General features: G+C 45.6%; 1 protein-coding gene across 2 annotated transcripts; it reads right to left on the bottom strand.

Annotated features, from left to right (window-relative positions):
• Nucleotides 1-101,877: 101,877 nt before the first annotated feature.
• adgrl4 (adhesion G protein-coupled receptor L4) lies at nucleotides 101,878-266,858 on the bottom strand. Of its 2 annotated transcripts, XM_043698670.2 has the most exons (15): nucleotides 266,739-266,858; nucleotides 241,069-241,245; nucleotides 199,662-199,814; nucleotides 191,176-191,246; nucleotides 180,384-180,563; nucleotides 179,837-180,020; nucleotides 173,350-173,466; nucleotides 172,718-172,923; nucleotides 170,669-170,842; nucleotides 162,457-162,660; nucleotides 156,117-156,337; nucleotides 150,905-150,971; nucleotides 119,662-119,753; nucleotides 113,731-113,899; nucleotides 101,878-104,714 (listed from the first exon to the last, which is right to left on the bottom strand). In XM_043698670.2, exons 1-15 carry the CDS (start codon nucleotides 266,758-266,760, stop codon nucleotides 104,652-104,654), a joined length of 2,100 nt encoding a protein of 699 aa, XP_043554605.1. In that variant the 5' UTR covers nucleotides 266,761-266,858; the 3' UTR covers nucleotides 101,878-104,651. The 2 variants fall into 2 exon arrangements, with proteins under 2 accessions (XP_043554605.1, XP_087846528.1); XM_087990402.1 differs by lacking the exon at nucleotides 170,669-170,842.
• Nucleotides 266,859-288,358: the final 21,500 nt, after the last annotated feature.

Genomic DNA, 288,358 nt, shown 5'->3' with positions numbered 1-288,358 from the left:
GTGCAGGTTCATAGTTCCTTGAAAGTGGAGTCTCACATAGATAGGATAGTGAAGAAGGCATTTGGTATGCTTTTCTTTATTGGAAAGAGCATTGAGTATAGGAGTTGAACTTGGGAGGACATTGGTTAGGCCACTTTTGGAATATTACATGCAATTCTGGACTCCCTTCTATCGGAAAGATGTTGTGAAACTTGAAAGGGTTCAGAAAAGATTTACAAGGATGTTGCCGGAGTTAGAGGGTTTGAGCTATAGGGAGAGGCGGAATAGGCTGGGGCTGTTTTCCCTGGAGTATCGGAGGCTGAGGGGTGACCTTATAAAATCATGAGGGGCATGGATAGGGTAAATAGCCATGGTCTTTTTCCTGGGGTAGGGGTGTCCAGAACTAGAGAGCATAGGTTTAGGGTGAGAGGGGAAAGATATAAAAGAGACCTAAGGGGCAACATTTTCAAGCAAAGGGTGGTGTGGGTAAGGAACAAGCTGCCAGAGGAAGTGGTGGAGGCTGGTACAATTACAACGTTTAAAAGGCATCTGGGTGGGTGTATGAGTAAGAAGGGTGTAGAGAGGTATGGGCTAAGTGGGACTAGATTAGGTTGGGATATCTGGTCGGCATGGACGGGTTGGATTGAAAGGGCTGTTTCTGTGTTGTACATCTCTATGACTGTATGATCAGAGGGCACTCAGACTGTAGTGCAAAATGAGTGAGCATTCATAACCATGGAGATCAATGGCAGGAGTCTGCTGCTGAGTATTTGAATACAGAAGCAGAAAAAGTTTCAAAGAGGTCAAGGTCAGTGAATGATGTTCAAATGCATCTCAATATCAACCTCCTATGCTGCTTCCTGCACCAGATCTCTTTCAGCCATCCAAGATTAATCTTTGACAATTAGGACTTGTGCCAAAAATTCTTCTGATACACCTCCTCCTGTTACCATACCATTGCATATCACACCCATACCTCATTGTTTCCGTAAAAGTTACGATCCAGCTGTCAACAGGCTTTTTTACAGTTTTAAAAATAGAATCAACCATTATTTTTTTCCTTCCAGCCCTCAAACTGACCAACAGTCTAAGTTTAACTATATGGCCTCCTGTTTGAAAAGGAAAATGGTGTTTTAAGCACTAAATAGTGCCGAAAACCAGGAGCAGCTTACCTGTGTGCAGTGGCAGGTTGGTTCCATCACCTTGTTTCCATCAATTTTGCACCTGTGACACCATCACTCCTTATGTTATATGAATTCCCTCCAGTGGCTGAAACCTGCAAATTCAGGCTTGAACTTCTTAAGACACAAGCCCAGACTCAGCAAAATGTCTTTAAAAACCACAATCATGAAACGTAAACCCATCAAAGGAAACTGGAAGGACAGAACAGCAAAGCAAGTAAAAGAAGCAAGCCTTGCAGTACACTTCAATAAAAGCAACATCCACTGACCTTCAGCAAGAAATGGAAGATGAACATTTGATTATGAACTGGACAGCAAGCGGCATCTTCTCTGAACTATAGTTATTTACGTAACATACACAGATTTACCTCCCAGATCAAACCATAGATGGTCCAGACAGAGCATGCCTTGAAATAATGCCCATTGGCAAGGAGAGATTTCATTGAATAAACACACCCAGTCAGCTTGAGGATCATAAAAAGGAAGCAGTGGTGACCTGGAGCATACTGGAATCACCTTTTGGGTTCACTGGCTCCAACTCATGTCACGTAGACCAAGACCACAAGAACCCACAGCAAAGGGCATGAGTGTGACTTCTCCGAAGATGACCCCCTAGAGAGGCTAATCGAGTTCTTGTTCACCTCTATGCTGATGAAAGTTTTCTAGAAAGATCTACAGGGCAAGAAAAAGAGTCATGTCAGTGATAAAGTTGTCATAGTCCCAGAGGACTATAGGGCTGCTCTCCCATTAGAGAGAGAGAGAGAGAGAAAGAGACAGACAGACAGAGACAGAGAGAGTGTGTGTGTGTGAGATAGAGATAGAGAGAAAAAGAGAGACAGAGACAGAGAGGGAGAGAGAGAAAAAAAAAAGAGAGGGAGTGAATGGACTGAAGATAGTTTAATCTGAGGTCATGTACCTCAGGTGAGGGGACAAGTTGAGGAGGAGAAGCCTTCATTGTAACTTCAGGTAGTGTGGAAACTGAACTCAAGCCATTGGCATTTTTCCACATACCATTGACACCGTGGTGAATGATGCACATCAGTTTGAAGCTACAGTGATAAGCCAATATCCAGTCCGTGCTTTAAGTGCAGGCAACACTATGGTCAGCAAAGTACATCAAACATAGATGTGGCTTGTTACAAAAGTTGACCAGCATTTTCTCACATCTGGAAAACATGTGGTACCAAAGGGTATTGGTTTGTGGAGAGATTCTGTTGTAACAGCCAAACTGGATGTCACAACAAAACCCAGATGACCAACAAGATGGTCCAACACTACAATACAGGCAGACTGGAAAGTTTTCCAAACATTCATAAATGTATCAACATTGTTAAAAGACAATAAAATGAAGAACAACTCTTGGAAGATGGCGAAGCCTTTTACCTTGTCAACCAGACATACCACATTGGCAGTAAAAGGTGAGCAGAAGATTTTGCCACCATCAACCGCATATCTCTACAAAAAGGCAGATGAACTCACCGTGAAAGCCAAGAATGTTACAGGAGCCAGTGTCATCATGTTTACCACAACACGTCCTCAAAAAAACATACACTCTGACAAACGGCACTCCGTGATACAGTCTTCAAAAAATAGTCTCATTCCATAGAACAGATCATCAATTCCATGCAGCAGTTTGGTCACACTGAATTACCAAGATTCATGTTTATCTTAGGCTCCTGAAATCTTTTACAAATAGCCCAGAAGAGGTAGGACTATCAAAGTTCTTGGCATCACAACTATTCAAACCACAGCCAACATGTTGAGTGTGAAAGAGCTATAGGAAATTTCTCTTCAAAAACAGAGGAGAATGTAACTACCAGTGACCACAACTATATATCAGACTGAGTGTGAATCAGAAATCTAGTATCAAATACCCAGATGCCAGCAAAGATCGCATTGACATACAATCAGCTCAGAAGGTCAGAAGGTATTACCAATCATGGTGCTGTATTACAAAGGACCAGAAACCAGCTCAGACTAATATACAATTTGCTGATCATGCACATTGAGAGTGAGGAAGAAAACTTTTGGCAGTGACTATTCTGCAATGGTGCCGAGTGACAGCAACCAGCAGCAAGGTGCCAAGTTATTGGTGAGGAGCAACAGAAAGCAACACATACTCCTGCAGGTGGGTATTTGACCACCAGATCAGGACAAGTTATCAAACCTCCAAAGTACTATATTAAAATCTGAATTATTAATCTTGTTTACTCTGATTGTCTGTACAAGTGTTGAATTGACAGCATGTGCCTCAGTACATTGATGCATATATTTTAAGCATTGCTTGGATAAATTATACACCTTTAAAAGACATGTTCATCATGTTCCATTGTATCAAAGCATGTAAAACTCTCAATCTCCATCTTTCTGAGCTCTGTCCTCTTGCAGCATGACATGCTGAGGGATGCGTGCCTGAATTGTGATGGTACACCTTGAATTTTGCCTAGACTGAGCCCAGCACACAGTGTCTGTGACTGTAATATACTTACACAGACACCACATGCTGCAATAAAAGTTGGTTGTATTATTCAGTAATCCGTAACCCATGTTTTGTCATTATCTTCTGGGAGCTAACATATGTATCATATTATGATAATGGCAGATCATCGATATGTGCCACCACATTACCTCATGTTATCATATCAAGTCAACCTTAAGTCACTTCGATGAAATAAACATTGTGTTTCTTCCATAGGTGCAGTGTTCTGTTCTATATCCAACAGAGGGTACAAGAGGCTGTGGTTCAGCATCTCACCTGCATGACAGTACATCCAACAGTGTAGCACACCCTCAACTTCATATACTTGTACCAGTTTTGGTTATACTCTCAATGCATTGGAGGAATGCCACTTGACAGCTTAATCTTCTGACTCAGAGGCAAGAGAGACACCAATTAATTTGACAGAAAGTGGGAGAAGAGTTATTGCAGTGTTGGTTACGTCCATCTGAACTGTAACTGTGTTTGTTTAATGTCAGAGAGATGGCTATGTTGGCTGTTTGACGAAGGGGTCCCTTAATGGTAATCGATGTTAGAAAATTCACAAAGTTGACAGATAGGAGAGAACTGCAAACTTCTGCTCACCTTCTCCAACTTGGCCAGTTGGTTATTAATACCAATACAGAGGCCAGAATTGTGTCCGTGCTTGTTTGGGATGTCTGCAGTTACATGCATTTATTGGGGATTCTTTGGTCTTGTTGACCTTCATGAGTTTTTGGTCTTCACAAAATCTTTATGCATTTATTATGGCTAGGAGCCTTGTAGCTGGGGATTATAGAAAGTCATTAACTGGATAAAGCTGCATTAAAATCAGATCATATGATGGAAGAAGGGTAGCATGGTAGCTCAGTGGTTAGCACTGCTGCCTCACAGGGACCTGGTTCAATTCAAACCTCAGGCGACTGTCTATGTGGACTTTGTACATTCTCCCCATATCTGCGTGGGTTTCCCCCAGGTGCTCCAATTTCCTCCTACAGTCCAAAGATATGCAGGTCAGGTGCATCGGCCATGCTAAATTGCCTGTATTGTTAGGAGCATTAGTCAGGGGTAAATATAGGGTGGGGAATGGGTTTGGGTGAATTACTCTTTGGAAGGTTGGCGTGGACTTGTTGGGCTGAAGGGCCTGTTTCCATCCTGTAGGGATTCCCATCTAATCATAAGAAAAATGTGCTAATGCACTGGACTATCCTACTTCAGGTTGAGTAGGAGAGGATGAACATACATTGTTCCACCATGCTGTAGTAGGGCCTGCTATTTCCAGAGTCATCACAAAATTTAATGTTTGTTTTTAAAACATATGTAGAATTCCCACTTTATGTGCCCTTCAGACCCTGGATAACTGAACACGTGGATCAAGTTTCTGTAACGAACAAGAATGACTATTTATTAAGAGTAGATGGACTCTAGCTACGGGTAAATAATTATAAACTGATGGCATATAACTTCTTTTATTCACTTATAGGGTGTGGGCGTCACTGCCCTAACCAGTATTTATTGCCGTCCGAGGTGCCCTTGAGAAGGTGGTGGTGAGCTGCCTTCTTGAACTGCTGCAGTCCATCTGCTGTGGGTTTACCCACAATGCCCTTGGGAAGGGAATTCCAGGATTTTGACACAAATATTTCCAAGTCAGATGGGGAATGGCATTCCCATGTATCTGCTGCTGTTGTCCTTCTAGATGGAAGTGGTCATGGGTTTGGAAGATGCTGTCGGAGGAGGTTTGGTGAATTTCTGTAGTGCATTTGTAGATGGTACACACAGCTACTACTGAGTGTTGGTGATAGAGTGGTGATGGTGGATACTTGTGGATGTGGTGCCAAATGAATGGGCTGCTTTGTCCTGGATGGTGTCAAGCTCCTTGAGTATTGTTGGAGCTACACTCATCCAGGAAAATGGGGAGTATTCCATCTCATTCCTGACTTGTGCCTTGTAGATAGTGGATAGGCTCTGGGAAGTCAGGAGATGAGTTACTCACTGCAGCTAACCTGCTCTTGTAGCCACAGTGTTAATGTTTCGAGTCCAGTTGAGCTTCTAGTCAATGGTAACAACCAAGATATTGATAGTAGGGGATTCAGTGATGGTAACATCATTAATTGTCAAGGGGTGATGGTTAGATTGACCAAAACCACAGTCCAGGGCTAGGCCCAGGGAGATAAACTTTAAGATCTGGAGTTTTCCTTTTGTTTGGGATAAGGACTTTAAGATGTGGAGTTTTTTCTCTTTTTCTTTTGGCTCTGTTTCTTTTATTTGTTTTCCTTTCTGTAAACTCTAGTTTTGCATTTTGTCTTTTAAGGTGGCGCCTTCGACTAGTGACATTATGCACTTTTCACTGTATCCCTGTACTTCAGTACACGTGACAATAAAATCTAATTCTAATTCCAATTCCATATTGTCTCTTATTGGAGATGGTCATAGCCTGGTATTTGTATGGCATGAATATTACATACCACTTGTCAGCCCAAGCCTAGATATTGTCCAGATCTTGTTGCATTTGGACATGGACTACTTCAGTACCCGATGAGTCGCGAATGGTGCTGAACATTGTGTAATCATCAGGAAACATCCCCATTTCCGTCCTTGTGTTGGAAGGAAGATCATTGATGAAGTAGCTGAAGATGTTTGAGCCGAGGACTCTAACCTGAGGAACCCTGCAGCGATGTCCAGGAGCTGAGATGACCGACCTCCAACAACCACGACCATCTTCCTCTATGCCAGGTATACTCTACGAATTAAAATCGACTCCTCTTATAAACTTGCCCTTGCACACAGAGAGGCAGGAAGGAAGACATGGATGGAGGGAAAAGCTGGGAGAGCAATTCGGTGTTTTTGTTCACAGGGTCTGTTATGCTGGTTCTTGTGTGGATCAGAGTGCTGGTACTCGGTCTTCCTTTCACCAGATCCTTCCACTGGTTTTCAACAGGCACACCAGGGTTGGTTCACTCTTCAAAGCTATCTGATTGCCCATTAAAGCTCACAGCTTCCAGCAACAGCTGTAGGAAAGCTAATTTTGTTTAACAGGCATAAAGTGGTTTACTGCAGAGAACAGCAAGAGAGCCCCTAAGCTGGTGCTGGTCTGAAGGGCTTCTTTCTATCTTGTTCACAGCCATAAGCTGTTCAGCTATCTCAGAACCAATCACATAATTGTTGGCAGCAATTCGTAAGTGGTCTCTAGTCCATAAACCATTCTGCGTGTTGTTGCCACCAGAGCTCCATTTGTACACAACCGTTTGTTTCCAGTTTGTCTGCAAACACGCTGTAACCAGCAGCTGTGTAAATAGTGTTCACAATGAGTATCACATTACTTGCTTTCAGATCATGCAACAATCCTTGCCCTCCCTGGTTTTAAAACAGTTATTTTTTTCATTTTGATCCACAATTAAAAAGTATGAAAACAAAAAGACATGATATTTACAATATTTACAATACACTATGATGACATCTCCTCAAGTCCTGAAATTAGAATTATAGAATTTCACAGAACAGAAGGAGGCTATTCGACCCATCATGTCTGTACCGACTCCTGCAACAGCTACCTAGCTAGTGCCAATGGATTCTGCTTCTACCCCTCTCCCACCCAGCATATTCCAAATCCTAACAACTCTCTGGGAAAAGGAAGTTTCTCCTCATCTCATTCCCAGCCCTCTTGTTGACAATGTTGAAATTGTGATCCCTAGTTACTGACGTACGGTCAGTTCTTCACAATCAATAGATTATTGTTTTCAAGTTTGGTCACTGTTGCTAGGGGCATCATATCTGAATGCTGAGCAACTGTAAAAGATGCAAACCTGCTGGCACACCATCCCCCTCACCTCCATCCAGGCCCCAAATATTTCTTCCAGGTGAGACAGAGATTCACCTACCTCTCCTCCAACCAAGCTTACTGTATCTGGTGCTGCTGATGTGGTCTTCTCTACATCGGGGAGACCAAATGTAAACTAAGGGAACATTTCACCAAGCAGCTGTGCTGGGCCCACAGGGGCCAACCTGACCTCCCAGTCAACACCCCCTCCCACTCCCTTTCGGACATGACCCTCCTTGGCCTCCTCCATTGCCATAGCGAATCAGACCACAACTTGGAGGAACAACACCTCACCTTCCTCCTGGGCAGCCTACAGCCCGGAGGACTTAACATTGAGTTCTCCAATTTCAAATAGCCTCCCTTTCCCATCCCCCGACTCCTTTCCCAGCCCCTCCTCATCCTTCCATTCCTCTCATCGACCCTTCCTTCCAGCCACCAAAGGATTCATTCCTCCCATTGACCAACCAGAGTGTACCCACGACCCGTGTTCACCTATCCCTACCTCACCATCCTGCCCCCGCCACCCACTTTACCTACAGCTCCCCCCACTCCCAGCCTTCCGCTTGTCTACTGAACAATCCTAGATGTCAGAAAACATAAAGGCCATTTTAGCTTTTGATAAAAACAATAAACAGAAATTGCATGTTTAAAAAAATTCATTCCAGGGTGATTGGTCAGCACTCAGTTCCCATCCAGTAAAAACAAGAAGAAAGGAAAGATGTGCAAGCTGTTACGTAGAACCTTGAACGTTCACTGGGTTTTTGTAAATAAAAGGCTTTTTGAAACAATATCTTTCCTGAAATCAGGAGACCAAATCTGCTCACAGGACTCTGGAAGCGGTCTCACCTAGCACTTTGCACATTTGCTAAGACTTCCCAACTCTTGTACTCCAATCCCCTTGGAAAAGGCCACCATTCCATGGGGAAGGTGAATGGATCTCCTTGCCACAGAGATCTGTGGGGGCAGAATCATCATGTGCAAATTTCACTATATTTTATATTGACTACTCGTGACAATAAACTATTCAATTCAATTCAATTCAATTCTTCATCTGTAGGGGAATCAAAGGTTATGGGTGAAAGGCAGGGAGGAGGACGTGAGGAATGTTGGATCAATCGTGAGCAGGCTCAAGGGGCTGAATGGCTTTCTCCAGTTCCTGTTTCTTATGGTCTTTTGGCACTGAAGGTATTTTTGATGTCAGTTATGCAAAGTAAGATCCCACGAACAACATGAGAGAAATAACCAGATAGTCTGTTTTGGTGATAGAATCACAAATGTTATAGAATAAGCCAGACCCCCTCAAAATATTTCAGGAAGGTAGCCCAGACCCTAACTTTTTCTTATTTTACAGACAGGTGGGAAGTGGATATCCCAGGAGAGATGTAGCTGGTCAAACCACCACTCGGCTTTAAGCAAAACAGAATTGATTGAAACGCTGCAGTTGAAACATGAACAAAAGAAAATGGAATTTACAAAATCTTAACTATTGGAAAACGTAACCAAACCAATGCAGCATCATAACTAGTTAACTGTCCCCATCCAGTAATATCCCATAAATACACCCCTTTGGCAAAAAGGTATATTCACACACAGATTCTTACAGGCAGGAAGGAGCAACATCTAGAGAGATTTCAGTGAGAAAAGTCAGTCAGGAATCATTCACTGAAGCTTGCAATCTTTCTTGGACTCCAGCATCTTGTGACTGCTACAGTTAAATCCAAATTAATAAGAACTAGGGGAACTGGCCGCTCCCCTGCCTTTATTAAATTAGGCTGTCTCCAGACCCCTCAGCACCTCTGCCTTCAGAACATCTCTTAAAGAAAGCCTAAAGACAAAATAACCTTGTTAAAGTGACAGCATCGTCACATATAGTCATAGACATTTACAGCATAGAAGGAGGGCATTTCACCCTTTATGTTCACACCACGAACAAGTAGCCATTCAGTCTAATCCCACTCCTTGACCCATATCCTGCAGGTTACAGCACTTTGGTTTTATATTCAATTACTTTGTAAATGTGATGAGGGTTTCTGCACTTGCTGTCATTTCAGGCAGTGAGTTTCAGATCACCAACACACTCTGGGCGAAGGAAAGACACTACAGGGATACTGAGAGGCAAGTGCCCCACTCTTCTTTAGTACAATATTAATAACAACACCCAAAAATGGAGTTGACTAGCCCACTAGGAGAAGGAACGACTCTCCATAAGGAGGAGAGGTTTAACTGAAAACACGAATGACTGGGTTATTCCAGCGTGACGTCCACTCAGAGAGAGACAGGCATCAGGCAGTTCAGACATTGACATTTTGCGCTTTTCTCGCTAATAGACTGTGGCCTGAATTTTTCAATCTGTCGTTGATAACTCTTGATGAAATGTGTTTCAAAACAGAATCACAAAGTGATATACACTTGGCTGCTTCTTCGGAGGCTTAGCTTCGAGTGTTCACCCTCGGTTTGGCCACTAGATGGTGGCAATGTAATTGGTATTACTGAGAAAATGTTCCTCAGTGCTGGGAACAGGTACTGAAACGTTTCATAATCCAAACTCTTGTATGTGAACAGGTGACAAGGACATTAACAATGAAAGCAACTAGGTGAAATATTTCACAAGTGGAAGGAATATCTCAATGCATAATTTCCCTGTGCAAACTTTGGCAAGCTTGGACCATTTTTAATGTCAACTGATGAGAAAGTCCAATTCACCTTTTGCATTATGAAGTCGTCAGCACTGGTTCCTCCTTGGAGTTTAAATGCATGCAATTAATATTTAGTTATTCAGGAATAAAACCAAAGTGTAATTCTTTGCTCAAGGAGTTAAGAGAGTCTTAACCTTTCCTCTGCTAAAGATTGTGGATACCACAGGTTAATTGAAACTTTAATATTGAGACCCTGGGTTGATGTTTGGGAGGTGAATCAAGGTGTAGAGGGTAAAGTTGGTAAATAGGATTGAGGTATAGATCAGCCATCTTCTAATTTAATGGCATTAGTCTTTCGGTGTATAGGACCAGTAGATTGAACCAATATTCTTTGGAGTGCAGGAGGATGGGATGTGATCTTATTGAAATATATAAAATTCTTAGATGCTTTTCAGGGTTGGTACAGAGAGACATTTTCCCGTCATTGGAGAGTCTAGAATACAGGGGTCCTAGTCTAATAGAAAGCGCCAAAGAAACGCAGCAGGTTGGTAGTGCGAGAAACAAAGTTAATGTTTCGGGTCCAACATAATTGGATGGAGTGGCTCAGTGGTTAGCACTGTTGCCTCATAGCACCAGACACCTCGGGCGTCTGTCTGTGTGGAATTTGCACATTCTCCCTGAGTCTGCGTGGGTTTCCTCCGGGTGCTCTGGTTTCCTCCCACAGTCCGGAGATGTGCAGGTTAGGTACGTTGGCTACGGGAAATGCAGGGTTACAGGAACAGGGTACATGGTTGGATCTGGGTGGGATGCTGTTTGGAAGGTCAGCATGGATTTGATGGGTTGAATGGCCTACTTTCACACTGTCGGGATTCTATGATCACTCACTTTCAGAACTGAAGTGGTGAGGAAAAGTGATAGATTGTAGACATTTTTAATCAACCGGCTCAGAGATATTATTTCACAATTTTGGAGTATGCGGGGACTTCATCCCGGGTTGTCTGTCTAAGGGATAGGGGCACTACCACTGTGCCACAATTGCCTTTGGACTACAGAAAAGGTGATGAGCCAGTGGGGGGATGGGGATGGTTAGATTGTGAGTGGGATGAGAGGATCACAGGTGTCACTTGGCAAAAGGGAAAGAGAATAGCAACAGTTGCAAAGAAGTGAATTAAATCCAGCATAGATGTTAATGGGAGATTGCAGGTCAGAGCTACATTGGAAACAAGGCATGGGTGGGGGCAGGGGGTGGTGGGGTTGATGGTGGAATCAAAATGGAAGAAGTTTGTTGAACTCAATATTGAGCCCTGAAGATGAAAAACAGCCTGAGCAGAATCTGAAATGCTTCATAAACACTGGCAGTGGCCCTGTCTCAGGACATAGGTTGGTATTTTAGCACTGACATGAGGAAACATTTCTGCACAGAGACGTTTGTCAGCCATAGAGTCGTAAAGTCATACACCTTGGAAACAGAACCTTCGGTCCATGCGGACATGATCCCAAACTAAACTAGTCCCACCTACCTGCTCCTGGCCCATATCCCTCCAAACCTTTCCTCTTCATGGGTTTATCCAAATGCCTTTTAAACATTGTTATTGTGCCCACATCCACCACTTCCTCAGGAAGTTCATTCCACATGTAAATCACCCTCTGTGTAAAAAACTTTGCCCCTGGTGTCTTTTTTTAAAAGGCTGTCAATGCTCAGTTGTTGAACACATTCAAGGCTGAGATCGGTTGATAGATTTTCAGAAACTCGATGAATTAAGGGATAAGGGGAGGCCATGGGAAAATGGCGTTAAGTTCGATGATCAGGCATGAGATCTTACTAAATGGCATGAGGTGGCCAAGGCTTCTCTTGTTCCTGTTCCTGATGCTCTTATGGAGACATTGCTATGGCCAGTCTCCATTACAACACAAACCACAAGGGCTACCAGGAACAAGGCAGATGTCCAGAACAACCAACTAAGGTTGTACGCCCTTTCACGAGTGCAGCATTTGGTTAAATGAGTAGGGTCTTTGCATGTCAGAACCAAACCCTGAGCACAATGGGGAAGGTCTGCAGTACATTGCATCATTCACACGCCTTACGTGAAATGCTGCAACTGATTTGAGCTCTGTGCAGTAATTGTTTTAGTGATACCAGATGCTAGAAAGTGTGGGAAGAGATGTATTTTGGGCAGTTAATTATCTAAAAGTCCCAAAAGCTTTGATAAATAAGAATATAATTTATCTAAGACAATATAGAAATAACAGTAAAGTTCAGGCATGTTCACTTTTGGTGGTTTGCACGTTAACTCCATTTGCCCAACCTGATTTTTTTTTTCAGATTCTCTGACTCTCCTGTTTCTTTTTTTTTCTATTTTTGCTCCCACACTCCCGCCTAACTGCGGTAGTGCTTATTTTTTCCCCAGCACCCATGTTGTGTGTGTGCAGGTGATTGCCCAACCTGATTCTCTTATTCCTGAGATCTTTTCCCATCAAAAATCTATCAAATTTCCAATTGTCCAGCCAGGTAAAACAGTTTTCTTTAGGGGAGACTGATTCAGATTCACACTCCCCGATAAAGCTCCATCTGACATCATCCTTGAACTTTGGAGGTCTGATTTTAAGATTCTGCATTGCTGTTACCGAATTCTCCCACTACAGGGAATTGTTTCTCCATCATAGGAACACCTCCGTTCAATCATCCATTAATGTTTGATGCTCAAGGTATGACAAACCTACCCGTGACTGGCTGACTCTATGCTTCTGGGCCACAGTGGAGGATCAAAGCCTTCTTGCTGTCTTTGCTTCTTCCCTTTGGCATGACTTCAGAACGGTTGATCCTACAGAATAATACAATAATAATTAGAGTCATAGAATCATAGAAATATACAAGCACAGAAACAGACCCTTCGATACAATTCATCCATGCCAACCAGAAAAACCTAAATTAATCTAGTCCCATTTGCCAGCACTTGGCCCATACCCTTCCTATTCATGCACCCATCCTTTTAAATGCTATAATTTAACCAGCCTCCATCACTTCCTCTGGCAGCTCATTCCATACACACACCACCCCTCTGCATGAAAAAGTTGCCCCTTAAGTCCCTTTTAAATGTTTCCTTTCTCACCTTAAACCTACGCCCTCTAGTTCTGGACTCCCCCACCCCAGGGAAAAGACATTGACCTATACATGTCCCTCATGATTGTATAAACCTCTATAAAGTCATCCCTCAGCCTCCAACACTCCAGGAAAAATATCTCCGGCCTATTCAGCCTCTCCCTGTAGCTCACATCCTCCAACCCTGGCAACATCCTTGTAAATCTTTTCTGAACCCTTTCAAGTTTCAAACATCCTTCCTATAGCAGGGAGACCAGAATTGCATGCAGTAATCCAATAGTGGCCTAGCCAATGTCCTGTACAGGCACAACATGATCTTTCAACTCCTATACTTATATGCTGTACCTACATACAGTTCATGCACAAAGACACTCAGATTATTTTGCATCTCTGAGCTGTGTAACCTCTCATTATTTAGATATTGCATTGCATCCAGCATCCAGTGCAACTCTTCAGAACATGGGGGGTATTTGTATTACAATCCAGCCCATTACCAAAGATAATCAAAGTACTGTTCTTTGATCTGTATGGTGTATCATTGTGCTGGTCTCAGCCTGAACTTATTATTAGCTTTTAGTCTTATTCAACTTTCAGAATACCATAGGTGAGGGACTTCAGTCTGCGGAGAGATGAGAGAAGCTGGGTTATAGCAGAGAAGGATAAGGGAGGATTTATTTGAGACTTTCAAAATTATTATTAAAGGCTTTGAGAGCAAATAAGAAGAAGTTTTATCACAGGCAGAAATGTCAATAAACTGAGGACGCAGTTTTATGCAATTAGTAAAAGACCCAGGAGTGAGATGTGGAGAATATTTTTATGCAGTGAGTTATTTTGATCGGGAATATGGCACTTAAAGGATAGTGGAGGAAAATCCTACAGTAAATTGCAGAAGGGAATTGATTGCAAACTTAATAAAGAAAATAAAATGCAGGTGTAGAAGCAAGGAGCGAAGAATTAATTGAAAAGCCGACACTGACAAGATGGACTGAGTGGACTCTTTCAGCACAGTGTAATTCTGTGACTTCATGCTATCATTAGCCAGGGTGAAACAGGTAGCCTTAGTCCCTGACCTCTCCAGTAGTGATAGGGCACATAGAATACATTTGCAGGTAAGCCTCTGAGTCAAAAGGTGTGGTGCTGGAAAAGCACAGTAGGTCAGGCAGCATCCGAGGAGCAGGAGAATCAATGTTTTTAGGCATAAGGCCTTCATCGGAACATGATGTAGAGCTTATGCACAAAACATTGATTCTCCTGCTCCTCGGATGCTGCCTGACCTGCTGTGCTTTTCCAGTACCACACTTTTTGACTCTGATCTCCAGCATCTGCACTCCTCACTTTCTCCTAGATCTGCTTCTGAAGGAAACTATGGTGTAACCAGTCGTCATGTGGTTGAGACTTTGATAGAATGTTGGAGCTTGTGCAGCTCAGGACAGGGAAGTCTGCGACCTCATTGTCTTTTGTTTCAAAGCAACCTGGAAGACGGCAGTGCAGTAGCAAAGCTGAGCCCAGGACTAGTCCACTCCCACCTGCTTTATTTCTCCTTGTCTTCTTTCCTTCCTTTCGCATTTGCTCTTTTCCTTTTTTACTTCATTTCCTTTTCTTTAAAGCCTGGCGTGCGGTGGCTGAAGGAGGCGACCTCCTGGAGCAGCAGCAGCAACAATACCAGAAGGAGCTGGGGCATGGCTCCATCCCCCTGCCTGGGATCTCCCAGCCAGTCAGGAGCAGACCCCCCTCGGGCACGGAGGCTGAGCCCAGGTTTCCACTCAACATGGGGGCCTGAAGGAGTGGAAACGTGGGTGAAAGGGACATGGAGGTTGCTCAACCACAGATTATCAACAACAGGGACCAAAGGTGCATCGGATGGAAAACAGGAGGGATGGAACCTGCCCATCATCACGCCCCTAGCTACAGGTCAGATGCAGCAACTCAAGCAGCGGAGGAGACCCTTAACCGAGACTCAGAGTCGGTTACTGAGACCCAGAGCCCATTACAGAGACCCAGAGACTGTAACCAAGACCCAGAGCCTGTATCCGAGACCCAGAGCCTGTAACCAAGACCCAGAGCCCGTAACAGAGAGCCAGAGCCCATTACAGACACCCAGAGCTTGTAGCCGAGACCCAGAGCCTGAAACCGAGACCCAGAGACCGTTACAGATACCCAGGCCCATTACAGAAACCCAGAGACAGTTACAGAGACCCAGTGTCTGTAACCGTGATCCATAGCCCATTACAGAGACCCAGAGCCTTCTACAGAGACCCAGATCACACTACAGAGACCCAGAGCCTGTAACCAAGACCCAGAACCTGTAACCAAGACCCAGTGCCTGTAACCAAGACCCAGAGCCCATTACAGAGACCCAGGGTCCAAATACAGAGACCCAGAACACATTACAGAGACCCAGTGCCCATTAGACAGACCCCGAACCAGTTACAGAGACCCAGAGCCTGTTACAGAGACCCAGAGCCCATTACAGAGACCCAGAGCCCATTTCAGAGACCCAAGGCCAGTTACAGAGACCCAGAGCCCAATAAAGAGACCCAGAGCCCATTACAGGGACTCAGCGCCCATTACAGAGACACAGAGCGAGTTACAGAGACCCAGGGCCCATTACAGAGACCCAGAGCCCATTAGGCAACCCAAAGCCCGTAACAGAGACCCAGGGACAGGTACAGAGACCCAGAGCCGGTTTCAGAAACCCAGGGCCCATTATAGAGACCCAGGGACCATTACAGAGACCCAGAGCTAGTTACAGAGACCCAGAGTCTGTAACCGAGACCCAGAGTCTGTACTGAGACCTAGAGCCTGTTACAGAGACCCAGAGCCAGTTTCAGAGATCCAGGGCCCATTACAGAGACCCAGGGACCATTACAGAGACCCAGAGCTAGTTACAGAGACCCAGAGTCTGTAACCGAGACCCAGAGTCTGTACTGAGACGTAGAGCCTGTTACAGAGACCCAGAGCCAGTTTCAGAGACCCAGGGCCCATTACAAAGACCCAGGGACCATTACAGAGACCCAGAGCCAATTACAGAGACCCAGAGTCTGTAACCAAGACGCAGAGCCTGCAACTGAGACTTAGAGCCAGTACAGAGACCCAGAGATCGTAACCAAGACCCAGAGTCTGCAACTGAGACCTAGAGCCCATTACAGAGACCCAGAGGCCATTACAGAGCCACAGGGCCTGTAACTGAGACCCAGAGCCTGTAACCAAGACCCAGAGCTTGTTACAGAGACCCAGAGCCTGTTACAGAGACCCAGAGCCTGTAATCAAGACTACAGAAACCCAGAGACCGTTACAGAGACCCAGAGCCTGTAACCAAGACCAAGAGCCTGTAGCCATGACCCAGAGAGTGTTATAGAGACCCAGAGCCTGTAAATGAGACCCAGAGCCTATTACAGAGACCCAGAGTGCCTTACAGAGACCCAGGAACCTGCTACAGCAACCCAGAGCCTGTAATCAAGACCCAGAGACCGTTACAGAGATCCAGAGCCTGTAACCAAGACCAAGAGCCTGTAGCCAAGACCCAGAGAGCGTTACAGAGACCCAGAGCCTGTAAATGAGACCTAGAGCCCAATACAGAGACCCAGAGCCCGTTACAGAGAACCAGGGCCAGTTACAGAGAACTGGAGCTCATTACAGAGATCCAGTGCCCGTTACAGAGACGCAGAGCCCATTACAGAGACCCAGGGCCGGTTACAGAGACCCAGAGCCAGTTACACACATCCAGAGCCCATTACATTGACCCAGAGTCTGTAACTGAGACCCAGAGCTCATTACAGATATCCAGAGCTCATTACAGAGACCCAGAGCCTGTAACCAAGATCCAGAACCAGTTACAGGGACCCAGAGCCCATTACAGAGACCCAGAGCCTGTTACAGAGACCAAGAGCCCCTTACAGAGACCCACAGCCAGTCACAGAGACTCAGAGCCCATTACAGAGACCCAGAGTCCGTTACAGAGACCCACAGACTGTTACAGAGACCTAGAGCCTGTAACCAAGACCCAGAGACTGTAATCAAGACCCAGAGACCGTTACAGAGATCCAGAGCTGTAACCTGTACCCAGAGCCAGTTTCAGAGACCCAGAGCCCATTACAGAGACCCAGAGCCCATTACAGAGACCCAGAGCCAGTTTCAGAGACCCAGAGCCCATTACAGAGACCCAGAGCCCATTACAGAGACCCAGAGCCCGCTACAGAGACCCAGAGCCCATTACAGAGACCCAGAGCCCGCTATAGAGACCCAGAGCCAGTTACAGAGATACAGAACCTGTAACCAAGACCCAGAGCCAATTACAGAGACCCAGATCCTGCAACCGAGACCCAGAGCCTGTTACAGAGGCCAAGAGCCTGTAACCAAGACCCAGAGCCTGTAATCAAGACCCAGAGCCCGTAATCAAGACCCAGAGACCATTACAGAGACCCTGAGCCTGTAACCAGGACCCAGAGCCTGTAGCCAAAACCCAGAGCCCACTACAGAGACCAAGAGCCCATGACAGACACCCAGAGCTCATTACAGAGGCCGAAGCCCATTACAGAGACCCAGAGCCTGTAACCAAGACCCAGAGCCAGATACAAAGACCCAGAGCCCATTACAGAGACCCAGAGCCAGTTACAGAGACCCAGAGCCAGTTTCCGAGACCCAGGGCCCATTGCAGAGACCCAGGGCCCATTATAAAGACCCAGAGCCAGTTTCCGAGACCCAGAGCCCGTTACAGAGACTCAGAGCCAATTACAGAGACACAGAGCCTGTAACCGAGACCCAGAGCCTGTACCCAAGACCCAGAGCCTGTTACAGAGACCCAGAGTCTGTTACAGAGACCAAGAGCCTGTAATCATGACCCAGAGCCCATTACAGAGACCCAGAGCCTTTTACAGAGACCCAGAGCTGGTAACCAAGACCCAGAGCCTGTAATCAAGACACAGAGACCGTTACAGAGACCCAGTGCCTGTAACTAGGACACAGACCCTGTAGCCAAGATCAGAGCTCATTACAGAGACCCAGAGCCTGTAAACAAGACCCAGAGCCTATTACAGAGACCCAAAGTGCCTTACAGAGACCCAGGAACCTGTTACAGCGTCCCAGATCCTGTAATCAAGACCCAGAGCCTGTAGTCAAGTCCCAGAGAGCGTTACAGAGACCCAGAGCCTGTAAATTAGACGCAGAGCCCATTACAGAGACCCAGGACACAATACAGAGACCCAAAGCCAGTTACAGAGACCCAAACCCCATTACAGAGACCCAGAGCCCATTACAGAGACCCAGAGCCTGTAACCAAGACCCAGAGCCTGTAGGAGAAAGTGAGGAATGCAGATGCTGGAGATCAGAGCTGAAAAATGTGTTGCTGGAAATGTGCAGCAGGTCAGGCAACATCCAAGGAGCATGAGAATAGACGTTTTGGGCATAAGCCCTTCATTCCAGAGTCAGTAATCAAGACCCAGAGCCAGTTACAGAGACCCAGGGCCCATTACAGAGACCCAGAGCCCATTACAGAGACTGATAGCTTTTTACAGACACCCAGGGCCCATTACAGAGACCCAGGGCCCATTACAGAAACACAGAGCCTATTGCAGAGACCCAGGGACAGTTACAGAGACCCAAAGCCCATTACAGAGACCCAGGGCCTGGACGTGAGACCCAGAACCCATTACAGTGTCCCAGAGCCCATTACAGAGTGCCCGGAGCCTGTTACAGAGACCCAGAGTCCATTACAGAGACCCAGGATCCATTACAGAGACCCTGGAGTCTGTTACTGAGACCGAACCTGTAACCAAGACCCAGAGCCCGTTACAGAGACCCACAGCCTGTAACCAAGAACCAGAGCCCATTACAGAGACCCAGAGCCCGTTATAGAGACCCAGAGCCTGTTACAGAGACCCAGAGCCCGTTACAGAGACAAATAGCTTGTTACAGACATCCAGGGCCCATTACAGAGATCCAGGGCCCATTACAGAGATCCAGAGCCCATTACAGAGACCGATAGCTTGTTACAGGTACCCAGGGCCCATTACAGAGACCCAGGGCCCATTACAGAAATACAGAGCCCATTGCAGAGACCCAGGGCCAGTTACAGAGACCCCAAGCCAGTTACAGAGACCCAAAGCCCATTACAGAGACCCAGGGCCTGGAAGCGAGACCCAGAGTCCATTACAGAGACCCAGGGCCCATTACAGAGTCCCCGGAGCCTGTTACAGAGACCCAGAGTCTATTACAGAGACCCAGGGCCCATTACAGAGACCCTGGAGCCTGTTACCGAGACCGAGCCTGTAACCAAGACCCAGGGCTCGTTACAGAGACCCAGAGCCTGTAAACAAGACCCAGAGCCTGTTACAGAGACCTAGAGCCCATTACAGAGACCCAGGGCTGTCACAGCGACCCAGAGCTGGTAACCAAGACCCAGAGCCCATTACAGAGATCCAGAGCCTGTTAGAGACCCAGGGCCCATTACAGAGACACAGGGCCCATTACAGAGACCCCAGAACCTGTTACAGAGACCCAGAGCCCATTACAGAGACCCAGGGCCCATTACAGAGACCCAGAGCCTGTAACCAAGAACCAGAGCCCATTACAGAGACCCAGAGCCTGTAACCAAGACCCAGAGCCCGTTACAGAGACCCAGAGCCATTTTCAGAAACTGAGGGCCCATTACAGAGACCTGGGGCCCATTACAGAGACCCAGAGCCAGTTACAGAGACCCAGAGCCAGTTACAGAGATCCAGGGCCCATTACAGAGACCCAGAGCCAGTTACGGAGACCCAGAGCCTGTAACCAAGATCCAGGGCCCATTACAGAGACCCAGAGCCCATTGCAGAGACACAGAGCCCGTTACAGAGATCCGAAGCCTGTAACCAAGACCCAGAGCCCATCACAGAGACCCAGAGCCCATTACAGAGACCCAGGACACAATACAGAGACCCAAAGACAGTCACAGGGACCCAGAGCCAGTTAAACAGACCCGGAGCTCATTACAGAGACCCAGAGCCCATTACAGAGACCCAGAGCCTGTTACAGAGACCGATAGCTTGTTACAGAGACCGATAGCTTGTTACAGACATCCAGGGCCCATTACAGAGACCCAAAGCCCATTACAGAGATCCAGAGCCCATTACAGAGACCGACAGCTTGTTACAGAGACCCAGAGTCCATTACAGAGACCCAGGGCCCATTACAGAAACACAGAGCCCATTGCAGAGACCCACGGACAGTTACAGAGACCCAGGGCCAGTTACAGAGACCCAAAGCCCATTACAGAGACCCAGGGCCTGGAAGCGAGACCCAGAACCCATTACAGTGTCCCAGAGCCCATTACAGAGTCTCCGGAGCCTGTTACAGAGACCCAGAGTCCATTACAGAGACCCAGGGCCCATTACAGAGACCCTGGAGCCTGTTACTGAGACCGAACCTGTAACCAAGACCCAGAGCCCGTTACAGAGACCCAGAGCCTGTAACCAAGACCCAGAGCCCGTTACAGAGACCCAGAGCCTATTACAGAGACTCAGAGCCAGTTTCAGAGACCAGGGGCCCATTACAGAAACACAGAGCCCATTGCAGAGACCCACGGACAGTTACAGAGACCCAGGGCCAGTTACAGAGACCCAAAGCCCATTACAGAGACCCAGGGCCTGGAAGCGAGACCCAGAACCCATTACAGTGTCCCAGAGCCCATTACAGAGTCTCCGGAGCCTGTTACAGAGACCCAGAGTCCATTACAGAGACCCAGGGCCCATTACAGAGACCCTGGAGCCTGTTACTGAGACCGAACCTGTAACCAAGACCCAGAGCCCGTTACAGAGAACCAGAGCCTGTAACCAAGACCCAGAGCCCGTTACAGAGACCCAGAGCCTGTTACAGAGACTCAGAGCCAGTTTCAGAGACCAGGGGCCCATTACAGAGACCTGGGGCCCATTACAGAGACCCAGAGCCAGTTACAGAGACCCAGAGACAGTTACAGAGACCCAGGGCCCATTACAGAGACCCAGAGCCAGTTATGGAGACCCAGAGCCTGTAACCAAGATCCAGAGCCCATTACAGAGATACAGAGCCTGCTACAGAGATCTGAAGCCTGTAACCAAGATCCAGAGCCTGCTACAGAGACAAAGAGCCTGTAACTAAGACCCAGAGCCCATCACAGAGACCCAGAGCCCATTACAGAGACCCAGAGCCGGTAACCAAGATCCAGGGCCCATTACAGAGACACAGAGCCCGTTACACAGACCCAGAACCTGTTACAGCGACCCAGGGCCCATTACAGAGACCTAGAGCCCATCCCAGAGATCCAGAGCCCAGTACAGAGACCCTGAGCCCATTACAGAGACCCAGGACACAATACAGAGACCCTGGGGCCCATTACAGAGACCCAGGGCCAGTTACAGAGACCCAGAGACAGTTACAGAGACCCAAAGCCCATTACAGAGACCCAGGGCCTGGAAGCGAGACCCAGAACCCATTACAGTGTCCCAGAGCCCATTACAGAGACCCAGAGCCCGTTACAGAGACCCAGAGCCTGTTACAGAGACCCAGAGCCCGTTACAGAGACCAATAGCTTGTTACAGACATCCAGGGCCCATTACAGAGACCCAAAGCCCATTACAGAGATCCAGAGCCCATTACAGAGACTGATAGCTTGTTACAGAGACCCAGAGCCTGTTACAGAGACCCAGAGCCCGTTACAGAGACCAATAGCTTTTACAGATACCCAGGGCCCATTACAGAGACCCAGGGCCCATTACAGAAACACAGAGCCCATTGCAGAGACCCAGGGCCAGTTACAGAGACCCCAAGCCAGTTACAGAGACCCAAAGCCCATTACAGAGACCCAGGGCCTGGAAGCGAGACCCAGAGTCCATTACAGAGACCCAGGGCCCATTACAGAGACCCTGGAGCCTGTTACTGAGACCGAACCTGTAACCAAGACCCAGACCCCGTTACAGAGACCCATAGCCTGTAACCAAGACCCAGAGCCCGTTACAGAGACCCAGAGCCTGTTACAGAGACTCAGAGCCAGTTTCAGAGACCAAGGGCCCATTACAGAGACCTGGGGCCCATTATAGAGACCCAGAGCCAGTTACAGAGACCCAGAGCCAGTTACAGAGACCCAGGGCCCATTACAGAGACCCAGAGCCTGTAACCAAGATCCAGGGCCCATTACAGAGACCCAGAGCCCATTACAGAGACACAGAGCCCGTTAGAGAGACCCAGAACCTGTTACAGCGACCCAGGGCCCATTACAGAGACACAGAGCCCATCCCAGAGACCCAGAGCCAGTCACAGAGACACAGAGCAAGTTACAGAGACCCAGGGCCAGTTACAGAGACCCCAAGCCAGTTACAGAGACCCAAGGCCCATTACAGAGTTCCAGAGCCCATTACAGATTTCCAGAGCCCATTACAGAGACCCAGAGCCCATTACAGAGTCCCCGGTGCCTGTTACAGAGACCCAGAGTCTATTACAGAGACCCAGGGCCCATTACAGAGACCCTGGAGCCTGTTACCGAGACCGAGCCTGTAACCAAAACCCAGGGCCCGTTACAGAGACCCAGAGCCTGTAAACAAGACCCAGAGCCTGTTACAGAGATCTAGAGCCCATTACAGAGACCCAGGGCTGTTACAGTGACCCAGAGCTGATAACCAAGACCCAGAGCCCATTACAGAGACCCAGAGCCTGTTACAGGAATCCATGGCCCATTACGGAGACCCACAACCCATTACAGAGACTCAGAGCCCGTTTCAGAGACCCAGAGCCCATTACAAAGACCCAGAGCCCATTACGGAGACACAGAGCCCATTACAGAGACCCGGAGCCTCTAACCAAGACCCAGAGCCCATTACAGAGACCCAGAGCCCATTACAGAGATCCAGAGCCTGTTAGAGACCCAGGGCCCATTACAGAGACACAGGGCCCATTACAGAGACCCCAGAACCTGTTACAGAGACCCAGAGCCCATTACAGAGACCCAGAGCCTGTAACCAAGAACCAGAGCCCATTACAGAGACCCAGGGCCCATTACAGAGACCCAGAGCCTGTAACCAAGAACCAGAGCCCATTACAGAGACCCAGGGCCCATTACAGAGACCCAGAGCCTGTAACCAAGAACCAGAACCCATTACAGAGACCCAGAGCCTGTAACCAAGAACCAGAGCCCATTACAGAGACCCAGAGCCTGTAACCAAGACCCAGAGCCCGTTACAGAGACCCAGAGCCATTTTGAGAGACCAAGGGCCCATTACAGAGACCCAGGGCCCATTACAGAGACCCAGAGCCAGTTACGGAGACCCAGAGCCTGTAACCAAGATCCAGGGCCCATTACAGAGACCCAGAGCCCATTGCAGAGACACAGAGCCCGTTACAGAGATCCGAAGCCTGTAACCAAGATCCAGAGCCCATCACAGAGACCCAGAGCCCATTACAGAGACCCAGGACACAATACAGAGACCCAAAGACAGTCACAGGGACCCAGAGCCAGTTAAACAGACCCGGAGCTCATTACAGAGACCCAGAGCCCATTACAGAGACCCAGAGCCCATTACAGAGACCGATAGCTTGTTACAGAGACCCAGAGTCCATTACAGAGACCCAGGGCCCATTACAGAAACACAGAGCCCATTGCAGAGACCCACGGACAGTTACAGAGACCCAGGGCCAGTTACAGAGACCCAAAGCCCATTACAGAGACCCAGGGCCTGGAAGCGAGACCCAGAACCCATTACAGTGTCCCAGAGCCCATTACAGAGTCTCCGGAGCCTGTTACAGAGACCCAGAGTCCATTACAGAGACCCAGGGCCCATTACAGAGACCCTGGAGCCTGTTACTGAGACCGAACCTGTAACCAAGACCCAGAGCCCGTTACAGAGACCCAGAGCCTGTTAGAGACCCAGGGCCCATTACAGAGACACAGGGCCCATTACAGAGACCCCAGAACCTGTTACAGAGACCCAGAGCCCATTACAGAGACCCAGAGCCTGTAACCAAGAACCAGAGCCCATTACAGAGACCCAGGGCCCATTACAGAGACCCAGAGCCTGTAACCAAGAACCAGAGCCCATTACAGAGACCCAGGGCCCATTACAGAGACCCAGAGCCTGTAACCAAGAACCAGAACCCATTACAGAGACCCAGAGCCTGTAACCAAGAACCAGAGCCCATTACAGAGACCCAGAGCCTGTAACCAAGACCCAGAGCCCGTTACAGAGACCCAGAGCCATTTTGAGAGACCAAGGGCCCATTACAGAGACCCAGGGCCCATTACAGAGACCCAGAGCCAGTTACGGAGACCCAGAGCCTGTAACCAAGATCCAGGGCCCATTACAGAGACCCAGAGCCCATTGCAGAGACACAGAGCCCGTTACAGAGATCCGAAGCCTGTAACCAAGATCCAGAGCCCATCACAGAGACCCAGAGCCCATTACAGAGACCCAGGACACAATACAGAGACCCAAAGACAGTCACAGGGACCCAGAGCCAGTTAAACAGACCCGGAGCTCATTACAGAGACCCAGAGCCCATTACAGAGACCCAGAGCCCATTACAGAGACCGATAGCTTGTTACAGAGACCCAGAGTCCATTACAGAGACCCAGGGCCCATTACAGAAACACAGAGCCCATTGCAGAGACCCACGGACAGTTACAGAGACCCAGGGCCAGTTACAGAGACCCAAAGCCCATTACAGAGACCCAGGGCCTGGAAGCGAGACCCAGAACCCATTACAGTGTCCCAGAGCCCATTACAGAGTCTCCGGAGCCTGTTACAGAGACCCAGAGTCCATTACAGAGACCCAGGGCCCATTACAGAGACCCTGGAGCCTGTTACTGAGACCGAACCTGTAACCAAGACCCAGAGCCCGTTACAGAGACCCAGAGCCTGTAACCAAGACCCAGAGCCCGTTACAGAGACCCAGAGCCTGTTACAGAGACTCAGAGCCAGTTTCAGAGACCAAGGGCCCATTACAGAGACCTGGGGCCCATTACAGAGACCCAGAGCCAGTTACAGAGACCCAGAGCCAGTTACAGAGACCCAGGGCCCATTACAGAGACCCAGAGCCAGTTATGGAGACCCAGAGCCTGTAACCAAGATCCAGAGCCCATTACAGAGATACAGAGCCTGCTACAGAGATCTGAAGCCTGTAACCAAGATCCAGAGCCTGCTACAGAGACAAAGAGCCTGTAACTAAGACCCAGAGCCCATCACAGAGACCCAGAGCCCATTACAGAGACCCAGAGCCTGTAACCAAGATCCAGGGCCCATTACAGAGACCCAGAGCCCATTACAGAGACACAGAGCCCGTTACAGAGACCCAGAGCCTGTAAATTAGATGCAGAGCCCATTACAGAGACCCAGGACACAATACAGAGACCCAAAGCCAGTTACAGAGACCCAAACCCCATTACAGAGACCCAGAGCCCATTACAGAGACCCAGAGCCTGTAACCAAGACCCAGAGCCTGTAGGAGAAAGTGAGGAATGCAGATGCTGGAGATCAGAGCTGAAAAATGTGTTGCTGGAAATGTGCAGCAGGTCAGGCAACATCCAAGGAGCATGAGAATAGACGTTTTGGGCATAAGCCCTTCATTCCAGAGTCAGGAATCAAGACCCAGAGCCAGTTACAGAGACCCAGGGCCCATTACAGAGACCCAGAGCCCATTACAGAGACTGATAGCTTTTTACAGACACCCAGGGCCCATTACAGAGACCCAGGGCCCATTACAGAAACACAGAGCCTATTGCAGAGACCCAGGGACAGTTACAGAGACCCAAAGCCCATTACAGAGACCCAGGGCCTGGACGTGAGACCCAGAACCCATTACAGTGTCCCAGAGCCCATTACAGAGTGCCCGGAGCCTGTTACAGAGACCCAGAGTCCATTACAGAGACCCAGGATCCATTACAGAGACCCTGGAGTCTGTTACTGAGACCGAACCTGTAACCAAGACCCAGAGCCCGTTACAGAGACCCACAGCCTGTAACCAAGAACCAGAGCCCATTACAGAGACCCAGAGCCCGTTATAGAGACCCAGAGCCTGTTACAGAGACCCAGAGCCCGTTACAGAGACAAATAGCTTGTTACAGACATCCAGGGCCCATTACAGAGATCCAGGGCCCATTACAGAGATCCAGAGCCCATTACAGAGACCGATAGCTTGTTACAGGTACCCAGGGCCCATTACAGAGACCCAGGGCCCATTACAGAAATACAGAGCCCATTGCAGAGACCCAGGGCCAGTTACAGAGACCCCAAGCCAGTTACAGAGACCCAAAGCCCATTACAGAGACCCAGGGCCTGGAAGCGAGACCCAGAGTCCATTACAGAGACCCAGGGCCCATTACAGAGACCCTGGAGCCTGTTACTGAGACTGAACCTGTAAACAAGACCCAGAGTCCGTTACAGAGACCCAGAGCCTGTAACCAAGACCCAGAGCCCGTTACAGAGACCCAGAGCCTGTTACAGAGACACAGAGCCAGTTTCAGAGACCAAGGGCCCATTACAGAGACCTGGGGCCCATTACAGAGACCCAGAGCCAGTTACAGAGACCCAGAGCCTGTAACCAAGACCCAGAGCCCGTTACAGAGACCCAGAGCCTGTTACAGAGACACAGAGCCAGTTTCAGAGACCAAGGGCCCATTACAGAGACCTGGGGCCCATTACAGAGACACAGAGCCCGTTAGAGAGACCCAGAACCTGTTACAGCGACCCAGGGCCCATTACAGAGACACAGAGCCCATCCCAGAGACCCAGAGCCAGTCACAGAGACACAGAGCAAGTTACAGAGACCCAGGGCCAGTTACAGAGACCCCAAGCCAGTTACAGAGACCCAAGGCCCATTACAGAGTTCCAGAGCCCATTACAGAGTTCCAGAGCCCATTACAGAGACCCAGAGCCCATTACAGAGTCCCCGGTGCCTGTTACAGAGACCCAGAGTCTATTACAGAGACCCAGGGCCCATTACAGAGACCCTGGAGCCTGTTACCGAGACCGAGCCTGTAACCAAGACCCAGGGCTCGTTACAGAGACCCAGAGCCTGCAAACAAGACCCAGAGCCTGTTACAGAGACCTAGAGCCCATTACAGAGACCCAGGGCTGTCACAGCGACCCAGAGCTGGTAACCAAGACCCAGAGCCCATTACAGAGATCCAGAGCCTGTTAGAGACCCAGGGCCCATTACAGAGACACAGGGCCCATTACAGAGACCCCAGAACCTGTTACAGAGACCCAGAGCCCATTACAGAGACCCAGGGCCCATTACAGAGACCCAGAGCCTGTAACCAAGAACCAGAGCCCATTACAGAGACCCAGAGCCTGTAACCAAGACCCAGAGCCCGTTACAGAGACCCAGAGCCATTTTCAGAAACTGAGGGCCCATTACAGAGACCTGGGGCCCATTACAGAGACCCAGAGCCAGTTACAGAGACCCAGAGCCAGTTACAGAGATCCAGGGCCCATTACAGAGACCCAGAGCCAGTTACGGAGACCCAGAGCCTGTAACCAAGATCCAGGGCCCATTACAGAGACCCAGAGCCCATTGCAGAGACACAGAGCCCGTTACAGAGATCCGAAGCCTGTAACCAAGACCCAGAGCCCATCACAGAGACCCAGAGCCCATTACAGAGACCCAGGACACAATACAGAGACCCAAAGACAGTCACAGGGACCCAGAGCCAGTTAAACAGACCCGGAGCTCATTACAGAGACCCAGAGCCCATTACAGAGACCCAGAGCCTGTTACAGAGACCGATAGCTTGTTACAGAGACCGATAGCTTGTTACAGACATCCAGGGCCCATTACAGAGACCCAAAGCCCATTACAGAGATCCAGAGCCCATTACAGAGACCGACAGCTTGTTACAGAGACCCAGAGTCCATTACAGAGACCCAGGGCCCATTACAGAAACACAGAGCCCATTGCAGAGACCCACGGACAGTTACAGAGACCCAGGGCCAGTTACAGAGACCCAAAGCCCATTACAGAGACCCAGGGCCTGGAAGCGAGACCCAGAACCCATTACAGTGTCCCAGAGCCCATTACAGAGTCTCCGGAGCCTGTTACAGAGACCCAGAGTCCATTACAGAGACCCAGGGCCCATTACAGAGACCCTGGAGCCTGTTACTGAGACCGAACCTGTAACCAAGACCCAGAGCCCGTTACAGAGACCCAGAGCCTGTAACCAAGACCCAGAGCCCGTTACAGAGACCCAGAGCCTGTTACAGAGACTCAGAGCCAGTTTCAGAGACCAGGGGCCCATTACAGAGACCTGGGGCCCATTACAGAGACCCAGAGCCAGTTACAGAGACCCAGAGACAGTTACAGAGACCCAGGGCCCATTACAGAGACCCAGAGCCAGTTATGGAGACCCAGAGCCTGTAACCAAGATCCAGAGCCCATTACAGAGATACAGAGCCTGCTACAGAGATCTGAAGCCTGTAACCAAGATCCAGAGCCTGCTACAGAGACAAAGAGCCTGTAACTAAGACCCAGAGCCCATCACAGAGACCCAGAGCCTGTTACAGAGACTCAGAGCCAGTTACAGAGACCCAGAGACAGTTACAGAGACCTGGGGCCCATTACAGAGACCCAGAGCCAGTTACAGAGACCCAGAGACAGTTACAGAGACCCAGGGCCCATTACAGAGACCCAGAGCCAGTTATGGAGACCCAGAGCCTGTAACCAAGATCCAGAGCCCATTACAGAGATACAGAGCCTGCTACAGAGATCTGAAGCCTGTAACCAAGATCCAGAGCCTGCTACAGAGACAAAGAGCCTGTAACTAAGACCCAGAGCCCATCACAGAGACCCAGAGCCCATTACAGAGACCCAGAGCCGGTAACCAAGATCCAGGGCCCATTACAGAGACACAGAGCCCGTTACAGAGACCCAGAACCTGTTACAGCGACCCAGGGCCCATTACAGAGACCTAGAGCCCATCCCAGAGATCCAGAGCCCAGTACAGAGACCCTGAGCCCATTACAGAGACCCAGGACACAATACAGAGACCCTGGGGCCCATTACAGAGACCCAGAGCCCGTTACAGAGACCCAGAGCCTGTAACCAAGACCCAGAGCCCGTTACAGAGACCCAGAGCCTGTTACAGAGACTCAGAGCCAGTTTCAGAGACCAGGGGCCCATTACAGAGACCTGGGGCCCATTACAGAGACCCAGAGCCAGTTACAGAGACCCAGAGACAGTTACAGAGACCCAAAGCCCATTACAGAGACCCAGGGCCTGGAAGCGAGACCCAGAACCCATTACAGTGTCCCAGAGCCCATTACAGAGACCCAGAGCCCGTTACAGAGACCCAGAGCCTGTTACAGAGACCCAGAGCCCGTTACAGAGACCAATAGCTTGTTACAGACATCCAGGGCCCATTACAGAGACCCAAAGCCCATTACAGAGATCCAGAGCCCATTACAGAGACCGATAGCTTGTTACAGAGACCCAGAGCCTGTTACAGAGACCCAGAGCCCGTTACAGAGACCAATAGCTTTTACAGATACCCAGGGCCCATTACAGAGACCCAGGGCCCATTACAGAAACACAGAGCCCATTGCAGAGACCCAGGGCCAGTTACAGAGACCCCAAGCCAGTTACAGAGACCCAAAGCCCATTACAGAGACCCAGGGCCTGGAAGCGAGACCCAGAGTCCATTACAGAGACCCAGGGCCCATTACAGAGACCCTGGAGCCTGTTACTGAGACCGAACCTGTAACCAAGACCCAGACCCCGTTACAGAGACCCATAGCCTGTAACCAAGACCCAGAGCCCGTTACAGAGACCCAGAGCCTGTTACAGAGACTCAGAGCCAGTTTCAGAGACCAAGGGCCCATTACAGAGACCTGGGGCCCATTATAGAGACCCAGAGCCAGTTACAGAGACCCAGAGCCAGTTACAGAGACCCAGGGCCCATTACAGAGACCCAGAGCCTGTAACCAAGATCCAGGGCCCATTACAGAGACCCAGAGCCCATTACAGAGACACAGAGCCCGTTAGAGAGACCCAGAACCTGTTACAGCGACCCAGGGCCCATTACAGAGACACAGAGCCCATCCCAGAGACCCAGAGCCAGTCACAGAGACACAGAGCAAGTTACAGAGACCCAGGGCCAGTTACAGAGACCCCAAGCCAGTTACAGAGACCCAAGGCCCATTACAGAGTTCCAGAGCCCATTACAGATTTCCAGAGCCCATTACAGAGACCCAGAGCCCATTACAGAGTCCCCGGTGCCTGTTACAGAGACCCAGAGTCTATTACAGAGACCCAGGGCCCATTACAGAGACCCTGGAGCCTGTTACCGAGACCGAGCCTGTAACCAAAACCCAGGGCCCGTTACAGAGACCCAGAGCCTGTAAACAAGACCCAGAGCCTGTTACAGAGATCTAGAGCCCATTACAGAGACCCAGGGCTGTTACAGTGACCCAGAGCTGATAACCAAGACCCAGAGCCCATTACAGAGACCCAGAGCCTGTTACAGGAATCCATGGCCCATTACGGAGACCCACAACCCATTACAGAGACTCAGAGCCCGTTTCAGAGACCCAGAGCCCATTACAAAGACCCAGAGCCCATTACGGAGACACAGAGCCCATTACAGAGACCCGGAGCCTCTAACCAAGACCCAGAGCCCATTACAGAGACCCAGAGCCCATTACAGAGATCCAGAGCCTGTTAGAGACCCAGGGCCCATTACAGAGACACAGGGCCCATTACAGAGACCCCAGAACCTGTTACAGAGACCCAGAGCCCATTACAGAGACCCAGAGCCTGTAACCAAGAACCAGAGCCCATTACAGAGACCCAGGGCCCATTACAGAGACCCAGAGCCTGTAACCAAGAACCAGAGCCCATTACAGAGACCCAGGGCCCATTACAGAGACCCAGAGCCTGTAACCAAGAACCAGAACCCATTACAGAGACCCAGAGCCTGTAACCAAGAACCAGAGCCCATTACAGAGACCCAGAGCCTGTAACCAAGACCCAGAGCCCGTTACAGAGACCCAGAGCCATTTTGAGAGACCAAGGGCCCATTACAGAGACCCAGGGCCCATTACAGAGACCCAGAGCCAGTTACGGAGACCCAGAGCCTGTAACCAAGATCCAGGGCCCATTACAGAGACCCAGAGCCCATTGCAGAGACACAGAGCCCGTTACAGAGATCCGAAGCCTGTAACCAAGATCCAGAGCCCATCACAGAGACCCAGAGCCCATTACAGAGACCCAGGACACAATACAGAGACCCAAAGACAGTCACAGGGACCCAGAGCCAGTTAAACAGACCCGGAGCTCATTACAGAGACCCAGAGCCCATTACAGAGACCCAGAGCCCATTACAGAGACCGATAGCTTGTTACAGAGACCCAGAGTCCATTACAGAGACCCAGGGCCCATTACAGAAACACAGAGCCCATTGCAGAGACCCACGGACAGTTACAGAGACCCAGGGCCAGTTACAGAGACCCAAAGCCCATTACAGAGACCCAGGGCCTGGAAGCGAGACCCAGAACCCATTACAGTGTCCCAGAGCCCATTACAGAGTCTCCGGAGCCTGTTACAGAGACCCAGAGTCCATTACAGAGACCCAGGGCCCATTACAGAGACCCTGGAGCCTGTTACTGAGACCGAACCTGTAACCAAGACCCAGAGCCCGTTACAGAGACCCAGAGCCTGTAACCAAGACCCAGAGCCCGTTACAGAGACCCAGAGCCTGTTACAGAGACTCAGAGCCAGTTTCAGAGACCAAGGGCCCATTACAGAGACCTGGGGCCCATTACAGAGACCCAGAGCCAGTTACAGAGACCCAGAGCCAGTTACAGAGACCCAGGGCCCATTACAGAGACCCAGAGCCAGTTATGGAGACCCAGAGCCTGTAACCAAGATCCAGAGCCCATTACAGAGATACAGAGCCTGCTACAGAGATCTGAAGCCTGTAACCAAGATCCAGAGCCTGCTACAGAGACAAAGAGCCTGTAACTAAGACCCAGAGCCCATCACAGAGACCCAGAGCCCATTACAGAGACCCAGAGCCTGTAACCAAGATCCAGGGCCCATTACAGAGACCCAGAGCCCATTACAGAGACACAGAGCCCGTTACAGAGACCCAGAGCCTGTAAATTAGACGCAGAGCCCATTACAGAGACCCAGGACACAATACAGAGACCCAAAGCCAGTTACAGAGACCCAAACCCCATTACAGAGACCCAGAGCCCATTACAGAGACCCAGAGCCTGTAACCAAGACCCAGAGCCTGTAGGAGAAAGTGAGGAATGCAGATGCTGGAGATCAGAGCTGAAAAATGTGTTGCTGGAAATGTGCAGCAGGTCAGGCAACATCCAAGGAGCATGAGAATAGACGTTTTGGGCATAAGCCCTTCATTCCAGAGTCAGTAATCAAGACCCAGAGCCAGTTACAGAGACCCAGGGCCCATTACAGAGACCCAGAGCCCATTACAGAGACTGATAGCTTTTTACAGACACCCAGGGCCCATTACAGAGACCCAGGGCCCATTACAGAAACACAGAGCCTATTGCAGAGACCCAGGGACAGTTACAGAGACCCAAAGCCCATTACAGAGACCCAGGGCCTGGACGTGAGACCCAGAACCCATTACAGTGTCCCAGAGCCCATTACAGAGTGCCCGGAGCCTGTTACAGAGACCCAGAGTCCATTACAGAGACCCAGGATCCATTACAGAGACCCTGGAGTCTGTTACTGAGACCGAACCTGTAACCAAGACCCAGAGCCCGTTACAGAGACCCACAGCCTGTAACCAAGAACCAGAGCCCATTACAGAGACCCAGAGCCCGTTATAGAGACCCAGAGCCTGTTACAGAGACCCAGAGCCCGTTACAGAGACAAATAGCTTGTTACAGACATCCAGGGCCCATTACAGAGATCCAGGGCCCATTACAGAGATCCAGAGCCCATTACAGAGACCGATAGCTTGTTACAGGTACCCAGGGCCCATTACAGAGACCCAGGGCCCATTACAGAAATACAGAGCCCATTGCAGAGACCCAGGGCCAGTTACAGAGACCCCAAGCCAGTTACAGAGACCCAAAGCCCATTACAGAGACCCAGGGCCTGGAAGCGAGACCCAGAGTCCATTACAGAGACCCAGGGCCCATTACAGAGACCCTGGAGCCTGTTACTGAGACTGAACCTGTAAACAAGACCCAGAGTCCGTTACAGAGACCCAGAGCCTGTAACCAAGACCCAGAGCCCGTTACAGAGACCCAGAGCCTGTTACAGAGACACAGAGCCAGTTTCAGAGACCAAGGGCCCATTACAGAGACCTGGGGCCCATTACAGAGACCCAGAGCCAGTTACAGAGACCCAGAGCCTGTAACCAAGACCCAGAGCCCGTTACAGAGACCCAGAGCCTGTTACAGAGACACAGAGCCAGTTTCAGAGACCAAGGGCCCATTACAGAGACCTGGGGCCCATTACAGAGACACAGAGCCCGTTAGAGAGACCCAGAACCTGTTACAGCGACCCAGGGCCCATTACAGAGACACAGAGCCCATCCCAGAGACCCAGAGCCAGTCACAGAGACACAGAGCAAGTTACAGAGACCCAGGGCCAGTTACAGAGACCCCAAGCCAGTTACAGAGACCCAAGGCCCATTACAGAGTTCCAGAGCCCATTACAGAGTTCCAGAGCCCATTACAGAGACCCAGAGCCCATTACAGAGTCCCCGGTGCCTGTTACAGAGACCCAGAGTCTATTACAGAGACCCAGGGCCCATTACAGAGACCCTGGAGCCTGTTACCGAGACCGAGCCTGTAACCAAGACCCAGGGCTCGTTACAGAGACCCAGAGCCTGTAAACAAGACCCAGAGCCTGTTACAGAGACCTAGAGCCCATTACAGAGACCCAGGGCTGTCACAGCGACCCAGAGCTGGTAACCAAGACCCAGAGCCCATTACAGAGATCCAGAGCCTGTTAGAGACCCAGGGCCCATTACAGAGACACAGGGCCCATTACAGAGACCCCAGAACCTGTTACAGAGACCCAGAGCCCATTACAGAGACCCAGGGCCCATTACAGAGACCCAGAGCCTGTAACCAAGAACCAGAGCCCATTACAGAGACCCAGAGCCTGTAACCAAGACCCAGAGCCCGTTACAGAGACCCAGAGCCATTTTCAGAAACTGAGGGCCCATTACAGAGACCTGGGGCCCATTACAGAGACCCAGAGCCAGTTACAGAGACCCAGAGCCAGTTACAGAGATCCAGGGCCCATTACAGAGACCCAGAGCCAGTTACGGAGACCCAGAGCCTGTAACCAAGATCCAGGGCCCATTACAGAGACCCAGAGCCCATTGCAGAGACACAGAGCCCGTTACAGAGATCCGAAGCCTGTAACCAAGACCCAGAGCCCATCACAGAGACCCAGAGCCCATTACAGAGACCCAGGACACAATACAGAGACCCAAAGACAGTCACAGGGACCCAGAGCCAGTTAAACAGACCCGGAGCTCATTACAGAGACCCAGAGCCCATTACAGAGACCCAGAGCCTGTTACAGAGACCGATAGCTTGTTACAGAGACCGATAGCTTGTTACAGACATCCAGGGCCCATTACAGAGACCCAAAGCCCATTACAGAGATCCAGAGCCCATTACAGAGACCGACAGCTTGTTACAGAGACCCAGAGTCCATTACAGAGACCCAGGGCCCATTACAGAAACACAGAGCCCATTGCAGAGACCCACGGACAGTTACAGAGACCCAGGGCCAGTTACAGAGACCCAAAGCCCATTACAGAGACCCAGGGCCTGGAAGCGAGACCCAGAACCCATTACAGTGTCCCAGAGCCCATTACAGAGTCTCCGGAGCCTGTTACAGAGACCCAGAGTCCATTACAGAGACCCAGGGCCCATTACAGAGACCCTGGAGCCTGTTACTGAGACCGAACCTGTAACCAAGACCCAGAGCCCGTTACAGAGACCCAGAGCCTGTAACCAAGACCCAGAGCCCGTTACAGAGACCCAGAGCCTGTTACAGAGACTCAGAGCCAGTTTCAGAGACCAGGGGCCCATTACAGAGACCTGGGGCCCATTACAGAGACCCAGAGCCAGTTACAGAGACCCAGAGACAGTTACAGAGACCCAGGGCCCATTACAGAGACCCAGAGCCAGTTATGGAGACCCAGAGCCTGTAACCAAGATCCAGAGCCCATTACAGAGATACAGAGCCTGCTACAGAGATCTGAAGCCTGTAACCAAGATCCAGAGCCTGCTACAGAGACAAAGAGCCTGTAACTAAGACCCAGAGCCCATCACAGAGACCCAGAGCCCATTACAGAGACCCAGAGCCGGTAACCAAGATCCAGGGCCCATTACAGAGACACAGAGCCCGTTACAGAGACCCAGAACCTGTTACAGCGACCCAGGGCCCATTACAGAGACCTAGAGCCCATCCCAGAGATCCAGAGCCCAGTACAGAGACCCTGAGCCCATTACAGAGACCCAGGACACAATACAGAGACCCTGGGGCCCATTACAGAGACCCAGGGCCAGTTACAGAGACCCAGAGACAGTTACAGAGACCCAAAGCCCATTACAGAGACCCAGGGCCTGGAAGCGAGACCCAGAACCCATTACAGTGTCCCAGAGCCCATTACAGAGACCCAGAGCCCGTTACAGAGACCCAGAGCCTGTTACAGAGACCCAGAGCCCGTTACAGAGACCAATAGCTTGTTACAGACATCCAGGGCCCATTACAGAGACCCAAAGCCCATTACAGAGATCCAGAGCCCATTACAGAGACCGATAGCTTGTTACAGAGACCCAGAGCCTGTTACAGAGACCCAGAGCCCGTTACAGAGACCAATAGCTTTTACAGATACCCAGGGCCCATTACAGAGACCCAGGGCCCATTACAGAAACACAGAGCCCATTGCAGAGACCCAGGGCCAGTTACAGAGACCCCAAGCCAGTTACAGAGACCCAAAGCCCATTACAGAGACCCAGGGCCTGGAAGCGAGACCCAGAGTCCATTACAGAGACCCAGGGCCCATTACAGAGACCCTGGAGCCTGTTACTGAGACCGAACCTGTAACCAAGACCCAGACCCCGTTACAGAGACCCATAGCCTGTAACCAAGACCCAGAGCCCGTTACAGAGACCCAGAGCCTGTTACAGAGACTCAGAGCCAGTTTCAGAGACCAAGGGCCCATTACAGAGACCTGGGGCCCATTATAGAGACCCAGAGCCAGTTACAGAGACCCAGAGCCAGTTACAGAGACCCAGGGCCCATTACAGAGACCCAGAGCCTGTAACCAAGATCCAGGGCCCATTACAGAGACCCAGAGCCCATTACAGAGACACAGAGCCCGTTAGAGAGACCCAGAACCTGTTACAGCGACCCAGGGCCCATTACAGAGACACAGAGCCCATCCCAGAGACCCAGAGCCAGTCACAGAGACACAGAGCAAGTTACAGAGACCCAGGGCCAGTTACAGAGACCCCAAGCCAGTTACAGAGACCCAAGGCCCATTACAGAGTTCCAGAGCCCATTACAGATTTCCAGAGCCCATTACAGAGACCCAGAGCCCATTACAGAGTCCCCGGTGCCTGTTACAGAGACCCAGAGTCTATTACAGAGACCCAGGGCCCATTACAGAGACCCTGGAGCCTGTTACCGAGACCGAGCCTGTAACCAAAACCCAGGGCCCGTTACAGAGACCCAGAGCCTGTAAACAAGACCCAGAGCCTGTTACAGAGATCTAGAGCCCATTACAGAGACCCAGGGCTGTTACAGTGACCCAGAGCTGATAACCAAGACCCAGAGCCCATTACAGAGACCCAGAGCCTGTTACAGGAATCCATGGCCCATTACGGAGACCCACAACCCATTACAGAGACTCAGAGCCCGTTTCAGAGACCCAGAGCCCATTACAAAGACCCAGAGCCCATTACGGAGACACAGAGCCCATTACAGAGACCCGGAGCCTCTAACCAAGACCCAGAGCCCATTACAGAGACCCAGAGCCCATTACAGAGATCCAGAGCCTGTTAGAGACCCAGGGCCCATTACAGAGACACAGGGCCCATTACAGAGACCCCAGAACCTGTTACAGAGACCCAGAGCCCATTACAGAGACCCAGAGCCTGTAACCAAGAACCAGAGCCCATTACAGAGACCCAGGGCCCATTACAGAGACCCAGAGCCTGTAACCAAGAACCAGAGCCCATTACAGAGACCCAGGGCCCATTACAGAGACCCAGAGCCTGTAACCAAGAACCAGAACCCATTACAGAGACCCAGAGCCTGTAACCAAGAACCAGAGCCCATTACAGAGACCCAGAGCCTGTAACCAAGACCCAGAGCCCGTTACAGAGACCCAGAGCCATTTTGAGAGACCAAGGGCCCATTACAGAGACCCAGGGCCCATTACAGAGACCCAGAGCCAGTTACGGAGACCCAGAGCCTGTAACCAAGATCCAGGGCCCATTACAGAGACCCAGAGCCCATTGCAGAGACACAGAGCCCGTTACAGAGATCCGAAGCCTGTAACCAAGATCCAGAGCCCATCACAGAGACCCAGAGCCCATTACAGAGACCCAGGACACAATACAGAGACCCAAAGACAGTCACAGGGACCCAGAGCCAGTTAAACAGACCCGGAGCTCATTACAGAGACCCAGAGCCCATTACAGAGACCCAGAGCCCATTACAGAGACCGATAGCTTGTTACAGAGACCCAGAGTCCATTACAGAGACCCAGGGCCCATTACAGAAACACAGAGCCCATTGCAGAGACCCACGGACAGTTACAGAGACCCAGGGCCAGTTACAGAGACCCAAAGCCCATTACAGAGACCCAGGGCCTGGAAGCGAGACCCAGAACCCATTACAGTGTCCCAGAGCCCATTACAGAGTCTCTGGAGCCTGTTACAGAGACCCAGAGTCCATTACAGAGACCCAGGGCCCATTACAGAGACCCTGGAGCCTGTTACTGAGACCGAACCTGTAACCAAGACCCAGAGCCCGTTACAGAGACCCAGAGCCTGTAACCAAGACCCAGAGCCCGTTACAGAGACCCAGAGCCTGTTACAGAGACTCAGAGCCAGTTTCAGAGACCAAGGGCCCATTACAGAGACCTGGGGCCCATTACAGAGACCCAGAGCCAGTTACAGAGACCCAGAGCCAGTTACAGAGACCCAGGGCCCATTACAGAGACCCAGAGCCAGTTATGGAGACCCAGAGCCTGTAACCAAGATCCAGAGCCCATTACAGAGATACAGAGCCTGCTACAGAGATCTGAAGCCTGTAACCAAGATCCAGAGCCTGCTACAGAGACAAAGAGCCTGTAACTAAGACCCAGAGCCCATCACAGAGACCCAGAGCCCATTACAGAGACCCAGAGCCTGTAACCAAGATCCAGGGCCCATTACAGAGACCCAGAGCCCATTACAGAGACACAGAGCCCGTTACAGAGACCCAGAACCTGTTACAGCGACCCAGGGCCCATTACAGAGATCTAGAGCCCATCCCAGAGATCCAGAGTCCAGTACAGAGACCCTGAGCCCATTACAGAGACCCAGGACACAATACAGAGACTCTGGGGCCCATTACAGAGACCCAGGGCCAGTTACAGAGACCCCAAGCCAGTTACAGAGACCCAGGGCCTGGAAGCGAGACCCAGAACCCATTACAGTGTCCCAGAGCCCATTACAGAGTCCGCGGAGCCTGTTACAGAGACCCAGAACCTGTTACAGTGACCCAGGGCCCATTACAGAGACCTAGAGCCCATTACAGAGACCCAGAGCCCAGTACAGAGACCCTGAGCCCATTACAGAGATCCAGGACACAATACAGAGACCCTGGGGCCCATTACAGAGACCCAGAGCCAGTTACAGAGACCCAGAGCCAGTTACAGAGACCCAGGGCCCATTACAGAGACCCAGAGCCAGTTATGGAGACGCAGAGCCTGTAACCAAGATCCAGGGCCCATTACAGAGACACAGAGCCTGTTACAGAGATCTGAAGCCTGTAACCAAGATCCAGAGCCTGCTACAGAGACACAGAGCCTGTAACTCTGGGTCTTGGTTACAGGCTCTGTGTCTCTGTAGCAGGCTCTGGATCTTGGATACAGGGGCTTCGGATCTCTGTAACGGGCTCTGGGTCTCTGTAACGGGCTCTGTGTCTCTGTAATGGCCTCTGGGTCTCTGTAATGGGCCCTGGATCTTGGTTACAGGCTCTGGGTCTCCATAACTGGCTCTGGGTCTCTGTAATGGGCCCTGGGTCTCTGTAACTGGCTCTGTATTACAGAGACCCAGGGCCCATTACAGAGACTCTGGAGCCTGTTACTGAGACCGAGCCTGTAACCAAGACTCAGGGCCCGTTACAGAGACCCAGAGCCTGTAAACAAGACCCAGAGCCTTTTGCAGAGACCTAGAGCCCATTACAGAGACCCAGAGCCCATTACAGAGACCAGAGCCTGTTACAGCGACCCAAAGCTGGTAACCAAGACCCAGAGCCCATTCAGAGACCCAGAGCCTGTTACAGGGATCCAGGGCCCATTACGGAGACCCAGAACCCATTACAGAGACTCAGAGCCCATTACGGAGACACAGAGCCCATTACAGAGACCCGGAGCCTCTAACCAAGACCCAGAGCCCATTACAGAGACCCAGAATCCGTTTTTGAGAACCAGAGCCCATTGCAGAGAACCAGAGCCCATTACAGAGACACAGAGCCCATTACAGAGACCCGGAGCCTGTAACCAAGACCCAGAGCCCATTACAGAGATCGAGAGCCTGTTACAGAGACCCAGGGCCCATTACTGAGACACAGAGCCCATTACAGAGATCCAGGGCCCATTACAGAGACACGGAGCCCATTACAGAGATCCAGGGCCCATTACAGAGAACCAGAGCCCATTACAGAGACACAGAGCCCATTACAGAGACCCGGAGCCTCTAATCAAGACCCAGAGCCCATTACAGAGATCCAGAGCCTGTTACAGAGACCCAGGGCCTATTACAGAGACACAGATCCCATTACAGAGATCCAGAGCCTGTTACAGAGACCCAGGGCCCATTACAGAGACACAGGGCCCATTACAGAGACACAGAGCCCATTACAGAAACCTAGAAGCTGTTACAGAGACCCAGTGCCCATTACAGAGACCCCAGAGCACATTACAGAGACCCAGGGTCCATTACAGAGACACAGAGCCCATTACAGTGACCCAGAACATGTTACAGTGACCCAGAGCCCAGTACAGAGACCCTGAGCCAGTTACAGAGACCCAGAGTCCGTTACAGAGACCCTGGGCCCTTTACAGAGACCCAGGGCCTTTTACAGAGACCCAAAGCCAATTACAGAGACCCAGAGCCAGTGTCAGAGACCCAAGGCCCATTACAGAGACCCAGGGCCTGTAACCGAGACCCAGAACCATTATAGAGACACAGTGCCCATTACAGAGACCCAGAATCCGTTTTTGAGAACCAGAGCCCGTTGCAGAGTTCCAGAGCCCATTACAGAGTCCCTGGAGCCTGTTACAGAGACCCAGAACCCATTAGAGAGACCCAGAGCAAGTTACAGGGACCCAGAACCCATTACAGAGACACAGAGCCTGTAACCGAGACCCAGAGCCTATAACCGAGACCCAGAGCCTGTTACAGAGACCCAGAGCCTGTTATAGAGACCCAGAGCCTGTAATCAAGACCCAGAGCCCAATACAGAGACCCAGAGCCTGTAGCCAAGACCCAGAGCCAATTACAAAGACCCAGAACCAGTAAAGGAGACCCAGAGCCCATTACACAGACCCAGAGCATGTTACAGAGACCCAGAACCCATGACAGAGTCCCAGGGCCCATTACTGAGACCTTGGAGCATGTTACAGAGACCTGGAGCTTGTTACAGAAAACCAGGGCCCATTACAGAGACCCAGAGCCCGTTTCAGGGACCCAGAGCCCATTACAGAGTCCCAGGGCCCATTATAGAGACCCAGAGCCTGTCACAGAGACCCAGGGCCCATTACAGAGACCCAGAGTCCATTACAGAGACCCCAGAGCCTGTCACAGAGACACAGGGCCCATTACAGAGACCCAGAGCCCATAACAGAGACCCAGAGCTCATTAGAGTGACCCAGAGGTCATTACAGAGACTCAGAGCCAGTTACAGTGACCCTGGGTTGTTACAGAGTCCCAGAGCCTGTTACAGATTCCCAGAGCCACTTACAGAGACCCAGGGCCCATTACAGAGAGTCAGTGCCCATTACAGAGACCCAGAGCTCATTACAGAGATCCAGAGCCTGTTACAGAGACCCAGGGCCTGTTACAGAGACCCAGAACCCATTGCAGAGTCCCAGGGCCCATTACTGAGACCCCGGAGCATGTTACAGAGACCCAGAGCTCATTAGAGTGACCCAGAGCTCATTAGAGTGACCCAGAGGTCATTACAGAGACTCGGAGCCAGGTACAGTGACCCTGGCCCTGTTACAGAGTCCCAGAGCCACCTACAGAGACCCAGGGCCCATTACAGAGACCCAGAGGTCATTACAGAGACCCAAGGCCCATTACAGAGAGTCAGTGCCCATTACAGAGACCCATAGCCCATTACAGAGACCCCAGAGCACATTTGAGAGACCAGGGTCCATTACAGAGACACAGAGCCCATTACAGAGACCCAAGGCCCATTACAGAGACTCAGAGCCAGTTACAGTGACCCTGGGCCTCTTACAGAGTCCCAGAGCCACTTACAGAGACCCAGGGCCCATTACAGAGACCCAGAGGTCATTACAGAGACCCAAGGCCCATTACAGAGAGTCGGTGCCCATCACAGAGACCCAGGGTCCATTACAGAGACTCAGAGCCAGTTACTGTGACCCGGTGCCAGCTACAGAGACCCTGAGCCCATTATCGAGACCTCGGAGCGTGTTACAAAGACTCAGGGCCCATTACAGAGGCCCAGAGCCATTTACAGAGACCCTGAGCCCATTATAGGGACCCCAGAGTCTGTTACAGAGAGCCAGGCCCCATTACAGTGACCCAGAGCCCACTATAGAGACCCCAGAGCCTGTTACAGAGACCCAGAGCCCAGAAGAACGCAATCTAACATATAATCCTTGCCCTTCACCTGTCGTTCGGATATTTGGTGGAAACGAAATAGACCACAGAGTTCCCAGGGAACGTATTCCTCATATTCATATTGTAAACATTTTCTGAACTGATTGCAATACAGAAGAACCTCCTTTATCCAAATATCAATTTTCCGAATTTCGGATTATCCGTAGGAGATCTCGAGGTCCCGATAGAAACATTCCATCAAAGGCATGTTTCCCACACTGGTTGCGTCTTTTGCTTACAGAGATTAAAAGTGAACGTGGCTTACTGAAATGCTGCTGAGAACAGTCCAGGACATCAATGGGAGCCCAGGCACCGTCTCCAAATGACTGACCTCCCGCCCTCTCTCTCTCCCTCTCCCCACACTTTCCCTGGTTTTCTACACAGGCGTGTACCGTAAATCACACCCCCTTCCCCAGAGAATCTCTCCAACATTGTCGCGTGTGTGTGTGTGTGTGTGTGTGTGTATGTGTGTGCGCGCACATGTGTGTGTGTATATGTCCGTCTGTGTGTGTGTATGTGTGTCTGTGTCTTTGTGTGGTCTGTGTGTGTGCGTGTGTGTCTGTGTGTGTCTGTGTGTGTGTCGGTGTGTGTGCGTGTGTGTGTGTGCATGTGTGTATGTGAGTATATCTGTGTGTGTGTGTCTGAGTGCATGTGTGTGTGACTGTGTCTGTGCGTGTGTCTGTATGTGTGTGCATGTGTCTGTGTGTGTGACTATGTGTAGTGTCTGTGTGTGTGTCTGTGTGTGTGCGTTTGTGTGTCTGTGTGTGAGTGTGTCTGTGTTTGTGTGCGTGTTTGTGTCTGTGTGTGCATGTGTGGATGTGTGTGTGTATCTGTGTGTGTGTCTGCGTGCGTGTGTGTGTCTGTGTGTGCTTACTGTGTGTGTGCATGTGTCTGTGTGTGTGTCTGTGTGTGGCGTGCATGTGTGCGTGCGTATGTGTGTGTGTCTGTGTGTGCGTGTGTGTGCATGTGTCTGTGTGTGTGTCTGTGTCTGTGTGTGGTGTGTGCGTGTGTATCTGTGTGTGCATGTGTGCGTGTGTGTTTGCATGTGTCTGTGTGTGCATATGTCTGTGTGTGTGTGCGTGTGTCTGTGTGTGTCTGTGTCTGTGTGTGGTCTGTGTGTGTGTATCTGTGTGTGCATGTGTGCGTGTGTGTTTGCGTGTGTCTGTGTGTGCATATGTCTGTGTGTGTGTGCGTGTGTCTGTGTGTGTCTGTGTCTGTGTGTGGTCTGTGTGTGTGCGTGTGTGTCTGTATGTGCATGTGTGCGTGCGCGTGTGTGTGTGTCTGTGTCTGCGTGTGTGTGTCTCTCTGTGCGTGTGCGTGTGTGTCTGTGAGTGCATGTGTCTGTGTCTCTGTGTGTGCGTGTGTGTGTCTGTGTATGTCTGTGTGCTTGTGTGTGTGTCTGTTTGTGTGCATTTGTGTGTCTGTGTGTGTGTCAGTGTGTTTGTGCGTGTCTGTGTGTGTCTGTGTGTGTGTATGTCTGTGTGTCTGTGTGTGTCTGCGTGTGTATGCGTGCGTGTGACTGTGTGTGCATGTTTGTGTCTGTGTGTGCCTGTGTGAGTGTGTCTGTTTGCGTGTGTGTGTCTGTGTGTGTGCGTATTTGTGTCTGTGTGTGTGTGCGTGTGTATGTGTCTGTGTGTATGTCTGTGTGTGTGCGTGTCTGTGTGTGACTGTGTGCATGTCTCTGTGCCTGTGTGCTGTGTGTGAGTGTGTCTGTGTCTGTGTGTGTGCATGTGTGTGTATCTCTGTGTGTGTGTCTGTGTGCGTGTGTGTGTCTGTGTGTGTGTGCATGTGTGTGTGTCTGTGTGTATGTCTGTGTGTGTGCGTGTCTGTGTGTGACTGTGTGTATGTCTCTGTGCCTGTGTGCTGTGTGTGTGTGTGTCTGTGTCTGTGTGTGTGCATGTGTGTGTATCTCTGTGTGTGTGTCTGTGTGCGTGTGTGTGTGTCTGTGCGTGTGTGTGTCTGTGTGTGCTTACTGACTGTGTGCGTGTGTCTTTGTGTGTCTGTGTGTGGTGTGCATGTCTGTGCGTGTGTGTTTGTGTCTGTGTGTGTATCTGTGTGTGGTCTGTGTGTGCGTGTTTGTGTCTGTGTGTGTGCATGTGTGTGTGCATGTGTGTTTGTGTGTGCATCTGTGTATCTGTCTGTGTGCGTGTGTGTGTCTGTGTGTGTATGTATGTGTGCGTGTTTGTGCCTGTGTGTGTGTGCGTGTGTGTCTGTGTGTGTGACTGTGTGTGTGTGTCTGTGTGTATGCGTGTGCGTGTGTGACTGTGTGCAGTGTCTGTGTGTGTGTGTCTGTGTCTGTATGTGATGTGTGTGTGTGGGGTCTGTGTGTGCATGTGTGCGTGGGTGTGTCCGTGTCTGTGTGTCTGTGTGTGTGCGTGTGTGTCTGTGTGTGTGTGTCTGTGTGTGTGTGCGTGTGCGCGTGTGTGTATGTGTGTGTATCTGTGTGTGTGTGTCTGTGTGCATGTGTGTGTCTGTGTGTGCTTACTGTGTGTGCGTGTGCGTGTGTGCCTGTGTCTGTGTCTGTGTGTGGTATGTGTGTGTGCGTGTGTGTCTGTGTGTGTGCATGTGTGCATGCGTGTGTGTGTGCGTGTGTGTCTGTGAGTGCGTGTGTCTGTATCTCTGAGTGTGCGTGTGTGTCTGTGTATGTCTGTGTGCGTGTGTGTGTCTGTTTGTGTGCGTGTGTGTGTCAATGTGTTTGTGCTAGTCTGTGTGTGTCTGCGTGTGCGTGTGTGTGTGGATGTCTGTGTGTCTGTGTGTGTGCACGTGTGTGTCTCTGTGTGTGCTTGTTTGTGTCTGTGCGTGGGTGTCTGTATGTCTGTGTGAGTGCGTGTGTGTGTCTGTGTGTGTGTGTCTGTGTGTGCGTGTCTGTGTGTGACTGTGTGTATATGTCTGTGTCTGTGTGTCTGTGTGGTGTGTGTGTGTCTGCGTGTGCGTGCGTGTGTGTGTGTCTGTGTGCATGTGCGTGTGTCTGTGTGTGTGCCTATGTGTATGTTTGTGTGTGCGTGTCTGTGTGTGACTGTGTGTATGTGTGTGTGTGTGCCTGTGTCTGTGTGTGTGTCTGTGTGCGTGTGTGTCTGTGTGTGCACGTGTGTGTCTGTGTGTGTTTGAATGAGTGTGTCTGTGTGTGTCTGTGTATGGTGTGTGTGTGCGCGCGTGTGTGCAAGTGTGTGCGTGTGTGTGCATCTCTGTGTGTGCGTCTGTGTGCGTGTGTCTGTGTGTGCGCATATGTGTCTGTGTGTGTGTGCGTGTGTGTCTGTGTGTGTGCGTGTGTGTGTGTGTATGTGTGTATGTGTGCATATCTGTGTGTGTGTGTGCATGTGTCTGTGTGTGTGACTGTGTGTAGTGTCTGTGTGTGTGTCTGTGTGTGTGTGCCTGTGTCTGTATGTGGTGTGTGTGCGTGTGTGTGTGCATGCATGTGTGTGTGTGTCTGTTTGTGTGCGTTTGTGTGTCTGTGTGTGTGTGTCTGTGTTTGTGTGCGTGTTTGTGTCTGTGTGTGCGTGTGTGTCTGCGTGTGTGCGTGTGCATGTGTGTGTCTGTGTGTGTGACTGTGTGTGCGTGTTTGTGTCTGTGTGTGCGCCTATGTGTGTGTGTGTGTGCGTGCATGTGTATGCCTATGTGTGTGTGTGTGTATGTGTGTCTGTGTGTGACTGTGTGTATGTCTCTGTGTCTGTGTGGTGTGTGTGTGTGCCTGTGTCCGTGTGTGCGCATGTGTTTGTGTGTGCATGTGTGTGTGTATCTCGGTGTGGTGTGTGTGTGTGTGCGTGTGTGTGTCTGTGTGTGCGCATATGTGTCTGTGTGTGTGCGTGTGTGTCTGTGTGTGTGCGTGTGTGTGTGCATGTGTGTATGTGTGCGTATCTGTGTGTGTGTCTGTGTGCGTGTGTGTGTCTGTGTGTGCTTTACTGTGTGTGTGCGTGTGTGTGTGTGCCAGTGTCTGTGTGTATGTGTCTATGACTGTGTGTGGTGTGTGTGTGCGTGTGTGTCTGTGTGTGTGCATGTGTGTGTGCATGTGTGTATTTCTGTGTGTGCTTGTGTGTGTCTCTGTGTGTGTGTGCGTGTGTGTCTGTGAGTGCGTGTGTCTGTGTCTCTGTGTATGCGTGTGTGTCTGTGTATGTCTGTGTGCATGTGTGTCCATTTGTGTGCGTTTGTGTGTCTGTGTGTGTGTCAATGTGTGTCTGTGTGTGCCTGCGTGCGTGTGGATGTCTGTGTGCACGTGTGTCTCTGTGTGTGCGTGTGCCTGTGTGTGCTTGTTTGTGTCTGTGTGTGCATGTGTGTGTCTGTGTGCATTGTGTGTGTGTCTGTGTGTGGGTGTCTGTATGTCTGTGTGAGTGCGTGTGTGTGTCTGTGTGTGTGCGTGTCTGTGTATCTGTGTGTCTGTGTGGTGTGTGTGTCTGTGTGTGCATGCGTGTGTGTGCGTGTGTGTGTCTGTGTGTGTGCGTGTGTGTGTCTATGTGTATGTTTGTGTGTGCGTGCCTGTGTGTGACTGTGTGGATGTGTCTGTGTCTGTGTGTGTGTCTGTGTCTGTGTGTGTGTCTGTGTGCATGTGTGTGTCTGTGTGTGCGCGTGTGTGTCTGTGTGTGTTTGCATGAGTGTGTCTGTGTATGGTGTGTGTGTGCGTGTGTGTGTGCATGTGTGTGTATCTCTGTGTTTGCGTCTGTGTGCGGGTGTGTGTGTGTGTGCATGTGTGAGTATCTGTGTGTGTCTGTGTGCATGTATGTGTCTGTGTGTGTGTCCGTGTGTGTGTGCGTGTGTGTGTGCGCATGTGTGGATGTGTGTGTATCTGTGTGTGTGTGTCTGAGTGCGTGTGTGTGTCTGTGTGTGTGACTGTGTCTGTGCATGTGTCTGTGTGTGTGTGCATGTGTCTGTGTGTGTGACTGTGTATAGTGTCTGTGTGTGTGTCTGTGTGTGTGTGCCTGTGTCTGTATGTGGTGTGTGTGTGCGTGCATGTGTGTGTGTATCTGTTTGTGTGTGTTTATGTTTGTTTGTGTGTGCGTGTGTGTCTGCGTTTGTGTGCGTGTTTGTGTCTGTGTGTGCTTACTGTGTGTGTGCATGTGCCTGTGTGTGTGCGTGTGTCTTTGTGTGTGTCTGTGTCTGTGTGTGGCGTGCATGTGTGCGTGTGTGTGTGTGTCTGTGTGTGTGTCTGTGTCTGTGTGTGGCGTGCATGTGTGCGTGTGTGTGTGTGTCTGTGTGTGCGTGTGGGTGCATGTGTCTGTGTGTGTGTCTGTGTCTGTGTGTGGTGTGTGTCTGTGCGTGCATGTGTGCATGCGTGTGTGTGTGTGTCTATGTGTGCGTGTGTGTGTCTGTGTGTGCTTACTGTGTGTGTGCATGTGCCTGTGTGTGTGCGTGTGTCTTTGTGTGTGTCTGTGTCTGTGTGTGGCGTGCATGTGTGCGTGTGTGTGTGTATCTGTGTGTGCGTGTGGGTGCATGTGTCTGTGTGTGTGTCTGTGTCTGTGTGTGGTGTGTGTCTGTGCGTGCATGTGTGCATGCGTGTGTGTGTGTGTCTATGTGTGCGTGTGTGTGCGAGTGTCTGTGTGTGTGCGTGTGTCTGTGTGTGTGTGTCTGTGTCTTTGTGTGGTCTGTGTGTGTGTGTCTGTGTGAGTGTCTGTGTGTGCATGTGTGTGTATCTGCGTGTGTGACTGTGTCTGTGCGTGTGTCGGTGTGTGTGTGCATGTGTCTGTGTGTGTGACTCTGTGTAGTGTGTGTCGGTGTGTGTGCGTGTGTGTGTGTGCATGTGTGCATGTGTGTGTATCTGTGTTAGTGTGCCTGTGTGTGTGACTGTGTTTGTGTGTGTGCATGCGTCTGTGTGTGTGACTGTGTGTAGTGCCTGTGTGTGTGTGCCTGTGTCTGTATGTGGTGTGTGTGCGTGTGTGTGCGTTCATGTGTGTGTGTGTCTGTCTGTGTGCATTTGTGTGTCTGTGTGTGTGCGTGTGTGTCTGAGTTTGTGTGCGTGTTTGTGTCTGTGTGTGTGCGAGTGTGTATGTGTGTGTGTATGTCTGTGTGTGTGTCTGTGTGCGTGTGTGTGTCTGTGTGTGCTTACTGAGTGTGTGCCTGTGTCAGTGTGTGTGTCTGTGTGTCTGTGTGTGCGTGTCTGTGTCTGTGTGTGGCGTGCATGTATGCGTGTGTTTGTGTCTGTGTCTGTGTGTGGTCTGTGTGTGTGCGTGTTTGCCTGTGTGTGCATGTGTGCGTGTGTGTGTGTGTGTCTGTGTGTGCGTGTGTCTATGTGTGTGCATGTGTGTCTGTGAGTGCGTGTGTCTGTGTCTCTATGTGTGCGTGTGTGTCTGTGTATGTCTGTGTGCGTGTGTGTGTGTCTGTTTGTGTGCGTTTGTGTGTGTGTGTGTGCCAGTGTGTTTGTGCGTGTCTGTGTGTGTCTGTGTGTCTGTGTGTGCGTGTGAGTGTCTGTGTGTGTGCGTGTGCATGTGTGTGTCTGTGTGTGTGCGTGTGTGTATGTGTGTGTGTATCTCTGTGTATGTATCTGTATGCATGTGTGTGTGTCTGTGTGTGCTTACTGTGTGTGTGCATGTGTCTGTGTGTGTGCGTGTGTCTGTGTGTGTGTCTGTGTGTGGTGTGCATGTGTGCGTGCGTGTGTGTGTGTATCTGTGTGTGCGTGTGTGTGCATGTGTCTGTGTGAGTGTGTCTGTGTGTGGTGTGTGTGCGTGTGTGACTGTGTGTGCATGTGTGCGCATGTGTGCGTGTGTGCATGTGTGTGTGCGTGTGTGTGTCTGTGTGTGTCTGTGAGTGCGTGTGTCTGTCTCTGTGTGTGCGTGTGTGTGTCTGTGTATGTCTGTGTGCGTGTGTATGTGTCTGTTTGTGTGCGTTTGTGTGTATGTGAGTGTGTCAGTGTGTTTGTGTGTGTCTGTGTGTGGTCTGTGTGTGCGTGTGTGTCTGAGTGTGCATGTGTGCGTGCGTGTGTGTCTGTGAGTGCATGTGTCTGTGTCTGTGTCTGTGTGTCCGTCTATGTCTGTGTGCGTGCGTGTGTGTCTGTTTGTGTGCGTTTGCGTGTCTGTGCATGTGTCAGTGTGTTTGTGCGTGTCTGCGTGTGTGTGTGTGTGTATGTCTGTGTGTATGTGTGTGCGCGTGTGTGTGCGTGTGCATGTGTGTGTCTGTGTGTGTGTGCGTGTGTGTGCATCTGTGTGTATGCCTGTGTGTGTGCGTGTTTGTGTGTGACTGTGTGTATGTCTCTGTGTCTGTGTGGTGTGTGTGTGTCTGTGTCTGTGTGTGTGCGCGTGTGTCTATGTGTGTGTGCATGAGTGTGTCTGTGTCTGTGTATGGTGTGTGTGTGTGTGCACGTGTGTGTATCTCTGTGTGTGCGTCTGCGTGTGGGTGTGTGTATCTGTGTGTGTGTCTGTGTGCGTGTATGTGTCTGTGTGTGTGCGTGTGTGTCTGTGTGTGTCTGTGTGTGTGTGTCTCTCTCTCTCTGCGTGTGTGTCTGTGAGTACATGAGTCTGTGTCTCTGTGTGTGTGTGTGTGTCTGTCTGTGTGTGTGTCTGTGTGTATGCGTGTGTGTGTCTGTGTGTATGTCTGTGTGTGTGTGTGTCTGTGTGTGACTGTGTGTATATGTCTGTGTCTGTGTGTCTGTGTGGTGAGTTTGTCTGTGTGTGCGTGTGTGTCTGTGTGTGCATGCGTGTGTGTGCGCGTGTGTGTCTGTGTGTGCACGCGTGTATGTGCCTGTGTGCGTGTGTGTCTGTGTGTGTGCATGGGTGTGTCTGTGTGTTTGTGTCTGTGTGTGTCTGTGTGTGGTGTGTGTGTGTGTGCTTGTGTCTGTGTGTGTGCATGTGTGTGTCTGTGTGTGGTGTGTGTGTGCGTGCGTGTGCTTGTGTCTGTGTGTGTGCATGTGTGTGTCTGTGTGTGGTGTGTGTGTGCGTGCGTGTGCTTGTGTCTGTGTGTGTGCATGTGTGCGTACTCTGTGTGTGCCTGTGTGCGGGTATGTGTGTGTGCATGTGTGTATCTGTGTGTCTGTGTGCGTGTGTGTGTCCGTGTGTGTGTCTGTGTGTCCGTGTTTGTGTCTGTGTGTGCATGTGTGTGTGCATGTGTGTCTGTGTGCGCATGTGTGCATGCGTGTGTGTGCATGTGTCTGTGTGTGTGTGCGTTTGTCTGTGTGTGTTTGTGTCTGTGTGTGGTGTGTGTGTGCGTGTGTGTCTGTGTGTGCATGTGTGCGTGCGTGCGTGTGTGTGCATGTGTGTGTGCGTGTGTGTGTCTGTGTGTGTCTGTGAGTGCGTGTGTCTGTCTCTGTGTGTGTGTGTGTGTGTCTGTGTATGTCTGTGTGCGTGTGTATGTGTCTGTTTGTGTGCGTTTGTGTGTATGTGAGTGTGTCAGTGTGTTTGTGTGTGTCTGTGTGTGTCTGCGTGTCTGTGTGTGTGCGCGTGTGTGTCTGTGTGTGCATGTGCGTGGGCGTGTGTGTGTCTGTGTCTGTGTGTGTGCATGTTTGTGTCTGTGTGTGCGTGCATGTGTGTGTCTGTGTGCGTGTGTCTGTGTGTCTGTGTGTGGGTGTCTGTGTGCGTGTGTGTGTGTCTGTGTGTATGTCTGTGTGTGTGCGTGTCTGTGTGTATATTTCTGTGTCTGTGTGTCTGTGTGGTGTGTGTGTGTCGGTGTGTGCATGTGTGTCTGTGTGTGTGCGCCTGTGTGTGTGCGTGTGTGTGTCTGTGTGCGTGTGTGTGTATCTCTGTGTGTGTGTCTGTGTGTGCGTGGGTGTGTCTGTGTGTGCGTGTGTGTCTGTGTGTGTGCATGAGTGTGCCTGTGTGTTTGTGTCTGTGTGTGTCTGTGTGTGCGTGTGTGTGCTTGCGTCTGTGTGTGTGCCTGTGTGTGTTCATGTGTGTGTACACTGTGTGCGTGCCTGTGTGCGTGTGTGTGTGTGTGCGTGTATCTGTGTGCGTGTCTGTGTCTGTGTGTGTGCGTGTGTGTCTGTGTGTGCATGTTTGTGTCTGTGTGTGCGTGTGTGCGAGTGTGTATGTGTGTGTATCTGTGTGTGTGTCTGTGTGTGTGTGCGAGTGTGTATGTGTTTGTATCTGTGTGTGTTTCTGTGTGCGTGTGTGTGTCTGTGTGTGTGACTGGGTGTGTGCGTGTGTCTGTGTGTGTGACTGTGTATAGTGTCTGTGTGTGTGTGTGTCTGTGTGTGTATGTGGTGTGTGTGTGCGCTTGTGTGACTGTGTGTGTGAATGTGTGCGTACATGTGTCCAGGTGCATGTGTCTGTGTGTGTTTGTGTGTGAGTGCGTGCATGTGTGTGTGTCTGTTTGTGTGAATTTGTGTGTCTGTGTGTGTCAGTGTGTTTGTGCGTGTGTCTGTGTGTGTGCCTGCGTGTGTATGTCTGTGTGTGTGTGTGTCTGTGTGTGTATGTGTCTGTGTGTGTGCGTGCGTGTGTGTGCGCGTTTGTGTCTGTGTGTGTGTGTCTGTGTGTGGGTGTCTGTGTGCGTGTGTGTGTCTGTGTGTGCGTATGTGTGTCTGTGTGAGTGTGCGTGTGTGTGCCTGTGTGTATGTCTGTGTGTGTGTGAGTGTCTGTGTGTGACTGTGTGTATGTCTCTGTGTCTGTGCGGTGTGTGTGTGTGTGTCTGTCTGTGTTTCTGTGCATGTCTGTGTGTGTGTCTGTGTCTGTGTGTGTATGTGTCTGAGTTTGTCTGTGTGTGTATCTGTGTGTCTGTGTGTGCGTCTGTGTGCGTCTTTGTGTCTGTGTGTCTGTGTGTGTGTGTCTGTGGTGTGTGTGTATGTGTCTGTTTGTGTGCGTTTGTGTGTATGTGAGTGTGTCAGTGTGTTTGTGTGTGTCTGTGTGTGCGCGCGTGTGTGTCTGTGTGTGCAAGTGCATGTGCGTGTATGTGTCTGTGTCTGTGTGCGTGTTTGTGTCTGTGTGTGCGTGCATGTGTGTGTCTGTGTGCGTGTGTGTGTGTGTCTGTGTGTGGTTGTCTGTGTGCGTGTGTGTGTCTGTGTGTGTGTGTCTGTGTGTATGTCTGTGTGTGTGCGTGTCTGTGTGTGACTGTGTGTATATTTCTGTGTCTGTGTGTCTGTGTGGTGTGTTTGTCGGTGTGTGCGTGTGTGTCTGTGTGTGTGCATGCGTGTGTGTGTGCATGTGTGTGTCTGTGTGCGTGTGTGTATGTGTGTGTATCTCTGTGTGTGTGCGTGTGTGTGCTTGCATCTGTGTGTGTGCGTGTGTGTGCATGTGTGTGTTTATGTGTGTGTACATTGTGTGTGTGCCTGTGTGCGTGTGTGTCTGTGTGTATCTGTGTGTCTGTGTGCGTATGTGTGTCTGTGTGTGTGTGCGTGTGTGTGCCTGTGTGTATGTCTGTGTGTATGTGAGTGTCTGTGTGTGACTGTGTGTATGTCTCTGTGTCTGTGTGGTGTGTGTGTCTGTCTGTGTTTCTGTGCATGTCTGTGTGTGTGTCTGTGTCTGTGTGTGTATGTGTCTGTGTTTGTCTGTGTGTGTATCTGTGTGTCTGTGTGTGCGTCTGTGTGCGTCTTTGTGTCTGTGTGTCTGTGTGTGTGTGTCTGTGGTGTGTGTGTATGTGTCTGTTTGTGTGTATGTGAGTGTGTCAGTGTGTTTGTGTGTGTCTGTGTGTGCGCGCGTGTGTGTCTGTGTGTGCAAGTGCATGTGCGTGTATGTGTCTGTGTGTGCGTACGTTTGTGTCTGTGTGTGCGTGCATGTGTGTGTCTGTGTGCGTGTGTGTGTGTGTCTGTGTGTGGTTGTCTGTGTGCGTGTGTGTGTCTGTGTGTATGTCTGTGTGTGTGCGTGTCTGTGTGCGTCTGTGTGCGTCTTTGTGTCTGTGTGTCTGTGTGTGTGTGTCTGTGGTGTGTGTGTATGTGTCTGTTTGTGTGCGTTTGTGTGTATGTGAGTGTGTCAGTGTGTTTGTGTGTGTCTGTGTGTGCGCGCGTGTGTGTCTATGTGTGCAAGTGCATGTGCGTGTATGTGTCTGTGTGTGTGCGTGTTTGTGTCTGTGTGTGCGTGCATGTGTGTGTCTGTGTGCGTGTGTGTGTGTGTCTGTGTGTGGTTGTCTGTGTGCGTGTGTGTGTCTGTGTGTGTGTGTCTGTGTGTATGTCTGTGTGTGTGCGTGTCTGTGTGTGACTGTGTGTATATTTCTGTGTCTGTGTGTCTGTGTGGTGTGTTTGTCGGTGTGTGCGTGTGTGTCTGTGTGTGCATGCGTGTGTGTGTGCATGTGTGTGTCTGTGTGCGTGTGTGTATGTGTGTGTATCTCTGTGTGTGTGGTGTGTGTGCGTGTGTGTGCTTGCATCTGTATGTGTGCGTGTGTGTGCATGTGTGTGTTTGTGTCTGTGTGTGTCTGTGTGTGGTGTGTGTGCGTGTGTGTGCTTGCATCTGTGTGTGCGTGTGTGTGCATGTGTGTGTTTATGTGTGTGTACATTGTGTGTGTGCCTGTGTGTGTGTGTGTCTGTGTGTATCTGTGTGTCTGTGTGCGTATGTGTGTCTGTGTGTGTGTGTCTGTGTGTGCCTGTGTGTATGTCTGTGTGTGTGTGAGTGTCTGTGTGTGACTGTGTGTATGTCTCTGTGTCTGTGTGGTGTGTGTGTCTGTCTGTGTTTCTGTGCATGTCTGTGTGTGTGTCTGTGTCTGTGTGTGTATGTGTCTGTGTTTGTCTGTGTGTGTATCTGTGTGTCTGTGTGTGCGTCTGTGTGCGTCTTTGTGTCTGTGTGTCTGTGTGTGTGTGTCTGTGGTGTGTGTGTATGTGTCTGTTTGTGTGCGTTTGTGTGTATGTGAGTGTGTCAGTGTGTTTGTGTGTGTCTGTGTGTGCGCGCGTGTGTGTCTGTGTGTGCAAGTGCATGTGCGTGTATGTGTCTGTGTGTGTGCGTGTTTGTGTCTGTGTGTGCGTGCATGTGTGTGTCTGTGTGCGTGTGTGTGTGTGTCTGTGTGTGGTTGTCTGTGTGCGTGTGTGTGTCTGTGTGTGTGTGTCTGTGTGTATGTCTGTGTGTGTGCGTGTCTGTGCGCGTCTGTGTGCGTCTTTGTGTCTGTGTGTCTGTGTGTGTGTGTCTGTGGTGTGTGTGTATGTGTCTGTTTGTGTGCATTTGTGTGTATGTGAGTGTGTCAGTGTGTTTGTGTGTGTCTGTGTGTGCGCGCGTGTGTGTCTGTGTGTGCAAGTGCATGTGCGTGTATGTGTCTGTGTGTGTGCGTGTTTGTGTCTGTGTGTGTGTGCATGTGTGTGTCTGTGTGCGTGTGTATGTGTGTCTGTGTGTGGTTGTCTGTGTGCGTGTGTGTGTCTGTGTGTGTGTGTCTGTGTGTGACTGTGTGTATATTTCTGTGTCTGTGTGTCTGTGTGGTGTGTTTGTCGGTGTGTGCGTGTGTGTCTGTGTGTGCATGCGTGTGTGTGTGCATGTGTGTGTCTGTGTGCGTGTGTGTATGTGTGTGTATCTCTGTGTGTGTGGTGTGTGTGCGTGTGTGTGCTTGCATCTGTGTGTGTGCGTGTGTGTGCATGTGTGTGTTTGTGTCTGTGTGTGTCTGTGTGTGGTGTGTGTGCGTGTGTGTGCTTGCATCTGTGTGTGTGCGTGTGTGTGCATGTGTGTGTTTATGTGTGTGTACATTGTGTGTGTGCCTGTGTGCGTGTGTGTCTGTGTGTATCTGTGTGTCTGTGTGCGTGTCTGTGTCTGTGTGTGTGAGTGTGTGTCTGTGTGTGCATGTTTGTGTCTGTGTGTGCGTGCGTGTGTGCGAGTGTGTACGTGTGTGTATCTGTGTGTGTGTCTGTGTGCGTGTGTGTGTCTGTGTGTGCGTATGTGTGACTGTGTGTGTGCGTGTGTGTGTCTGTGTGTGTGACTGTGTGTGTCTGTGTGTGTGACTGTGTGTAGTGTCTGTGTGTGTGTGTGTCTGTGTGTGTATGTGGTGTGTGCGTGCGCGTGTGTGACTGTGTGTGTACGTGTGTCCATGTGTGTGTGTCTGTGTGTGCGTGTGTGTCTGTTTGTGTGCATTTGTGTGTCTGTGTGTGTCAGTGTGTTTGTGCGTGTGTCTGTGTGTGCGCCTGCGTGTGTATGTCTTTGTGTGTGTGTGTGTGTGTGTGTGTATGCGCGTGTGTCTGTGTGTGTATGTGTCTGTGTGCGTGCGTGTGTGCGCGCGTTTGTGTCTGTGTGTGCGTGTGTGTGTGTGTCTGTGTGTGGGTGTCTGTGTGCGTGTGTGTGTGTCTGTGTGTACGTCTGTGTGCGTGTCTGTGTGTGACTGTGTGTATGTCTCTGTGTCTGTGTGGTGTGTGTCTGTGTCTGTGTGTGTGTGTCTGTGTTTCTGTGCATGTCTGTGTGTGTGTCTGTGTCTGTGTGCGTATGTGTCTGTGTTTGTCTGTGTGTGAATCTGTGTATCTGTGTGTGTCTGTGTGTGTGTGTGTCTGTGTGCGTCTTTGTGTCTGTGTGTGTGTCTGTGTGTGCCTGTGTGTGTGTATCTGTGTGCGTGTCTGTGGTGTGTGTGTCTGTAGTGCATGTGTCTGTGGTGTGTGTGTCTGTGTGTATCTGTGTGTGTGTCTGTGTGAGTGTGTGTTTGTGTCAGTGTGTCTGTGTGTCTGTGTGTGTGCGTGTGTGTGTCTGTGTGTGTCGGTGTGTGTGTGTCGGTGTGTGTGTGTCTGTGTGTGTGCATGTGTGTGTCTCTGTGTGTGTCTGTGTGTGTGTCTGTGTGTGTATGTGTGTGTCTGTGTGTATATGTCTGTGTATCTGTGTGTGCATCTGTGGGTGTGTCTGTGTATCTGTGTGTGCGTGTCTGTGTATATACCTGTGTGTCTGTGTGTGTGTGTGTGCGTGTGTGTGTGTTTGTGCGTGCGTGTGTGTCTTTGTGTCTGTGTGTGTGCCTGTGTGTCCGTGTGTCTGTCTGTGCGTCTATGTGTGTGTGTCTGTGTGTGTGTGCGTGTGTGTGCGTGCGTGCGTGTGTCTCTGGGTGTATGTTTCTGTGTGTGTCTCTGTGTCTGTGTGTGCGTGTGTCTCTGTGTCTGTGTGTATGTGCGTGTGTGTCTGTGTGTGTGCGTGTGTGTGTGTTTGTGTGTGTGTTTCTGTGTGTGTGTCTGTGTGTATGTCTGTTGTGTGTGTGTCTGTGTATGTGTCTGTGTGAGTGTCTGTGTGCGTGTGTCTGTGTGCCTGTCTGTGTGCGGGTGTGTTTGTGTGTGTGCGTATGTGTGCCTATGTGTGTCTATGGGTGTGTGTGTATCTGTCTGTGTCTGTGTGTGGGTTTGTGTGAGTGTGTCTGTGTGTGCGTCTGTGTGTGTCTGTGTGTGTGTGTTTGTGTGTCTGTATGTGTGTGTCTGTGTGACTGTGTGTGTCTGTGTGAGTGTCTGTGTGTATGTCTGTGTGTGTGTGTCTGTGCGTGTGTGTGTGTGTCTGTGTGTCGGTGTGCTTGTGTGTTTGTTGTGTGTCTGTGTGTGTGTCTGTGTGTGTCTGTGTGTATGTCTGTGTGCATGTGTGCGTGCGTGTGTGTCTGTGTGTGTGTATGTCTGTGTGCATGTGTGTCTGTGTGTTGTGTCTGTGTGTGACTGTGTGTCTGTGTGTGTTGTGGGCGTGCGTATGTCAGCGTGTCTGTGTGTGTGTGCCTGTGTGCCTGTGTGCGTGTGTGTGTCTGTGTTTGTGTCTTTGTTTCTGTGCATGTCTGTGTGTATGTCTGTGTATGTGTGCCTGTGTTTGTGTCTGTGTGTGTGTATACGTCTATGTGTGTGTCTGTGTGTGCATGTCTGTGTGTGTATCTGTGTGCCTGTGTGTGTGTCTGTGTGTGCGCGTGTGTGTCTGTGTGTGTCTATGCATCTGTGTGTGCATGTCTGTGTGTGTGTGCGTGTGTGCCTGTGTGTGTGTCTGTGTGTGCGCGTATGTGTCTGTGTGTCCGTGTGTGTCTGTGTGTGTGTGCGTGTCTGTGTCTGTGCATGTCTGTGTGTGTGCGTGTGTGTGTCTGTGTGTATCTGTGGTGTGTGTGTCTGTTTGTGTGTCTGTGTGTGTCTGTGTGCGTGAGTGTTTGTGTCTCTGTGTCTGTGTGTGTGTGTGTGTCTGTGTGTGTGCGTGTGTGTGTCTGTGTGTGTGCCTGTGTGTGTCTCTGTATGTCTGTGTGTTTGTGTGTGTGTCTGCATTTGCGTGTCTGTGTGACTGTGTGTCTGTGTGTGTCTGTGTATGTGCGTGTGTGTGTATCTGTGTGTCTGTGTGTGTGTATCTGTGTGTCTGTGTATGTGTGTGTGTCTGTGTGTGTCTGTGTGCGTGTGTGTATCTGTGTGTGTGCTTGTGTGTCTGTGTGCATGTGTGTGTCTGTGTGTGTGTCTGTGTGTGTTGTGTCTGTGTGTCTGTGTGTGTGTCTGTGTGTGTGCCAGTATGCGTGTGTGTGTGTGTCTGTGTGTATGTGTTTATGTATCTGTGTGTGTGCCTGTGTATCTGTGTGTGCGTGTCTGTGTGTATATCTGTGTGTCTGTGTGTGTGTGTGTGTGTGTCTGTGTGAGTTTATGTCTTTGTGCCTGTGTGTATGCCTGTGTGTCCGTGTGTCTGTCTGTGCGTCTGTGTGTGTGTGTGTGCCTGTGTGTGTCTCTGGGTGTGTGTTTCTGTGTGTTTCTGTGTGTCGGTGTGTGCCTGCGTCTCTGTGGGAGTGGTGTTGGACGGAGTTGGGGGATGAGCGGGGGAGGGAAGTGGTGTTGGACGGAGTTGGGGGATGAGCGGGGGAGGGGTGTGGTGTTGGACGGAGTTGGGGGATGAGCGGGGAGGGGGACGTTTTGGACGGAGTTGGGGGATGAGCGGGGAGGGGTGTGGTGTTGGACGGAGTTGGGGGATGAGCGGGGAGGGGTGTGGTGTTGGACGGAGTTGGGGGATGAGCGGGGAGGGGGATGGTGTTGGACGGAGTTGGGGGATGAGCAGGGAGGGGGATGGTGTTGGACGGAGTTGGGGGATGAGCGGGGAGGGGGATGTTTTGGACGGAGTTGGGGGATGAGCGGGGAGGGGTGTGGTGTTGGACGGAGTTGGGGGATGAGCGGGGAGGGGTGTGGTGTTGGACGGAGTTGGGGGATGAGCGGGGAGGGGGGTGGTGTTGGACGGAGTTGGGGGATGAGCGGGGAGGGGTGTGGTGTTGGACGGAGTTGGGGGATGAGCGGGGAGGGGTGTGGTGTTGGACGGAGTTGGGGGATGAGCGGGGAGGGGGATGTTTTGGACGGAGTTGGGGGATGAGCGGGGAGGGGGGTGGTGTTGGACGGAGTTGGGGGATGAGCGGGGAGGGGGGTGGTGTTGGACGGAGTTGGGGAATGAGCGGGGAGGGGTGTGGTGTTGGACGGAGTTGGGGGATGAGCGGGGAGGGGGGTGGTGTTGGACGGAGTTGGGGGATGAGCGGGGAGGGGGGTGGTGTTGGACGGAGTTGGGGAATGAGCGGGGAGGGGTGTGGTGTTGGACGGAGTTGGGGACAGGAGGGGGAGGGGGGTGGTGTTGGACGGAGTTGGGGGATGAGCGGGGAGGGGGGTGGTGTTGGACGGAGTTGGGGACAGGAGGGGGAGGGGTGTGGTGTTGGACGGAGTTGGGGACAGGAGGGGGAGGGGTGTGGTGTTGGACGGAGTTGGGGACAGGAGGGGGAGGGGTGTGGTGTTGGACGGAGTTGGGGACAGGAGGGGGAGGGGGGTGGTGTTGGACGGAGTTGGGGACAGGAGGGGGAGGGGTGTGGTGTTGGACGGAGTTGGGGACAGGAGGGGGAGGGGTGTGGTGTTGGACGGAGTTGGGGACAGGAGGGGGAGGGGTGTGGTGTTGGACGGAGTTGGGGACAGGAGGGGGAGGGGTGTGGTGTTGGACGGAGTTGGGGACAGGAGGGGGAGGGGTGTGGTGTTGGACGGAGTTGGGGACAGGAGGGGGAGGGGTGTGGTGTTGGACGGAGTTGGGGACAGGAGGGGGAGGGGTGTGGTGTTGGACGGAGTTGGGGACAGGAGGGGGAGGGGTGTGGTGTTGGACGGAGTTGGGGACAGGAGGGGGAGGGGGGTGGTGTTGGACGGAGTTGGGGACAGGAGGGGGAGGGGGGTGGTGTTGGACGGAGTTGGGGACAGGAGGGGGAGGGGGGTGGTGTTGGACGGAGTTGGGGACAGGAGGGGGAGGGGGGTGGTGTTGGACGGAGTTGGGGACAGGAGGGGGAGGGGGGTGGTGTTGGACGGAGTTGGGGACAGGAGGGGGAGGGGGGTGGTGTTGGACGGAGTTGGGGACAGGAGGGGGAGGGGGGTGGTGTTGGACGGAGTTGGGGACAGGAGGGGGAGGGGTGTGGGTGTTGGATGGAGTTGGGGACAGGAGGGGGAGGGGGGTGGTGTTGGACGGAGTTGGGGGATGAGCAGGGAGGGGGGTGGTGTTGGACGGAGTTGGGGGATGAGCAGGGAGGGGGGTGGTGTTGGACGGAGTTGGGGACAGGAGGGGGAGGGGTGTGGGTGTTGGATGGAGTTGGGGACAGGAGGGGGAGGGGTGTGGTGTTGGACGGAGTTGGGGGATGAGCAGGGAGGGGGGTGGTGTTGGACGGAGTTGGGGGATGAGCAGGGAGGGGGGTGGTGTTGGACGGAGTTGGGGACAGGAGGGGGAGGGGGGTGGTGTTGGATGGGTTTGGTCAGGGGTGTCAGGGCTTGTGCGCGGTGTGCTGCTGCCTCGTCTCCTGAACGGGGAGCAGACTTAACAGAAAACTCCGAGTCCCAGAGGAGAGGCATTGAATCAACTAACCAAATAATCAATTATCCGAATGAAATAGTGTCCCCCTGCAATCTCGTTCTGATAATTGAGGTTCCTCAGTGCTTTGAATTTCATCTTGAAACAGGGAGACCAATACTGTAATTGGTTCTCCAGATGGGCTCTCACCAATGCCCCGTACAGCTGCAGCACAACCTTATGTTTGATTCACTCTAAGCCAATCAATGGTTGACCAGCTTTAATTACCCATTCCAAGTTGCCCTTGAGAAGGTCCTGATGAAGGGCTTATGCCCAAAACATCGACTCTCCTACCCCTCGGATGCTGCCTGACAGCCTGTGCTTTTCCCGTGCTGCACTTTTTCACTTGAGAAAGTGGTGGTGAGCTGTCCTCCAGAACCACTGCAGTCCATGTGCTGTAGGCTGAATGGCCTGAAGTTTGTGCTCAAGTCCCCTCACAATAAACAAAATCACTCTGTTAGCTTTTCTAGATATGACCTGTCCCTGCATACTAACCTTTTGTGATTCATGCACAAGGATACTCAGATCACTCTGAATCTCTCACAATTTAAATTCTATGGTTTTTTCTAAATTTTCCTGAAGAAAGGGACAATATCATATGTTCCCACATTTTACTTCAGTTGACAGATCTCGCTGAAAATGTCTATGTTTTTTTGTAGCCTCATTATGTCCTCTACAACTCACTTTTTAAAATATATCTTTATGCTGTGAGCATTTTGGCAATCATACCGTTCTTTCCTTCATCCATGTCTTTTTTTGTGAATTTTAAGCAGTCAAAACTCTAGCATTGAACCCAGCGACAAACCACTCATTACCTCCTGCCAACCAGAAAATGGCCATTTTGCTTATTCTCTGCTTCCTCCTGTCAGCCTCCTGTAACCCTCTGCTACTCCCTACATCTTGAACTGTAATTTTCTGCAAAAACCTTTGCTATAACATCTTATCAAATGCTTTCTGGAAATCTGAATACAGGACTTCCACCTTTTACCCACAGTGCATCACTTCCTCAAAGAAATCGAATAGATTGACTAAACATGATTTCCCATGTTGAATTCTACAACTCTATTTTGAACAAAGACGTGGGTTGTAAAGGTTTAGAAGGATTTGGGCCAAATGCAGGGAAATGGGGTGAGCTTGGATGGACAGTTTTGTTGGCATGGACTGGTTTGGGCCAATGGGCCTGTCTCCATGTTGTAGGATTCTATCACTCTAGGTGACTCTGCACAATAACCTTGCAGTAATCTAGATTCGGAGATGCCGGTGTTGGACTGGGGTGGACAAAGTTAAAAATCACACAACACCAGGTTATAGTCCAACAGGTTTAATTGGAAGCACACTAGCTTTCAGAGCGACGCTCTCCTACACTCACCTGTTGAAGTGAAGGAGCGTCGCTCCGAAAGCTAATGTGCTTCCAATTAAACCTGTTGGACTATAACCTGGTGTTGTGTGATTTTTAACTCTGCAGTCATCTAAGTTTTCATATTCATTCAAGATGAGCTTGTTTCTGACTAAGCCAGCATTTATTGCCCATCCCTAATTGCCCAGAGGGCAGTTAAGAGCCAACCACATTGCTGTGGGTCTGGAGTCACATGTAGGCCAGACCAGGTAAGGATGGCAGTCTCCTTCCCTAAAGGACATTAGTGAACCCGATGGGTTTTTCCTGACAATCAACAAGGATATCATAGTCTTCACTGAACTCTTAATTCCTGACTTTTTGAAATTAAATCCTATCATTAGCCATGGCAGGATTTGAACCCAGGTCCCCACAATATTACCTGTAATTCGGGATCAACAAGCTAACGGTAATATCACTAAACATTTTCCCCTGAGCTCTGCGCTTTAAAAAAAAGTTCTAAGTGTCCAGTTATAGCTTCTTTAATGATAACCTCTGACATTTTAAGATATCTGACCTATTGTTTTCTGCTTTCCTCATTTTTTGAGTAAAGAAATTATATTTACTATTTTACAAGGTAATGGGATTGTTCTAAAATCAAGGTACCTTGGAAAATTCAATCCAATTAGCGAGTTTCAAGAGGATTTGTAGCTTGGGTGGAGGTTGTGAATGTAGGTTTGCTCGCTGATGTTTCATCACCATATTAGTTAATGTATCAGTGAGCCTCCGGATGAAGCACTGGTGTTATGGCCACTTTCTATTTATGTGTTTAGGTTTCCTTGGGTTGGTGATGGCATTTACTGTGGTGATGTCATTTCCTGTTCTTTTTCTCAGGGTGTGATAAATGGGATCCAAATCAATGTGTTTGCAGATAGAATTCCGGTTGGAATGTCATGCCACTAGGAATTCTTGTGCATGTCTCTGTTTGGCTTGTCCTAGGATGGATGCGTTGTCCCAGCTGAAGCAATGTCTTTCCTCATCCGTATGTAAGGATACTAGTGAGAGTGGGTCATGTCGTTTTGTGGCCAGTTGATGTTCATGTATCCTGGTGGCTAGTTTGCTGCCTATTTGTCCAATGTAGTGTTTTTTCCAGTTCTTGCAAGGTATTTTGTAGAAGACATTAGTTTTGCTTGTCATCTGTATAGGGTCTTTCAAGTTCATTAGCTGCTGTTTTTGTGTATTGGTCGGTTTGTGGGCTACCATGATGCTAAGGGGTCTGAGTAGTCTGGCGGTCATTTCTGAGATAGCTTTGATGTAGGGATGAGTGGCTAGTGTTTCTGGGCATGTTTTGTCTGCTTGATGGGTTTGTTGCTGAGAAATTGGTGGACTGTGTTCTTTGGATCAAAACCCAATGTTTCAAAAATCTCACTAACATTTTTAAAACCCAGGATAAATTCCATCAGGTCTGTTGCTCAATTCATCTGTTGTCTCTTTTTTTTCTCTCTTATTATTTCTTCAGATTCATTTGGGACAAACTAGGACAAATTAGGATTGTTTTCTCTGGAGCTACGGAGGCTGAGGGGGCACCTAATAGAAATCTATAAAGTTATGCAATGCACAGATAGGGTTGGTGGTCAGAATCATTTTCCCAGAGTTAAAATGTCTAATACTAGGGGGCATGCATTTAAGGTGAGAGGGGGAAAGTTCAAAGGAGATGTGAAGGGCAAGTATTTTACTCAGAGAGTAGTAGGAGTCTGGATTACACGACTGGGATGGTGGTGAAGGTAGATACCATAGGGGCATTTAAAGGGCTTTTAGATAAGCACATGAATAAGCAAGGAATGGAGGGATATGGACAAAGGGAAGGCAGAAGGGATTAGTTTAATTTGACGTCATGTTTGGCACAGCATTTTGGGCTGAAGGGCCTGTTCCTGTGCTATACTGTTAAGATGTAAAAATAAAACAAAACTGCAGATGCTGTGAATCAGAAACAAAAAACAGAAATTGCTGGAAAAGCTCAGCAGGTCTGGCAGCAGCTGTGCAGAGAAATCAGAGTTAACGTTTCGGGTCGAGACCCCTTTCCTCAGATCTGTTCTGAGGAAATGTAACTTGACCCGAGATGTTAACTCTGGTTTCTCTTCACAGCTGTTGCCAGACCTGCTGAGTTTTTCCAGCAATTTCTGTTTTCATTTCTGTACTGTTCTATGTTGCATTTTCTGTAGGACCAACATTTAGTGGGCGGCACGGTGGCACAGTGGTTAGCACTGCTGCCTCACAGCGCCAGAGACCCGGGTTCAATTCCCGCCTCAGGCGACTGACTGTGTGGAGTTTGCACGTTCTCCCCGTGTCTGCGTGGGTTTCCTCCGGGTGCTCCGGTTTCCTCCCACAGTCCAAAGATGTGCCGGGCCAGGTGAATTGGCCATACTAAATTGCCCGTAGTGTTAGATAAGGGGTAAATGTAGGGGTATGGGTGGGTTTCGCTTCGGCGGGTCAGTGTGGACTTGTTGGGCCGAAGGGCCTGTTTCCACACTGTAATGTAATCTAATCTAATCTAAAACACTAAGATTCTTACTTTTTAATAATTTCTAGAAAACTATCTGTTTTGCTATTTCTGAAGAGATTATTTTTCTTGCATTCGGTTTTTCTCTCCTTATTAATTATTTAGTCATTCCTTGTTTTTCTTTATACTCTATCTAATTTTTTGGTGGACCAGCTGCCTCTACAATGATATGAATTTTCTTGTAGTTTGATTTTTCTTCAACTTCTCTAGTTAGCCACCAGGTGTGATTGCCTCCCTGGCAATTTTCCTTTCAGATTGGAATGTATCTGTGCATTCTAAATTATCCCCTTAAATATCTGCCACTGCACCTCCACTTCTAATTTGTCAATTCTCATGAATCATTGACGCTCTCAGCCCTTATCATTTCCTTTATTTATGTTTGCAAAATAGTATCGAACTCATACCTCTATCTCACAAACTGAATTTAAAATATAATTATTTTATGACCACTGTTGCTCTGAGATCATTAATCAATCTTATCTCATTGCTTGTATAGTTAGCTCCCCAGTTGGCTCCTGACTGATGTTCTAAGGAACTCTGCTGGTATCCAGGAGTTCCCACCTGTTATAGTTGCGACACATCACCCACCCTTCATGCGTTTTACATAACTATGTAACTATTTTATTCAATTAAATATTTACTCATGTTTTTGCATGTTATATACTTTACCACCAGTTGCTATATCATTTTCAACCTTAAAAGTGGAATAAACCCTAACCATTCATCAGTTACTCGCCAAATGAGCAGCTACCTCCAATTCCTGGAGGTTGAAAACTTTAGAAAAGAGACACAAAAAACAGAATCTGTTTCTCTTTACCACCCACCTCGTTAATCTCGGATGCCTATTGTAAATTGTACTCATGTTCAAAGTCACACCATGTTGGCTAGTTTTACACATTCCTAAGACCAAGCTGATCCAGTTACAGAGGAAACAGCTTCAGCTGGTGTTCTCAATACTGATCCCAATTACTCTTACACTGCAGAACTCTAATGAAACTTTGGTTCAGACTGGCAACTATAAAATTTAAACTGTAAAGTTCATCCTAATGTTAGCTAGAATAAACAAGTTAGATTTGCACAAAAAGATCTGGATCTCTTCCTCTCCAACTGCTTTCACTTGTTCTTAGGTCATCCATTTAATTGATGCACATTCCCACCACAAATGGTGATGGAAAATCAACAATTCCCTGAATGAGGGAATTCCATAATTATCCCAAATTTGAAATAACAAGATTTCAGGGTGTTGCCTCTTTGTCAGGTGAAATTGGACAAGATGACTAAAGAGGGCAGAGAAGGTGTTGGGAGTCTGGGAGTGAGTTAGAATGGAAGAACTTACTGCGGATGCTGGAATCTGAAACCAAAAGAGAAAATGCTGGAAAATCTCAGCAGGTCTGGCAGCATCTGTAGGGAGAGAAAAGAGCTGGCGTTTCGAATCTAACTGACCCTTCGTCAAAGCTCTTTCCTCTCCTTACAGATGCTGCCAGACCTGCTGAGATTTTCCAGCATTTTCTCTTTTGGTTTCTGAAGACTTTTCCCTTGGCAAGAGTTGGTATTTCACCATGTAAATATCTGATAATCGAATTGATTAAAAAGTATTCTTCATCATTGTTGGGTTAAGGTCCTGAAATTCCTTTGGTGACAACATTTTGGTGGAATCTTCACCACATGGACAATATAGTTTCAAGAAGGAGGCTCTATACAGAAGGAAACCTGCTTTCCTTACCTGGTCTGCTCTACACATGACTCATAGAGCTATACAACATGTAAGCAGCCCCTTTGGTCCAACATGTCCATACTGAACAGATAATCTAAATTAATTTAGTCCCATTTGCTAGTATATTGTCCCATATATTTCCCAATGCCTCCTATTCATTTAGCCATCCAGATGCCTTTTAAATATTGTAATTGTACCAGCCTCCACCACTTTCTCTGGCAGCTCATTCCACACACACACCACCTTCGGTGTGAAAACGTTGTCCCTTAGGTCTCTTTTATATCTGTCCTTTCTCACCCGTAGCCTCTGGGTTTGGACCCCTTTTTCCTGGGATAAAAGACCTGGGCTATTGCCCTTATCCATGCCACTCATGATTTTATAACAGGTCGCCTCTCAGTCTATTCAGCCTCTCCCTATGGCTCAAACCCTCCAACCCTGGCAACATACTTATAATTCTTTTCTGCACCCTTTCAAGTTTAACAACATCCTTCCTATAGCAGAGAGGCCAGAATTGCATACAATATTCCAAAAGCGGTCTAACTAACGTCTTGTACAGTCACAATATGACATCCCAACTCCTGTACTCAATCCATTGATCACGAAATGAAAGCATACCAAATGCCTTCTTCACTATCCTGCCTACCTGCGACTCCACTTTCAATGAAATATGAACCTGCACTCCAAGGTCTCTTTGTTCAACAACACTCCCCAGGACCTTACCATTGTGTGTAAAAGTCTTTCCTCATAGAGTCATGGAGAATCATTCCTCATTCGCCTTACCAAAGTACAGCACCTCGCATTTATCTAAATTAAAACTCCATCTGCCACACCTCGGCCCATCTGATCGGACTTGATCAGATTCCAAACTGGCACAATGTGATTGACTGTTAAGTGCCCTCTGAAATTTGTGAGTTGGTTTGGGGGCAATTAGGGATGGGCAATAAATGTTGTTCTTGTCATGAAAAAATGAGTGAGAAAAAGAAACTGGAATGGACAAAAGTTGCTGCTTGTCAATGATACCCATTTCCCGAGATTGGAAATTTATAAGTATGCAAGCTTGTCACTGTCTGGAAGTTTGCTCTGCGTTTTAAGTAGATCTCTTTTGAATAGCTTGTGCTGAATCGAGGGTTGAACATTTGTAAGCTGCATTGCTCCCTGTCACAAAATGATTAGAATTTGTCAGTTTGGTTTCATAGAATGTTGTATCTCATGCTTTAGCGAAATAGCATACCCGCAGGTAAAAACTCCCATGCTGAGCAATGTACAGTAAAAATTTCAGTACTTGCTGCTAATTTATAAAAGCAATGATGTTTGAAGATATGTACGGTTTAAAAGCCAATTTTTTGGCACAGCAGGACAAATAGCGACACAAGGTGAAAGAGATTGCAAAAATAAGATGGAAGAGCAAACATTTGAAGGAATAATAAACGAGTTGTTTTTAAGAAATTAACCGTTATTTTATCTCAGATAGCAATGGTATAGCAGAACTACTGTAAGTGGAGGGGTGCAGACTGGTTCCTTTTCTGATCACACAGTCAATGGATTGCTTTCCATATCTGAGAGCTTTCATCAGTCACATTCCCAACGCTTCTTCTTTGCTGCATTTCCAATTTTCACCCTTCCCCATCCTCTGCACTTATATTGCCTCCCGATCTTCATTTGAGGAGAACAGGTTTGAGGGGCTGAATGGCCTGTTTCTGTTCCTTAGTGCTTGTGTTCTTTACTTGACCCATTACTATTCCCAATTGCTTTGCAGCATCTTCTCTTTAGTTGCTTCGCAGCCTGATCAGCCCTTTGTCCTTGCTCTGTGCTCTGTGTCAATTTTTTCATAAGTTTCTAACTTCTTCCAGTGCAATGAAAGGTCGTTGCTAGACATGCAATTTCCAGCATCCACAGAATTATGCTTTTTTTCTCTTCTTTCATCTTCTTGACTGATCAACCTGCCCATCACTGCTGCAGACCTGCAAGCCAGACAGAGTTATTGGCTCTCCCCCTCTGCCAAAGACAATAACTCCATTTAGTGATGACTTGACTCGATTATCTTTGAGCACTCAGGAGAGGTACAGTACTTCCTGTGAAGGCAGATGCTGCAACTCCAAGGCACTAAGTGCTTTTTGATTGTTCCAGTGTCCTGCTTCACATTATAAGTGTGTGCTTAACTTGGATACCCTGAAAGAACTTCTGTAGTACCGTCCGCTTCTCAGAGCCCTTTGCACCGAATGAAGCACTTTAGAGATGTAGCTGCTGTCATAAAGTGATGATCCATTTAAATTGTGTACAGCAAGGCATTACAATGAACAACATGATAATGGTCAAATAATCTGTTTTTCACCTGTAATCCGGCTAATCTGTGGTGGTTACTCTTGCTGCCTCACAAGGGATCCAGGTTCGATTCTAGCCTCGGGCGACTGTCTATGTGGAGTTTGCACATTCTCCCCGTGTCTGCGTGGGTTTCCCCCGGGTGCTCCAGTTTCCTCCCACAGTCCAAAGATGTGCAGGTCAGGTGGAATGGCCTTGCTAAATTGCCCGTAGTGTTCAGGGATGAGCAGATGAAGTGGGTTAGCCACGGGAAATGCAGGGTTATGAGGATAGGGTAGCGGGGGTGGGTCTGGGTAGGATGCTCTTCTGAGGGTCAGTGTGGGCTCGATGGGTGGAATGGCCTGCTTCCACACTGTAGGGGTTGTATGCTGCAACGAGGGATGAACTATAAGGTGAATAAGATCTATTGTAGAGACCTTGCGAAGAGTTTCCATGCTTCAGCATCATCTTGAAACTATTATATTCCAAATTATTATTTGACTTCTGAATAGACCTCTCAAATTTTAAATTTAATGTTGATCTTGTTGTTTGTGCACCTTCTCCGCAGCCGTAGCGTTGTATTCTTCACTCTGTTGTATTACCTTAATGCACTTTGTATGATTTGATCAGCCTGTACTGCACACAAAACAAAACTTGTCACTGTGCCTGGGTACATGCGACAAGAATATATCAAATAATAAAAAAACATAATGTTCAGAACTCTAGGGGGTGATCAGTAGCTTCACTGCTAAGTGCTATAGCACAGTGAAATCTTGTATGTCCATCCGAGAAGCTCTAACCTAATATCTTGTCCAAAATGACACTTCCAATTGTGCAATTCACTGCCTCACTATAATATCAGCCGAGATATTTGCTGCTTGGGTCTCTGACTGGATCGTGAGCAATCAGATTCCTCTAGTTCAAAGGCGAGACTTTGTGACAGCTCAGAATTACAGAGTTACATAATGGTCTGACATTTTCGCTGATAATTGCTGGAGAAACAGCCAGCGTTCATCACCAATACTCGTCTGAAACAGTCAACAACTTGAGAAGCCTGCACGTGTGTGGCACTGAGGTAAGAAATCCAGAAGTTCCACCCTCTTCAAATTAGGGCATGCTGGTCAAGTCCCCACAAATTATAATCAAGGAAATAACACTCAACTGATTACACTTTGCCTCTCACGCTGTAGCTATTTCAAAGCCATCCACGAATGTCATGTCTTGTTAGTGAGATGTGACTGACTTTTTAACAGTGTATTTAAGAGTGAGATGTCACTGAAGCTTTCCCCCTTGCATTCAGAAGGACACATGCTGGAATACCAAACTTTGCACAAGCACAGCACTTCAGAGTCAGAGATTCATACAGTACAGAAGTGTCCCTTCAACCCATCAAGTCTGTGCCAACCCATTGACATAAGACTTCCAATCCAGCAGTTGGCCGATTGCCTTGAATGTTATAACACTTCAGGAGCTCATCTGGGTACTTATTAAAGGTTGTGAAGTTTCCCACATCAACTACCCACCCAGGCTGTACACTGCAGATTCCTAGCACCCTTTGAGAAACATTGTCTTTCAAAACCTTATGACCTTCACCTTAAGTTTGTACCCCTTTTGTTATTGACCCTTGAACTAAGGGGAACCGCTAATGGAGCAAGTAGAGAAAGAAAGAACTGTAACGCATTGGCCAAGAATCGAATCCAAGCTTTTCACATGGCGGGTGAGAATTCTACCACTGAACCACTGACGCGACTCTGGCATGACAAGATCACTTCAACTCTCCCTCCCACTCTGCCAAAGATATTCAAGTCCTGGGCTTCCTCCATTGCCAAATCCAAACCACTCAATACCTGGAAGAAGAACACCTCATCTTCTGCCTTGAGACCCTCCGACCATACGGCATCAATGTCGATTTCACCAGTTTCCTTATCTCCCCCCCTCCACCTCATCCCAGATCCAAGCTTCCAACTAGGCTCCGCCCTGTTGACCTGTACCCCCTGTCCATCCTCTTTCCCACCACCCGCTGGCACCTTCTGCTCCGACCTATCACCTTAACCACCCACCATCACCCCCCTACCTGCATCTACCTATCGCCTTCCCAGCTAGTTGCCACCCAGCCCCACCCCCATCCTCCTATTTATCTCTCAGCCCCCTTTCCCCACACAGTCCTGATGAAGGACTTATGCCCAATATGTTGACTCTCCTGCTCCTCGGCTGCTGCCTGATCTGCTGTGCTTTTCCAGCGCGCGCTTTACGACTCTAAGCTGCTTTCTATCCACCTTAATCCAAGTCATCTCAATCAGGTCCCCTCCCAGCCTTCTCTGCTCCAAAGAAAGCAACCCAAATATCTCCCACCTCTTCCCATAGCTAAAATACTTCATCCTCAGGCAACGTCTGGGTGAATTTCCTCTGCACTCCCTCCAATGCAATCACATCATTCCTATAGCGCAGTGACCAGAACTGCACGCAGAACACCAGCTGTGGCCTAACCAAAGGCCTATACCGCACCAACATAACCTTCCTCATCTTAGAAACCAAGCCTCGATTGATAAAAGATCCTTTTTGCCTTATTAACCTATTCTGCCACCTTCAAGGTTATGTGGACAAGCAACATCCCTCTGTTCTTCTGAGTTTTCTGGTGTCCTCCCATTCACTGAGCACTTGCTTGTCTTGTTACTTCTTCCAAAGTACATCATCTCACAGTTTTCAGGGTTAAGTTTGATCTGCCACTGATCTGCCCATCTGACCAATCAATTATATTTTCTACTTAACTTATACCATGGGGAGAAGGACATTGGTTAGTTGGTAAGTCAACTCTGATTCATCAAGGCATTGCCACGGAGAAAGGGAAAGTCGACAATAGTCACAGAAGAGCTTAAAAATGCGTTGCTGGAAAAGCGCAGCAGGTCAGGCAGCATCAAAGGAACAGGAGAATCGACGTTTCGGGCGTAAGCCCTTCTTCAGGCTTATGCCCGAAACATCGATTCTCCTGTTCCTTTGATGCTGCCTGACCTACTGCGCTTTTCCAGCAACACATTTTTAAGCTCTGATCTCCAGCATCTGCAGTCCTCACTTCCTCCGAGTTCAATAGTCGCAGAAGACCATAGATTGCTCTGGCTTTAGAAAGAGATGGCTGGTGACTGATTGAACTGGAAAATCACCACACCTCAAACAAGGGGTGATGTCATGAAAGTGCAATCTTCATGGTGACCTGGTTTGTATAGGAATTGTTCATTTACTATTAGTGTCGCCTTTGTGTTACAGCTAAGTGAGCTAAACCAACCGCATGAAGAGAGCAATCACGGACTATAACCTTCCCAAACTCCTGGGCAATTGAAGGACATGGCTTGACCATATTTCTTTCTGACATAAGGTTCACTTCTTGTAGGGATTTCTAGAAACACAACTGAAAGAATTAAGCAGCCTTACTTTTAGAATGTACACGAGAAGAGTTATTTTCTTTTGGAGGGTATTTTGTCCGTGGAATTCCTTTCCCCAGAAATAGTGGAGATTGAGTTATTGGATTTTTCAAGGCCAGAATAGTGCAGATTTTTGATAGACAAAGGAATCAAGATTATACGGAGAAGGGAGACAGAAATTGTGATCATAACCAGATCAACCAGGATCTTATTGAACGGTAGAGCAGACTGGGAAGGGAAAACGTCCCATTCATACTCCTCAGTTGTATTTTGCTATGTTCTTGCACATGAATACACGTAGCTTCTAGCAAGTGTTAACGAGACATGTTATAAGCTTGATTGATTACCGTCAGCTCTTCTATAACGTGATGGCTATTTTCTTGCGCAACTCCACATTATTAGAAACAGCACTTAAAGTGATGGTGATGTAATCAGCTTGCAACCAACACATGTTTTAAAAGTTTGCACTTTAGAAATAGTCTCCCCAATTCGTCAATCGCATTATAGCGAGTTCACGTTAACGAAATACACATTATAGCAGAATGACGTATAGAGATTTAAAATCATGAGGGGCATGGATAGGGTAAATAGCCAAGGTCTTTTCCATGGGGTGGGGGAGTCCAGAACTAGAGGGCATAGGTTTAAGGTGAAGGAGGAAAGATTTAAAAGGGACTTAACATTCAATGTGTTGCATGTATAGAAGAGCTGCCAGAGGAAGTGGTGGAGGCTGATCCAATTACAGCATTTAAAAGGAATCTGGATGGGGATATGAATAGGAAAGGTTTAAAGGGATATGGGCCAAGTGCTGGCATATGGGACTAGATTAGTTTAGGATAGCTGGTCGGCATGGATGAGTTGGACTGAAGGGTCTGTTTCCGTGCCGTGCATCTCTATGACTCTGTGGCTCCATGGAACATCACCACCAAGTCCCCCTCCAAGCCACTCCCCCTCCTGACTTGGAAATGTATCGCCGTTCCTTCACTGTCACTGGCTCCAAATCTTGGGATTGCCTCCCTAATGGCATTGTGAGTCTACCTATGCATCTCATTACCACCTTCTCAAGGGCAATTAGGGATGGGTTGTAGACGTAGGCATTACTAGCCCCCACCCCATGATTGAATTTTAAAAAATGCATTTAAGAGTCAACTCCATTGCTGTGGGTCTGGAATGACATATAGGTCTGTTCAGGTACAGATGGAAAATTTCCTTCCCTCAAGCAGATTAGCTGGGGATTTTATACCATCACTGAGGCTAGTTTCCAATTTTAGATTTTCTTAATTGAATTCAAACCCCACCATAGGATTGTGAGCCTTTGTCCTCCAAGCATTAGCCTGTAAGTCTGGATTACTAACTCAGTGATATTACCATTATGCCACTGAGTCTCCCAAGACGGGAGCAGCGCAAGATTGATAAATCCATTCCCTATTCAATGGGAGGCAATCTGTGAGATCTACAAAATGAGATGATATAGCTGCAAGAATTGTGTGTGTTAACTCAGTTCATCAGCGTACATCATACTGATGTGTATACATTACAATCTGAAGTTGTGCCCAGTAACCATGGCAGGTTAAGCTTTAATTGGTAACTGCTAGGTTAGCCATGAATAAAATATTCTGAGTGTGAGTGAAGCAAGGTTAAGAGAGGTATTAGGCAGTATAAACTGGCAGAAATAAAGTGAAAGTAGAATATTATTTCAGGCTCTAAATCTAAAGTGATGAAAAGTAAATTCAAAATGTGCTTCAGAAAGAAATATTCTCACTCTGAAGGTAATTCTGAATGATCAACAGTTACGACTGTGGAATTAAGTACGTGAGAAAGATCATTTCCACACGGTTGATAAATAGTCACATTCTTCTGATGGTGATGGAGCTGAACTCCTTGACTAAATTTTGATCAATGGGTTAGGTTGAGGAGTGGAGCGATAAAACTGAAATAGTTTGAGAAAGGAGGTTGGACTCCATGATGAGAAATGGGGATGGAATACTTACACTGAGTCGCACAGGATCACAGAATTGTTACACAGCAGAATGAGGCCATTCGGCCCCTCATGCCTGCACCAGGTTCTAAGTGACTATCATGACTTTGTGCCAATCTCTTCACACCCTCACATACTGTTTCAATTTAAATAATCGTCCCTAAAGGTAAAGTCACTCTGGTCTTACCAGACCATAGAGCTGCTCTCTCATTAGAGAGACAACTGGTGATGGCATACTGTGAGAGTCACTTCACCTCAGGTGAGGGGAGAGAGTGAGAAGGAGATTCCTCCTTCATGGTAACCTCAGCCGGTGTGGCAATTAAACAACTCTGTTGGTGTTACTCTATATCACACACCAGCTCTCCAGCTAACTGAGATAACTGACTCCCAAAAATGTCCTCAATTGAACCTGCTTCCAGGCAGTCTATTCCAAACTTTCACTGAATGTCTCCTGTCGAGCAGTGGTAGTGCCCCAACCGCTGGGCCAGGAGGTTCAAGTACCAACTACTCCAGAGGTGTGTTTGTTACGTTGCTGAACAGGTCAAATAGGAAATGTCTCCAAACCGCTCGACTGACAGGAACAGTTCACCGAGCATCTCAACCAGGTCCTCAAGGCCGACCAGACCTCCTAGTCAACGCCCATTTAAATTCCCTCTTCCCACTCCCTTTCCGACATGATCACCCTTTTCCTCCTCCATTGTCACAACAAACCACACTGCAAATTTCAGGAACAACACCTTATCTTCCACCTGGGCACCCTCAACATTGAGTTCTCCAATTTCAAATAACCTCCCTTCCCTTCCCCCATTCCCTTCCTATTCCCTCCCCCTTCCACTCCTCCCTGCCACCAACCAGATTCATTCCCCCCATTGACCAACCACATCATACCCTCTACCTGTCTTTACCTATCCCGACTTTGCCACCCTGCCCTGGCACCCCTTTTATCTGCAGCACACACCCACCCCGACTCCTGAAGAAGGGTTACACCTGAAACGTCGACTTCTCCACCTCCTGATGTTGCCTGGCCTGCTGCTTTTTTCCACCCTCCTGCCTGTCTACCTTGGATCTCAACATCTGCATTTTTTTTGTCTTTAGGCTGACAGTAGCTACATTGGATGTTACTCTTAACTAGTGCATTATGAATTCAACTGAATCCAGAGACATTGGCAAAATGCAACTAGAATCCAGAGTCACAGGCAACCAAGGAGCGCACATCCCCATTACATTCCTCGGAACATTCACCAAGCACTCGGGATGTTACTCATGACCCCCCTACACATTAACAACACAGAGGTGGAACGACTGGAGAATGTCAAACTCCTGGGAGTAGACATCCACAACAAGCTTTCTTGGACTCTTCATGTGGACACACTGGTTACAAAGGCCCAACAATGTCTCTTCTTCCTCAGGCAGCTGAGGAAATTTGGCAAGATGGCAAATACCCTTGCCAACTTTTATAGGTACGCCATCGAGATCATTCTGTCTGGATGTATCACTACCTGGTATGGCAACTGTACCATTCAAGATCGGAGATGGTTACAAAGGCCAACAGGCTCACTGTCAAGGAAAAGCCGCCAGCATTCTTAAAGATCCATCCATCCTGGCAGTGTTTTTCTACAGCCTCTACCATCGGGGAGAAGGTACAGAAGCCTGAACACATGCACCAGCCGGTTTCGTAACAGTTTCTCCCCTACTGTTGCGAGAATACTGAATGGACTCACAAACTCTTAACATTCGCCTGTACCTGTGTTTTTGTTTTTGCTTCTGTTTACCTATTATTTACTTATCTATGCGACTTAACTCTGTGACCTGCCTGTGTTGCTCGCAAGACAAAGCTTTTCACTGTGCCTCAGTACATGTGACAATAAATTCAATTTCATTCATTCGTTCAGGCTAAAATGTAGGAATGTTACTGGAGAAGATGCTAATTTGTGATGTAAAGTACAACTGGTTCATTAATATCCTTCAGGGAAGGAAACCAGAAAATGCTTCACACCCAATACAGCGTGCTTAACTCTGAGTGCCCTCCGAAAATTAAGTATTAGCTTGTATATTCTATTAGAAAATAAAGTTGGCTGCTCTGTTGGGAATGGGTGAGCGGTGTTTTCTTTTATAACGATGCAGAATAATGACAACAGCGTGGCTTTAATTCCTGCACCTGCTCAGATTACCACGAAGGAATCTTCTTCTCACTATCTCCCCTCAACTGAGGCATGGTGACCCTCAGGGAATGACACCACCAGTTGGCTCCCTGAGGAGAGAGCAGGAATTAAAGCCATGCTGTTGTCATTATTCAGCATCATTATAAAAGAACACACCACTCACCCATTCCCAGCACAGTAGCCAACTTTACTTTCTAACTATTTAAATTGGAATAATGTATGAGGGTGTGAAGAGTTTGGCACAAAGTCATGATGTTCACTTGGAACCTGGTGCAGGCACAAAGGGGCTAAATGGTCTCATTTTGCTCTGTAACCCATTTGTCTGGTAAGATGACGATATGTGCATGTGAATCAGGAGCAGGAGTAAGCCATTCATGCCCTCAGACTAGCCCTGTCATTCATTAAGATTATCAATGATCTTACTGTAACCTCAGACTCCATTCATACCTAGCCTTTCCAACTCCTTGCTTATCTGTTTATCTCTTATCCACCTCTACTTTAAAAATATTCAAGGACTGTGCTTCCACATGTTTCCAAGAAGAAAATTCAAAAGACTGACGATCCTCGAAGAGAATTTTTTTTTTGCCTATTCTCAGTTTGAAATGGGTGACTCCATGCTGGTGAACACTGTCAGGAGCACTGTCCTTCAACACCCCCCCCACACTAACACACATGCTCACACACGCTCACCTACATACCATCTCTCACACACACACACACACACTGGTTAGCACTGCTGCCTCACAGCGCCAGAGACCCGGGTTCAATTCCCACCTCAGGCGACTGACTGTGTGGAGTTTGCACGTTCTTCCCATGTCTGCGTGGGTTTCCTCTGGGTGCTCCGGTTTCCTCACACAGTCCAAAGATGTGCAGGTTAGATGAACTGGCCATGCTAAATTGCCCGTAGTGTTCAGAGATGTGTAGGTTAGGTGCATTAGTCAGAGCTGAAAATGTGTTGCTGGAAAAGCACAGCAGGTCAGGCAGCATCCAAGGAGCAGGAGAATCGACGTTTCGGGCATAAGCCCAGAAGGTAAATGTTGAGTAATAAGTTAGGGGAATAGGTTTGGATGGGATCCTCTTTGGAGGGTTGGTGTGGACTTTTTGGGTCGAAGGGCCTGTTTCCACACTGTAGGGATTCTATTCTATTCTATTCTACACGCTCCCCCACATGTACACTTACACACAGACAGACAGACACATGCCACTACACACACACACCTTAAAGAACAGCAGTGCTGAAGAAGACTCATATTTGACTGAAAGCATTAAATCTGCTTTTCTCTGCACAGATGCTGCCTGAGTTTCTCCAGCATTCTCTGCACCTGTTTCTGCAGCGTTATGCTTTTGGTCATCTTGCTTGGATATCCCTTGTTATTATTTTACAATCTTGACCATAATTTATCCTGCCAACTGTGCAAAAGTCGGATTCCAATCAAAACCTGATTAAATCAAATCTCACCTGAAGAGATTGTAAAAGCAGCAAACACGTCTTTTAAACAAAAGAAAGTCTTGTTCACATTATGTGCTGCCAAAGCCAGCATTTACCATCTGTTCAGAAGATAGTGCTTTTCAGACAACTGACTTGTTGGACCATTTCAGAGCACAGTTCTGAGTCAGCCACAATGTTGTGGATCTGGAGGGATACGTCGAACTGTCCAAGTAAGGGCGGCAGATTTTATTCCTGAATGATCTTTAAGGAACAAGAAGGAATCTTTTTATGACAATCCAGTAGATATATGGTCACAATTATTGACATTAAATTTTTACTCCAGATTGATTTAATTAGTGGATCTTAGAGTGCTGCTGTGTTAGGGTTTGGACTCTCACCACCAGGTCATTCTGACTGACCACTTTAGCAGCATCATGAGCAGTATCAAGTCCACTGGAGAGAAATATGGATAGGTTGTGAGGATTAAACTCTTGCCGTGTGAAGGAGAATGCACATTTTTAAGGCCTGATAGCTTCTCAGAATGCTCTACAGCTGATGAAGTGCCTCTGCAGCATTTTAATGTAAGAAAAATGGCTGCCAATTTGCACACAGCAAGATCCCACAAACATCAACGCAATAAATCATAAGATCTTCTGTTTTAGGCATTGTTTGCGGGATATATTTTAGAGTTAGACTTGTTTGTTTCTTTTGCAATCTCTTTTGTCGCTCTATAATTGCACTGACATTAATTTCTCTGTGAAGAAATGAGTTGTGAAAAAAATATACTTGCCAAGTGATCCATTAAAAAGCTTTTAGAACTATTTACAATATAAAGTATTAGACTCTGCACACTCTCTCCTGTGGTAATGATGGATGAGAACTGTACGAGTAATTATCTGAATTTGTTAGAAGTGGAGATCAAATAAATGAATCATTATTGTTGGAACTAATAACTATCTAATCTCAAGTGACTGTTAAAATTGCCTATTCAAATACTTTTAAACAGAAAATAGCATGTCTTGCTCAGTAAAAGGTGTCCCATTTTAATAATTCCAGACTTTATTAAAGACTTTATAATTCTGGCACATTAACACATTGTTATAATAAAATGCTGCATTGTAAGGTTGTCTCTATGCACTAAGGGATTTCACAGAGAGCCCATGCACTAGTCAGTTCTTAGAACTGAACCCCATCTTTGCTAGTTTTAGGATAAGCTTAATATGAGGTTTGCTAAGGATAGAGTGAATGCACCCAGGGCTGCTAGTGAAAACGGATTAGGTGATTGTCGCTATGGATTTTAGGCGCGGTCAAGGGCTGGGATACTAACACGTTGGAGCCAAAAATAATCGCTGCTCAAACTGATCTTCTAATGAACTCCAGTGGGATACTTCACTTATTTAGATGGAAGCAGCTGGCACCATTCAGGGCTAAATAACTCGTTTGTTTGGCAGCTCATCAGCTACATGAGGCATTCACACCCTTCATCATAGGCATACGATCGATATCTCAGCCACAGGCAGGAGCCTTTCGCTGCCTGTGTAAGATCCTGTGAACCCACACAGAAGGAAGGTGCACTGACACCAGCATCCTCGACCAGGTCAATATCCCCAACATTGAGGCACTGAGCCCCTCGCCCCCCCCCCCCCCTCCCCTACCTAGATTGGCTGCGATGGGCTGGGTATGTTGTCCTCATGACCAACACGAGACTCCTTAATCAGGTCCTCTGCTCCCAGCTCCGAAATGGCAGGTGAGCTCCAGGTGGACAGAGGAAGGACTTTAGGGATATCCTCAAGCCCTCACTAGAGAAGTGCGACATTCCCACAGACACCTGGGAATCACTGGCCCACAACCATCCAAAGTGATGGAGAAGCATCTGGGAAAGCTGTCAAGAAAAAGTGGAACCCAGCGGAAAACAGCGAAAGGAGCATGCTCTATGCCCATCCCTTCCCTGGACTACCTTCTCCCCCAAGTGTACAAGAGCCAGTGGTAGTCCCATCGGTCTGTACAGATGCCTACAGACTCACTTTGAGAGTGGGGGAGAGTCATCCTCGTCTGCAAGGGACTGCCAATGATAATGAATGATGGCAATAGATACAGGTTGTGTCTGTTTTAATGCTTTCACAGGATGTTAGCATTAGCGTTGGTTACTGCCTGGTTCTTTTGGATTTGCATGTTTCCAAAACAGCAGTGTTTGAATCCAAATGCAGAGTTGGGCAAGTTAAAAATAATCCTTACATTCTTGAGTAAATGATAGTGTTACTAATCGAGAAAGGCCAGGCAGCAGTTGCAGCATTATCGTTGCTCAGAAATTAACCCAACATAACTCTGATTGTGATAGAACTCCACTAACCTGGAATGATTGTCAACAATTGTACAGGGCATTCACGAGGCCACTTTTGGACTACTGCATGCAATTCTGGTCTCCCTGCTACAGGAAGGATATTGTGAAATTTGAAAGGGTTCAAAAAAGATTTACAAAGATGTTGCCAGCGTTGGAGGGTTTGAGCTACAGGGAGAGGTTGAATAGGATGAGGCTGTTTTCCATGGAGTGTCGGAGGCTGAGGGGTGACCTTATAGAGGTTTACAAAATCATGAGGGGCATGGATAGGGTAAATAAACACAGGATTTTCCCCAAGGTGGGGGTGTCCAAAACTAGAGAGCATAGGTTTAATGAGAGGGGAAAGATTTAAAAGGGACCTAAGGGATAATGTTTTATGTAGAAGGTAGTGCATGTATAGAATGAGCTACCAGAGGAAATGGTGGAGGCTGGTACAATTGCAGCATTTAAAAGACATCTGGACGAGTATATGAATAAGAAGGGTTTAGAGGGATATGGGCCAAATTCTGGCAATTAAGACTAGATTAATTTGGGATATCTGGTCAGCAAGGATGAGTTGGACCGAAGGGTATGTTTCTGTGCTATATGGCTCTATGACACTATAACCCTCAGCAATAGGACAGGAAGGACCTTTTACGAAAGGAGGTACCACTGCACGAAATGGTCACTGAATTTTCTAAATAAAAGACTAACCAGCAGCACTCGTAAACCTTTGATTTGTTGGTAAACCTCACATTTCACCTTGTTGTCTTTCTGTGTTTGAAGTCTTCTGAGGGTTTAATTTCCATCCTTTACTTTCATCTGCTGGACATCAACTCACCCAGTGGTGGTCAGGCTGGTGTTGTGGGGAGGGGTGGGGGGAGGGGTGGGGGGAGGGGTGTACAAGGGGTGGCAGGGGGGTGCTGCAAGGGAAGGACACTGTGCCAGGGAACAAAATGTTTCTTGTTCTCCTTAGTTAAGGACAGTGCTTCAATCCATCTTCCTCAGCCGCAACCTAATAAACGTTGGGTTTTTTTGGCCAGAGAGGGCAGTGGTTTGGCCAGTCAGACATTTTTGTTACCCACACAGTTGATTTACCCAATTAGGGTCACATTTTAAGGAGTTGTCTGCCATTGCATTCAATATCCACTGGGACTTTGGATGTGTCCGCTCACACCTTGATAGCTGAGGATATGGCAGACAGGATGTCGATCCTGTCACTCTATACGCTATACCTGTCAACCCAGAGTCGCTCCAGCAGGAACATCACCTTCTCAAAATGAACTGCAAAGTGGCCAAAGCGAGGTCTGTAAAGTTACGGCATGAAAGACAGCACAGGCTCCAAGGGCTGTATGGCCTACTCCTGTTCCTTCAGTGCCGCGCTCAGCCACAGGTCTTCCCAGAAACCTCCATCAAGACCTTTAGAACCTCTACACTGTGGAGGCAGGTTATTACGCCCATCGAGCCCATACCGACCCTCTGAAGAGCATCCCACCCAGAGCCAGCCCCCGACCCTATCCCTGTAACTCCGCATTCCCCAAGGCTAATCTGCCCAGCCTGCACATCTTGGTGATGTGAGAGGAAACCGGAGGGAATCCACTCAGAAATGCGGACAATGCACAAATGCCACACAGGCAGTCTCCCAAGGCCGGAATCAAACCTGAGTCCTCGGCGCAGTGAGGCAGCAGTGCTAACCACTGAGCCACTGTGCCGCCCATTCCTTTGAAGTTACAGCATGAAACAGGCCATTTTGCCCCACCGGTTCATGCTGACCTTTATGAGCCTTCTTCCATTGTTCCCATTTTACATTGGTGTGACTCTCTCATTGCGGCTCTCTCACACACTGGTCTAGGCTTCACTGGAAAGCATCTCCATGAGTTGTCTCAAGCATCTCCTGTGAGTCTCACATTCTCTCTACTCTTTGAGTAACAGGTTTCTGCTGAATGTCCAATTGCATTTCTTCGTCACTGGCATAGCCTCGAGTTATACTTTTCTCCATGAGTAAAAACATTCTCTCTGTATTCACTCTTTCAAAGATCATTTTAAAGGCCTCTATTAATTCACCCTTTAGCATTCTCTCTTCAAGGGAAAGTAATGTTGCCTGTTCATCTTTTTTGTCTGGCAGCATATCTCAACTTTCTGGGATTATTTTGGCAAATTCTTTCTCCCACTCCCTCTATGTCCTTATTTATAATATGCGGCACCTAGACCCACAGAGAGTATACTGAGATTTGTTCGAAGTTTAACATAGCCTTCCACTGTATCCATCTAGAAGTAACCCTCAGTAGCAGTTCTGAGGGAGGGTCACTTAACCTGAAACCTTAACTGTGATTTCTCTCCACAGGCACTACCAGACCCGCTAGGTTTTTCCAGCAATTTCCGTTTTTGCTTCAAGAGGTAACCCACACCACTGTAGATGCAACATTCCACAGGGATACCAGCCTTGACTATTGAGTCTAGTCTGTAGTCTGGGATTTGAACCCTATGGCTTTCTGACTCAGAATGTGATTAACTGGCAGCATAAACATCCCCAGAAAATTGCTGTTTTGTCGTAAAGAGGAGTCCCCCTCTGTCCCTGCATGTGACTCCGTTCTCACACGGTTGGCAGGGAATTACTGAAGGGTTTCAAACCTGACGGGATTGGATTTTGCAAATCTTTGGGATTGTGAAACATCGTCCTTTGGTTAGCCAATCCCGCTCTGTAAGCAGCAGGCTATTGTACCCCATACAGTACAGTTTGTGCTTAGTGAGCTGTGAGTGAAGCACTCAGTAACACAAATAACCATCAGAGTGAAGGTTCACCTTCCTTGTGGGTTAATGAAGGATGGCCAATAAATGCAGCCTTGGCAATAATATTCACATCCCCAAAAAATCACAAATGTATAAACAGTAGCATGAATTGAAATGAATTAAGAAAAAAAAATGTTTTAGTCAAAGGCTTAAAACTGTTATATTAGAGACTAATAGAGTCATAGAGTCGTAGAGATGTACAGCACGGAAACAGACCCTTCGGTCCAACCCGTCCATGCTGACCAGATACCCAACCCAATCTAGTCCCACCTGCCAGCACCTGGCCCATATCCCTCCAAACCCTTCCTATTCATATACCCATCCAAATGCCTCTTAAATGTTGCAATTGTACCAGCCTCCACCACTTCCTCTGGCAGCTCATTCCATACACATACCACCCTCTGCGTGAAAACGTTGCCCCTTAGGTCTCTTTTATATCTTTCCCTTCTCACCCTAAACCTATGCCCTCTCGTTCTGGACTCGCCGACCCCAGGGAAAAGACTTTGTCTATTTATCCTATCCATGTCCCTCATAATTTTGTAAACCTCTATAAGGTCACCGCTGAAAATGTATTGCTGGAAAAGCGCAGCAGGTCAGGCAGCATCCAAGGAGCAGGAGAATCGACGTTTCAGGAATGAAGAAGGGCTTATGCCCGAAACATCGATTCTCCTGCTCCTTGGATGCTGCCTGACCTGCTGCGCTTTTCCAGCAACACATTTTCAGCTCTGATCTCCAGCATCTGCAGACCTCACTTTCTCCTCTATAAGGTCACCCCTCAGCCTCCGACGCTCCAGGGAAAACAGTCCCAGCCTGTTCAGCCTCTCCCTGTAGCTCAGATCCTCCAACCCCAGACAACATCCTTGTAAATCTTTTCTGAACCCTTTCAAGTTTCACAACATTATTTAAAATACAGTATGATAGCATAATAAGATAGTTAATGTAGTGCAGAGATGTGCTATCTCATCCCTAACTGTTCTTATTGTCAGATATTTAAAAGGATGTCTCAATGTTATGTCCGACTTTTCCCCTTTTGCTCAGCACCGTCCTACCCCGAACCCCTCATTGAGTCCAACAGTCCATGCCGACCATAATCCCAAACTAAACTAGTCCCACCTGCCTGCACTTGATCCATATACTTCAGTCCTGATGAAGGGTTTTTGCCCGAAACGTCGATTTTCCTGCTCCTCGGATGCTGCCTGACCTGCTGTACTTTTCCAGCACCACTCTAATCTAGACTCTGATCTCCAGCAGCTGCAGTCCACACATTTGCCTAGTTGATTTTAACCTTACTGTGAATCCTTTTGCAAGGATGCCTACCTTGAAGAAGTTCTCCTCCTCTCTCCACAAGAATCTCAGGGAGTCTCTCTCTTACCTCAACGCCCAGGTCATCTCCTCTGCCCTGAAGCTCTTCAACCATGTACTGAAACAGACCTGCTACCACAGCCACATCTGCTTCCTCACTGCTTGCCTCCGCAACCAACTGATCCCACATGGACTCCGGACTGCATTCAAAGCAGCACAGTTTGGACCGCCTTCAGTCCTGATGAAGGGCTTTTGCCTGAAACGTTGATTTTCCTGCTCCTCGGATGCTGCCTGACTGGCTGTGCTTTTCCAGCACCACTCTAATCTAGACTCTTACCACTCTCTGTGATAATAAATTGCCCCCATGTCTTTTTTAACTCTTTCTCCTCTCAACTTGAAACATGCCTCCCAGTCTTGAAATTCCCTATCCTAGGGAAAAGACACCTGCCATTGACCTTATCTTTACCCCTCATGATTTTATAAATCTCTATAAGGTCACTTCTCAAACTCCTACTCTCCAGTGAAAAAGGTCCCAGTGTATGCAGCCTCTCCTTGTAACTCAAACCCTTCATTCCAGGCAATGTCATGAAGACCAGTGACCAGAGAAGATGAGAGTTGTTATTAGAGAAACTAAAACCCATTGATACAATATGATATTGGAAAGAGTCTGTGTCTACACCTGGTTTTCATGACATTAGAATATCCTAAACTACTTCAGAGACAATCGATCACTTTGAGATGTAATGATTTAGACAATAGGTCAATCATATATTGTCACCTAGCAGTCACAATATTGCACATTGAAATTCTGCTCCAGAGACCTGGACACAATTCGGCTGATGTTCCAGTGCGGTACTGACTGAGTGTTCCAGTGCGGTACTGAGTGAGTGTTCCAGTGCGGTACTGAGTGAGTGTTCCAGTGCGGTACTGAGTGAGTGTTCCAGTGCGGTACTGAGTGAGTGTTCCAGTGCGGTACTGAGTGAGTGTTCCAGTGCGGTACTGAGTGAGTGTTCCAGTGCGGTACTGAGTGAGTGTTCCAGTGCGGTACTGAGTGAGTGTTCCAGTGCGGTACTGAGTGAGTGTTCCAGTGCGGTACTGAGTGAGTGTTCCAGTGCGGTACTGAGTGAGTGTTCCAGTGCAGTACTGAGTGAGTGTTCCAGTGCGGTACTGAGTGAGTGTTCCAGTGCGGTACTGAGTGAGTGTTCCAGTGCGGTACTGAGTGAGTGTTCCAATGCGGTACTGAGTGAGTGTTCCAGTGCGGTACTGAGTGAGTGTTCCAGTGCGGTACTGAGTGAGTGTTCCAGTGCGGTACTGAGTGAGTGTTCCAGTGCGGTACTGAGTGAGTGTTCCAGTGCGGTACTGAGTGAGTGTTCCAGTGCGGTACTGAGTGAGTGTTCCAGTGCGGTACTGAGTGAGTGTTCCACTGCGGTACTGAGTGAGTGTTCCAGTGCGGTACTGAGTGAGTGTTCCAGTGCGGTACTGAGTGAGTGTTCCAGTGCGGTACTGAGTGAGTGTTCCAGTGCGGTACTGAGTGAGTGTTCCAGTGCGGTACTGGTGGAGGTACCCTCTATGGAGCGTGTCAATAAATTGTCTTTTTTTTTGACCTGTCAGGTAGACGTAAGAAGTGCTGTGGTACAATTCAAAAAAGAGAAAGGGACTTCTCCCCACAGTTTCAGTCAATAACTACCCCTCTTTCGACTTCACTAAAACATAGCATTCTTTGGTATGTAATTGCTGTTGGTGAGAGCAACAATTGGCTGACATCTTACCGCAATGAATAAACTTCCAAAATCTTTCATTGGCTGGAAAGATTTTATGATATGTTGTGGTGGGAAAAGATAGTATACAAACTTGATTTGTTTTGATTTATTATTTCACATGCACCCAGGTACAGTGAAAAGTTTTATTCTGTGTGCAGTACAGGCAGATCATATAAAGTGCATTAGGGTAATAGAACAGAGCGAGGAATACAATGTTACAGGCTACAGAGAAGGTGCACAAGGGCCAAGCTCAACATTAAATTTAAAATTTGAGAGGACCATTCAGACGTCTAATAACAGCAGGGAAGAAGCTGTTCTTGAATCTATTCGTACATGTATACAAATTTCTATACCTTCTGCCCAATGGAAGAGGGTGGAAGAGATTACAACTGCAGTGGGAAGGGTCTTTGATTATGTTGGTTGCTTTCCCAAGACAGTGAGAACTATAAATGGAGTTAGGAGGTCATGCTTCAGCTGTGCAAGACATTGCAATACTGTGTGCAGTTCTGGTCTCCATGTTATAGGAAGGATGTTGTGAAACTTGAGAGGGTTCAGAAAAGATTGTTGCCGGAGTGGAGGGTTTAAGCTATAAGGAGAGGCTTAATAGGCTATGGCTGTTTTACCTGGAGCATTGGAGATTGAGGGGAGACCTTATAGAGGTTTATAAAATCATGAGGGGCATGGATAGGATAAGTAGATAAAGCCTTTTCCTCAAGGTGGGTGGGAGGGGGGTCCAGAACTGGAGGGGATAGGTTTAAGGTGAGAGGGGAAAGATTTAAAAGGGCCCTAAGGGGCAACTTTTTCATGCAGAGGGTGGTACGTGTATGAAATGAGCTGCCAGAGGAAGTTGATGAAGGATGGTGAAATTGCAACAGTTAAAAGGCATCTGGATAGGTATATGAATAGGAAGGATTTGGAGGGATATGGGCCAAATGCAGGCAAATGCGATTTATCCAGGATATCTGGTCGGCATAGACATGTTGGACAGAAGGGTCTGTTTCCGTGCTGTACATCTTTATGACTCTGAGACTCTGTGAGTCAATTGATGGGAGGCTGGTTTGTGTGATGGACTGGGCTGTGTTCACGAGTCCCTGTAGTTTCTTACTGCCTTGGGAACAACAAAGCCACACTGTGATGCATCCAGATAGAACGCTTTCTATGGTGCATCTATAAAAATTGGTAAGAGAAAGAAATGCAATTTCTTCCTTTAATTTGGATGGAAGTATTAACACCATAATAACTGGAATAATAGTGGAACATAATCGCTCCCTGGGGAACAGTGATCATAGGCAGGGAATCTGGAAAAGGTGAAGGTTGCACAGTTAAAGCTTCCCTAAAGAGACTCTGCGTGTTTTGTATGTATACCATTCCTTTAAGAGAGTCCACCTTGAAGGATTTCAGATGCTATGAGAATACAATGCTGTGATTCTACTTACCATTTACTTGCTTTGTGTTTCAAGCACAGACATGTGTTTGTCACTGTCATATCTGCTTCAAGCCACCCCTTAGTCTTCTACGTTCCACCAAATACAGGACTAACCTTATCAATCTTCCCACTCAAGATGACAAAGAAGTAGTGCTGGATTCAATCTTAGCCAATAATATTAGACAATTGGGTTGTGCTCCAGTTGGACAAATGATTGAGAGATAGGAACACAACATAATTAGCTTTGATGTATTTAATTCAAGGAACTAGTAAGAGCCAAAAGTGTGAGCACCTAACAGGAAGAGAAACACTCTGTTCATGAGATCAAAATTAGAAATTGATGGAGAAACACAACAGATCAGGCAGCACCTGCGAGAAGAAAGCAATGTTAACATTTTGAGTCCAGTGATCCTAAGAGGATCATAGAGTTTCCTACAATGCAGAAAGAGGCTATTCAGCCCAGCAAGTCTGCATTGATACTCAGAAGAACATCTTATCCACATCCAGCCCATGCCCAGAGCCATGCATTATCCATGGCTAATCCATCAGGCCTACATATTAGATTAGATTACTTACAGTGTGGAAACAGACCCTTCGGCCCAACAAGTCCACACCACCCCGCCGAAGCGCAACCCACCCATAACCCTACATTTACCCCTTACCTAACACTACGGGCAATTTAGCATGGCCAATTCACCTGACCTGCACATCTTTGTGATTGTGGGAGGAAACCAGAGCACCCGGAGGAAACCCACGCGGACAAGGGGAGAATGTGCAAACTCCACACAGTCAGTCGCCTGAGGCGGGAATTGAACCCGGGTCTCTGGCGCTGTGAGGCAGCAGTGCTAACCACTGTGCCACCGTGCCGCCCACATCTCTGGACTCTACAGGGCAAAGTAGCATGCCTAATCCACCTCACTTGTGCATCTTTGGACTATGGGAGGGAATCAACCCAGACACAGGGAGAACATCCAAACTCCACATAGACAATTGCACAAGGCCAGAATCAAACCTGGATTCCTGATGCTGTGAGGCAGCAGTGCTAACTATGGAGTCACCAGACCACCACTAGACTCAGCACATTAACTCTACTTTCTCTCCACAGATACTGCCAGTCATGCTGAATATCTCCAGTAATTTTTGATTTTGTTTCTGAGTTCCAGCATACATAATTCATTTTTTTTGTTGTTTGGATACTGTGCCACTGGATAGGCCAGCATTTTTTGCCAATGTCTAATTGCCTTTAGAGTAGCTAACATTGCTGTGGTTCTGGAGTCACATGTAGGCCAGACCAGTTAAGCATGGTAGATTTCCTTCTCTAAAGGACATTAATGAACCAAATGGGTTTTGACTGACAATTAAGAGTATTGGCGTGGTTGTCATCAGGATGACTTTTATTTTGGACAGATTTCATTTTGACTGAATTCAACTTGACCACCTGCCATGTTGGGATTCAAACCCATATCCTCAAAGCATTAACCTGAAGATTCACTACTCCAGTGACACCCCTACCAATCTGAGAAAGGACATAGTGCAGGAGGATTGGAAGCAATTGTTTACCCAGAAAATAGTAAATAACCCATCAAGGCAGAGATAGTTTGAGATAGGCACGGTTCTGCCATTCGCACATTCTGATCACTTGATCTGGACTATCAGCAGCCCCTCTCTCCCAGCACTCCACCCCCACCCTATTACTTAAATGCAGTTCCCTTCACACTTCACATCAGCTCTGATGAAGGATCGAAACATTAGGTTGCCGTCTCTCCACTTTGATGATGTTGGCTGCCTTCCCGAGGCCTTGGGAAGCATGGATGGAGTCAATGGATGGAAGGTTGTGTTATGAAGTTGAAGGCGTGTATTCTACCTTCAACTGGTCTGAACTGAGAACTATAAAGTACCTTCATATGACTAGCCAGCAATCTCAGAGTGTATTGGAAAATTAAAAATATGTAACATTTGGCTGTGAAATGGATACCTGAGTTGGTTGCTGTTTTGAAAATGTGTTGCTGGAAAAGCACAGCAGGTCAGGCAACATCCAAGGAGCAGGAGAATCGACATTTCGGGCATGAGCCCTTCTTCAGGAATGAGGAAAGTGTGCCAAGCAGGCTAAGATAAAAGGTAGGGAGGAGAGACTTGGGGGAGGGTCATTGGAAATGCGATAGGTGGAAGGAGGTTAAGGTGAGGGTGATAGGCTGGAGTGGAGATGGGGGCGGAGAGGTCAGGAAGAAGATTGCAGGTTAGGAAGGTGGTGCTGAGTTCGAGGGTTGGGACTGAGACAAGGTGGGGGGAGGGGAAATGAGGAAACTGGAGAAATCTGAGTTCATCCCTTGTGGTTGGAGGGTTCCTAGGCGGAAGATGAGGTGCTCTTCCTCCAGCCATCATGTTGCCATGGTCTGGCGATGGAGGAGTCCAAGGACCTGCATGCCCTTGGTGGAGTGGGAGGGGGAGTTGAAGTGTTGAGCCATAGGGTGGTTGGGTTGGGTGGGGTGTCCCAGAGGTGTTCTCTGAAATGTTCCGCAAGTAGGCGGCCTGTCAGTTGGCTGCTGTTTTGACAACAAGTTGAATTTAACCAATCAGTTTAAATTATGTCCCTGGATACTATAACCCAATCAAGTTTGAATTTATTGTTTTGCCAACATTGAACCAATGACACAATCCAATGCTGAGGGTATTAAAAGAGCAGGCAGTTTGAAAGTCAGAGTAACTGCCATTAAGAGTAACTGTCATTGAGACAGACCCAAACACTCTCTATCAAAGATACCTTTTCATATGTAACATCTTCACAATAAAAAGAAAGAATTTGACCCAGGGAGATCTTCAGCCAGAAGGAGACAGACACCACAGACGACAGCCGATGTATGGTTTTGAAATTAAGTTGATGTAATTTCAACAAGTATTTTTCTTGGAACAGTATGTTGTTAGAGAGTTGGATGCAGATAATAGGCAGCTAAGAGAAAGTGAGACTTAGAGTTGTGAATAATTGTTGTTTAATGTTCACTGTTAGAGTTAAAGAATAAATTGATATTATTTTGTTTAAACAGTGGAATTTGGGGAGTTCTCTGTCACTCATACTTTAACAGATTACAAGGCGCGATGAGGTTTTCTGGGTGTTTGGTTTAATTAACAGAAGGGTTCACCGCTGTATCATAACAGTTAGCTTGCTCTCTCTTCTTGGATGCTGTCTGACTCACTGTGATTTCCAGCGTTCATTGGTTTCAGTACAGATTCCAGCATCTGCAGTAATTTGCTCCGTCAATATAAACAAAGACCCCTCCCACCCCAGTTATAATCTCATCCAACCTCTTCCATTAGGCAGAAGATACAGAAGCTTAAACACATGTAACAATAAGTTCAAGAACAGCTTCTTTCCCACAGTTATTAGATTTCTGAATAGATCTCTCAAATTTCAAATTTAATGTTGACTTCGCTCTTTGTGTATCTTCTCTGCAGCCATAACTTTGCATCCCTTGCTCTGTTCTATTATTCTGATGTATTTATGTAAGATATAATTTGTCTGATAAGCATGCAAAACAATTCTTTCCAGTGTATCTTGATACATGTAACAATGATAAATCAAATCAAATCAAAAAATAGAATTGGAGTTTCAATTAAAGAAAATGCACTTGCTGGGCTATGTCATAGGGTCATAGTGATGTACAGCATGGAAACAAACCCTTCGCTCCAACTCATCCATGCCAACCAGATATCCTAAATTAATCTAGTCCCGTTTAGCAGCACTTGGCCCATATCCCTCTAATCCCTTCTTATTCATATATTCATTCAGATGCCAAATAAATGTTGTAATTATACTAGCATCCACCACTTTCTTTGGCAGCTCATTCCACACATGCACTACTCTCTGCGTGAAAACGTTGCCCCTTAGGTCCCTTCTTTTGATCAAAGTTTTCAGTGCTGGATCAGAAGAGCAGAGAATGAATCAAACCATGTAACGTACATTAGCATGTGGCTGATATGTAAGACAGGTATAAGGGGCCAAACTTATAGGGATCTGAGAGATCTGGATAGAACATAGAACATAGAACATAGAAGAATACAGCGCAGTACAGGCCCTTTGGCCCTCGATGTTGCGCCGATCCAAGCCCACCTAACCTATACTAACCCACTATCCTCCATATACCTATCCAATGCCCGCTTAAATGCCCATAAAGAGGGAGAGTCCACCACTGCTACTGGCAGGGCATTCCATGAACTTACGACTCGCTGAGTGAAGAACCTACCCCTAACTTCAGTCCTATATCTACCCCCTCTTAATTTAAAGCTATGCCCCCTTGTAATACCCGACTCCATACGCGGGAAAAGGTTCACACTGTCAACCCTATCTAACCCCCTAATCATCTTGTACACCTCAATCAAGTCACCCCTAAACCTTCTTTTCTCTAATGAAAACAGCCCCAAGTGTCTCAGTCTTTCCTCATACGATCTTCCTTCCATACCAGGCAACATCCTGGTAAACCTCCTCTGCACCCGTTCCAGTGCCTCCACGTCCTTCCTATAGTATGGCGACCAAAACTGCACACAATATTCCAGATGCGGCCGCACCAGAGTCTTATACAACTGCATCATGACCTCAGGACTCCGGAACTCAATTCCTCTACCAATAAAAGCCAGTACGCCATATGCCTTCCTCACCGCACTATTTACCTGGGTGGCAACTTTCAGAGATCTGTGTACATGGACACCAAGATCCCTCTGCTCATCCACACTACCAAGTATCCGACCATTAGCCCAGTACCCCATCTTTTTGTTATTCTTCCCAAAGTGAATCACCTCACACTTAGCTACATTGAATTCCATTTGCCACCTTTCTGCCCAGCTCTGCAGCTTCTCTATATCCTGCTGTAACCTGCCACATCCTTCCTCACTGTCAACAACTCCTCCGACTTTTGTATCATCCGCAAACTTGCTCACCCAACCTTCTAACCCCTCTTCCAGGTCATTTATAAAAATGACAAACAGCAATGGTCCCAAAACAGATCCTTGCGGAACACCGCTAGTGATGGCACTCCATGAAGAAACTTTGCCATCAACTACTACCCTCTGTCTTCTTCCATCCAGCCAATTCCTAATCCAAACCTCCAACTCACCCTCAATGCCATATCTCCGTATTTTCTGCAGTAGCCTACCATGGGGGCATTTGGATGATGGAGGATTTGTGGTAAAACTGGATGAGAAGCTCAGCAAGGTCTCTCTATACCATGAGCATCTCGTTCCATGTCTTTCATGTTTCTGATGAGTGGCAAGGGGAGTTTCTCACAAGGCAGACTAGAGTTATCAATTAAAGGGGATTACTGCTTGTTATTAATGCCACAACTCATCTCATTTATATTCAGCTTTCTATCTTACCAAACAGGCTAGGTATTGAGAAATCTCAACATGGAAGTCAGAGTGAGCGCCGAACGTCTTCAGGTCACCGCTGGCTGTGACCAGCCTCTGTGCTGCTCAGCAACAAGCAGCATCTCAGGACATGATCCACAAGCATCAGATGCATGTGCCCCTTGTCCACGGACATTAGCATCCAATATTTGTCTTCACAACCAACATGGCACCTCCCCAAGCCACTTGCAAGACCCTGAGGAAGCATGGAGACCTGCAATGAATGGCTGTGGGAGTTTCTCAGAGCAGGTCACTCCTTTCCTCGGCTCTATCCAAACATTGTCTTGTTGTCCCAGTTAGTGCAGTGATGTAACCGGGCAGCTTAACTTCCTGTTCAGCCATCTTTAATCAAAACAGGAATGCATTTTGCTGTAAGACAAGGTAATGTGTCAATCTCACACCTTGAAACATACAACCAGTAGGAGGCCATTCAATATAATCATGGCTGATCATCCAACTCAGTACCTTTTTCCTGCTTTCTCCCAATAATCTTCGATTTCTTTAGCCTCTTAGCAACGCCCTGTCCTCCATGAGAAGATGGGGGAGGCATGCCACATTCCATGCCTCCCCCCACCTCCGTCGCTGTGGGACCATTGACTGGGAGGCTGGGGTACAGATGTGTCCAGCAGACCATATGACTCATGGTAATTTCTGGGCCATTCCCTCCCATATTCCTGTCTGCTGCATGTGGGTGAAGTCCAACGTTGCAGACACCATGGGGTTCCTCTCCTGCCTGGTCTCTGGCAGTTCTCCAAGTGCCAGAAACCTGGGGTGTTACTTCCTCAGGCAGCTGTGGAGCTGTCATACTGAGGTGCTCACAGATCCTACACTCTTAAACCTAATGTCCCCACTGAGGTCTGGTGACCAGTGCTGTAGGCAGCTTTGTTGAGGTCTCAGTACTCCTGTTCTCAGAGCTCAAGAAAGGGGTGTCGAGGGGAGCCATGCATTTCACCAGGAGGTAGAGGAAAAGATGGCAACATTCGATTGGTGAGAAATGTGTGAAAGATAGAGAAGCTTTTTTTTAATTCATTTATGGGATGAGAGGAGTCACTGGCTAGGCAGCATTTATTGCCCATCCCTAATTGCTCAGAGGATAGTTGAGATTAATCACATTGCTGTGAGTCTGGAGTCACATGTAAGCTAGACCAGGTAAGGACGGCAGATTTCCTTCCCTAAAGGACATTAGTGAACCAGATGGGTTTATTCCTGACAATTGACTTATCGGCCTCATTAGTTTCTTAATTCCAGATATTTATTAAATTTAGGGTGCAGGTTTGCTCGCTGAGCTGTAGTTTGATATCCAGCCGTTTCATTACCTGGCTAGGTAACATCATCAGTGGTGACCTCCAAGTGAAGGTCACCACTAATGATGTTACCTAGCCAGGTAATGAAACGTCTGGATATCAAACCTACAGCTCAGCGAGGAAACCTACACCCTAAACCTCAACCTGAGCTGCAAACCTTGCATTTATTAAATTAAAGTTCTACCATCTTCTGTGGTGGGATTTGAACCTGGGTTCCCAGGATTAATAGGTAAAAACAATGACTGCAGATGCTGGAAACCAGATTCTGGATCAGTGGTGCTGGAAGAGCACAGCAATTCAGGCAGCAGGATTTTGCCTGTCCTCGGATTCTGCCTGAATTGCTGTGCTCTTCCAGCACCACTGATCCAGACATCCCAGGATTAATAGCCCAGTGATAACACCATTAGGCCATCGATTCCCCATGAGACTAGCTTATTTGCCTGTGCATATCCAACAGATGAAATGGTCTCCTTCTGTGTTGTAAACATTCGATGATTACAATAAACAGGTTTACAACAAGGACGGAGCATACCGTTTTCCAAGATGAGCACTGGCATTTGCCACCTCCAAAAGTATGTAGTAACGAGTTCTTTGAGGTAGTTTGCTGTGACCAATCCTCCTTTGCCCGGGGCCTACTTAGTGATGAGTGGTTGCGGGTTCACCACAGTTGACTATCTACAGAGGAGGCACCGTTTTTAGATAATATGAAGGTTTATTGTCAGTATAAGCACAACTATAGTTGATCAGCCAGAATTGCTAGGACCTGAGAGAGCTGGTCCTTCTGCTCCCTTTGAAAGCGAGAGATTGTGTGTGAATTTCTTCCTTATTCTCTCGAGAGATAAGACAGTTTCTAAATCTTTAAAAAATATCTGGTTATCTCTCCCCTCCATAAGCCATTGGGTTTTCCAACATTTTAAAATGTACCTTCGGGAATATAGATTCAAGATTAATGATACCCTCTTGCTGATTCTAAATGTGAGCTTAGCTTTCCCTCCTCTGTTTAGCCTCTCCCTATAGCTCAAATCCTCCAACCCTGGCAACATCCTTGTAAAGTTTTTCTGAACCCTTTCAAGTTTCACAACATCCTTCTCATAGGAAGGAGACCAGAATTGCATGCAATATTCCACCACTGGCCTAACCAATGTCTTGTACAGCTGCAATGTGACCTTCCAACTCCTATACTCAATGCTCCGACCAATAAAGCCTTCTTCACTATCCTATCTGCCTGTGACTCTACTTTCAAAGAGCTATGACCCTGCACTTCAAGGTCTCTTTGTTCAGCAACACTCCCTAGGACCTTACCATTAAGTGTATAAGTCCTGCTAAGATTTGCTTTCCCAGAATGCAGCACCTCGCATTTATCTAAATTAAACTCCATCTGCCACTTCTCAGCCCATTGGCCCATCTGATCAAGATCCTGTTGTAATTTGAGGTAACCTCCTTCGCTGTCCACTACACCTCCGATTTTAGAGTCATCTGCAAACTTACTAACTATACCTCCTATGTTCATATCTATATTATTTATATAAATGATGAAAGTTACTGGACCCAGCACCAATCCTTGTGGCACTCCACTGGTCATAGGCCTCCAGTCTGAAAAACAACCCTCCATCACCACCCTCTGTCTTCTACCTTCAAGCCAGTTCTGTATCCAAATGGCTAGTTCTTCCTGTATTCCATGAGATCTAACCTTGCTAATCAGTCTCCCATGGGGAACCTTGTCGAATGCCTTACTGAAGTCCATCTCGATCACATCCACTGCTCTGCTCTCATCAATTCTCTTTGTTACTTCTTCAAAAAACTCAATCAAGTTTGTGAGACATGATTTCCCACGCACAAAGCCATGTTGACTATCCCTAATCGATCCTTGCCTTTCCAAATATATGTACATCCTGTCCCTCAGGATTCCCTCCAACAACTTGCCCACTACTGACATCTGGCTCACTGGTCTATAGTTCCCTGGCTTGTCCTTACCACCTTTATTAAATAATGGTACCACTTTAGCCAAGCTCCAGTCTTCTGACATCTCACCTGTAACTATCGATGATACAAATATCTCAGCAAGGTGCCCAGCAATCACTTCCATAGCCTCCCACAGTGTTCTAGGGCACACCTGATCAGGTCCTGGTGATTTATCCACCTTTATGTGTTTCAAGACATCTAGCACTTCCTCCTCTGTAATATCGACATTTTTCAAGATATCACCATCTATTTTCTCTACATTCTATACCTTCCATGTCCTTCTCCACAACAAACACTGATGCAAAGTACTCGGTTAGTATCTCCCTGATCTGCAGCTCCACACAAAAGCTGCCTTGCTGATCTTTGAGGGGCCCTATTTGCTCCTGAGTTAAACTTTTGTCCTTAATGTGGACATTAAACTTTATTGACAGTCCAATGGTACAATTGAAGGATGAGCAGAGAGCTCACTTGCTATCCTGGCTCAATCGTCCTCCCTCATCCAACACCAACCAATGCCGAAGAACTGGCTGTTGTCTGCTTCCAGGATCTTCCTATGTATAAAATGGCCAACTCAGTTACCTTCAAATGTTACACCAAACCGAATTCTGTCTGAGATGCTTTGTAGTATTTTGACAAAGGCTGACATTTATTTTTTACAGTCATTTTCATTGATTCTGCATGTATACAAATGTATGGGATTGCAGTTATTTATATTTGTAACAATGTAGGGTTTTGTAAAGATTGTACAGAGAACGTTTCGTTCACAAAATGTATATCTATCTTTGGTATGCTTGCCTTTATTATTCAGGGCATTGAATGTAGGAGTTGGGAGGTCATGTTGCGGCTATACAGACCACTGGATCGGCCATTTTTGGAATACTGTGTGCGATTGTGGTCTCCATGCTGTGGGAGGGATGTTGAGTAATTTGAAAGGGTTCATAAAAGATTTTACAAGGAAGTTGCCAGGGTTGGAGGGTTTGAGCATTGGAGTCTGAGGGGTGACCTCACAGAGGGATATGGGCCGGATGCTGGTAGGTGAGACTAGATTGGGTTGGGATATCTGGTCGGCATGGACAGGTTGGACCGAAGGGTCTATTTCCATGCTGCACATCTCTATGACTCTATGACTCCATGATTATGTTACATACATGTATAATGAAAGCCATCCTTAAACACTGATACGTTGTGGCTTGTGCATAGAAGTAAGCGTTTTTCAGCCTTATTTTGATTTAATTCTTTCAATGAACATAAATTCAGGAGAATTTGTTGCTGATCTGACAACCTCAATTTTGAAAAGTGAATTCAGACATCACTAGATATTCACCTCCCAATGTCCAATGTTCTGAATAAAATATAACACTGTGTTCTAAACCAATGCTGCAGTAATTAATTCAATTATTGCTAACTGAAATCTCGACTGAGAAAGGAGAATAAGCATTTGTGTCGAGCTGAAGATGTCCCCAGTGTTTTCAAAACGATGAAGTATTTTTGAAGCAAAGTCACTGTTGTAATTTTGGAAAAGCAGAAACCAATTTTCACTCAACAAGCTTCCACAAGTATCATTGAAATAATGCCACAATCATGGGCTTTGTCGCAAATATTGATCAGGGGACGAGGAGAGAAACTTCTTTAAAATAGTACTAAGTGATCTGCATCACTGACTTGTTAGGTTCAACTTTACTGAGAAAAGCAGAGCCTGCGACAGTGCTGCCTCAGTTTGGAAGTGAGAATGTCAATCTGAAACTCCCTCGTCTTTGAAATCCATTATTTTCTGATTTAGAAACAAGCAAGCTAGCTGTTGACAAAAGGTTGTTAATTATTGTGAATGGAAATTGCAGAAGCTGCTGTAAGAGTAACTTATATTTAATCTAGAAAGGTCACTGGTTTGTTATATTGGACACTTCCCATCACGGGGACATTCCAATCAATTTTCAGATCTGGCATGATGCGTGGGGAGTCTTGGGTCCTTCACTACATCATAGTCAAGAGTAAAGATTAAATAGACTAGGATTGGATTCTTTAGAATGGAGGAGGTTGATTTATTTAGACTTGATTCTTCCAGTCCTGTGTGGGACAATAGACAGCAAGTGTCCACTCATATCCCCTAGTCAATCATAGTCTTTTTTGCTCCAGCAGAAATAGTTCCCATTCTAGAAGATGTTTCTTAACTGGAAAGTCTTCCTTAAATAACTGCTTCTTCTGTTCCCATCTGGTGGTGCCCATACTGTCATGCATGTACTGTACATCACTGCCATGGTGCCTTCAAACAGTCCTGCATAATACTTCTTCAATGTTGTCAATCCAAGAAATGTCGGCAACGCTGGTGGAAGACAGTCAATATACACGACACCTTTGTTGTTCTTGTCCATGTCTCATTACATAGTTTTCAGCTGGTACTACAATGGACATGCACCGACACAGTTTCATGGCTGTGTTGATGGTGTTGGAGGCCCACATTGTGCAGATTTGATGGAAGATGCTGCGTTGTTGGTTCTTGCATGAACATCAGTCTCTACATCAGCCTTGATAGAGATCAAAAGTCAAGGTCGAGTGGACAACTAGGTTGAGGAGTCCATAAACAGGGGCATAGATTTAGGTTAGGAGGCATGCAGTTGAAGGGGAATTTGAGGGGAAATTGTTTCATCTTGAGGCTGGTACTACTCTAGAAAGGATGGGTAAAGCAGAAACCCTCACATGCACTTGAAATAAATTGTGCGGAACCAAGATTCTGAAAGATAGATAATGTGGGGTTGCCACTTCTTAGGTGGCTCACGTACGTTGACTTCCATAAGATAAGGGAGTGGAAATAAGACATTCAGCCCATTAAATCTGCTTTGCTGTTCAATGAGGTCACGACTGATCGAGGAAATCTTAACTCCACATTCCTGCCTTTTTCCGAAAACTTGTTGATTCCCTGACTGACTAAAAATGTCTATCTCTGTCTTGATTATCCTTAATGACTCAGCCTTAATGTCTGCCTCAATTATGTGTCCTTTTATTCTGAGATTATGTCCCTGCCTGTTTCAAGAGGGCTAACATCATCTTTTTGCCTAAGAAGGCTCATGCAGCATATCTCAATGACTACCGCCCAGTGGCCCTAACTTCAGTGGTCATGAAGTGCTTTGAAAGGCTAGTCATGACATTAATCAACTCCAGCCTCCCCACTACTCTTGACCCACTCCAATTTACCTATCGGACCAACAGATCCACGTCAAATGCCATATCACTTGCCCTTCACTCCTCCCTAGAACATCTTGACACCAAGAACAGCTACGTAAGAATCTTACTCATTGACGACAGTCAACACTATTATCCCCTCAAGACTGATGACTGAACTTAATGATCTCGGACTAAGCCCCACTCTCTGCAAACTGGATCCTCAGTTTCCTGACCCAAAGGCCACAATCAGTGAAGATTGGGGACAATATTTCATTGCCACTAACACTCAACACTGGACCCCTCAGGGGTGCGTACTCAGCCCTCTACTGTACTCATTGTATACACATGACTGCATCGTCAAACACTAAACTAATGCCATTTACAAGTTCGCTGATGACACCACCATAGTCAGTCAAATCTTAGATGGCGATGAAAGAGACTATAGATAGGAGGTGGAAGACCTGGAAAAATGGTGCGCTGAGAACAACCTAGCTCTCAATGCTGACAAATCCAAGGAACTCATTGCTGACTTTTGGCGGGATGTTACTCATGCTCCCCTACACATTAACAGCACAGAGGTGGAACGAGTGGAGAGTGTCAAACTCCTGGGAGCGGTCATCTACAACAAGCTTTCTTGGACTCTTCATGTGGACGCACTGGTTACAAAGGCCCAACAACGTCTCTTCTTCCTCAGGCAGCTGAGGAAATTTGGCATGATGGTGAATACCCTTGCCAACCTTTATAGATGGGCCATCGAGAGCATTCTGTCTGGATGTATCACTACCTGGTATGGCAACTGTACCATTCAAGATCGGAGACAGTTACAGAGAGAGGTGAACTCGGCCCGGACAATCACAAAGGCCAACCTCCCATGTGTGGAATCCATCTACCAGACCCACTGTCAAGGAAAGGCCGCCAGCATTCTCAAAGATCCATCCTGCCCTGGCAATGTTTTTCTACAACTTCTAACATCGGGGAGAAGGTACAGAAGCCTGGACACACACGCCAGCCGGTTTCGCAATAGTTTGTACCCTATTGTTGTTAGAATACTGAATGTACTCACAAACTCTTAACATTCGCCTGTACCTAGTTAACTCTGTGTCCTGCCTGTATTGCTCACAAGACAAAGCTTTTCACTGTGCCTTAGCACATGTGACAATAAATTCAATTCAATAGTCCTAGACAGTCGCTCAAGGGGAAACAACCTTTCTGCAAAAACCCACTGAGTTCCCTACAAATCCTGCACGCTTTAATAAGGCCACCTCTCATTCTTCAATATTCTAAAGAGTACAGGCCCAACCTACTCAATCCTTTTTCATTAGCCAAGCTGTTCAAATGCAGACCAGCAGATTAATCCTTCTCTGGTCTGCCTGTAATGCCAGCCTAACTTTCTTTAGATAAAAGGCACAAAACTGTTCACAATATTCCACCTGTGGTCTGACTCGTGCCCTGTGTAGTTTTAACAAAACCTTCTTATTTTTATACTCCATTCTATTTCCTGAAGAAGGGCTTATGCCCGAAACGTCAATTCTCCTGTTCCTTGGATGCTGCCTGACCTGCTGCACTTTTCCAGCAACACATTTTTCAGCCATGTTTGAAATAAAGGCCAACATTCCATTTGCCCTCCTTATTACCTGCTGAACTTAGATGTGTTTTAGTCAACCTGTTTGGACAACTTATGATGCATCTCTTATGCAGACAGGACTTGAACTCGGGCCTCCTGGCCTAGGATTTGGTAACTTCCACTGCGCCGCCCTCTTGACTGTGGATGCCAGTGATTTCTGTTGTAAATGTATTTGATTCTACAAGGAGCCTTCAGTTGACACATTCGGGGTTTCCTGAACTGGCAATACTTGTCATTGAGATATAGATTCATAGAGCTCGAGAGTGTGTTGCTGGGAAAGCACAGCAGGTCAGGCAGCATCCAAGGAGCAGGAGAGTAAATGTTTCAGCCCTCTTCATCAGGAGGGTTAATGCCCGAAACGTTGATTCTCCTGCTCCTTGGATGCTGCCTGACCTGCTGTGCTTTCCCAGATCCACAATCTCAACTCTGACCTCCAGGATCTGCAGTCCTCACATCCTCCTCATAGAGTCATAGAGCATGGAAAGAAACCCTTTGGTCTAACTCGTCCATTCTGAATGGATATCCTAAGCTCTATGCAGACCCATTTGCCAGCATTTGGCCCGTATCCCTCTAAACCTTTCATGTTCATGTAGTTTACGTTTTGAGAAAGTAGGAGTATGGACTCTCTAACTTCAACTTTCTAATGTTGATCTTGCCGAGCGCACATCCTGTGTGAGACGTGACCCATATGCTTTTTTTCACCCTGTAATCTATACGTCCTTGCTTACTATGATCTGCCTGAACTGTTCCTAAACAAGGCTTTTCACTGTACCTTGGCACATGAGACAATAAATAAATCAAATCAAATCAAACCATGGAGTCATAGAGAGACATGTCCTCAGCAAAATCAAATCGAGTGAATTTTGTTGGCCCATGGTTACCTCAACTGGAAGTTCTTTACCTTGCTGTTTATTTCAAATGTTTTGGTGTCTTTTGTCTCTGAGAAAGCGGCGGGTGAGCTGCCATCTTGAACTGCTTGTCCTATTGATGAAAACCCACCCACAACACTGTCAAGTGGGACATTCCAGGGTCTGACCTGCCAACAATGAAGAATGGAAAAACAAGCAAGCTGCGTTGCAATTTTGAAGTGATAATGTCTCTGAACTCACCAAACCAGGACTGACATCAATGGACAATTTGGATTTCCCATCAACTCTGCAATTCAGCAACCTCAGTGAGAAGGACAAATTATGCAAAACAGTTGTATATTTACAGGATCAGAGCTGAAAATGTGTTGCTGGAAAAGCGCAGCAGGTCAGTAGCATCCAAGGAGCAGGAGAATCGACATTTTGGGCATGAGCCCTTCTTCAGGAATGAGGAAAGTGTGTCCAGCAGGCTAAGATAAAAGGTAGAGAAGAGGGACTTGGGGGAGGGCATTGGGAATGCGATAGGTGGAAGGAGGTCAAGGTGAGGGTGATAGGCCGGAGTGGGGGTGGGGGCGGAGAGGTCAGAAAGAAGATTGCAGGTTAGGAAGGTGGTGCTGAGTTCGAGGGATTTGACTGAGACAAGGTGGAGGGAGGGGAAATGAGGAAACTGGAGAAATCTGAGTTCATCCCTTGTGGTTGGAGGGTTCCTAGGCGGAAGATGAGGCGCTCTTCCTCCAACCATCGTGTTGCTATGGTTTGGTGATGGAGGAGTTCAAGGACCTGCATGTCCTTGGTGGAGTGGGAGGGGGAGTTGAAGTGTTGAGCCACTGGGTGGTTGGGTTGGTTGGTCCGGGTGTCCCAGAGGTGTTCTCCGAAACGTTCCGCAAGTATTTACAGGATCACCCAAGAAACCAATTTAATATCCTTAATTAGAACGCATAAATGAAAATGAACCTGAATTTATTTTTTGCCGACAATAAATATATATTTACATTATAAAACTCTTCAACAAAATGCCAATGTGTTGATCCTCTTCATAACAAAATCTAACCTTCAAACCTCTCATTAAGCTATGACTTTATTCCTCACCTGATCTGAAACTTAAGATCATGAGCATGGAGTTAAGTTCTTGGCAAGAAGATCATTGCTGATTAATCGCAAGGTACAAATGTTGCTAAGCCATAAGTTGAAAGAACAAATGATTTTGACATTTAACTGGTGTAGGCTGGCATTATATTCACCAAAGAAAGTTTGCAAGTTAAAGTTATGAATTTTTTATTTGATTATGAATATCAAGACATGTTGTGAAGTGGATTACATTTTTAATTAAAATTCACTTCGAATTACATTAAGGTAACAGATTGAAGCATCCAGCTACAGTATTCTGATTGTTACACTCATTGGACTAATTGTCTCCACAATGGGTAACACAAATTGATCCATATTGCAACATCATTGACTTATTGCTGTATTCCACCTTGGCTCAGTTAGAAACACAACTGGCTTTTGAATTACTGGGTGGAGGCTGAAAAGTTAATGCTGTGGTCTGTCCTACACCAGACAGCAGAAAAGATTTTCCTAATATCTTTTGGTAGAGACTGAGGCTTCATTTGCCTTTGTAGGCAGAAATTAATTTGCTTTAGGACACCTTAGAGTTGCACTCGAGACCTTATCCCTCAAACAGTGTTGTTCAAAGAATAAGATGATACGATATAGGAGCAGAATTAGGTCATTCAGCCCAGTGAGTCTGCTCTGTCATTTGATCATAGTTGGCATTTTTCTCATGTCCATTCTCCTGCCTTCTCCCCATAACCCTTGATCGCCTTACTCATCAAGAAGCTATCCATCTCTGTCTTAAAGACACTCAATGACTTGGCTGCCACAGCTTTCTGCAGCAGTGAGTTCCACAGATTCAACAGGTACCTCACCTTTAAAGGGTCGTCCCTTAGACAGATTCCTCTCTCATAGATGGAAGTTACTGGTATTGAATGAACTTCACCTTTTTGCCAGAGGAATGATTGTCATGAAATTTCAAAATTTATCATGATCCAACACCTTGTTTAATACCTGTCTCATACATTAGCCATTGATTATCCCTTTTACTCACAATAGATCAGAATCCTTAGTAAATCTGAAATATTTTTTGTTTTTTTTTCTTAACAGCTGTCTCAGTGCTCCACAAGATTTCTATAGAGTTCACTAACTTGGGGAGGAAGGCATGAAGGGTCATGACGCACTGCTCCATCACTGTTAGCTGTGGTTTATAACAGATGGGAAGATGGTGATGAAGTAGTAATTTCACATGTTTAATAACTGAGAGGGTCAGGCTAATACTCTGAGTACAAGTGTTCGAATCCCACTAGGGCAGCTGATGGAATTTAAATTAAATGAATAATTGAATAATAGATAACATTAAACCACTGTGAGTTATTTAATTACTGGAATCTGCCATCCTCACCTAGTCTACCCTTCTAGATCCACAGAAATGTCATTGAGTCTTAACTCGATCACTTCAGGTCCATTAGGATTGGGCAGCAATGATGCACCTTTCCAATGATGCCCGCATTCCATTGAAAATTTTTTAATAAGTGAGAAAAGCTGATAGTATAGCAGGCAAAATGATATTGGTGGATTGTGGGATATGGACATTGCCAGTAAGACCACCAATTACTGTCCTGAAAACAAAAAAGTGCTGGAGATCACAGTGGGTCAGGCAGCATCCATAGAGAGAGAGAGCCAAATGAACATTTCGAGTCTAGATGACTCTTCACCAGAGCTGACGTGAAATGTGGGCGGGGGGGGGGGGGCAACATTTATGAAATAATGGAGGAGGATGGAGTGCTGGGAGAGCAAGGATGTTGATAGTTCAGATTAAGTGATCGGAATGTGAGAATGAAAGAACATGGTGTGTTGAAACACCAGACTGGAAAGGACAGGCAGTCCCACTGGGGTGGGGGAAGGGGAGAGAGGACATGTATCGTGGGAGAGAATATAACAAGTAAAGCTATAAGAAAGGGAAGGAGTGGGAATGTGTTCACAATCTGAAGGTGCTGAACTCAATAATAAATTCAGGGGTATTGGAGTTGGGGATAAACTACCTTTTTGAATTGCAGCAATATTCTTGTGAAGCAGTGTGAGACTAATCTGGCTATTTAGTACCCTGCAGGAAATACTAGTCATGGATTAAGTGCAGGCTGTTTTAGGATACCAAACTACTTGATGCAATGAAGAATGTGTTAGCCTATACCTGACAGTCCGATGAGAAAAGGACCACACATCTTATGATAGGCTGAGTAGCTTTCTTCTGTCCAATGACGAAACCAGTTCCTATGTCACCTTCTCTGTATTCACCCTTTCCTTTTATTATTGAATGAGAACTGATTTGGTTCCTCTCCTTTTTTTAAATAAAGAACCAGGCTAGATTGGGGAGAGAAGGGGAAAAATTCCTTGTCTAATGAAAACTGGGAGAAGGTCTGATTTTATTCCATAATTATCAAGTCACATTCTGAAAAACTGAACACCAGAGATTCCCCTTCCCAAGTGACTACTGTGAACAACAGTCTGCTTTTTTATTACAAGAGGAATTGTGCTACTGCAAGTATTAAAACGTAAACTTGAAGGTCACAACTCTCCGTCCTGGTGGGTGATATCTTTGCGCATTTAAGATGACATTCCTCTACATTGCTGACTGGCTGTTCTGATAGTATAATTGTTTAAAGATCTCCAGTAAGTCAGGAACATCACAGGAAGCCTCTCAGCTTTCCTTTGCTGTTACCACCAACAATCTAAGCTACATAAACAGACTTCAAAGCTACAGGATGAAACAGGTACATGTGAAGACATGTTGAGTTGTAAAGATTCTAAGGAATACTGCACACAGTGCCCCCTCCATCCCATCCAACATCCAATTTAAAGCTTCAAATAAATTATAATCTTTTAACAAATCAACGCTGCTTGTGTCTCTTCAGAAATGCATCCTTTCTTCTCTTTGTCTTCTGCCATTTCATCTTCGCCTTTCATTCTCAAAGCACCTCATCTCAGGCACCCAAAGCAACAGGGCACATTTTTAAATAATCTGTAGTACTCTTTCTGGATCTGTGAAGTACATTCATAAGGTGAAATAAGTTTCGCTCATTTTTTTTTAAATTTGCGCTTTCAAGACACAAATAGAATCACAGGATCTGACACAATTGGCCCATTATGTCCATGTGGAGAAAGTGAGGACCACAGATGCTGGAGATTCAGAGTCGAGAGTGTGGCGCTGGGAAATCACAGCAGGTCAGGCAGCATCCGAGGAGCAGGAGAATCGACGCTCAGGGTATAAACCATCATTCCCGATGAAGGGCTTAGGCTTGAAATGTCAACTATCTTGCTCCTCGGATGCTGCCTGACCTGCTGTGCTTTTCCAGCGCCACACTTTTCGACCTGTTATGTCCATGTTGTCTCCTTGAAAGAAATGCCCAATGCCATGTTTCCTACAGCAGTGACTTCATCGGCTGGAAAATGCATTCGGAGGTGTAGAGATCATGAAAGGTGCTGCACAAATGCAAGCCTGCAATGGTTTGCCTTTTCATAGAACCCCTAAAGTGTGGAAGCAGGCCATTTAGCCCATACCTCTGAAAAGAATCCCACCCAAATCCACCCTCATCACTATACTGCCCACGGCTAATGCACCTAGCCTGCACATCACTAGACACTACAGGGCAATTTAGCATGGCCAATCCATTTAACCTGTACATCTTTGGACTGTGGGAGGAAACCCATGCAGACGCAGGGAGAATGTGTAGATTCCACACAGACAGTCACCTGTGGCTGGAATTGAACCTGGGTCCCTGGTGCTGTGAGGCAGCTGTGCTAAATGCTGAACCACCATATCTGCTCAAGTACCACTATTGTTTCAGAAAGTAGATTGTAACAGGGAGTGTTAGTTTAGCTTAGATGTTTGCTTTGTGAAGGAGTAGATAGAGTGGGGTGCTGGAAAAAGCCCAGCAGATCAGGCAGCATCTGAGAAGCAGCAGAGTCGGCGTTTTGGGCAGGACCCTGATTTGTATTGCAGAGCGAGACCAACAGTGTGGGTCGAATTCCTGTACAGGCTGAGGTTACCATGAAGGACTGTCCATCTCAACCTCTCTCCACACCTGAGGTGGGGCGACCTTCAGGTTAAACCATTACCCCTAATGGCATGGCAGCTTAATGGTCCGATAAGATGATAATGACATTAATTTCATAACAACATGTAGCATTGCAATAAATCATCTCCCGTCTTCCCCTTTTTACCATTGACTGGTTCTTTAATTATACGCTCTGGGTACTGCGCAGGCAATAGGGCTTGGAGATTTCCTGATAAAATTCTAAAATCATGATGTCTACCTTGCTGCATGTTGAGTCAAGCTGTTCCAGTATAGCTCCAACACTGGCATCTGGCTGACAATGCAGAAAATGTCCCACTAAAAGCAGGATAATCCAACCTGGCCCACCAGGACAGTCTCAATCCTCAGGTTAGTGATGGAGAGTGTCATTGACCATGCTACCAAGTGACACTTGGAAAGCAATAAATCCTGCTCACTGATGTCACAAGAATCTCATAGTTTCTGAGTTCATTGGGTTGTAGTCAAGAGGAGAGGTGAGCATGACTGCCCCTTACATGGAAGCAACATTTGACCAAATATGGCATCAAGGAGGCCTATAACAAAACTGAAGACTTAGACGTGTATGGAATGAGCTGTCAGAGGATGTGGTGGAGGCTGGTATAATTGCAACATTTAAGAGGTATCTGGATGGGTATATGAATAGGAAGGGTTTGGAGGGATATGGGCCGGGTGCTGGCAGGTGGGACTAGATTGGGTTGGGATATCTGGTCGGCATGGAGGGTTAGGCCGAAGGGTCTGTTTCCATGCTGTACATCTCTATGACTCTATAACATAGAACATAGAACAGTACAGAGGAGAAAGTGAGGACTGCAGATGCTGGAGATCAGAGCTGATAATGTGTTGCTGGAAAAATGCAGCAGGTCAGGCAGCATCCAAGAAGCAGGAGAATCGATGTTTCAGGCATGAGTCCTTCTTCAGGAATGATTCCTGAAGAAGGGCTCATGCCCGAACCATTGATTCTCCTGCTTCTTGGATGCTGCCTGACCTGCTATGCTTTTCCAGCAACACATTTTCAGCATAGAACAGTACAGCACAGTACAGGCTCTTCGGCCCGTAATGTTGTGCTGACCTTTTATCCCACTCTAAGATCAGACTAACCTACATACCCTTCAATGCACTATTTTCCATGTGCCTATCCAAGAGGCACTTAAACATCCCGAATGTAGCTGACTTGACTACAACTGTCAGCAGTGCATTCCACGTACCTACCACTCTCTGTGTAAAGAACCTATCTCTGACATCTCTCCGAAATCTTCCTCCAATTATTTTAAAATTATATCCCCTCATATAGACATTTCTGCCCTGGGAAAAAGTCTCTGGCTATCCACTCTATCTATGCCTCTCAACATCTTGTACACTTCTATCAAGTCACCTCTCATCCTTCTTCGCACCAAAGAGAAAAGCCTTAGCTCCCTCAACCTTTCTTCATAAGCGATGCCCTTCAGTCTACGCAGCATCCTGGTAAATCTCCTCTGCATCTTGTCTAAAAGCTTTTACATCTTCCCTATAATGAGGCGACCAGAACTGAACACAATATTCCAAGTGTGGCCTAACCAGGGTTCTGAAGAGCTGCAGCATAACCTCACAGCTCTTAAACTCAATCCCCCTGCTAACGGAAGCCAACACACCATGCGCCTCCTTAATAACCCTATCAACTTGGATGGCAACATGGACCCCAAGATCCCTCTGTTCCTCCACACTGCCAAGAATCCTTTCTTTAACCTTGTATTCTGCATTCAAATTTCACCTACCAAAGTGAATTACTTCTCACTTTTCCAGGTTGAACTCCATCTGCCGTTTATCATCCTAGTTCTGTATCCTGTCAATGTCTCATTGCAACCTACAACAGCCCTCCACACTATCCTCAACTTCACTAACCTTTGTGTCATCGGCTAACTTACTAACTCACCCTTTCACTATCTCATCCAAGTAATTTATAAAAGCCACAAAGAGCATAGGTCCCAGAACCGATCCCTGCGGAACACTACTGGTCACCAAACTCCAGGCTGAATACTTTCCATCTACCACCACCCTCTGTCTTCTATGGGCCAACTAATTCTGTATCCAGACAGACAGGCTTCCCAGTATCCCATGCCTCCTTACTTTCTGAATGAGCCTACCATGGGGAACTTTATCAAATGCCTTGCTAAAATCCATGCACACTACATCCACTGCTCTACCTTCATCAATGTGTTTTGTCACATCCTCAAAGAATTCAATAAGGTTTATGAGGCAAGACCTTCCCTTCACAAAGCAATGCTGACTATCTCTAATCAAACTATGGTTTTCCAAGTAATCATAAATCCTGAGGGTGGCACGGTGGCTCAGTGGTTAGCACTGTTGCCTCACAGCACTAGGGTCCCAGGTTTGATTCCAGCCTTGGGTGATTGTCTGTGTGGAGTTTGTACATTCTCCCCGTGTCTGTGTGGGTTTCCTCCCACAGTCCAAAGATGTGCAGGTCAGGTGAATTGACCATGCTAAATTGCCCATAGTGTTAGGTGCATTAGTTAGCACTGCTGCCTCACAGCACCAGGGACCCAGGTTTGATTCCTCAGGTAACATTTGCGTGGAGTTTACACATTCTCCCTTTGTTTGTGTGGGTTTCCTCTGGGTGCTCTGGCTTCCTCCCACAGTCCAAAGATGTTCACGTCAGGTGGTTTAGCCATGGGGAATGCAGAGATAGGGTGGGTCTAGGTGGAATACTCATTGGAGGGTTGGCGTGGACTTGATGGGCTGAATGGTCAGCTTCCATGCTATAGGGATTCTCTAATCCCAAGGGGGAGAAATGTTGATAAGGTAAAGTGAGAGGAGACTCAAATGGATCATGCTAGTCTGGACCAATGGGGCTGAATGGCATTTTTCTGTGTTTTGGAGAGAAGAACAGCTGCCAGATTAGGTTCTTTCTGGACAGTGATTACCAGGAAACTTTGATAAGTATTTATATATGAGATAATGAAGTATTTTTGATATTTAAGATTCAACGGGTGAAAATCAAAGTGATGAGTGAAGTGACTGTGTTGACATGAGGAAAATGAGACCTAAAACTGAGAAGAAAATAGATAGTATTGATTAAAGGGGAAACGTCTGAAAATATTGACCAGAGACTTAGCATGTCATATGCTCTTGCCCTTTGACCTTGCTTAGTGGAGAAGATAGAACCTTTTGCTCACTATAATTGGTTATCTCCTCATTGTCGCATTAAGAGAAATGTTGTCAAGCTCAGCTAATGTTGACACATACCTTTCCGAATCAATAGACTTTGAACAGCAGAATGCATATTGTGTGTTAAGGCCCATCAGGAAATCCTTGCTAAATAAGAACAATAATGAGGACAGGAACGCTACCAGAAAAGTGATTTCAAATCTGTTTACTATTTAGTTAGATGGTGACGTTTTCTGCCAAAATGATCTTGTCACAAGCTATTACCGCAAGGTTAACCTTCAGCAATTAACCTTTAGGAAGAAATAAACCAGACGGTTAACACAGTCAATGGATGTATTAGGGTTGAATGCAGAATCCTATGAGAGAAAGTACACAGTCAGATCAGTGATGAAGGGGATATCTAGCCAATACACTTGAAGGCAAATGCCTTGCAATCATCTCAGCTCTGAATGTAATCATTCTGAATCACTTCTGTATTAGCAACGGTGTTTTGCTTCACTTTTTTATTCTTTAGTGACTTAGTAAAGCTGTTAAATGCTTTACATTCAGCTGTTTAGGAATCCAAGGGCTGGAATGTAACTTGTTTTTTTGTGATTTTTGGTATGGATTCACACACAGACAGGTCAGGCAGCATCCAGGGAACAGGAGAATCGACGTTTCGGGCATAAGCCCTTCTTCAGGAATAGTTTGATAGGGCTTATGCCCGAAACGTCGATTCTCCTGTTCCCTGGATGCTGCCTGACCTGCTGCACTTTTCCAGCAACACATTTTCAGCTCTGATCTCCAGCATCTGCAGTCCTCACTTTCTCCTCACACACAGACAGGTAAGCAGCAGAAATTCACTTGCTAATACTTCTGGGTATGTCAAAACCCAGGCAAATGCTGTCTCATAACTCTCAAGACAGTTCTAACACATTTATATTCCCAAGTAATTACACTTGGGAAGGTATACTGTCATGAAAAGATGCAATAAATGTATTATTGTCTTAAAAAGGTTATGTGGGCCCATGTACATAAATGTTTTGAAACACTAAACGAGTCAGACAGGAAGGCGTATGGAATACAAGGAGGCTCAGTAGGACAGAGAGATGTTATGGAGCTCATCCACAGATCCCTGAAGGTGGCAGGACAGGTTAACAGTGATTAAGAAGGCATACGGAACACCTGGATTTATCTTTCACGGCAAAGATTATAAGAGCAGGGGGGATATATTGGAGCTGTACATCACTTTAATTAGGGTAGGTGATGTGTAATGAGGCAGACTTAATGAGGGAGGTTTTAGCGAAGGAACCCTGAGGGGGCAGTGACCATAGTTTGATAGAATTCACCCAGCAGTTTGAGAGGGAGAAGCTGGAATCAGATAGTCTTGCAAATGTTTTTTGTACATTCGTAGGATATGGTCATTGCTGACTAATCCAGGCCTTATTATCCATCCCTAATTATCCAGAGGACAGTTAAGAATCAACCACGTTGCTGTGGGTCTGGAGTCACATGTAGACCAGACCAGGTAAGGACTGCAATTTCCTTCCCTAAGGAGCTTTAGTGAGCCTGATGGGTTTTTCCAACAATGGCTTTATGGTCATCACTAAACTCTTAATTTCAGACTTTTCTTATTTGAGTTCCATCTGCCCTGGTGGGATTTGAAAAGAGGCCCCGAGAACATTATATGAATTTCTGGATTAGCAAACTAGCAATAATACGACTAGGTCATTGCTTCCCTTAAGTAAAGGTAACTACAAAGGCATGAGAGAGGAGCTGGCCAGAATTGGTTGGCAGGGAAACCGAGCAGGGAAGATGGTGGGGTTAATTCAGGAGGCGCAACAGAAATTCATTCTGAGGAAGAAGAAACATACAAAGGGAAGGATGAAGCAACCATGGCTGACAAAGAGATGGCATAAAAGCAAAAATAAAAGCATGCAGTGTGGTGAAGATTAGTGGGAAATCTTTAATAACCACTAAAGGATAACTAAAAAAAGTAATAAGGGGGAAAAAGATGAAGTTTGAGAGTAAGCTAGCTAGTAACATAAAGAAAGATGTCAAAAGCATTTCTTTATTTTATCTATCTATTTACTTATTTACTGTTCCAAAATATAGTGAAAAATGTTGTACAATGTCGCCGCTTTCTGTCACCACCTTAAAACACAGAAAAAATAAACCAAAACATACTTCATAAAGGCAGAAAAATAAAGAAATAGCATTCAACATTACAGTTCTTCTTGTTATGATTTAACTGAACAATGGAACTGGTTCAGGGATGAATGGCTGATTCCTCTTCATATGCTCTCTCCAGCACATGAAAATCATTATTTGGAGGTGCCGTTGTTGGACTGGAGTTAAAAATCACACAACACCAGGTTATAGTCCAATAATTAAACCTATTCCGAAGCTCTATTCATGATGAAGGGCTTTTGCCCGAAACGTCGATTCTCCTGCTCCTCGGATGCTGCCTGACCTGCTGTGCTTTTCCAGCACCACTCTGATCTAAACTTTGGTTTCCAGCATCTGCAGTCCTCACTTTTGCCAACAATTAAACCTGTTAGACCATAACCTGGTGTTGTGTGCTTTTTAACTATGAAAACCATTCATCCTCAATGAAATGGATGACCTAGAAATAGCTGGTTATTCTACAGCACCTCTGAATGTGGAGGAGAAAATGAGGACTGCAGATGATGGAGATCAGAGTCAAGTGTGTGATGCTGGAAAAGCACAGCAGGTCAGGCAGCATCTGAGGAGCAGGAGAATCGATGTTTTTGGCATAAGCCCTTCATCAAGAATGAACTTCTGAATGTGTCTGGATTGGTGACAGTGGGTTCATTGGAGAGAAGTCTGATCTTGAGGGGAGCAGTGTAGAGGGAGGCGAGTTCATAGGAAAGAAGGTTTAGATGATCAGCTGCTGCTGGTCAAAGGCCATGATGTGTTCATGTGGGAAATAATTTTTACATGAAGGGATATTGCCATTCTTTGTTGACTGTGGCCTCAGATTGGAGGGTTAACAATGACAGTGGGACTGGAGCACAGAGACATTCCATATCTGATTCGGGACACATCACATGTTCTGAAGAAGAGTAATAATTGACTCAAAATGTTAACTCTTATTCTCTCTCCTCAGATGCTGCCAGACGTGCTGAGTTTCTCCAGCATCTGCAGTATTTTGCTTGCCACACGGTAATGACCATCTCCAATTAGAGACAATCGAATCACTGCCACTTGACATTCAATGATGTTACCATCAATTAACCCCCCCCCATCATAATCAAAACCCTGGAGGTTATCATTGACCAAAAACTCAATTTGACTCACAATATAAATATAGTGGCTACAAGTGCAGGTTAGAGGCTAGGAATAGTGTGGCAAGTAAGTCTCCTCCTGAACCCCCTACAGCCTTTCCACCATCCAGAGACACCATTCAGGAGTGAGATGGAATACTCCCCACTTGCCTGGATGGGTGCAGCTCCAACAACACTCAAGAAGCTCGACACCATCCAAGATAAAGCAGCCCGCTTGATTGGCATGACGCAAGCATCCACACCCTCCACTTACTGATGCTCAGTAGCAGCAGCGTATACATTTTGCAAGAAGCACTGCAGAAATTCATCAAAGATCCTCAGACAGCACCTTCCAGACCCAAGACCAGCTCCATCTAGAAGAGCAAGGGCAGCAGATACATGGGGACACCAGTCCCTGAACATTTCCTCCAAGCCTTGAACCATCCTGACAAGGAAATAGATTCCTTTCCTTCCGTATCACGAGGGTTAAAATCCTGGAATTCTCTCCTTAATAGCATTGTGGGTCACAGGTGGACTGCAGTGGTTCAAGAAGGCAGCTCACCACTACCTTCTCAAGTGCAATGGATAAATCTTCAGAGAATGACAGGACGCGGTGAGAAGTTAGGGAGGGAATTGCAGGGTTCCTTGCAGAAATATTTGTGTCACCTATAACTCTGGGTGAGGTGCTGGATGACTGGAGAGTGGCGAATGTTGTGCCTTTGTTTAAGAAAAGATGTAAGGAGAGGCCTGGGAACTATAGACCTGAGAGTCTGACTTCAGTGGTGGGTAAGGTGTTGGAGGTGATTCTGAAAGATAGGATTTATATGCACTTGGAGAGGCAAGGAATTAATAGGGATGGTCAGCACGGTTTTATGTGAGGGAAAAACATCCTAGAATTCTCTCCTGAAGGGCATTGTGGGTCAACCTATGGCACATGGACTGCAGCAGTTCAAGAAGGCAACTCACCATCAGCTTCTCAAGGGGCAACTGGGGATGAACAATAAAGTGCCAGCCAGCTAGTGATACCTATGTCCCATGAGTGAATAACAAAGCAATACCTCGTCACTTATTTAATTGCAGTTTGTTGGATTTGCTGCGTGCAAATTAGCTCCAATATTTCCCATATTGCCTACTCCACGAAAGTTTTACATTGGCTGTAAAATACTTTCAAGTCAAAAAGTGTGATATCACAGCAGGTAAGACAGCATCCGAGGAGCAGGAGAGTTGAATGACTGTTCATGCCTGAAATGTCGACTCTCCTGCTCCTCGGATGCTGCCTGACCTGCTGGGCTTTTCCAGCACCACACTTTTCAATTCTGATCTTCAGCATCTGCAGTCCTCACTTTCTCCTGTAAACTACTTTCGTATGTCCTGAATTTATAAAAGGTACTGTCAATGTTGTTTCACCTTCCTTTCGGTTTGAGTGGCCACTATTGATTACCCCACCCTCTTGGCATTGAAAACGTTTCACCCACTTTCATGTTTCTGGGAGGATTTCAAAGTTTTACCATTTTGTTGAGAAGTGAAACTTACTTTCTTTGATAGGATGCAGAGAAATATAAAGATGAACATCCCTTGGAATGCATTAGAGATAGTGAACAAATATGCTGTCACCATGGATCCCATGATAATGTGCAGAACACCGAAGGTCCAGGTAGCTCCAAGGAGGAAGAGTAATGCCATTGCACCACGGGCACATGATCTGCCAAATACAATGAGTACATTCATGAGATCTCATCCATCGTCAATTAAGACTGGCATCAGGCTGGTCATTCAATCACCGTCAAAGATTAAATCAACAGTACAATCATAGAATCCATATACTGCGGAAGCAAGCCATTCAGCCCATTGAATCCATACCGACCCTCCAAAGATAATCACACCCAAACCATGGCCAATCCACCTAACTTGCACATCTTTGGACTGTGGGAGGTAACTGGAGCACCTAGAGGAAACAAACACAAGATATGGGGGAGAACGTGCAAACTCCACACAGATAGCCGCCGAAAGGTGGAATCGAACCCGGCTCCCTGCTAACCACTGAGCCACTGTGCACTTTCAGAAGGCAGATTCCTTACCGTCTGACTTTTCAGGCAGGTGTAAATGATCCAGTGGCAGTACCTACTGGAAGGGCATGAAAGTCCTCACCAATCTCAGAATGACAGAATTGTTGGAATGCAGAAGGAGGCCATTTAGCCCATCATTCCTGCTCTGAGCATCACTGCCTGGTACTAATCTCTTGCTTCCCCACCAACTACCTTCATGGTAGTATTCATCCCGTGCCTTCTTGATCTCCTGGTGTGTATTTGTCACTGCCTTAATAACACTGAAAACAGATGGGATTATCATGTTAGTATTTGTGGTCTTCCTGTGCACTGTAATGCTGCTAACTTTCTTAAATTGCACCCTGTGACTACGTTTCTAAAGTACTTTGGATGATAACAAGGGTGTGAAAGGTGCTACCTAAATGCAAGTGTTTCATTGGTTCCTCTTGATCACTCTTCCTCGATATTCGTGTAAAACGTCCTGAGCAGGTTGGACACAGTGGACAGGGAGAAGCTGTTAACGCTCATTAAAGGGAAAAGGCGGAGAGGGCATAGATTTAAAGTGATGTGCAAAGGAAATAATTGTGATGTGAGAAAAAAATACTTTCTCACCCAGCGTGTAGTTAGGGTTCAGAATGCGCTGCTTGGAAATGTGATGGTGACAAAAAAAAACGCAGATGCTAGATTCTAAAGTAGACAAGCAGGAACACAGAATGCCAGGCAGCGTCAGGAGGTGGAGAAGTCAACATAACCCTTCTTTAGGACTTGGGGTGGGTGTAAGGGGAGCTGCAGACAAAGGGGGTGGCAGGGGCAGGCTGGTGAAGTAGGGATAGGTGAAGACAGGCAGAGGTACGACCTGGTTGGTCATTGGGAGGACTGAATCCGATTGGTGGCTGGAAGGAAAGGTCGATGAGAGGAATGGAAGGGAGGAGGAGGGGCTGGGAAGGGATTGGAAATTGAAGAACTCAGTGTTGAGTCCTCCAGTCTGCAGGATGCCCGGGCGGAAGATGAGGTGTTGATCCTCCAATTTGCGGTCTGATTCACTGTGGTAATGGAGGAGGCCAAGGATGGTCATGTTGGAAAGGGAGTGGGAAGGGGAATTAAAAGGGGGGGTGACTGGGAGGTCCGGTCAGCCCCATGGGCCTGGCTGAGATGCTCAGCAAAACGTTCCCTTAGTTTGGAGCCAGGTTCAATTGAGGCATGCAAGAGGGACATTGGATGATTACTTGCATAGAAATTGTCTGTGAGAGATAGGCAATGATGTTTGTTTGAAGAGCCAGTGCAGGAATGATGGGATGAATGGCCTCTTTCTGCACCTTAACAACTCTGGGAGAAAAGCGAATGTGGTTGACTGAGGCAAGCGAATTGATTGTGCTCCTGATCCATTCAATTGTCTACAAACTGAGTCATGCTACTTGCTGTGCTGTTCGTGATCCTATCCTCCCTGTCCATTGTGACCACTGAGAGGGTCTGTGCCTGGAAATAGAATCATAGAATCCCTACACTATGGAAAAAGACCATTTGACCAGCATTTGTTGGCAATCATAGCATCCCGACAGTGTGGAAGCAGCCCATTTGACCCATTGAGTCCACACCAACCCTCCGAAGAGCATCCCACCCAGACACACCCCTCTACCCCTGTATTCACCATCAATCCACCCAGCCTGCACATCCCTGGGCACCATGGGCAATTTCCTCTGGCCAATTTACCTAACTTGCACATCTTTGGATTGTGGGAGGAAACCCAAGCACTCGGAGGAAATGTACGCAGACACGGGGAGAATGTGTAAACCCCATTCCCTGAGGCTCGAATCGAACCCGGGTTCCTGGCACTGTGAGGCAGCAATGCTAACCACTGAGAGTTGTACAAAGTAACTAAAGCTGCCTCAAACTGTACATGTGAAATTGAACCTCAGTCTGTGTCAGTGAGAGGAGGAAGATACCACAGAGATTTCAAATAAAAGTACAGAGAAACCTCCAAATGTGGCACCCACGTTCATTAACTGCTCCAGCAGCCTGGTGATGGTTTTCGTTGAATTATATTGTTGTCACTTTTGGAACAGGAGCTATATATCACAGGGGATTAACAATCTCTCTCTGCACGCTGGTTTGTGAAGCTTTGTCCTCAGTTGTTACTCTTGGTGGCCAGCTGATTACTAGGTGTATCTTACTTAGTCTGAAGGAGCATTTGAAAGCAAGGGTTTCTTCCGCAATTGTTGTTGGTACTGCATTTTCAGACAAAACCCCTGTTCTATTCTTGGAGATTTGAGAAACCGTCATTATCTTTTCAGTGAGAATTTTAAAACGTTATATGGTAAAATAAAATGTGCAAATCATCACAACATAGATTTAAATGAGAAGGAAAAGGTTATTCTGAACTGGAAAGGACAAACACACTGCAGCTGTTTACAGGGAGCTAGAGGAAATAGTTATCAAAACACAGTCATATCTAAATCATGAATTTAAATTCCCCTAATGCAGCTGAGAGCTTTTAGAAAATGCAAGTATCTTAAATAAAAATCTAGTATCAGCAATGGTAGCTGTTGCCTTGCTGTAAAAGTCCCACCTCTGAAATGTGCTGTCTGTACTTATTCTGTCTATATGCCACTTCAGTTCCACAGCAATATTGTTCATTCTGAAATGTCCTTGAAACTGCCCCAGCCGTTACAGTGATGCAGTGATGTTCACATCTTATACACTAATGAAAATGAGGACTGACTGAAAAGAGATCTTTCAAATAATGGAAGATTTTGATATAGATAGCGAAAACATATCTTCTTGTCACAGAGTCATAGAATCATGGAAACAGATCCTTTGGTCTAACTCGTCCATGCTGAACGGACATCCCAATCTGACCTAGTCCCATTTGCTAGTGCTTGGCCCATAACCCGATAAACCCTTTCTGTACATATACTCATCCAGATGCATTTTAAATGTATTTGGACCCAACTTCATGACTTCCTCTGGCAGCTCATTCCATACATGCCTCATACTCTGTGTGAAAAAAGTTACCCACAGGTTCTTTCTTTATCTTTCCCCTCTCACCTTAAACCTATGTCCTCTAGTTTTGGACCCCTTCCAAAAAGACCTTGGCTATTTACCCTATCCATGCCTCTCATGATTTTATAAGCCTCTATAAGGCTGACACTCCGGGGTAAAAAGCCCCAGCTTATCCAGCCTCTCCCCATAACTCCAACCCTCCAGTTCTGGCAACCTCCTTGTAAATCTTTTCTGCACCTTCTCAAGTTTAACAACATCCTTCCTTTGGAAGGACAACCAGAATTGCACGCAGTATTCTGAAAGAAGCCTCACTAATATCCCTGAATGGATAAAGTCCCAACTCTTATACTCAATGCACTGACCAATAAAGGTAAGTGGAATTCATGCTGATGATGGGTGCTCAGGTGGGGAAGGAGGTGTGGCAGGCAAAGGGGTGAGCATGTATTTGAAGATGGATCCATCACTTCAGCAAGTTGCACTGTTCATTCCATCTTGAACAATGAGACATGAAGCAAGCTTTTTCATTGTAACTATGGACCCATGCTGTGTATTGTCCAACTGAGAGGCCCTATTCAATAGATCACTGAGGCACCCAGTCCATTACTCACTGAAGCTAGTCTTGAACTGCCCTATTCATGATGCTACTGAGTCACCCTGCCCAATATATTTTAAACACTCTAACAATTGGACCTTGAATCATACTATCAGTGGTGCTATAGGGTCACCCAGTTACAAATTGATTTCACCTACTGCGTTATCGAACTGATTTATCCACTGTGTTTTGAACCGTCCTAAAGCCATTCTGTTCATATAACCTGAGAATTAGACAAAGTCATTGTACCTTCAATCAATTGGGAATACTCAATGAATGGAAAGAAACTCAAAGGAACAGAGAGACCTTTGGAAGCTTGTCAACAGATTCCTGAAGGTGGCCGGGCAGGTTAAGATGGCATATGAAGCAATCGAGTTTATTAGGTAGTGGCATACATTAAAATAGCTGAGAGGTCATGTTAGAGCTGTATAGGACTTTGGTGAGGCCAGAGCTAAAGGACTACATGAAAAGTTCTACTCTGTGCACTACAGGAAGGATATGATTGCACTGGAGGGGGTGCAGAGGAGATTCACCAGAAGGGAAACCGAAGAACAGTGGATGCTAGAAATCTGAGACAAAAATAGATATTACTGGAGAAACTTTGGGTCCAGTGATGTCGGACTCCAGTCACTGGACTCAAATCATTAACTCTGCTTTCTCTTCACAGTTGCTGCTGAACCTGTTGAGTTCTTCCAGCAGTTTCTGTTTTTGTTTCATATTCAATAGGATGTTCTCAGGATGGTGTGTTTTAGCCATGAAGAGAGGTTGGATAAGCTCAAGTTGTTTTCTTAAGAGTAGAAAAGGTCAAGGAGGGAATGTGACTGAGATGTACAAGATTGTGAGAGACAGCGACAGGGTGGACAGAAAGCAGCCTGGTGGAAACAAGGGGGCATAATTTTAAGGTAAAAGGCAGGGTGTTTTGAGGGGATTTGAGGAGATTGTTTTCTCACTCAGGGGGTGGTAGGGATCCAGAATATACAGCCTGGGAGGGTAGTGGAGGCAGGAAGCTTCATAAACGTTTAAGAATACTCAGATGAGCACTTGTAGTTGTAACATTCAAGGCTATGGTTCTCGTGCTGGGAAGTGGGACTAATATACAGTACTATACTTTGGCAGTGCAGACTCATTGGGCAGAAGGGCCGCTTTGATATTTTGTGATTCTGTGATCCTACGAACCCTCAAAACAACCCTACCCATGATTAGAATCACACTATATTGTGAAAATTGCCTACACTTTCGATGACACTAATGTCAATCTTCATATTATAATTCCCATAATAATCAGGGGAGTATATTTGAATATATGGTTGAGAGGTGACCTTAGAGAGGTTTGCAATATCATGAGGGGTATAGATAAGGTGAATGGCAGGTGTCTTTTCCCCATGGTGGGGCGTTTCAAGACTAAGGGACATATTTTTAAGGTGAGAACAGAAAGATTTAAAAAGGACCCGAGGGGCAATTTCTTTTCACATAGGGTGGTTTGTGTGTGGAATGAGCTTCCAGGAAAAGTGGTGGATATGGGTACAGTTACATAATTAAAAAAAAAAACATTTGACTAAGAACATGAATAAAGAAATATTTGGAGGGATATGGGCCAAGGGCAGGCAGCTGGGTCTAATTTAGTTTGGGATTATGGTCAGCATGGGCTGACCGTGCTGTATGACTTTATGAATTACTTCAGAAAAAGTTATATTTCATAATAGACATAAAAGAAATGACAGCAGAGTGGTAAATACTTTTTTTTAACAAAATGCCAACCCCAAAAGCTTAATTTTATCAATAAACTTCATCATAAAATGCTAGAATTGTTCCTGGTTTCAAACCTACCTAATATTTTCATAGCAGCTCACTTCTGGTTTCAACATGGAAGTGTGTCGGAATACTTTGTAGATAATGACTCCAAATGCCAGTAGATTAACCTAAAAATTAAGAACGGACATGATAAAGCAAATCAGAGAGAGGATCAGTCAGAGACCTGAGAAACAGAGAAGTGAAACCAGGGAGTGATGTAAGGAGAGAGAGAGAGAGAGAGAAACTGAGGGCAGAGAAGGATTGACAAGGAACAAGACAGAGAAAGAGAAACAAGACATGAAGGCAAACAGAGTTATGCAGAGACAGAGAGACAGAAGGCAATATAGACAGTGAGACTGACAGAGAGAGAGAGGTACAGAGATGAAGACTAAGTGAAAGCTCAAAACAGGGTTAATGCTCTTTGGATATTGGTTCAAATCCCATCATTGTTGATGGTGAAATTTGAATTCAGTTAAACATAGAAACTTCGAAGATAACTGCAAGAGGTCCTTTGAGCCTGCACTACCCATTCAATATGATTATGGCTGATCATGCAATCTCCGTATCCCATTCCCGCTTTCTCCTCATGCTCCTTGATTCCTTTAGCTACAAAGGCTACATCCAGCTCCCTCTTGAATATATTTAATGAACTGGCCCCAGCGGTTTTCTTTGGTAGAGATTCCCATTGGTTCACAACTCTCTGTGTGAAGAAATTCTTCCTCATCTTAGTCCTGAATGGTTTACCACTTAATCTTAGATTGTGGATTTAAAACCTGGAATAAAATGTTAGCCTAATGGTAATCATGGACCCATTGTCATGGAAATCTATCTATTTCATTAATCTCCTTGAGGGAATGAAGTTTGCCATCCTTACCTGGTCTGGCCTATATGTGACTCCAGACTCATAGCAATGTACTTGACTCTAACTGCTCTCTGGGAAATTTGGGATGGGCAATAGATATTGGTCTAGTCAGTGACACCCGCATCTTGTGAACGAATTTAAAAAACCTCAACAGCATCTCCATGTTATAAGATTTCACACACAGGTCCTTGCTATGTGGCAAAGGTCAGTCTTGTTCTGAGAGACTACTACACAGGATAGATTTCCGTTCAGTAAACAGAAGAGCGCTTCATCACCAACTGAGCCACAATATTGGGTGTTTTGTCAACTCAGTGGGGGACATTTTCAGACCTGGCATTTAGATGACACAGGACATAGTGAAATCTCAAGTGAGAAGCAATCCCTGTTTTGATCAAAGTTGGCATGGTGGCTCAGTGGTTAATACTGCTGCCTCACAGCACCAGGGATGTGGGTTCGACTCCAGCCTCAGGCAACTGTTTGTGTGGAGTTTACACATTGTTCCCGTGTCTGTGTGGGTTTCCTCCAGGTGCTCCGGTTTCCTCCCACAGTCCAAAAGATATGCAGGTTAGGGGCATTGGACGTGCTAAATTCCCCTTACTGCATAGGTTAGGTGGATTAGTTCTGGGAAATGTGGTATTACAGGAATGTGGCGCATGGGGGGGATGCTCTTTGGAGGTTTGGTGTGGACTTGATGGGCCAAGTGGCTTACTTTCACACTGTAGGGATTCTATCTGGGTGAATGAATGGAGCTGTCAGTAGCTAGGAATGGGAATAGCACTCAGCACTTACCCAGTGTGTGGTACAAGGCAATTAATACATTTTCAATGGAAAGCCACAAGGTGGGCTGTGCATCAAAAGTTATCCACCACTATCTACGAATCAGCAATTCATTGGTGCCAGGTGGCTTAATTAAAAACTAAATGTGTGTCTTGTGCAATGATTCAAGTACATTGCATGAAATTTTCAGTTGAAAATGGAATAATTAAGGTCTATAATTGTTTGCTGAGGATACTATTCAGAATAAATGGAGTTCGTTAGAACTTGTTTAAAATAGTGAAGAAACCAGGTATGCTCAGAATAACATGTGACATCGAAAGAAAAGGTACATTTGATGGGCTAGAGTCCAAGGTAATGCACTGATGTAGTAAAGACAGACATACATCTACATCACATCACAGGCATCAAGAAAAGAAATCCCTCAAATTTACTTTGGAAAGCAGCGACTTGATTTGATTTAATTTCATTTATTGTATTCACATGTGCCTATGTACAGTGAAAAGTTTTGTTTTGGGAGCAGTACAGGCAGATCATAGCAAACAAGGACATACAGAGCATAGAGTGCTTAGACAGAGTGAGACATAGGGTATGACTGCATAGGAGGTGCACAAAAGCAAGTCACTGGATTGGAGAGGTTCTTTTAACAATCTAATAATGGCAGGGAAGAAGCTGTTCTTGAACCTGTTGATGTGTGTGTGTGTGTGTGTGTGTATGTGTGTTCAAACCTCTGTATCTCCTGCCTAATTGAAGAGTTTGAAAGAGAGCATTACTGGTGGGAGGGGCCTTTGCTGATGTTGGCAGCCTCTCTGTGGCAGCGAGAAGTGTAAATGGAGTCCATGGACGAGAAGTTGGCTTCTGTGATGGTCAGGGCTGTGCACACCACCTTCTGTACTTTCTTATGATCCTGGGCAGAGCAGTTGCTATCCCAAGCCATTATGCACCAAGGTAGAATGCTTGATGATTTGAGTTGATAGAATTGATGCGAAGCAGAAAAAAATATGGCAGCCATATTGGGCACAGTAAGATTCTATAAAAGTCAGAAGTAGAGGCTGACCAAATAATTTTGAGCCCAGTGAAGTTGGTACATTGTGGAACTTTTAAGAATTCTTCTTCTTCTTCTTCAAGTGGGATGGAAGTTGAGTTGACGATGGTAAGATTTGAATACAAAGGGTGAAGACACATCTTTGCACCTTCTTTCTGATCAGGAAACAAAAGGATTGAGTGAGGCGTTTAATTTTCCGAGCCCCAACATCATTTGAAAAATATCCTTTGTCTGGCTGTTGTGCGGGTGACTTAATGGAAATTTTTGTGATCGCAATATATTTTAAGGGAGTAAAGGAAAAGGTTTTGCTTGTAATGATCAGCAAATTCACAATGAAGAGGCAACAACATTCGGCATCTCTTTCTGGCTATAACAACAAACAAAATAGATCAAATATCATTTAATGGAGAATTGGGCAAGCATTTGAAAACAAGAATAAAAGAGGAGAAGACAAAATTTTGACAAAGACAAAAGAAGCTCCACTTGAAACGATAGCTAAGGACCGTTGAATTAATTGCCCTTCTGGGCTGTCGGGGTTATGAGAAACTAATCAAACGTAAAGTTCCAAAATTATATTTTCAGAAATGCTATTATTCTGGGTAATTTGGCTCAAAACACACTGAGATCCACCTTGAATTTAGAATCCATTCTAATGATAAAAGGAACAATATCAGATGTTCATTAGTTATCTGAACAAATTATAACAGAGGACATTGATTGATGACTGTTTACATCCTAGATTAAGGGAAATGGGATGGGGGAGCTCCTGAACATTTAATGAAGCTAAAACACAAAGTAGTTTGTAATCACCTGGGTATTAAAATTATACTTTGTGGATGTTTAATGTATTCACACACCGTTCTTGTGTCCACTATTTTAAGATGTACAAGATACAAGTGCTAAGCATTTATTTTGTTCTAGGTAAAAAGACAAGATTATAAGTGAAAACAATTCTTGACAGTATGTCAAATACTTTCATTTTTATAAAAATAGGCATTCCATACATAGCCAACGTGAAAAGTAGCCGTTTCCTCCTTAGAATTTCAAAAAACCTTTCCAAGCAAACAAACCGGAATGTAAAACCATATAAAATGCATGACATAGGAATTATTCTCTAAGAAACGGATGTATCCTTAACTCTTTTAAAGAAAACACAAATTCTGGTTCCAGATCACGTCAAACTGTCTAGGCAGGGGCGCCCTTGTGGTATTATCACGAGATTATTAATCGAGAGATCTAAGTAATGTTCTGGAGTCTTAGGTACAAATGACACATGGCAGATGTTGGAATTTGAGTTCAATAAAACTCTGGAAGTAAAAGTCGAATGGTGACCACAAAACCCTTGTCCTTTGCCAGAAATGTCCTTCAGAGAAGGAAATATTCCATCCTTAACTGGTCTGGCCAGATTGTTATTTCAGACCCACAGCAATGTGGTTGACTCTTAACTACCCTCTGGGCAATTAGAGATGGGCAATAAACACTGGCCCAACCAGTGACAGCCACATCTCATGAATGAATAAAAACAAACCCTCGTAGAACTCTCACAGAATTTGTCTTCACTTACCACTGTGGTAGAAGAATTCAAATTCTGACTATTTTTAGCCATTACAGTGACTATCCACAATGGCAGCTGCAATAGCCAGCTGACCATCACATGCCACAGGAACCATTTGTTTGTGTGTGAGGACACCAAGCTGGGGGTGGGGGTGGGGTTGGGAATGGAGACTAGATCTAATGAAGCTAAACCTTCTCTCCCCCCATCTTCAGGAAGGACATGAAAACACTGGAGAAAGTGTTGAGAACATTCATGAGATTGGTTCCAGGGATGAGAAACATCAGCTAGAAAGCTAAAGCCAGAGACTCATAGACTTATACAGCATGGAAACAGACCCTGTTTCAACTTGTCCATGTCGAGCAAATATCCTAAACTGATCCAGTCCCATTTGCCAGCATTTGGCCCATATCCCTCTAAACCCTTCCTATTCATATAACACATCCAAGTGCCTTTTAATGATGTACTTCTTCCTTTGGCACATAGTTCCATACATGCACCAAGATAAATTGGACAATTTGGGATTGGTTTCCTTGGGGAGGAGATGGTTAACAGTAAAATTGCTAGAAGTTTTCAAAATCAAGTAAGAATACGTTGGCTTCCAACCCTTTCAGAAATTGTGAACCAATTATAACAACCCAATCCTTTTAGCTTCACTGGTACTGACACCAACTTTTTGTCTCTACATTCTTCCCCAACCTCTAATCACACCCTCATCCTGTCATCATGGGATTCCAATGCCCATTCTTTTGATCACAAGTCCGGCTCTTGGGATCAACACTCCTTCAATAAGATTGCTGTTCTTCATACAATCCCTACAGTGTAAAGCAGGCCATTTGGCCCATTGTGTCCATACTCACCCTCCAAAGAGCATTCCACTAGACCGATTCCCCTCCCTATCCCTGGAACCCTGCAGTTACCATGGCAATCCACTTAGCCTGCACATCCCTGGATGCTATGGGCAATTAGGCACGATCAATCCACTGAATCTGCACTTCATTGGACTGTGGGAGAAGAAACTCATACAGAGAATGTGTAAACTCCACACAGATAATCTCCCAAGAATGGAATCAAACCTGGGTTCCTGGTGTCTTGAGGCAGCAGTGCTAACCACTGAGCCACCGTGCCACCCTTCCCACTTCTTGGATATGTGTGCATTGGTCTAATGGGCTGCTCGCTTGGTTTTTCAGTGTGTGTTTATAACCAACAGGAGTCAGGCAACGGGACTGTCTACAAGCTAATCCCACACCCTTTTGGTCTCAGAACAGACTCCGCCGTAACTCCAGCTCAATTCAGAATTAGATGATTTTGATTAGGCTAAGCTTTAAAACTAAGGATGTCCTTGAGCTCAGTACAGAGTAACACTTATATATTTACATTTTTAGTGTTGCTTTAATCAAAGCGTCATGTTGATGTTGGAGATGAATTTGAGAAGCGTAGAATCCTTGGAGGACTATAAGGCTGGAAATAAGGAGGGGAGGAAGGCATGAAGAGATTTATAAACAAGGATAAGAAATTTAATACTGAGACATTACTGGACCAGGTGCCAATGTAGGTCAGTGAGCATCAAGGGTCAGGGCTAAACAGAAAATGCAAGTCAGGATTTGGGTAGCAGCATCTTGATTATATCAACATTTACAAGGGAACAAGAAGACCAGGCAAACATTGAGATAGTCGAGTCTGGAAGTAACTAAATAATGGATGATTGATTCATCAACAAACAATAAGAGGCAGGGCAGAGACATTACAAGGCAGAACTTGGTGATAGAAAGTATCTCAGGTTGACTGTAATTAGCTAAAGACCATTGTAATGTGTATTCATTGATGAGAAACAACTGGTTAATATATAAATTGTGAGGCAACGAGAGTGAGTTAATGCAAGGAGCCAGATCTCCATGACCTCCACTGCCACAATGGGAATTGAATCCTTACCATTGGCATAATTTTACATATGGCGCTATCAATCTGAATTAACCAATCAGCACAATGTATACCTCTACTGATGTTGTATCTCACCTTGCAGCTAGATGAGTCTATAACTCAGCACTAGATTTTCCAATATTCCCTTATGACCCTTCCTGTCAGATATGGATCATCACGTTTGACTTGATATCTTACTCAGTCTGAATTGGAGATGATCACAAAGTAGCACAGAACACCTTTGTGCTGCTCCCAGAACCGTTGGGGTGTACCTTTGTGATCCCGGCTAATTTTTTTCTTTATTATCGCCCAACTCTATTGGCCTTTAAACTGAGTGGCCTGCTGATTGGTTTAAAGGGCAACTTGAGTCAAGCATATCGCTGAAGTTCAGGTGTGGCATGTCGGCCAGACCAAGTAAGGATGGCAGATTTCCTTCCCCACAGGGCACAAGTGAACCAAGTGAGTTTTTATGACCATTAATGATTGGTCAAAATTACTGAGACTAACTTTATATTTCAGACTTATTAAATGATTTTAAATTTCTCCAGCTGCCAGAATTGATTTTGAAATCATGACCTCAGAGCCTTAACTTATTCTTCACTGCCCTTTGTATGATTACTGTCTGAATATCGATCCAGATAGGAGCAGATAAGGAGCAGTAAGAAACGATCATTCCTAGATTTTGTGTTTAGGAGAATTTTCTACAATAGTATGTGTCCAGTCCAACAAGAATGGAGACACTGCGAGGCCAAGTTTGGTGGAAGAGTAGAATTCTTGGAAATGAGGTTGGCAAATGTCAGTGGACAATGATTTTTGTATCGTAATGCTTTAGATGATAGTGGAAAATGATTTTGGTCAGTGCATTGAGTATAGGAGTTGTGATGTCATGTTGTGGCTGTACATGACATTGGTGAGGCCACTTTCGGAATACTGTTTTCAATTCTGGTCACCCTGCTACAGGAAAGATATTGTGAAACTTGAAAGGGTGCAGAAAAGATTTACAAGGATGTTGCCAGGGTTGGAGGGTTTGAGCTACAGGGAGAGGCTGAACAGGCTGAAGCTGCTTTCCCTGGAGAGTTGGAGACTGAGGGGTGACCTTGTAGAGGTTTATGAAATCATGAGGGGCATGGATAGGGTGAATAGCCCAAGTCTTTTTTCCCCAGGGTAGGGGAGTCCAAAACTGGAGGTCATAGGCTTAAGGTTAGAGGGGAGAGATATAAAAGGTACCCTCGGGGCAACGTTTTCACGTCAATAGTGATACGTGAATGGAATGAGCTGCCAGAGGACGTAATGGAGGCTGATACATTTGCAACACTTAAGAGGCATCTGGATGGCTATATGAATAGGAAGTGTTTAGAGGGATATGGGCCAAGTGCTGGCAAATGGGACTAGATTAATTTAGGATATGTGGTTGGCATAGACGAGTTGGACCAAAGAGTCAGTTTCTGTGCTGTGCAACCCTATGAGAGAGTAACAATAATCAACTTCAATGGGGCAAGAACAGAGACTGGATAGACTGGAACTAAAGTTAGGCATAATAAATAATAGCTGAATAATGGGCTACTTTCAAAGATGTAATCATTTGGGCACAATTGAGGTACATCCCCTCAGAAAGGAAAATAAAAATCAAATTCAGAACTCCCTAGGTGACAAATGAGATGGAAATTAAGTTAAAAAAGAAAAAGTGTGTGTATGACTGATACACATTGGTAAATGCAATTTAGAACTAAGCTGAATATCAGAATTCCAGAAGGGAGATGGAAAACCAAGTACAAGACAGATTATGAAAAGAAAACTGGCAGCTAATATTAAAGGAAATCCAGGAGCGTTCCATAAGCACATCAATCGTAAAACTTGATGTAAAGAAGTAGGGCCAACTGGAGACCACCAGGGGATTGACATGATGAGGCATAGTTAAGGTGTTAAATGAATACTTTGCACCTCTCTTTATCTATGCCTCCTAGACTGTTGTTGTAGACCAGAAAGTCAGTCACTAGAAGAGTTTAAAATGAATGAAGAGGACGGATTGCATAAGCTGCTAGCACTTCAAGTTGATAAGGCAAAGGGACAAGATGAGATAGACTCAAGAACATTGAAGTAAGTATGCGTTGAAGTTGCAGAAGTTCTGGCAATTATCATTTAATCTTCCTAGGATTCAGGGATGGTGTTGGAGGATTAGACAATTGCAAACATGTCCTTGTTGAAATAACATTTTTAAAGGTTGGTTTAACAATGACAGTCAGTTTAAAATTGGTGATGGGGAGATTTCTGGAAACAATTATTTATGATAGAATTAATGAATGCTTCCAATTCGCCTTCACATCCCTGGACACTACAGGGCTATTTAGCATGATCAATCCACCTAAGCTGCACATCTTTGGACTGTGACAGGAAACAGGGGCACTCAGAAGAAACCCATGCAGACACAGAGACAATGTGCAAACTTCACACAGTTACCCAAGCCCGAGTCCATGGTGCTGTGAGGCAGCTATGCTAAGTACTGAGCCACCATACCACCCCTCGGAAAAATATGCTTGATCTGAAATAGTCAGCATGGATTTGTGTAGGGAAAATCATGTTTGACTAACTTGCTAGTGTTTTTTGAAGAGGGGAAGGACACTGATGTAATACATGTGGACCTCCAAAAGGCATTCAATACAGTGCTATGCACAGTGTTGTAAATAAGGAAGTTATCTAAGACATTTGTTGGACCTCAGTTGGAGTATCATGTGGCTTCCACATTGTAGAAACGATGTAGAAAAGAATGAAGAAGTGATTTACAAGAATGGTTCCAGGATTGAGAAACTTCAATTAAGAGGGTAGATTGAAGAAGTTGGCACTGGATACAAAATTGAAATGGGAATAGGAAACATGGTTAATGGGTATTTTTCAGGCTGGAGGAATGCTTGTCGTGGAGCTCTCCATATTGATATTGAGATTTTTGCTTTCTTGATGTAACAATGATCTAGATTCTGGTGGGTAGAGAACAGGTTAAAAGTTTATGGACACACCAAAATGTGGGAACATTGTAAACTGAGAGGAGGACAGTGTAGAACTTCAAAAGGACATTAATACATTTTTGGTGGGGGTGGATAGATAACAGATGAAATTCAATGCAGAGAAGTGACCTTTGATACAAAGATTGTAGAGAGACAACACAAAATAAAGAATATTATTAGCAATACAGAAACCAGATATATATGTTTGTAAGTCCTTAGAGGTGGCAGGACAGGGAGAGGAAACAGATAACAAAGCATGCAATATTCAAGCATCGTTAATAAGGGCATAGAGTACACAAGTAGGAAGGTTATGCTGAACTTTCATAGAACACTAGTTAGACCTCAGCTGGAGCACTGTGTCCAGTTCTGGGTGCCACACTATAGGAAAGACGTGAATGCATGAGAGAGAATGCAGAAGAGATTTATAAGCATAATTCCACAGATTGGATGCTTTAGTTATGAGGAAAGATTGGAGAAGTTGGGACTTGGAGGAGAAGGTTTAGAGGAAATTTGAAGGAAGTTTACATTTCAGGAGGGATCTGGACAGAACAGATTGGGAGAAACTATTCCCACCTCTAAATGGATTGGGAACTGGACGCTACAGTTTTACAGTGTTTCACAAATGAAGCAAATACAGGGTGAGAAAGACATTTTGACTCAATGAGGAGGTGGGTCTGGAATGCACTGTTTGAAAGTGAGGTGGCTAATTATAATTGGCTAATTATGAAAGTGGAATCAATATGCAGAGTCTGTGGGGAAAAGCAAGAGTTTGGCACTATGTTAGTTTCAAGAGTCAGTGTACATATGATGGACTGAATGTCCTCCTTCTGTACTGTAACAATTCTGGGGTGATGGATTACTCATCCAGGGACACTACCAACACACCAGCAATTTTCTGACTAAACACCAGTCCTGGTGCTCTGCTAAAATGTGAATGGACAAGATTTATAAACACCATACTTCAACGAGGTTCCCATCTGCTGGGGGATTAATTTTGCCGTGGGTGTAATATTTATGAGATGGAAGAGCAGCGCTGTCTGCAACATCAAACGAGAAAAGCGAGAGGCAGAAGTTTTCTTGCATTAATATGGATAGATACAGCTGAAACATGTCAAAAGCTTGCGCTAATTGTGGCTCTACATTACGGTGCCAAAAGTGCCAAGGTTTTTTTGCTGGGTGTATCATGGGAAGGTGTCACTTATCTTTGTCAAAGAGAACTAATTATCGCAGAGAGATAATGTTAAAAATAATCCAAGGGTTTTTATTTAGCACAGTTAGAACAGCTGCAGTTCGTCAAGACTTTCCGCCCCTCACCTCATCTCGTATTCAGTCATTGGATGTGGCTGTTTCTGGCTAGGTCAACATTTATTGTTCATTCCTGGTTGTCTTAAGAAGGTGGTGATGAGCTGCCATCCTGAACTGCTGCAGTCACATGGCATCGGTGCACCCATAATGCCATTAGGGAGGGAGCACCAGGATTCTGACCCAGCAACACTCAAGGATGCAGTTCCACACCCAGACAACACGTGGCTTGGAGGGGAGACTAATTCCACTGCAGACTGAAATCGCAGGTGCATTATCAGGTTTGCTCTTGTTAAATTATTCCCAGTTGAATTGTTCAGTGTGACCTGCCAACAGAAGTTATTCAGTGCACAATGCTTTTTCATCAGATGATGAACCAGCCTCATATTGTCACCTTTCCATGTCTCTGTAATATTCTTCATTTTATTTTAATTCATTCATGGGATGTGAACTGGCCCACATTTATTGCTTGTTCCTTAGCTGCCCTTGAACTAAGTGGCTTGTTGGGCCATTTCAGAGGTCAGTTAATAGTCAACCACATTGCTGTGGGTCTGGAGTCACATGTAAACCAGACCAGGTAAGGTTGGCAGTTTCCTTCCCTGAGGGATGTGAGGTGAGCCAGATGGGTTTTTCCTGACAACTGACAACAGATTCATGGTCAACAGTAGATTTTAAATTCCAGATTTTATAAATTGAATTAAATTCCACCATTTGCAGTGGTTGCTCACAATCCACAGGCCCACGTTAACTGTCTTGGATCATGGGTTCAAATCCTATGACAGCAGCAGGTGAAATTTAAATTCAGTCAAATCTGGAATTAAATATTGTTTGCAGTAATGGTAGCTGTGAAGATTTCACATTTGTTGTAAAAACCCTTCTAATTTATTAATGACCTTTAGGAAAAGAGATAGAGTCATACAGCACAGAAACAGACCCTTCGGTTTAACTCATCCACACCAGCCAGACATGCTAAGCTGATCTAGTTCCATTTCTCAGCATTTGGCCCATATTCCTCTAAACCCTTCCTATTCATGCATCCGTGCAGATGTTGTAACAATGTTATAATATAACTCACCTCCACCATCTCCTCTGGTAGCTCATTCCATACGCGCATCACCCTTTGTCTGAAAAAGTTGCTGCTTAGGTCTCCCTTAAATCTTTCCCCTTTCACCTTAAACTCTGCCCTTTAGTTTTGGACTCCCCTATCCTGAGAAAAAGACCTTAGATTTTCAGCCTATCCATGTCTCTCATTAGTGATATTCCAGGGAATGCAATCCCAGTCTATTCAGTCTCTTCCTATACCTCAAACTGTCCAGTCCCAACAACATCCTTGTAAATCTGCTCTGCACCCGTTCAAGTTTAACAGCATCTTTCCAATAACAGGGAGACCAGAACTGAAAACAATTTTCTAAAAGTGGCTGAACCCACGTCCTGTACAGCAGCAACATTACCTCCCAACTCCTATACTCAATGCACTGACCAATGAGGACAGGTGTACCCAACACCTTCTTCACTATCCTGTCTACCTGCGACCCTACCTTTAAGGAACTATGCACCCACACCCCTAGGTCTCATTGTTTGGCAACGAGATCTCACCATTAAGTGTATAAGTCCTGCTCCAATACATCTTTCCGAAATGCAGCCCCTCTCATTTATCTAAATGAAACTTCATCTGCCACTCCTCATCACATTTGCCCCTCTGAACAAGGTCCCATTGTACTCTGAGGTAACCTTCTTCATCATCCACTACATCACCAATTTTGGTGTCATCTGCAAATTTACTGACCTATAGTCATATCCAATATAATTATATAAATGATAAAAAAGCAGTGGACCTCGCACCAATCCTTGCGGCATACCGCTTGTCATAGGTTTCCGGTCTGTCAAAACATTCTTGACCACAACTCTCTGTCTCCTACCTTCAAAATAATTTGATATTGAATTGCTCTGAATTTGCTGTGATCTAACCTTACTGACCAGTCTATAATGTGGAACCTTATTGAACACCTTGCCAAAGTCCAAATGCAGAATGCCTACTGCTCTGCTTTCATCAATTGTCATTTGCACCTCTTCAAAAACCTCAGTCAAATTAGTAAGGTATGATTTCCCACACACAAAGCCAAGGTGACTCTCTGCAATCAGACCTTGTCTTTCTAAATACATGTAAATTATGTCCCTCAGAATCCCCTCCAACAACTTACTCACATTGTTAGAGGCTCACTGGTTTATAGGTCTCTGGTTTTTCCTTACCACTTTTCTTAAATAATTAGATTTTAGATTAGATTACATTACAGTGTGGAAACAGGCCCTTCGGCCCAACAAGTCCACACCGACCCGCCAAAGCGAAACCCACCCATACCCCTACATTTACCCCTTACCTAACACTACAGGCAATTTAGCATGGCCAATTCACCTGACCTGCACGTCTTTGGACTGTGGGAGGAAACCGGAGCACCCGGAGGAAACCCACGCAGACACGGGGAGAACGTGCAAACTCCACACAGTCGCCTGAGGCGGGAATTGAACCCGGGTCTTTGGCGCTGTGAGGCAGCAGTGCTAACCACTGTGCCACCGTGCCGCCCACCATAATGGCACCACATCAGCCACTTTCAAGTCTTCTGACACCTCACCTGTGGCATCGCTGATACAAATATCTCAGCAAGGGGTCCTGCAATCTCTTCCCCACCATCCCACAAGTTTTGGGATACCACCTGATCAGGTCCTGGGGATTTATCAACTTCTTTGCATTTTAAGACCTCCAGCACTTCCTCTTCTGTGATATTGACACTTTTCAAGACATCACTATTTATTTTCCTAAGTTGCCTAGCGTCCATGTCCTTCTGCATGGCAAATAATGATATGAAATATTTGTTTTGTATCTCACCCATCTTCTGTAGTTCCATGTATAGACAAACTCATTGTTCTTTAAGGGACCTTAGTCTCTCCTTAGTTACTCTTCTGCCCTAATGTATTTGTAGAATCTCTTTGAATTCTCCTTAACCATATTTGCCAAAGATATCTCGTGTCCACTTTTTGCCCTTCTGATTTCCCTCTTAACTATACTTGTACCATCCTTATACTCCTCGACGGATTCACTCGATCCTAGCTGGCTATACCTAACATGCGCCTCCATTCTTTTGACCAGAGTCTCAATTTCTTTTAGTCAATCCAGCATTCTCTTCACCTAGCAGCCTGGCTCTTTGCACTAACAGGAACACATTGTCTCTGAATCCTTGTTAGGTCATTTTTGAAGTCTTCCCACTTTCTAACCATCCTCTCACCAGCAAATAGCCTCTCACAATCAACTTTTGAAAATTCCTGCTTAATACCATCAAAATTGGCCTTACTCCAATTCAGAAATTGAGCTTTCATTTTAGATCTGATCTACCCTTTCTCATAACTATTTTGAAACTAATAGCATAATGATCACTTGCGTCAAAGTGTTCCCCCACTGACACCTCAGCCACCTGTTCTATATTGTTTCCCAGCGGAAGGTCAGGTTTTGTTCCTTCTCTAGCAGGTACATCACATAATGAATAAGAAAATTTTCTTGAACGCACATAACAAATTCCTCTCCATTCAAGCCTTTAACACAATGAAAGTCACAGTTTATGTTTGGAAGTTAAAATCCCTGACTGTTACAAACCTGCTGTTCTTATAGATAACTGAGATCTTACATATTTGCTTATCAATTTCCTGCTAACAACTGGGGGGCTTATAGTACAATTCCTTTAAGGTATTCATCCCTTTCCTATTTCTCAGTTCCACCCATATAACTTTAGTGGACGTTCTGCCAGGAATATCCTCCCTAAGTACAACAGTAATGTTAAACTGTAATGTTAAACAGTAATATTAAACTGTAATGTTAAACTGTAATGTTAAACTGTAATGTTAAACTGTAATGTTAAACAGTAATGTTAAACTGTAATGTTAAACTATAATGTTAAACTGTAATGTTAAACTGTAATGTTAAACTGTAATGTTAAACTGTAATGTTAAACTGTAATGCGACTCCCCCTCTTCTCTTGTCCTTCTTTCTAACCTTCTTATAGCATCTATAGGATATTCCTGGCAGAACGTCCACTGAAGTTATATGGGTGGAACTGAGAAATAGGAAAGGGATGAATACCTTAAAGGAATTGTACTATAAGCCCCAGGACATTAAGCTGACAGTGGTGCCCTTCCCTGAGCAACATTTCTGTAATATCTATGATATATCACTCCCGTGTTCCCAACCATGCCCTGAGTTTATCTGCCTGTCAGTCCTCTTGCATTTAGATAAATGCTGTTTGTACTTGGTCTGCCTGCATGTGACTCCAAGACTCCCAACAATGTGGTTGACTCTTAACAGTTCTCTGAGATTACCCAGCAAGCTTCTCAGTTGAAGGGCAGTTAGGGATGGACAACACATTCTGATCAACCATATCTCCTGAAATCTTTTTTTTTATATAAAGAGCAGCTCTCAGAATCGGCAGAGGCATAATGGGCCAAATGGCTTCCTTCTGTACTGTATCCAACTATGATTTTATAATTTATCTATCCTTATAACGTCAACTCCATCAAAGAACTGGCCTTATTCTTTAAAAGTTTCGCCGAATACAGCTCATGGACTTGAGAAAGATTTCAACCGTTCATGAGCATTGGTGACCTAATAAAAGTAAGTGGAGCATGGATAGAGTAAATACGCCAAGTTGCTTCCCCAGGGTGGGGGTGTCAAAAACTAGAGGGCATAGGTTTAAGCTGAGAGGGGAAAGCTGTAAAAGGGTTCTAAGAGGCAATGTTGTCATGTGGGTGGGAATCGAGTATGGAATGAGCGGCCAAAGGAAGTGTCGGAGGCTGGTACAATTACAGCATTTAAAAGGCATCTGATGGGTATATGAGTAGGTGGGGTTTAGAAAGGACATGGGTCAAATGCTGACAAATGGAAGCAGATTTATTTAGGAAATCTGGCTGGCATGGATGAGTTGGACCGAAGGGCCTGTTTCCGTGTTGTACATCTCTATGATTCTACTCCTTTACGTTGAACAGAGGTCCATTGACTGGTAAAGGAAGCTGATTTGTTAAATAAGTAATTTTAACATCAATGCCAGGTCTGAATATTCTCCGTGGAACGCAATGTATTACTCCATCCCTTGACATCAACTTGCTCGGCAGCAATTACTTTTTTTTTCGTGTTTTACCCAGGCAGACATTGAAATGATTATTTTGCCTGGAATGATGCAGCTCACCCTGTAAAGAAATTATTTTATTATAGCTTTCCACAGGGGAGGATGTTTCATAAATGTTCAGTCAAAAAGAGTGGGGGGGGGGGCTAGTAAAACGAAGTTTGCACTGCGAGATTCCTCTCTTCTCTGAGGAAAAGGAGAAGAGGTGAAAGAGTGAGACTTTGCATGGGGGCACCATCATAGGGGCTGCAGTCATTGGTGGGGACCACAAAGGAGCAACAATGAATGTTGGAAATGGGGTAAAGTGTTGTTTTTGTAGATATAGAAAAAGCATACAGAAAAGGGGTACAGCAAAAGAACTATTAACCCTGCAGGTATTTAGGGACTTTTCAGTGTATATCTGTGGTTAATTAAATACTAACTTTGGTGTGTAATTACTATAACAAAAAGTTATTTTTGTAAAATTATGCCTTTCAGCAAAAAGCTGAGATAACCGAAATGCTTGAGCTATACAAAATGATACAAGTTAATGAAATGTCCGAGGATGGAATGTACCAGCAGAATTGATACAAAATGTTAAACCAGATCTTGACAAAATAAATGTATGTGTCAGCACTTACAGAAAGGAAGGTTGCCAACCTGGGGAAGGGGAAGTAATAAGGGTGGAGTGCAGCTGGGCAGTGGTTTGGTACAGTAAGAGAGATCGGGTAATTAGGAGTCTGGAGAGATGACCTCACTCAGCTCAAAGGGTATAACAGTACATTAACCTAAGCTCTAATTTGCTCATTTGCTTATTCAATTGAAGCCCTTACTTGCAAGTTCGTAATAAATTGTCTTGTTTCCAGTTTTGGTGGTCTCATCTAAATTTTATTGAATTTTGTTTCTAACAGATTTGGGGGCTCATTCCAGGATCCCAAGCTCCGGTCGCTCGGCATTCTTGGAGAAACGGAGAAGGTGCACCTCGCTGATTTAGACGATCTCTAGTTTCCCCTTGTTGCCGCGGCGGCTCGGGCGAGCGTGATCCGGACTGGGAGACCCTGGAGACAGGACGGGCAGACGCGACGCGGGGGGTTCGATCGGGTGACTCTTGTGCACAAGACCCGGGTAAGAAAAAGGTCTTAAATAAGTATTATCCGGGCACTGGGACACGGCGGGTTGGTCGGGTAACTCTTATGGACTTTAGACCCGCATTCGCGGGTGGCCGGGATTTGCAGCATTACTTGCTGTTTCGCTGCGGTGCGAAGGGCACCAAGACGTGGTGGTTCGGTCGGGTTACTCTTGTGTACATAAGACCCGGGTAAAGGTAAATTTCGGGTGATCTCGATTGACAACGTATTTTGCTGTCTGGTATTGCCGCGGGACGGGGCGCACATTACACCAGGTAACTTTTGTGCACAGACCAAGGTATGAAAGTTGACCTTTAAGTATTACCTTGGTGGTCGGTTCCGTACGAGAAATATGGGGGAATTGGCAACCTAAAAAATAGACAATAAAGGTCTTTAATTGGCTAGATTAATCTAACAAGTAAGGTGTCTAACTGATTCGATCACCCAACCTTAGACCGGTTATTAAGAGGGGAAACTCCCACGTGGAGATTATAACCCTGAAGTGGGTGTGGAAGAAGGTAACACCGAACCTCAGAGAGGTTAATTAAAATTATATAAAGAAAACGGCCGAGTATTGAAATGGGAAATAAGAATAGCAATTTAGATGTAGAAAGAGACATGAGAGGGACGTCCGAGGACCACATCCCAATGGACAGTCCTTAGGGAAAAATGTTAAGAGATTGGAAGTACAATCCTCGGACGCGAGGAAAGGATAAAAAACAAATGATAAAATGTCAATGAAAAACAGCCTTACAGTCAGGAGGAATCAGATCATGCTTCGTGTCAGAAGGGCTAGTAGCTGAAGGGCTACTGAGGGTGCACTTCGTAACTAATTCAAAAGCGAGAGGAGTCGTTGCGGGAAACTCAAAGTGTCTGTGAAACATGGTGTCTGTGTGTGTGTGTGTGTGTGTGTGAGAGAGAGAGAGAGAGCGAGAGAGAAGAGCTGTACAGCTAGTAGAAAGTTTAACCCTTTGTGATTCAGTCTGAATGCACATTTGTTTGTTGGTGATTGAAGGTTCCCTGGAGCTTGAGATCCGGGACTGTTTTGAATCTGATTTCTATTATGGAAATTTTAACATGATTTCTTTTAAGGTTAAGGATTTTGCAAGATTATGAAATAAATGTTCTTTTCACAGGTCATGACTGCCTTACTATCAGTTTCTAACTAATCTTTTTTATCCTTACATAAAAGCGATTTATGGAGGACAGTTGAAGTTTTAACTTGAATAGACAAATCCTTTTAAGGCAGTTCTGGTTATTTCACGACCTATAGCTTTGTAATTGAGCAATGACTGGTCAGGACTACTTGGGAGGACTAGTTTTGGATTTGAATCGGGGACTGGAACCGGGTGATCGTGGTGGATTTCAGAGTTGGGAACTGTGTGCATTTTGCATTTTGAATATTAAACACTGAATAAATGAATTTATAATATATAAATATGTATTTACAAGAAAGATTCCAAAATGTGTAGTTAGGAACAGGCTTTAAAGAAAAGCAAGCATAAATTGATAAATTGTATTTGAGATTACAGGGAGCAAGAAATATTGCAATATTTCTTTAAAAGAATCAAGGTCTAAACAAATCGTTGGGTGATGAGGAATGGCCAGGAGGTTGCCCTAAAGCTGTTCAGTTGGTTAAATCGGCTCAGCAATTGATCTGGCAACGTCACATGAGAAGCAGAAACAGAAGGCAAAAATAATGATAAGCCACGGTTGATGAGGTAATAAAGAAAAGGACAAAACTAAAAGGAGAAGGAAACCGGAATGGTGGCGGGCAGCATGTTGAAAATAAAGTGAGGAGAAAGGATCGGGGAGGAGATGTTAAGGGGTCTGGTAGACAGGAACAAAGATCGAAGTGGAAATCCCCACTGGCGGGATGTTATTACTGTGGAAAGACAGGTCACTTTAAGAGAGAGAGTGTCCAGATCCGAAAAAGGAAGTAAAGGCAGTGCCGTTAATGAACCCTGATGGAAAATAGGGGTGTCAGGGGTTCCTGCCCCCGGGGACCCACCAGGAGCCCTTGATAAATTTAAAGATGGGACCTTACAAAGAGGACGTAGTTTTCCCAGTCAATACGGGGAGCAGCAAGGTAATCCTTAAATTTTAAGCCCAAGGGAGTGGGAACGAAAAAAAAAGTTAATTGGATTATGGCAACAGTTTTGTGATGAGAGGCACGAAGAATCAGTTTTGCGTTCATGACGAGATATTGCCACCAAATTGGGGATTGAATTAACTGCGAAAGGTGTACTTCCAACAGATGGAATCTGTTGAAGTTCTTAAAAATGAATGTGCTCGAGCAAAACAATTACGAAAACAGAATGAGAAGTCACAAGTGACTGGTAAACAAACAGAACTGCGCGATTACAGTTTTTAAAATGTTTTAATCACTTGTTGTGTTTCCATCCTGAATTATATAATATATATAATTAATAATTAATATTTATAATAATTCAATTGTGTTAGCCTGAATCAATATTAATTGGCAGGATTCCTTCATACATTCTCAGTGACCTGTCATATTGATTCATGGTTAATTTAAAACATGAACTGCATTAATTCATTGTTAATTAAAGAATGGAAAGCTACATTTCTGGCCAGAGTGTGTGCAGGCAGTGGCGGCAACAGCCTTATTGGTAGAGGAGAGTCGGAAACTTACTTTTAGGGAAGCCTTAGTAGTCAGCACCCCACATCAGGTACGGTCAGGAGAAGAAAGGGGCATGATTAGAAGAGCTGCTCTGAGGGAATGGAAAATAGAGATCCGGTGGGTAAGGGAAGTGATACCAGCCAAAAACAAATTCACCAATGTGGACCCACGGTGGAAGGGTATGGATGAACACGATAGAGGAAAAATGAGGGACTTTCGAGAAATGGTCATTTTGGGTATTAAAGAAGCAGCACCTAAATCTCAGAATTTTTTTAAGCCTTTGAAGTAAGACAGGAAAAGGAGGAAGCCCTGTCAGCCTTTTTACAGAGATTAAAAGAAGCCACTAGAAAATATTTGGGAATGAATCCCAATGATCCGGTAGCACAGGGACTTTTAAAGGTCCAATTTGTGACTAAATCATGGCCCGGACATACAAAAGAAATTACAGAAATTAGAAGGCTGGAGTGAAAAACAGATAGAAGATCTGTTATATGAGGCACAGAAAGTGTGTGTGAAAAGGGAAGAGGAGAAACAAAAACAAAAAGCTAAAATAATGGTTGCAGCGGTTGAAGAAATTACGACGAGAAAGTTAGAATCAGAGAACAGAGGAGGACAAGAGAGACAGAGAGCAGATGGTAGGGGAAGGAAGCAACTGGCAGGATGTTATTACTGTGGAAAAACAGGACATTTTAAAAGCCAATGTCCAAGGTTAGGACGACAAAGAGAAGCGGTATCATTGATGATTTTTGATGAAGATTAGGGGAGTCGGGGTTCCCTCCTCCTGTGACCCACCGGGAACCCTTGATAAATTTAAAGGTGGGACCTGAAGGAGAGGAAACAATGTTTTTAGTGGATACGAGAGCAGCACGATCATCCCTAAGCTTTAGACCTAGCGGTGTTAAATTAACTAACAAAGATCTCAAGGTTTCTGGAGTAAAAGGCAAAGAATTCTTAAATCAGAAAGCAGGACAATGGCTCACAGACTCTAGGATCTTGAAATATGAGACAATCTTAATAGAACAGGATGACCTTGTGTTAGTCACAGACAGTTGCTTGAATCCAACTGCATTTCTGTGGCGGAGAGAGGGGGGTGGCCCCTGGCCATCCAGAACATGACTGTCTTGATATTACTGAATATCAGACTAAAGTGCGAATGAACTTAAGAGACGTACCGTTGCATGCGGGAGCTCGGTTGTTTATCGATGGGTCCTCCCGGATGATTGAGAGTAAAAAGCACAATGAATATACTGTAGTAGACGGGATAGAGGGAAGCATTATCGAGGCTGAAAGACTGCCTAACGGCTGGTCAGAGTTCAATGATAAGTTTTTAAAGAACTATATTGTGGCGCTCGGCTCTTCTTTGTCTATTCTTAGGAGTAAAGGCCTGTTGGTACAGACACTGCCACTCGAGTTTGCAGTACATCGAATACAACCGAGTGATTGGGTCCTGATCAAGACCTGGAAAGATACCAAACTGCACCCGAGCTGGGAGGGACCATTCGTAACCCTCCTAACTACTGAAACAGCTATTCGGACTGCTGAGAAAGGGTGGAGTCATCACACTCGCGTTAAAGGTCCTGTGAACGCCCCAAAGGCGGAGTGGCACGCTCATCCTACAGACAACCCTCTGAAAGTTAAGAAAGAAAGAATGAACTGAGACAAAAGTCTCTTTTAACGTTTGCTGATGTATATATATATATTGTTATTGATTGTAAGGGCTGTGTGGACTCACCTCTCCCTGACACCTAAAAGGTTAAGACAGGACGGTAGGCAGGGTTCAGAGATGGGTAGATACTGGTATAGTATTGTAATGTTAGTAGTACTAACTATTCAAGGAAGTGGGAAAAATCACGTCACTACACTGTGCCAGAATTATGTTAAACAAGAGGGACTTGCCGACTGTTGGGTCTGTGCAGAGGTCCCACACCATGGCGAATCTGGAATCCCCACCTCGGTAATACCGCTCACTCGAAAAGGAGTATACGATGTACAATAATTTGATGTGGGTTCAAATAATACAGAGTGGAGATCTGAAAGGAGCAAATATAACTTTGCGGGATGGTTCCCAAGGCCAGCCCCGAAAAATCAGGGCGCTATTGATAGTCTTAGAATTTCCCCACCGAAAGGAGCTGTGAATACCACCTGTTTCTGTAATCAGAATGATGCTGCACCTTTCCAATTGGGAATATCATCTTGTGTCCACACCAGTCAAGCCACTGCCACGACCACTCCCCGAATATTAAATGGAACATATTGGGTATGCGGTCTGAAGGCCTATCCATTTATTCCCGGGGAAAAATATGTCCGTGTGATCGAATGTGTCATGTTATGAAGTTGACGAAACACTTCCTCAAAACCAGAAAGGTTGGAGTGTCTGCTGTTACCTCGCTTATATAGTCCCTCACCTCCGAATAGAAAAGCATGAGCCCAACCTATGAAAGGAGGGGGGGATAAGACGTAAGACCTGAGAGGTCTCTGACGGAGACCGTCTACTGTGGACACTACTCCCAAACTACGGCACTACAAGGGCAGGGGTGGAAATACAGAAACTGGCGGCTGCCCTTGAAAATTTAATTAATGATACCGCCGGCGCGATGGGAGAAACTCAATCCCAAATATCGGCCATAACCACCGAAATGATTGCCACAAGACTGGCAGCTTTACAGAATCGAATGGCTTTAGACTATCTTTTGGCCGAAAAAGGGGGAACCTGTGCTCTGATTGGTAAAGAATGTTGCACCTTCATCTCAGACACCTCTTCCATAGTGGAAGATAAGGCAGAAATAGTAAAGAAAAAGATAAGCAATATAAGAGAAATTGGAGATGAATTCCGAAAAGATGAAGGATGGGGATGGGGATGGGGTAACTGGAGATTGATCGGGTGGGAAAATGGTTAGTGAATTTAGGCATTTATGTGCTACTAATAATTGTAGGTTTACTGATAGGGTTTAATGTGTTAAAATGGATAATGACTAAGCTTGGGAGGACAACAACCAATAATGGTACACACTTAGAAGGACAGAAATGACTAGATTGTGAACGTCAACACCATAGGGTGAAAAGAGGGCAGAAAATAAGATTGCAAAAACAACAAATGGTTAAGAAAAGAAATGGGGGAATTGTTAGAAATGGGGTAAAGTGTTGATTTTGCAGATATAGAAAAAGCATACAGAAAAGGGGTACAGCAAGAGAACTATTAACCCTGCAGGTATTTAGGGACTTTTCAGTGTATAATTGTGGTTAATTAAATACTAACTTTGGTGTGTAATTACTATAACAAAAAGTTCTTTTTGTAAAATTATGTTTTCAGCAAAAAGCTGAGATAACTGAAATGCTTGAGCTATACAAAATGATACAAGTTAATGAAGTGTCCGAGGATGGAATGTACCAGCAGAATTGATACAAAATGTTAAACCAGATCTTGACAAAATAAATGTATGTGTCAGCACTTACAGAAAGGAAGGTTGCCAACCTGGGGAAGGGGGAAGTAGTAAGGGTGGAGCACAGCTGGGCAGTGATATGGTACAGTAAGAGAGATCGGGTAATTAGGAATCTGGAGAGATGACCTCACTCAGCTCAAAGGGTATAACTGTACACTAACCTAAGCTCTAATTTGCTCATTTGCTTATGCAATTGAAGCCCTTACTTGCAAGTTCGTAATAAATTGTCTTGTTTCTAGTTTTGGTGGTCTCGTCTAAATTTTATTGAATTTTGTTTCTAACATGAAGAAATTCAGTTCACAAGAAAATGATAAGACGTGTTCCAGAACCAGGGGTGATATCTGAGGAAATATTTAAGGGTAATGTCGTCAGTATGGTACTTAAGATTGAGATGAGAAATTTCTTCACCCAGAGAGTGGTGAGCCTGTGGAATTCTCTGGCAGATAAAGTGTTTGAGGCCATAACGTTGAATGTTTTTAAGAACAGATTATAGTTCTTAGGTCTAAAGGGATCAAAGGATATGGGGAGAAGTTCATTTAATTATTTAGTTGATGATCCTTTTAACTTCATTTCTTATTTTCGAACTTATACAATGAATCACTGTAAGGTAATCTAACACTTTTTTCTTTATTTCCCTTTTTTGTATCTGAGATTTATAGTTCACAAAGTGTGATGTTGGAAAAGCACAGCAGGTCAGGCAGCATCCGAGGAGCAGGAGAGTCGGTGTTTCGGGCATAAGCCCTTCTCCAGGCTTAATGAAGGGTCCTGCCCGAAACGTCAACTCTCCTGCTACCTGGATGCTGCCTGACCTGCTGGGCTTTCCCAGCAACACACCTTATCAACTCTGACTCTCAAGCGTCTGCAGTTCCTCACTTTCTCCGTCTAAGATTTGCAACGAGGTACTTTGTACCTAAGATGGCATTGTGAGGGGTGTCATTGTAAACTTTTCACTGTACCCTTGTACTTGAGTATATGTGACAATAAACCTGGTTCTAATTCTAATGTATATCGTCACTTGTACCCAGATACAGTGAAAAGTGGATAATGTTGCCATGTTCCGACTCCATCTTGGATTACAGAATAAATTACTGAATAAATGGTATAAATGGTAAAATACTGAACAAATTAATAATAAATAGGTAATACAGATAGATAACCTTTTCTCCGAAATCCTTAAATCTGAAAAGCTCCAAAGTCTAACGACTTTTTTGTGAATTTTTTTCTCATTAACAAAGTTGTTTGGCGTGCAAACAGTTAACTCAAGTCCACACCCACTCGATGCGTGTCACTCAGATGAGACGTGTGGGGGCGCGGCCCAGCACGGTCAGGCCTCAATTTTGTTTCAGGGCCCATTTTACTCACATTAAGTCTATTCTTTGGAAAGATGTTTTAAAATTTCACCATCAAACTGCCACTTATTCTGAAATTCGAAAAATTCTGAATTCCGAAAACCAGCTGGTTCTAAGCATTTCGAATAAAGGATTGCTCACCTGTACTAAAACCGAAACAGCATCAGAGGATTACCTTTCCATCTCTGTAGACACCACCCTCTCTGCTCCTCCACTATCTGCCATCTGTCATTCCACTCTGGGGTCCGGGACTATGCCGTTACCGGCACTGTCCTTTTCTGCCGACACTAACACTATCCTTTTCGCCATCACTAACACTGTCCTTTTCCCCGTGACTGGCACCATCCTTTTCTGCTGTCACTGGCACCGTCCTTTTCTGCCGTCACTGGCACCATTCTTTTCATCATCACTGGCACTGTCCTTTTCACCGTCACTGGCACCGTCCTTTTCACCATCACTGGCACCGTCCTTTTCACCGTCACTGGCACCATCCTTTTCGCCATCACTGGCACCATTCTTTTCTCCATCACTGGCACTGTCCTTTTCACCGTCACTGGCACTATCCTTTTCGCCGTCACTGGCACTGTCCTTTTGCCGACACTGGCACTGTCCTTTTCGCCGTTACTGGCACTGTCCTTTTCACCATCACTGGTGCCATCCTTTTCACTGTCACTGGCACCATCCTTTTCGCCATCACTGGCACTGTCCTTTTCGCCATCACTGGCACTATCCGTTTCACCGTCACTGGCACAATGCTTTTTACCGTCACTGGCACTGTCCTTTTCGCCATCACTGACACCATCCTTTTCACTGTCACTGGCACTGTCCTTTTCACCATCACTGGTGCCATCCTTTTCACTGTCACTGGCACCATCCTTTTCGCCATCACTGGCACTGTCCTTTTCGCCATCACTGGCACTATCCGTTTCACCGTCACTGGCACAATGCTTTTTACCGTCACTGGCACTGTCCTTTTCGCCATCACTGACACCATCCTTTTTACCGTCACTGGCACTGTCCTTTTTGCCATCACTGGTGCCATCCTTTTCACCGTCACTGGCACTGTCCTTTTCACCGTCACTGGCACTATCCTTTTCGCCGTCACTGGCACTGTCCTTTTGCCGTCACTGGCACTGTCCTTTTCGCCGTTACTGGCACTGTCCTTTTCGCCATCACTGGTGCCATCCTTTTCACCGTCACTGGCACAATGCTTTTTACCGTCACTGGCACTGTCCTTTTCGCCATCACTGACACCATCCTTTTCACTGTCACTGGCACCATCCTTTTTACGGTCACTGGCACTGTCCTTTTCGCCATCACTGGTGCCATCCTTTTCACCGTCACTGGCACAATGCTTTTTACCGTCACTGGCACTGTCCTTTTCGCCATCACTGACACCATCCTTTTCACTGTCACTGGCACCGTCCTTTTCACCATCACTGGCACCATCCTTTTCGCCATCACTAACACTGTTCTTTCCCCCGTGACTGGCACAGTCCTTTTTGCATCACTTGTGCCATCCTTTTCACTTCACTGGCACCGTCCTTTTCCCTGCCACTGGCACCATCCTTTTTGCCATCACTGGCACTGTCCTTTTTGCCATCACTGGCACCATCTTTATCGTCGTCACTGGCACCATCCTTTTCCCCGTCACTGGCACCGTCCTTTTGTGCCATCACTGGCACCGTCCTTTTCACTGTGACTAACACTGTCCTTTTCCCCGAACTGGCACTGTCCTTTTCACCATCACTGGCACCATCCTTTTCACCGTCACTGGCATCGTCCTTTTCGCCATCACTGGCACCATCCTTTTCACCGTCACTTGAACCATCCTTTTCACCGTCACTGGCACCGTCCTTTTCCCCATCACTGCCACTGTTGCTTCCATGTCAGATGCGCCTGAGCTGGGGATGGTTGCATTGTGTAGTTCCCAGATCTCCTCTGACATTGGACATTGTCCGATGGGATCCTGGCGCTTCTTTTCTGATATCACCACCCCAGATGAAATGGGGGAACGATATGATCATATTGAAGCAGGCTCGAAGGGCTGAATGGCCTACGCCTGTTCCTATTTTGTATGTTTCTATGTTATGATGTGATCCTGCCCCACTAGCTACCTGACAAAGGAGCAGTGCTCTGAAAGCTTGTTATTCCAAATACATCTGTTGGTATGTGACCTGATGTTGTGTGATTTTTAACTTTGTCTGCCCTAGTCCAACACCAGCACCTCCACATCATGATGTGATGCTTCCAATATTCTGACAAAGGCCTCAAACTGAAGCAAGGTTATAATTTGATCCTGGGTTGTGGGATGGGGATCTCCCCTGCATAAATCTGATGAGTGCTGGATGCTACCTGAAGCCTTAATGCCCATGGTTGTGATGTAGCTGGCGCATATTATTGGCATTCTGACTTGCTTTGGACTCAATGCGGTGAGTTCAAACTCTACTCTGAAGAGCTGAGGAAATCAGCTAGGCTGCCCATTCACTGCAGCAGTGACACCACACAGCCCTGTTGACAATGCTGTCTGTCAAGTGAGATGTTCCAGATTAGATTCTAGATTAGATTCCCTACAGTGTGGAAACAGGCCCTTCAGCCCAACAAGTCCACACCAACCCTCCGAACAGCAATCCACCCTGACCTATACCCCTACATTCACCCCTGACTAATGCACCTAACACTACAGGCAATTTAGCATGGCCAATTGACCTAACCTGCACATCTTTGGACTGTGGAAGGAAACCGGAGCACCCGGAGGAAACCCACGCAGACATGGGGAGAACGTGCAAACTCCACACAGTCAGTCGCCTGAGGCGGGAATTGAACCCAGGTCTCTGGCGCTGTGAGGCAGCAGTGCTAAATAAAGACACTGTTTGACAAGCCGTCAATTGAAGTTAGGATGTTATCTTGAAGATGAACATTGCAATTCACTGCTTGCACCTTTTCTTAGAACGTATATTGCATCTTCTTGATGGATTTAAGAAAAATCTCTGTTGCATTCCCACAGTCACGCACTGACCTATCAGACTCTGCCTTCCTAGTGAGTTCAGTTCAGTTGCTGGCTAATGTTGACCACCAGGATGTTAATCTTCGGGGGATTCAGTGATGGTGACATCATTGAATGTCAAGGGACAGTGGTTAGATCATCTCTTATTGAACATGGTAATTACCTGGCATTTGTGTGGCATGCATGTTACTTGCCCTTGTCAACTCAAGCCTGGATAACATCTAAATTTTGTTGCATTTGAGCATAGACTGCTTCAGTATTGGAGGACTCACGAATGGTGCTGAACATTGTGCAACCATTGGCGAACATCCCCACTTCTGACCTTATGATGGTCATTGATGAAGCAGCTGAAGATGGTAGGACGCTACTCTGATGAATTCCTGCAGAGGTGTCCTGGAGCTGAGATGACTGATCTCCAACAACCACAGCCATCCTCCTATGTGCCAGATATATCTCCAAATAGCAGAGAGTATGCTCTCTGATATCTCTAATTTTGCTAGGGCTCTTTGATGCCATACTGGGTTTAGTGTGACCTTGATGTCAAGGGCTGTCAGTCTCACCTCCTCTCTGGAATTCAGCTCTTTTGTCCATGTTTGAGCCAAGGCTGTAATGCCGTTAGGAGATGATTGGCATTGGCGGAACCCAAACTGGGCGTCACTGAGCAGGTTATTGCTGAGCAGGTGCTGCTCGATAGCACTGTTGGTGACACTTTCCATCACTTTACTGATGATCGAGAGTAGACTGATGGGGCAGTAATTGGCCAAGTTGGATTTGTCCGGCTTTTTATGTACAGTGTACACCTGGGCAATTTTCCACATTGTTGGGTAGATGCCAATGCTGTAACTGTACTGCAACAGTTTGGCTAGGGGAGCAGAAAGTTTTGGAGCACAAACCTTTAGTACTATTGCCAGAATGTTGTCAGGGCCCATAGCCTTTGCAGTATCCAGTGTCTCCAACTGTTTCTTGACATCACGTGGAGTGAATCAATTTAGCTGAAGATCTGGTAACCGTGATGCTGGGGACTACTGGATGAGGCTGAAATGGATCATTCATTTGCCACATAGGGATGAAGATCGCTGTGAAAGCCTCAGCCTTACCTTTTACGCTGATATTCTGGCTTTTCCATCATTGAGGATGAGGATATCTGTGGAAGCTCCTCCTCCTCCAGTGTGTCGTTTAATTGTCCACTACAGTTCACAACTAGTTATGGTCAAACTGCAGAGTTTATCAATTGCTTGGGACTTCACTCAGTTCTGTCTAGCACTTGCTGCTTATGCTGTTTGAATGCAAGTAGCCCTGTTTGGTAGCTTCTAAACTTGTCCATCCACATCAACACTCCAATCAAGGAAGCACATCATTGCCTCTCCTTCTTCAGAATGCTAGGAAAATGCAACGTGTCGGCAACGACTTTTATCAATTTTTATAGACGCACCATCGAAAGCATCCTGTCCAGATGCATCACAACTTGGTAAGATACTGCTCTGCCCAAGACTGGAAGAAATGACAGATTTGTGAACACAGCCCAGTCCATCACGAAAACCAGTCCTCCTCCAATTGACTTGGGAAAGCAGCCAACATAATCAAAGATCCCTCCCATCCCAATTATATTCTCTTCCATCCTCTTCCATCGGGTAGAAGATACAAAAATTTGAAAACAAAGTAACAGATTCAAGACAACTTCTTCACCACTATTACCAGACTTCTGAATGGATCTCTCATATATTGGAGTTAGTTTTTCTCTGTCGCTGTAACACTATATTCTCCATTCTCTATTACCCTGATGTACTTATGTAAGGTATGATTTGTCTGGATAGCACACAAAACAATACTTTTCACGGTATCTCACATGTGACAAAAATCAAATCAAAGGGTATTTTCAATGTGAAGGCAGGACTTTGTCCCCACAAGGACTGTGTGGAGGTCACTCATACCATATTATCATGGACAGATGCACCTGCGGCTGGCAGATTGGTAAGGATGAGGTTGAGTATGTTATTCCCTCTTTTTTGTTGCCCTTACCAGTTGTCACAGACCCAGTCTAGCAGCTCTGTCCTTTAGGACCCGACCAGCTCAATCAGTATTACTGCTGCTGAGCCATTCTTTGTAATGGACATTAAAATTCCCCACCCACAGTACATCCTATGCCCTTGCCATCCTCAGTGCTTCCTGCAAATGTTGTTCAACTTGGAGCAATACTGATTCATCAGCCAGAGGAGAACGGTACGTGGGGATCAGCAGGAGATTTCCTTGCCCATGTTTAACCTGAAGCCATCAGAATTCATGGAGTCTGGATTCAATGTTGAGGACTCCCAGGGCAACTCCCTCCCAACTGTATGCCACTGTGTCACCGCCACCTTTGCCAGCTCTGTCCTGCCAATGGGGCAGGACATATCCATGTTACAGAACAAAAAGATCGCAGTCTGAGGAAATGTAGGACACATTTCAGCATGAGATAAGGAGGAAGGTCTTCTCTCAGCGGGTATTTGTGGAATTCTCTGCCACAGAGAGATATGGGAGCAAAGTCATTGTAAATGTTTAAGCAAGAAACAGCTAGATTTCTAAAGCTTCTAGGCATCAAGGGATATGGGGAGAGAGCAGCAATGTGGAATTTAAACATTAACAAAAGAGAACTAGCTGGAGAAACTCAGCAGGTCTGGCAGCATCTGTGGAGAAAAAGCAGAGTTAACATTTCAAGTCCAGTGACTCTTCCTCAGAATGAGAGGATCAGTCATGACCATGTTGAATAATGGAGTCAGCTTGATGGGTGTTTCCATGTCCGGATGTTTATAGTTAAGACTAAGATGAGGAGAAACTTCTTCGCTCAAAGGTTTGTGAATCTTTGCAAATCTCGATCAAAAAGGATTGTGGGCGTACGTTGTTGACGATGTTTAAGGCCGAGAAACTCGGTTTTTGATGTCCGAGGGAACAAAAGGTACAGGGGGCAGGCAGGAATATGGGTCCCGGAGGAATAGGCACAAAGATCAGGAATGGTGGAGAGGTTTTAATGGATTGTGTGCTTCTGCTTCAATTGCTTGTGCTTTCAAATATTTTCTTTGCTGATTTCCAATATTTATGCTTGGTTAGAAACATAGCAACTAGGAATAGGAGTAGGCCATTCACTACTTTGAGCTTGTTCAGCATTCAGCATCATCATGGTTGATCATCCAACTCAGTTTCCTGTTCCCATTTCCCCCCTGTACCTTTTGATCCCTTTAGCCCTAAGAACTGCACAGTGGCTCAGTGGTTAGCACCGCTGCCTCTCAGTGCTAGGGTCCCAGGTTCGATTCCAGCCTCGGGCGACTGTCTGTGTGGGGTTTGCACATTCTCCCCGTGTCTGCGGGGGGGTTTCCTCCGGGTGCTCCGGTTTCCTCATGCAGGCCAGGTGAATTGGCCATGCAAAATTGCCCCTAGTGTTAGGTGCATTAGCCAGAGGGAAATGGGACTGGGTGGGTTACTCTTCGGAGGGTCAGTGTGAACTTGTTGGGCCGAAGGGCCTGTTTCCACACTGTAGGTAATCTAATCAAACTACTTCTTGAAAATGTTTTGGCCTCAAACTCTTTCCTTGGTCAAGAATTTCACAGGTTCACATTCTCTGGGTAAAGTATTCTTTCCTCATCTCAGTCCTATGTAGCCTACTCTACATCCTTAAACAATGACCCCGGATCTGGACTTCCGAGGTGCTCAGGAGCATCCTTCCTGTGTTTACTCAGTCTAGTTCAGCTGGAATTTGATAGGTTCCACTTCCCCCACCTCATTCTTCCATACTCTGGTGAATATAGCCCTAATTGATCCCACCTCTCTTCATATCTCAGTCCTGCCATCCCAGGAATCAACAATCAATTGTTCAATAGATAAAAGCCAACAAAATGTTGTAGAATGACAGATTTTGGTGATTCCATTGTGATAGATTCGATGCCCTCACTTATAACACTGGCTTAGGATTCCATCTCCATGAGAATGAGATGCAACAAAAGTTTTTTTTTAATGTATTGATGAAGGTGAGAGATTGCAATCCTTTCACTGCAGACACGGGGTGGCTGTATGATGATGGTTGGAGAGGGAAAAAAAAGAGTTGGCGAAACTTCAGGTTTTGCTTTTAGAAGGTCAAACTTACCAAAATGATTAAACATGCCGGGCCAATGAAACTCCATATAAAGTTGTTTTCTGTGCTGAGCCAGCAACTGTTGGAGAAAAAATGCAAAAATAATTGTGAGAAAGTAACTCCTTCCTCACAAAACCCAGCAGTTTTCTCCCCTCACCTCTTGTAGATAGTGGAGACCATTGACTTATTCCGTGTCAGTAAAGTGGGATGTGCAGCTCAAGATCTCCTCTCTGCACTGCCCAAGCCATGTAACAATTGGTATAGCATGTATTTTCCTTTTTTGCCACTATAAAAATTAAATGGAAGTTGGACTGAGATATAGCGAGAGTTTTGCCACTTGACAATTATGCGCTGCAAATTTTTGAATTGTGGCAGACAGTTGGCACAGAAAGCAGTGAGAATTCAGGAGTGAGTGTTGCTGAGAGGCTTTTGAGTTAAGGAAATTCTGCCTATCGACAGCCCTCAGGTTGGTTGAGTTCAGAGCATTGAAAGCTGTAAGTGTTAGGGCAGCAGAGAGAGAAAGATCCAGGGCCTGCAACCTGGAAGCAAAATTCTTTTTTCATTCTCTCTCTGTCCATGTGGGGAAAAGGCAAAAAAACAGAGCAAGCTAAAAAAAATTCTCACAAGACTCTGATCAACTATCGAATTGAAAAATAATCATCACCTTATAGACAACCGTGCCATCAGAACAAAAAATTAGAAAGATAGTAAGGGACAACTTAGTCACTTGAAATCTTGACTTTCCATCTTTATAATTTTGCTTACTTGTCTATGTTCTTTTTCCAGTCATAGCAGATACACAGGAATATTGCAACATACAAGTCCCACTCCAAGCCACTCACTGTTCTGACTAGGAAATAAATCATCGTTCCTTCACTGTCACTGAGTCAGAATCCTGGAATACCCTGCCCAATGGAATTGAGGCTCTACATACATCAAATGGACTGCAGTGCCGTGGAGGGGGTCGTTAGGGCCGACTGACTGTCCCTCTTCCGCGGTCACGTCAGAGCCCGGGGTGTCTCTGGAGAAGGAGCACGCAGTGTCCACCACCACCCTTGAGCTGTTCAGGGAGAGGTGGGCACGGCAGGGAGTGGAGTGCATTATTTCCCCATCCAACTCTATTTTGATTTAATATTTGTCCTCCCCTTCACTGTTTGATCACACAGCATTGCCCTTTGATGTGAAGGGCACTGCTTGCCACTGGCCACTCGGGTGTTTCCTTTCTTCTTGGTGGTGTGAATTGAATAAAATTTACACAATAAATAAATAAATAATCAGGAGTGTCAGAGGAAATACTTTTTTTCACCAAGAGGGTGATGGGAATCTGTGACAATTCTAGCCTCGGGCGACTGTCTGTGTGGAGTTTGCACATTCTCCCTGTGCCTGAGTGGGTTTCCTCCAGGTATTCCGGTTTCCTCCCACACACCAAAGATGTGCAGCTTAGGTGAATTGGCCATGCTAAATTGCCCCACAATGTTCAGGGATGTGTAGGTTAGGTGCATTAGTCAGGTGTAAATGTAGGATAATAGGGTAGGGGAATGGGTCTGGGTGTGTTAGTCTTCAGTGGGTTGGTGTAGACTTGCTGAGCCAAAGGGCTAGTTTCCACTCTGTAGGGTTCATCAGCAAAGAAAGAATTTAATAGTGCAGATTTGTCTCAAGATTCTGAATTCAAATCTGACTCCAAAAGGTGGGCAGATGAAAAATGATTGACATTCCTGTGCGGTACTGAGTGTGTGCTACACTGTCGAAGGCACTGTCTTTTGGATGAAATAATAAAGTGAGGTTCTGCCTGGTCTCCCAGATGGCTATAAAATGGCACAAGTAAGAGAGTCACCTCTGTGTCCTGGCCAATATTCATCCTTCGGTCAACATTTCCAGAATAGATTATCTGCTCATTATCGTATTCCTGTGTGCAAACAGATCACCACATTTTCTACATTATAGCAATGACTGCCATTCATAGAACATAGAACATAGAAAAATACAGCGCAAAACAGGCCCTTCGGCTCTCGATGTTGCGCCGACCTGTGAACTAATCTGAGCCCATTCCCCTACACTATCCCATCATCATCCATGTGCTTATTCAAGGATTGTTTAAATCTCCCTAATGTGGCTGAGTTAACTACATTGCCAGGCAGAGCATTCCATGCCCTTACCACTCTCTGAGTAAAGGACCTGCATCTGACATCTATCTTAAACCTACCACCTCTCAATTTGTAGCTATGACCCCTTGTACAAGTTGACCTCAACATCCTAGGAAAAATACTTTCACTGTCTACCTTATCTAATCCTCTGATCATCTTGTATATCTCTATCAAATCCCCTCTTAGCCTTCTTCTGTCCAATGAGATCAGACCCAAGTCTCTCAGTCTTTCCTCATAGGTCCTTCCCTTCAGACCAGGCAACATCCTGGTAAATCGGAACCTTTTCCAATGTTTCCACATCCTTCCTGTAATGGGGCGACCAGAACTGCACACAATATTCCAAGTGCGGCTGCACTAGCATTTTGTGGTGATGCAATTCATCAGTTGTTATCAGAATTGAGATTCTAAGGACTACACAGGAAGGGTGTTTTCAAACGTGGGGGAGTCACTAAGGGTTATAGTTTAAGGATAAGGGGTAAATGTTTTTAGGACAATGTTGAGGAGATGTGGCTTCACCCAGAGAGTGGTGAGCCTGTAGAATTCTCTGCCACAGAAAGTGGTTGAAACCCAAACATTATGTGTTTTCAAGAGGGTGGTGGATGGAGCCCCTGTGGCTTAAAGGGGTCAAGGGATTGGGAGGATGGGCAGAATTAGTCTATTAAGCTCAATGATCAGCTGTGATCGTGTTGATTGACAGAGCAGTGATCAAATGGCCTACCCCTGCTCCTACCTTAATGTTTCTGTTTGGTGGCAATGCACAACCCTATATAACTGCATAAAACAGAAATGGCAAGAGAAACTCAGAAACTTGAGTGACATCTGTGGAGAGAGGAACAGAGTTAATGTTTTTGAGTCCAGTGACACTTCATCAGAACTGCTTCGGAAATTCTTCATTTCTAAAAAAAAAGTCAAACCGGACTTGAAACCCTAACTCAGTGTCTCTCTCCACAGATGCTGCCGGACCTGCTGAGTTTCTCCAGCAATTTCTGTTTACGTTTCAGATATGGGTTGACTATTTTTCATCATTTATATAAATGATTTGGATGTGAGCATAGGAGATGTAATTACTGAGTTTGTAGAAGACACCAAAATTGGAGATGTTGTGGACAGCAAAGAAGGTTACCTCAGATTGCAACAGGGGCATGGGGCATGGATAGGAGTAATAGAGAAAGTCTTTTCCCTGGGGTAGGGGAGTCCAGAACTAGAGGGCGTAGGTTTAGGGTGAGAGGGGAAATATATAAAAGAGACCTAAGGGGCAACTTTTTCACGCAGTGGGTGGTACGTGTATGGAATGAGCTGCCAGAGGATGTGATGGAGGCTGGTACAATTGCAACATTTAAAAGGCATCTGGATAGGTATATGGATAGGAAGGATTTGGAGGGATATGAGCTGTGTGCTGGCAGGTGGGACTAGATTGGGTTGGGATATCTGGTCGGCATGGACGGGTTGGACCAAAGGGTCTGTTTCCGTGCTGTACATCTCTATGACTCACTGACTCTATGACTCTGTATCCAATGTCCCACAGTTTTTTGTTTCATTTTACTGTATAAATGCAAATTTTTTGTTGACTCTGACAACTTAAAAATCAATTAACAAAAGAATTGAATTGTGTGGTTAAAAGGGCTGTACATCTTTCTATGTGATATGGTTAGAATCAGCCAAATGGTCGCTTTTCCCCTATTTATGTTGTAATGTGGCAGGGACTGGCTGAGCAATACAAATAGGAACATCCAACATATCATTCACAGTTCTAGATGGAGTAGCACTGAGATTCATTTCATTGCCTCTGGGCACAGAAGGCAAAAGCCAAATAAAATCCCAACTTCTCGCCAATATCCTGTCTGGAAAGTGTGTGTGTTGTGGGAATTGTAAGATTTGACTGGCCAATGACGCTCATCATGTGGAATTTGCCCACCAGCATCTAAACCCCACTACATGAGGAATGGTCACTTTTTGAGTGACACAGAGGATTATCCAGGAATTCATCACCATAGATTGCTACAACTTAATTAGGAAGAGTACATCAATAATCATGTCCCACTTTTCCTCACAGTCCCAAATGCAAAAAATCCCAATGTGGTGACCAGGATGATCAGTTTCCCTGACTGCCTGCCATTCAGACCAAAAGCATTTCATATCAGGTTTCAACTTGAGGAATGCTATTTTTTGGACTATACTTACCTTTAATAATTGGAAGAGAAAAGAAAGGGTTTCTGATCTGCTACTACGCAATGTAACCAATCAAAAGGCTCAAACACATACACACTCATTCATGATTGATACAGGCAGAAAATCTTACAGCTTGATATAGATTTTCTTTTCTTTTATTTATTCATGCAACATGGGCATTGCTGGCTGGCCAGTATTTATTGCTTATCCTAGTTGCCCTTGAGAAATTAGTCAGGATCTGTTTTCTTGAACTGCTGCAGTCCATTTGATTTTTCTTCTTTTGTTTTTGTTATTTTTTTCCCCCAGCTCCCATGTTGAGACATAGTGAGAGACACAAGGTGCACAGCTCAAGGGTGTTGGTGGACACCGAGTGCTCCTTCTCCAGAGACACCCGGGCTCTAACATAACTGGACACTCCTGTTTATGATTAGATTGCTTACAGTGTGGAAACAGGCCCTTCGGCCCAACAAGTCCACATCGACCCTCTGAAGAGTAACCCACCCAGACTTACTTCCCTCTGACTAATGCACCTGACACTATGGGCAATTTAGCATGGCCAATTCACCTGAACTGCACACCTTTGGACATTCTGGGAGGAAACCCACGCAGACATGGGGAGAATGTGCAAACTCCACACAGACATTCACCTGAGGCTGGAATCGAACCTGGGACCCTGGTGGCTGTTAGGCAGCAGTGCTAACCACTGAACCATTGAGCTGTGCCCCCCCCCCCCACCCATCTGTCAGCCAGGGCTCCCTGATTGGACTAGGCTGACAGTCCCAATCAGGGAACTCATATTCCATGAGGTTCCCCTGGTTGACCTTGTTCCAAACACTACAGTTTTAACCATGTGAAAGATGCTCTCTACATCCAAGTTAGTGCTCTTGAGGCACTTCGAGTCAGGTACTTACACTTTATCCGTGCCGTAGTATTTATAGCCAAGAATTGCCGAGATTCCCACGACGACGGAAGGGCTGCCATATCCGAAGATGTAGAAATTCCTGTGCAGAAACCCTTTGTTGTAAATGACTCCGACCACAATCAGGTAAAGGTGAATGCCCTCAATGCACATCCAGGCAAAGGCGGCCAGGAAAAAGTAATGCAGCAGTCCAGCTACAATGGAGCAGACAAGCTAGAGGGTGGAGGTAAAGACACAAAATACCTGAAGGAAAGGTCATGGATCAAAGTCATGAGACTGCTCTGTCTGCTTAAAAAACAAATAACCTTGGAACTTAGTTGTGTCATGTAAAAATGCAATCTCAAACTCCCACTGCTTTGCTGAATGACACGCCAATGATGAATTATGAAAGTTTTAATGCAATTTTGTCTTGACCTCCATCAGTTGCAAACTCTACCTCTTTAATACATGGTGCACTCAGCTAACTGGGGATTGCTAATTCCGGGGAACTGACAATTGTTTTGCTCGGTTTTGGACTCCGTGTTGTCAACTCCAAGCATTCTCAGATCAGGCAAGTTTTGTTTTATTAATTCATGGGATGAGGGCAACGCTGGCTGGGTCAGCATTTATTGCCTGTCCGTAATTGCGCAGATTTAAGAGTCAACCACATTGCTGTGGGTCTGGAGTCACATGTAGGCCAGACTAGGTTAGGATGGCAATTTCCTTCCCTAAAGGGCATTAGTGAATCAGATGGGTTTTTCCCGACAATAGTCATCATTAGACTATTAATTCCAGATATTTATTGAATTCAAATTCCACTATCAGCTGTGGTAAGATTTGAACCTGGATCCCCAGAATATTGCCTGGGTCCCTGGATTAACAGTCCAGTGATAACATCACAAGGCCATTGCCTCCCCCGCGCCCCCACCCCCGCACACTCAACCACCCGAGTGGATAGTCTATTCATCTTGATGCCAATTGGAAAAATAAGACTCAGTGGCATTTTGACAACTTGCACCCTGTGCACATCTCAGGGTGTTTTAAGTGAGATAAGGAACATTGGAGGCAGGAGCAAAACTACAGAGAGCTGATGGTGTTGTGGTAAAGTCAATGCACCAGTATGCCCAGCCTAATGTTCTGGCAAAGTGGATTCAAAGCCTGGGCATGACAGTTACTAGAATTTGCATGGTGACCCAGTGGTTAGCACTGCTGCCTCACCAGGGACCCGGGTTTGATTCCAGCCTTGGACGACTGCCTGTATGGAGTTTGCACATTCTCCCCATATCTGTGTAGGTTTCCTCCAGCTGCTCTGGGTGGCCTCCCACAATCCAAAGATGTGCAGGCTTGGTGACTTGGCCATGCTGAATTACCCATTGTGTTCAAGGATGTGTAGGCTAGGAGCATAGGGGAATGGGTCTGGGTGGATTACTCTTCGGAGGGTTGGTATGGGCTTGTTGGGCTGAAGGGCCTGTTTCCACGCTGTAGAGATTCTATGAAATTAATAAAACATCTATATTTGTTTTGAAAAAAGAACAATATGACCATGCCTACAATTGACAACTATTGTTTAGAAGGTAGGAACAGGAGTAGGGCAGTCAGACCTTTGAACCTGCTTCATCATCTAGTATGAACATGGCTGATCATCCAATTCAGGATCCTGTTCCTGCTTGATCCCCATCTCTTTAGCCATAAGAACTCCTTCAAAGCATACAATACTTTGGCCTCAAAAGCGCTCCATGAATGCCTATCCAATTGTTTTGCCATTCAATAAAGAAAAGCTGCCATCTTTATTAGGATGCAGACCCACAGTAATGCAATTCGTACTTAACTGCCCTCTGAAATAGCCAAGCAAGCCATTCAGTTCAACAAGTGTTGTGATAAATGTTGGCCTTGCCAGTGATGGTCAGATCCCATGAAGGGTCCATTTAATGTGACTGTGGCTGATCTTTGACCTCAAATCCATTGCCCACACTCTTTTCTTGCCCCTTGATGTTTTTAATATCTAGAAGTCTAAATGTTTGGTGGTACACACTGGAATATTACAGACCAGTGACACATTTTATCAAAGTTTTTTGTCTTGCATTCATCAGGACAAATCACAAGAATACAAAGAAAGAGGAAAGCCAACACTAATACTCCATGAGAGGAGAATGCTGATTACAAATGAACTCTAATCAGTTGAGGCATTTCCATAGATAGTACACTAGTTAATGATGATTGACAATTAACTGCCATGTTGCATACAATACAGGCCAGTAATTCTGACATGGGTAGCCATTATCACGAGGATGCATTCTATTTCATCATCAAACTTGCATAATGATAAATTTGGCTCAGGCTGTGTTTACAGGATTGTTGATAAAGGAATGTGTGGAACTGTAGAAATCCCTACATGTGCACTGACCAGTGAAGGTAGGTTTGTGGGAGACACAAAGTGTCCAACATTATATATAATTCTGTAGTTGGAGAGTTACTTTCTAGCTTATCCTGAGTGTGTGAAACATTATGCTACCAACCGATTTAGGATGGTCAATCAGTCACAATGGTTAGCACTGCTACCTCACAGCGTCAAGGAACGGGTTCGTTTCCAACCTCGGGCGACTGTCTGTGTGGAGTTTGCACATTCTCCCCGTGTCTGTGTGGGTTTCCTCCCACAATCCCAGCAGGGGCAGGTCAGGTGAATTGGCCATGCTAAATTGCCCATAAGTGTTCAGGGCTGCATAGGCTGGGTTCATTAGTTAGGGGCAAAAGTAGAGTAATGGGGAATGGGTTTGGGTGGGTTATTCTTTGGAGGGCTGGTGTGGACTTGTTTTGATTAGATTCCCTACAGTGTAGAAACAAGCCCTTCAGCCCAATAAGTCCACACCAATCCTCTCAAGAGTAACGCATCCAGACCCATTTCCCTCTGACAAGTGCACCTAATACTGTGGGCAATTTAGCACAGTCAATTCACCTAACCTGCACATCTTTGGACTGTGGGAGGAAACCAAAGCACCCGGAGGAAACCCACTCAGACACAGGGGAGAACGTGCAAACTCCACACTGTCAGTCGCCCGAGGCTGGAATCGAACCTGGGTCCATGGTGCTGTGAGGCAGCAGTGCTAACCACTGTGCCACCGTGCTGCCCAGTTGGGCCAAATGGCCTGTTTCCACACTGTAGGGATTTTATTCTGTGAGTGTACTAGAAGTGATCGATATTAATGACTTGGATTCAGGGATAGAATATACTGTAGCCAAATTTCCAGGTGACACTAATATAGATGGGAATATAAATTGCAACAAAGAAATAAAGAATTAATAAATAACATGGACAAGTCAGGTGAATGGACCAATGTTTGCCAGATGAAATCTAACATGGATAAGTGTGAAGTTATCCACTTTGGTCAGAAGAGTGTAAAAGCAACTTATTATCTGAATGGAGAAAAACTTCAAAACATTTCAGTGGATATCTTTGTTGATGAGTTGCAAAAAGTCAGTCTGCATGTCCACCTGGCAATAAGGAGGGGAAATCGGATTTTGACATTTATTGCTGATGGAATGTTGTATAAAAGTAGGGAAGTGTTGTTGTAATTGTTGCAAAAGTGTTGTTTAAGACATTGGTGAGACCCCATCTGGAAAACTGTGTACAGTTTTGGTTTCCTTATTTGAGGATGGATGTAATTGTATTGGAGGCAGTTCAGTTTAATTCCAGACATGAAAGCCTTCTCTCATGAGGAGGGATTGAGCATTGAACCTTATACTCACAGGAATTTAGAAGATTTAGAGAAATGATCTAATTGAGGCATATAAAATGCTAATGGAGATTGACAGAGTAAATGCTGAGTGGATGTTTCCCCTTGTGGGGCAATCTAGAATGAGAGATCATAGTTTTTGGATTTAAAAGAGAGATGAAGTGGAATTACTTACAGTCACTGAGTCGTAGAGATGTACAGCACGGAAACAGACCCTTCGGTCCAATTTGCCCATGCCGACCAGGTATCCCAACCTAATCCAGTCCCATTTGCCAGCACCTGGCCCATATCCCTCCAAACCCTTCCTATTCATATACCCATCCAGATGCATTTTAAATGCTGTAGTTGTACCAGCCTCCACCACTTCCTCTGGCAGCTCACTCCATACACATATCACCCTCTGCGTGAAAAAGTTGCCCCTTCGGTCCCTTTTATATCTTTCCCCTCTCACCTTAAACCTATGCCCTCGAGTTCTGGACTCCCCCACGCCCAGGGAAAAGACTTACTCTATTTATCTTATCTATGCCCCTTATGCTTTTACAAACCTCTATAAGGTCACCCCTCAGCCTTCGACCCTCCAGGAAAAACAGCCCCAGCCTGTTCAGCCTCTCCCTATAGCTCAAATCCTCTAACTCTAGCAAGATGCTTGTAAATCTTTTCTGAACCCTTACAAGTTTGACAACATCTTTCCGATAGGAAGGAGACCAGAATTGCACGCAATATTCCAACAGTGGCCTAACCAACATCCTGTGCAGCCACAACATGACCTCCCAACTCCTACACTGAAGGTAGGTGCATCCAGAACCGGGGTCAGAGTCTGAGAATTCAGAGTGGACCATTTAGGACAGAGATGAGGAGATATTTCTTCACCCAAAGAGTGGTGAGCCTTTGGAATTCATTACCACAGGAAGCAGTTGATGCCAAAACATTGAATGTATTCAAGGGGCGGCTAAAAATAGCACTTGGGGCGAATGGGATCAAAGGTTGTGGGGACAAAGCAGGATTAGGCTATTGAGTTGGATGCTGGATCAGTGGTGCTGGAAGAGCACAGCAATTCAGGCAGCATCCGAGGATTTTGCCTGTCCTCGGATGCTGCCTGAATTGCTGTGCTCTTCCAGCACCACTGATCCAGAATCTGGTTTCCAGCATCTGCAGTAATTGTTTTTACCTTATTGAGTTGGATGATCAGCCATGGCTGTATTGAATGGTGGAGCAGGTTCAAAGAGCTGAATGGCCTCCTCCTGCTCCTATCTTCTATGTTTCTCAATTACACATTGCTGAAGCATGTGGAACTTGAAGCCAGGCCTCCTGTTCCGGAGGTGGAGACACTACCACTATAAAACAAGGCCCTCAATGGTCTTCTTTATCAGACCAGAGCTGATAATGCAATTAGAGACAATGTTCCACTAGCCTCATAGCACAGGGCATCTGATGCACATCTGGGCAGTTATTGTAATCAATCTATTCAAGGATTCTTCTGATGCAGTAGTAGTGTCCTAGTCTCTGAGCCAGGAGACATGGATTCAAGCCATTTGCTCCAGAGGTATTCAATAACACCTCTGGATAGGTTGATTAGAAATATTTCATCAACCTATTCAGATATTTTACAACACACCTCTGGATGAGGTGGGACTTGAACCTGGGCCTCCTGGTCTAGAGGTAGTGACATACCACGAAGCCACAAGAGCTCCACCTCAAAGCATCTTTTTTTTTAATACATTGGAAGTATTCTTATACTGAATTGAACAATTTTATCTTCATCATTAAATCACCTCTTTTTTTTGATTTATTAACCACAACTTGTAAAACATGTGTGTTCTGAAAGATTAAATTATGTGCAAAGCACCTTTAGGGCAATACAAACTGTCCAGGATTAGGGCAGCATGGTGGCTCAGTGGTCAGCACTGCTGCCTCACAGTGCTAGGGACCCAGATTAAATTGGGTGACTGCGTAGAATTTGCACATTCTCCCTGTGTCTGCATGGGCTTGCTCCAGTTTCCCCTGCAGTCCAAAGATATGCAGGTCTGCTGAATTGGTCATGCTAAATTGTCCATAATGTTAGGTGCATCAGTCAGAGGGAAATGGGCCTGGGGGGGGTTATCTTTCGGAGGGTTGGTGTGGACTTGTTGGGCTGAAGGGCCTGTTTTCGCACTGTAGGGAATCTAATCATGCAAGGAGGGTGGAGAGACATCTTACATTACATAACAAAGTGATTAATAGCAATTGACCTGTATTTGACTGAGCTGGCTTGTTCACTGATCAATATAACTGTGCTTGATTGCTTAATCCTGTGGGTGGGGCTGCAGTGTAAATAATTGACCGCTTCCACTCAGAAAAAAAGATTCCACCAAACCCTTGGGGTTTTCTGGATAAGTGTGCTGAACTTTTATACATTCTAACTTTCTTAAGTTTTGCAAATAAAGTATTTGTACTTAGAGAAAAAAAAGACAATCTTGCATTGCTGTGAAATAAATAACATATGCAGCAACCCAGAGAACTCATAACGTATGACGATGGGGAGATGGGAACTAAGTGGATTTTGAATGACCATTTGAAAACATCTTTTTGTGGAGAGGGTGTGTGGATTGAATATATCTGAGGGTGTTAATTTGCACTCCTTACCTTATTACTGTTCATGTTAATGCCAGTAAGAAACAGCAACTCTGCAATAAACAGGCTGAAACAGAGATTCTTGTGAATGGTTGTCCTCGTACTTTGAATCTCACTGAAGAAGCAGAAGGTAAAGATGCACATTGACAGACAGATCAAGGACACAATAATCCCCAGCTGGGTAATCCGTGTCAGGATATTATTATGTAGGACATCCTGCAAGGGAGTAAGAGTCAATGGTTTTAACATTGTAAAACTTTTGCTTTTTCCGTACAAAATGCACATGAGAGAAACATATACAAATTAGAAAACACTTTTCTCTTCTCCCCTTCCAGCATAACAGGCAATGATTTTCCCCTTGGAATGATATTCAGGTACTGATCAGTGGAAAACCGGATGCAAAGGGAATTTTGCTGCTAATTATATTGCAGAACAGAGCTTCCATTTGATGTTGTGATGAAGGAACACTGTGGACAATGAAGTTATCATATAATGAAGGTTTTCCAACATTTGTTCTCACACTTAGTATAACATTTTCCCATTCAAGAGGGTATTTTATGAATATTTGGACAGGAGTGAGCTGCAAAGGTAGGGGGAAATCATCAGGAGATTGGCAATGGACTTCATTTGATGAAGTCATGATGGGCTAAATGACCTTGTTCTATCCCCCGACATTTAATCACAGTACTGAAAATAAGTGAACAATACAAGCTGGTCTTGATCTACATTTTGCTGTTTGGGTCATATCCATCAGTCAGAATGTTGGAAACATATTGTTGTTCCTTCATGGAACAGAATCCTGGAATTCCCTCCCTCAGGGCCAACCCACAGCAGATGGACTGCAACAGTTCAAGAAAGTAGCTCTCCGCCACCTTTTCAAGGGGCAGCTAGGACAGACAATAAATGCTGTGACATTCAACAAATGAATGCATTTTTTAAAAGATGCATTTCAGAATGAGGCCATTTGGCTCATTGTCTCTGTACTGTTTGAAAGTACGAACCAATTTGTCCCACTGCCCCACTCTATTTCCATACTCCCATACAATTTTCCATCCAAATACATATCAAATTCTTTTTGAAAGTTAGGGTTAATTCTGCGCCTTAAGGCAGTACAACCCAAAGACAACAGCTCACCATGTCAGGTATATTCTGATGAATATCACCCACCATTGGTGAATTGCCAACTGACATATGCAAGGTGAAAGCATCAGAAAAGATGTGGATGAGGCATCTGGCTCACATTAAACACCATCTCTTCAAAAGCATTTAAGAGATCAGGACTGAAAAAAAAGGATGGGATAGGAAATCCAACATTCCTTTTGCAGAATCCCCACACTGTGAAATCAGGCCATTCAGCCCAACAAGTCTACACCAACTCTCTGAAGAGCATCCCACCCAGATCCATCCCTTATCCCAGCATTTCCTGTAGCTACTGTGCCTAATCTACACATCCTGAATATTATGTGTAATTTAGCATGGCCAATCCATGGCCAATCCACCTAATCTTTACTCAGCAAGTTGTGAGTTCATGGAATGCCCTGCCAGTAGCAGTGGTGGACTCTCCCTCTTTATGGGCATTTAAACGGGCATTGGATAGGCATATGGAGGATAGTGGACGAGTGTAGGCAGGTGGGCTTGGATTGGCGCAACATCGAGGGCCAAAGGGCCTGTACTGCGCTGTATTTTTCTACGTTTCTATGTTTCTATCTGCACACCTTTGGAATGTGGGTAAAATCTAGACAACCCAAAGGAAACCATGCAGACAAGGGGAGAATGTACAAACTTCACACAGACAGTTGCCTGAGGCTGGAATCGAACCTGGATCCCTGGCGCTGTGAGGCAACTATATTGACCACTGACCCACCATGTTGCCCTCTGATCCCACTGATAACAATTCAGTTGGTTCAATATGTTTCCCACCTTATGTAATTGTGGGACTTGTTGAATTGCTTGCAACATTGAATTTAACCAACCAGATGTTTCATATTCCCTCAAATAGCAGTATCACACAAACTGTCCAGATGATGATTCTCAATAATAATCAAAGCAACTTAGGAAATGGGAGCAACAGCAGTCCCTAAAGCCTGCAATCCCAATGTCAGGGTGGCACGGTAGCCCAGTGGTTAGCACAGCTGCCTCACAGTGCCAGGGACATGAGTTTAATTCTACCCCCAGGCAGCTGGCTGTGTGAAGTTTGCACGCTCTCCCCGTGAATGTGTGGGTTTCCTCCCATAGTCAAGCAAATGTGCAGGTTGAGTGGATTGGCCATGGCAAATGCAGGGTTACATGGAGGGGGTGGTTCTGAGTAGAATGCTCTTTGGGGAGTCAGACTGGCCTTGATGGGCCGAGTAGCCTGATTCCACATTTCGGGTTTCTATTCCACAATCATTACTAATCTTCCAACACAACATTCTATTACTGTTTTCTCCCCATGCCTTATGATTGCCCTCACCCTAAGAACACCATCGAACTCCTTCTTGAAAATGTTCAATGATTTGGACTCAGTCATAGAGTCAGAGAGTCATAGAGATATACAGCATGGAAACAGACCTTCAGTCCAACTGGTCCATGCTGATCAGATATTCTAACCCAATCTCGTCCCATCTGCCAGCACCTGGCCCATATCCCTCCAAACCCTTCCTATTTATATACCCATCCAGATGCCTTTTAAATGTTGCAATTGTACCAGCCTCCACCACTTCCTCTGGCAGCCCATTCCACACACGCACCACCCTCTGCATGAAATCATTGGCCCTTAGATCTCTTTTATATCTTTCCTCTCTCACCCTAAACCTATGCCCTCTAGTTCTGAACTCCCCGACCCCAGGGAAAAGACCTTGTCTATTTATCCTATCCATGCCCCTTATGACTTTGTAAACCTCTATAAGGTCACCCATCAACCTCCGATGCCACAGGGAAGACAGTCCCAGCTAATTCAACCTCTCCCTATAGTTCAAATCCTCCAACCCTGGCAACGTTCTTGTTAACCTTTTCAAAACCCTTTCAAGTTTCACAACATCTTTCCGATAGGAAGGAAACCAGAATTGCACGCAATATTCCATCAATGGCCTAACCAATGTCCTGTACAGCCGCAACATGACCTCCCATCTCCTGTACTCAATACTCTGACTAATAAAGGAAAGCATACCAAATGCCTTCTTCACTATCCTATCTACCTGCGACTCAATTTTCAAATGGTCATGAACCTGCAATTCAAGGTTTCTTTGTTCAGCAACACTCCCTCGGACCTTACCATTAAGTGTATAAGTCCTGCTAAGATTTGCTTTTTCAAAATGTAGTATCTTGTATTTATCTAAATTAAACTCCATCTGCCACTTCTCAGCCCATTGGCCCATCTGATCAAGATCCCATTGTAATCTGAGGTAACCTTCTTTGCTGTCCACTACACTGTCCAATTTTGGTGTCATCTGCAAAGTTACTAACTATACCTGTTATGCTCACATCCAAATCATTTATATAAATGATGGAAAGTAGTGGACCCAGCACCGATCCTTGTGGCACTCCATTGATCACAGGCCTCCAGTCTGAAAAACAATCCTCCACCAGCACCCTCTGTCTTCTAACTTCGAGTCAGTTCTGTATCCAAATGGCTAGTTCTCCCTGTGTTCCATGAGATCTAACCTTGCTCACCAGTCTCTTGTGGTGAACCTGTCGAACACCTTACTGAAGTCCATATAGATCACATCTACCACTCTGCCCTCATCAATCCTCTTTGTTACTTCTTCAAAAAACTCAATCAAGTTTGTGAGACATGATTTCCCATGCACAAAGCCATGTTGATTATCCCTAATCAGTCCTTGCTTTTCCAAATACATGTACATCTTGCCCTTTTCTGTGGCAGAGAATTCCAAAGGACTACCATTCTCTGGCTGAAGACATTTCTCCGTGAATGAGTCTTAAATGGCTGAGTCCGTCTCCTCAGACTATATGAGAATTTAGGACTGGAGAAACAGAATTTGACTCGAGGGAGATGTGTTTTGGAGTTTAATGTTTTGATAATATCAGAGCCAGGCCTATGACCCTGCTATTGATTCACAGGTTGCAAAACAAAGAAGGGTATGCTCCTGTTACTAACTCTCAACAGGGAACAGCATGCTTACTGTCTTCATCTCGAGCACCTCCCACTCGACCCTGTGAGATGAATACAATGAGAAATCGGTCTGAAATACAAAGGCATTTGTCTAGTGCCTTTCATGGCTTCAGAATCTCACAACATGTTAGTGAGGTCTTGTTGAAAGATAGTTTCTGTTGCAATGCATGGTAACATAGCAGGCAATTTGAAAAGACTATTTCCATTTTAAAATCTTCTGTTTATATTGAATCCTTGATGACCACATGATGTTTCAAAACGTTCTACAGCCAGTTAAGGATTTGTTGCTGTGTAGTCATTGCACTAATTAGAAAATGCAAGGGCTAATCTGAGCAAAGTGATAAAGACCAGAATTCATAGAATCTCCCTCAGTGCAGGAAGTGGCTATTCAGCCCATCAAGTCTGCACTGACCCTCCAGAGAGCATCTCTCCCAGACCCCTAACCTCTAACCCTGCATTTCCCAGGGATAACCCACATATCTTTGGACTGTGGGAGGAAACCATAGCACTGGAGAAAACCCACACAGACACGGGGAGAATGTAAAACCGCATATAGTCACCTAAGGCTGGAATCGAGCCTGGGTCTCTGGCGCTGTGAGGCAACAGTGCTAACCACTGAGCCACCGGGTATTTTGGGAGGCAGTAGATGGGGAAAGTGAAGGCATCCCTCCCGCAGTTCTAATATCCCAGTGAGACTTGGCTTGAGGTGCATTCATCTGAATAAGGAATGATATGTCAGTGGTCCATGTTGAGGTGTCCCATGGCTCTGCTGCCAGACCCATGTCCCACTCGGCCTATGGTGAAGTCTTATTAGTGTATCCTGTGGCTGCTGAAGAGTCAGATCACTGCGGAGCTGTTTAGGTTCTGACATGGGTTTCACTGTTCCCCTCCTGAACAGATCCAGCTCCAGTCGGTGTTATCATTGATATTGCTGGCACGCAGAGAATTCCTAGTGGAATGGAAGAGCCTCAAAGGCATTGGCAAACCCAGGACCAGCATCAAACTCCAACATCTGCCTCCACATGGACAACCTGCTGGCATCAGGAAGGGTCTACCCCATCATGTGGAGGAGGGACACAAGGCCCAGTGTGTACTGTCCTCAATGCCAGTTCCTCCAGAGGCGTCGAGATTTTCCCAAGAACTGTGTCAGCTATTGGACCATCTGGAGAAGTGAGTGGCCATCCAAACCCAGAGCCTGCTCAATTGACTCCTTCAAGGACCTGCTGAGGACCCAGTGGGGGAAAGTGAGGCTGGTTTGCTAACAGTATATTTCTGGTGGAACAGACTCAATGGACTGAAGGCCTCTTCTGTACTGTACAATTCTATGATTCTGTAAACGTATGACCCTTGCTGAGTCTCCCAAAGCTCTGGCCACAAATATATCAATGCTCTATGGCGCTAAGAAGGGGCAGCTTCTGTCATTTTATTCTTGGTCCGACAGCTGAATGGACGTGGATTACAGGCAGGTGATGATTAGAAGCACAAATCCATCTGCAGCTCAGTGCAATACCGGGGTCTGGGTGTGATCAGCATTGTGTGTGAGAGCAGGTTTTGATCCATTTACAGCTAAACATGTGACAAAAAGATGTGCCCTGATGCAGGCAATGAGCGCTATGGAATATATTTGGGAACTGTCAATCAAACGTGACAATTTAAAGGTTGCTTGTAATTACTTCCACTTTACAGAGATTGTTAGGATTAATTCGCAATGATCAGTGAGGTGGACATTATAGCCAGGATTCCTAGCCCACGTTGATGGTTACTGAAAGTATGGATTAATGTTGTGGTAGGCGGGTGTCAGTTCAGATCTCTGAGTGCCTGGTTAATGCGATCGTACTTTGACAGGTCTCACGCTACCCAGCCCTGTAGACTGATCAAAACCAACTTACTCCGCACTCTCTGGCTGTTCTGGCAAACATTCTGTTACTACTCTTTTATTGTGCAGTTGAGGTTTGGTAGAAGACAGAGGGCTTCCTCATGTCTTTCTAACATTCACATTCCAGAGATTCAACCTGTGCTTCTGGGTGCAAGCCCATGACCAGAGCCCCAGTCTTCATGTTCCATTTGGTACTGAAGACCCTGTCAACACTTTGAGATTTGAACCGCCACACTTTTTAACTATTAATGTCCTTAACCTTCTCCCTGTGCCTCAGGCTGGTGTATAGCCATCAACATCACCAACATCATTATCCATTGTCCTTCCATCAAAGCCAGGGTGTTGGGGAACTTCCAAAGAGCTCTCCTCCTGCAGTACCCCACGCCCTCCCATGCAGTATTGGCTCGCACTTTTAAATTAGGAGTTGTGCTCCATCACAAACATTGAGCCCCTCTTTGTTTCAGTGAACTGGACCCAGAGTTACCAAATTTCTCTAGCGAAGCATGCCTAGCTCCACTGAGGTTCATAGCCTGAGCTTCCGGAACTGACTGTGCGCCACATCCAGGGACTGACTTGGGACGACAGCCCACCCTGACCCCCTAACCCACCTGAGACCCCCTCCCTCACTGAAAGATTTCTGAGTGGCTTGTGGCTAACATCCGAGTAATCCCAGAAATGGTTGGACCTGACCAGCGGGACTGACTGTGTCCCAATCCCTGGATTGTGGTGGGGTGGGGGCGGGGTCGCAGATCCCTGGACTATGATCGCACCAAGTCCCTGACTAACTGTGGCCAACATCCTGGAGTGAGATGAGATGATGTCCTTAACTGACTGCGGCCAATACGCCCTGACTGGCCAAAGAATGACAGCACCCCTTAAGACTTCCCCATGTGACATTTTGCTTGAAGCACATGCTTCTCTTGCTAAATGGCTGTCACCTGCCATACGGTGTGAGGTTGATGTCGCACAGTGCCACACACCAATACATCCACCCCTTCACCATTCCGTGCCAGTAATCAGAACAAGTTGCCCGGCTTTCTGTCTCAGCTCAAAGAGAAGGTGAGACAAAGTTATGGTCCGACTAATCTCTGACTGAAATGGCAATGCATGGAATGTCGAAGGAATGCAAAGTGAGTGGGTGCTAAGAAAGCAAACGGGATCGCTGGAAATGCATCTTGTTCCAATGCATGAAGTGGACGTATGTTCCTGCAAGTGAAGCCCTGATAGTAGCGTGCTGTGAAAGGTATCAGTGAGCTCCAAAATGCAGCAATGCTGAACTGTGCCATTTCTAATCATTCATAAGATGTGGCTTATAGCTCGGCTGGGCAAGCACTTATTGCCCATTTCTAGTTTGCCCTGGAGAAAGTGGTACTCAGCTGCCATCTTGAACTGTTACAATCCGCTTTGTGGTAGTAAACCCACAATGCCCTTAGGGAGGGATTCCAGGATTTTGACCCAGCGACAGTGAAGGAACATTTCCCAGTCAAGATGGTGAATGACTTGGAGAGGAGATTTCAAGTGACTCAATGAATCTACTGCCCTTGTCCTCCTAGTTGGAAGTGTTTTTGAAAGATATCATGGGATAGCTTGATATGGGCCATGTTGAGGCCAGGATTTACCTCTGCCACCTTCACTAGACAGAGGGTGAAGGTCAACATGCAAACCCAAGAATAAAACTCCAAGCTACAGCCATTAAAGGTTACCACTCTCACTTCCATGTTAGAAATTGGCACCTTCTAGTTTCTCACCAGCCCCTGGAAAAATGGAAACCTGCGCAAGCATGAAATGAGATGAGCAACAAATGAGATATAAAGCTACCGTAATTGGATCTCTACCACTGAGAAGTCAGGTGCTGATATAACCATTGAAACCTTTAGGTGGAAAACCAGAATTCTTTATCTCAGTTTCGAGAATCTAATTTTCCCATTTCTGCCACATTTTTGAACTTTCTTGGCAATGCACACATAGTTCAGGTGCTGGGAAAAGGATCACGTTTCCTTCTGAGGGAGTTTACAAGGCATAGATCGTGAATCCTTCATTACGACAGCGACAATGCTTCAAACGAATAATTCAGTGGCTGTCAATCACTTCAGAACAACCCAAGGGTTGTGAAAGGTGCAACATTAATGCAAATGCTTTCTTTTTTGTCTCCACATTGTACCTTTCTGACTGTGGCTGGTGACACTGAAGCCACTCTCCATGCTGCTGACTCCCTCTGTAAGAGCTTTGATACTTACACTGATCTGGAAGGAAGACATCAGAACCGCAAAATTGGTCAGGTGGCTACATCTGCACGTGGTGTGCGTGGCATTGAAGTGGAGGGTCTTGCAACCTTCTGTGGCCCACTCACCCTCCATGCTGACAGTGGAATAATTCCAAAATACACACACAGCTTTCTGCTTTTCCAGAGGCTAAAGCACAGATAGAATGAGAAAGGACAGACTTACTTTCGATTCAAAGGCTACGTGCCAACAGGTAACACGTTCCTGTACATAACATCCAAGCGGAAAGCAAGAGAAAGAAATGTAAAAAGGCCAAAGCTGTTCATCATCGATGTGAAAATTGTAATCTGTTTAAATGAATCATTACATGAAGGTCATTTAACAAATAAATTACTCCCAGTAATAAGATGTTTTCCGTTAAAAGATACTGAGATACATTTATCAAACCAACTTTTCTTGTTTTAAGTATTAAATATTTACTAGTTAAATTATTTATTCACTTTGTATTTACTCAATATTCTGCCAAATTTTAGCTACTTGAATAACAGAACGTCAAGATTAATGGGGATATTAAATCGAGGGAGAATAGGCTTTGATCACTGATAGCAGACAGGACTGGCTTGGTGTTCCCTTTATGCAGCCTACAGCTACTGAACCACCCCTTCCACCTCAGTTAGGATTGGCATAGACTATGACCCAAACCTGCAGACACCCTTCGTGTGTGAATATGAATTAAATCCTTTACAGCCACTGTGCATAATAAAAAGAAAATCTTCCTCGGTTTTATTTTCAAAGCGTCATTATTTTCTTAGCTGTAAAGGGACTGTGAATGAGATCTCACTTACAGGACAGAATTTTACCAGACCCAGCCAAATAGGCTTTGATGGTGGGCAGTTTTGTAAAATGCTGTGTGTGTCCTAAGCACTGCCTCATCATCCCTTTCCCAGCCTCATTTGCATTTTTCATTTTACCAGGCTCAGAATGTCGGGCAGACTGCTTGTCCTTAGGACTATTGAGGCCTCCAGGCGCTTGATTAATGCCATGGAGCAGCATGGTGGCTCAGTGGTTGGCACTGCTACCTCACAGTGCCAGGGACCCGGGTTTGATTCCAGCTTCGGGTGACTGTCTGTGGGGGGTTTGCACATTCTCCCCGTGTCCCCGTGGCTTTCCTCCAAAGATGTGCAGGCTAGGTATATTAGTCATGGTCAATGCAGGGTTATAAAGATGGTGTGGGTCTGGGTGGGATGCTCTTTGGAAGGTCAGTAGGGATTCTATGATTTAAGTGTCCCGACCCACCTCCATCGCTCATGTACTCTCATCAAGTGGGAACTCAGCAACTTTAACTGTGTGTTGAGAGTGTGGTGCTGGAAAAGCACAGCAGGTCAGGCAGCATCCGAGGAGCAGGAGAATCAACATTTCGGGCATAAGCCCTTCATCCAGGCTGATTCCTGTTGAAGGGTTTATGCCCGAAGTGCCAATTCTCCTGCTCCTTGGATGCTGCCTGACCTGCTGTGCTTTTCCAGCACCACACTCTCAACTCTGATCTCCAACATCTGCAGTCCTCACTTTCTCCAACATCAACTGTGTGGGCTGGCATCAAGTAAGGCAGGGAATGTAGTTGCTTCAGAGCTTCCCCTGCGTCCATCAGAGATACCTGTGCCTCCCACCACCTCTGAAACATAAATCCCAATCTCTTCACGATACTGGGACTTCCTCCCCAAACAGGTGTAAAAGTCTTGCCTTTAGCCGCTTAGCATTCTACCAAATGTTTGAAATGATGTGGGCTTTCGGGGGGGGTGGGGGTGAGTGGGAAGAGAAGGCATGCCCTGCTCACTCTTCAGGTACCAGGGTGCAAAATACCCCCATCCAAAAAATCCTGCTCATGGAGATCCATCATTCAAATCTCCAGGGACACCCTCAGCCTCAGGAGTGACTGTGATGGGTTCCCTTTAGCTTCTTGAACACAAATGAACACTTTCTAGTTCCCTCCTTGCACAGGAAGCCCTACAGCTTCCTACTGCAACCAAGGTACACTTGATTGCCATTGCATATGTGGGCACTGACCTCGAGGTGCTTCAGGGTGAACACTATGTAATCCATGAGGTACAGAGATGGAGGGTTCGCTTTGATTGCTGCAGCAACAATGGGCGAGTTGACCACATTGTTCAGTCGTATCGCAGTCCCATTGTGGTCCCCGTCCTGCGAGCTGTTAGACAGTCTAAAGAGTGAGCCAATACTGCTGTACTGCAGGAAAATGATGGTGAGCGTCCCTGGTGGGATACAAAGAGAAAACATTTTTGATAGCTGACACAGGACAAGGAAACCCCACTACTAACTGATCCTACAGATGCACACCACGGAAACAGACCCTTGGGTCCAACTAGTCCATGTCCACCAGATAACCTGAATTAATCTAGTCCAATTTGCCAGCACTTGGCCTATATTCCTCCAAACCCTTCCTATCCATATACCCATCCAGATGCGTTTTAAATGTTGCAATTGTACCAGCCTCCATCACTTCCTCTGGCAGCTCATTCCATACACACACCACCTTTTGCTCAAGACCAGTGTATCAAACGCCTTCTTCACTATCTTGTCCACTTGCAAATCCACTTTCGAGGAGCAATGCACCTGCACCCCAAGGTCTCTTTGTTCAGCAGTAACCGTGAAGTGTATGTCAGTCACTTGTTACTTACCATTGTAGCTGGCCATTTCAGTTTTCCGTTGAGAGATACTTAAGTGATTCCCATTCAGATTTGCATGAGGACGGAGCTGCTTATCACGGCTTAAATCAAAAGCGTATAGTTTAAGGGCTGTGGGAGCAGAGAAATATGTGTCATTAATAAGTCATGAATTGTCAGCCCTGTCTGCTCAGACACTTCTAAATATAAACATAGACCGTACACCTGTCAGTAAAACACAACAAGGTCCATAAATAATTCACAGACAGAATTGGGAACACAACACTGAATTTCAACAGAGATATTTTCAGGCTACTGTTTCTGCTGAGAGTTATGAGAGTTTTGCATTTCCTAGTCACGTGACTGTCAGCTTGCCTCAGTTGCTAACGCTTCAATGCATTGTCAAGATAATGAACGCAATAGCATCACCCACATCTACACTGCCTCTTTCGACTCCTGCATGCTTTTTGGAATGAACTTCCGTGTCCAGGATTGACTTTTCGAGCGTGCTCCATTCCAGTTTGCCTGTGCTTTTTGTACAATTATTATTCCTGAGTACCTTTTTTGAAGTTATGTCAATTGACTGTCTGCCTCTTATTTTTCAGGCCCATACTACAGAGGGTGGTGGAGGGTTGCTTTTCAGACTAGAGGCCTGTGACTAGCATTGTGTGGCAAGGATCCACTGTGGATTCACTGTTTTTTGTCATTTATATAAATTATTTGAATGTGAATGTAGGAGGTATAGTTAGTCAGTTTGCAGATGACACCAAAATTGGTGATGGAGTGGACAGCAAAGAAGGTTACCTCAGAGTACAACGGGACCTTGGTTATATGGGTTGAGGAGTGGCAGATGGAGTTTAATTTAGATAAATGTGAGGTGTTGCATTTTGGAAAGGCATATCAGGGCAGGACTTACACAATTAACGGTAAGGTTCTGGGGAGTGTTGCTGAACAAAGAGACCTTGGGGTACAGGTTCATACTTCCTTGAAAGTGGAGTCACAGGTAGACAGGGCAGTGAAGGATGCATTTGGTATGCTTTCCTTTATTGGTCATTGCACTGTATATAGGTGCTGAGATGTCTTGTTGTGGCTAAACAGGACATTGATAAGGCCAATTGTGTAATACTGCATTCAGTTCTGGTCACCCTGCTACAGGAAGGATATTGTGAAACTTGAAAGGGTTCAGGAAAGATTTACAAGGATGTTGCCAGGGTTGGAGGGTCTGAGCTATAGGGAGAGGCTGAACAGGCTGGGGCTGTTTTCCCTGGAGTGTCTGAGACTAGAGGGGTGATGTCACTGAAGTTTATAAAACCAGGAGGGGCATGGATAAAGTGAAAGCCAAGGTCTTTTTCCAAGGGTATGGAAGTGCAAAACTAGAGGGAGCAGGTTTACGGTGAGAGGGGAAAGATTTTAAAAGGACCCAAGAGGCAACTTTTTTACCAGAGGGTGGTACATGTATGGAATGAGGTGCCAGAGGAAGTGGTGGAGGCTGGTACAATTACAACATTTGAAAAGCAGCTGGATGGGTATATGAATAGGAAGGGTTGAGAGGGATATGGGCCAAATGCTGGCAAATGAGACTCGGTTAATTTATGATATCTGGTCAGCATGTTCTAGTTGGACTGAAAGGTCTGTTTCTGTGATGTACATTTCTATAACTCAAGGAGAAAGTTACAAAGAGCTTGATTTGGGATATTGTTAGATTAGATTCCCTACAGTGTGGAAACAGGCCCTTCGGCCCAACAAGTCCACACCGACCCTCGGAAAAGTAACCCACCCAGACCCATTTCCCTCTGACTAATGCACCTAACACTACGGGCAATTTAGCATGGCCAATTCACCTGACCTGCACATCTTTGGATTGTGGGGGGAAACCGGAGCACACGGAGGAAACCCACACAGACACAGGGAAAATGTACAAACTCCACACAGACAGTCACCCAAGGCTGAAAATCGAACTTGGGACCCTGGTGCTGTGAGTCAGCAGTGCTAACCACTGAACCACCATGCCACCCATGGTGTTGGGTGTGGACGTTAGACTTGGGGCTGATGGTACAAGAGAGAGAGACCAACTTGCTGAATATCTTCGCTTGGAAGAGAGTGGAAAGGATCAACTGGACAGAAAAATTAACAGATGTCAAAATGCTGAGGAGGCTAAGTGTACAATGAAATGTGTGGGAAGAAGTTATGGACTGACTGAGGTGGTGCCTGGGCACATCTTATGAGGAAACGTATATGCAAGGGATATTATGGAGGGAAGATTTCAAAGAAAAAGAAAATGAAGGAAGAGAATATCATTGCCTCATGGTCTGAAAAACAAGGAGGTAATTAACAAATGCAAAAAAAAAAAAACTGGCGCATTTTGACAGAATGAGCCTCTAAAGAGTGAAAGGGCTACAATGAGTTTGAACAGCACACACATGAAAAGTGTGATGGTAGTTCACAAAGCATTATCTGAGAGTTTACTGGTACATTCCACTCATTAGATTCATTTCATCCACATTTAGTTCAAAACCTTTTGAGAGAAGTAAAAGCTGATAATGATCTCAGCGATGGGAATGGGACACCTGGGGTTTTGGATAAATAGTCTATGCTGTAACCAATGAGTTTTAGGGGTACGGGAGAGAAAGCGAGGACAGGTCAAAGAGGAAGTAGGGAGAATTAATGTCAGATTAAATATACATAGCAAAATAAAGAGCGAGGGGAAAAACAGGGAGTGAAAAGGGACAGTATGAATAAAGAAACATTAAAACTTATAAAATTTTAAATTTGAAAACCTCTCGGTACAATTTGTTGCCTGAAGCAAGGAGACTGATCAATTGTTTACTTTCCTGAGCATGATATTACAGGGCACAAATCTCATTATTAAAAGAGTCCTTATGCTATTAAGTGCCAGCGTCAGACATTCTGTGGAAAGTTTATTTCGTTGTAACAATACATGGTGCTTAGTGCTCATGGGCAGGGTAATTTCAGCTTTTTTACAAGGCTTCATGATGGAACCATGGTATATTTCTTCCTCGCCATAACTTTGTTTTACACATTAACAGGAATCTCACCCATTCTCTCCAGAAACTGTCGTGTTTTGCATTCTCTTCACTATTTGCATTGGCTTCAGATTTCCACCAACTATACTTTTTCTTTAAACTAACCACTCATTCAGCTCACTTGCTGTAAGCCTGCGCTGCTTGGAAATGACATGAACCATTTTTCTTTGTAATTGATTCAAATTATTAGCATAAAATTTGCCTTTTTATTGCAGGTAAGCTTCTACTTACAGAATAGGATTTCCATTTGTCTCAATGTAAACCCCGCATGATCCGCTAGTAATCTCCCCTGCAAGTGCTCTTATTTAACCAGTTTTAAATTGCAAAATGTCCCAAGGCACTTTGCAGAATTTATTATCAGGCAGAAGTTACACTGTGCCAGATAAGGAGGTATTAGGATAGATGACCAGAGGCGGGGCCAAAGAGGCGTGTTCGGAAGAGTGAGTTAAACGAGAAGTGGTGAGAATAGAGCAAAGTGGGGATGGATTTCCAGAGCTCGGGACACTGGCAGATGACGAAATGGCTGCTGACACTGCTCAATGGGCTGAATGGCCTACGGATGATCCTATATCTCAGGGGAATAGTTCTTTAAACATGAGGTATCATGTAGTTTCTGATACTACACTTCAGTGCAGAAGTGAGAGTGTCTTGGCTGCAACATTGTTCAGATGACAAGTGAAACTAAGGCCTTGTCTGCTCTCTGAGATGCATGGAAAGAAACCCTTGACGCTACTTTCAAGAACATTGAATATAGAACATTACAGCACAGTACAGGCCCTTCAACCCTCGATATTGCGCCGACCTGTGGAACCAATCTGAAGCCCATCTAACCTACACTATTCCATTCCCGTCCATATTGGTGGAGGTGGGTACTGCAGATGCTAGAGATTAGAGTCAAGATTAGAGTGGTGCTGGAAAAGCACAGCAGGTCAGGCAGCAACGGAGGAGCTGGAAAATTGACATTTCGGGCAAAAGGCCTTCATCAGACTCATCCATATTCATATCCAATGACCATTTAAATGCTCTTAAAGTTTGTGAGTCTAATGCTGTTGTAGGCTGTGGGTTCCACGTCCCTACTACTCTCTGAGTAAAGAAACTACCTCTGACATCTGTCCTATATCTATCATCCCTCAATTCAAAGCTATACCCCCTCGTGCTAGCCATCGCCATCCAAGGAAAAAGGGTCTCCTTGTCCAACCTATCTAACCCTCTGATTATCTTATATGTCTCAATTAAGTCACCTCTCAACCTTCTTCTCCCTAACGAAAACAGCCTCAAGTCCCGCAGCCTTTCCTCATATGACCTTCCCTCCATACCAGGCAACATCCTAGTAAATCTCCTCTGAACCTTTTCCAAAGCTTCCACATCCTTCCTATAATGCGGTGACCAGAACTTTACATAATACCCTAAATGTGACTGCACCAGAGTTTTGTACAGGTGCAGCATGACCTCATGGTTCCAAAACTCAATTCCTCTCCCACTAAAAGCTAACACACCACATGACTTCTTAACAACCCTATCAACCTGGGTGGCAACATTTCAGGGATCAATGTACCTGGACACCAAGATCTCTCTGCTCATCCACACTACCAATAATCTTACCATTAGCCCAGTACTCTGCATTCCTATTACTCCTTCCAAAGTGAATCACCTCACACTTCTCCACATTAATCTCCATTTGTCACCTCTCATCCCATCTCTGCAGCTTATCTATGTCTCTCTGTAACTTACAACATCCTTCATTACGATCCACAACTCTACCAACCTTAGTGTCATCTGCAAATTTACTAACCCAACCTTCTATGCATTCATCCAGGTCATTTATAAAAATGACAAAAAACAGTGGACCCGAAACAGATCCTTGCAGTACCCCACTTGTAACTGAACTCCAGGGTAAATATTTCCCATCAACCACCACCCTGTGTCTTCTTTCAGCTATCCAATTTCTGATCCAAACCACTAAATCACCCTCAATCCCATGCCTCCGTATTTTGTGCAATAGCCTACCATGGGGAACCTTATCAAACCCCTTACTGAAATCCATATACACCACATCAACCACTGTACCCTTATCCACCTGTTTGGTCACCACCTCAAAGAACTCAATAAGGTTTGTGAGGCATGACCTACCCTTCACAAAACCACGTTGACTATCCCTAATCAACTTATTCCTTTCTAGATGATTATAAATCCTATTTCTTATAACCCTTCCAACATTTTACATAGAACATAGAACATTACAGCGCAGTACAGGCCCTTCGGCCCTCGATCTTGCGCCGCCCTGTCATAGTAATCTGAAGCCCATCCCACCTACACCATTCCATGTATGTCCATTTGCCTGTCCAATGCTGATTTAAATGCACCTAAACTTGGCGAATCTACGACCGATGCAGACAAAGCATTCCATACCCTTACTACTCTTTACCCACAACAGAAGTAAAGCTCACAGGTCTACAATTACCAGGGTTGTCCTGACTCTCCTTCTATACAAGGGAACTACATTTGCTATCCTCCAGCCTTCTGGCACTATTCCTGTCAACAATGATGACATAAAGATCAAAGCCAAAGGCTCTGCAATCTCCTCCCTGGCTTCTCAGAGAATCCTTGGATAAATCCCATCCGGCCCAGGGGACTTTTCTATTTTTACACTTTCTAGAATTGCCAACACCTCCTCCGTATGCACCTCAATCCCATTTAGTCTAGTCTTCTGTATTTCAGTATTCTCCTCGACTACATTGCCTTTTTCCTGCGTGAATATTGACGAAAAGTATTCATTTTCATGGAGATTTCCCTGCTGTACTTCTGTTTGCACATTGGCTGCTGCTCTTTCCACAATACGTCTCAAACAAAGTCAATCGTTCACGTTTTGGGCATCCTCTGATGTAAAAATTGCAAGCCTCTCTTTCTTGCTACAGAACCTTGCCGTAGATCAAAGCTGACTGGAATTTGAATGAGATGCTGGGAGCTGACAGCATGAAAAATATTGACTCAAAAAGAGTGGCAGAGTTGAAGCATTCTTTGATGAGTACATGAGAAGTAAATGTTGAGAAAAGAGCACCACAAATTTACTTAAACTCTTAACAATCCCATGTGGGAAATACTATACCCACAGCGCTGCTTTTCTCTCAAAAGGATATAAGAACTAGGAGCAGCAGTCGGCCATTTAGCCCTTTGAGCTGACAGCGCCATTTAGTAAAAGCGAAAGTGAAGACTGCAGATGCTGGAGATTAGAGTCAAGATTATAGTGGTGCTGGAAAATCACAGCAGGGTAGGCATCATCCGAGGAGCAGGAAAATCGACATTTCGGGCAGGAGCCCTTCATCAAGAAGAAACGTCGATTTTCCTCGGATGCTGCCTGACCTGCTGTGCTTTTCCAGCACCACTCTAATCTTGCACCATTTAGTACAGTCATGGCTGATCTCATGTTTCCCTCAACTCCACTTTCCTGCCCAACTCACCAACATCGCTCTCTTTAAATACGAGCTCCGTCGTCCTTTTCAAGTGATGTGAGATGCCAAGGGCCGATGTCTCCATAGCGTGGAGCAGCTTTGTGGCACTTCTCCTCCTTTCCTTATCTCCAATTTCATTCCACACTGCCATTTCATCTGGTCTTAAAAGATTGTTCACTGTCTTAACCAGTGCCTAGAGTTTGTGTGCACGGGAAAGATGGAAGTTAGTTTGACTTTCGATACAGGGACTAAGAGAAAGTGAGGACTGCAGATGCTGGAGACTCAGAGTTGTGAAGTGTGGCACTGGAAAAACACAGCAGGTCAGGCAGCATCCAAGGAGCAGGGGAGTCGACGTTTCGGGCATAAGTCCTTTCTGATAACACATTCCTGATGAAGGACTTATGCCCGAATCGTCGACTCTCCTGCTCCTCGGATGCTGCCTGATCTGCTGTGCTTTGCCAGTGCCACACTTTTCGACTTTCAACGGTAGGTATAAAGATTTCAAGCGCTCATCGTGTGATAAAACAAGAAGCATCAAGCATTCTAACTAACCTACCTTCATCGTGGCATTGGTGATCTCTCTTCTGTCGGGTATCGTCTCGTTGATTGCACTCAGTGTTGGGATTGATCTTGAGAGGACTTCAACATATAAAAGGACATCAGTGGCTGAAAGGCCTCCAGTGGTGTTTCGAGCAATCGCCTCCAGAACAGCACGTGGTTCTTTGATGCTGCTAATCTATCAACAAAGACCAAACCCAGTTGATTGCCTTTGGAACTGATGCACGCTCCACAAAACCACTCAGCTATTGGGATCGTGTTTGAACTGAAAAATGTGTTGCTGGAAAAGCGCAACAGGTCAGGCAGCATCCAAGGAACAGGAGAATCAACATTTCGGGCATAAGCCCTTCTTCAGGAATGAGGAAGGTGTGCCAAGCAGGCTAAGATAAAAGGTAGGGAGGAGGGACTTGGGGGAGGGGCGTTGGAAATGCGATAGGTGGAAAGAGGTCAAGGTGAGGATGATAGGCCGGAGTGGGGGTGGGGACGGAGAGGTCAGAAAGAAGATTGCAGGTCTAGAAGGCGGTGCTGAGTCCCGGGGTTGGGACTGAGATAAGGTGGGGGGAGGGGAAATGAGGAAGCTGGAGTAATCTGAGTTCATAGAACACAGAACATAGAACAATACAGCACAGAACAGGCCCTTCGGCCCACGATGTTGTGCCGAACTTCTAACCTAGATTAAGTACCCATCCATGTACCTATCCAAATGCCGCTTAAAGGTCGCCAATGATTCCGACTCCACCACTCCCACGGGCAGCGCATTCCATGCCCCCACCACTCTCTGGGTAAAGAACCCACCCCTGACATCTCCCCTATACCTTCCACCCTTCACCTTAAATTTATGTCCCCTTGTAACACTCTGTTGTACCTGGGGAAAAAGTTTCTGACTGTCTACTCTATCTATTCCTCTGATCATCTTATAAACCTCGATCAAGTCACCCCTCATCCTTCGCCGTTCCAATGAGAAAAGGCCAAGAACTCTCAACCTATCCTCGTACGACTTCCTCTCCATTCCAGGCAACATCCTGGTAAATCTTCTCTGCACCCTCTCCAAAGCTTCCACATCTTTCCTATAGTGAGGCGACCAGAACTGCACACAGTACTCCAACTGTGGCCTAACCAAAGTCCTGTACAGCTGCAACATCACTTCACGACTCTTGAATTCAATCCCTCTGCTAATGAACGATAATACTCCATAGGCCTTCTTACAAACTCTATCCACCTGAGTGGCAACCTTCAAAGATCTATGTACATAGACCCCAAGATCCCTCTGTTCCTCCACCTGACTAAGAACCCTACCATTAACCCTGTATTCCGCATTCTTATTTGTTCTTCCAAAATGGACAACCTCACACTTGGCAGGGTTGAACTCCATCTGCCACTCCTCAGCCCAGCTCTGCATCATATCTAAGTCCCTCTGCAGCCGACAACAGCCCTCCTCACTGTCCACAACTCCACCTATCTTCGTATCATCTGCAAATTTACTGACCCACCCTTCGACTCCCTCATCTAAGTCATTAATAAAAATTACAAACAGCAGAGGACCCAGAACTGATCCCTGCGGAACTCCACTTGTAACTGGGCTCCAGGCTGAGTATTTACCATCTACCACCACTCTCTGCCTTCGACCGGTTAGCCAGTTTTCTATCCAATTGGCCAAATTTCCCTCTATCCCATGCCTCCTGACTTTCCGCATAAGCCTACCATGGGGAACCTTATCAAATGCCTTACTAAAATCCATGTACACTACATCCACTGCTCTTCCCTCATCCACATGCTTGGTCACCTCCTCGAAGAATTCAATAAGACTTGTAAGGCAAGACCTACCCTTCACAAATCCGTGCTGGCTGTCCCTAATCAAGCAGTGTCTTTCCAGATACTCATAAATCCTATCCCTCAGTACCCTTTCCATTACTTTGCCTACCACAGAAGTAAGACTAACAGGCCTGTAATTCCCGGGGTTATCCCTATTCCCTTTTTTGAACAGGGGCACAACATTCGCTACTCTCCAGTCCCCTGGTACCACCCCCTTTGCCAGTGAAGACGAGAAGATCATTGCCAACGGTACTGCAATTTCCTCTCTTGCTTCCCACATAATCCTAGGATATATCCCGTCAGGCCCGGGGGACTTGTCTATCCTCAAGTTGTTCAAAATGGCCAACACATCTTCCTTTCTAACAGGTATCTCTTCTAGCTTACCAGTCCATTTCACACTCTCCTCTTCTACAATACGGTCCCTCTCGTTCGTAAATACTGAAGAGAAGTACTTGTTCAAGACCTCTCCTATCTCTTCCGACTCAATACACAGTCTCCCACTACTGTCCTTGATCGGACCTACCCTCGTTCTCGTCATTCTCTGGTTTCTCACATACGCATAAAATGCCTTGGGGTTATCCTTGATCCTATCCGCCAACGATTTTTCATGCCCTCTCTTAGCTCTCCTAATCCCTTTCTTCAGGTCCCTTCTGGCTATCCTGTATCCCTCCACTGCTCTGTCTGAATCCTGTTTCCTCAACCTTATGTAAGCCTCCTTCTTCCTCTTTACCAGACATTCAACCTCTCTCGTCAACCAAGGCTCCTTCACACGACCATTTCTTTCCTGCCTGATAGGTACATACATATCATGGACACGTCGTATCTGCTCTTTGAAAAAGTTCCACATTTCCACCACATCCTTCCCTGACAGCCTATGCTCCCAACGTATGCTCCTCAAATCCTGCCTTACAGCATCGTAATTTCCCTTCCCCCAATTATAAAATCTACCTTGTTGTGCGCACCTATCTCTCTCCATAACCAAGGTGAAAGTCACAGAATTGTGGTCACCATCACCAAAATGTTCACCCACTAACAAGCCCACCACTTGTCCCGGTTCATTACCGAGTACCAAATCCAATATGGCCTCCCCTCTGGTTGGACAATCTACATACTGCGTTAGAAAAGCTTCCTGGACACACTGCACAAACACCGCCCCATCCAATCTACTTGATCTAAAGAGCTTCCAATCAATATTTGGGAAGTTGAAGTCGCCCATGACTACGACCCTGTGGCTTCTGCACCTTTCCAAAATCTGTTTCCCAATCTGTTTCTCCACATCTCTGCTGCTATTGGGGGGCCTATAGTAAACACCCAACAAGGTGACTGCACCTTTCCTATTTCTGACTTCAGCCCATACTACCTCCAGAGGCAGATCCCCCTCAAACTTCCTTTCTGCAGCCGTTATACCATTTCTAATTAGCAATGCCACCCCCCCTCCTTTTTTCCCACCCTCCCTAATCTTACTGAAACACCTGTAACCAGGAACCTCCAACAGCCATTCCTGTCCCACATCTATCCACGTTTCCGTGATGGCCACAACATCGTAGTCCCAGGTACCGATCCACGCCTTAAGTTCACCCACCTTATTTCTGATACTCCTTGCGTTGATGTATACGCACTTGAGCCCATCTCTGTGTCCGCTAGTAGTCCCTGTCAGTGCTACCTTCTCCACAGCCCCCCTACAGTCTTGGGCATCCTGACAAACAGCTAACCTACTTGCTGGACTACAAGTCCGGATCCCATCCCCCTGCCAAATTAGTTTAAACCCCCCCGAAGAGTGCTAGCAAACCTACCCCCCAGGATATTGGTGCCCTTCTGGTTCAGGTGCAACCCGTCCTGTTTGTACAGGTCCCACCTTCCCCAGAATGCAGTCCAATTGTCCAAATATCTGAAGCCCTCCCTCCTACACCAGCCTTGCAGCCACGTGTTCAACTGCACTCTCTCCCTATTCTTTGCCTCACTGTCACGTGGCACCGGCAACAACCCAGAGATGACGACTCTGTCTGTCCTAGCTTTTAGCTTCCAGCCTAACTCCTTGAGCTCTTGAATGACCTCCCCACCCCTCTTCCTACCTATGTCGTTGGTGCCAATGTGCACCACGACTTCTGGCTGCACACCCTCCCCCTTAAGGATTCTGAAGACACGGTCTGAGACGTCTCGGACCCTAGCACCCGGGAGGCAACAAACCATCCGTGAGTCTCGCCCATGTCCACAGAACCGCCTGTCCGTCCCTCTAACTAGAGAGTCCCCTATAACTAGCGCTCTCCTCCTCTCCCCCTTTCCCTTCTGAGTCTCAGAGCCACAGACCCCTTCACTGCAGCTTACACCTGCAACGCTGTCCCCCCCAACAGTTTCCAAAGCTGTATATTTATTTTTTATCCCTTTTGATTGGAGGGTTCCTAGGCGGAAGATGAGGCGCTCTTCCTCCAGGCATCATGTTGCCATGGTCTGGAGATGGAGGAGGCCAAGGACCTGCATGTCCTTGGCGGAGTGGCAGGGGGCGTTAAAGTGTTCAGCCACGGGGCGGTTGAGTTGGTTGGTGCGGGTGTCCCAGAGGTGTTCTCTCAAACGTTCCGCAAGAAGGCGGGCTGTCTCCCCGATATAGAGGAGGCCACACCGGTGCAGCGGATGCATTAAATGATGTGTGTGGAGGTGCAGGTGAATTTGTGATGGATATGGAAGGATCTCTGGGTCCTTGGAGGAAAGTGATGGGGGAGGTGTGGGCGCAAGTTTTCTTGCGGCTGCAGGAGAAGGTGCCGGGAGTGGAGGTTGGGTCGGTGCGTGGTGTGGACCTGACGAGGGAGTCGCAGAGGGAGTGGTCTTTCCGGAAAGCTGATGGGGAGGGGAGGGAAATATATCCTTGGTGGTGGGGTCTGTTTGGAGGTGGCGGAAATGACGAAGGATGATACGATGTATCTGGAGGTTGGTGGGGTGGTAGGTGAGGACTAGTGGGGTTCTGTCCTGGTGGCGATTGGAGGGGCGGGGTTCAAGGGTGGAGGAGCGGGAAGTGGAGGAGATGCGGTGGAGAGCATCGTCAACCACGTCTGAGGGGAAATTGCGGTCTTTGAAGAAGGAGGTCATCTGGGTTGTTCGGTATTGGAATTGGTCCTCCTGGGAGCAGATACAGCGGAGTTGAAGGAATTGGGAATATGGGATGGCGTTTTTACAGGGGGCAGGGTGGGAGGAGGTGTAGTCTAGGTGGCTGTGGGAGTCGGTCAGTTTATAGTGAATGTCCATGTTGAGTCAGTCGCCCGAGATAGAAATGGAGAGGTCTAGGAAGGGGAGGGAGGAGTCTGAGATGCTCCAGGTAAATTTGAGGTTGGGGTGGAAAGTGTTAGTAAAGTGGATGAACTGTTCAACCTCCTCGTGGGAGCACGAGGTAGCGCCAATACAGTCATCGATGTAGCGGAGGAAAAGGTGGGCGATAGTGCCAGTGTAGCTGCGGAAGATGGACTGTTCCACATATCCAATGAAGAGGCAGGCATAGCTGGGGCCCATGCGGGTGCCCATGGCTACTCCTTTGGTTTGGAGGAAGTGGGAGGATTGGAAAGAGAAGTCGTTCAGGGTGAGGACCAGTTCAGTCAGTCGAAGGAGGGTGTCAGTGGAAGGGTACCAGTTGGGTCGGCAGGAAAGGAAGAAGTGGAGGGCTTTGAGGCCTTCATGATGGGTGATGGAGGTGTACAGAGACTGGATGTCCATGGTGAAGATAAGGCATTGGGGGCCGGGGAAGCGAAATCATGGAGGAGGTGGAGGGCGTGGGTGGTGTCCCGAACATAGGTGGGGAGTTCTTGGACTAAGGGGGACAGGACAGTGTTGAGGTATGCAAAGATGGGTTCTGTGGGGCAGCAGCAGGCTGAGACAATGGGTCAGCTGGGGCAGTCGGGTTTGTGGATTTTGGGCAGGAGGTAGAAATGGGCGGTGCGGGGTTGTGGGACTATGAGGTTGGAGGTGGTGGATGGGAGATCCCCTGAGGTGATGAGGTTATGGATGGTCTGGGAGATGATGGTTTGGTGGTGGGAGGTGGGATCATGGTCAAGGGGGGAGTAGAAGGAGGTGTCTACGAGCTGGCGTTTAGCCTCAGCGGTGTAAAGGTCTGTGCGCCAAACTACCACCGCGTCTCCCTTGTCTGCCGGTTTGATAGTGAGGTTGGGGTTGGAACGGAGGGAGTGGAGGGCTGCACGTTCCGAGGGTGAGAGGTTGGAGTGGGTGAGAGGGGTAGACAGGTTGAGGCGGTTAATATCGCGGCGGCAGTTGACTATGAAGAGATCGAGGGCGGGTAAGAGGCCAGCACGGGGTGTCCAGGTGGATGGGGTGTGTTGGAGGTGGGAGAAGAGGTTGTCAGAGGGTGGGTAAGAATCCTGGTTGAAGAAGTAGGCGCGGAGGAAGGCAGCGGGAGAATTGTTCGATGTCTTGCCGCGTGTTGAACTCGTGAATCCGGGAGCGTAGGGGGATGAAGGTGAGGCCTCTGCTGAGGACTGATCTTTCATCCTCAGAGAGGGGGTGGTCTGGAGGCATGGTGAAAATACGGCAGGGCTGGGAGCTAGGACCTGGTGTGGGGCTGGAGCTGGGAGTGAGGGCGGGGTTAGGCATGGGGGCAGAGTTAGGCATGTGGGTGGAGTTAGGCGTGGGAGCAGAGTTGGGCATTGGGGCGGAGATTGGCGTGGGAGCGGAGATCGGCATGGGCGGAGTTAGGCGTGTGGGTGGAGTTAGGCATTTGGGTGGAGTTAGGTATGTGGGTGGAGTTAGGTGTGGGGGCAGAGTTGGGCGTTGGGGCCGGAGATCGGCATGGGGGCGGAGATCGGCGTGGAGGCGGAGATTGGCGTAGGGGCGGGAGATTGGCGTGGGGGCGGAGATCGGCGTGGGGTCGGAGATCAGCGTGGGGGCAGAGATCAGTGTGGGGGCAGAGATCGGCGTGGTGGTGGAGATCGGCGTGGGGCCGGAGATCGGCGTGGGGGCGGAGATCGGCGTGGGGGCGGAGACGCATGCGGTGTGTCACTGTGCAGGTGAGTGACATCACTGGGAGCGGACGTAAATGCGGCGACGGCAACTCCGGGGCGGAAGTGGGGAGACAGGCCGCCTACTTGCAGAACGTTTCAGAGAACACCTCTGGGACACCTGGACCAACCAACCCAACCACCCCGTGGCTCAACACTTCAACTCCCCCTCCCACTCCACCAAGGATATGCAGGTCCTTGGACTCCTCCATCGCCAGACCATGGCAACACGACGGTTGGAGGAAGAGCGCCTCATCTTCTGCTTAGGAATCCTCCAACCACAAGGGATGAATTCAGATTTCTCCAGCTTCGTCATTTCCCCTCCCCCCACCTTACCTCAGTCCCAACCCCCGGATTCAGCACCACCTTCCTGACCTGCAATCTTCTTCCCGACCTCTCTGCCCCCACCCCCTCTCCGTCCAATCACCCTCACCTTAACCTCCTTCCACCTATCGCATTCTCAACGCCCCTCCCCCAAGTCCCTCCTCTCTACCTTTTATCTTAGCCTGCTTGGCACACCCTTCTCATTCCTGAAGATGGGCTTATGCCCGAAACATCGATTCTCCTGCTCCTTGGATGCTGCCTGACCTGCTGCGCTTTTCCAGCAACACATTTTTCAGCTCTGATCTCCAGCATCTGCAGTCCTCACTTTCTCCATCGTGTTTGAACTGTGTATTCCTTAAAAGATGCTTGGCATCTTCCAAACCCCATGACCCCCACCACCTTAGAAAGGTAAGGGCTGCAGATGCAAAGGAACATTACATGCTTGCATCTTCCCCTCCAAGCCACTCATTAACTTGGCTCATTGCAATATCGCTGTTCCTGCACTGTCACTGGGTCAAAATCCTTGAACACCCTCCCTTCCAGCTCTGTGGGCATCCCAGATGGGCTTCAAACTGTTCAAGAAGGCAGTTCACTACAGTCTCCTTCTCAAGGTCAATCAGGAATGGGCAACAAATACTGGTCCACTCGCTCATATCAAGTGAATGAACGAATACATAATATGCAGTGGTTTGAACACAGGACAAAGTAAAATGATATTAACAGTGCACCTTGCCAATATATTTTTCACAAGTTAGGTATATTTTCCCTCAGAAGTGCAAATAATAGGTATACAGAACTGAGCTGTAAGTTCTTCAATGCTAAAATCTATCTTCATTGTCTCACTCTTCCTCTCAGGGAGGTGGTTCTGACCCCACCAATGCCAGATTGGTTTGTGTCACCAGTGGGTATTGTACAGAAGTAAAATGAGCTCTACGCAGGCTATTCAACTGCAGTAGGCATTGCAGCTGAAGCAGGCACATAACGTCTACTCTTTACAGCAGGGAACAAAAGATTATGATGTCAATGGGAAGTATCTTTCCCAATTCTCTTCCTCCTGACTCTGTGGGCACCAACATACAGAAGGACAAAGGCAACAGGTATATGGGGGTATGATGGAACAGTGGCATATCACTGGGCTAGTAATCCGTATACTTGACCAATACCTTATCAACGCATGTGGGATCTCAATTCTGTTAATGAAGTAAATCTGAAATTGTTGAAACTCAAAAGGTTAGTAATGGTGACTATAGAGGAAGTCTTATGATGCACTGAAGAATTCAAGAGGCTTTGGACAGTCATGGTCTGCAAGGATATTGGGATAAGGCAAGAGATAGGTACTAGATATTAGAGCCAATGCAGGCATGATGAGCTGATTGGCCTCTTTTTGCGCTGTAATAATTCTGTAGTTCAATGGTATTGTCCCTGCCTCTGTGTCAGGAGCTCTGGGTGAAAACCTCACTCCAAGACATGCTGACCAAGGAACGTGCATTTAAAATATGGGCTGGACAGGACGATTGTCCAACACGTCTATGGCTGATGGTAAGAGCAGGACACGCTTCTCGTCAGCTATCCTTTATGAGGCCTGGACCCATCAACATACAGCTCAGTGCTTCCTGATTGTCATCTCATTTTGAAGGTTGAAAATTGCCCTGAGCCCTCAGTGAGAACTCCGGGGGTGGGATTAAGATGTTTGTGGATATTCAGGTGGAGGCAGGAAGACCTGAAAGTAGACGTTAGGGTAAGAAATCCTGATAGATTAGGGGCAAAGTTCTGTGGAAGCCATTGCAACCTTGGATCACACAACCTCACTTCATGACCTCAATCCTCACTTTGTGAGGCCTTACTGTAGTCTCTGGCATTAGACTAGGAGATCTGTTCCAGGAAAGACTAGCTCCAGAAACATGTATGGTGTCCACCTGATACATCTCTAGGTATAGGGAGTCTAAGATGACTATTGTCTGGTTCACAATCATCCTGGATGTAAGTTTGTTCGCTGAGCTGGAAGTTTCATTTTCAGACGTTTCGTCCCCATAATAGGTAACATTTTCAGTGAGCCTCTGGATGAAGGGCGATAATGTTATGGTGATGCAACGCCTGAAAATGAACCTTCCAGCTCAGCGAGCAAACCTACATCCAGAACCTCAACTTGAGCTACAAATCTTCTCAAAACCTGCTTTCACAATCATCCTTTTTGGAAGGGATCATAGAATCTCAACAGGACAGAACGTGGTCATTCAGCCCATCAGGTCCAAACCGAACATCTGTGAAGCAGTCCATCCAGACCGAGACCCAGCCCCCTCACCCTATTCTTGTAGCTCTACACTTGCTATGGCTTACCCACCTAATCTGCACATTATGGGCAATTCAGGATGACCCATCCACCTAGCCTGCACGTCTTTGGAGTGTGGGAGGAAACTGGAACATCCAGAGGAAACCCACAGGTACATTGTGCAAACTCTAGGCTGACGATCATCCAAGGCTGGAATAGAACCCAGGTCTCTGGTGCTGTGAGGCAGCAGTGCTAACTTACTGAGCCACTGTGTGACCTACAGTGAACTGGTCTGTATATGGCTGGAGAACCACAACAGGGATGCCTGACTCTAAACGTCCCTCTGGAATGGCAGAGCTGTGCAAAGCAGCTGTATACAGCCGCAGTGGTCCAAACTATCGCTCACCACCTTCTCAGGATCAATTAAGGGTTGATCATAAATGCTGACCCCCATCAGTCATACCCATGACTTGTAAATGGTTATAATAAAATACTACCGTCTCCATGCCTCTGTTTCATGACATCTGGATTCATTCCTCCCATTGACCAACGAGGTCTTACCCTCTACCTGTCTTCACCTATCCCCACTTCACCACTCTGTCCTCCCCACACCCTTTATCTGCAACTCCCCCTACACCCACCCCCAGTCCTGAAGAAGGGTTCCACCTGAAGCATCGAATTCTCCACGTCCTGATGCTGCCTGGCTCACTGTGTTCTTCCAGCCTCCTGCCTGTCTACACATGACATCCTTCGACGGAAATATCCTTTCAGCATCGACTGGCCCAAAATCCTGCCAACGTTGAGAGTACAGTCGGTTCTGCTAGAACGCGAGTTTCTTCAGCGCAAGTTGGCTTTAATGTGATTGAATAATTCAGACTGTCATTTCCAGAACGCGAACTTTCCTTACTTGTATTGCTATAACTCTATTCTGGCCCCGTCGGATTAAACAGTGCAGCTATGAAGTGATTTTCGTATCACACGGTATCATACAGGAACGGAACTATCGCGGTATATCAGAACAGACTGTATACCTTCCCTTGACAGACTGCAAGATTGCTCAGGCAGCTCAGCATTGACACGAGGAGGGAAGTGCAATAAATGCTGGCATTGCATTCTCAACCAAAAAACAAATTAAAGAATTTTAAAAACGCCACGCCTCAGCGAAGCCAGCCTTTTAAGAACTGAGCCGTTTTTAAAAATTCCCCTCAGATTGCCACATCAAATTCAATGTGTGTTTGTCTCGATCTCAATTTATTGCTAAAATATGAGTTTGTTGCAAAATGACAGCAGCTTGCACATCAGGTCGCTCGACACACACTGTCTTATTATGAAGCACAAAGGAACTTGTTTTTATGCATAGGTTTCTTATCGTATTCAAAATGTGGCATTACCTGATGCAAGGTATCATTAATCCTTCCAGAAAGACATTCATTATTTAAATGGCAGGGCGTCTCTGGAATCTCTGAAATTGCAGTGAAGAAATAAAATCATTAACTTCAAACATCATGTGTCCAACACATAGCTTGTATTATCGACATAACTGTCCCCATCAATGCCATTGTCATTCAGTTTGATTAATGCTGATCACTTGACATATCATTATCATATAACTAATAAATCACCCGACAATTAATATCCTTGAATACAATTTGATTACTAAGTTCAAACTTCCAAACTGTGAGTGTTGTAGTTGAAGCATCTATTAGGGGAATGCCCTCAGCTGCCTAGCAGTCAATCAGAAATTCATTCACTTATAGGGAAACACTGTTTATTGGATTAACAGCACGGAAATCACCAGAAAAACAGTTTTAAGCTCATTGCTGGGTAACTACTGTGGCTAGGTGGATAGCATTCTGAGTTAGATTTGCGCACATACTCCAGGCTGACACTCTAACACAATACTGAGGCAGTGCTGCATGATTGACAGATGGCACTCTCATGCTCTGATGCTAAACTGAGGCCTCGCCTCCGATAGATTCTTGATCAGTTGGAATTACGGGTTATAGTCATAGTCATAGTCATAGAGATGTACAGCACGGAAACAGACCCTTTGGTCCAACCCGTCCATGCCGACCAGATATCCCAACCCAATCTAGTCCCATCTGCCAGCACCTGGCCCATATCCCTCTCAACCCTGGGTTGTGGAGAAAGGGCAGGAAAACAGATGTGAGGAGTTTCGGATCAGCCCTGATTCCATTGACTGGCGGTACAGGCTTGAGGGACTGAATGGCCTTACTCCTGTTCCTCTTCCTTGTGCTTTTATTCTTTGGTGGGCAGGAAAGATCCCAAGGGTGTGGATGAAGTGCAAGGGGAGTTCATCCAGAGAAGATTTATGTTAATCCTTCTGCATGATCACATCAGCTCTGCCGAATCCCACTTTCCAGCTCTTGGTCCTATTGCCCAGCAGGGCATCCTGGCAGTTGGGGTAGGGTGAGGGGAGAGGCAAGCTCCCTGGTCCCATAGTTTCAGATGTTCCTAAACCTCACTTTTCAAAGGCCTGCCCACATAAAGTGCAGCACTTCAAAGAAAGACCATTGGAGAAGATTTATGCCATTCGGCCCATTGAGTCTGCTCTATCATTTGACAACAGCTGATATCTTTTTTAACCCCATTCTCCTGCCTTCTCCCCCTAACCCTCGATCCCTTTACTAATCAAGAACCTGACTGTCTCTGTCTTAAGTACACTCATTGTCTTGGGCTCTGCTTTCTATAGCAATGTGTTCCGCAGATTCACCACCTTGGGCTGAAGAAGTTCCTCCTTCATTTCAAAATTGCATTTGTATAGCAACCTTCAAGACCACTGGATGTCTCCAAGCACTTTACAGCAAATGATGAACACGTGAAGTGCTGTGACGTAGGAAACACAGCTGTCTAGTGACACTTGGCTAGAGACCAAAGAAAACTGCAGATGCTGGATTCCAAGGTAGACAAGCAGGATGAGCCAGGTAGCATCAGGAGGTGGAAAACTGCCCGACTTGTGTTCTTCCAGCCTCCTGCTTGTCTATTGACACTTTGCAATATCTGACACCAGAAGTAAGGTGCGCATGATTTTAGTGGTGTTGAGCTTAGTTGTCCAAACAGCCAAAAAAATGATGAACTCTCATTTTAAAAACATTTAAAAGTATGTACCTGAGGAGACAGGTGGTGCAGGAATGCTTTACCCACCTGACTGATCTCCCTTTCCACTGAGATTCCATGTCCCCACTTGAGGTTTGCAGTCAGTGAAGCAGCAGCACCAACTGAGGTGGTTACTTACAATGGGCAAATGGCCAATGTGTCAATGGTGCCCCATAATGGTAATAATGAGGTCTGACATCTAAGCTCAGGCCAGCCTTTGATCTGCTGGTTAAGTGGTAGACACTTCAGTCCCGAACATTAACTTGAAGTAATTTCGGGTCCTGGAGTTCTATGTAGTAGGTTACCAAATCTCAGGGCATCTCATCGAAACCACCGTCTACAGGTTCGCCTACATGTCACATGCCACACTGACTTGGAAATAAATTGTTGTTCCTTCACTGGTACTGAGTCAAAATTATGCAACTCCCTCTCTCCACCACGTACATTGGTGCAGTTCAAGAAGGGAGATCACCAACACCTTCTCTCATGCAGTTAGAGAACAAGCAATAAATTCTGCCATAGCCAGTGACACCCACATCCCAGGAATGCATAATATTTTAAACATTTCTTGCTGGTATGGTGACTGTATGCAGCAAGATCCTACAACAGAAACAAGGAAAGTGCGAGAAACAGTTATCAGCCAGTCCTGAAGAAGTGCTTTTTCAGCATCTGTAGTTGTTTGTTTTCTTTGTCTGAAGAAGCACATACTGTACTCAAAATGTTCCCTCTGTTTCATTCTCCACAGATGCTGCCAGATCTGCTAAATTTCTCTCGTTTTATCTGTTTATCGATTAGTTTTTTTTTGGGTGGAACAGTGGTTAGCTCTGCAGCCCCACAGCGCCAGGGTTTGATTCCACCCTCAGGTGACTGTTTGCGAGGAGTTTGCACATCCTCCCCGTGTCTGTATGAGTTTCTGTGGGCGCTCCGGCTTCCTGCCACAGGCCAAGGATGTGTAGGTTAGGTGAATTGACTGTAGCGTCCAGGGGTATGTAGGCCAGATGGGTGAACCATGGGAAATGCAGGGTTACTGGGATGGGATGGGTGTGGGTGGGATGGTCTTCGGAGGGTCAATGTGGACTCGATGGGCCAAATGGCCTATTCCATACTAACATTGGTTGGGGGGGAGGTATTGACCCAAAATGGAGGGCAATCTCACTACCCTTTGTAAAATGACACAGATTCTTTCAAATTGACCCTCAGTATAATAACGTCAACACAAGGGCAAAATCTCTGACAAAGCAGTGCATTTTCAGCACTGAAAAACCAATTGGGATCATCTGTTTAACTCTTGGGATTGCTGCTTAAGTGCTGTCCTACTCTACCTCCCTTCCTTCTGTCATCTCTTTTCCTCCTCTCTACTTCCACCGTCTCCTCCCCTCTCCTCCCCTCTCTTCTCTCGATCCTCTCCCTTCTCCCTCCTACCTGCTGGGTTAGAAAACCGTAATTGAATCCAGTGAGCAGCCAACGTCTGCAATGATGCCTTGGGGACTTGGTCATTGTAAAGAAGTACCGTATAGGAGATCAACCTGGGTCAAGGGTGCTCCTTGCAGTCTCTATAGTTGCTGTCATGCAATAAACTTTACATTGCTTAGTCAAAATACTCTCGACTAGACCAGAAAACTGACCAGCTTAATCAGCTTTGCCCACTTTATGCTTGAAGTGACTCACACACAACTCTTCTGTTTCTCTCCTTCCTACTTTCTCCTCCTCCAGTACCCCCCTTTCCCCTCTCCCACACAGGTAACCCCCTTACCACCCCTCCCCCTCTCCTCCCCTGTCACCTCCCTCCGTGCCGACTCTTAAAACAAGTGTATCAAATTAGCTCTGAAAAATTTGATAACGACTTCATCCAGATTCAAGATTAATCTCTTTTCATCGAAAGATTTTTTTTTCCCATTCACTGCAATAACAGGCATTCACAGATGTTGTGGGTGAAATTGGGCTTCGGTTTGAAAGTCGAAATCCCTGAAGATATTTGAAATCCACTAAACCAGGAGCAATAAAATCCTCCAATTGTGTTCTGGCAAGGAGTATGGGTACCGGAGCCCATAGCAGAATCTCCAGTACATTCATCAATGTCGATAAAATTCATACCATGTACAGCAAACAGCATTCTTTTTTTTAAATCACATATTTAACTCACTTTCTACCACCTCCCAAACAGCGAAAATCAATTACTTGCTGCACATTTTCAAAATGGGCTTTTTTTTCACAAGATTCTACATTGATGCCAAGGCGAGAAATGTCATGGTTTATTAAAATACTCAGGGCTGGTACAGTCAGTACAGTGCAACATCCATTATCCAACATAGTGGGGGGGGGGGGGCGTATCCTTCCCTCCTTTCCCTTGATCAAATGGCAGGGGAATGTGGGATAGGAGAGCCTTGGAAGTTCAATTGTATATGCGTAAGGATGCAAAGCACTGGCTGTAGGACAGGCCTGATGGACTGAAACCTGATCCTGTCTGGCAAGGCTACTCCTCCTAAACAATCTCCCATCATTTCATGCTCATAGGGGCCTGAGGAATTAAATTGTCACCAATTGCCTTGACCAAGTCCAAACTTGAAAGGGCTCAGAAAAGATTTACAAGGATGTTGCTAGGCTTTGGAGGGTTTGAACTATCAGGAGAGGCTGAAACAGCTGGGACTGTTTTCCCTGGAACGTCAGAGGCTGAGGGGTGACCTTAAAGAGGTTTATAAAATCATGAGGGGCATGGATAGGGTAAATAGTCAATGTTTTCTCCTCAGGTTAAAAATCACACAACACCAGGTTATAGTCCAACAGGTTTATTTGGAAGCATTAGCTTTCGGAGCACTGCTCCTTCATCAGGCAGCTGTCTGATGTTGAACTCTATCAACAAACACATTGACTTGGAATCCATTTACCACCCTCTGAGAAAAAGAACAGGAAATGACATCACCATAGGAAATGATATCACCACAGGCAATGACATCGCCAACCCAAAGAAACTCAAACATATAAATAGAAAGCAGGAATCATCAGCGGTGCTTCATCCGAAGGCTCACTGAAGATGTTACTCAGTAGGGTGATAAAACATCTGACAATGAACCTTCCAGCTCAGTGAGCAGACCTACATCCAGAACCTCAACCTGAGCAAGAAATCTTCTCAAAGATGATGAGAGCTCTTTTAGGATCAGTAACCTTGTAGCACTAGGATCAGGATTCAGCCCATTAGCCTGTCCAACCATCCAACTGGATGAATTTCAATTTGGATTTCAGCTTCACAGCTCTACCCAAGGCAAAATCATCAGTCCTGGTCTTCAAACATCAATAACCACTCTCCTGTTGAGAGAATTCCTGAATTCTGCTACTATATTAATAAATTAATATTTTGTGGGCTGTGATTTATGTTGGAAATTGCATATTCCTGTCATGTCAGCAATTAGAACATTAGCCTCATGGTGGCCATGTAACTAACATCAATTGTCATTAAAAGCCATCTGGTTCACTGATGTCCTTGAGGGAGAAAAATCTGCCACCCTCACCCAGTCTGGCCTATGTGTGACTCACACCTATAGCAATGTTGTTGACTCTCAATTGTCCTCTGGGCTGGCATGGTGATTCAGTGGCTGGCTCAACTGTCTCACAGCACCAGGGACTCGATTCCAGTCTCGGGCAACTCTCTGCGTGGAGTTTGCACATCCTCCCAGTGTCTGTGTGGGTTTCCTGGAGGTGCTCTGGTTTCCTCCCACAGTCCAAAGATGTGCAGGTTAATTGGATTGGCCATGCTTAAATTGCCCTGTTGATTTCTGAGAAGTGTAGGCTAGATGGATTAGGCTTGGGAAATCTGGGGTGGCAGGGATAGGGTCGGGGGCTGTTTCTGGGTGGGAGGGTCAGTGTAGACTCGATGGGCTGAATGGCTTCGTTCTGCACTGTAGGGATTGTGTGTTCTAGGGATAGACAATAAATGTTAGCCTCGCCTGCTACATTCTATGAACGAATAAAAAGATGAAAACAAATATCATTGATACTTATTCTCTGCTCGCTGATCTTATTAATAGTGGAAATATTTTTCCTGATGGGCTTGAACCCATGACTCTCTGAACTACATGGGCAAGACTTATTTTGTTAATTCATGCTTGGTCTAGGGGTGTTGGCAGCGTGTCACCTTCCCAGCCTCTGCAGCGCCTGTGAGGAGAATACTCCTACAACATCAGCGCTGGCAACGTGGGAAAGAGGAGTGAGAGTCTCCTTCCCTGGGAGTGACTGAGTCAAAACAGGAAAGGCTGGAGTGATTGGATATGCTAATTATGATCATGCAACGATAGCCAAAGGGGGCTGCCAAACTTTAATTGATTAGGATTGCACTCATGTTCTTCCCTTCGGTGTCATTAGAATACTCTTTGCATTCATGTGGGCAGCTCAGTGGTTAGCACTGCTGCCTCATGGCACCGGGGATCCCGGCTCAATTCCAGCCTCAGGCAACTGTCTGTGTGGGGTTTGCACATTCTCCCTGTGTCTGTGTGGGTTTCCTCCGGGTGCTCTGGTTTCCTCCCACAGGTCCAAAGATGTCCACGTTAGCTGAATTGGCCATGGGAAATTGCCCGTAGTGTGCAATGATGTGTAAGAAAGATGGATTAGCCATTGGAGATACAGGGATAGGGATTTTTGAGAAGGTTTGCAGCTCAGGTTGATTATAAGTATGCAAGTTAGCTCAGCTGAGTTGGTCGGCTTGTTTTCGGACATTTCATCACCGTACTAGGTAACATCATCAGTGAGAGTCTCCGGTGTGGCGCTGGTAGTATGTCCCGCCTCTGTTTATAGGTATTGGTTTCTTAAGGTGGGTGATGTCATTTCCAGTTCCTTTTTTCAAGGTAAGGTAGATGGGATCGAAATCGATGTGTTTACTAATAGAGTTCTGGATAGAATGCTATGTCTCTAAGAATTCTTGTGTGTGTCTTTGTTTCACCTGTCCTAGGATGTGTGTGGTGTCCCAGTCAAAGTGGTGTCCTTCTTTGTCTGTCTGTATAGAAACTAGTGATAGTGGGTCATATCTCATGGTGGCCAGTTGGTGTTCATGCATCCTGGTCAAGTTCCCTGCTAGTTTGTCCGATGTGGTGTTTTTTACAGTTCTTGCATGGTATCTTGTAAATGACGTTAGATTTGCTGGTAGTATCTAATGGATCTTTTAGCTTCATTAATCGCTGTTTAAGTGTGTTAGTAGGTTTGTGGGCCACCATGATGCCAAGGGGTCTGAGTAGTCTGGAAGTTTGATATGTCTTTGCTGTAAGGTAATGTGGCCATAACTTTTGGTTGCATTGTGTCTACTTGTTTGGGTTTGTTTCTGAGGAATCAGCAGATTATGTTTATACAGGGATAGGCGATGGGGGTGAGATGCTCTTCAGAGAGTTGGTGTGGACTTGTTGGGCCGAATGGCCTGTTTCCACAGGATTCTGTTCTATTTAAACCAGACTATTCTCAGGTTGGGAGACTGTGACCAGTGTGCTGCTGCAAAGATTAGCCCTTGTGCTCAAGCTGTTCCCTGCCTGTACAAATGATTTGGATGTGGAGATCAAATGTAATATTTCCAAGTTAGCTGATGCCACAAAACTAGGTAGGAATGAGGAGGGGGTTAAAACCCAATGGACTGAATCACTGACTCCTACAGCTTTATTCTGTTCTCCATGTTCAACAAAATAGAGGTCATTCGTATTACAATGGGGATCAAGGGAAGATAATTCCATCCACAGCAAGACGTCATAAATATCAGACACTGGCTGCTAACTCTGACATGATACTCAGGAGAAATGTTTTTACCCAGAGATGATGGGTAAGGTGTGTGCTTCCACAAACCCCATCTGGTCACAACGGGCTGAATAAACTGAAGGAATGGAAGGTGATCTGACTGAACCATACAATATTCTGAAGAGCGTGGTAGACACTTAGAGAGTGGTCAGTGCTCAGGAAATCGAGAACACAAGGGCACAGCCTCTGGCGAAAGGGCTGATCATTTAGAAGTGCTATGAGGAGAAATTTCTGATCTGACCCATCAATTCTCTGATCTAACTCCAAGCTAACAGCATAGAAACAGGCCACTTGCCCTGTTGGGTGTACATCTGTAGTTATCCTCCACACACTTCTTTTCTGACCCTGCCGCATGTCAGTCAAAGGATTGTGACATTTTGGAATTTTCTACTCCAGAGGGTTGGGGTATTGCTTCATCTTTTAGGTTTATCTGGAAGCACTAGCGTTTGGAGCACTGCTCCTTCATCAGGCAGCTGTGGAGCAGGATCATAAGACACAGAATGAACAATCTAGGTTTGTTCAATATATCATTTCAGTTGCATGGCATGGTAATCTTTTGCCACAAATTCTGTGTCCTATGATTCTGCTCCACAGCCACCTGTTGAAGGGGCAGTGCTCTGAAAGCTAGTGCTTCTAAACAAACCTGTTGGACTATTACGTGGTGTTGTGTGATTTTTAACTTTGTACACCTCAGTCCAACACCAGCTCCTCCATCTTTTAGGACATTTAAGGTGAGGTGGACAGAAGTTTGGTCTCTGAGGGAATCAAGGGAAGTGGGGAATCTGGGAGAAAGTGGAGTTGGATCCCAAGATCAGTCATGATCACGTTGAATGATGGACTGGTTTGACAACATTTCTGTTTTACTCCTGATCCTATTTCTTGTACTTCAGTGTGTCCCGTTTATATTACAAATTTTCAGATTGCACACTTTCCTTTAAAGTAGGGTTTACGGATTCAAATGCGATCCGAAACTCGAGCAAGTTGCTGTTCATACCTTGGCAAGTGGTGCCATCGTTCGGAGTGAACTCTTTCTTATGTTGTGAAGACACATAGCCTTCTACGCACGTGCAGTAATAACTCCCATGTGTATTGGTGCAGGTCGCATTCTGTCCACATGTCAAGGTTGCATTCTGACATTCATCGTCATCTGCAATAGAAAGATTACCTGTCATTCAAGCCATCTTCAATAAGAAGAAAAACTCACATTAACACTGTCTGACAACCAATGCAATTTGTCTGGAAGTGTAGCCACTGTAATTTCAAGTTCTGCTTGAGTCCCAGAAAGGTGCCTTTGTAACATGGCTGAGCAGGTGGAGTTTCAGTCTGAAAATTCTTCCAATGCGTGCTAATGGGAAGAGTAGACAAGACTCCTAGTCAACCATGTGATAGGAAGAATGTTAGAGTCCCTCCTAACATTTCCCATCACTCCAGACTACATTATGTGTGTAAAAGTGTATGTTGTTACAGCAACATAAATTCCTTGAGTTGTCTCAGTTGGTCAGTTGACCAAAATGGATCAAATTGTTGCTACCAGGAGGGGGTTTGATCCCTGCAAGAGTTAGACTGGATTTGAGGTCTGCATTTTTGCCCCATCTTGGAGATTATGGTGCTGCAGATCAGGCCTTCCTTCAGGTTTAGGCAGAGTCTCTATTTTACAGTAGGAAACCAAGCTAATGGCATGGTGGCTCAGTGGTCAGTACTACCGCTTCATAGCACCAGGGAGCCAGGTTTGATTCCAGACGTGCGTGACTGTGTGTGGAGTTTGCACATCTCTCTCTCTGTTTTTTGCCGGGTGCTCTGTTTCCTCCAATGGTCCAAAGATGGGCAGGTCAGGTGGACTGGCCATTGGAAATTGACATAGTGTCCAGGGACGTGCAGGCTGGGTTGATTAGCCATGGGGAATGTGGAGTATGGGGACAGGATGGGATTGGGTAGGATGCTCTTGGAGGGTTGGCATAGACTCAGTCGGCTGAATGGCCTCTATCTGCACTATAGGGATTCTGGGATTCAATACCCTGTAGGAGGATTCCGCAGCATAAAGCAACATGATAATAACCAGATAGTCTGTGTTTGGTGATTGAAGGATAACTATTGGCCAGAGCACTGGGGTTAATTCCCTGAATTTTCTTCAAAATAAGGTCATGGGATCTGCTTTGATAATCTGAAAGGACAGATTGCACCTTTGGCTTAATGGGTCATCATTGCTTTTCGGACTGGACTGTTAACCACAATTTTTGTGCTCAAGCCCCTGGAATGGGATTGAACTCCCAACGTTTTGGCTCGAGAGAGAGAGTGTTGGCACTGTAGTTTTAGGACTACAGTGGTAGAAGAGCACTACTCTGGAGCTGTATGATCAGGCTCACTTCGAGTGGAGATGTTAAACTAAAGTTCTCTTTGTCCTATAAAATCAGCTTCAGAGGTCTTGCAGCAACAATCCAAAGCAGGATAGGGGAATTGTTATTCACAACAGCATTACATTATCAACTGTCTTTGGTTGTGAAAGTGGTCATTGACCTGGAGTGTTAATTAGGTTTCTCTGCCCTGAGATGTTGCTGATTGTTTCAATTTTTAGACCATGAATCCATATAATCATAAGATCCTTTTGGCCCATTGACTGTGCTCTGCCATTCAATGAAATTATGACTGATCTGATAATCCTCAACTCCACCTTCTTGCCTTTTCCAATTCCATTACTGATTAAAAATTTGTTAATCTCAGCCTTGAATATACTTAATGACCTAGTCTTGACAGCCCTCTGTGGAAAAGAATTCCATAGATTCACTGCCCTCTGAAATCTTTACCATAAAGGCCATTACAGGCCTCAGATTTCAAGATCTATCCACATCTCTCAGATTTCTAGCAATCAGCATAATTTGCTTTTGCATTAAAGTTTTGCTTGATGGTTGGCCAACACTTAGCCCCCAGACACAAACGCCAAGAATCTTGCCAGGGACAGACCCTATGATGTTATTGTGAAGCACAGCAGTTCAGGCAGCATCTGAGGACCAGGAGGGCTGATGAAGAGCTTTTGCCCGAAACATCAATTCCCCTGCTCTTCGGATGCTGCGTGACTGGCTGTGCTTTTCCAACAACACACTCTTGACTCTGATCTCCAACATCTGCAGTCCTCACTTTCTCCTTTGATGCGTTTCCTACGTTACAATAGTGACTACACTTCAAAGAGTATCTTACTGACTGTAATCTGAGTCTACCTACCCTGAGATTGAAAGATGTGATATCCAAGAGCAAGATTATTCTTTTACTTAGTTCATCAAATTCACTTCTATTTCAACTGCAGAGCAATGCTTGGCCCATTAGATTCTTCATCAGAAGCAAGACCAGTGCCACCAGACTTCGTTGGAATAACTTAATTGTTTCTTTCATATATTTTGCTGCCTTGTGGAGTCATAGGGTTCTGCAGCATGGAAAAAGGCCCTTCAGCCCATCGTATACAAGGATGTTGCCAAAGTTGGAGGATTTGAGCTATAGGGAGAGGATGAATAGCCTGGGGCTGTTTTCCCTGGAGCATCAGAGGCTGAGGGATGACCGTTTAGAGGTTTATAAAATCATGAGGGGCATGGATAGGACAAATAGACAAATTCTTTTCCCTGGGGTGGGGAAGTCCAGAACTAGAGGGCATAGGTTTGGGATCAGAGGGGTAAATTTAAAAGAGACCTAAGGGGCAACGTTTTCGCACAGAGGGTGGTGCGTGTATGGAATGAACTGCCGAGGAAGTGGCGGAGGTTGGTACAATTATAACATTTAAAAGGCATCTGGATGGATATATGAATAGGAAGAGTTTAGAGGGATATGAACCAAGTGCTGGCAAACGTAACTAGATTAGATTAGGATGTCTGGCCAGCATGGACGGGTTGGGCCGAAGGGTCTGTTTCCATGTTGTACATCTCTATGATTCTATGTCTGCCCCAGACACCTCACTATTCAAATCTCATTTTCCAGCACTTGGTTTATAGCGTTGTAAGCCTTGACATCACAGGTGCACATCTCAATACTTCTTCAATGCCATGAGGGTTTCTGCCTCTCCCAACTTTACAGGAGTGTGTTCCAGATTCCTACCAACCTCTGGGTGAAGAGATTTTTTTTCGCGTCTCCTCTAAACCTTCTACCCTCACCTTAAACCGATGCCCTCTGGTCACCGACCCTCCATCAGGAGTAAAAGCTTTTTCCTGTCTACCCTATCTATGTTGATCATCATTTTATACACTTCAATTATGTTCCCTCTCAGTCTCCTCTGCTCAAGGAAAGCATCCCCAGTCTATCCAACTCGTTTCATCTCTGAAATATTTTGGTCAGCGTTTTCCCTCCAGATTGGAAAAAGAGGTAGGGTTAGTTTCTCATTCCTGAATCTACCCCCGACTCAAACCAGGCAAGGACTCCTAGTTTTATTCATTCACAGGACATGTGCATCACTGGCCAGTCGAGAAGTTAGTGCTCATTCCTAATTGCATTGTCTTCTCAAACTACAGTTAATCCTTCTATAACGCCATGATTGCATTCTTGTTCAACCTCGCATTATAGAAACATTGTGCTTTAGAGACAGCGCTTAAAGTGTTAGCAAGGAAATTGCATTACAGCCAACACACAATTTAAAAGTTCACGCATTAGAAACAGTGTCATCGATCGCATTATAACAAACCTATGTTAATGAAGAGTATGTCATAGCAGAACGACCTGTACTGTACTCCATGTGGTGTTGGAGAGGGAGTTCCCGTAATTAACTGGTGGGACATGTTATGGCAAACTACCGTGGCCAGCATAATCTGAGTTGGGGCTAACATTGTGTGGCTTGGGGCCCTAGGGGTGCAGTGGTAATATCCTTACCTCTGAGCTAGGAGCCTTGGGTTCAATTCCCTCCTGTTCCAGAGGTGTGTCATAATGTCTCTGGGCAAGTTGATTAGAGTCTGACACGGTTCTTGAGCATTTTCTAACTTAACCTGTTAAACAAACCTTTGGAGCAGGTAGGATTTGAACCCAGACTTCTGGATCCAGTTTGGGACATTATCTTTCCACCACAAGGACCCTTCACTTCGCTACAATTTGACAGTCATGTTGTCAGTTTGTCATGGCCGAATTCTGTATTCTACATCATAGCCTCCATGGGGATATTTCTAATCAACCTGTTCAGAGATATTATTACCTGAGGTTAATGGACTACCTAGTCAGTAGTGATAGAGGATACATCATTGTTGAGTCTTAAAAAGGAGGCACTTAACCTCACAACAACATGTAATTTATTGTATGGATTTAGGTTTGCTCGCTGAGTTGGAAGGTTCATTTCCAGATGTTTCGTCACCCTACCAGGTAACATCTTCAGTGGGCCTCAGGTGATGGCACTGTACATGATTCCTGCTTTCTATTTATATGTTTGCGTTTCTTTGGGTTGGTGATGTCATTTCCTGTGGTGGTGTCATTTCCTGTTCTTTTTCTCAGGGAGTGGTAGATGGGGTCTAACTCAATGCATTTGTTGATAGAGTTCTGGTTGGAATGCCATGCTTCTAGGAATTCTCGTGCGTGTTTCTGTTTGGCTTGTCCTAAGATGGATGTGTTGTCCCAGTCAAAGGGGGTCCTTCCTTATATGTATGTAAGGATACTAGTGAGAGAGGGTCATGTCGTTTTGTGGCTAGTTGGTGTTCATGTATCCTGGTGGCTAGTTTTCTACCTGTTTGTCCAATGTAGTGTTTGTTACAGTTCCTTGCACAGTATTTTGTAAATGACATTAGTTTCACTTGTTGTCTGTATAGGGTCTTTCAAGTTCATTAGCTTATGTTTTAGTGTGTTGGTGGGTTTGTGGTCTACCATGATGCCAAGGGGTTTGAGTAGTCTGGCAGTCATTTCCAAGATGTCTTTGATGTAGGGGAGATTAGTTAGAGTTTCTGGACGCGTTTTGTCTGTTACGATTACTGGACATGTTTTGTAGCCCACAAACCCACCAACACACTAAAATAGCACCTAATGAACTTGAAAGACCCGATACAGACAACAAGCAAAACTAATGTCATTTATAAAATACCATGCAAGAACTGAAACAAACACTACATTGGACAAACAGGCAGAAAACTAGCCACCAGGATACATGAACACCAACTAGCCACAAAATGACATGACCCATTCTCACTAGTATCCTTACATGCAGATGAGGAAGGACACCACATTGACTGGGACAACACATCCATCTTAGGGCAAGTCAAACAGAGACACGCATGAGAATTCCTAGAAGCATGGCATTCCAACCAGAACTCTAACAAACACATCGAGTTAGACCCCATCTACTACCCAGGAGAAAGTGAGGACTGCAGATGCTGGAGATTAGAGCTGAAAATTGTGTTGCTAGAAAAGCGCAGCAGGTCAGGCAGCATCCAAAGAGCACGGGAATCGACGTTTTGGGCATAAGCCCTTCTTCAGGAATGAGGAAGGTATGCCAAGTAGGCTAAGATAAAAGGTAGGGAGGAGGGACTTGGGGGAGGGGCGTTGGGAATGTGATAGGTGGAAGGAAGTTAAGGTGAGGGTGATAGGCCGGAGAGGGGGTGGGGGCGGAGAGGTTGGGAAGAAGATTGCAGGTCAAGAAGACGGTGCTGAGTCCGAGGGTTGGGACTGAGATAAGGTGGGGGGAGTGGAAATGAGGAAGCTGGAGAAATCTGCATTCATCCCTTGTGGTTGGAGGGTTCCTAGGCGGAAGATGGGGCGCTCTTCCTCCAGGCGTCGTGTTGCCATGGTCTGGTGATGGAGGAGGCCAAGGACCTGCATGTCCTTGGTGGAGTGGGAGGGGGCGTTAAAGTGTTCAGCCACGGGGCAGTTGGGTTGGTTGGTGCGGGTATCCCAGAGGTGTTCTCTCAAATGTTCCGCAAGTAAGCGGCCTTCTCCCCAATATAGAGGAGGCCACATCGGGTGCAGCAGATGCAGTAAATGATGTGTGTGGAGGTGCAGGTGAATTTGTGGTGGATATGGAAGGATCCCTTCGGGCCTTGGAGGGAAGTGAGGGGGGAGGGGTGGGCGCAAGTTTTGCATTTCTTGCGGTTGCAGGGGAAGGTGCTGGGAGTGGAGGTTGGGTTGTTGGGGGGTGTGGACCTGACGAGGGAGTCACGGAGGGAGTGGTCTTTTCAGAACACTGATAGGGGAGGGGAGGGAAATATATCCCTGGTGGTGGGGTCTGTTTGGAGGTGGTGGAAATGACGAAGGATGATACAATGTATCTGGAGGTTGGTGGAGTGGTAGGTGAGGACCAGTGGGGTTCTGTCCTGGTGGCGATTGGAGGGGCGGGGCTCAAGGGCGGAGGAGCGGGAAGTGGAGGAGATGCAGTGGAGAGCATCGTCAACCACGTCTGAGGGGAAATTGCTGTCTTTGAAGAAGGAGGCCATCTGGGTTGTTTGGTATTGGAATTGGTCCTCCTGGGAGCAGATGCGGCGGAGGCGAAGGAATTGGGAATATGAGATTCCTGGTGGCGATTGGAGGGGCGGGGTTCAAGGGCGGAGGAGCGGGAAGTGGAGGAGATGCGGTGGAGAGCATCATCAACCACGTTTGAGGGGAAATTGCTGTCTTTGAAGAAGGAGGCCATCTGGGCCGCTCCCTGAGAAAAAGAACAGGAAATGACACCACCACAGGAAATTACATCACCAACCCAATGAAACCCAAACATATAAATAGAAAGCAGGAATCATGTACAGTGCTTCACCTGAGGCTTACTGAAGATGTTACCTAGTAGGGTGACAAAATGTCTGGAAATGAACCTTCCAGCTCAGCGAGCAAACCTACATTCAGAACCTCAACCCGAGCTACAAATCTTCTCAAAACTCACTAATTTATTGTATGATAGAAACGGGTCCAAATTGGGTCTCGTTTCAGTTCTGGTCTCCCTGCTATTGTAAAGATGTTGTGAAACTTGAAAGGGTTCAGAAAAGATTTAGAGAATGTTGACAGAGTTGGAAGATTTGAGCCATTGGGAGGGGCTGAGTAGACTGGGGTTCTTTTCCCTGGAGCGTCAGCGGCTGAGACGTGAGCTTATCGAGGTTTATAAAATCATGAGGGGCATGGAGAGGGTGACAAGACAAGGTCTTTTTCCTGGGGTGGGTGAGTCCGAAACTGAGGGGAATAGGTTGAGGGTGAGGGGGGAAAGATTTAAAAAGGACCTAAGGGGCAACATTTTCATGCAGAGGGTGGTGTATGAATGGACTGAGTTTCCAAAGAAAATGGTGGAGGCTGGTACAATTATAGCATTTAAAAGGCATCTGGATGGGTATATGAATAGAAAGGATTTAGAAGGATATGGGCCAAATGCTGGTAAATGGGACTGGATTAAGTTAGGATATCTGGTCAGCATGGACGAGTTGAACTGAAGGGTCTGTTTCCATGCTGTACTTCCCTATGACTCTCTGTCTCTCATTCCAAAGACCAACAGAATCCAGAGATGTGACATTTACCTCCATCTTTACCGGGCTGCTCCTTCTCCACTCAAAGATTTTTGAACATCATCAGACTGGGGGCAGCTAAAAGCAGTCTCTAACATTAACCCTTTCAGCACCATACAACTCCTGCCCTTGTCCCTCTAGATGGTAGAGGTCAGGGGCTTGGAAGGTGCTATGGAATAGACTTTTTAATGAGTCACTGCTGTGCGCTCTGCCGGTGATACTCACTGCTGCCACCTTGCATCAGTGATAAAGGGAATGCATGTTTAAATTGGCCGATGGCATGTTAATCATTTGGGCTGCTTTGTCTGGATACAGTTGTGTATCTTGAGAGGAATGCAACTCAGTTCCCAGGCAAGTGGGAATTAATTGCGTCAAATAAGTTGTAGCTTGTAAATGGTCAGGAGGGGAGTTCCACACTGCAGAAATTTCCAACCTTTGACCTTTGACCTGCCCTTGTGGCTGCAGTATGAGTATGGCTGGCCCAGTTCAGTTTCAGGTCAACGTCAACCTCCAAGATGTTGAGAGTGGAGGATTCAGCCTTAGGAATGTTATTGAATGTCAAGGGCATAAAATAGAACAAAGATCAGTGGCTTCTAGAGATCTAGGGTGGCACAGTGGCTCAGTGGTTAGCACTATTGCCTCATAGCACCAGGTACAGCGGTTAAATTTCACCCTTGGGTGCCTATATATGAGGAGTTTGCACATTTTCCCTGTGTCTACATGGGTTTCCCCTGGGTGCTCCGGTTTCCTCCCACAGTCCAAAGGTGTGCAGATTAGGCGAATTGGCCACGTTAAATTGTCCTGTTGTGATTTGGGGTGTACAGGCTGAGTGGATTAGCCATGGGAAATACAGGGTTGTGAGGAGTGAGTCTGGGTGCAATTGTCTTCAGTGGGTTAGAGCAGATTCAATGGACTGAATGGCCTCTGTCTGCTCTGTAGGGATTCTCTGATCTAAACCAGAAAATGCTGGAGGAAATTCAGCAGGTCTGGCAGCATCTGTGCAGAGAAAGCAGAGTTAATGTTTCAAGGTTGGAATGGCTATTTTTCAGAAAGCCCATTACTGAAAGTGAATAAAATTGTTCCCGGCGAAGATAATTATGTATTTTTCCCACTTTGGGTACTTTTCTCTTAGAAAACTGTGGACTTTGTCACTCAGTCGTTATTTGACGAGAACCCAGGGAGTGTGTCTGGAATGCTTGAGAACATCTCATTGTCAGCATCGAGTTCTCAGGAGAGTGCTGGCGATGATCAGAAGGATTCTGGGATTGACCCAATCTATGGGCCTACAGGTAGTTTGGGGCAGTGGGGAAGAGGTGTCATTCCCTGCGATTGCAGCTCTTCAAGCTGAAGTCTGAAGCCTGAAGTCTGAAGTCTGCTTATTTTCTGAGGCCTGTTTTCACTGTGAGAAAGCTAAACATTGCTGATTAACACTATTATCCTGTTTAAAAAAAAACCTTTTTGAAGTGAGCCAACCTTTTTACATCACTAGGTGATTGGGGATTGTGGGATAGGCAATAATGTGGCCTTGCCAACATCCTGTGAACAAATAATAAAAAAAAGGACTATTTGTTTAGTTTCAGTGACATCCTCCCTCGTACGTCGATGCAGAAATTGAACTGCATTCAATGGGATATCCTCAATTTCCCCTGCTGGGACACTGAAGTCAACTTAACCTATAATGAAAATCCTGCCACACCACCCAGTATTCCGTCCCCCGCCCTCAAGAAAATATCCACAACAATCTATCATTTTGTCATTTTAGTCATGTGAAGGACATATTATTAAGAGCAATGAAGGATGATAACTCTGATGGTAACACAGCGAGATGCACCAATGTCAACACGCTCAGCTTTAATATCATAACATGACAGCCAAAGAGCAATGGAGATGTCAAATAAAATTGTTTATATGTATGACCTGGAGATAGGTGAACCTGAAATTCAATTTCAAACGCTTACAAGCTGATGAGTGGGTGGTCAAGTGAGTTAAAGTCCCATTTCTGAGGCACTGCTCCCTCACCCTGGAGAACTGGGTTTCAGTCTAGTCTGAATATTGTGGATAAATCTCTCTTAACACCTTTTGGAAAATCTGAACTGAAATGATTTCTGGCAGCCATACACCATTGTTCAGTCTGTGTGGGAGTGTAGTGCAAACTCTTTGGCCAAACAATTGAGTGACTATCTTGGCATAAAGAGCACAAGGCGAAATTGTGCACAAAATATGTAATGGTGGATCATTTTACATGGCCTTTTCCAGCATTTTGGAGAATTTAGCCCTAGACTTTCATCTACGGGTGGGACAGTGGCTCAGTGGTTAACACTGCATTCTCACAGTGCCAGTGACCCGATTTTGACTCCTGCCTCGGGCATCTATCTGTGTGAAAATTGCACATTCTGCTGTGTCTGCGTGGGTTTCCTCCCGCAGTCCAAAGATATGCAGGTTAGGGTAGATTGGCCATGCTAAATTGCCCATTGTGTTTAGGGATTGTAGGTTAGGTGCATTAGTCTAGATTAGAGTGGTGCTGGAAAAGCACAGCAGGTTAGGCAGCATCAGAGGAGCAGGAAAATTGACGTTTCGGGCATAGGCCCTTCATCAGGAATAGAGGCAGGATGCCTGCAGAGTGGAGAGAATAATGAGAGGGGGTTTGGGGGTAGGGAGAAAGTAGCATAGAGTACAATAGGTGAATTTGGGTGAGGATGTAGGTGATAGGCCAGAGGGTGGAGTGGATAGGTGGAAAGGAAGATAGGCAGGTAGGACAGGTCATGACAGTGGTGCTGAGCTGGAAGTTTGGAACTGGGGTGAGGTGGGGGAAGGAGAAATGAGGAAACTGGTGAAATCCACATTGATGCCCTGGGGTTGAAGTGTTCCAAGGCGGAAGATGAGGCGTTCTTCCTCCAGGCGTCTGGTGGTGAGGGAGCGGCGGTGAAGCAGGCCCAGGACCTCCATGTCCTCGGCAGAGTGGGAGGGGGAGTTGAAATGTTGGGCCACAGGGTGGTGGGGTTGATTGGTGCGGGTGTCCCGGAGATGTTCCCTAAAGCACTCTGCTAAGAGGCGTCCAGTCTCCCCAATGTAGAGGAAACCACATCGGGAGCAATGGATACAATAAATGATATTGGTGGATGTGCAGGTAAAAGTTTGATGCATGTGGAAGGCTCCTTTGGTGCGTTGGATGGAGGTGAGGGAGGAGGTGTGGGCACAGGTCTCTCACTCTGCAGACACCCTGCCTCTATTCCTGATGAAGGGCCTATGCCCGAAATGTCGATTTTCCTGGTCCTCGGATGCTGTCTGACCTGCTGTCCTATTCCAGCACCACTCTAATCTCGACTCTGGTTTCCAGCATCTGCAGTCCTTGTTTTTACCTGGTTAGGTGCATTAGTCAGGGGAAATGTAGAATAAGAGGGTAGGGAAATGGGTTTGGGTGGAATGTCTTCAGAGGGTGGTGTGGACTTGTTGAGTCAAATGACCTGTTTCTACACTGTAGGGATTCTATTCAATGAATCCATTCAGTGTGGAAACATATTATAGGACCCATCACGTCCACGCCAACCCTCCGAAAAGCATCCCACCCAGACACAGTCTCCTATCCTGTAACCCTACATTTCCCACAGCTAATCCACCTGGTTAACACATCCTTGGACAATATAGGGCATTTTAATGTGGCCAATCCACCCAACATGCACATGTTTGGACTGTGGGTAAAATGCCGGAGCATCCAAAGGAAACACACATACGCACACGCAGTCACCTCAGGGTGGAATCGAACCCAGGTCCCTGGTGCTGTCAGGCAGCAGTGCTAACCACTGAGCCACCGGGCTGCCCCGAATTCCAATTAATTCCCCCTTCATTCCAATTGACCTCCCCTGGTTCTGTATCCCTCAATAGATTAGATTAGATTAGATTAGATTACAGTGTGGAAACAGGCCCTTCGGCCCAACAAGTCCACACCGACCCGCCGAAGCACAACCCACCCAGACCCATTCCCCTACATTTACCTCTTCACCTAACACTAGGGGCAATTTAGCATGGCCAATTCACCTGGCCTGCACATTTTTGGATTGTGGGAGGAAACCGGAGCACCCGGAGGAAACCCACGCAGCCACGGGGAGAATGTGCAAACTCCACACAGTCAGTCGCCTGAGGCGGGAATTGAAACCCGGTCTGTGGTGCTGTGAGGCAGCAGTGCTAACCACCGTGCCACCGTGCCGCCCCGTGAATAGCTTCACGGAATGAAAATAATCCACCGATCCTCATGTTTGAGATTTTTGCTTGACCCTCTGTGGTCTTTTCCTGTGTTTTGGAGATGACAGCCCGAGATTTTGGGTGCAGGATTGGTTCCTAAAATCAGACCTCACTGACCAGCTCACATTTTAAATTGCTTGAGATTATCTGACCAGAGAAAACGGTTTCCCTGTCTCCCTGATCAATTCCTTAAACATCTTGATCTGATCTTCATTGCTGCAGAATATAAAAGCTGAGTTCCATAACCTGCCTTCGGAAAGTGACCCCATTAGCCTCAGAATTAGCTTTGTGAATCATCATAGCATCCCCTCAAATATTGGTAAATAGAATTACTTTCTCCCATTCGCAGTAATTTGAATTTCTCGTGCATACAGCTAGTTTGTTTCTTATTTTATGGATGTGGGCATCGCTGGCCATATTGCTCTCGAGCTGAATGGCTTGCCAGATGATTCCAGAAGGTGTTTAATGTCCAACCATCCGAGAGGTAGGCACTAAGGGGTGGGTGCAAAGCAGTATCTCCTGCTCCCGCTATTTGGTCCCTCCCTTGTTTTTACCCAGCTTTTTAATTGACATTGTCCCTGCCGGGCAGTGTAGGTAAACTGTAAATCATGTTGTTGTTTTAATTTAATGATGGGTTATGAAAGAAAGCCAACTACACTGACTCTATCAACAGATCCAGGATGGCAAATTCCCTTCCCTAAAAGTCATCAGGGGCCAAATAGAATGAGCTGCCAGAGGAAGTGATCGAGATTAGTACAATTACAACATTTAAAATGCACCTGGTTGGGTACATGAATAAGAAGGGTTTACAGGGAAATGGGCCAAATGCAGGCAATCAGGATTGGATGAATTTAGATATCTGGCTGGCATGGACCGAAGGGTGTGTTTCTGTGCTCTCCAACTTTATGGCTTTTTAATGATGGGCACCAGAAGACAGCCATCTTTGATTCCCAAAAAGGAAAAAAAATGCTGGAAAACCTCAGCAAGTCTGGCAGCATCTGTAAGGAGAGAAAACAGCTGACATTTCGAGTCTTTGACAAAGGGTCAGTTATACTCGGAACGTCAGCTCTTTTCTCTCCTTACAGATGCTGCCAGACTTGCTGAGATTTTCCAGCATTTTCTCTTTTTTGGTTTCAGATTCCAGCATCTGCAGTAATTTGCTTTTATCTTTGATTCCCAATTCATTAATAAATTCAATTTCCTCCATTTACCCGACTGGGTTCAAGCCTAAATCCCCAGAGCATCAGTGAGTCTAGGTTACTAATCTACTGACATTACTGCTACGTTGTTACCTCCCCAGGATTCGATGTAAGTTCATTGTGAGCAGAATGGACTGCCTTCTCCAAATTGTTGCAAGATTCATCCGAAATCTGAAGCAATATTGCTGATACATTTTAAATAGTAAATACTGGAGAGATGGGCGACATTATGGCTCAGTGGTTAGCACTGCTGCCTCACAGAACAAGGGTTTGATTCCACCCTCCTGTGTAGAGTTTGCACATCCTCCCTATGTCTCCGAGTGCTCCAGTTCCCTCCTACATTCGAAAGATGTGCAGGTTAGGTGGATTGGCCATGCTAAATTGTCTGGATTAGTGGTGCTGGAAGAGCTCAGCAGTTCAGGCAGCATCCAAGGAGCTTCGAAATCGACGTTTCGGGATAAAAGCCCTTCATCAGGAATAAAGGCAGTGAGCCTGGAGCGTGGAGAGATAAGCTAGAGGAGAGTGGGGGTGGGGAGACCTTTACCTCGCTAAATTGTCCCTCATGCCCAGAGATGTGCAGACAAAGTGGATTAGCCAATGGGAAATGCAAGGTTACAAGGATAGGCTAGGGGGGTGGGTGTGGGGGGGGGCCCTCTTCAGTGTGAAGAGCCGAATACCCTCCTTCCACATTGCAGGGATTCTATACGGGTGAACCTTGATTATGACAGGAAATGAATACTCCTTTTCATTGCCTTCTGTTAAAAGAGACACCATGATCATGGGATCACAGAGTGATATTACACAGAGGGTGACCATTTGGACCATTGTATCTGTGATAGTTTTTTTGAAAGAGCTATCAAATTAGTTCCACTCGTCAATCTTTCCTGAGTGCCTTGTAGTTTTATTTCTTTAAAAATACATCAATATTTACTGAGTTAATCCAAAATATGTTGCCGCTGGTTCAATTTTCCCTGATATTAATCCTCAGGCACAAAATTAAATATCTCCAAAGTAGATTATATCCTAGCTGCAATTTTACAGGGAATTTATTTTAAGCTAAAAATTCCAGAGAATAATATTTCTGAAGTACTGTAAATATAGTAATGATATTACTGATAACACAAGGTGAATATAATATTGAAGAAAACTTTCTCCAATAAGTTGTCCTGTTCATTGCCACGGCTTATCTTTTCAGTGATCTATATAGCTCTCACTCCTTGTGTTCACTAAACAACACTGGCTCCTAGTTCAGCAACATCACAAATGTAAAGAAATTCTCAAACTTAAGGTCTCACTCATCCATGGCGATGAATTTTAAGGACTGGGGTTGGGGGTCATAGTTCAATCTTTGCTTGAAAAAAAGTATAAATCTGGCTGCTCCACAACAATAATTCATTGGAGGCAGTTCAGAGAAGATTCAATAGGGATGATCTCTGGTTACAGAGGGATTGCCTTATGAGCAAAGGCTGGGCTCTATTTACTGCAGTTCAGAAGGATGAGTGGAGATCTCGTTACAACATATAGGATTCTTAAGGGGCTTAGTAAATGCTGAGAGGATGTTTCCCATCATGGCAGAGTCTGAGACCAGAGGGCATAATCTCAGAATACAAGGGCACTAATTTAAGACTGAGATGAGGAGGAATTTCTTCTGTCAAGAAGTTCGTGGAACTCACGGAGAGCTATGGGGCAGGGTCCTTGAGCATATTTAAGGCTGAGATTGTTAGATTCTTGATCGGTCAGGGTGGCACAGGTTCTGGAGAAAAGGCAGGAAAGTGGATAGGAAAAGTGTTGGGTCAGACATGATCCCATTGAATGGTGGATCAGGTTTGAGCTGCCGAATGGCCTACTGCTGTTCCTATTTCTCATGGTCTTATGGATTACTGGTTGACTAACATTCCCTCTATGCCAGCGCCTCCCCTTGCAGCCAATACATCAACTTGTGACATTCTGCAGTTAGGTAGGTCAGTTGGCTGGATGACTGGTCTCTGACACAAAGTGATGTCAACAGTATGGGCTTAATTCCCACACAGGCTGGGGTTACCATGAAGGACTCTTCTTCTTATTCTCTCCCCTTGGCTGACGTGTGGTTATCCCCAGGTTAAGCCACCACCAAGTCATCTCTTCTTAATGAGAGGGTAGACCTATGTTCTGGCAGGACTATGGTGACTCTAGGGGTACAAGTGTTATCATTCACAAGGGCACTCTTTTGGGGAGAGTTTAGTCGTTTGTACCTCAGCATGAAATTACCTGTATGGGTCGATTACTTAGAAAAAACTAAAGTGGAGACAATCTCACCTCTTTAACATGTTTCCATGTGGACTGAAAATGATGGGCAAGGTACCTATTAATAAGGAAATAGGGACGAAGAGTAGACCATTCACTTCCTCAGACCTGCTCCGCCATATAATACAATCACGGATGGTCTTATCTCAACCTCAACTCCAATTCCCTGCCTGTTCTCCATAAGCCTTAGCTGAATACTAATGAAAAAATCTGTCTATCTACTCCTTAAATTTATTCAGTATCCCAAAAACCCTGCACTCTGAGGCAGCAAATTCCAGATTGATGACCCTTCGAAAGGATTAACTCCTACTCATCTCTGTTTTAAATCCGCCACCCGCAAGCCTGAAGAGATGACCTTGCATTCAGAAACTTATCCCCAGAGTGTTGTTATACTGTTAAAGTTCTCCTGGCAGGTTGTTAATGAGAAATGCACTCAGTCGGCAAAAGTATACAGTGTGACAATGAAAAGGAACAATGGCAGTCAGCACAATGCTCAATACAATGGAAGAGATTTGCTGAAAAGTGCAAGGTCACAAAATGCAAGTCAACTTCCTGGAGTCTGCAACACTCCACCTTTCCAAACAGGGAAGAGCTTTTGGAACTTAATTGCCTCTCACTGTAAAGTTTCCTTTGAGGGTCAATAAAGGAGCTGGTGATGTCTTATTCGTTCGTGGGACATGACCATCGCTGGCTGGCCAACATTTATTGCCTGTCCCTGATTGCCCTTGAACTGAATGGGTTGCTGGGAAATTTCAGAGGGCAGTTGAGAGTCAATCACATTGCTGTGGATCTGGAATCCCATGTAGGCCAGAGCAGGTAAGGATGGCAGATTTTATTCTCTGAAGGACATTTGTAAGCCAGGTAGGTTGTTCCCACAATTGACAATGGTTTCATGGTCATTAGTAGACTCTTAATTCTAGACTTTAAAAAGAAATTGAGTTCAAATTCCACCATCTGCCACAGTGGCACTTTAACCAGGATCTGCAGGCCATTACCCAAGTTTCTACATAATAGGAGGTTGATAATATCGCGAGGCCATTGCCTTCCCTAGATAATGAAAGCTTTATTCCCAGGTTGTTCTCTGATGTAACATTCAGCACCATTTGAGAATGTCCAGATGCAGAAGTAAATCACACTCATATGCAATGGGATCTATCCAATAACCACGTTTGGGCTCATAAATCCTAAGTACTATTGGTTACTCACCTTATCAATGCCCCTCATGATTTTATAAACCTCTATGAAGTGTTAGGAAGCGCTTCTATATACAAAGGATGGTAAATATTTGCATTATTTTCCACAAATAGCAGTGGACACAGGATCAGTTGCTAATTTTAAATCTGGGATAGACATGTCTTTGTTAAGCTAAGGATTTAAGGGATTTGGGCCAAAGAGTAGGTACAGTTGGTTCTGCCATAATGTGTGTATCTCCAACACAAGTTGGCTTCAATGCGATTGAAGAATTTAGACCGTTGTTTGTAGAATGCAAACTTGCCTTCCCTGAATTGGCTATAATACGATTCTGGCCCCATTAGTTTAAATAGTGCAGCTATTGCGCGATTTTCTTATGACATGAGATGGCACAAGAATGGAACCATCGCGTCATATCAGAACTGACTGCATATGGAGTCACAGATCAGGCATAAACTCATTGAATGGTAGAACAGGCTCGAGGGGCTGAATGGCCAGCTGCTATTCCCTATGTTTCTGTGTTAGGAGGCTCTGTCATAACAGGTTGATATAAATGATATTTTTTATCAAATGAAGATTGGTGGAGCAATCTTAATCATAAGCTGCCAGTGGGTGATATCATACCATACGACACCTATATCTGATTTAAGAATGAATTTAAAACTTCCCGCCTGTGCTGGGTCAGTACTCCTGCATTCACCTGATGCAGGGATATGGGTAATGAGAAATGGCAACAGATCAGCAGGGCAGCGTTTGAAGACATTAGCTCTATTTTAATCAGTGTGCCAGTAAACTAAAAAATTAATTACTCAACACATGCACAATAATCTGTGCAAGTCCACACATATTAATCATTTAAATAAAATATGCCCTTCGTTCAATAGAATTAATCAGGTAGATTTCTATATGAGCTGACAAGGAAAATAAGTCATCTCTAGAAAACAGCAGGATGTTCACCATCAAAGTGCACATCAAATGCAGCAATGAAAGAAAAACCAGTGTGCAACACTGGCATGTCATGACACTTTTCACTACAAGAACGAAATTGTTTTTCTCTCTCTCAGGTTTCTTTGCGAGTGCAAACTGAGTGCTGGGGTATCACTCCATCGACACTGTTTGCCCTCTGGTATTTTGTGGAGCTGGCTATAATTCATGTGTAAGCCTTGTCAGGGAGTATGAACAGGCTACTCAATCATGGAGATATTATAGTCAAACCTCCTCCCTTTCTCGTTCGACAATGCACACTTCAATTAGACATTGTTGGCTAACAGTAAGAAGTTGGAACCTTCTTTACAATTCCGAGCAAATCTGTTACAATGAAATAATCCCAATGACCTTCTGCAGACAGAGTTGAAGAAGGGTCACTGAACTCCAAACGTTCATTCTGCTTTCTGTCCACAGTACAATTACAACATTTAAAAGGCATCTGGATAGGTATATGAATAGGAAGGGTTTAGAGGGATATGGGCCAAGTACTGGCGAATGGGACCAGGTTAATTTAGGATACCTGGTTGGCATGGACAAGTTGGACTGAAGGGTCTGTTTCTGTGCTGTACATTTCTATGACTCTATGCTGCCAGATCTGTTGAGTTTCTCTTGCGTTCTCTGCTTTTGTTTCAGATCTTCATTATCTGCAGTTATTTGTTTTATTATAGTCTCAATGACCACCTGATTCAACTCAGAGCAGACCAAATATAGAACGGGGGGGGGGGGGGGGGGGGGGGCAGCGGGCAGGTTCATCTTTGCACCTTCCAGCTAAGTCCCTTTGTGCGACTACACCATTTAAGAAATCCACTGCATGTCTGTTTGTTCTATAAAAGTGGATCATTGCACATTTTGTCATGTTATATTCCACCTGCCACGTTCTTGCCCGTCACAAAGCCACCCAAATTCTCCTGAAGCTGCCCTACACCTTCCTCAGAACACGCATACCTACTCGTCCGCAAATTTGGAAACAATTGCATTCAGTCCCCATGTGAAAATCATTGATGTATAAATGGACAGTGGGGCCCTCATGAGTCGCAGTCACAGTTCACCTGACGAAAGGGCAGTGCTCCGAAAGATTGTGATTTCAAATAAACCTGTCCGACTATAAGCTGGTGTCGTGTGACTTTTGACTTTGTATGAGGCAGTTTGAGCAATAGTTGTTGTTCAGGGCAGCAGAGAGATCCCCTCTGCTCTTCTTCACAAGGTGATAGCCTTGTGTTCATCTGACAGGGCAGATCGGGTTTGGATTTAAGGTCTCATTTTAAAAAAAGCAATTCTGATAATGTCATACTCAGCACTATTCACTCTGGCCATTAGACTCAGATTCACAAATTAAAAAAAAAACAGATCTGTGGATGCTGGAAATCCGAAACAAATACATAAGTTGTTGGAGAAACTCAGCAGGTCTGGCAGCATCTGTGGAGAGAGAAACAAAATTAAAGTTTTGTGTCCAGTGATTCTTCCTGGGTTCTGAAGAATGGTCACTGGATCCAGAGTGTCAATCACAGAATGCTAACAGTGCAGAAAGATAAAAATCACACAACACCAGGTCATAGTCCAATAGGTTTAATTGGAAGCACACTAGCTTTCGGAGCGACGCTCCTTCATCAGGTGATTGTCAGGACATCAGGTGATCAGGACAATCACCTGATGAAGGAGCGTCGCTCCGAAAGCTAGTGTGCTTCCAATTAAACCTATTGGACTATGACCTGGTGTTGTGTGATTTTTAACTTTGTACACCCCACACTGGCATCTCCAAATCAGTGCAGAAAGAGGCCATTTGGAACTGTATCATCGAGTCAGTTCCGACCCTCCAAACAGCATTCCACCCAGACCCATCCCACATGGGGTTTTTAATCATGGCTAAGTGGGGAACTACACAGCAATTCTTAGCATGGATTCCTGATGAAGAGCTTTTGCCCGAAACGTTGATTTTCCTGCTCCTCGGTTGCTGCCTGACCTGCTGTGTTTTTCCAGCACCACTCTAGTCTTGACTCTAATCTCCAGCATCTGCAGTACCCACCTCTGCCTAATTCTTAGCATGGTCAATCCACCCTAACCGGTACACCATTGGCTTGTGGGAGCAAACCAGAGCACCCTGAGGAAACCCACGCAGACACGGGAAGAATGTGCAAACTCCACACAGAATGTGCAAACTCACCCGAGGCTGGAATTGAACCCAGGTCTCTGGCGTTGTGAGGCAGTAGTGCTAACCACTGAGCCACCTTTAACTCCACTTCTTCACAGATGCTGCCGGCATGTTCCGCTTTTGTTCCAGACTCATAAATAAGCCACTCCAGAGTGGGACTTTCACATTTAGACTGAAGAATGTTAGGCCTCTGTGAAATATCCCAATGCACTGCTCGGTCATTGTTATATTTCAGTGTGTGGGAACCTGTTAAGCAGCTGCTGAGTTTTTGGTGTGACAGTTGCAGTTATATTCCGAAGAGTTCTTGTTGTTGCCTGTAGAATGCTTTGGGATGCCTGAGGATGCCACAGGCGCTACACAAGTGCAAGCCCTTCTTTTGTTTGGAAGTACAATGTCCTGTTTTGGAGCTGAAGACTTCCTACAAAAGTACTTGGTGTTCCTGAAAGTCAGTAAATATTCTTGGATGTAATTATTATGACCTGCCAACCATCGTGCAAAAACGCCTTTGAATGTTTGATCCAAGCATAACATTCCCCTTGTCAATCATTGCCTTTACGTGCTCACGATCACAACTTTGTATTGACAGACCTCAGCAAAATAGATGACTTGTGACAGCTTTACATCTGTTCACAAAATAAAAAGGCTCTTCACTGAAGTTGCCAAGTTGGATTTACGTCAAATCCGAGCACATAAAAACCTTACGAAGACCGGGGTGAAGATGGGTGGTGGTTGTGTTCAGTTGAAGACTTTTAAACAGAGATCTTTTGCCAAGCTAGGGTTTTAGAGGTTACAGATCCGAACCATGTACCTGGATTTAAAATAGCGATCAGCCAATATCTAATTAAGCAGCAGAATATATTCAAAGGGCTGAAGTGCTTCCTCCTTTTCCTCTACCCCGACTGCCTTCTGAAGGTGAAGCTTTTTTTTTAATTTAAAGTTAAAAATCACACAACACCAGGTTATAGTCCAACAGATTTATTTGGAAGCACTAGCTTTCGGAGCACTGCTCCTTCATCAGGTGGTCTTCAAATCATTTTTTTATTTGACCTATTTTTCTAGTCAACTTGATTGGAGATGTAATGATGAAACTCATAGACAGTGGGAACCCCATGAACTCAAAATTTATTTTTGTTTTAGCTTGGAGTCATTCCCCTGAGATTCTAAATCTCTTGGTTATACTTTTTTTTTATCCCTTTTCTTTTCTGTTTTTCCCCTCTACACTACTCTCATACAGCAGTTGTGCTTATATTCCCCAGCACCAATGCTGAACTCAGAGTTTTTCTGTGTCATACTTGTTAGTACCTAACTGTGTTAATGAAATGTTATATAGCTCGTGGTTAAAGGTAACGGGCAAACAAGTGTTGGGAACTAATTGGATAATTGTCTTAAAAAACATGTTTTAATTTAATCCCCTTGTTTCATTTTTTTGTCCCAGTGCCCTCGTGGGCTGTTTGAGTTTTACGTAATTCAGCTCAATTTGTTTTTTGTTTTTTGGCACAAGAGTATTAAAATCTGTCTGTGATAACCTGTTTAAGAGGTCTAAGCTGCTGAAATGAGTTTCAAGTCACTTTGGGACTTTGGTGGTGCAGTGGTAGTGTCCCTACCTTTGGCCTGAAGGCCTGAATTGAAGTCCCATCTCCTGTAGACAAGTGCTGTAACCTGCCTGAATAGCTTGATTATAAAAATTTAAATTTGATCTTCTAATTTTCTTATCAATCACTGTGCCCCAATGGGCTGTTTGATTTTTATTTAGTTCAATTCAGTTTGGTTTTTGAAAAAGAATATCAAAATATCATTTGGAACAAAGAAGCGTGAGTGCTGGAGATCTGAAATAAATGCAGAAATTGCTGGAAAACCTCAGCAGGTTTGGCAGCATCTGTGGAAAAAGAAACAGAGTTAATGTTTCAAGTCCGGTGACCCTTTGTCACTGGTAATGTGGTCTGAGCTGTTGAATTACAGTCACAATTTCTATACAATCTTTGTAACGTGGTGGTACTGTCACTACCTCTGGGCTAGATGGCCCAGGTTCGAGTTGCACTTGCTCTAGGTGTGTGTCAGAATATGCCTGAGCAGGTTAATTAATAAAATAGTCTTAAAATATGTTAAAAGGAAAGCAGGGCAGGAAGAATAGAAATGCCTGAACAGGTCAATTATTCAAAAAGTCTTAAAATATCTTAAAAGGAAAGCAAGGCAGGAAGAATGGAAATGTGTGCTTGAACTGAGAAGTAAGAATTGTATAAAGAGGTTTTACAAAATGTTTTGATCTCTACCTGTGCTCCACAAATAGATTCAATAATTCATCTCTGAAACGGATGCACTCTGATAACCTCTGAGTTCATCCCTCACCTCGTACCAAGCACTTTCCTCTTCAATGCACCCTGACTAGGCTACCATGCAACCAACACCTATTTTATAGTGAATTGTTTACATTTAACATGCCCCACTGTGTAAAGGAAGATAATGGTTGGAAAACTGCATGAGTGTTGTTCATCTCATCACTTTGATTACAATGAGTGCTGTGCTCTGCGGAGTTTGATTTGAGGCAGGGAATTGTTGCATGCATTTCAGAGTTGATTCTTCAAAAGCAAACACAAGTACTGTGGGGAAATGTTCCATACACAAAAGAAATCACCTTATTACCATTTTCAAATAGGATTTCTCCATGTTTCATCTCATGTGATAAATGAATCCACAGAAAGATGAAAATTCAAATTAGTTTAACAAGACATTTTCATACATTATTTGTGTACCCTATTATCTCACTCTGAATAGATAACACCATTAACTTCACCTTTTGGACACATAATGCTAGCATCAGAAGATGATTAGATTCTTTAAAGTTTATTCCAAATTGATCCAATTAATTCCCAAGGAATATTTTCTGCCATTCACTTTAAACAAAAGGATATAGAATACTTACTGAGCTCATCCATAATTTATATTGTGTGTTATTGCTATTGATAAAGTGATTTATTTGGGAGACTTGCCACTTATTATATGATAAGAGTGCTGCAGTCATCTCACATGAACTGTTGGAAAGTATTTTGTGAAGAGTAAAAGTTTCAAAAAAGAAAAATGATGAAAAGAATAAAGAAAAAGCTGCCCTCAATGATGTTCTCAGGGGAGGCTTTCTGCTTGTGCGCTATAGTCCTCTCTCTATTCCGTTAGCTTAGGCTGTGTAAGAGTGTAATGGTGACACTTAACTGATTAAGGGTTCACATAATGGGCTCTTCTCAAAACGAGGTATTTTATTAGAAGTTTGAAAATGCTGATTGCATGAAGTTTGAAGTGTTGGATGAAAGTGCTGGCTTTTAAAATAATGGTGATTGTAATCTTGCAGAGAGTAAAATAAGCACTTGAATGGTTTATCAATGAGTGAATTCTAACCTAGATGATGAACCATGAAACTTGGTTTTCATTGACAGCTTTAAACCCATTTCCTCCTATCAGTTGCCAGTAGTAATAGCTGGTTGGGTGTTCTTCATATATTAGATTAGATTAGATTAGATTCCCTACAGTGTGAAACAGGCCCTTCGGCCTAACAAGTCCACACCGACCCTCCGAAGAGTAACCCACCCAGTCCCATTTCCCTTTGCCTAATGCATCTAATACTACGGGCAATTTAGCATGGCCAATTCACCTGATTTGCACAGCTTTGGACTGTGGGAGGAAACCAGAGCATCCGAAGGAAACCCACACAGACACGGGGAGAATGTGCAAACTCCACACAGACAGTCACCCAAGGCTGGAATTGAACCCGGGTCCCTGGCGCTGTGAGGCAGCAGTGCTAGCCACTGAGCCACCATACCTTCCCTAGCACCAAGGGTTGTTGGTACTATATGTGACAGGATCCTAGCCGCTGTTGTCATGCTAATTTTTCGCATGCCAGATCTGCCGGCATTGTATCTGTTATGGTTGCATCCAGCTGAATCATCTTGGAGTATATCCACTTGGTAAAATGTGGGTTGGTGTGGAAGAGGCAGTATGGATTTCTTTAGGGGAAAACTGTGTCTGGCTGACTTGCTGGAGTCTTTTGAAGAGGTAACAGAGTGTTGATGAGAGCAAAGCCATTGGTGTATTATACATGGATTCCCAAAAGATGTTCTTTTCTGTCTTAGTCTAAGTTACCAATACTGAATTGGGAAGGATGTCCACGTAAAAGTCTTCAGTCAAAGATAGGTTCAGACTTGATGATCAGAATAGTTTAATTATATGGTACTTTTTTCCATTGAGATTCACATGTGTCCTTTGTAAGACATCAAAGTATACTCAAAATAAAATGCTCGTGAATATAGATACTACACAACTTAGAGACAACTGAACAAATGAAACACATAAGGAACACCAGTTAGCTTTTCTCAAATACACTATATATGAACATATAAACAAGGAATAAGATTAGGCCACTTGGTCCTTTAAGTCTGCACTATCATGCTATATGATCATGGATGATCTCAGTTTCACCTCAAATCTACATTCCTCCATATCTCCAATACTCTTTCTTCTCATTAATAATCAAGAATCACTCTACCTCTGTCTTAAAAGAATTTAAAGTCCTTTATATCCTGATGGATAGAGCTTATTCAATAATTTCAATTAATCCTCTCAGGTCATCAAAATTATGAGAGGCATAGATAGGGTGGGTAGTCAGAGGCTTTTGCCCAAGATGGAAAGGTCAACTACAAGAGGGCAAGGTTCAAGGTGAGAAGGGAAAAGTTTAAGAGAGAGAGAAATGCGGGGAACAGTTTTCTCACAGAGGGTGGTGGGTGCCTGGAACACGCTACTCGTGGTGAAAGCAGGCATGTTAGCAGTGTTTAAGAGGTATCTTGATAGATGCATGAACGGGAGAGGAATTAAGGGATAGAAACTATGTATGGGCAATAAGTAGGAGGCCTAAATAAGGATTAGAAATTGACACAAGGTTGGTGGGCTGAAGGGCCTGTGCCTGTGTAGTATTGTTCTTTGTTCTTTGTGAATATAAATTGGAGCAGGTTCAGGTTATTCAGCCCCTTTGAGCCTTCTTCACCTGTCAAAATGATCGTGGCTCAATATTGATGTATCTCGTTCAGTAACTACCTTTCACACTCACTGATTCCACTTGTTAGTTACTGAAAAGCTGTTCGCTGCAAATGTAGGGTGAGCGAAGCCTCCCTGATAGAAGTCAGAAGTGGGAACTGTGACCGATTCTCCTCTTTAATTAGGTGCGTTTAACTCATCTGTAGGACCTCAACTGACACCTGAGTAGCCATCACTCACCTGAACCTGGACTGGTGAGACACTTGCGTGACGTAACCTTTATTTTAAAAAAAATTGTTTCCAAGATGTGGGTGTCGCTGACATTTACTGTCCATTCCTAACTTCCCAAAGCTCTGGAGTGGGTTGCTGGCCAGACCAGGTAAGAATGGCCAATTTCCTTCCCTGAAGGGCATTAGTGAACCAAATGAGGTTTTATAACAGTTTTCAGTGGGTTCACAATTGCCATTAGGCTAGACTTTTTTTTAATTGAATTCAAAGGTTACCAACAGTTGTGGTGGGATTTGACCTCATGTCACCAGGTCATTAGCCCAGGTTTCTGGATCATTAGCCCCGTGATATTACCATAATTTGTATGCAGTAATAATTCACACAAATGACAGTGAAACAGTGATCAGATCATCTGGTTTGGGTAATGTTGTTAAGGAATAGTTATTAACCAGGACAAAAGGGAGAACTCCCCTGCCCTTTGACATTGGGTCATGGGATCTGTTATGTCCCCTGAAGATGATAGCCACTGCTTCAATGTAACATCTCATCTGAAAGGAGGAACCTTCAATAATGTAACACTTCCTCAGTATGGCATTGGAATGTCAGGTTCGATAAGGCAGTCTTTCAAATGAGATTTGAACCCTCAAAGATCTTGATGTCAAGGTGAATGTGCCATCCCCTGAGGTGGAAGGCAGAAGAAAGAACACAGATTGGTTGAGAGATCTGGAAGTCAGCAACTAACTGGGCGAGTCAGGGCAGATAATTGTTGAATGAGCAATGTCTCCATTAAAAGAAGTGACTCTTGTGTCATGGTGCCTGTCCAGGAGAGTAGAGTAGGGGAAGTGGGGCGGGGGGCACTGTAGTTTGCAATGGTCATTAATGATCTGGAGGAGTTGGTGATAACAAAGATCAATGGATTGACTAAATACTATCACAGTGGGAGCAGCCATAAATAGAGGGCCAGCAGCTAAAGGATTCGACAGACAGGGAGCCTGGGTACAAGTGGAAGCTGCTTAATGCATATCTGTGGAAATAGAACAGAACAACTGAGAGAGCAAAATTAATGGGAACAAGCAACTGAAAGTGACACAAAAGACGGATCTGAGCGTTTTAGTGGAAAACACATTTAAATCGTCAGCACATTGTGCAACAACGTTGGAAAAGGTGAGTAGGATCTTAAAGATATACAACTCCAAGGATTCATGCCATATGTCCCAGGAGGCTAACTGTACTATTATAGATGGTCCAGGCACAGTGCTTAAAAGAGAGTTAGATAAACATCTGTTAAAGAAAAACATTAAAAGGAAAATGGTCCTGGAGCATAGCTTTAGAGATTCACTATCTGAAGCAAAAGATGACAAATTAATCTTTCATATAATCATGTAACAAAGAAGGCCATCACTTAAGACTGTGCTAACCTCCTCTTTCCCTCAGCCCTGTGACGCAGCACTGCTAACCACTGAGTTACTGTGTCACATTTACAGTCATAGAGATGTACAGCACAGAAACAGACACTTCGGGCCAACTCATCCATGCCAACTAGGTTAAAGGGTTGATAGGATGGATAGAGAGACTTTTAAAAATTGTTTTGATGTGGAGAGTGTAGATAAAGGAGATGTGGCTGAAACATTAGAGCTGGCCCTTTAAGGGGTGATGTCTGAAAGCATTTCTACAAAATCTGATACACATTATTCCAGAAAACTGGGAGACAGGAAATCAATTGAAAATCGCGATTGGTTGCCTTCTTTTCTAAAGGAGGAAGTGCAATAAGCCCCGGTGTCCTTGTACACCAGTCCCTGAAAACAAGCATTGCAGGTTCAGCAAGGGGTGAAGAAGGCAAATGGCATGTTGGCCTTCATAGCGAGAGGATTCGAGTACAGGAGCAGGGATGTCTTGCTGCAACAGTACAGGGCCTTGGTGAGACTACATTTAGAGTTATGTGTGCAGTTTTGGTCTCTTTATCTGAGGAAAGATATTCTGGCGATGGAGGGAGAGTAGTCAAAGTTTACCAGATTGGTTCCTAGGACGGCAGGACTGACTTATGAAGACAGATTGGATTGATTAAGATTATGTTCACTGCAGTTTAGAAGAATAAGGGGTGATCTCATAGAAACAGATAAAATTGTTTCATAACTAGACAGAGTAAATATAGGAAATATGATCTGGCTGACCAGGCATTTGGAACCAGTGGTTACAGTTGAAGGATACAGGGACATTTTTCAATATTCATTCACAGGCTGAAGGCATTGCTGGCTTGGCCAGTGTTTATTGTCCATCCCCAATTGCCTCTAGGGCTGTTAAAGGTCAACCACATTGCTGTGGGTTTGGACTCACATGTAGGCCAGACCAGGTAAGAACGGTAGTTTCTTTCCCTAAAAGACATTAGTGAACCGGATGGATTTTCTGACAATTCACAATGGATTCACGTTGGTTAGTAGATTCGTAATTCTAGATTTTTATTGAATTCAAATTCCACTATTTTGAATAGTGGGATTTCAAAACAAGTCCCCAGAACATTATCTAGGCCTCTGGATTAACAGTCCAGGGATACCACCACTAGGCCATTGTTTTCCCCTAAATGATAGGACTGAGATGAGGGGAAATGTCTTCAGCCAGAGAGTGGGGAGCCTGTGGAATTCTTTGCCACACAAAGTGGTCGAAGCCAAAATTTCGAATGTTTTCAGGAGGGGTTAGATATAGTTCTCAGGGTTAAAGGGATCAAAAGGTCTGGGGAGAAAGACAGGAACAAGGGACTGCGTTGAATGATCAACCTTGATTGTATCGAATGGTGGAGCAGAACCGAAAGCTCTTGTTGTTTCTCTGTCCTATGTTTTTATGTATCAAAGCGGACAGAAGTGAAGCAGCATTAAGATACAGGTCAGCCACAATTTAAGTGAATAGTGGAATTACATTTGAAGGGCAGAATGGCCTGTTTCAATGTCCTTTGGCAGGCTGAGATAAATAAAGATCACCACCAAAGTGGAATAACTTCTTTTTACAGAAGATGCCGAATATCTGGTATAGACCGCAGAGGAGCAAAGATTGTCAGAAAACTGACAGTGTTATAAATATCGTATTCATGGCAAACGAGTTGTGGAAGAAGAAATGGATTAGGAATCAGTGACCTTTGGAAATACCCTCATGATACAAGTGGCCATTTTACATCCTGCACAATACGAGGCTCTTGATATATTAGGAAATGTCAATTGTTGAGGGGGGCAAAAAGGGCATGTGAGTCGGTCCAGTATATTTGCAGGCATTGCCAGCGATAATCATGATTGTCTGGAATGTGCTTGATTAGCTACGGGATTCAAGAAGAACTTCCTCAGGATTTCCTGAAATCTGCAGCAGGCTTCTTCACCTCCCCCTCTGTTTTGTTTGGCTGATGCTGCAAGAGTTAGTGTTACAAGAGACTGCCTGAGGGAGACGGTGTGTGAGAGACCTATCTCATGGTAAGGGTGGGCTATGGAGGCTCTGGCGGTCTTAGCATGCTGACCTTTGAACTGAAGGTTGGGAGTTCAAGCCCAATTCCAAAGAGCATTGAAACTGATGCGTTCCAGGTGAGACAAAGTACCAAAACCTTGCCTGAGTTTGGGGTGGCTTGCAGACTGAAGAAGAATCTCCATTGTCCTGGCTAATACCTAACACCTCAGGCAATGTCTGATTACCTCAGTTGGCTGGAAAGCTAGCTTATGATGTGCAGTGATACCAACAGTGTGGGTTCTATTCCTGCACTGATGTTACCATGATGCTCTTGCCTTCTCACCCTTGCCTGAAGCATGGAGACTGTCAGGATCAAACACACTTAGCAATTCTCCCCACTAGTGGGACTATGGTGGCCTTACCTTTCGCTGTTTATGGGACCTTACCGTGCCAGTGACCTCAGCCAATCAAACCCACACGCTGCCACCATTACTTTCTAGTCCAGCCAAGTGACTTCCCACCCCATACCCTGGCGAAGGTCCCACCTTCTCAACATCGCCTGAAGTATGCTGACCTTCAGGTTAAACCCACCATCTGTTGTCTCTCTCTACTGAGAGAGTAGCCTCCATGGTCCTCTGGGACGATGGCGAGCTTACCGTTTTACCGTGCTTAAAGTGGGTGAGTGTTTCCGACATTACAGAGTGACGGGACTTCAAAGGCACTATGCTGACTACATGGGACTTTGTACATCCTGAAGACACAAAGACAGCCAGAAGGCAGGACTTTCTTTCATTGCTTTCTGCAGCGTATCTTCCTTTCTGTTTGAGCTGGCTGATGTGAGGCGGACAGTGAGTAATGGATGGGCCACATGAGCTTTTGCTTCAGTTGAGGCTCCATTGTTTTCCCTGGGCCCCTGCCAGAGCTCCACACAATGTCCCATCACATCAAAAACAAAAGGGGCTACACGCATGAAAGCAAGATATGTAAAGCGCTGACCAATTGCGGTGACCTTCTCAGAGACAACAAAGATACTCTAACATTTCTAAATAGCAGCAGGCTACAGTCACAGGCTCGCAACAAAGCTGGGTGGGGTGTGTGGGGTATGTGAGCGTGTGGGAGGATTGGGGAGAGCTGCTTTCACTGTCAACGTCTGCTGATTGCTGCCGAGAACTTCACCAAAGTAGGAAACTCTCTCTGAGACAATGGTATCGGCTAACAGAGAAACACTCTTGTTTTTACAAAACGGTTTCATGGTGACTTTGTAAACAGTAGTGCCAAGTCCATCGCAGTCACACAAAAGAGACACAATGCAAAGAGATTATTCAGATTCCGAATTCCAAAACAAATTGACAGCTTCCTTCCTCCAGAGCGATTGTGGGTTATGATTAACAGTGGGAGGTGGGGGTGAGAGGGTCAAGGCAAGAAAAGCACAACGTCTCTGAACATGCAGCAATGTAATTAACACGTCAAAGCACAAACCTTGCTGGAGCACAATCCAGAAGGGGAAATGCTTGTCAGAGGGTGGAAGAAACACTAGATGATCAACAAGTTGCAAATAGGAGCTTTAATCCTTGATCCTTATAGACCTGGCTGTGGATACACAGAACTCATGTGGCGTGTAGTGGTGTCTCTCTCGGCCAAACAGTCCAGGTTCAATTCCCAACTGTGCTGTGGAAAGTGTGTTCCAAAAGGTAACTCTGCTCTCTCTTCACAGATGCTGCCAGAGCTGCTGAGCTTCTCCAGCATCTGTAGTTTTTTATTTGGGCTCAAAATACTTAAAGAGTGCTGACTGGGGAAACCTGGTACTTGCATGGAGGGGAAGGGATGCATTGGAGTGGCCTATCATTGAAAGCCCAGGATCAAATGACATCCATGTGTCACAAGTGCCAGTGAAGGGTCCCCTCTTCTTGACGCACATGGAGACTAGGAGGAAAGAGAGGCCATTCAGCTCTTTGAGACTGCTTTCCCATTCAAGGCAACCATGCTTCTCCTCCACATTAAAGCCATATTTCTGTTTTCTTCCCTTACCCCTTGATGCAATGACATCACCATCACTGGACTCCCCACCATCAAGATTGTTGTGTGACAAACCACTGTGGCTACAAGAACAGTTCTGAGGCAAGTAATTCATCTCCGAAGGCCCTACTGCCTGTCCACATAGCACAAGGCAGGAGTGTGATGGAAAATACCCCACTTACCAGGATGGGTGCAGTTCCAATCACACTTGAGAACATCCAGGACAAAGCAGTCCACCTGACTGGCACCACATCCACCATGATCAACATTCATTCCTTGCACTATGAGTGCACAGTGTGTCATCTACAAGATGAAAAAGTAATCTCTTTGACAGCACCTTCCTTTACAACCTCGAAGGACAAGAGCAGCAGATGCAAAGGAACACCCCCAAGTGAAAGCCCTCTCCAAGGTAATTGCCATCCTGACTTTGAACTATATCAAAGCTCTGTCAAAATCTCTGTACCTTCCTTCCTGTTTGTGCTATGGATGTCCCTACATGCCACAAACTGTAGAAGTCCAAGAAAGTAACTCGTCACCATCTTCCCAAGGGTACTTATGGTTGGCAAGAAGCACTAACCCTTGCCAATAATGCCCACATCCCAAGGACGAGTGGAAAAAAAGAAGCAATTGACTAACGTAGTGCCACCGTTTAAGAAGGGTAGTAAGGACAAGCCAGGGATCTATAGACTGGTGAGCCTGACCTCAGTGGTGGGCAAGTTGTTGGAGTGAATCCTGAGGAACAGGATGCACATGGATTTGGAAAGGCAAGGACTGATTAGGGATAGTCAACATGGCTTTGTGCGTGGGAAATCATGTCTCACAAACTTGATTGAGTTTTTTGAGGAAGTAACAAAGAGGATTGATGAGGGCAGAGCGGTAGATGTGATCTATATGGACTTCAGTAACGCGTTCGACAAGGTTCCCTATGGGAGACTGATTAGCAAAATTAAACCTCATGGAATACAGAAAGAACTAGCCATTTGGATACAGAACTGGCTCAAAGGTAGAAGGCAGAGGGTGGTGGTGGAGGGTTGTTTTTCAGACTGGAGGCCTGTGACCAGTGGAGTGCCACAGGGATCAGTGCTGGGTCCTCTACTTTTTGTCATTTACATAAATGATTTGGATGCGAGCATAAGAGGTATAGTTACTAAGTTTGCAGATAACACCAAAATTGGAGGTGTAGTGGACAGCGAAGAGGGTTACCTCAGATTACAACAGGATCTTGACCAGATGGGCCAATGGGCTGAGAAGTGGCAGATGGAGTTTAATTCAGATAAATGCGAGGTGCTGCATTTTGGGAAAGCAAATCTTAGCAGGATGTATACACTTAATGGTAAGGTCCTAGGGAGTGTTGCTGAACAAAGAGACCTTGGAGTGCAGGTTCACAGCTCCTTGAAAGTGGACTTGCAAGTAGATAGGATAGTGAAGAAGGCGTTTGGTATGCTTTCCTTTATTGGTCAGAGTATTGAGTACAGGAGTTGGGAGGTCATGTTGCGGCTGTACAGGACATTGGTTAGGCCACTGTTGGAATATTGCGTGCAATTCTGGTCTCCTTCCTATCGGAAAGATGTTGTGAAACTTGAACGGGTTCAGAAAAGATTTACAAGGATGTTGCCAGGGTTGGAGGATTTGAGCTATAGGGAGAGGCTGAACAGGCTGGGGCTGTTTTCCCTGGAGCGTTGGAGGCTGATGGGTGACCTTACAGAGGTCTACAAAATTATGAGGGGCATGGATAGAATAAATAGACAAAGTCTTTTCCCTGGGATCGGGGAGTCCAGAACTAGACTGCATATGTTTAGGGTGAGAGGGGAAATATATAAAAGAGACCTAAGGGGCTACTTTTTCACGCAGAAGGTGGTACATGTATGGAATGAGCTGCCAGAGGATGTGGTGGAGGCTGGTACAATTGCAACATTTAAGAAGCATTTGAATAGGAAGGGTTTGGAGGGATATTGGCTGGGTGCTGGCAGGTGGGACTAGATTGGGTTGGAATATCTGGTCGGCATGGACAGGTTGGACCGAAGGGTCTGCTTCCATGCTGTACATCTCTATGACTCGATGACGCAAGATGACATTAGTTCTCAGCTAAGCAAGAGCTCTACTAAAGGCCATTTATGGATGAGCAGGTTTACCAAATCCTCAGACGTATGTCCTGGGTGCACAAGTAGTTGCGAGACCTGCCTGTGTCTTGCCCATTCTTTGCCCAATCCCTCTGCAATAAAATGTCTTTCAACAAATTTTAGCATCAACTATTCAGCCTCTCCAGTCTGCACTCTGCCAACAATATCGACTCAGTACATTTGTTGTGCCTTGCTACCTGCGCTGTGAATTTGACAGATCTATTTTGCCTCTGAAGCATATATGAGATAATTGAGTTTGTACTGAATTTGTCTTTCCTTGTTGGTTGCTATGGGGGACCTTCTGGTTGTCAGTGACCTAACCATTACTCTGTACGCCACCTGGAATTGTCAAGTTAATTATGCCTGTGCCGGCTGTATTCGGCGCATCTCACCGAGAAGATTGTAAGTTCAATTGCCACGACAGGGACTTGAATACAAAGTTCAACACTGACAGTGTAATGCCAAGGGACCACTGTGCTTTTGGAAATGTTATCTTTGGCTGACGAAATTCAATGAGATCCTACCTTCCTTCTGTTACCTTTGGTTTTGCTCTCTACTTTCTTTCTGACAATGTTTTGGGACACCGTGGTCATGAAAAGTTTGATATAAATACTAGTTCATTTTTAAAAAACTATCTGATCTTCAACTATAACTTAGTCCTGACATGAGGACATGAGGTCAAGCATATTTTACTGAGCGTTGTTGTAGTTGGAGCTGATAGTCCTCTGTCTGAAGGCAGGATCCTTTTGTAGAATTACATCAATGTGCCAAGATCCTTTGCTATGTATAAGGCAAAGGGGGCAGGCCCCAAGTCCACTTCCGCCAAAATGCAGATGGAAATCTGTGCTATTATGATCAATCTGGCCTACAAGGTAGCCAACTGAGTATATCCCACATCATGTCAGATATGTTGGTACAAGCTAAAGATCTAAGGATATATTGTGAATAGACGTGAAGCTGGAAGAACACAGCAGGTCAGACAGCATCTAAGGGGTAGGAAAGCCAATGTTTTGGGCTGAAATGGCTTTAAAACGTTGTAACTGTACCCCACCCCCACCCACCACTTACTCTGGACGTTCATTTCATACATTGTAGACTAATGGAGAAAGTGAAGTCAATAGACAATAGACAATAGGTGCAGGAGTAGGCCATTCTGCCCTTTGAGCCTGCACCACCATTCAATATGATCATGGCTGATCATCCTTAATCAGTATCCTGTTCCTGCCTTATCTCCATAACCCTTGATTCCACTATCCTTGAGAGCTCTATCCAACTCTTTCTTAAATGAATCCAGAGACTGGGCCTCCACTGCCCTCTGGGACAGAGCATCCCACACAGCCACCACTCTCTGGGTGAAGAAGTTTCTCCTCATCTCTGTCCTAAATGATCTACCCCGTATTTTTAAGCTGTGTCCTTTGGTTCGGCACTCACCCATCAGCGGAAATATGTTTCCTGCCTCCAGAGTGTCCAATCCTTTAATAATCTTATTTGTCTCAATCAGATCCCCTCTCAGTCTTCTAAACTCAAGGGTATACAAGCCCAGTCACTCCAGTCTTTCAGCATAAGGTAGTCCCACCATTCCAGGAATTGACTTCGTGAACCTACGCTGCACTCCCTCAATAGCCAGAATGTCTTTCCTCAAATTTGGAGACCAGAACTGCACACAGTACTCCAGGTGTGGTCTCACCAGGGCCCTGTACAGCTGCAGAAGAACCTCTTTGCTTCTATACTCAATCCCTCTTGTTATGAAGGCCAGCATGCTATTAGCCTTCTTCACTACCTGCTGTACCTGCATGATTACCTTCATTGACTGGTGTACAAGAACACCCAAATCTCTTTGTACTGCCCCTTTTCCTAAATTGATTCCATTTCGGTAGTAATCTGCCTTCCTGTTCTTGCCACCAAAGTGGATAACCATACATTTATCCACATTAAACTGCATCTGCCATGCATCTGACCACTCACCTAACCTGTCCAGGTCACCCTGTAATCTCCTAACATCCTCCTCACATTTGACCCTGCCAACCAGCTTAGTATCATCAGCAAATTTGCTAATGCTAATACCATCTTCTATATCATTAACATATATTGTAAAAAGCTGCGGTCCCAGTACTGATCCCTGTGGTACCCCCTGGTCACTGCCTGCCATTCCGAAATGGAGCCGTTTATCACTACTCTTTGTTTCCTATCAGCCAACCAACTTTCAATCCAAGTTAGTACCTTGCTCCCAATACCATTCGCCCTAATTTTGCTCACTAACCTCCTATGTGGGACTTTATCAAAAGCTTTCTGAAAGTCCAGGTACATTACATCTACTGGATCTCCCTCATCCATCTTCAGAGTTACATCCTCAAAAAATTTCAGAAGATTAGTCAAGCATGATTTCCCCTTGATAAATCCATGCTGACTCTGATCTATCCTGTTACTACTATCCAGATGTGTCGTAATTTCGTCCTTTATAATAGACACCAGCATCTTTCCCACCACTGAGATCAGACTAACTGGTCTATAATTTCCTGTTTTCTCTCTCCCACCTTTCTTAAAAAGTGGTACAACATTAGCCTCCCTCCAATCCGCTGGAACTGATCCCGAATCTATCGAACTCTGGAAAATAATCACCAATGTATCCACGATTTCTCGAGACATCTCCTTCAGTACCCTGGGATGTGGACCATCAGGCCCCAGGGACTTATCAACCTTCAGACGTAACAGTCTCTCCAACACCAATTCCTGGCAAATATAAATTCCCTTCAGTTCAGGTCCTTCAGCCACTGTTACCTCAGGGAGATTGCTTGTGTCTTCCCCAGTGAACACAGATCTGAAGTACCAATTCAATTCTTCTGCCATTTCTTTGTTCCCCGTAATATATTCCCCTGTTTCTGTCTTCAAGGGCCCAATTTTAGTCTTAACCATTTTTTTCCCTTGCACATACCTAAGAAAGCTTTTACTATCCTCCTTTATATTTTTGGCCAGTTTACCTTCGTACCTCATTTTTTCTCTGCATATTTTCTTCTTAGTAATCCTCTGTTGTTCTTTAAAAGCTTCCCAGTCTTCCGTTTTCCCACTTATCTTTGCTACGTTATACTTTTTCTCTTTTAACTTTATATGTTCCTTAACTTCCCTCATCAGCCACGGCCACCCCTGCCTCCTCCTAGGATCTTTCTTCCTTTTTGGAATGAACTGATCCTGCATCTTCTGCATTATACACCGAAATATCCGCCATTGTTCCTCCACTGTCATCCCTGCTAAGGTATTGCACCATTGACCTTTAGCCAGCTCCTCCCTCATAGCTCCATAGTTCCCTTTATTCAACAGAAATATTGTCACTTCTGATTGTACCCTCTCCCTCTCAAATTGCAGATTGAAGCTTATTGTATTATGGTCACTACTTCCCAATGGCTCTTTCACTTCGTGGTCCCTGATCAATTCTGGTTCGTTGCACAATACCAGATCCAGAATTGCCTTCTCCCTGGTAGGCTCCAGCACCAGCTGCTCTAAGAATCCATCTCGGAGGCACTCCACAAAGTCTCTTTCTTGAGGTCCAATACCATCCTGATTCTCCCAGTCTACCTGTATGTTGAAATCCCCCATAACAACTGTAGTAACATCTTTGCGACAGGCCAATTTCAGCTCCTTATTCAACTTACGTCCGACAACCAGACCACTGTTTGGGGGCCTGTAGATAACTCCCAAGAGGGTCTTTTTACCCTTAGAATTTCTCAGCTCTATCCACACTGACTCTACATCCCCTGATTCTAGGTCCCCCCGCACAAGGGACTGAATATCATCCCTTACCAACATGGCCACCCCCACCCCCACTGCCCGTCAGTCTGTCCTTACGATAGCACGTGTAGCCTTGAATAATCATTTCTCAGGCCCTGTCCACTTGAAGCCTCATCTCAGTTATCCCCACAATATCGTATCTGCCAATTTCCAAAAGAGCCTCAAGCTCATCCATCTTATCTCATGGTGTGCAGGGTGTTCTAGCTAGGTGGATAAAGAACTGGTTGAGCAATAAGAGACATAGAACATAGAACATAGAAGAACACAGCGCAGTACAGGCCCTTCGGCCCTCGATGTTGCGCCGATCCAAGCCCACCTAACCTACACTAGCCCACTATCCTCCATATGCCTATCCAATGCCCGCTTAAATGCCCATAAAGAGGGAGAGTCCACGACTGCTACTGGCAGTGCATTCCATGAACTCACGACTCGCTGAGTAAAGAATCTACCCCTAACATCTGTCCTATACCTACCACCCCTTAATTTAAAGCTATGCTCCCTCGTAATAGCTGACTCCATACGTGGAAAAAGGTTCTCACGGTCAACCCTATCTAAACCCCTAATCATCTTGTACACCTCTATCAAGTCACCCCTAAACCTTCTTTTCTCCAATGAAAACAACCCCAAGTGCCTCAGCCTTTCCTCATACGATCTTCCTACCATACCAGGCAACATCCTGGTAAACCTCCTCTGCACCCATTCCAGTGCCTCCACATCCTTCCTATAGTATGGCGACCAAAACTGCACACAATACTCCAGATGTGGCCACACCAGAGTCTTATACAACTGCAACATGACCTCAGGACTCCGGAACTCAATTCCTCTACCAATAAAAGCCAGTACGCCATATGCCTTCTTCACCGCACTATTTACCTGGGTGGCAACTTTCAAAGATCTGTGTACATGGACACCAAGATCCCTCTGCTCATCCACACTACCAAGTATCTGACCATTAGCCCAGTACCCCGTCTTTTTGAGACAGAGAGTAGTAGTTGAAGTGAGTTTCTCAAAATGGAGAAAGGTGACCAGTGGTGTTCCATAGGGGTCAGTATTGGGGCCACTGTTGTATGTAATACACATAAATGATCTAGAAGAAGGCACTGTTGGTATGATCAGCAAGTTTGCAGATGATATAAAGATTTGTGGAGTAGCAGAAAGCATAAGGGACTGTCAGAGAATACAGGAAGACATAGATAGACTGGAGAGTTGGGCAGAAAACTGGCGGATGACTTTCAATCCAGACAAATGTGAGATGATGCATTTAGGCAAGTCTAATTCTAGAATGAATTATACAATGAATGGAAGAGCCTTGGGAAAAGTTGATGGACAGAGAGATCTGGGGGTGCAGGTCCATTGCACCCTGAAGGTTGCTGCACCGGTGGAGAGAGTGGTCAAGAAGGCATATAGTATGCTTGCCTTCATTGGAGGGGTATTGAGTATAAGAGCTGGCAAGTCATATTAAAATTGTACAAGACGTTGTTTCGGCTGCATTTAAAATACTGTGTACAGGTCTGGTCACTACATTACCAAAAGGATGTGGACACTTTGGAGAGGGTGCAGAGAAGGTTTAGAAGGATGTTGCCTGGTATAGAAGGTGCTAGCTATGAAGACAGGTTGAGTAGGTTAGGTTTATTTTCATTAGGAAAAGGAGATTGAGGGGGGACCTGATTGAGGTTTACAAAATCATGAAGGGTATAGACAGGGTGGATAGAGACAAGCTTTTTCCCAGGGTGAGTGATTCAATAACGAGAGGTCATGCTTTCAAGGTGAGAGGTGGCAAGTTTAAGGGGAATACACATGGTAAGTACTCCACCCGTTACTAGCAGAGGCAGTAGAAGCAGGCACGGTAGATTCATTTAAGATGCGTCTGGACAGATGCATGAGTAGGTGGGGAGTAGAGGGATACAGATGTTTAGGAATTGGCCGACAGGTTTGGACAGTACATTTAGATTGGCTCAGGCTTGGAGGGCCGAAGGGCCTGTTCCTGGGCTGTAAATTTTCTTTGTTCTTTGTTCTTTGTATACATGACCCACTTTCTGCGTAAAGATATTGTCCCTCGTGCGTGTTTGAACCTTCCTCCTCTCACCTTAAAAATATGTCTCTTTGTCTTGAAATCCCCACCCTAGGGAAAAGACAGCTACCATTTACCTTATCTAAACCCCTCATAATTTTTCAAAACCTCTATAAGGTCAACCCTCAACCTCCCACACTCCAGTGATAAAAGTCCCAGCCTACCCAGCCTCTCCTTATAACTTAAACGTTCCATCCCCGGTAACCTCTTGGTAACTCTCTTCTGAACCCTCTCCAGGTCAATCTTATCCTTCCAATAATAGGGAGACCAGAACTGGACACAGTACACCAGAAGAGGCCTCACCAACGTAGTGTATAACCTCAACAAAACGCCTCATCTCCTATGTTCAAAGGTATGAGCAACAAAGGAAAGCATGCTTAATCCTATCTCTATGTGATACAAACTTCAAAGAATTATGTGCCTGAACCCTGAAGTCTCTCTATTCTACAATTCTGTAAGGGCGTGGGGCGGCACGGTGGCTCAGTGGTTAGCATTGCTGCCTCACAGCGCCAGGGACCCAGGTTCAATTCCAGCCTTGGGCAACTGTCTGTGTGGAGTTTGCACATTCTCCCCGTGTCTGCGTGGGTTTCCTCCGGGTGCTCTGGTTTCCTCCCACAGTCCAAAGATGTGCAGGTTAGGTGAATTGGCCATACTAAATTGCTCATAGTGTTTGGTGCATTAGTCAGAGGTGAATGTAGGGGAATAGGTATGGGTGGGTTGCGCTTCGGAGGGTCGGTGTGGACTGGTTGGGCCGAGGGGCCTGTTTCCACACTGTAATGAATCTAATCGAATAAAAGTCTTAAAATGTATTTATCTCGTTCAACGATTTGGCCTCCACAACCTTCTGTGCGAGAGAAAGTTTTAACAGATTCACCATCCTTTGAGTGAGGGAACTTTTCCTCATCTCAGACCTGAGCCACATCCTGAGACTTCTGGTTCTGGACTCCCCACTCAGGGAAAACACTGTCTCTGCATCGAGTCTGTCCAGCTCCTGCACCTTTGCCTTACTTACTGCAGCAAAGTCAGTCATGATTTGAACACCCCTACCATAACTGTTGCAAACTTCTCTGAAGAAGAGACCCAACACAGCTCTCCCAGTCTCTCCACATCACCAACGTCCTTCAACTCCCTTCAAGGAGAGAAATTTTCTTTCCTAAAGGGCATTACTGAACCCAAAGCTTTCCCTTCATAATAATCAAATGATTACTGCTATGATCACCCATTTCTTAATCCAGCATTACACTCCAGAATTTTTAATACCATTGGCTGCTGGAGTGAGGTGAAGTTTAAATTCATGTCCCCAGAATATTAGCCTGGATCTTTGGTGTATTAGCACAGTAATATTACCAGGATGTTGTTGTCTCTTGAGCAGCCATCCTCAAATCCAATAAAGAATTGATCTCTTTTCTTAGAGATTGATCAGAATACCATTACAAGGAATAGGTGAAATGTGGATAAAAGGGAGTTCAATAAACGAAGGAAAAGGAATGAAAAATATGTGGGCCAATGGGCTGAGAAGTGGCAGATGGAGTTTAATTCAGATAAATGTGAGGTGCTGCATTTTGGGAAAGCAAATCTTAGCCAGGCTTATAAACTTAATGGTAAGGTCCTAGAGAGTGTTGCTGAACAAAGAGACCTTGGAGTGCAGGTTCATAGCTCCTTGAAAGTGGAGTCACAGGTAGATAGGATAGTGAAGAAGGCGTTTGGTATGCTTTCCTTTATTGGTCAGAGTATTAAGTACAGGAGTTGGGAGGTCATGTTGCAGCTGTAGAGGACATTGGTTAGGCCACTGTTGGAATATTGCGTGCAATTCTGGTCCCCTTCCTATCGGAAAGATGTTGTGAAACTTGAACGGGTTCAGAAAAGATTTACAAGGATGTTGTCAGGGTTGGAGGATTTGAGCTATAGGGAGAGGCTGAACAGGCTGGGGTTATTTTCCCTGGAGCGTTGGAGGCAGAGGGGTGACCTTATAGAGGTTTACAAAATTATGAGAGACATGGATAGGGTAAATAAGCAAAGTCTTTTCCCTGGGGTTGGGGAGACCAGAACTAGAGGACATAGGTTTAGGATGAGAGGGGAAAGATATAAAAGAGACCTAAGGGACAACGTTTTCACACAGAGGGTGATACGGTATGGAATTAGCTGCCAGAGGAAGTGGTGGAGGCTGGTACAATTGCAACATTTAAGAAGCATTTGGATGGGTATATGAATCGGAAGGGTTTGGAGGGATATAGGCCGGGTGCTGGCAGGTGGGACTAGATTGGGTTGGGATATCTGGTCAGCATGGATGTGTTGGACCGGAGGGTCTGTTTCCATGCTGTACATCTCTATGACTCTATGTAGGTATTCTGAAAAAGAGTCATATTGCATTAGAAACTCTGAGTCTGTTTCTATTTCCACAGGTCCTGCCAAACTTGCTGAGTTTCCCCAGCACCTTCTGTTTTTATGACAGATTACTGGGATTAGTTAAAGTGAATGAGAGTGTCAAGAGGCATTTCAGATACATAAACACCTGATGTATCCTGTTCCTGTACTGCAAATTGCAGGTAATTTAAAACCATTGCCATTTGGTTTTGTGAAACCATTGCAGCATCTAGCTTATGGATTTTGACTGGTACTCGTCTTTTTCAATGAACAACAACAGCAACCTACATGTCTCGAACACTTTAACATAGTTTAAAGGCACTTTGCAGGAGCATTATCAGCATACCAGAGACATTAGGAAAGAAGATTGAAGGTCTGACCACAGGCATAGGTTTATTAAAGAGATAGCAAAGAGATGGAACAAGCTTGAGGGGCTGAATGGCCTCCTCCTGTTCTTATGTTCTTGTGATCCGATATCCTAAAGGCTGTGAGCAAAGGGGGCAGCAGGAACAGTTTAGGAAGTGAATTCCTAACTGCTGTGATGCCAATAAAGTTGCAGTTGGGAAACAAGAGGTCAGCGCTCTGGAAATACAGAGCTTTTGGAGGATGAAAGGGAGAGAAAGGGAGACAGCCAAGAGGAAGGCAATGGAGAACTGCAGCAGGCATTTCTGTATTCCCTGGACCCCTCAACCTTTTTTTTCAGTCAGGTGAGGCTTCGATTGAGTAACCTTATTTCATTAAACACCCTCTGGGCTGTCAATATTCATATTGTTGATAAGCAGAAACAATGGGGTCTAATACAATCTAAATATAATGACAAGACTGAGTTCTAAAAGCTACTCTCCAGCCCTGTTATTCATGGGCATTGCACCTGTGTAAAATTGCATTTATTAGCGCCCATTTTCCTACCTTCGCAGTGACGCACTCCGTCTCCTGTGAAGCCTGCATTACAGTAGCATCCGAGTTTCCCGCCCACCACTGTGCAGGTAGCATTCTTGTTGCACACATTACCATTGCAGTTCTTGTCACTGTCATGGTGGGAGCTTGGTGACAGAGAGCACAGATCCAGCAGACTGGACAGCCACACTGTGGGAAAAAAACAACAAGGATGAAGGACACTCAATGGAACATCAAGGATTCCAATTCAAATGGCTGTAGTGTGGTGATTGAAGCATTCCATCGTGTCTTGAATCACTTTTACATCTAATTCAAAGATACATTAGAATTCTGTGTGCCAGTCAGGATAACGTAGCTTAATATGAGGCCATTCAGTCTGTACAATGGATGGAATGTTACTATCCCTGCAATGAGTAAGTGTTCTATAGGAGGAAAATAGGACAAGAATGAAGTCTTCAATTCTTGCTATTGAGAAAATTTTTCCGCTTAAGTCTTAAGTAGTGACTTCAGACACCTGCCACTGAGCAGTGATGACCTTATTTCTATATATTTGCTGGAGTGAATGTAATGAGGTAAACTAGGTGGACCTCATAGAATATGAGTTCCCTGATTGGGGCTGCTAACCTGGTCCAGTAAGGGAGCCCTGGCTAACCGATATAACGAGGAGGGTCAGAGGTTCTGTTCATTCTGAGAGCTGACTCTGAGGGAGCTGGATCAGTGTAAAGAACTCTCCATGTTTAAATAAACAGCAATCTGATGATGGGATATTGGCCTCGGTGGATTTGTTTCATTTGCAACTGATTAAAGCTCCAAACCACGAAATCATACGTGACTTACAACTCTCTTCTCTTTCAATGAGAAAATAGGCCATAACTCCATCTGACATATAAGTAGGAGCAGGCCATTCAGCCCATTGAGTCTGCTCCACCATTCGATGAGATCATGGTTGATCTGATAATGTTTAACTCCAGTTTCCTGCTTCTTCCACAGAACCCTTGATTCCAGCCTTGACAGCTCTCTGTGCTTCAGAATTCAACGGATTCACTATCCTCTGACAGGAAAGTGCCGCAAATTCCTGACATGTAAATCTGAGCAATTCACTGATGGCCTGCTCCGTTACCATACAACTGCAATCTCTGCACAATGTCACTTCATGATCCATGGGTGAATCCTCCTCGATCCATGGTCTATGTAAGTGGGTAGTGGTGAACTAGCAGTCTCACTGTATTGTCCCTCCTGCTCTCGGGTCACTCAGAAACCATTTTGAAGCCTTCAACACTTCCTCCGAAGCTCAGTGATAACCAGGACTTGCATCCTTCTGCTAGGTCACTTTGCAGGCAGGGACAAAAACATATTTCATAGAATTCCCTATAGTGTGGAAGCAAACCTTATGTCCCATCAACCCTCCAAAGACCATCCCATCAGATCCAGTCCTTTACACTATCCCTGTAATCCCACATTATTTAGTTATTTATTAGATTCCATCCAGTGTGGAAACAGGCCATTTGGCCCAACAAATCCACACTGACCCTTCAAATAGAAATCCACTCCCCTAGATTTACCCCTGACTCATGCACTTAACACTATGGGCAATTTAGCACAGCCAATTGACCCTAACCTGCACATTTTTGAACTGTGGGAGGAAACCAGAGCACCCGGAGGAATCCCACGCAGATACGGGGAGAATGTGCAAAATCCACATAGACAGTCGCCCGAGGTGGGAATCAAACCCGGGTCCCTGGCGCTGTGCTAACCACTGAGCCCACCTAACCTGCACATCCCTGTATACTCTGGGGCAATTTAGCATGACCAATCCACTCCAACCTGCACATCTTTGGACTATGGGAGGAATGCATCCAAGGAACAGGAGAATCAGTCCTCCTCCCTCCCTTTCCTAAACCTCTCCATTTCTATCTCGGGCGACCGACTCAACACAGGCATTTACTATAAACCGACCGACTCCCACAGCTACCTGGACTACACCTCCTCCCATCCTGCCCCCTGTAAAAATGCCATCTCATATTCCCAATTTCTTCGCCTCCGCCGCATCTGCTCCCAGGAGGACCAGTTCCAACACCGAACAACTCAGATGGCCTCCTTCTTCAAAGACTGCAATTTCCCCTCAGATGTGGTTGACGATGCTCTCCATCGCATCTCCTCCACTTCCCGCTCCTCCGCCCTTGAACCTCATCCCTCCAACTGCCACCAGGACAGAACCCCACTGGTCCTCACCTACCACCTCACCAACCTCCAGATACATCGTATCATCCTTCGTCATTTCCGCCACCTCCAAACAGACCCCACCACCAAGGATATATTTCCCTCCCCTCCCCTATCAGCATTCCAGAAAGACCACTCCCTCTGTGACTCCCTCATCACGTCCACTCCCCCCACCAACCCAACCTCCACTCCCTGCACCTTCCCCTGCAACCGCAAGAAATGCAAAAATTGCGCCCACACCTCCCCCCTCACTTCCCTCCAAGGCCCCAAGGGATCCTTCCATATCCGTCACAAATTCACCTGCACCTCCACACACATCATTTACTGCATCCGCTGCACCCAATGTGGCCTCCTCTACATTGGGGAGGCAGGCCGCCTACTTGCAGAATGTTTCAGAGAACACCTCTGGGACACCTGCACCAACCAACCCAACTGCCCCGTGGCAGAACACTTTAACGCCCCCTCCCACTCTGCCAAGGACAAGCAGGTCCTTGGCCTCCTCCATCGCCAGACCATGGCAACACGACGCCTGGAGGAAGAGCGCCTCATCTTCCGCCTAGGAACCCTCCAACCACAAGGGGTGAATGCAGATTTCTCCAGCTTCTTCATTTCCCCTCCCCCCACCTTGTCTCAGTCCCAACTCTCGGACTCAGCACTGCCTTCTTGACCTGCAATCTTTTGCCTGACCTCTCTGCCCCCACCCCCTCTCCGGCCTATCGCCCTCACCTTAACCTCCTTCCACCTATCGCATTCCCAATGCCCCTCCCCCAAGTCCCTTCTCCCTACCTTTTATCTTAGCCTGCTTGGCACACCCTCCTCATTCCTGAAGAAGGGCTTATGCCCGAAACGTCGATTCTCCTGCTCCTTGGATGCTGCCTGACCTGCTGCGTTTTTCCAGCAACACATTTTCAGCTCTGATCTCCAGCATCTGCAGTCCTCACTTTCTCCTATGGGAGGAATCCCATGCAGACATGGGGAGAATGTGAAAACTCTACACAGACAGTTGCCTGGTGATGGAGTTACACCAGGATCCCTGGCATTAGGAGGTGGCAGTGCTGAGCACTGACCCACCGTGCCACCCTTTCATATATCTGAATGGAATGCATCTAATTGAGGCATATAATATACTAAAGGGGATTGACAAAGTGAATATAGGGAGGGTATTTTCTCCTGTGGGGCAATCTTGAACAAGGGGTCATGGTTTTAGGATAAAGGATGGAAGATTTAAAACAGAGATGAGGAGGATTTACCCCTCTCAGAGGGTGGTAAATCTGTGGAATTCTTTATCCCAGAGTGCGGTGCATGCTGGGACAGTGAATGAGTTCATGGAGACAGACAGACAGTTTGTTAATTGGTCATGGGTTGAAGATTTATAGAGAGCAGATAGGAAAGTGGAGTTGAGGCTGAGATGAGATCAGCCATGATCCTAATGGGTGATGGAATGGGATTGAAGAGCTGAGTGGCCTACTCTTTTTAGTCCTTATGTTCTTCATGGTCTTGCTGTCTTAGCTACTCCCGGGATTTTAAAAATAAATTTGCTCATGGGATGTGGGTGTTACTGACTGGGCCAGCATTCATTGCCCATTCCTAACCTTTATGTGACTTGCATTGCTTTCTAGCGCCCAGGATCTTCAGTGTTCAGTTTTCAGTCACCATGTCTTGCAGACGGAGAGGCAGCTGTTATGGTGGGAAGCACCAAAGAGTCAAAGCAAAGGATCTTAAATCCCCTTTCAAGTTTAAAGACTCTACAACTGACAGAGCTTGACCGCTGGTACTGGAAGCAGACGCTCAGGGACGAAGGGCCGACCAGCTTCTCGCAAGTCTGACCTCCTCATGCAAAACCCAAAACCGTAGCCTGACCAGCGCGGGAACAACACCTGACCTCATGGAGATCTGGCGTCAAGGGAGTCCAACTAGACTGACCTCAAGACCCCACCCTGCCCTGGAATGCTCAAGGCTGTTACTGGTGCCCATGACCCCATCAAGAGAACATACCCTTACTCCTTGGAGCAGAAGACCTCCCCAATGCTCGAGGTCGAAAGAGGCCAGCCACCTCCCCAGGAAATGTGGGAGAGGCACCGGAATTCAGATGAGGCTGAAACTACGGTGTTTATCGTTCTCCTCCCCAGTGTATTACCGGCAAACATCCAAACCATTCAGAGTAAAAGGGATGATCTTAAAGCTGGACTCAGCTTCCAAAGGGACCTGAGAGTGCTGTGTGCTCTGTTTCACAGAGACACGGCTCACTCCTGCTACACCGGACTGCGTCCTATACCCTGAGGGTTTCTCAGTTCACCAAATGGACTGCACAGTATCCTCGGGCAAGGCGAGACCAGTGAGGTCTGTCTCAAAAACCAACACCTCCTGGTGTCAGACATGGTGACTCTGGTGTGTTACTGCTCCCTGGACCTAGAATATCTAACAGTGAAGTGCTGTCCCAACTCCTTGCTGCATGGTTCACCTCCCACTATCCTGACAGTGTCTACATCCCACCCCACGTGGAAGTGAAGAGTGCACTTGACAAAGTATACAAAGCTACAAACAGACTTGAGACAGAATACCTTGAGTCCTCATTATCATATCCAGTGACTTCAACCTCTGTGGGGTGGGCTACTAAAATACATCGATGTGGTTCCTGTCCCACCATAGGTCCGAACATCCTTGACCATTGCTATCCAATCAAAGATGCCGACTGCTCCATTGTTTGGAAAATCAGATTACGACGCTGTGCTCCTCCTCCCACCTTTAAATTCAGAAACTGTATCGTGAGGACCCAGCACAGAAGCTAGTGCAGCGTTAGTCTGAGGCAATGGGAGGACCCAGTGCAGAAACTAATGCAGTGTTAGTCTGAGGCAATGGGAGGACCCAGCACAGAAAGTAGTGCAGTGTTAGTCTGAGGCAATGTGAGGACCCAGCACAGAAAGTAGTGCAGTGTTAGTCTGAGGCAATGGCAGGACTCAGTGCAGAAAGTAGTGCAGTGTTAGTCTGAGGCAATGGGGGGACTCAGTACAGAAACTAATGCAGTGTTAGTCTGAGGCAATGTGAGGACCCAGTACAGAAAGTAGTGCAGTGTTAGTCTGAGGCAATGGGAGGACTCAGTACAGAAAGTAGTGCAGTGTTAGTCTGAGGCAATGTGAGGACCCAGTGCAGAAAGTAGTGCAGTGTTAGTCTGAGGCAATGGGGGGACTCAGTACAGAAACTAATGCAGTGTTAGTCTGAGGCAATGTGAGGACCCAGTACAGAAAGTAGTGCAGTGTTAGTCTGAGGCAATGGGGGGACTCAGTACAGAAACTAATGCAGTGTTAGTCTGAGGCAATGGGAGGACTCAGTACAGAAAGTAGTGCAGTGTAAGTCTGAGGCAATGGGGGGACTCAGTACAGAAACTAATGCAGTGTTAGTCTGAGGCAATGGGAGGACTCAGTACAGAAAGTAGTGCAGTGTTAGTTTGAGGCAATGTGAGGACCCAGTGCAGAAAGTAGTGCAGTGTTAGTCTGAGGCAATGGGGGGACTCAGTACAGAAACTAATGCAGTGTTAGTCTGAGGCAATGGGAGGACTCAGTACAGAAAGTAGTGCAGTGTAAGTCTGAGGCAATGGCAGGACTCAGTGCAGAAAGTAGAGCAGTGTTAGTCTGAGGCAATGTGAGGACCCAGTGCAGAAAGTAGTGCAGTGTTAGTCTGAGGCAATGGGAGGACCCAGTACAGAAAGTAGTGCAGTGTTAGTCTGAGGCAATGGGAGGACCCAGTACAGAAAGTAGTGCAGTGTTAGTCTGAGGCAATGGGAGGACCCAGTACAGAAAGTAGTGCAGTGTTAGTCTGAGGCAATGGGAGGAATCAGTGCAGAAAGTAGTGCAGTGTTAGTCTGTGGCAATGGAAGGACTCAGTACAGAAAGTAGTGCAGTGTTAGTCTGAGGGAATGGGAGGACCCAGTGCAGAAAGTAGCGCAGTGTTAGTCTGAGGCAATGGGAGGACTCAGTACAGAAAGTAGTGCAGTGTAAGTCTGAGGCAATGGCAGGACTCAGTGCAGAAAGTAGAGCAGTGTTAGTCTGAGGCAATGGGAGGACTCAGTACAGAAAGTAGTGCAGTGTTAGTCTGAGGCAATGGGAGGACTCAGTACAGAAAGTAGTGCAGTGTAAGTCTGAGGCAATGGCAGGACTCAGTGCAGAAAGTAGAGCAGTGTTAGTCTGAGGCAATGGGAGGACCCAGTGCAAAAAGTAGTGCAGTGTAAGTCTGAGGCAATGGGAGGACTCAGTACAGAAAGTAGTGCAGTGTTACTCAGAGGCAATGGGAGGACCCAGTACAGAAAGTAGTGCAGTGTTACTCAGAGGCAATGGGAGGACCCAGTACAGAAAGTAGTGCAGTGTTAGTCTGAGGCAATGGGAGGACCCAGTACAGAAAGTAGTGCAGTGTTAGTCTGAGGCAATGGGATGACCCAGTACAGAAAGTAGTGCAGTGTTACTCAGAGGCAATGGAAGGACTCAGTACAGAAAGTAGTGCAGTGTTAGTCTGAGGGAATGGGAGGACCCAGTACAGAAAGTAGCAGAGTGTTCGTCTGAGGCAATGGGAGGAATCAGTGCAGAAAGTAGTGCAGTGTTAGTCTGTGGCAATGGAAGGACTCAGTACAGAAAGTAGTGCAGTGTTAGTCTGAGGGAATGGGAGGACCCAGTGCAGAAAGTAGCGCAGTGTTAGTCTAAGGCAATGGGAGGACTCAGTACAGAAAGTAGTGCAGTGTAAGTCTGAGGCAATGGCAGGACTCAGTGCAGAAAGTAGAGCAGTGTTAGTCTGAGGCAATGGGAGGACTCAGTACAGAAAGTAGTGCAGTGTTAGTCTGAGGCAATGGGAGGACTCAGTACAGAAAGTAGTGCAGTGTAAGTCTGAGGCAATGGCAGGACTCAGTGCAGAAAGTAGAGCAGTGTTAGTCTGAGGCAATGGGAGGACCCAGTGCAAAAAGTAGTGCAGTGTAAGTCTGAGGCAATGGGAGGACTCAGTACAGAAAGTAGTGCAGTGTTAGTCTGAGGCAATGGGAGGACCCAGTGCAGAAAGTAGCGCAATGTTAGTCTGAGGCAATGGGAGGACTCAGTGCAGAAAGTAGTGCAGTGTTAGTCTGAGGCAATGGGAGGACTCAGTACAGAAAGTAGTGCAGTGTTAGTCTGAGGCAATGGGAGGACCCAGTGCAGAAAGTAGTGCAGTGTTAGTCTGAGGCAATGGGAGGACTAAGTGCAGAAAGCAGCACAGTGTTAGTTTGAGGCAATGGGAGGACCCAGTACAGAAAGTAGTGCAGTGTTAGTCTGAGGCAATGGGAGGACCCAGTACAGAAAGTAGTGCAGTGTTAGTCTGAGGCAATGGGAGGACCCAGTACAGAAAGTAGTGCAGTGTTAGTCTGAGGCAATGGGAGGACTCAGTACAGAAAGTAGTGCAGTGTAAGTCTGAGGCAATGGGGGGACTCAGTACAGAAACTAATGCAGTGTTAGTCTGAGGCAATGTGAGGACCCAGTACAGAAAGTAGTGCAGTGTTAGTCTGAGGCAATGGGGGGACTCAGTACAGAAACTAATGCAGTGTTAGTCTGAGGCAATGGGAGGACTCAGTACAGAAAGTAGTGCAGTGTAAGTCTGAGGCAATGGGGGGACTCAGTACAGAAACTAATGCAGTGTTAGTCTGAGGCAATGGGAGGACTCAGTACAGAAAGTAGTGCAGTGTTAGTTTGAGGCAATGTGAGGACCCAGTGCAGAAAGTAGTGCAGTGTTAGTCTGAGGCAATGGGGGGACTCAGTACAGAAACTAATGCAGTGTTAGTCTGAGGCAATGGGAGGACTCAGTACAGAAAGTAGTGCAGTGTAAGTCTGAGGCAATGGCAGGACTCAGTGCAGAAAGTAGAGCAGTGTTAGTCTGAGGCAATGTGAGGACCCAGTGCAGAAAGTAGTGCAGTGTTAGTCTGAGGCAATGGGAGGACCCAGTACAGAAAGTAGTGCAGTGTTAGTCTGAGGCAATGGGAGGACCCAGTACAGAAAGTAGTGCAGTGTTAGTCTGAGGCAATGGGAGGACCCAGTACAGAAAGTAGTGCAGTGTTAGTCTGAGGCAATGGGAGGAATCAGTGCAGAAAGTAGTGCAGTGTTAGTCTGTGGCAATGGAAGGACTCAGTACAGAAAGTAGTGCAGTGTTAGTCTGAGGGAATGGGAGGACCCAGTGCAGAAAGTAGCGCAGTGTTAGTCTGAGGCAATGGGAGGACTCAGTACAGAAAGTAGTGCAGTGTAAGTCTGAGGCAATGGCAGGACTCAGTGCAGAAAGTAGAGCAGTGTTAGTCTGAGGCAATGGGAGGACCCAGTGCAAAAAGTAGTGCAGTGTAAGTCTGAGGCAATGGGAGGACTCAGTACAGAAAGTAGTGCAGTGTTAGTCTGAGGCAATGGGAGGACCCAGTACAGAAAGTAGTGCAGTGTTAGTCTGAGGCAATGGGAGGACCCAGTACAGAAAGTAGTGCAGTGTTACTCAGAGGCAATGGGATGACCCAGTACAGAAAGTAGTGCAGTGTTAGTCTGAGGCAATGGGAGGACCCAGTGCAGAAAGTAGCGCAATGTTAGTCTGAGGCAATGGGAGGACTCAGTGCAGAAAGTAGTGCAGTGTTAGTCTGAGGCAATGGGAGGACTCAGTACAGAAAGTAGTGCAGTGTTAGTCTGAGGCAATGGGAGGACCCAGTGCAGAAAGTAGTGCAGTGTTAGTCTGAGGCAATGGGAGGACTAAGTGCAGAAAGCAGCACAGTGTTAGTTTGAGGCAATGGGAGGACCCAGTACAGAAAGTAGCGCAATGTTAGTCTGAGGCAATGTGAGGACCCAGTTCAGAAAGTAGTGCAGTGTAAGTCTGAGGCAATGGCAGGACTCAGTGCAGAAAGTAGAGCAGTGTTAGTCTGAGGCAATGTGAGGACCCAGTGCAGAAAGTAGTGCAGTGTTAGTCTGAGGCAATGTGAGGACCCAGTGCAGAAAGTAGTGCAGTGTTAGTCTGAGGCAATGGGAGGACCCAGTACAGAAAGTAGTGCAGTGTTAGTCTGAGGCAATGGGAGGACCCAGTACAGAAAGTAGTGCAGTGTTAGTCTGAGGCAATGGGAGGACCCAGTACAGAAAGTAGTGCAGTGTTAGTCTGAGGCAATGTGATGACCCAGTACAGAAAGTAGTGCAGTGTTACTCAGAGGCAATGGGAGGACCCAGTACAGAAAGTAGTGCAGTGTTAGTCTGAGGCAATGGGATGACCCAGTACAGAAAGTAGTGCAGTGTTACTCAGAGGCAATGGAAGGACTCAGTACAGAAAGTAGTGCAGTGTTAGTCTGAGGGAATGGGAGGACCCAGTACAGAAAGTAGCAGAGTGTTCGTCTGAGGCAATGGGAGGAATCAGTGCAGAAAGTAGTGCAGTGTTAGTCTGTGGCAATGGAAGGACTCAGTACAGAAAGTAGTGCAGTGTTAGTCTGAGGGAATGGGAGGACCCAGTGCAGAAAGTAGCGCAGTGTTAGTCTGAGGCAATGGGAGGACTCAGTACAGAAAGTAGTGCAGTGTTAGTCTGAGGCAATGGGAGGACTCAGTACAGAAAGTAGTGCAGTGTTAGTCTGAGGCAATGGGAGGACTCAGTACAGAAAGTAGTGCAGTGTAAGTCTGAGGCAATGGCAGGACTCAGTGCAGAAAGTAGAGCAGTGTTAGTCTGAGGCAATGGGAGGACCCAGTACAGAAAGTAGTGCAGTGTTAGTCTGAGGCAATGGGATGACCCAGTACAGAAAGTAGTGCAGTGTTACTCAGAGGCAATGGGAGGACCCAGTACAGAAAGTAGTGCAGTGTTACTCAGAGGCAATGGGAGGACCCAGTACAGAAAGTAGTGCAGTGTTAGTCTGAGGCAATGGGAGGACCCAGTACAGAAAGTAGTGCAGTGTTAGTCTGAGGCAATGGGAGGACCCAGTACAGAAAGTAGTGCAGTGTTAGTCTGAGGCAATGGGAGGACCCAGTGCAAAAAGTAGTGCAGTGTAAGTCTGAGGCAATGGGAGGACTCAGTACAGAAAGTAGTGCAGTGTTAGTCTGAGGCAATGGGAGGACCCAGTACAGAAAGTAATGCAGTGTTTGTCTGAGGCAATGGGCGGACTCGGTGCAGAAAGTAGCGCAGTGTTAGTCTGAGGCAATGGGAGGACTCAGTGCAGAAAGTAGCACAGTGTTAGTCTGAGGCAATGGGAGGCATTAGTGCAGAAAGTAGTGCAGTGTTAGTCTGAGACAATGGGAGTACCCAGTACAGAAAGTAGCGCAGTATTAGTCTGAGGCAATGGGAGGACTCAGTACAGAAAGTAGTGCAGTATTAGTCTGAGGCAATGGGAGGACTCAGTACAGAAAGTAGCGCAATGTTAGTCTGAGGCAATGGAAGGACTCAGTACAGAAACTAGTGCAATGTTAGTCTGAGGCAATGGGAGGACTCAGTACAGAAAGTAGTGCAGTGTTACTCAGAGGCAATGGAAGGACTCAGTACAGAAAGTAGTGCAATGTTAGTCTGAGGCAATGGGAGGACCCAGTACAGAAAGTAGCGCAGTGATAGTCTGAGACAATGGGAGGAATCAGTGCAGAAAGTAGTGCAGTGTAAGTCTGTGGCAATGGAAGGAGCCAGTGCAGAAAGTAGCGCAATGTTAGTCTGAGGCAATGGGAGGACTCAGTACAGAAAGTAGTGCAGTGTTAGTCTGAGGCAATGGGAGGACTCAGTGCAGAAAGTAGTGCAGTGTAAGTCTGTGGCAATGGAAGGAGCCAGTGCAGAAAGTAGCGCAATGTTAGTCTGAGGCAATGGGAGGACTCAGTGCAGAAAGTAGAGCAGTGTTAGTCTGAGGCAATGGGAGGACTCAGTACAGAAAGTAGTGCAGTGTTAGTCTGAGGCAATGGGAGGACCCAGTGCAGAAAGTAGCGCAATGTTAGTCTGAGGCAATGGGAGGCATTAGTGCAGAAAGTAGTGCAGTGTTAGTCTGAGACAATGGGAGGACTCAGTGCAGAAAGTAGCGCAGTGTTAGTCTGAGGCAATGGGAGGCATTAGTGCAGAAAGTAGTGCAATGTTAGTCTGAGGCAATGTGAGGACCTAGTACAGAAAGTAGCACAGTGTTAGTCTGAGGCAATGGGAGGACTCAGTGCAGAAAGTAGCGCAGTGTTAGTCTGAGACATTGGGAGGACCTAGTACAGAAAGTAGTGCAGTGTTAGTCTGAGGCAATAGGAGGACTCAGTACAGAAAGTAGAGCAGTGTTAGTCTGAGGCAATGGCAGGACTCAGTGCAGAAAGTAGAGCAGTGTTAGTCTGAGACAATGGGAGGACTCGGTGCAGAAAGTAGCGCAGTGTTAGTCTGAGGCAATGGGAGGACCCAGTACAGAAAGTAGCACAGTGTTAGTCTGAGGCAATGGGAGGACTCAGTACAGAAAGCTGTGCAGTGTTAGTCTGAGGCAATGGGAGGACCTCGTACGAAAGTAGCACAGTGTTAGTCTGAGACATTGGGAGGACCCAGTACAGAAAGTAATGCAGTGTTAGTCTGAGGCAATGGGAGGACTCAGTACAGAAAGTAGTGCAGTGTAAGTCTATGGCAATAGAAGGGCTTGTATGGGACTGCTTGTAGTTGATTGTTTGGTCCATATTACACAACTCAGTGGCCACCCTAAACGGGTATGCAAGTACCATCACAGACTTCATCAGTAAGTGTGTCGAAGAGTGTGTGCCAAAGCAATTAATCCGAATGTCCCCCAACTGGAAACCAGGGCTGAACTGGGAGATCCACTCTCTCCTGAAGTCCAGGTCTGAGGCGTTCAGGTTGTGCGGCACTGAACTATACAGGAAATCCAGGTATGACCTTCATGAGGCCACCAGAGGTACAAGGAGGCAATACCAAACCACGTTTGAAACCCAGACTAACCACACGGACACCCATTGGCTGTGGCAGGGCTTACACGGCATAATGGACTACAATGTGAAGCCAGACAAAATCATAGGTAACAATATATCCCAACCCAATGCACTCATTGCATTATATGTTTTCTTTGAACAGAAGATCAGTGAAACGTTATCACCCATCCTGCGAGCCTCAGATGTTCCTGCACGCGCTGTCACCACCACAGACATTAGATTGGTCTTCTTGACAGTGAACTTACGGAAAGTAACAGGCCCTGATGGAGTCCCTGACCGTGCACTCAGATCCTGTGTGGACCAGCTGGTGGAAGTATTTTCTGACATCTTTAATCTCTCCTTACTATGAACCAAAGTGCCCACCTGCTTCAAGAAGGCCATCATCATCGTGCTGCTGAAGAAAAATCTCGCAGCGTGCCTCAATAGCTACCACTCTGACCTCCATCATTATGCAGTGCTTCAAGAGGTTAGTCATGGCTCACATCAACTCCAGCCTCCCAAATTGCCTCGATCTTTTGCAATTCACCTAGCGTCGCAACAGGTCCATGGCAGATGCCACCTCCTTGTCCCTATACTCATCCCTGGAACTTCTGGATAATGAGAATACCTATGTCAGTCTCTTACTTATTGACTACAGTTCTGCCTCCAACACCATAATCCCAGACAAAACTCATCTCTAAACTCCAAGATCTAGATCTCAGCATACCCTCTGTCTTTAGATCTTCAACTTTCTGACCCGTTGACCACAATCAGTAAGAAGAGGCAACAATTCTCCTCCAGCACAATCTTCATTACCAGTGCCCTTCAAGGCTGTGTGCCAGCCCCCTACTATACTCCTTATGCCCTGACAACTGAGTGGGCAAATTCCACCCCAATTCTTTCTCAGGAGATGGGAGCCAGCAATTATTGCCCAACTTTAATTGCGCTGAGGGCAGCTGAAGTCAGCGACATTGCAGTGGGTCTGGAGTCACATATTGGCCAGACTAGGTAAAGGTAGCAGATTTCTTCCCGAAAGAACAACAATGAAGCAGATGGGCTTTTCGAATAATTGGCAACAGCTTCACAATCGTCATTAAGCTCTTAATTCCAGATTATTTTTCCAAAGCACATTTTATTTCCACCATCTGCCACAGCAGGATTTCAACCCCAGTCTCCAGATTCTCAGAATTAAGAGTCTAGATCAGATTGATGCTGGAAAAGCACAGCAGGTCAGGCAGCATCCGAGGAGCAGGAAAATCGACGTTTCGGGCAAAAGCCCTTCATCAGGAATTAAGAGACAAGTGATATTACTTCTAGACACTTGAGGGACAGGATGTACATGTATTTGGAAAGGCAAGGACTGATTAGGGATAGTCAACATGGCTTTGTGCGTGGGAAATCATGTCTCACAAACTTGATCGAGTTCTTTGAAGAAGTAACAAAGAGGATTGATGAGGGCAGGGCGGTAGATGTGATCTATATGGACTTCAGTAAGGCGTTCGACAAGGTTCCCCATGGGAGACTGGTGAGCAAGGTTAGATCTCATGGAATACAAGGAGAACTAACAATGTGGATAAAGAACTGGCTCAAAGGCAGAAGACTGAGGGTGGTGGTGGAGGACTGTTTTTCAGACTGGAGGCCTGTGACCAGTGGAGTGCCACAAGGATCAGTGCTGGGTCCACTACTTTTTGTCATTTACATAAATGATTTGGATGCGAGCATAAGAGGTACAGTTAGTAAGTTTGCTGATGACACCAAAATTGGAGGTGTAGTGGACAGTGAAGAAGATTACCTCAGATTACAACAGGATCTGGACCAGATGGGCCAATGGGCTGAGAAGTGGCAGATGGAGTTTAATTTAGATTAATTTAGTGCTGCATTTTGGGAAAGCAAATCTTAGCAGGACTTATACATAAAATGGTAAGGTCCTAGGGAGTGTTGCTGAGCAAAGAGATATTGGAGTTCAGGTTCATAGCTCCTTGAAAGTGAAGTCACAGGTAGATAGGATAGTGAAGAAGGCGTTTGGTATGCTTTCTTTTATTTGTCAGAGTATTGAGTACAGGAATTGGGAGGTCACGTTGTGGCTGTACAGGACATTGGTTTGACCACAGTTGGAACATTGTGTGCAATTCTGGTCACCTTCCTATCGGAAAGATGTTGTGAAACTTGAAAGGGTTCAAAAAAGATTTACAAAGATATTGCCAGGGTTGGAGGATTTGAGCTATGGGGAAAGGCTGAACAGGCTGGGGCTGTTTTCCCTGGAGCATCGGAGCTGAGGGGTGACCTTATAGAGGTTTACAAAATCATGAGGGGCATGGATAGAGTAAATAGACAAAGTCTTTTTCTTGGTGTCAAGGAGTCCAGAACTAGAGGGCATAGGTTCAGGGTGAGAAGGGAAAGATATAAAAGAGACCTAAGGGGCAACTTTTTCACTTGGAGTGTAGTATGTGTATGGAATGAGCTGCCAGAGGAAGTGGTGGAGGTTAGTGCAATTGCAACATTTAAAAGACATCTGGATGGGTATATGAATAAGAAGGCTTTGAGGGATATGGGCTGACTGCTGGCAAGTGGGACTAGATTAGGTTGTGATAACTGGTTGGCATGAATGGGTTGGACAGAAGGATCTGATTCTGTGCTGTACATCTCTATGACTTGATGACTCTATGCACTAATGGTTTGGATGTATTGCTGATACCAGATTTCCATGTTTGTCTACATAACAACATGCATTGCATTCCAAAAGCAATTCATATAGAATCACAGAGTCATACAGCATGACTCCATGATTCAGAAAGAACCTTCAATCCAACCCATCCACACTGACCAGATATCCTAATGTGACCCAGTCCCATTGGCCAGCATTTAGTCCATATCTCTCCAAATCCTTCCTATTCATATATCCATCCAGATGCCTTTGAAATGGTGGAATTGTACCAGCCTCCACCACTTCCTCTGCAGGTTTCTTCGATATGCAACTAGCTTCTGTGTGAAAAAGTTACCCCTGAGGGCCTTTTTAAATTTTTCCCCTCTCACCTTAAACCCATGTCCTCTCGTTTTGGACTCCTCTTGTGAAGCATATATCATCAATTAATGGAACACGATGAAGTGTTGCCTGGATGTGGGATGAGATCTTATTTCTCCACTGGGGGAGCTACCCTCAATTTATTCAAGATTAGAACCCACAGAATTTGAAAGAAGTTGAAGATTTGCAAAATGAGTGGGGTATAAAATGTTCAGATAGTCTATTCCTTTCAGTCATCCCAGTGGGTAAGTTAGGATGTACATTAGGTTTCCAGCGCAGAAGATGAAACATTTGGGGAATAGATTGATCTGTCTTCTTTAAGAAGAAGGAACAGGAAGCGTCTCTCTGTATCTGCTCTGTCCAGACTCCTTATGATTTTGGTGACCTCTGTCAGATCTTCCCCCAGCTTCTCCACTCCAAGGAGGGAGTCTCAATCCAGTAGAGTCAAACTGGTCTCAAAATGTTAACTCTGTTTTTCTCTCTCTGTAGATACTGCCTGATCTGCTAAGTCTCTCCAGCATGCTCTGTCTTTGTTCCATCTGCCCTCTGTTGTTTGGCTTTTCCAGGTTCCACGATCCTGGATTCAAGTTTTGCTCCAGCAAACAAACTCCGAGGTGAAATTGTAACGGAATACTTGGTGGGATATTGCCTCGTGTGAGGGACTGTCTCTGGCGTGAAGCTAAACTAAATCTCCAACTGCTCTTTCGGGTGGACGTTAAAGGTGATGTGGCATTATCTTGAAGAGGAGTGGGGAGTTCTTTCCTAATCTTGACCTTAACCTTCAAATGTTATATTAAAAAACACAGTTAATATGATCACCATCACACTGCTAGCTTGCTATTTGCTGATGAATAACACTTAAAAAATAATTAATTGGTTGTAAAATGCTTTGAGATTCCCAGTGGGCTTGGATAGCACTTTAGAAATTCAAGTGACTTTTTTTTCTAAAGCAGAAACAGAAATTATTGGTGAAACTCACCAGCATCCATAGTTTTTCATTTTATTCTGTTTGTTTCTAGCCCAGGAACACTGAAGCCAGTTGTAGTATCCCAAGGAGTCTTTCAACTTTAACTGAATGATCCAACTTGGGACTGTGATTTTTGTTTATTCACAGGATTAAGCCAGCATTTATTGCCCATCCCTCATTGCCCCAGAGGGCAGTTAAGAGTCAACCACATTGCTGTGGGTCTGGAGTCACATGTCGGCCAGACCAGGTAAGGATGGCAGCTTCCTTCCCTAAAGGAAATCAGTGAACCAGATGGTTTTTTATGATAATTGGCAACGGATTCACAGACATCATTAGAGTCTCAATTCCAGATTTTTATTGAGTTTGAATTCCACCATCTGATGTGGCAGGATTCAAAGCCAAGTCTCCAGAGCATTATCTGGGTCTTTGGATAAATAGTATAGCGATTACACCGCCAGTCTGTCACCTCCCTGTTATACAGTTCCAAAACCCTTTTCCAATTGAGCTCTCCAGAACTAGACCAGGCTTCGCTGCTTAATCTTGTTTCCATTCAATATTTTTTCCCCTCATAGATCATCGGGTAGTTCTTCCTAGCTGTGAGTTGGAGTGAGTCCAGGAGCTCTTACTAAGCTCAGAGGTACTGATATGGATTCAGGAGAGTCCAGTAAAGCCACTGAGACAAATTAAAATCCGGCAATGAGGAAGACAGATGTACTTTGTAATCATGGAGAACACCCAGTGTACAGGAACTGAAATGTTTTATCAAAACAAGAAAAATGCCCAAACAAGCCAATACCTTCCCAATAGACCAACACTGTTGCTCCTGGCATCCCTTCATCCCCTTGTCCCAGAAATGTTTTCATTTGTTTGTTGAAAATAGTCATATTGCCCTTCCTTGTTAACCAATTCTAAAACTCTAACAGCCTTACAAAGGAAATATTCTGCCTGTCTTCAACTTTTATAAGATTCCTCATTTTAGCTCATCTCCATTGAGCTTTAAACACTCTGGGATACTAAACTCATTTTGTTTTTCTGGATCATTTTCATGAATTTTATTTCCTCAGCTTAAAAATGTCAATTTGATTGCTAACTCGCCTTTTCATTTCAAACAATTGTTATTATGTGCATGAAACGGGATGTGAAAGATAGAAGGAAGCTGTATTGTTTTGGTGCCATACATTCCCTTTGGCACATCCCAAAGCACTTACAGTCTATTCGCATAAATACGTAGGAAAAGGAGAAGGCTATTTGGCCTTTTGATTCTTCTGAGCCCTTTAATATGATCTTGGCTGATCCTCTATCTCAATGCCATAGTCCCACATTCCCTTCAAACCCCTTGATACCTCTCATATCTGAAGTAAAATACATCTCCTTCTTGAATATACTCAAATCCTTTGGGTGTTGTGAAGTCCATGGACTGGTCATCATCAGAGTGAAGAAATGTTTCCTCATCTCAGCCTTGGATGGCCTATGCAGTAATCTAAGGCCATGACCATTTACGTCTCGAAGGACAACGGCAGCAGATATATGGGAACACCACCACCTGCAAGTTCCCCTTCCAAGCCACTCATCATCCAGCTTTGGAAATATATCAGGAGGAACTGAGGACTGCAGATGCTGGAGATCAGAATCAACAAGTGTGGTGCTGGAAAAGCACAGCTGGTCAGGCAGCTTCCAAGAGCAGGACAGTTGACATTTTGAGCATAAGCTTATGAAGAGTTTATGCTTGAAACGTCAACTCTCCTGCTCCTCGGATGCTGCCTGACTGGCTGTGCTTTTCCAGCGCTGCACTTTTTTGACTTGGAAATATATCGCTTCACTGTTGCTGGGTCAAAATCCTAAAAATCCTCCCTAATAGCATTATGGGTCAACCCACAGCAGGTAGACTACAGTGGTCAAGAAGGCAGCTCATCCCCACCTCCTCAGGAAGTAACTAGGGATGGGCAATAAATGCTGAGCTAGCCAGTGGCACCCACATCTCACATAAGTGAATAATTGCAAAAAAGACTGTGATTCCTGGTTCTAGACTGTTTATCCAGGGGAAACATCCTCTCTGTATCTGGTCTGACAAGACTTGCTTTGAATTTTACATGTTTTCAACAGATCCCCTCTCACCGTCCTGAAAGCTAGTCAACTAATATCTCGTCATAGGACAGCCCTGCCAAGCCTGGTATTGCCTAGTGAATCTTTGCAGCTCTCCTTCTCTGGCAACAATACACTTTCTTCAGTAGGGAGACTAAAACGGCATAAAATACTCCAGGTGTAGTCTCACAAAGGTGCTGGTTAACTGCAGTAAGACACCACTGCTTCTGAACTCAAGTCTGCCTGCAGTGAAAGGTGACCAACCATTTCCTTCCTAATCGCTTACTATGCTTGCCTGCCTACTTTCATTGATTGATGTACAAGGACACCCATATCACCTTGTACATCCACTCTTTCCAATATGTTAGCACTTAAGTAATACATTGTCTTTCTACTTTTCAGACCAAAGTATATAACCTCATATTTATCCATGTTATATATATCTGTCATATGTTCATCCACACATTCTACTTGTCTAAATCAGATTAAAGCTTCTTTCTGTCCTCCTCACAGCTGACTGTCCCACCCAGTTCTGTGCTATCAACAAATTTTGAAATATTGCATTTTCTTCCCTCATTCAGGTCATGTTTATATATCATGAAAATTTGGGGCCCAAGAACTGATACCTACGATATGCCACTAGTTATTGTTTGCCACCTGGAAAAAGACCCATTTATTCCCACTCTCCTTTTCCAATCTGTCATCTAATTCTCAATCTATGCCAGTATACTACCAACACCAACCCCCCTCCACCCCCACCCCCACCCCCATCCCATGTCCTTTAATTTTGGCACTTACCTTTTACCTGGAACCTTACAAAAAGCCTTCTTGAAACCCAAATACATCACATTCACCGGTTCTCCCTTATCTATTCCGTGAGATATCCTTAGAAAACTACAGAAGATTAATTAATTCCCTTTCATTAATCCATGCTGACTGTCTAATCCCATGAATGCTTTCCAAGTGTTTGACTATAATGTATTTTCTAGCAGACTGGCAGTTTCCCCAGTACTGATAATGAGACATCTGATTTACAATACTCTGTTATTTTTCTCAACCCTTTTTCAAATAGTTGAATTACACGTGCAACCCTTCAACCTATGGGAATTAGTCCAGAGTGTGTGGAGTTTCAGAAGATGACCACCAATGCATTCAAACTTTCCAGGGCCACTTCCTTTAGTATTTTAGGATGTGAATGATCAGGTCCTGGGGAGTTGTCAGTCTTTAGCCGATTAATTTCTCCAGCATCATTTTTTTATTAACTAATCATGATTTCCTTCAAATCCTTTCTCTCGCTAGACTTTCGATTCCCCAACAATTCTGGGAAATTATTTGCATCCTTTTCTGAAAGGAGGAATGCCTTCAATTCTTCTGCCACTTCTTTGTTCACCATTACAATTTCCCCTAGTTCTGACTGTAAGGGACTTAGATTAGATTAGATTTCCTAATTCCCTACAGTGTGGAAACAGGCCCTTTGGCCCAACAGGTCCACACCGACCCTCCGAAGAGTAACCCACCCAGACCAATTTCCCCCTGACTAATGCACCTAACACTATGGACAATTTAGCCAGGCCAATTCACCTGACATGCACATCTTTGGACTGTGGGAGGAAAGCGGAGCACCCAGGGGAAAGCCACGCAGACACGGGGAGAATGTGCAAACTCTACAGAGACAGTCACCCGAGGCTAGAATCGAACCCAGGTTCCTGGTGCTGTGAGACTGCAGTGCTAACCACTGAGCCACCGTGCTGCCCATAAACTTAAATTTATCCTCGCTAATTATTACCTCTTCACAGTAAGATTACATTGAAGCAATGTTAGAATTGGAATGTACTCAATTTTCACACAGTAAGTTCCCACAAACTGGAATAAGGTTGTGAACCAGATATCTTGAGTTTTTGATTTAAAAATACATATCGGTCAGGACAGAGGGAGAACATTCCTCTTACAGAGTCATAGAAATGTACAGCAAGGAAACAGACCGAACAGTTCAACCTGTGCATGTCAAAAAGATATTCTAAATTAATCTAACCCATTTGCCAGAATTTGGCCCATATCCCTCTAAACCCATATAACCATCCAGATGCCTTTTAAATGTTGCAATTGTACCAGCTTCTACCAACCCCTCTGGCAGCTCATTCCATACACACACTAGCCTCTGTGTGAAAAAAAATTGCCTTTTAGGTCCCTTTTAAATTGTTCCCCTCTCACCTTAAACCTACATCCTCTAGTTTTGGACTTCCATATCCTGGGGCAAAGACCTTGACTAGTCATCCTATCCATGCCCCTCATGATTTTATAAACCTCTATAAGGTCATCCGTCAGCCTCCGAAACTTTAGGGAAAAAAGCCCCAGCTTATTCAGCCTCTCCCTGTAGTTCAAATACTATCATAGAATCACTACCCACCTGAGAGGACAAACAGAGTTATTGTAATACAACCTGGAATGTGGGACTTGAACCCAGAACTTTTAAAACACAGAGGTAAGAGCACATTGAGGAACCAAAGTGCTTTCTTCTTTGAAGAATCATTAACATAAATAAATGGTCTCATGCTAATTTTCAAACAACAGGGGAGAGAAAGAGACTGTTCCTTATTATTTTCAAAGTCAGAAGTCACATGACACCAGGTTATAGCCCAGCAGGTTTATTTGAATCACAAGCTCTCAGACTTGACGAAGGAGCAGCGCTCCAAAAGCTTGTGATTTCAAATAAACCTGTTGGACTATAACCTGGTGTCGTGTGATTTTTGACCTTGTCCACCCCAGTGCAACACCGGCACCTCCACATCATGGTTATTTTCAGGTAGACCAATATATCTGTGACATCTTTAAGATGGTGGGGCATGGTAACCGTTAAAAATTAACTGAACAACAAAAGATGTGATAAAACTGTTGTCAGGAGGGACTTTCCATGGATCTTTCCTTATCTCTGGCCAATTTCCTCTGTGAATGAGGTTGTGACAGACAGACTTTTAATGGGTCAGGGAATCAAGGATTGGGGAGGGGTAAGGTGGGAAAGTCCATTTGAAGATCATCTATCAGCCGTGGTCTCATTGACTCAGAGAATTTAAGGACCATGATGAACCATATTGTGCAGGAGAGGGCTTTTGGCCCATCGAATCTGTACCACCAAAGCTACACTAAGTCTACAATAGCTCCACTTTCCAGCTTTATACTCCAGCCTTAAATATTATGACATTTCAAGTTCTTATCCAAGTACTTCTTCATGGTTGTGAAGTTACATGCCTAACTACCCTTCTGGGCAGTGCATTCCAGACCCCTACCACCTTCAGAGTAAAAAATATTGCCCTCCAATCCCCTTGAAACTTCCTCCCTTTAATTGAGTACATTTAAGACTGAGATAGATGGGTTCTTGAGTATCAAGGGGATCAAGTGTTATGGGCAAAAAGTGGGAGAATGGGGTTGACAAACTTATCAGCCAGGATTAAATGGCAGAGCAGACTGGATGATAGGAAGAACCCCATAGAAAAGTAATTTCTCCTTGATTACCCACCATTTGTGGATGACACAATGATATGGGATTGCTAGGAATCCTCTGTTGAAACCTGACTTTCTGAACACATTGTGGGACTGGCAATTGGCAGAATGGCTATTGATGTGTCAACAACTCTCTCTGCACCTCTAAATTGTGTGAGAAATGTTTGTGCACATGAAAGTAGTGAATCAGGAGAACCTATCACACAATATGTGGCTGAGATCGGTTTCCCTCTGATAGGCCCAAATATCCCAAGGAGAAAGTGAGGACTGCAGATGCTGGTGATCAGAGTCGAGAATGTGGTGCTGGAAAAGCACAGCAGGTCAGGTAGCATCCGAGGAGCAGGAAAATTGACGTTTTGGGCATAAGCCTTTCATCCTCATTAGATTACTTACAGTGTGGAAACAAGCCCTTCGGCCCAACAAGTCCACACCGACCCTCTGAAGAGCAACCCACCCAGATCTATTCCCCTACATAGAACATAGAAAAATACAGCGCAGTACAGGCCCTTTGGCCCTCAATGTTGCGGTGATCCAAGCCCACCTAACCTACACTAGCCCACTATCCTCCATATGCCTATCCAATGCCCATTTAAATGCCCATAAAAAGGGAGAGTCCACCACTGCTACTGGCAGGGCATTCCATGAACTCACGACTCGCTGAGTAAAGAATCTACCCCTAATATCTGTCCTATTTCTACCACCACTTAATTTAAAGCTATGCCCCCTCGTAATAGCTGACTCCATACGTGGAAACACATACATTTACCCCTTCCCTAATTTAGCCTGGCCAATTCACCTAACCTGCACATTTTTGGACTGTGAGAGGAAACTGGAGCACCCGGAGGAAACCCACGCAGACACGGGGAGAATGTGCAAACTCCACACAGACAGTTGCCTGAGGTGGGAATTGAACCCAGGACTCTGGCACTGTGAGGCAGCAGTGCTAACCACTGTGCCACCGTACCGCCCACGATGAAGGGCTTATGCCCGAAACATCGATTCTCCTGCTCCTCAGATGCTGCCTGACCTGCTGTGCTTTTCCAGCAATACACTCTCGACTCAAACATCCCAAGGTCCACATCACATGGACCAGTAAGTTGCTGCAATGGTAATACCATAAGGCTTGTGATCCACAAACCTACACTAACATTTCCCCGGGCATGGGTCCAAATCCTACCATTGTAGCTGGTGGAATTTAAATTCACAAAAACCTAGAACTGGAAGGTAGCCACAGGAATGGTGACCATAAAATTGTCAGTAAATTCCACGTAGTTCCTGATCCACCCACATTGATGCTACGGTCAAGAAACACAGTTAGAAGTCACACCATACCAGGTTATAGTCCAATAGGTTTATTTAGAATCACATGCTTTAAAATCACCTGACAAAGGCGCTGCGGTCCAAAAGCTTGTGATTTTAAATAAATCTGTTGGACTATAACCTGGTATTGTGTGATTTCTAACCTTGTCCACCCGAGCCCAACACCGGCACCTCCACATCAGGGTCAAGAGTGCTCAACAACACCTCTACTTCCTCAAGAGCCTAAAGAAATTCGGCATGTCCATAAAAACCCTTACCAACTTTTGTAGATGCGCAACAGAAAGCATTCTATCTGGATGCATCACAGCTTGGTGTGGCAACTGCTCTGCCCAGAACCGAAGAAACTTCAGAGAGTTGTGAACACAGCCCAGTCCATCACGCAAGCCAACCCGTCATCCATTGACTCCATCTACACTTCTCACTGCCTCGGGAAGGCAGCCAACATCATCAAAGACCCTTCCCACCCTGATTATAATTCCTTCTAACCTCTTCCATCAGGTAGAAGATACAAAAGCTTAAACATGTGTGCCAACACGTTCAAGAATAGCTTCTTGCCCGCTGTTACCAGACTTCTGAATGAACCTCTCCAATTTTATATTTAAATGCTGATCTCTCTCTCTCTCTGTGCACCTTCTCTGCAGCCATAACATTGTATTTCTTGCTCTGTTCTATTACCCTAATGCACTTTGTATGGTATGATCTGCCTGTACTGCACACAAAACAAAACTTTTCACTGCACCCAATGACAAGTGACAATAATAAATCAAATCAAAAAATAAGAAATCAAATCAAAAAGAAATGTCCTTGGGAGAAGGAAATCTGACATCCTTAAATGGTTGAGACTACACGTGACTCCAGATTCATTTTAATTTGGTTGACTTTTAACTATTCACTGAGCACGTGACTCAGTTCAAGGGCAATTAGAGACAAGCAACAAATTCAGGCCTTGATTCCATCCATGTGGGAATAGAATAACTTAGTTCCCAAATACAGAAAGAGTTTGCAACAGTGCACCATGTTATCTTATCCCAGAGTTCCACATCAAATGAATTTTATAGGTTTTTAAGCATATTCACAGTTACAATATTACAACAAAATGTCTCACAACAGCATTAAGATGGCATTCAAATAATGTGTCTTTAGTTGAGGGATAAATATTTGAGGGATAGACACCTGGATGTCAGCACCCCTGACAGTGCAGCCCTCCTGCTGTTCAACACTGATTGTCCTAATGCAGTAAGTAAAGCACTGACCCACGTAATGACTGAATACATTTTGTATCACACCCAAAATACTCAAACCGCTTCATGTAATTAATTGCTCTTGAAGCATGTTGACTGTCTGTGACTGCAGATTGCACGCAAAGCAATGTCACCCCAGCTATGATAAATCTGCGGTTTTATTGGCATATCATTGGATGTTTAACTGTAGCAATCTACATTGTTGTTCTCATGAAAGTTCGAGTCACCAGGGAGGGAAGGTTTGCTTTAATCACTATGTACTGTTGACATGATGGGAGGATTTCATGCAATCCTGTTTTATTCCAGCAAAACAGTCAAACCATGCCTTTAGAATTGCTTCGTGACCTTGCTGAGAATTGTCGAATTCTACAGTACAGAAGGGAGGCCACTTGGCCCATTGTACTGTCTCTTTGAAAGATCTAACCAATCAGTCTCTGCCCATTCCCTGCAGCACTGTAACTGCTTTTCCTATCTCATTCATATATCCAATTACATTTTTAAAATGATGATTGAATCTGCTGCCACTGTTTTTTCAGTCTGTGCTTTTCTGATCATAAAAATTGTCCTCAAGTCCCCTATGGTTCTTTACCAATTATCTTAAATCTGTGTTCTCTGTTTGCTGGCATGTCTGCCAGTGGAAGGCAATTTCTCATTATTTACTTTACCAACACTCCTCGTCATTTTAAATCTATTAAACCTCTATTAAATCTACCTTTGACCTTCTCTGCTCTGAAGAGAGCAATCTGAGCAATTTACAACAGCAAATGTAGAAAAGCCTTCTACTGTTTACAATGCCACAAACACTTAGCAGCCAGTGGAAATCTCCCTTCCCCGTGCTATCTTCTGAGTTTAGCACATTGGTAGAATATTAAATCAGCTTCTCATTGCCACGTGGCATTAACTGACATATCAAACTTACAGCAAAATCTCCTGCTCAAAGAAATTATCGCCCTTCACACAGTTTCATTGGGTTTTCTTTCCTCACCACAGTTGGTTGCATCGAAAGGACAGAAATCTAACTCTTAAGAAACCTTGACAGAGTTTTATGAAACACTGGCAGTGACAAAAAGATGAACTTTTAACACCTTTAACGTAGGTGGCTCCCAGGAGTCCTGACTAACTAAAACTGACGTCAGCAGGTATCAGGAACAAGAAACTTGGTCAAAGAGATAAATTTTGAAGAATATCTTCAAGGAGACAATAAAAGGAGAGAGAAGTTTAGGGAGGGAATTACAGAGCTTAGAACTGGGGGAGGTGAAAGCCTGACTGATAATAATGGTGGTGCAATTAGAACATTGAAACTTTATTCAGCATGAGTTCCTGCATCAAACAAAGGGGTAGGACTCTCCTCTTGCCTGTCCCTTCTCTCACAGATTGCCTGCCTAAAACCAACAATGAACATATAAAGACAGCTTCCAGACATTATCGCAGAGAAATAGAGAAATATCTCCTTTTTTCCGTGAACCTACCACACAGTAAGATGAATTTCATGGAGCCTCTTGTCCTCTCTCTGCTCGGTGACCAACGTAGGGATGTGCAGTCACAGTTCTCTCACTCTAAGGCAGGGAATTTCCTGGCAAAGTTCTTTCCTGTTTCTGAGCAAAGGATCTGAGATCACATCCTGGCCAGATTTTGCATTTCCCAACATCCAGAACGGACTAAAGTACTTCTTTCTCACTCTCCACAACAGGAAAATGAAATAAGCAAAAAAGAACTGAAAAGAAGCAACGATACCTTTTTGTGAAAAAGTCCACAAAATGTTGTAAATTGAGAAAAAAACCTATAAAAGGTTAGGAATTGATGTCAATGCTTGCAGTAGTCAAAGACAGGGCGCTCTGCTTTCACCTGGCAGTTGTGTTCTACTGCAGCCTCATGTTATCGAAAATCATGCCAAGGAAAACCGTTATCAATAATTACTCTTTAGAAGATCAATAATGGAGAATTGCTATACCCCTTCAGCAGAAAGTTTGTGTTATCCAAACAACGTTCACAATTCGTCGGTTGCATTATAGTCAATTCACGCTGATAAAACGTGTGTTATAGCAGAACAACCTGTAGCTAAGGCAAAGTTGATGTTTATTGTAAGTGTTGAGACTCTCTTGGGGACTATCTGTAAATGTTTCCTTGCCCCAGCAGTCTCTTTGTAAATAATGAAACATCTCTGGGTCTTGCTCTGTAAAATGTGACATATTCCTTATTTATTTATACAAATTACAACTTTATTTGCCAAATACAATTACAAATTCTTTCTAAATGAATGCAAATTTCAAGATGCCTGTAAACATTGGTAGACCTACAGGCATCAGTAATGGTGAATGCAGAGACATTCATCACTGTTGCACATTAAGACCCGTCAGAAATCTTGACCCTCAGCCGTACTAAGCAATTGCCTGAGAAGTGGAAACATACAATGTATTAGTTTGTGATCTGAGCAGTCAGCGACACTGTGGGTGGAATTTCCCTGTCCTAGTAGTGGTGTTGACAGGAGTGAAAATGTTGAGAACTGAAAAAAACACAGATTTTTGACGTCAAGAGAAAACATTTCCAATTGTTCCTTCAAAACTTAAACAATCTTGCTGAGTGGCAATTCAGGTGTTTTCAGTATTTGCATCTTGATATTAGCCAATCTCACCTAATTTCTTTGCAAATCTCCCTTCCTTCCCTGTGAAACTATCACAGAATCCTGACAGTGTGGAAACAGGCCATTCGGGCCAACAAACATATACCGACCTTCTGACCAGCATCCCACCCAGACCCATCTCCTTACCTTGTAACCCTACATTTCCTATAGCTCAGACACCTAACTACACATCCCTGAACACTATGGGGCAATTTACTGTGGTCAATTCCCCTAACCCATACATCTTTGGACTGTGGGAGAAAACCTAAGGACCCAGAGAAAACGGGGCAAATGCACAAACTCCACACAGACAGTTACCTGAGGGTGGAATTGAACCCGGGTCCCTGGCGCTGTGGGGTAACAGTGCTAACCACCGTGCCACCCTAGCTATCTCAAGTTCCCAACATGAAAGTCAAAGTGGGTTACCTGGGGATAGCAGACCACTGCTTAATCTTTCCTGAAGATGATGATGCCGTCATTGTAACATCTACATGTTCTGTGGATATCATCACCCAGCACCCATCATTCATGCAAGTTGGCATCGCTAAAATCCATCAGTCTCAACACTTCATCATGACTGCATTTAGACCAACTCACACAGCACTTCAGCACTTTGGGAATGCAGTATGGAGAGCAGGGACTTGTACGCTTTTGCAGTTTTTTATTTTTTTCTGCAGGGATACACATGCATAACTTCCTTAGCAGTCACTCATGTTGCACTTAATTGGAGGCTGCCAGCCTGCGTGTTTTGCATTGATTGTTCGTGGCTGGGTGAGGCAGGCCACTGGCTATGCTTCAGAGTATTGGGCCCTCTAAGGGGTGGCTGTGTTGATGCATGGAACCGTGCTGCATCTGCACTACAATGGCAGCGTGTGCCAGCAGCTTAAGTGTCAAATACACTTCATGTGCTTCAACCAAAAGGCCACTTGGGAAAGTCAAAGGAGACTGGTCTTTAGTGGGATTAAGGGGAAGTACAGTGAGTTAGGGGCTACCACCACAGTCAGTCAAGGAGGCTTGATCACTCTCTCTCCTGCAGGACAGGTAGAACCAGCCGTGGGATTGCAGGTACAACAGTCACGGGAGATATTTCAGGGTTACGTGGATAGGGTGAGTGGTTCTTTGGAGAGTGAATGCAGACTCGATGAGCTGAACTGGCCTCTTTCTGCACTGTTGTGATTCTATGGTTCTGTGGTCTTACTCTGCCATTCGCTCCCCATGCCACTCATTTACCCATTCCCTCTCTCACTCATGCTTATTTACTCACCCTGGGGTTGGTTAGCTCAGTTGGCCAGCCAGCTGGTCTGCAATGCAGAGTGAGGCCAACAGTGTGTTGGCTCAACCCCTTGAAGGACTCTCTTTCTCAACCTCTCGCTCACTTGGGGCGTGATGACCCTCAGGTTGAATCACCAATGGTCATCTCTCTCTAATGAGAGATTGGGACAATGGAGACTTTATTCACTCAACTGGATCTCTTGCCATCTCAAGCAACTTGTATGAATGCAGGCTTTGATGGGGAGAGAAGGTGTCCTCTTTGTCATTGCTCCTTTTGATGGGCTGTGCTGGGACATCAATGTTAGAGCTGAGACACAAACACATGTTGCAAGGGAATGGGTATGGTTGCAATTATCTTTGCCATCAGCTGTGCTTTTCCCAGTGGCATTGCAGCTGAAAAGACATGAGCCTTTTTGTAATGCATTTCTGGGGACTTCTTGTAAATATTGGTCTCTAGCATCACAGACTGAGGAGATCAATAACCATTTCTCTTCTGACCTCCTTCTCCTCTCCAACAGCCTTTACTGTGTTGTTGTCAGGCTCCAGATCTGAAATATCGAAAAAGCAGGTGAAATGTAGTTCATATACGGTTCAGCCCATGATCAAATTAAACAGCGGAACAGGCTGGAAGGTCTGAATAGCTGTTTCCAAGTTTGCCATGAATTAAACATATACACTTCCTTGGGGATGCTCCCTACTGCCTCAAAATATTGGCACACTCCTGGACCCTGTATAAATATTATTTAAATAATATTGACAAACTTATTGGATCTCAATGTGATGAATTAAGTTAAAACTGAAAAAGATCGAGTGTGCGTTGATATGATCTTACCACACCAACAATGTCTGTAATAATTCTACAATGAGTTAAACATGTGCGCTATGAAACAAAAGCAGAAACTGCTGTAAAAGCTCAGCAGATCTGGCAGCACTTGTGAAGAGAAATCAGAGTTAATGTTTCGGGTTCTGAAGCTTTTCCTCAGAACTGCCAGACCTGCTGAAGTTTTCCAGCACCTTCTGTTTTGGTTTCTGATTTACAGCATCTTTATGTTTTTATTTACGTGAGCTATGAAATTTTCTTTTGGCTTCTAATTGTCAAACTGACACTATTCTCATTCATTGTAGCGTGTGTGTGTGTGTGAGTGTATGTGCGCGTGCGCGTGTGCGTGAGTGTGTAAGTGAGTGGTGTGTGTGAATGAGTGTGTGTGTGTGTAAGTGAGTGAGTGGTGTGTGTGCACGTGTGCGTGTGTGTGTGTAAGTGAGTGGTGTGTGTGAATGAGTGTGTGTGTGAGTGTGTAAGTGAGTGAGTGGTGTGTGTGCGCGTGTGCGTGAGTGTGTAAGTGAGTGGTGTGTGTGAATGAGTGTGTGTGTGTGTAAGTGAGTGAGTGGTGTGTGTGCGTGTGTGCGTGTGTGTGTGTAAGTGAGTGGTGTGTGTGAATGAGTGTGTGTGTGAGTGTGTAAGTGAGTGAGTGGTGTGTGTGCGCGTGTGCGTGTGTGTGTAAGTGAGTGGTGTGTGTGAATGAGTGTGTGTGTGAGTGTGTCAGTGAGTGAGTGGTGTGTGTGCGCGTGTGCATGTGTGTGTGTAAGTGAGTGAGTGGTGTGTGTGCGCGTGTGCATGTGTGTGAGTGTGTAAGTGAGTGAGTGGTGTGTGTGCGTGTGTGTGTGTAAGTGAATGAGTGGTGTGTGTGAATGAGTGTGAGTGTGTGTGTGTGCAGCATTTAGACTTTCAGGTTAAATCCCAGCTGCTCCAGAGGTTGGAGCTGCTCTCTGACCAGGTTGATTAGAAAAACAGGTTTAGCATATTCAGGGTGAATGTGTAAACAAATAATTTTCTTTATTTAAACCCACAAAATGCTGCTGTCTTTTTTTCAATTTAACAGATGCATAAACCATGCACGTTTTTCTTTGCAAAGGAAAATCACATTGATTGGAGACAGTGATAGGAATCGTAGGTTTCGGTTTATTTGTCTTTCATTACAGACTACTTTGACAAAACAATAATGAGAAAGAACAAAGGCATGTGGCTCAATGTTTGGATATGTCCCTTTCTTTCCAAACTTTGTGCAATGAACACACTCTTTAAAAAGTATTTTCTTTATAATGGTACATTTGATGGTTAAATTCTGATCACCTCAGGGACTTGGAGAGAAATTTTCCGTAATTTTGTTTTTTTCCTGATTGACTTGGGTTTTCTTCCACCTATTAAATGCTTGTGAGAGAATGAATTAAAGGTAGTTAGATACGTATTGCTCTCCGTGGATTCGTTCTATTACACTTGCGAGTAAGTAACTTTATACATATATCGTAGAGACATTGGCCACAAAGATCTTGTTACTCATTTCATTTCAACGTTGAGCATTCATTAAAATTTGGTTTAATTTCATTTGATTCCAGTTGTAATGCACCAAAAGAAATGACTGGGATATTTTTAGCTGCTGTTGAAATGAAATGATGAGAAAACGTGCCACAAATCATACTGCATTTCCTGTGCTACTTGTAATCAGTATTTTACCAGAGGGATTTCAATTGTTTTGGTAAGTAACACCCTAATTGCAATAAGTTAGATTCTGACAGAGATTGCATGTGACTAGGACATTGCAGCAGTGTAGCGTTAGTGTAACACAGAAATACATTGTAACATACGTTTGTTACAAGCCTTTGACTAGCCTAAGATAGAACTGGAGGATATGATTGTACCTTCACGTTTTGAGATTCCTTAATCGAATGCTTCTTGATGAGATTAAGCGAGAGAACTGGTGTATAGATAGAGAACAGTATTGTCATTTTCTTTAGGATTGCAGGCGTTACTGACAAGGCCTCGATAGTTCGTGGCACAGATAGGCGGTTTTGTGGGAACGAGAGAGACTCACGTTTGGTATGTTGCCTCCCAGGTGCAAGGGTACGTGATGTCTCTGATCGTGTTTTCCGGGTCCTGGAGGGGGAGGGGGAGCAACCCGAAGTCGTGGTCCACATTGGCACCAACGACATAGGTAGGAGGAGTGCTGAGGATGTTAGACAGGCTTTCAGGGAGCTAGGTTGGAAGCTTGGAGTTAGAACAAACAGAGTTGTTGTCTCTGGTTTGTTACCCGTGCCACGTGATAGAGATTCGAGGAATAGGGAGAGAGAACAATTAAATGCGTGGCTTCAGGGATGGTGCAGGAGGGAGGGGTTCCAGTTTTTGGATAACTGGGGTTCTTTCTGGGGACGGTGGGACCTCTATAAACAGGATGGTCTACACCTGAACCTGAGGGGAACCAGTATCCTTGGGGGGAGGTTTGCTAGTGCTCTTGGGGGGGGTTTAAACTAACTCGGCAGGGGCATGGGAACCCAGATTGTAGCTTCAGGGTGCAGGGCCTGGAGTGTAGGGAGGTGAGGAACATGGCATCAATTTCCAAGGAGGGTGCCTGTAAACAGGGAAGTGGCTTGAAGTGTGTATACTTCAATGCAAGAAGTATACGAAATAAGGTAGGTGAACTTGCAGCGTTGGTTGGTACCTGGGACTTCGATGTTGTGGCTATTACGGAGACATGGCTAGAACAGGGACAGGATTGGCTGTTGCAGGTTCCGGGATTTAAATGTTTTAGTAGGTTTAGAGGTGGGGGTAAAAGAGGGGGAGGTGTGGCATTGCTTGTCAAAGATAGTATTACAGTGGTGGAAAGGACGATGGATGAGGACTTGCCATCTGAGGTAGTTTGGGCTGAGGTTAGGAATAGGAAAGGTGAGGTCACCCTGTTAGGAGTCTTTTACAGGCCTCCTAATAGTCCTAGAATCATTGAAGAAAGGATTGGGAAGGTGATTCAGGAGATGAGTGACAGTAATAGGGTGGTTGTTATGGGGGACTTTAACTTTCCTGATATTGATTGGGAAAGCTATAGCTCAAGTTCGATAGATGGGTCAGTGTTTGTTCAATGTGTGCAGGAGAGTTTCCTGACACAATATGTAGACAGGCCAACAAGAGGTGAGGCCATACTGGATTTGGTTCTGGGTAACGAACCAGGCCAGGTGTTAGAATTAGAGGTAGGTGAGCACTTTGGGGATAGTGACCATAATTCGGTGATTTTTACACTCGTGATGGAGAGGGATAAGTGTGTACTACAGGGCAAGAATTATAGCTGGGGTAAGGGAAATTATGATGCGGTGAGGCATGACTTAGGATGTGTGGCTTGGAAAAGTAGACTCCAAGGCAAGAGTGTAAATGATATGTGGAACTTGTTCAAGGGGCAACTATTGAGTGTCCTTGATAATTATGTACCTGTCAGGCAGGTAGGAAAGGGTCGTGCGAGGGAGCCGTGGTTTAATAAGGAATTGGAATCCCTTGTTAAATGGAAGAGGGCGGCCTATCTCAAGATGAGACGTGAAGGTTCAATTGGGGCGATTGAGAGTTATAGGGTAGCCAGGAAGGACCTGAAGAGAGAGCTAAAAGCAGCAAGGAGGGGACATGAAAGGTCCTTAGTAGATAGGATTAGGGAAAACCCTAAGGCTTTCTATAGGTATGTTAGGAATAAAAGAATGACTAGGGTAGGAATAGGTCCAGTCAAGGATAGTAGGGGGAAGTTGCGTGTGGAGGCGGAAGAGATTGGGGAGACACTGAATGAATACTTTTCTTCAGTATTCACTCAGGAACAGGGCATTGTTGTCGATGAGAATACTGAGGCACAAATAAGTAGAATGGATGGCTTTGAGGTATGTAGAGAAGAGGTGTTGGAAATCCTGGAAAAGGTGAAAATAGATAAGTCCCCTGGGCCTGATGGCATTTATCCTAGGATTCTCTGGGAAGCAAGGGAGGAGATTGCAGAGCCATTGGCCTTGATTTTTATGTCCTCTTTGTCTACAGGAGTAGTCCCAGAAGACTGGAGGATAGCAAATGTGGTTCCCTTGTTCAAAAAGGGGAGTAGGGATAGCCCTAGTAACTATAGGCCGGTGAGTCTCACTTCTGTTGTGGGCAAAGTCTTAGAGAGAATTGTAAGGGATAGGATTTATGCACATCTAGATAGGAATAATGTGATCAAGGATAGTCAGCATGGTTTTGTGAAGGGCAAGTCGTGCCTCACAAACCTTATTGAATTCTTTGAAAAGGTGACGAAGGAGGTTGATGAGGGGAAAGCGGTAGATGTGGTATATATGGATTTTAGTAAGGCGTTTGATAAGGTTCCCCATGGTAGGCTACTGCAGAAAATACGGAGATATGGCATTGAGGGTGAGTTGGAGGTTTGGATTAGGAATTGGCTGGATGGAAGAAGACAGAGGGTAGTAGTTGATGGCAAAGTTTCTTCATGGAGTGCCGTCACTAGCGGTGTTCCGCAAGGATCTGTTTTGGGACCATTGCTGTTTGTCATTTTTATAAATGACCTGGAAGAGGGGTTAGAAGGTTGGGTGAGCAAGTTTGCGGATGACACGAAAGTCGGAGGAGTTGTTGACAGTGAGGAAGCATGTGGCAGGTTACAGCAGGATATAGAGAAGCTGCAGAGCTGGGCAGAAAGGTGGCAGATGGAATTCAATGTAGCTAAGTGCGAGGTGATTCACTTTGGGAAGAATAACAAAAAGATGGGGTACTGGGCTAATGGTCGGATACTTGGTAGTGTGGATGAGCAGAGGGATCTTGGTGTCCATGTACACAGATCTCTGAAAGTTGCCACCCAGGTAAATAGTGCGGTGAGGAAGGCATATGGCGTACTGGCTTTTATTGGTAGAGGAATTGAGTTCCGGAGTCCTGAGGTCATGATGCAGTTGTATAAGACTCTGGTACGGCCGCATCTGGAATATTGTGTGCAGTTTTGGTCGCCATACTATAGGAAGGATGTGGAGGCATTGGAACGGGTGCAGAGGAGGTTTACCAGGATGTTGCCTGGTATGGAAGGAAAATCGTATGAGGAAAGACTGAGGCACTTGGGGCTGTTTTCACTAGAGAAAAGAAGGTTTAGGGGTGACTTGATTGAGGTGTACAAGATGATTAGGGGGTTAGATAGGGTCGACAGTATGAACCTTTTCCCGCGTATTGAGTCTGGTATTACAAGGGGGCATAGCTTTAAATTAAGGGGGGGTAGATATAGGACTGATGTTAGGGGTAGGTTCTTCACTCAGCGAGTCGTTAGTTCATGGAATGCCCTGCCAGTAACAGTGGTGGACTCTCCCTCTTTATGGGCATTTAAGAGGGCATTGGATAGGTATATGGAGGATAGTGGGTTAGTGTAGTTTAGGTGGGCTTGGATCGGCGCAACATCGAGGGCCCAAGGGCCTGTACTGCGCTGTATTCTTCTATGTTCTATGTTCTATGTTCTATATTGCTCATTCCTGATTGCCCTTGAACTGAGTGATGAATTAGGCTATTTCAGAGTGAACCATAATGCTGTGGGTCTGGAATTACATGTCATCCAGACTGGGTAAGAATAGAGTCATAGCATCATAGGGATATACAGCATCAAAACAGACCCTTTGGTCCAACTTGTCCATGCTGACCAGATATCCTAAATAAACCTAGTCCCATTTGCCAGCATTTGGTCCTTATCCCTCTAAACCCTTCCTATTCCTGTACCCATCCAGGTGCCTTTTAAATGTTGTAATTGTACCAGCCTCCACCACTTCCTCTGTAGCTCATTCCATGCACGCATCACCCTCTGTGTGAAAAAGTTGCCCCTTAAGTCCCTTTTAAATCTATGACCTCTCACCTTAAGCCTATAGCCTCTAGTTCTTGACTCCCCCACCCTGGGGAAAAGAAACCTTGACTATTTACCCTATCCATGCCCCTCATGTTTTTGTAAGCCTCTATAAGATCACCTCAGCCTCTGATGCTCCAGAGAAAACAATCCCAGCCCATTCAGCCTCTCCCTATAGTTCAAACCTACAGCAGATATCCTTCACAAAAGAACATTAATGAATCAGATAGGCTTTAACAATTGATGATAACTATCACGTTCATCAATACTAGGCTGACTTTATACTCCATAAGTATGAATTGAACATAAATTCCACCAGTTGCCATAATGGAGTTTGGACCTTATCCATAAGATTACTGTCCATTATCATGGCTACTATGCACCATGACGTCGCGTTCTCCTAATGTTTCAGACCACAAGATAATATGGTCAGCTTTGGAAATGGACTAACATTGCACATTTCTCTTCAGAAATGAGGGCTAAGGAATATTTTGAAGAAGTGAATTTGAGGTGCAGGAAAGAATCATTTGGTTCATTTCAGCCTTTTCCATAGTCATGAATGTTGGGGTATCTCTCACTTTGAAACATCCAGTGCTTCCACTCACCCGCTGAGATTGGCCAAGATAGACCAGGCAACGTTACATTCTTACAAAATGTGTTGGTGCAATGCCTATTGAAAGAGTGAATAAAGCTGATCAGAGAATCCCTATCATTTGGAAGCAGGCTGTTCGGTTCATTGAGTCCGTACCACCCCTCAAAAGGACATCCCACCCAGGCCCACACCCCCGTAACCCACATTGTTCATGACTAACCCACTTAGCCTGCACATCCCTGGACACTGTGGGCAAGTTAGCATGGCCAATCCAACTTACCTGCACATTTTTGGATTGTAGGAGGAAACCGGAGCACCTGGAGGGTGCAGCCATGGGGAGAATGTGCAAACTCCACACAGCCAGTTACCCAAGGGTGGTATTGAACCTGGGTCCCTGGCGCTGTGAGACAACTGTGTGAAGTACCGAATGACTGCGTCGCCCTATGGTTGAGTTTCTTTTCCAGATGAGGGTAGTGCTGTATGGGTCAACATTTATTGTCCCTCCCTACCTGACACTGGGGAATAGTGGTGATCTGCCTTCCTGAGTTATTGTAGCCCATGCAGTGTACAAACACACACAATGCTGTTAGGATGGGACACCCAGGATTTTGATTGAGTGGCAGTGACTGGAAGATGGTAAAGTTCCATGTCAGAATGGTGCATGGCTTGGAGGGGGACTTGCAGTTCATGACATTGCCATGTATCTGCTGCCCTTGCACTCCCAGACAGAGAAACCCACAAAACTGGCAGGTACTGTCAAAGACGTAAGCAAGCATTGACAGAAAGGAGGTGACTTATGTACAACAAAATAATAGTTTGTGAATGATTGCTGCAGAAATGCTAATTGAGATAGTGACAAATCAGTATGTTAGAGGGATAAAATTTGGGAAAGATAGTTGGGAAAGAGGAAAATATTAATAGTTTACTAATTCATTCAAAAATGTTTCTTCATACAAGAGTTAGAATTATTCAAGCGGAATTGTGATCCACCAGAGCTAATGAGTGCACAACACATTTAGTATTATTGAGTATACAGAGACAACCTTGATCAGTTCAATGTGAACATGTTGTGTGAGTAAGACTGAAAACAATAATATGTTAGTACAAGCCTTCAGGGGAGGAAACTTAGGAGCCTTGCATAAAGCCTTAGGGGACATTAATTCGGAAACGCTAGATAAGAATAGAACACAAAATAAAATTTAAATGGCTCAAGGCTATTTTAAGGCAAGTAAAGGAAGTGTGTTCTGGATAGAAATGAGGTGTGATGAGAAGGTGAGAAGGAAACTAAAGAAGAAATAATTGAAGGAACAGCGAATGAATATTGCAATTGATACAAAAGGTTGTTTAACGTGTCTTTAGAAAATATCTCAAACCTGAATTAGGCAATTGTGAATCAAACATGGAGGGCAGGGAGAGTCCAAGCAATTTTTTGATGTTATAAATAATTGTAGGACTCTAAAGATAGGATGATGTATTAAGGGATTTAGAAAATGCGTAATTAAATATACTTAGATGCATATGTTTTAAATTTCTAACCTTGACAGGTTACTGTATGATTTAGGTACAAGGATCATGAGAAATATGAGCCCAAAATCAACACTAATGTATTTACTAGATTCAGTAGGAATCCCAGTTCACAATACAATACACACATTCTTCACAAATGCATTACAAGACGTTACATGCCTTAGCACCCTGTGATCAGACAGCTTCTGTTGAACATACTCTTCAGCAACTGACCAAGTAGTTCACCTCCAGCGCTTTATCAATCTTTACAAAATCTTTGTGCTTTCCTTTTCAAGTGGAGCAGAATGTACCATTGAGTTTTATATCAAAATCTACCTTCATTTACAATTAAATGGGTCATTTAATCCTCTTTTCAAACCATTGCATTTAATTCCATGGTTGGGTAGTGGGTTACTGTTTAGACAGTCAGTGTGGACTTGTTGGGCTGAAGGGCCTGTTTCCACACTGAAGGGATTCTATGATTCTATAAAAGGGACCTAAGGAACAACTTTTTCACACAGAGGGTGATATGTGCATGGAATGAGCTGCCAGAGAAAGTGGTGGAAGCTGTACAATTGCAGCATTTAAAGAGCATCTGGATGGGTATATGAATGAATAAGAATAGCCAAATGCTGGGAAAGGGACAAGATTAATTTATATATCTGGTTGGCATGGATGAGTTGGACAAAAGGGTCTGTTTCCATGCTATACAACTCTATGACTCTATGACTCTACTATTCCTGAGAGAAGAAGGTGCAGAGGGGGGTTTGATAAAGGTATTCAAAGTCATGAGGGGTATGGAAAGAGTAGATATGGAGAAACGGCTTCCACTGTGGAAAGGTCAAGAACCAGAGGACACCAATGTAAGGTCTTTTGCTAAAGAGCCAATAGCACCATGAGAATATTATGTTTAAAGCAACCAGCTGGCCTGGGCAATCATTCAGGCTAAGGGCCGAGTGCTGGAGGGTGGGCCTATTATAGATTTAGAACATTTTTTGTGGTACAGACTAGATGGGGTAAGAAATGTTTTTTGTTCTGTTTTGGAGATGCCAGTGTTGTTAAAAAAAAATCACACAACACCTGGTTATAGTCCAACAGGTTTGTTTGGGAACACTAGCTTTCGGAGTGACGCTCCTTCATCAGGTGGTTTGTTTATTTTTGTTCTGTGTAATTCGAAGTGATTGGAGTCTGAAATGCACTGCCTGAGAGTGTGGTGGAAGCAGATTCTAATAGAACATAGAACATAGAAGAATACAGCGCAGTACAGGCCCTTCGGCCCTCGATGTTGCGCCGATCCAAGCCCACCTAACCTACACTAGCCCACTATCCTCCATATGCCTATCCAATGCCCGTTTAAATGCCCATAAAGAGGGAGAGTCCACCACTGCTACTGGCAGGGCATTCCATGAACTCACGACTCACTGAGTAAAGAATCTACCCCTAACATCTGTCCTTTTCCTACCACCCCTTGATTTAAAGCTATGCCCTGTATCTTTCAATAGGAAATTGCATAATTGCCTGTAGAGAAAACAATTTATGACACAAAATAATTCACGAGCAGAACAAATTAAGCTGCTGTCGCAGAGAAGCAGCTGGGACACGTGTGAAATAGGACCGGGGTAGGCCATTCAGCCCCTCAAGCCTGCTCTGCCATTTGATACTATCATGCAGGTCTCAACTCCACTTTCTAGCCTGCTCTCCAATAACCCTCTACTCTGTTCCATAGAATCCCTCCAGTGTGGAAACAGGACATTCAGCCCAGCATGTCCACACCAACTTTTTGAAGATCATCTCACCCAGTCTCACCTTCTTACCCTCTCCTTGCATTTCTTATGGCTAATCCACCTTACCTATATATCCCCAGACACCATGGGCAAATTAGTATGGCCAATCCACCTAACCTTGCAGAAAGTGAGGACTGCAGATCAGAGTCAAAGTGTGTGTTGCTGGAAAAGCACAGCCGGTCAGGCAGCATCCGAGGAGCAGAATTGACATTTCAGGCATAAGCTCTTCATCAGGAATGAGGGGGTGGCCTAAGGGGTCTGAAAGATAAATGGGGGAGGGTGGGGCATGGGGGGGCGAGGTTGGATCTGCAATAAGGTTGGGGGAGGCAGGACATCAATTTGTGGAACGTTTCAGAAAGCATCTCTGGGACACACGCATCCAACAACCCAACTGCCCTGTGGCTGACCACTTCAACTCCCCCTCTTACATGTCCCCCTTGCATGTCCAAGGACATGCAAGTTCTGGGCCTCCTCCACCACCAAACTCTCACCACCCGACACCTGGAGGAAGACTGCCTCATCTTCTGACTTGGGACCCTCCAACTACACGGGATCAATGTGTATTTCACCAGTTTCCTCATTTCCCCTCCCCTCACTTTATCCTAGTTCCAACCTTCCAACTTGGCACCATCCTCATGACCTGTCCATTTTCCTTCCCACCCTCTTCCCTTGCCTATCACCATCATCCCCACCTTCATCTAGCTATTGCATTCCCAGCTATCTTTCCACAAGTCTCACCCCTCTCCCATTCATCTGTCAATCCCTTTGGGCCAACCCCTCATTCCTGGTGAAGAGCTTATGCTTGAAATGTCGACTCTCCTGCTCCTCGGATGCTTCCTGACCAGCTGTGTTTTTCCAACATCACACTCTTCAACAATCCATCTAGCCTGCACGTCTTTAGATTGTGGGAGGAAACTGGAGCAAACACGGGGAGAATGTGCAAACTTCATACAGTCACCCGAGGCTGGAATCAAACTTGAGTCCCTGCCCCTGTGAGGCAGCAGTGCTAACCACTGAGCCACTGCGTTGTGTTGCTAATTAAAAATCTGTATCACCTCCTTAAATTTACCCAAAGTCCCAGCATCCATTGTACTCTGAGGTGGTGAACTCTACAGATCCATGACCCTTTAAGAGAAGCCATTTCTCCTCATCTCCATTTTAATCTGCTACCCTTTATCCTAAAACTGCAACCTCCCATTCAAGATGAGCCAAGTGGCCTCCTTCTGCCCTGTAAGCATTCTGGGGTTTTATGGTACCACATTAAAGCAAGTCATTATTTTCTTCATTTGAAGCATAAGCAATTTCTGAAATCGTAACTTTCCCTCTAAGTGTTGTGTAAAATTCCCTGTTGTTTTGTCACTCTTAAATTCATCACATAGTTTAAGTTCCTCAGTTCTCTGCTACTGACAGTGGTAACATGGCTGATGTTGGTAAGTAACTGAGAGACCTGGGCCAGGAGTTGTTCATTTAGAACACATCACAGTGGAGTAGGCAGGGGTGGTAAATATAATTTCATGCTGTAGCAATCTAGTTTGATTCGATCCATAATAAACAGCACACTGAGAAATAAAATCAATGCAGAACCAAATCAACAGCGGGATAGATCTCTTTCTTAAATATAATTTAGTTTTGATGTGCCTTTCAAGTTACACAATATCTAAAGCTGTAGGAACTGTATTTTCCATCAGTTTTGTCTCTTTTCCTCCAATTTGAATCATCAGCAGGAATTGTGCGGATATTTAGTGCTACATACATTTTTCCAGGAGCAAAAACTCATGGTTGCATTTTTCCGATCCCCTTGGCAGCTTCATTTGGATATAATGATTCCACCTTCAGGCTCTTCTTCATTGTTCCCTGGAATTATAAGATGCCACGTCTAATTGTGGCACCTCTAAACGAATAATGGTTGGAAATAGAGGTTTTTATTCTTTCTGTGGAGAATATTGTGATAAGTATGACCCAGCTCTCCGTGGTAAATGGACCTTTCCGTTGTGTTGAGGCTGTACAGACATAAGCATTAACAGATGGGAAATGTTAACTTGCACATGGGAGTTTTGTTTTATTGGTGGGCCAGAGGGCAGTTTTTAATAGCTTTTCCTCTTTGATCCTCCTTTTTTTTTTCCCTGAAACTGAGGCTTTCAATTCAGGAGAAAACTGGAGACTGGGGACTTGAGTGAACATGAATGCCTCAAGAAAGGTTGCTGGCCAGTGAGGAAGAGATCGGAATCTTGGAGGAGGTTTTGAGAGATTTGCGGATCAGTGGTGGGGTTGAGGGCGGGTGATAGGTGTGGAAAAATTGCAGGCTGTCATGGAGGGGAAAACAGAGAGCGAGATAGAAGGGGTTTGCTTGGTGGCAGGGTGTGTATCTGATGCTGGGGACAGTTTTCAGCCTTCTTCCCTGCTGTACATCAGTCACTCAATTCTCCTCTGTGTGACACCAGACGTGGAGTCAGGATTCAGGATTTCAATGTTTTATCCTCTAGTCCATCCCAAACCTGTATATTTACTGGGTTTAATATTCCTTCCAAAGTTTTATTGATTTCCTATTGGATTTATTAATGATTAAGTCATGTTTATAACCCTTAGTTTTGCAATTCCCCATTTAACGCCATAAGTAGATGTGGATCATGCAGTTCATTGAGTTTGCTCTATGTTCACTGGGATCATGGCTGATTTGATAATCCTCAACTCCACTTTCCTACTATTCCCCCATAACTCTTGATCCCCTCACTGATTAAAAATCTATCTATCTCAGCTGTGAATGTACTTAATGACCCACAGATTCACTACTTTCTGAGAGATGTAAGTTTGCTCGCTGAGCTGGAAGGTTCATTTTCAGATGTTTCATCACCATACTAGGTAACATCTTCAGTGAGCCTCCAGACAAAGCACTGCTGGTGTTTCCTGCTTTCTATTTACATTTTTGGGTTTCCTTCGTCCGGAGGCTCACTGAAGACGATACCTAGTATGGTGACGAAACGTCTGAAAATGAACCTTCCAGCTCAGCGAGCAAACCTACATCCAGAGCCTGAGCTTGAGTTACAAATTTTCTCAAAACTTGCGAACTTTCTGAGAAAAGAAATTTCTTCTCATCTCTGTCTTAAATATATAACCCCTTATTCTGGGATGATCCTAGACTCTCCCACAAGGAGAAATAATCTTTCCCCATCGAAGTAAAAACCAAAAGTACAGTGGATGCTGTAACCCAGAAACAACAAAAGAGAGGTTGCTGGAAAAGCTCAGCAGGTCTGGCAGCATCTGAGAAGAGAAATTCGAATTAACATTTCAGGTGGAACCCTCAGTTCTGAAGAAGGGTCACTTGACCCAAAACGTTAACTCTGATTTCTCTCCACAGATGCTGCCAGACCTGCTGAGCTTTTCCAGCAATTTCTGTTTTACTTTCCCCATCTACCCTGCCGAAGAATCTTATCTGCTTTAATGAGGTCATCTCTTATTCTTCTAAATTCAACACTACTCAACCTCTCCATGTATCTTCCTTATGACTCCCGCTCAGAATTATAAAGTTGTTGATCAGCATTCTGTTTTCAAACCTGTTTGGTTATTTTTGAGAACTATAAGCTCACAGTTTTGAAGTAATGCTTGTGAATCATTGCTGTACATTCTCCAGCACTTCCACACCTTGTTTGTAATATGAAGACCATACTTGCGACATTTTCTTCTGCTTATTTGCTAAATGGAGTTTGACATGTTTACAAAAATAATAGAAGACGCGAGTCTGTGATGCTCGCAACTGGGTCCGACATCATTAATCATTCTTCCTTATATTTATTCGTTGCTCCAAAGGAAAGCAATAATAGGAAGACAGTTTCCAATACCCTCATTGAATGACTCAGATTCATGTTCGACAAATTCTACGCGTTTCCACCTCCATTTCAATAATACGGCCAATACTCGGAATGCAAATGCGAAAATTGCTTCAAATAGCTATTCTCCAATTGGAACGCCATCTCTTTGACCTCTGTCTCATATCTAACCTCACCAGCCACTTGGAAAGCAGGGCTGTGGGGATTGCAGGATTGTCAGCTGCTCCGTCCTCGATTCTTCCCCCACCCCAGTAGCTTTGGGCTCCTTTTATGGAATGAACTAATATTGCTGAAGCTATTGTGAATAATCTCAACGAATTCTATGTAAATAGCTGAAAATGATTTAGGGAGCTGACAAATGATTCACTAAATGAGTCTTGACGTTAAGTTATGCTGGTTCCTTGGTCATGCAATTGTGAGATAAGCTTTGCGCGTTTTTTTTCCCAGTTAAGTGGGTTGACTTTGCCGTCAGGTAAAGAGAGGCATTAGGAATCAGATTTTCAATCTTGGTGATTATATTTCACATTGCCTATTCCTTTGTTACCTCCTGATCCCTCTATCCCAATGCTGAGCTTGTCAGTTCTCCCTTTTGAAATCACCAGCTCCTCGACAATGTGGCTGCCCATTATTCTAAATTGCTCCAAGTCCTTTCACCACTGCTCTCAGTGACGTGTAGTGACTGCCAGTCCAACAACTCCTTAGATTTTAAAACTCTCAATCGTTGCATGTCAGAAGTCACACGACACCATGTTCTAGCCCAGCAGGTTTATTTGAAATCGCAAGCTTTTGGAGCGCTGCTCCTTTGTCAGGTCACCTGACGAAGGAGCAGCACATTGAAAACTTGTGATTTCAAATGAACCTGTGAGGCTACAACCTGATGTCATGTGACTTCTGACTTTGTCCAACCCAGTCCAACACCAGTACCTCCACATAATCATTTTATTATGACTGAGACTGACTTTCAATACCAGATTTTGTTCTGGATTCCTTTACCTGTCATGGCAGGATTTGGATCCCTCCCTGTCCCCTCTCCTTCATGAGCCTGGGCCTAGAATCAGCCCTTTGCCCATTGAGTCCGCGCTGATAAAACCATGTTAAATCTCCACTTATCCCATTTTCCAGCACTTGTCCCATAGAATCAGAGTCATAGATATGTACAGCACTGAAACAGTCTCTTCAGTCCAACCCATTCCATGCCGACCAGATAACTCAACCCAACCTAATCCCACTTGCCAGCACCCTCCAAAAGCAATTTAGAATAATGGGCAGCCACATTGTCGAGGAGCTGGTGATTTCAAAAGGGAGAACTGACCAGCTCAGCATTGGGATAGAGGGATCAGGAGGTATCAAAGGAATAGGCAATGTGAAATATAATCACCAAGATTGAAAATCTGATTCCTAATGCCTCTCTTTACCTGACGGCAAAGTCAACCCTCTATGTCCCTCCAAACCCTTCCTATTCATATACCCATACAGATGCCTTTTAAATGCTGCAATTGTACCAGCCTCCACCACTTCCTCTGGCAGCTCATTCCATACACGTACCACCCTCTGCATGCCCCCGAGGTCTCTTTTATACTTTCCCCTCTCACCCTAAACCTATGCCCTCTAGTTCTGGACTCCCCCACCCCAGGGAAAAGACCTTGCCTATTTATCCTATCCATGCCCTCATGATTTTATAAACCTCTACAAGGTCACCCCCTCATCCTCCGACGCTCCAGTGAAAACAGTCCTAGCCTATTCAACCTCTCCCTATAGCTCAAATCCTCCAACCCTGGCAACATCCTTGTAAATCTTTTTTGAATCCGAAAGGAAGGAGGCCAAAATTGCACGCAGCATTCCAAAAGTTTTCTAATCAATGTCCTGTACAGCTGCAACATGACCTCCCAACTCCTGTACTCAATGCACTGACCAATAAAGGAAAGCATATCAAACGCCGCATTCACTATCCTATCTACCTGCAACTCCACTTTCAAGGAGCTATGAACCTACACTCCAAGGTCTCTTTGTTCAGCAACACTCCCTAGGACCTTACCATTAAGTGTATAAGTCCTGCTAAGGTTTGCTTTCCCAAAATGCAGCACCTCGCATTTATCTGAATTAAACTCCATCTGCCACTTCTCAGCCCATTGGCCCATCTGGTCCAGATCCAGTTGTAATCTGAGGTAACCTTCTTCGCTGTCCACTACACCTCCAATTTTGGTGTCATCTGCAAACTTACTAACTATACCTCATATGCTCACACCCAAATAATTTATATAAATAATGAAGTATAGTAGACCCAGCACTGATCCTTGTGGCACTCCACTGGTCACAGGCCTCCAGTCTGAAAAACAAACTTCCACCACCACCCTCTGTCTTCTACGTTTGAGCCAGTTCTGTATAAAATGGCTAGTTCTCCCTGTATTCCGTGAGATCTAACCTTGCTAACCAATCTTTCATAGGGGACCTTGTCGAACACCTTACTGAAGTCCATATAGATCACATCTACCGTTCTGCCCTCATCAATCCTCTTTGTTACATCTTCAAACAACTCAATTAATTTCATGAGACATGATTTTCCACGCACAAAGCTATGTTGACTATCCCTAATCAGTCCTGGCCTCAATACACGCACATCCTGTCCCGCAAGATTCCCTCCAACAACTTGCCCACCACCGACGTCAGGCTCACTGGTCTATAGTTCCCTGGCTTGTCCTTACCACCCTTCTTAAACAGTGGCATCACATTTGCCAATCTCCAGTCTTCCGACACTTCAACTGTGACTATCGATGATACAAATATCGCAGCAAGAGCCCAGCAATCACTTCTCTAGCTTCCCACAGAGTTCGAGGGTACACCTGATCAAGTCCTGGGGATTTATTCACTTTTATGTGTTTCAAGACATCCAGCACTTCCTCCTCTGTAATATGGGCATTTTGCAAGATGTCACCATCTATTTCCTGGCATTCTATATCTTCCATGTCCTTTTCCACAGTAAATACTGATGTGAAATACTATTTTGGTGTCTCCCCCATCTCCTGCAGCTCCACACAAAGGCCACCTGGCTGATTTTTGAGGGGCCCTATTTTCTCCCTAGTTCCCCTTTTGTTCTTAATATATTTGTAAAAACCCTTTGGATTCTCCTTAACTCTATTTGCCAAAGACATCTCATGTCCCCTTTTTGCCCTGATTTCTCTCTTAAGTATACTCCTACTGCCTTTATACTCTTCTAAGGATTCACTCGATCTATCCTGTCTATACCTGACATACGCTTCCTTCTTTTTCTGAACCAAACCCTCAATTTCTTTAGTCATCCAGCATTCCCTATACCTACCAGCCTTCTCTTTCACCCTAACAGGAATATACTTTCTCTGGATTCTTGTTATCTCATTTCTGAAGGCTTCCCATTTTCCAGCTGTCCCTTTACCTGCAAACATCTGCCTCCAATTTGCTTTCGAAAGTTCTTACCTAATTCCGTCAAAATTGGCCTTTCTCCAATTTAGAACTTCAACTTTTAGATCTGTCTATCCTTTTCCATCACTATTTTAAAACGAATAGAATTATGGTCGCTGGCTCCAAAGTGCTCCCCCACTGACACCTCAGTCACCTGCCCTGCCTTATTTCCCAAGAGTTGTTTTGCACTTTCTCCAGTAGGTACATCCACATACTGAATCAGAAACCTTTCTTGTACATGCTTAATAAATTCCTCTCCATCTAAACCCTTAACACTATGGTAGTCCCAGTCTATGTTTGGAAAGTTAAAATCCCCTACCATAACCGCCCTATTATTCTTAGAGGTAACTGAGATCTCCTTACAAATTTGATTCTCAATTTCCCTCTGACTATTTGGGGTCTATAATACAATCCCAATAAGGTGATGATCCTTTTCTTATTTCTCAGTTCTACCCAAATAACTTCCCTGGATGTATTTCCGGGAATATCCTCCCTCAGTACAGCTGTAATGCTATCCCTTATCAAGAATGCAACTCCCCCTCCTCTCTTGCCTCCCTTTCTATCCTTCCTGTAGCATTTGTATCCTGGAACATTAAGCTGCCAGTCCTGCCCATCCCTGAGCCATGTTTCTGTAATTGCTATGATATCCCAATCCCAAGTTCCTAATATGCCCTGAGTTCATCTGCCTTCCCTGTTAGGCCCCTTGCATTGAAATAAATGCAGTTTAATTTATAGCCTTGAAGGTTGTGGCATTTCATGTGCTCATTTAAGTACCTTTTAAAGGTTTCTGGCCTCAACTACCCTCCCAGCCAGTACATTCCAGATTTCTGGGTGAATAAATGTTTCCTCAAATCCTTGCCTTTCACCTCAAAATTATGTCCCTTTATTATTGACACTTCATCAAAGGGAATAACTGTTTTCTATCTACCCTGCCCATATCCCTCATAATCTTACACACCTCTATCTAGTCCCTCCTCAACATTTTCTGTTCCAAATAAAACAACCCAAGCTATCCAGCCTCTCTTCATTGCTGAAATTCTCCATCCCAGGCAACATCCTGGTGAATTCCCTCTGCACTCCCTCCAGTGAAATGACATTGATCTTTGGTGTCATTGTCAGTCCAGTAACATTGCAACTATACTGATATCTCTCTACAGAGACACATCGCCAGGCATTTCAAATCTGTGTTATTAGAGGAAATTTAATGCTCAGGCATACGAGGAGATATCACAGTCTAGATTAGAGTGGTGCTGGAAAAGCACAGCAGGTCAGGCAGCGTCCGAGGAGCAGGACAGTCGACATTTCAGGCAAAAGTCCATCTTCAGGAATGAGGCAGGGTGCCTGCAGAGTGGAGAGATAAATCTCCTGTTTTTACCTGAGGAGATATCACGCCAGGTAATCAA

This window comes from Chiloscyllium plagiosum, unplaced genomic scaffold (assembly GCF_037043375.1).
Source record: "Chiloscyllium plagiosum isolate Xiang-an unplaced genomic scaffold, Cpla_swu_hap1 HiC_scaffold_9, whole genome shotgun sequence".
Classification (NCBI taxonomy): Eukaryota; Metazoa; Chordata; class Chondrichthyes; order Orectolobiformes; family Hemiscylliidae; genus Chiloscyllium; species Chiloscyllium plagiosum.
This window is presented reverse-complemented; position numbering and strand designations above follow the sequence as displayed.

Coding starts and splice junctions, on each gene's coding strand:
- adgrl4 (XM_043698670.2), bottom strand. CDS start 266,760: ATGAAATTCATCTTACTGTGTG. Junction 241,246..266,738: donor GAAATTCATCTTACTGTGTG/GTAGGTTCACGG, acceptor TTTTTCCCACAG/TGTGGCTGTCCAGTCTGCTG. Junction 104,715..113,730: donor TCTGCATCCTATCAAAGAAA/GTAAGTTTCACT, acceptor TGTACTTCACAG/ATCCAGAAAGAGTACTACAG.